General features: G+C 42.0%; 3 protein-coding genes across 8 annotated transcripts; all 3 read right to left on the bottom strand.

Annotated features, from left to right (window-relative positions):
• Nucleotides 1–11,045: 11,045 nt before the first annotated feature.
• Nucleotides 11,046–53,977, bottom strand: cfap300 (cilia and flagella associated protein 300). 3 transcript variants are annotated; one of them, XM_033022354.1, is made up of 7 exons: nucleotides 53,631–53,977; nucleotides 51,011–51,092; nucleotides 49,407–49,482; nucleotides 37,791–37,960; nucleotides 35,797–35,969; nucleotides 13,277–13,343; nucleotides 11,046–11,674 (listed from the first exon to the last, which is right to left on the bottom strand). In XM_033022354.1, the coding sequence occupies exons 1-7, from the start codon at nucleotides 53,735–53,737 to the stop codon at nucleotides 11,543–11,545; spliced, it is 807 nt and encodes a 268-aa protein (XP_032878245.1). In that variant the 5' UTR covers nucleotides 53,738–53,977; the 3' UTR covers nucleotides 11,046–11,542. The 3 variants fall into 3 exon arrangements, with proteins under 3 accessions (XP_032878245.1, XP_032878247.1, XP_032878246.1); XM_033022356.1 differs by lacking the exon at nucleotides 53,631–53,977 and adding an exon at nucleotides 51,321–51,513; XM_033022355.1 differs by having other exon boundaries at nucleotides 11,047–11,674; nucleotides 37,791–37,957.
• A 29,664-nt stretch (nucleotides 53,978–83,641) lies between these two features.
• On the bottom strand, nucleotides 83,642–194,223 carry cep126 (centrosomal protein 126). 4 transcript variants are annotated; one of them, XR_004412296.1, is made up of 13 exons: nucleotides 193,888–194,223; nucleotides 180,336–180,455; nucleotides 154,193–154,344; nucleotides 145,390–145,501; nucleotides 130,753–130,960; nucleotides 115,514–117,755; nucleotides 110,265–110,426; nucleotides 97,726–97,841; nucleotides 95,075–95,141; nucleotides 92,600–92,812; nucleotides 88,273–88,334; nucleotides 86,694–86,880; nucleotides 83,642–84,573 (listed from the first exon to the last, which is right to left on the bottom strand). XR_004412296.1 is itself a non-coding variant. In XM_033022357.1 (12 exons), the coding sequence occupies exons 1-12, from the start codon at nucleotides 193,914–193,916 to the stop codon at nucleotides 86,746–86,748; spliced, it is 3,618 nt and encodes a 1,205-aa protein (XP_032878248.1). In that variant the 5' UTR covers nucleotides 193,917–194,223; the 3' UTR covers nucleotides 86,530–86,745. The 4 variants fall into 4 exon arrangements, 2 of the variants coding, with proteins under 2 accessions (XP_032878248.1, XP_032878250.1); XR_004412297.1 differs by having other exon boundaries at nucleotides 154,193–154,363; XM_033022357.1 differs by lacking the exon at nucleotides 83,642–84,573 and having other exon boundaries at nucleotides 86,530–86,880.
• Nucleotides 194,224–207,447: 13,224 nt separating this feature from the next.
• Nucleotides 207,448–217,733, bottom strand: LOC116974171 (neurite extension and migration factor-like). Its single transcript, XM_033022360.1, has 2 exons — nucleotides 217,545–217,733; nucleotides 207,448–211,558 (listed from the first exon to the last, which is right to left on the bottom strand). The coding sequence occupies exon 2, from the start codon at nucleotides 211,375–211,377 to the stop codon at nucleotides 208,009–208,011; it is 3,369 nt and encodes a 1,122-aa protein (XP_032878251.1). The 5' UTR covers nucleotides 211,378–211,558; nucleotides 217,545–217,733; the 3' UTR covers nucleotides 207,448–208,008.
• Nucleotides 217,734–240,915: the final 23,182 nt, after the last annotated feature.

Below are 240,915 nucleotides of genomic sequence, written 5' to 3' on the forward strand. Positions count from 1 at the left end.
CGAGATGAATGCAGAATACATTGTAGTGCAAGACACAGCATACAACGCCCATGCTTTTGATAAGAAGACTATTGCAACAACAGGTCATTTGCCAAACAGTTACATCTGGTAAATTGCAAAATTAATTTACAAACCGACAGACAAAAGTCACATGCAAAGATGCGCCGGATTTTCTGTCTAAGATGTTGTCTATATGATAAAGTACAGTAATGACAAAATAATTCCCATCAATTGTTCAATTACAAAATTACTCCTGAAATGTGCAAGGTTTGCGCAGGTCGATAACATCCTCACCATACTGCGATCGGAAGACGCGTTGCCCGTTCCCCAACCGCTTGTTCGCGACGACTTGACGCAGGGTTCACTTACCACCACTCCAAGCATAAAATGCTACAATTGTACATTATATAATAATATAACACATATTATATATATATATGTGTGTGTGTATGGGTGTATATACATATAGACTGTTCCCTCCGCAACTCCCTGGTTAACTCATCCCTTCCTACCCAACCACCCCCTCTCCAGGTACTGCAGCCGCAGGAAATGCAACACCTGTCGCTATACCTCCTCCCTCGACTCTGTCCAGGGACACCGACAGTCCTTTCAGGTTAGGCAGAGGTTCACTTGCAGCTCCTCCAACCTCATCTACTGTAGCCATTGTTCAAGATTTGGACTCTTATACATCGGCGAGACCAAACGTAGATTGGGCGATCGTTTCACTGAACACCTTCGCTCAGTCCGCCTGGACCTACCTGATCTCTCAGTTGCTAAACACTTTAATTCCCCTTTCCATTCCCACACTCGGCCTCCTCCATTAGTGAGGCTAAACGCAAATTGGAGGAACAGCATCTCATATTCCTCTTGGGCAGTTTACAAACCTGTGGTATGAATAATGATGTCTCTAACTTCACGTAACCCCTGCATCCCCCTTCTCCCCATCCCTCCCCCACCGAAGTCGCACTAACCTCATTGTCATCTACCAAACAGGTGGCAATGGCCTGTTTCCTTTATCATCATTGCTTTTGTGCATATCTTTCATTTATTGTTCTATTTTTGTTCTACATCGTCTATATCTCTCGTCACCGTTTAAAAATACAGTAAGGGGTCGGCCATTTAGGACTGAGATGAGGAAAAACGTTTTCACCCAGAGAGTTGTGAATCTGTGGAATTCTCTGCCACAGAAGTCAGCGGAGGTCAATTCACTGGATGTTTTCAAGAGAGTTAGATTTAGTTCTTAGGCTAAGGGAATCAAGGGATATGGGGCAAAAGCAGGAATGGGGTACTGATTGATTAGCCATGATCATATTGAATGGCGGTGCTGGCAAGTGGCCTATTCCTGCACCTATTTCCCATGTTTCCCTTTCCCGTAACTTTCTGCCTGAAGAAGGGTCTCGACCCGAAACGTCACCCATTCTCTCCATTGATGCTGCCTGTCCCGCTGAGTTACTCTGGTATTTTATGTCCATCGTCGGTTTAAACCATCATCTGCAGTTCATTTCTATATATATGTGTGTGTGTGTGTAAATATATATATATTTACCATAATATATAAACAAGTCCGACATGCTTGGTTGCAAAAAAATGTTGAATGCTTTGACGTTTTTTCCCCCTCAAAAAAGTGTAAATAGAAATTCGAGCGTTGTGGCTCTCTTTATGGTTGGGAGCAACAACACTTGAGGTTGGGGGAAGGGTCGGTGCTTCATGGCTCTCCTCGTCGGTTGAAAATGATTATTTAGTCAAGTAGGCAAGAACTTCTCTTTCTGAGATTTTCCAAACATTAAGCAATTTGGCGATTATAATCCTCAACTCATGTCTGCGAAAATCTAGCGTAACAAATGTCATCCCCAGGTTCTCATAGTTACCCTTAATCATCTGGATAAGAATTGCTATAACATTAGCGTGCAGTTCACGCGTTCGCTGTAATATTAGCGTTTACTTCACCCGCCTAGCACGGGAGTATATGCCGAGAAAACACAGTTTGGGAGCAAAGTTTGACCCTGCTGTTTGCAGTACAGTTCAGTCAATTAGTTTACTCGTAGTTTACTTTTTAAACACGCCCTCTCTCCCCTTCCTTTCTCTTTTCCACCCCTCCCCCCTCACGAACACACCCCTGGGACCACACACAAACCCAGAGCGTCAGCGGAGCTTCTCTGAACGTTCATTCGAGTTCACTGAACCATGCTACACGATGATTCAGATGCGATTTAAAAAAAGTATCTATCTTAGGAGGCAGGAGGTATCCTGATTGGTTTCACGCACATAGCAATGTCGGTCCTAAGTAAGATTTGGAGAGAAGCGTCTTTACTCATCCATCGTTCCAAATATGGAAAACTTACTGAATTTGATGTTGTGTTTTTATTCCACTTTCCTATCCATACCTACTTCTTTAATCAGTAGTTACCATGTTTACCTCATCCGGCCAGCACAATGAGCCATTTTCCTGTCTTTAAAATTCCCAATCCATTTGGTTTCTGTCACTTTACCTTCTCTAGATCTCTTCAAAGCAAACTGCCTGTGTGACATCCACCGTTTCATTCCAGCCTAACTTGCTCTGTACTTGTGATTTGTCAATGGACCTCTGCCTTTCAAAGATACACCCTTTCCACCTCGACCTCTACCTGTCAAAGATAGACCATTCTTCAGACCCGGAACGTCACCCATTCCTTCTCTCCAGAGATGCTGCCTGTCCCGCTGAGTTACTCCAGCATTTTGTGTTTATTTTTGGTGTACCACAAGCATCTGCAGTTCCTTCCTACACATTTTTGTCCACCTTTCAAAGGTTGAATGCCCACTCCCTAACACTTCCTGGTATCCAAGAAGGCTCACCAGCGTCTCTTCTTCCTGAGGAGACTGAAGAATGTCCATCTGTCTCCTCAGATCCTGGTGAACTTCTACCGCTGCACCATCGAGAGCATCCTTACCAACTGCATCACAGTATGGTATGGCAACTGCTCTGTCTCCGACCGGAAGGCCTTGCAGAGGGTGGTGAAAATTGCCCAATGCATCACCGGTTCCTCGCTCCCCTCCATTGAGTCTGTCCAAAGCAAGCGTTGTCTGCGGAGGGCGCTCAGCATCGCCAAGGACTGCTCTCACCCCAACCATGGACTGTTTACCCTCCTACCATCCGGGAGGCACTACAGGTCTCTCCGTTGCCGAACCAGCAGGTCCAGGAACAGCTTCTTCCCGGCGGCTGTCACTCTACTCAACAACGTACCTCGGTGACTGCCAATCACCCCCCCCCCCGACACTTATTATTATTTATTCAAATAATTTGCTATGTCGCTCTTCCAGGGAGATGCTAAATGCATTTAGTTGTCTCTGTACTGTACAATGACAATTAAAATTAAAATTGAATCTGAATCTGAATCTGAATCTGAATGATCCCATCACTTCACATCAGACCATTTTTTCCCAGGTACCTTTAGTCATTCCTTCTGGAGGTTTTTGCTCTCCACCTTGAACCTCATTCAATTCAACAACACGCAACCAACCTCCACCACCTAATTGTCATACCTTTCATTCATTTATTCGTTGTACATTTTCATACCTCTAGTTTCCCTCTCCCCTAACTCTCAATCTGAAGAAGGGTCTCGACCCGAAACATCACCCATTTCTTCTCTCCAGAGATGCTGCCAGTCCCGCTGAGTTACTTCAGCATTATGTGTCTATCTTCGGTGTAAACCAGCATCTGCAGTTCCTTCCTACACATTCCCTCCACCTCTTTAAGATCCACAAGCAGGACAGTCTTAAGTGACCCATTTCTTTGGGCTTGGACATTCCGCAGAACTCATTTCATACTGCTTTCCAATTTTTTTTTGTCTTTAGGTCACTCCCTCATCACATCTGCAACATTTCTGAGGTTCTCCTCCAGTTTAAAATTTACTGATCCTTACGGCCTAATTTCTGCTATGATGTCCAATCCCTTCACAGCACTACCCTCGCCAGGAAGGCTTGAGGAGCCTTTGCTTCTTCCGTTAGCAGAGGACCAGCCAGCAACCTCTTTCCTGTCACCACCCTGCTCTGCTTGACCGCACTTGTTCTGACTGAACAATTACTTAATTTCTTCCATCAGTCACTTCTTCTGAATATATTGTTGCTATAGGCCCATGACATGCCATTTATTGGGGAATATGAGGAATATTCTACATTTAAAGCCTCCGCAGAAACCCTAATTTCCCTCAATTTATGGGACAATGTTGGCCATACTCCTGTTCCGTTTTCACCTGTGTTGTTTAATGTTTTTACCTTAGTTGCCTATTTTCATCCTGTTCTCAATTTCATTTGTTCTTATCTTTGACACTTGCCTCTCCTTTTTTTTACATTTAGTTCTACATTTGATGGGATAGGGTGATGACCAATAAATAAAGCATTGTTGACTTCTATCCCTTTACTCAACTTCTTGAAAGGATCCTATTCCTTTCTCCCAGTTTCTCTATTTCAAGCTCATCTACCAATGTGATCCAAGTGCTTATATTTTACCTCAATCATAAATTCAACATCTACCATAGTTAACAGGGTCCATAACCATGCCCCTCCCAGATCCCATGTTTTTGCCCACAGCCTATCTCTATACTGCCAGAACTTGGAAAGAATAGTCCTTGTCTTCACTTTTCACTCAACAACTTTGTATTGCAACTGCAACTTTGTAATTTCTTACACCTTCACCATGATGCTGCCCTGAGATGCATCTTCTCTTTTCCTTCCCTTTGTAGGAACCATTCCCTCAGGAATACCCTGATTAACTCTAACATCTGTTTGTATACTAAACTCCTTTCCCATTGCATTTTCTCATGCAACCACCGGATATGCAACACATCTACCAATTTCTGCCATCCAGAACCACAAATGATCTTTCTACATGAAACAGTGGATTACTTAAATTTCTTTCAGTTAAGTGTAATGTACAGGCACTCATTAATTTATAAACAGGATGTGCTCCAGTAAACTATTTCATGGAGGACAATATTGTAAATTGAAAAAGCTGGGGAAAATGTTTTATATGAGTTTTGGTACAATATATTCCTGTGCATGGGATAAGGTTATTTGTTAAAATAGCTTTGTAAATCAAAGATACATACCCCAAAGAGTCAATGACATAATACAAAAAAATATAATTTAACGTTTGTAAATTGAAGAATATGGTATATGGTCTCTTTTACATCGGGGGCAACCACATATAGATTAGATGTCTTCCATCAGTAGTTCAGAAGTGTAGATGTTAACCGATGATTGTGCAATGTTCAATTCTGTTTGCAACCCCATTAACATTTGGTTAGTCCTTTCTTGTATGTAGGAAAATCTAGACATCATTCAGGCACTGGTAAGATTTAGGTAATATTTGCACCTCATAAATGGCTGTCAATGACCAATGAAAGAGAGAATCTGGCCAGCTACTCTTGACATTCAATGGCATTACCATCAGAAATCCATTATCATTAACATACCAGGATCATCATTGACCAGAATTTCAACTCGACATAATTGTTGTCAAAATGCGGGAGTAACTGCTCCTAAATCATATCTTGGGTGATGCGAGGGAAGAACATAGGAGAAAAGACCCACGAATTACTGATAGATAGGTGAGCTTTGATTTAATGGACAGGCTCAAAAGTGGCAGAACTGGCAATACAACATCCAATAGTCTTGTGTAGGAAGGAACTGCAGGTGCTGGTTTAAACCATAGACACAAAAAGCTGGAGTAACTCAGTGGGACCGGCAGCATCTCTGGAGAGAAGGAATGGGTGATGTTTCGGGTCGAGACCCTTCTTCAAACTGTTGTCTGGGGGGTGGGTGGGACAGAGATAGAATGTAGTCGGAGATAGTAAGACTGGTGGGAGAACTGGGAAGGGGGAGGGGACGGAGAGAGAGGGAAGTTAGAGAAGTCAATGTTCATATCGCTGACCCCAATCTGGAAATGAATCAGGATTTTCACTGTCAATGTCATGGTTGATAGGTTATTGAAAGTACAGTTCTGTATTCTAAGCATGGAATTCCCAAAGGGAATCACAATATTTCGTTGCTATGAAGTGGAAAGTGATGAAGAGGCTAAACATTCAACTTAAAATCATATGCCTTCCACTTTATATCTTCCCTTAATGTTGGCCCCCAGAAATACGAGCAGCTTCAGGACTTCACACACATGCATCCAAACATGTAAGTCGTGAACATACTGATGGATTCCAGCCGGTGAACTTGTCACTACAGTTTGCCACTGGATTCCGCATGGTGGAGCACAAACATGCTGAAATTTCACAGCAGTTACAGAGAGGAATCGGTACACAGGTTACAATCCAGAAGCTGATCAATTTCAGCGCAGATTTTGCAGCGAATGATAAAGAAATGGCAAATTACATCGTAAAATTATCTATATTTGCAATGTTTTTAATTTTTTACATATTTTCCATGTTTTTTATAATATTTTACATGTTTTAAGTGACTTTTTTTGTTTGGTAGTTATTAATTTCAATTGATTTATTTCATCTTTAATTTTTTTCGAAAGCTTGAGAATTTTGACTGAAGACATATCTGTCAGATTTTCCCAATTGTTTTGTGGGTGTGGTTTCTCTGGCTCACCTGCACGACCGGATTGCATCACATGAGGCACTTGCACCACATTGACTTTTGCCACCAACTTTAGCTATCTGATTCAGAAACACTGTAAGTACCAGTTAATGGAAAATCTGACCAACAAGCTGTGCCTCCCTGAGCAAAGTCTGGGAAAGTCTGCAGATAAAGGAATTCTTACCAGATATCCCCATGCGAGGAGATGAATATGAAGGTGAGAATAATGAACAAATCTGACAGACAAAGGGATGTAATAACACACTAACCTCTGCAGATAGCAGATCATCCTTCGCCACTCACGCCAGCCGTGATGGATTACACACCAGCGCCATCTTCCCTCCTTTCAGCTTTCCACGGGGACCATTCTCTCCATGACTCCTTAATCATCCTTTTCTCCCGTTATCTGGCACTTTCCACTGCTACCACAGGAGGTGCAACACTTGTCCCGATACTTTCTCCCTCACCATCACCTAAGGACCTGAACAGCCTTTCCGGATCCTTATTCCTCCAACAATTTTGCATTCGCTGCTTGCAATATGGCCTCTTCTACATTGGTGAAACCTAGCATAGACTAGCTGACAGTTCTGCAGATCACCTGCCCTGCTTCTGCAATGGCAATCCGAATTTCCGATTGCATTCCCCCTTCAAGTCTCTTTCCCATTTCAACACCACTTGTCTGTCTTCTGCCTTCTTCACTGCCATGGTGAGACTACACAGAACAGCACCTCATTTTCCACAAGGGTTAGCCCACAGTCCAGTAGCATAAACAATGAATTTTCTAAGATAGGTAATCTAGTCCCCCTGTGTTCCGTCTCTACTCTCACCAGTTCATCCAGGTTCTGTCTCCCTTTGTTCAACCTTTTCCATCTATCCCCCCCCCCCCCCCTTTCCCATCACCCACATACCTATCTATCTGGGTTTCTTTCCCCCGTTTCACCTTTCCTATCCCCTCCTCCACATGGTTTAATCTGCCTATCATTTGGTTCCTCCTATCATCAAGATGCCTCTCTCTTACCCCCCTCTCCCCATCACATTTCTATCTTCTCTCCACACCCTCAGTCCTGATCTGAAATGTCCACAGCTACGGCCCAACCCGTTGAGTTCGTCCAGCAGTTAGTTTTTTGCTGCTTGTGTGACTTCTGCAGCTGCAAGTGCGAAGAGATTTTCACGTCAATAGGCTGTACTGCAATCAAATGGTATTCTATTTATTGTATCAAATTCGCTCGACAAAAATTACACCTAAAATATAGATTAACATGCATAATTTCTTAACCGTGCCTTCCGATACCTTATCGTAAATTTCAGGTAGCTTATAATAAATTACATAGGTGAAAAAACCTAATTAAGTGAACAAATCCTCCATCTTTCATGGATATGTAGCTAAACTGTTCTTAGTTCATCACTGTAGATTGGTTATTGCATGTGAACCAATCATAGTAGAAATAGCATCACTAAGCCCATCTTACTGGATGATTTATACTAACACCCACTTCCTACACTGGTCGGTCTTGGAAGCCATAACGATGAACTAACAACTAACAACCTGCTGTACCGCTATAATATGTGTACAGATTAAAGATGATTTTGAACTCCAGATTGTACAGCCTGCTTATTTATAATCACCATGACAAGATGATGATGTAATGCTTGCTAAATAGTATCAGTAGAATTTGCTTTGGTGCTCTTATTGAGAGCTTCCTCAATTTATTTATTTTTAAATTAATGTGGACTATATTTTGTTTGTTGATGCAGTATTTTGAAGAAGTTGATTCATTATTGGTACTAGTGTAGATAATGGTGTGTGGGTTATAAGGTTGCAGGCACATTCAGCATACCATGAGTACATCTTCTGTAATCTATTTGCCGACAATTTCATTATTTGCCGACTATAAAAATAGCCAGTTTACTTCCATGGAGTCAGTTAAACCCACATTTGGTGTAAAGAAACAGTGTTTTTTGTTCTAGCACCGTTGTCACAGTTTTTTTTATTGTCACTCTTTGTTCAGCAATCATGTGGGATGACTTAGTCTGCCTCCCTTTTCCATACCCCAATTCTCTCAGTACAACATCAACTATTGCCATCTTTCTCAATGCCTCTCACCAACATATCTATCTGTTTCTCCTATTTTTGGGCTTTGTTTCCATCCTTGTGTTTTCAGGCTCACATTCTGCTCGCTTGATCTTTCCTGATCAACAGCCAGTGGGACCACACAGATTCTGAACTGCAGCAGGCAGATTGAAGGCTGCATACAAGACAGCATCTCACAACAAACCTTGAGTATTAGGGCATGCCAATTTGTTTCTCTGCTTATCAAAAACAAAGATTAACATTTGTTTTTCAAGTCTGTAATTCTAGCTTTATTTTCTTAATACCATACCATAAACATGTGAGATAGTAGTTCGCAAGGACACGCACTTACATCTCTATAGAATGTATACGTTTTTTTTCTTGTTAGTTCCCCAATAACATTTTACTCCTTTCATGTCACCAACCCTGAAATGATACTGTATATACTGCATTTAAAACAATTTGTAATTAATATCACTGATGTTAATGTCAGAATAAACCAGGGAAATGCTGATCAGTTAGCTTTATATCAGTGCTGGGAAGGTTATTGGAAGGGATTCTGAGGGACAAGATTTAGTTGCATTTGGAAAGGCAAGGCCTCGTTAGGGATAGTCAGCATGGCTTTGTGTGTGGGAAATCATGTATCAAAAATTTAGTTTTTTAAAGAGATGACCAAGAGGATTAATGCGGGGAGAGTGGTAGATGCTGTCTACATGGACTTTAGCAACGTTTTTGTCTAGGCCCCATATGGTAGGCTGGTCCAGAAATTTAGAACACATGGGATCCAAGATGAGCTAGACAACTAGATACAACATTGGCTTGGTGGCAGGAGTCAGAGGACATTAGTGGAGGGTTGTTTCTCAGATCAGAGGTCTGAGACCAGTGGTGCCACAGTAATCAGTGCTGGGATCTTTGTTATTTGTCCAGATCATGTTATTAATGATCTGGGTGTGAATGTAGGTGGCATGATTAGTAAATTTGCAGATGATACCAATCTTTATGCTATAATAGACAGTAAAGAAGGTTAACTAAGGTAACAACTGGATATAACTCAACTGAGAAAAGAAGCAAGGAATGGCAGATGGAAATGAACTCTACAAATATGGAGTGATGCATTTTAGGAAGTTGAACCAGGGCAAGACATATACAATGAATAGCAGGAGCCTGGGAGTGTTGTTGAACAGTGACCTGTAGATACGTATAAATTTCCATGATAAAGGAGACAGGGTGAAGAAGCCTTACGGTGTGCATGTCTTTTTGAGCTGAACATTGAGTATAAGTAGAACATTTAATTGAACGCCATATTGCAGTTATGTAAATCTGAAGTATTGTGAGCAACTCCGGCCACCACTCTATAGGAAGATGAATATAGGAAGTAAAAGGCTTTTGTTGGATGCTAACCAGCCAAAACAGATAGCCAGTGTCAGTTGTCCCTTGTAGGGGTGTCTAAAACTAGAGGGTATAGTTTTAAGATGGGAGGGAAGTTTAAGAGAATCTGAAGGGTACATTTTTCACACAAAGATTCGTTGGTATGTGGAATGAACTGCAAGTGTTGGAGGCAGGAACAGGAACATCAATTAAGGGGCCTCTGGACAGCTACTTGAATGTTGGACTGTTATGCGCCTATGGACAGTTGAGTGAGTTGGAACAATACAGATATCTGGGTGTAGATGGTTGTGCTGCTGTACTCATCTTTCCTGACCCACTTAGGCAATCATACTGTGTTTTGTTCATATGTGTGGTAACTATCTTATCTCCCGGCAGCAGGCCACATATTGCCATGGTACTATAAGAATGATGCCCAGTTAGAGGTCATTGAATCAAGAGGTCATGTTGTTTTCACTCTTTTTACACCTAATTTCTGAATCATCATAGTTGAGTTTGGAATTACGTTTAAAATGCTGGAGCTGAAATTGAGTTATTTTTATTGTCATCACATACATTCAACCTATTTCATCGTTGGTTAGAAAGCATCTTACAAATCATTAATAAAACCTCTTGGTTTCCTACCTGTTATCAAACTAGTGTGGATTCAGTTCCAATATAAACTTTGCACTTCACTTAGTGTACATAAGCTTAGGCCGCACGGTGGCGCAGCGGTAAGTTGCTGCCTTACAGCGAATGCAGATCCCGGAGACCCAGGTTCGATCCTGACTATGGGTGCTGTCTGTAAGGAGTTTATACATTCTCCCCGTGACCTGTGTGGATTTTCTCCGAGATCTTCGGTTTCCTCCCACACTCCATAGACGTACAGGTATGTAGGTTAATTGGCTTGGTAAATATAAAAATTGTCCCTAATGGGTATAGGATAGTGTTAATGTGCGGGGGTCGCTGGTTGGCGCGGACCCGGTGGGCTGCAAGGGCCTCTTTCCGCGCTGTATCTCTAAACTAAACTAAACTAAAGCAAACTTATTAAAATAAGGTTCAAAAATCTAAATTAATGCAGGCATGCAAAATTCACATCTATTTCTTATACCTTTATTAAGCAATAAATGCAAATTGATGTGATAACAAAGACAAAATATATCAATCATGTTGAAAGTCTTGAAGAGTAAATCTGAGTTACATTTACATAATAAGAGCAGAAAAAATAGTTACAGCATACCTATAATTACTAATGTACAGTATTCCAGATTATATATTTTAAAAATTATTGTAAAACAAACATGAAAAAAGATAGACTAAGAAAACTGGACAAAATTAACAACTGTGCTTGCAGGAATCTTTGAATGCGTTGTCACTTCACTTTACTGAAAATTCCAATTGTAATTAGAAAGAATGAAAGTTTCAAATTGTGGAAAAATTAATCCTTTGTTTTTCTCCTCATATTACATACTACTGTCTTCTTAGAGCATCCTCAGCTAAATTATCAATCTGTACTCATATTTCACCAAAGGTACACCATTAATTGCAGAATAACCTTCCTCCAAAGCAGTGGTATAGTACATGTACATGGCGCTTTATGGGATCCACGATCAAATAAGCAAACGTCTGTTCATGCTTCTTGGTGGAAGGATAACATGTGCCATAATCATCCTATATTTCAAAAACACAGGGGTGAGTAATTCGTATCCACATTTGTCACATATTATCAAATAAAAATAAGAAAACAGAGATATGCTGGAAGGCAGTATCAGTCCCAGAGTCATAAAGCATTCTGTATGGAAACATGCCTCATTCACAGAAGGGTCCAAACCCGACACATCATATATCCATGTTCTCCAGAGATGCTGCCTGACCTGCTGAGTTTCTAGGACTTTCTGTCCCATTTACAGTACATTTATTTAGTGCTGTCCCCTTGGCATTTAAGTGTTCATCTGTATATTTGAATCTTGTGAGCTAGTCTGCCTCAATCAATCCATTAGACATTGCATTCTAGATTCAGCTTTTGAGTGAGAATTTCTTCTCAGGTCCTCATTGCCTTTCTTGAATAAAGATACTAAATGTACTGTCCTCTAGTCATCTGGTACCTATCATGTGACCCGTGAACATTTAAAAATCACTGTCAGAGCCCCCAGCAATCTCTCTTTGCAGTACAGGAAATATTGGTTTGAACTATACATCCAATGCACTTGCAAACAAATACAGATATCACTGCTATCTTTAATGTTGGAGAAAGAAAACAAAAGAAGAAAATGAATCCTATTAGTTGGGATTACTGACAGACAAATTTAGAGATTAAGCCCAGTCTTTAATTAATTTTATTCTTCAATGAACCTGGAACATTTCTGTCATTTAAGGACAAGTAAGTGGAAGCAGAAAATTAAGTATAAACTTATGATCAAGTTCAAGGCTTCCCTCTTCTACATTGTTCACTCATGCATGGAGACAGTTCCACTACCATTTGTATGAAAATATGTTTCCCAATTTCACTTCTACATGCTAAACCATTTTAGGAGAGTGCCCATTTGTCCTTGGATTACTCAGATTTCATTGGGTCTATTCTGTTGGAATCTATAATTTTAAACACTTCGATTAATCTCTGTTCCACCAGACAATTTTAATCAAACACAACTGAAATATTAAATCATTATAATTCAACCCTTTGAGCACTGATATTACTCTTGTAAAATACATTGCGATTTTCCAGAAATAGTATAGCCTTCCTGAGATGTGGAGTAAAAGATGAATACAATAGCATTGACAGGTTCTGACTAAAGCTCTGTAATTAAAGTATATCCCCTTGCTTTCTAGCCCAATTAAAAGGAAAATATCAAGTATCAAAGGATATATCAATAGCATCTTTTGATTCTATAGTTTATTTTTAAGAAAGTATGCAGGTTTATCTGTCTTGTATCCAGACTGAATGATTTCTATCTGATGTAGTTCTGTAAATTCACTTAATCTTATGCCCTCATACACACTTTCTGATGCTCATATTAGTTAATGTATTTATTCCAGGACCAATTGTGAGCTTACATCAGAACTTATTTTAAAAGATCCAATTTGATATAGAGTGAATAATAATTTGCTGGTAACAATATTGCACAGAGCAGAGTTGCATTTAATTCTTCTATCTGCAACTCTCAACCAAATATTAACACCACTACTTTAAATTAGTTTATATTTGCATTTAAAAAGCTGATGTGCATATATTCAATGTTCATCGTAAATGGTTCCAAGAAGTTCAACACTTACACTAGCAGTAACCTTCCACACTGTAGAGATGACACGTATTCCTTTAGTTTCAGGATCTTTCTGTACACTACAAAAGAACAGTTACAGTTAATCATTTGATCCTAACTTTAGATCTGACATGTTTATGAGATCCAATAACAAAATAATTAAAATGGAATATACCAAAGAAATCATTACACTTGTCTGAATGATTCTACTCAGCAACTTAACTTTCGCTTCTGTCTCCATTGACTTAAATGAAAACTAAAACAGGAGCAGAAGTAATACAGTGCCAAAGGTAAATTAATCTTGCGAATATACAGTAGCTTGCAGGTCATAGTACAGGGCTGCCAACTCTCACGCTTTGAGCGTGAGACTCACGCCCTCAAGCAAACTCTCACGCCCTCACGCTGATCAGAAATTTCTCACGCTCAGTGGTGAGAAATTTTGTGATCAACGAAAATTTCAAAACTCGGATAAACTGCATGGTCCGCGGGTGTTGGAGAGCCGGGGCTGCGGGAGGGATGGGAGCAGAACCAGCAGCGGAAACAGATGCGGGGAGCCGGGACTGGCGAGTGTTTGCGGCGCTGTTAAGTGTTTGCGGCGCTGTCGAGTATTTGCGACGCTGACGAGTCGCTCGCTGCAGCTCTGGCCATGGAGCAGTGCAAGTCCCAGTCCGTCGGAGAGTCTCTGTGCCGAAGGGACAGACTCTCAAAGGGAGGTGGAGAGAGAGAGAGGGGGAAGGAGACAGGAAGACAGGGGGGGAGAGAGAGGGGGGAGGGGGGAGAGGGGAGCGACAGAGGGGGTGTGAATGGAGAGAGAGAAGAGGGAGAGGGTGGGAGAGAGAGGTAGGGGAGAGAGGGGGGGAAGAGAGAGAGGGAAGAGAGAGAGGGGTGAGAGGGAAGAAAGAGGGAAGAGAGAAGGGGTGGAGAGGGAGGAGAGAATGGGAGAGAGAGGGGAAGAGAGAGGGGTGGTAAAAGAGAGAGGGGGGAAGAGAGAGAGATGGGGGGGCAAAGAGAAAGAGATAGAGACAGAGGAGAAAGATAGAGGGGAGAGAGAGGCAGGGGGAGAGTGAGGTGGGAGGGAGAAATAGGGGAGAGAGGGAGAGAGATGAAAGAGAGAGGGGAGGAAGAGGGAGAGGTGAGAGGAGAGACAGAGAGAGAGGGGAGAGTGTGTAGAGAGGGGGGGAGAGAGAGAGATAGAGAGAAAGGGAGAAAGAGAGAGAGGGGGAGAGAGAGGGGGAAGAGAGAGAGAGAAGGGGAGAGAGAGAAGAAAGAGGGGAGAGGGAGAGGGGGGGGGAGAGTTAGGGGAAATACAGGGGAGAGAGAATTAGGGGAAAGAGAGGGGAGAGGGAGTTAGGAGAAAGAGAAGGGAGAGAGAGGAAGATAGGGGGAGGGGGGAGAGAGGGGACGAGAGGGGACGAGAGAGGGGGAGAGTGAGGTGGGAGGGAGAGAGCGGGAAGAGAGATAGAGGGGGGAGAGAGGGGAGGAGAGAGAGAGGGGGGGGAGAGAGAGGGGGAGAGAGAGTTAGGGGAAAGAGAGGGGAGAGTTAGGGGAAAGAGAGGGGAGAGAGTTAGGGGAAAGAGAAGGGAGAGAAAGGGAGGGGGCAGAGAGAGGAGAGAGGGGGCGAGAGAGAGGGTGAGAGTGAGGTGGGAGGGAGAGGGGGAAGAGAGAGCGGGAGAGAGAGGGGAGAGAGAGGGGGAGAGAGAGGGGAAGAGAGGAAAGAGAGGGGGGGGAGAGAGTGGGAGGGGGGAGAGAGAGAGAGGGGGAGAGAGGGGGATGAGAGTGAGGTGGGAGGGAGAGAGAGGGGAGAGAAAGAGAGGTGGAGAGAGGGGAGAGAGAGAGAGGGGGAGAGAGAGAGGGGGAGAGGGAGAGGGGGATAGAGAGGCAGGGCTGCCAACTCCCATGCATTGAGCGTGAGAATCACGCATTTCACCAAATTCTCACGCTGATCACAAATTTCTCTCGCTCTGTTGTGAGAAATTCTGTGATCAACGAAAATTTCAAAACTCATATCAACTGCATGGGCCGCGGGTGTTGGAAGCAGAAGCAGCGACGGGGACAGATGCGGATGATGAGTGGGGCTGGCGAGTCGCTCACTGCAGGTCCGGCCATGGAGCAGCCTCAGTGCAAGAGTCCCGGGCCGTCGGAGGTGTCGAAGCGTTGCGCCGCTGCCGTGAGAGTGTCTGGTGATTCAGGTGACCGGCATGGATCAGGCTGCGGCTCGGTGCATCCTGGAGGACAACCAGTGGCTGCTGGAAGTAAGTACCAAGCACTGGGTAGATACGGTGGAAGATAGTGGACTTCAAATGGGGGTGGTTTAAAGCATATATATTGCATTCAAGTGTAAGTTAAAAGACTCACTACAGTATGCACCATATTGCACAATTTCAAGCTGAAAAATGCAAATGTTCCGTACCAATGGGAGGGAGACACCTTCCTCCCCCGCCGGTCGCTATGCTCCCTCGGGTTTGGTCTCTCACAATTTCTCACTCTCAACACCCAATGTTTTGCAGCCCTGTCATAGAGCCATTGGTAATTCCTCTTTCAGGAAAGCGGATGGCTAAATATGTTCTATAATAATTCATACAAGAAAGTTAGAGTGGTCGGAAGGCGCAGCGCCAAAGACCGGGTTCGATCCTGATGATGGGTGCTATCTGTACAGAGTTTGAGCATTTGACCTATGACCACGTGGGTTTTCTCTGGATGCTCCGGTTTCCTCCCACACTCCAAAGGCATCCAGTTGCAGTACGGCGCAGTCACGGCGAGCCGAAGGGCCTGTTCCCGCGCTGTATCTCTAAAGCAGACTAAAGTGAACTGTATGCTGGAGATAGAATACAATGAGGAAAGATGAGAAGGAATACTATATGTTCAGGGAAACAACTAACTGTGGTGGTTTATCATTGTTAAATACCAAGAAAATATACAGAGGCCTTAAAAGTGATATATATATATATCACCCGTCAGATGAGGATGTTTATTGATATAGTTTCAGTGTTAAAGAAAGGAAGGATGTTCAACTGGATAAATAAGAACTCAACAAATTATTGACAGTGGAGCATGAGAAGAAAAAATGTTACCTTTTTATTTGGTAATTTTCATTGCAAAATATTAAAAAAAACTTGTACAAAAGTGACAGACAACACTTAAATATAGTAAACAAAAAAATTGTGAGGAATATCAAAGCAGCAAAACTAATTCAACAGACAGGTGTGAAGAGGGATAATCAGAAATGAAAACTGGATCATCGATTTTTGGGAATGTGCAAATAATGTGAAATATAAGAGGAGGCAAATGTTCATTTGTTTGAACACGAGTAATAAGATGCAGAAAGTGAAGCCTGCTGTGGCAGTGTATTCCATCCTTGTGAAAATTAATTGAATCAAGCTTACATTGGGTTGTATCAAGTCAATATTCATAGAAATATAGAAACATAGAAAATAGGTGCAGGAGTAGGCCATTCGGCCCTTCGATATGATCATGGCCTATTCGATATGATCATGGCTGATCATCCAACTCAGTATCTCATCCCTGCCTTCTCTCCATACCCCCCGATCCCTTTAGCCACAAGGGCCACATCTAACTCCCTCTTAAATATAGCCAATGAACTGGCCTCAACTAGCTTCTGTGGCAGAGAATTCCACAGATTCTCCACTCTCCGTATAAAAAATGATTTTCTCATCTCGGTCCTAAAAGACTTCCCTATTATCCTTAAACTGTGACCCCTAGTTCTGGATTTCCCCAACATCGGGAATAATCTTCCTGCATCTAGCCTGTCCAACCCCTTAAGAATGTTGTAAGTTTCTATAAGAACCCCCCTCAATCTTCTAAATTCTAGTGTGTACAAGCCGAGTCTATCCAGTCTTTCTTCATATGAAAGTCCTGCCATCCCAGGAATCAGTCTGGTGAACCTTCTCTGTACTCCCTCTATGGCAAGAATATATGTCCTCAGATTAGGAGACCAAAACTGTACACAATACTCCTGGTGTGGTCTCACCAAGACCCTGTACAACTGCAGTAGAACCTCCCTGCTCTTATACTCAAATCATTTTGCTATGAATGCTAACATACCATTTGCTTTCTTCACTGCCTGCTGCACCTGCATTCCTACTTTCAATGACTGGTGTACCATGACACCCAGGTCTCATTGCATCTCCCCTTTTCCTAATCGGCCACAATTCAGATAATAGTCTACTTTCCTGTTTTTGCCACCAAAGTGGATAACCTCACATTTATCCACATTATACTGCATCTGCTATGCATTTGCCCACTCACCCAACCTATCCAAGTCACCTTGCAGCCTCCTAGCATCCTCCTCACAGCTAACACTGCCCCCCAGTTTTGTGTCATCCGCAAACTTGGAGATGTTGCATTCAATTCCCTCGTCCAAATCATTAATATATATTGTAAATAGCTGGGGTCGCAGCACTGAGCCTTGCGGTACCCCACTAGTCACTGCCTGCCATTGTGAAAAGGACCCATTTACTCCTACTCTTTGCTTCCTGTCTGCCAGCCAGTTCTCTATCCACATCAATACTGAACCCCCAATACCGTGTGCTTTAAGTTTGTATACTAATCTCTTATGTGGGACCTTGTGGAAAGCCTTCTGAAAGTCCAGATATAACACATCCACTGGTTCTCCCTTATCCACTCTACTAGTTACATCCTCGAAAAATTCTATAAGATTCGTCAGACATGATTTACCTTTCATAAATCCATTCTGACTTTGTCCAATGAATTCACCACTTTCCAAATGTGCTGCTATCCCATCTTTAATAGCTGACTCCAGAATTTTCCCCACCACCGATGTTGGTCTGTAATTCCCCGTTTTCTCTCTCCCTCCCTTTTTAAAAAGTGGGGTTACATTAGCTACCCTCCAGTCCTCAGGAACTACGCCAGAATCTAAAGAGTTTTGAAAAATTATCACTAATGCATCCACTATTTCTGCAGCTACTTCCTTAAGTACTCTGGGATGCAACTTATCTGGCTCTGGGGATTTATCGGCCTTTAATCCATTCAATTTACCTAACACCACTTCCCGGCTAACCTGGATTTCACTCAGTTCCTCCATCTCATTTAACCTCCGGTCCCTTGCTATTTCTGGCATATTATTTATGTCTTCCTTAGTGAAGACAGAATCAAAGTAGTTATTCAATTGGTCTGCCATGTCCTTGTTCCCCATGATCAATTCGCCTGTTTCTCACTGCGGGACCTACATTTCTTTTAACTAATCTTTTCCTCTTCACATATCTATAAAAACTTTTGCAGTCAGTTTTTATGTTCCCTGCCAGTTTTCTTTCATAATCTATTTTCCCTTTCCTAATTAAGCCTTTTGTCCTCCTCTGCTGGACTTTGAATTTCTCCCAGTCCTCTGGTAGGCTGCTTTTTCTGGCTAATTTGTACGCTTCATCTTTTGTTTTGATACTATCACTGATTTCCCTTGTTATCCACGGATGCACTACCTTCCCTGATTTATTCTCTTGCCAAACTGGGTTGAACAATTGTTGTAGTTCATCTATGCAGTTTTTAAATGCCTTCCATTGCATATTCACCATCAACCCTTTAAGAATCATTTGCCAGTCTATCTTGGCCAATTCACGTCTCATACCCTCAAAGTCACCTTTCTTTAAGTTCAGGACCCTTGTTTCTGAATTAATAATGTCACTCTCCATCCTAATGAAGAACTCAACCATATTATGGTCACTCTTGCCCAAGGGGCCACGCACAACCAGACTGCTAACTAATCCTTCCTCATTACTCAATACCCAGTCTAGAATAGCCTGCTCTCTCGTTGGTTCCTCTCTACATGTTGGTTTAGAAAACTATCCCGCATGCATTCCAAGAAATCCTCTTCCTCAGCACCCCTGCCAATTTGATTCACCCAATCTATATGTAGATTGAAGTCACCCATTATAATAGTTTTACCTTTGTTGCACGCATTTCTAATTTCCTGTTTGATGCCATCCCCAACTCCACTACTACTGTTAGGTGGCCTGTACACAACTCCCACTAGCGTTTTCTGCCCCTTAGTGTTTCGCAGCTCTACCCATATCGATTCCACATCCTCCAAGCTAATGTCCTTCCTTTCTATTGCGTTAATCTCCTCTCTAACCAGCAACGCTACCCCGCCTCCTTTTCCTTTCTCTCTATCCCTCCTGAATATTGAATATCCCTGGATGTTCAGCTCCCAGCCTTGGTCACCCTGGAGCCATGTCTCCGTGATCCCAACTATATCATATTCATGTTGGGGGGCTATATTTTAATCATTGTTATTGCACCATTATGACTGGTACATTATATGTCCACCACGGTCCTTTAGCAAGTGTTTGATACAATTTGGCATGAAATTGAGGATTTTTTCATTTCAATACTACAGCTGAATTATGGCCTCAATGAGCTTCTGTCTCCTGGTGCAGACCTTTCCTTTCAGTCTCTCCTTGATAATTGACCACAAATTCTCAATTGGATTCAACTCGGGTGTGTTACCAGGCCAGTCCAAGTCATGTATCCCTTCTCCTGGTAACATTAGGTCACCATCTTTGATGAGTGGCATGGTGCAAGGTCTTGTTAGAATCTCCCAGATCCCTCTGGAAAAGTATTTAGCGACTCTGGCACCATCTTCTCTGTAATACATCAATACATTGCAGTGATTTCAACAACCAGGTGCAGTGGACCGACAACATAGTAGCTGAAACATCAGGATGTTTGATGAACTGGTTGATGTGGCATTTTCTCACTGGTTCTCCAACTAATCTCCAAACATGTTGGTGACAATTGGTCTGAACAAGGAAATGGGTTTCATCACTGAATAACACCTTTCTCCAATTCTCACATGTCCACCTTTATATTTTGTATTGCTTCTTGCATTGCATAATTAGAAGTTGCTTTTTCATTGTTTTTTTGACTGGCTTCACTGGAAATGAATACCTGGAGAATGAAAAACCCCACACACCCTGCCCTTGGAAGAAGGTACATGAGCCTGAGAACTGTTGCCTCCAGATTTATAAAAACTATCCTCCCCCATTAACCATATGGCTCTTGAAACACCCTGCACAACCCTAGCCATCACCGTACCTCAGCACTGAACTATTATGGACTTTGTATAAGGTTCCACTACATATTTAGGCTTGCATTATTATGGCCTAATTTACTTTGTATAATTGATATGTATATATTTCTTGTGTTGTCACATTTAATGTACCCGTATACCTGCAGCAAGTTGAACTTCATTGTTCTGGTCCTAGTGTAAATGACTCTTGACTTAGATGTTGGTACTAAGAATGGATAAGTAGATATGGCATAGTTAAACTTTTTACATCACAAACTAAAATTCTTGCCCATAGCTCTGTTAATCTGCCAACTAGTGGCACTGAAAACAGCAAAGGCCAAATCTGTAAGGGTTAAGTTCAGTTACTAATATACTGGAAGGGTTAAGTTTAATTGCTAATATTGTTTTACAATATATAACAGGTAATGCCAAAGATGAAGAGTTTAGTTTAGTTTAGAGATGCAGCACGGAAACAGGTCCCTCAGCCCAACGAGTCCGCACCGACCAGAGATCCCCGCACATTAACCTATCCTACACACAACTGGGCCAATTTACATTTATACCAAGCCAATTAACCTACAAACCTGTACGTCTTTGGAGTATGGGAGAAAACCCATGCGGTCACGGGGAGAACATACAAACTCCATACAGACAGCACCCGTAGTCGGGATCAAACCCAGGTTTCCAGGGCTGTAAGCACTGTAAGGCAGCAACTCTACCGCTATGCCACCGTGCCGCCCTTCTACTGACATTATATTAATGATTTAAATCTTTTTATTTGAATTTCACAGCAATTTGCATACATACAATGATAACAGACAGTGACAGTCAAGGCATAATTGTGCAACAGTATGTAAGCGACCCTCAAAGCCCTTACCCTTACCCACCTTCAACCCACCCGAATCAGGTCGGAACCAAACGGGGACAATCAACACTCACATACATACACATCCACACAAATATGGTAAGATAAACGAAACAAAAAGTACTAAAAAAAATAAAAAAATAAAAAGGGGGTCACTAATAACAGTAAATAAGTAAGTAATTAAATAAATAAGTGTGGGGAGGGGGGGGGGGGTTAAGGGGAGAGCAGCTGCAGTAGAGCAGCACAATGGTGGAGAGCACTCAGTCCTCTTCCAGGTCCGGGGACAAGTTGAGAGAGTTAACAAGTTCCAAGAAAGGGTTCCATGTATCTAGGAATGTCTTGGTAGAGCCTTTGAGAGAGAACCTAAGTTTTTCAAGCTTTAAATTGTAAAGCACCTCCTTAATCCAGCGGGCGTGTGTCGGGGACAGGTGAGCCTCCAGTTAAGCAAGATCAGTCTCCGGGCTAACAAGGTTGTAAAAGCTAGAACCCATTTCACCGCAACAGAGAGGTTGGTGTTGGGAGGGGTACCGAAAATGGCTGACAGTGGATTTGGAGGAATAGTCTGGCCATAGGCTCTGCTTATCAAGTCGAAAGCACTCCTCCAAAAGGCTGCTAGCTTAGGGCAAGACCAAAACATATGGCTATGGTTGGCAGGAGATTGATTACATCTGTTGCAGGTGTCCCTAACAGCGGGGTAAATTCTAGATAATCTTGCATTTGTGTAGTGGACTTTGTGAAGGACTTTGCATTGGATTAGGCCATGACGGGCACATATGGAGGAAGAATGGATCAAATCCAAGGCAGAGTCCCATTGCTGGTCTGTTAGTTTCGTATTCAGCTCACCCTCCCACGCAGCTTTTAATGAGGTATGAGGTTTCAATATAACCGACCCTAACAAGTTATACAAAACAGAGATGCATTTCTTCCGGTTGGGATCTAGAGCTAAGATGGTATCGGTCAGGGTTTCAGGGGGGCGATTTGGGAAATGGGGGAATGTCTTCTTCACAAAATCCCTAATCTGGAAAAAACGAAAAAGGTGGGCGTTTGGGAGGCTGTAGTTGGACGAGAGCTCCGCAAAAGACGAAAAGATGCCATCCTTGTATAGGTTTTTGATACTACTGATACCGTTGCTATGCCAGGTTTTGAATGCGTGGTCTGTACTTGAAGGTTTAAAGATGTGGTTTTTAAGCAGTGGGGTCAAGATGGAAGGGCCTTGTAAACCGAAGTTTTTCCTGAGTTGACTCCATATCTTGAGCGAGAGGGACGCAATTGGGCCTGCACCCACAGATGTTATAGGAAGGGGGAGTTGGGAGCATAGGACAGACCGCAACGGGAGATGTGAACTCGCCTTTTCCATGTGTACCCAGGTCGGTAGGTGGTCGCAATCATCATTCATCCAATACAGGAGTTTTTGCAAGTTAGCTGCCCAATAGTATCGCCTAAAGTCAGGAAGTGCCAAACCGCCGTCACTCTTAGGAGACTGCAGTATCGCCTTTCGGATTCTAGCCGGTTTGCTACCCCATAAAAATTTAGATATTGTCCTTTCTAATTTATCAAAAAAAGATTTAGTGATAAATATAGGGACGTGCTGGAAAAGATACAGGAATTTGGGTAGGACGACCATCTTGACCAGATTTATCCGGCCCACGAGGGATAGCGGTAAAACTGACCAGCGGTCAAAATCTCTTTCAGCTTTCTCAACCAGAGGCAGAAAGTTTGTGCGAAACATATCAGATAAGGGTGTTGTGATAAAGACGCTGAGTTAGCGAAACCCGTCCTCTGCCCATTTGAATGAGGTTAAAGAGCGAGGGAGCTGCTTAGCCAATGAGTTAATCGGTAATAGCTCACTCTTTTGGTAGTTGAGTTTATAACCAGAATACGCGCCAAACCGTTCTAAAATATTCGTAATCACAGGGAGAGAGCTGACTGGGTTCGAGATGTACAGGAGCAGGTCATCCGCATACAATGAGACTTTATGAGTTGTGTCGAACCGTGGAATACCTTTAAAGCCCTTCTCTGAGCGTAACCAGACCGCTAAGGGTTCTATCGCGACAGCAAACAGAAGTGGTGATAACGGGCAACCCTGTCTGGTACCTCTCTGAAGGGGGAAGTGGGGCGACAGTGTGCCGTTTGTTTGTACTGAGGCCACCGGGGACGAGTATAATAGACTGACCCAAAGAATAAAACTGTTACCGAGGCCAAACCTGTCCATCGCCACATATAGGTACCTCCACTCGACCCTGTCGAAAACTTTTTCGGCGTCGAGGGAGACCACTATCTCCGGGGTCTCACTACTCTTGTATTGTATTGTATTCAAATTTATTGTCATTGTCTCAGTTAGAGACAACGAAATGAATTTCCCTTACAGGCAGTATCATAAAAATAAAAATAAATAAATAATAATAATAAATAATAAAACATATTAAAAATAAAATAGAATTTAAAAAAAAAAGCACAAACACTGAAAGTCCACGACACAACATAACACAGTGGCACCAAGGTGAGGAAGGCACCATAGTCCAGCCAGCCTCCCCTCCGTTCTTCCCAGATTTTCACTCGTGGTCGAGGCCTTCCTAGCACCCGCAGTCGCCGCCCCGGGCGGCCCGATGTTCAGGCCCTCACGCCGGGCTGGTGGAACGCCGACGCCGAACCCCGACGGTGAACATCCTCCTCCTCAGCGGCCCGGACCTCCTGATCAGCCGCCTCCCACAGCCGGAGTCCGCAGCTCCCGAGTCCGCAGCTCCCGTGTCCGCAGCTCCCGAAGTCCGCAGCTCCCGAGTCCGCAGCTCCTGAGCCGGGCAGAGTCGCAGGACCCCGCGCTGTCCATCAGCGCCGCCCGCGTTGGGAGCTCCGCAAACCGCAGCTCCATGATGTCGGTGCAGCAGGTCCAGCACTCCGGGCTCCAGACGGCGATCCCCGGTAAGGCATCGCCAGCCTCGCGATGTATCAGCGCTGTCCCGCCGCTGCTGGAGCTCTGGTCGCAGGAAAGTCCACGCCAATCCAGTAGGTAGGCCGCTGGTGGTGGGGGGGGGGGGGCGAGGACGCGACTCGAATAAAAGTTGCGTCTTCACCAGGAAGCGGCTGAAGGACGGTATCCCCCGCACCGTGCCCTCTTCCCCCACATCAAAACACAAAAAAAACACAAAAAAACACACTTTTACATAACTAAATAAACAAAAAAACAAAAAGATACCGGGCTGTAGGTGGAGGCAGCTGACGCCAGCGCCACCGGAAGTACTCGATGAATGGATGATGTTAAGGAGACGCCTAGTATTGTGGGAAGACTGTCGGCCTGGTATGAACCCTGTTTGGTCTAACGAGATAATAGAGGGCATCACTCGTTGAAGACGGAGTGCAAGGGCTTTAGAGAGGATTTTGAGGTCCACATTCAGGAGTGAAATTGGTCTATAGCTACTACAAAGCAGAGGATCTTTCTCCTTTTTAAGAATTAAGGAGATAGTAGCCCACGACAAGGTGGGCGGTAGGCGACGATGTAAAAACGCCTCATTGTACATATCTCTCAGGACTGGTGCGAGGAGAGCAGAGAAAGCTTTGTAATATTCTACAGTGAAGCCGTCAGGGCCGGGTGACTTTCCGCTTTGCAGCGATGTGATGGCTGCTTGGACCTCAGCAACAGTTATGGGACCACCCAAGTCTCTCGTGGCTTCATCGTCAATTCGGGGAAACGTCATACTACTGAGCATGTCACCTGCAGTGGGAGGACAATCGGAAACGTATAGTTCAGCGTAGAATTTAGCAAATGCTTCATTAATTCTAAGAGGATCAGTATGAATCTCCCCTAAGCTGGATCTAATGGCTGGAATTAGCCATGAAGTCGCCTCGGTTCTGGCCTGATGGGCCAAAAGCTTCCCAGCTTTATCCCCAGATTCAAAAAAGTGTTGCCTAGATTTAAGCAGTCGTAGCTTGGCTTTATTAGTAGACGTGAGGTCAAGGTCTGTTTGTAACCTAAGGCGTTCTCTATAAAGGTTAGGGTCTGGGTCAGATGCATATTTGTCATCAATGTCCTTTATTTTTTGTAACAGGTCTGCCGTTTGGGACGTCTCGGTTCTTTTCAGGTTGAAGACAAAAGAGATAAGTTGGCCCCTAATATAGGCTTTTGAAGCTTCCCAGAGTATACCTCTTTCTATGTCCGGCGAGTCATTCAGCTCAAAATATAAGGTGATTTGGGATGTGCAAGAATTGCATGTAGTGAGCCTCTGCTAATAATGAGGAGTTGAACCTCCACTGTTTAAAGGGGTTAGCTCGTTTACAAAAGTGGAGATCGAGGGAGGTTGCAGCGTGATCTGATATTACGATGCTATGATACTCGCTGGATTTGATTTTGGAGAGCAGTCTGTTATCTAAGAGAAAGAAGTCTATACGGGTATAGGTACGGTGCACGTGGGAAAAAAATGAAAATAATTTAGTCGTGGGGAATGTAAATCTCCATGGGTCTGTGAGCCCAAGTTGTTTGGCGAAAGCATGCAGAGTCTTACCTGATTTAGTTAAAGTAGAGGCTTTGTTCGAAGATCTATCCAGTATAGGGTCTTGGACCAGATTAAAATCTCCACCCACAATGACGTGGTGATTTTCAATATTTGGGAGAGAGGTAAAAAATTTGGTTACAAATGAGCTGTCATCCCAGTTGGGGCCGTAAATGCTGGCCAATATGACAGGTGTGTCTTGCAGTTTGCCAGACACCATGACAAAGCGGCCAGCAAGATCCTCCACAGTTTTCTGTGGTTCGAAAATAACGTTCTTACGAATCAGGATAGCAGTACCCCTAGCCCTATCATTAAATTTCGAGTGAAATAAGTGGCTAATCCAGCCTCTCTTAAGCCGTGTTATCTCTCTGTTACGAAGGTGGGTCTCTTGAATAAAAAATATATCGCCTTTGAGCTGTTGCAAGTGGGCCAAGATCCTGTCAGTCTTGGTAGGACTTCCCACCCCCCTCACGTTCCACGAGACAAATCTAAGAGTGTCGTTTGTGTTGGCCATACTTAGCTATATCCAAGCGAGTGGGCAGAGCGCTGTAGTACTGCAAGTCGAGATGGAAGAGCGCATCGAAACCAGCTGCCGAGAGTGGGGATGTGGGGGGGGGGGGGGGAGAAGGAGTGATTAAAATTATTTTTTAAAAATTAAAAAAAAGATACATACACACGTATACACACAACAAACAAGTGGGACACATATCACTTAACCATCTTTCAAACCTGAGTCCCCGGACCTGAGATCCCCCATGTCCCAACTGAACCTTGAGTGCCCATTGCACCAAGGTGCGTTGTCCTCGCATCCGCATGGAGATATCCGATCTTAACTCCCAATATTTCCACCTCCCAAAGCAACAAAATCGCTCAATGTCAGTAAAGTAACATAAAATGAAATGAGTGTAGTAATAATAATAATAACAATGATAATAATAATTTGAAAAATAGAAAGTAGAAATAAAGTAAAATAAACATAAATAAATAAATACAAAGTTGAAATAATTGCCATAATAGTTGCACTGCCAATGTCATTGCTAACACTAATGGTAATGGTTGTAATGATGATAGTAATAATAAGACAAAGCAAATTAACAAAATGGTGATACTGAATAAGCAAGCCAACGTAAAAGTGGAGCAAGAATAGCTTCCTTTGGTATTACATAGTATATCTTAAAATCGACAAGGTATAAAGAAAGAGTTAGCGTTAGAGAAGTTAGCAAGTTGCAAACTGGGCTCTTGGATTAAAGCGCAGGGCAAAAGAACATCAATTAAGTATTGTTAAACAAAAACGCTGTAGGAGCAGATTGGTATAACACAGCCTTGGCTGTAATGAGCTCTTATCAGCCCCAGACAGTCCGCTAGGAAGACTAGTGTAAACAAACTAGCCGAATGCTGGCAGCGTTAGCAGCCAGCTGCTAAAAACAAGAAGGCAGAGACCAGATCACGAACCACAAAGTGGGTCCCTTAAGCCCAATTTTATAGCACGTGCAGGTGAAGAACCTTTCAAGTATGATTACACATAAACATTATAAGGAAAAGTTGGTATAAGATAGTCACGAATCGTGGTGAATTCTTACCAGCCTCATACATTTCAAGACAGGGGTCTAGTATAATCAGCAAGGCCGAGCGCTAGCAATAGCTAGTTGCTAAGAGCAGTCAAGCTAAAGTTAGTCCATAGTGTAACTGTAGATTAACCGGACCCCTGTGCCACTCGGATATAGACGTAGCGAGCGAAGTCAGTCGTCTGTGGGTCCCGGTCTGCGTCGACGGTATGAGATGAAATCCTGAGCGTCCTCAGGAGATGTTAGTCGTCATATATTAATAAGCTATCGGTGAATGTTTGTGCTACACATTGTCATCAAATATGTGTATATGTGAATATCATCAAACTCCAAGGCACGGGCATCTGTAACACCCTTCACAACAGAATCCTTCACAGATGTTAATCAGTACAGATAGGTAATAACATCTCCTCTTCAATGACCATCTATATAGGTGCATCTCAAGCCTGCGTGCTTAGCTCTTTGTTCCACTCGCTTTACACCCATGACTGTATGACTAAGCACAGCTCCAATGCAATCAATGATTTTGCTGTTGACACTACTGTAATTGGCTGAATCACAGGTTGTGATGAGTCAGCATCAAGGAGAGAGATAGAACACCTGGTTTGGAGATGCCACAGCAACAACCTCTTGCTCAACAAGAACAAGGCCAGCAACTGATTGTTGTCTACCAGCAACTGATTGTTGATTTCAGAAAGGGGAAGTCTGGGGACTCCGCACCAGTTTTCATTGATGGATCATTAGTGGAAACAGTGGGCAGTTTCAAATTCCGGGGCATTAACATCTTCGATCGCTTATCCTGGGCCCAGCGCATTGATGTAATCCTGAAGAATACAAGCTAGCGCCATTATTTTCTTCAACGTTTAAAGAGATTTGGCATGTCATCAAATGTACAACAAATTTCTCCAGATGTCCAAGTTCAAGTTCAAGTTCATGTGAGTTTATTGTCATGTGTCCCTGTATTGGACAATGAAATTCTTGCTTTGCTTAAGCACACAGAAAATAGTAGGCATTTACTACAAAACAGATAAATGTGTCCATATACCATGATATAAATATATACACACATGAATAAATAAACTGATAAAGTGCAAATAGCAGAAAGTGGTTATTAATAATCAGAGTTTTGTCCGAGCCAGGTTTAATAGCCTGATGGCTGTGGGGAAGTAGCTATTCCTGAACCTGGTTGTTGCAGTCTTCAAGCTCCTGTACCTTCTACCTGAAGGTAGCAGGGAGATGAGTGTGTGGCCAGGATGGTGTGGGTCTTTGATGACACTGCCAGCCTTTTTGAGGCAGCGACTGCGATAAATCCCCTCGATGGAAGGAAGGTCAGAGCCTTGATGGACTGGGCAGTGTTTACTACTTTTTTTAGTCTTTTCCTCTCCAGGGCGCTCAAAATGCCGAACCAAGCCACGATGCAACTGGTCAGCATGCTCTCTACTGTGCACCTGTAGAAGTTAGAGAGAGTCTTCCTTGACAAACCGACTCTCCGTAATCTTCTCAGGAAGTAGAGGCGCTGATGAGCTTTTTTGATAATTGCGTTAGTGTTCTCGGACCAGGAAAGATCTTCAGAGATGTGCACGCCCAGGAATTTGAAGTTCTTGACCCTTTCAACCATCGACCCGTTGATATAAATGGGGCTGTGGGTCCCCCTCCTACTCCTTCCAAAGTCCACAATCAGTTCCTTGGTTTTGCTGGTGTTGAGGGCCAGGTTATTGCGCTGGCACCATATGGACAGTTGCTCGATCTCTCTTCTGTACTCTGACTCATCCCCATCAGTGATACGTCCCACAACAGTGGTGTCGTCAGCGAACTTGATGATGGAGTTCGCACTGTGGTTGGCTACGCAGTCATGGGTATAGAGTGAGTACAGCAAGGGGCTGAGCACGCAGCCTTGAGGTGCTCCCGTGCTGATTATTATCGAGGCTGACACATTTCCACCAATACGAACAGACTGTGGTCTGTGGATGAGGAAGTCAAGGATCCAGTTGCAGAGGGATGCGCAGAGACCCAGTTCTGCGAGTTTGGTAACCAGTTTGGAGGGGATGATTGTGTTGAATGCCGAGCTGTAATCGATGAATAACAGCCTGACATATGAGTTTTTGTTGTCCAAGTGGTCCAGTGCGGAGTGAAGGGCCAGCGAGATCGCACCGTAGAAAGTAGCCTGTCTGGTTGCATCATGACCTGGTACGTCAATTCCAATGCACATGAATGCAAGAAGCTGCAGAAAGTGGCAGACTCAGCCCGGTCCATCATGGGCAGACCTCACTGTGCCTTCAAAAGCATCTACATGAGGCGTTGCCTCTAGAAAGTGCTAACTATCCTCAAGGATCCATACCATTTGGGTTGTTCCCTCTTCTAGCTTCTACCATCGGGCGCGAGGTACAAGAAGCCTTATGCCCCTGTCCCACTTAGGAAACCTGAACGGAAACCTCTGGACTTTGCGCCCCACCCAAGGTTTCCGTGCGGTTCCCAGAGGTTCCCGGAAGTTTTTGTCAGTCTCTCTACCTGCTTCCACTACCTGTAACCTCTGGCAACCACCTGCAACCTCCGGGAACCGCACGAAAACCTTGGGTGGGGTGCAAAGTCTCCAGAGGTTCCCATTCAAGTTTCCTAAGTGGGACAGGGGCATTACGTTGCACACCACCAACTTCAAAAATTGGTACTTTTAAATAACCATCAGGTTGTTGAACCAACCCCACAGCCCTAAATCCTACCTTGACAACAGAACACCATGGACCACTAGCATGGATTTCTTTTGTTTCTAATTGCGTTTTGCACAAATGTCTTGTTTTAGTTGCACAGACAATTGTATCCTTATTCTGTTTTGCAGTATTTTATGTGTAATTTATATATAATTTGTTTTTGTACCTGAACTTCACTGTTTGTGTATATCACAATAAACTCAGAAATAACAGTCAATAAAAATATATTTAAAGGTTCCATACAATTCGGAATGGGTAGCTCACTCCTGAAACCTCCTCTTCCATTTAGTGAGATTATGGCTGATCCATTTGCAACTTGACAAAGCACTTAATAACGTTGTTACATTCTTCACAACTGATTTCATAACGTTTATCACTTCCTTGACAATGTGTAGCCAAGTTACTGTCTCACTGCAGATGGATTGATATATAAAGAATCAATGTAGTTTCCTGATATTAGGATTAGATTATAATATTGATTTTTGGTGGGAATGATCCCAAAATTACATCTGTGTTTGTTTTTACTAGATTTTGGTTCACAAACCTTTCATGGCAATTTGAGGTTGCTTTTACAACCATTGACTAATTGGTAAACTATTTAGCCCTTAAAATATTACAACATTCCCTGCAACATGGAATATGTTATAGTGTGGAAAAACACTGGATCCTAAGATTCAGATTCTAATAAATAAAAGCTGTGACATGAATGGCACATGCCAAATATACTTTATCACAGTTTGAAACTGAGAGATTCTATATAGTTCAATGTGAAAGTTATATAACATTTTCAGTGTGTCACCAGTAGTACTCACATTCCATTGAAAAAAAACTTGTTTCAGAGCATTTTTTTTTCACAACAGGTATTAATATAGCAATATCAAGCAAAGATATAATTAACCTTAACCTCACTAGAATTGGAAGTGCATTATGAGTGAGTACTAAGGCAAGTTCCAAAGCAGTATCCTAAGAGCCAAATATTATGTCCAATATTGATGTACAAATATCGCAACTAATTTTGTTCATGGTATTGAGATTAATTATAATCACATAACTTCTATAGTTGATTATAGAATTGCCTGTATTCAGGCAACAAGTAGTTGTGGAACCAATCAAATGAGCTGCCTTGTTCAAGATAACATCAAACTTCTTGAATAGAATTAGAGGTATACTCTTCTAGGCAAATAGAGATGAATCTAGAACATTCCCTTCTTGTATTGTGTGGAAAAACATATGACTTGGTAGCTCATGTGCTTGCGTGGCTGTTCCAGCTAAGTTTCTGGTAATGGTTATAATAGTAATAACAGTTATTGTGCACTAAATAGTTGAACTTGATTATTGGAAATGGTAATTGCTTGTATTTTTATGGCGTAAGTTATTTGCCACGTCAGCTAATGTCTGAATATTGTCTAGATATTGCAACACACATGGACAATCTGTTGCATTTCTGAAGAAATTGTGAATGAATTAAACAATGTGCGATCACCAACGAACATTCCCACTTATGATGGAAAGATGGTGATCTTAATGCAGTTGAAGTTGGTTGGACACAGCCTAAGAATTCCAGTAGCAATGTCTATGCCTGAAATGATTGACCACCAATATCCACAACTAACTTCCTTTGTAGGAGGTATGACTCTACCTTGCTTATCCTTTGTTTTGAGTTCTTCAAGAACTCTGTGATAGCGCACTTTATTAAATGAAAGAAACTTTATGACTTAAAAGAAGACCATTCAATTCATTAGGTCCCTAGATTAAATTGAACTACCACACCTAACCACCTTCCAGAACTAGGAAAGAAACATTGTTAGTCGTTAAGTGCACATCCAAATACTTTCCAGGCCTTGAATTTTAAACATCCATCATCCTCCAAGTGAAATAATTTTTCTTCATCCTCGCAAACGATTAAAAAAAATCTATGTCCCTTGTTTACACTGCTCTGATGACATATGTCTTTCCAATTTAATAAAAAAGCATCTACGTCTTTCATATTTACTTATGTAGGCCCTTCATAATTTTATACCTCAATTAATTCAGAATACATAGTTGCCTTGAAATTAGCATTTGAAATTTTAAATTAACAATATTCAAAGACCTATTGCCATGAAATTAACCTTTAACATGGTTCCATGAAGGGTCCCATTCCCAAATGTCACCTATCTGTGTTCTCCAGAGATGCTGCCTGAATTGCTGAGTTACTCCAGCACTTAGTGTATTTTTTCATAAACCAGCATGTTTCTTCAGTAGCCTATTGTCTGAGATTTCTCTCTTGATGACTTAGTGGAAGTATTGCTTTGTTTATTTAAAACAGATTGATGCCTTTGCTAAGATGGTGGAGAAAATTTCTGGCCGATGCATTAATTGTTGTGCTCCAATATTCTAATTGTTTCAAATCATCACTTGAAATCTCATTTAAAATGACAAACCATACCAATGGCTTAAAGTAAGACTATTTTTAAATGCAAGTTTCCAAAGAACATTGTTTCATTGGCTTGTAAAGCTGATGAACACGACGTTAAAAAATGCGCTGAATATATGTTCCCACCCAACCTCAGGCAGAACTTGACTCAACACTAGTCAAAACTTAATTGCACTTAACTCTGCTTGTGGGGAGAGCTTGTTCTGACTCAACCCAACTTTGATCTCATTAAGCTCGACTAGTCTGAAATTGACTCTTGAAATGACTGCATGGGTGGAGATGGAGTTTCTCTAGCGAAACACACGGAGCCGGTGCCCAGCAATGGTGCACATTCAATGCATCAGACATAATGCAACCCTGGCACCTCATGTCTGGGTGCTGATTGGATGCATCACTTACCTAGCCCTCCCAACACAAGGTTCACGGGACACTGCCACACTTGAATCGTTCAGTGATGAGATCACTTTAATTGTGTCCTTACTGCAGGAACACCAGTGGAGGGCTTTGGCCTCAACCAGGTCCATGGTACAACAACAGGGAGAGGATTGTGCCAGGTTCATCAGCACTGTCAGTAATATATCTCTATATATAACTAGACTAAGTAGGACCCGTTGGGTCCCATGTTCACACGGGACGGCTGGTCCCCCAACGCAATATTCCACATCTCCACCAATTCCATTTGGGGGGGGGGGAGGCTAGAATGGACATTGTGGGCTAAATGGATTATTGGGGTGGCAGCTCAGTCATTCAAGCCTGATGTGCTGGCAGCTCACTCACGGCTGGTGGGCTGGCAGTTGACTCAGGGCTATTCCTTGAAATTCCATTTGAAGCAGGGTGCAAGGCCACCAAATTCAAATGCAGTTTCCTACCACTTCAAGCAGGGTGCAGGGCCACCAAACTCAAGTGCACTTTCATGCCACTTCAAGCAGGGTGCAAGGCCACCAAATGCAAGTGCAGTTTCATGCCATTTCAAGCAGGGTGTAAGGCCACCGAATTCAAATGCAGTTTCATACCATTTCAAGCAGGGTGCAAGGGCACCACATTCAAATGCAGTTTCATACCATTTCAAGCAGGGTGAAATCAACACAAAACCACACAAAACACCACATAAATACCACACTCAGTTCAGTAGACATTCGGTGTGTTCAGTTGATTCACAGCTCAGACAGAGTCGTGACCTCTCCCTCCCCCATCTTGCAGTGACTGAGCCACACCCACACTTCCGGATTTTATAATCCCTCCCCCCTCCCACCGGAAGGGGTGTGGCCTTCATGGCGGATTGATAGGAGAGAGATTCTCAACATTTTAAAAACACTAATAACAATTTTATTTTTCATTGATGGGAAGAATCCTCTGCACCTGATGAGCGGAGGTGAGTAAGATGGCCGAGATGACTGAGTAAGATGGCCTAAAATCACAGCCGAGTTTTATCTAAAATCAATATACAGTGCAAACAGGAAGTTGTCAAGTTTAGACTTTTAATCATTTGCCATTTCAAACCAACCACCACCAACCATTTGCTGTGCATCATTTCAAACCAATCACCACCAACCATTTGCTGTGCTTCATTTCAAACCAACCACCACCAACCATTTGCTGTGCTTCATTTCAAACCGACCACCACCAACCATTTGCTGTGCTTCATTTCAAACCGACCACCACCAACCATTTGATGTGCTTCGTTTCAAGCCGACCACCACCAACGATTTGCTGTGCTTCATTTCAAACCACATTAAGGGCACTCAAGGTCAGTAAAACCACACTCACAGTTTAGTAGACATGTGTTCAGTGTTATTCATAGCTCAGACTGAGAGACTTGACCCTCTCACTCCCCCCATCTTGCAGAGACTGACTGAGGCACTCAACACTTCTGGGTTTTATAGTCCCTCCGGAAGGGGCGTGGCCTTTGGAGAGAGAATCTCAACATTTTTAAAACACTAATAACTCTTTTATTTTTAATCGATGGGAAAAATCCTCTTGTCCTGCACAGCGGAGGGGACTCTGAGTAAGATGGCCAAAAATCACAGCCGAAAGTGGCAGCGTTTTTTCTACTTAAATATAAACTTAAATATTCATCTTCACTGTCCTCTAAACCACCAGATTTTATGTCATTAGCAAATGTGGGGGGGGGCGGGGTTGTGGGTGTGGGGGGGGGGAGTTGTGGGGGCGGTGGGTTGTGAGGGCTGGGGGAGTTATGGGTGCTGGGGTGGATTGTGGTGGCGAGGGTGGGTTTGGGGGCGGGGAACCGTTTTTACGCAAATAGAAAGACCGCATAAACCGGAAGATAACAAGATCAGAGTTTTTGTTATGTATAGATAGATAGATGTGGAATCTCAATTAATTTTGCTTTATCTTGCCTGCCAGGTCCATTTCATGTCCTCTTTCTGCCCTCCCAATTGCCTTATTAAATGCACACCAACACTTTAGTTTAATTTAAAGATACAGCATGGAACCGGTTTTGCAGCCCACTCCAACCACCAATCATCTAATACTACTAATTTTATGCTACCCCACTCTCTCATCCAATTCCTGTGCTTTAGGGGCAATTTTACCGAGGCTAATTAACCCATAAACCACACTTCTTTGGGATGTGGAAGGAAACCGGAACGCCGGAGGAAACCCAGGGGAGGACATGCAAACTCCACAGAGAAAATGTGCAAACTTCATACATTTCATGTGCTCTTTTTACCCTCCTGATACCTTGTTAAATCCATGCATTGAGGGATTCGTTTGATTCTGACTATCTAAATCTGACATATGTCTCTCTTTTCCTCAATAGAGCTTGAACCTCTCTCATCAAACAGGTTTTCCTAAACTTGCACTTCATCCTAACAGGAACATGCATCCCTTGTATTCTTGCTATCTCATTTTTGAAAGCCTTCCACTTGCCAGCCATCCTCATTCCTGCAAACAGACTCACCCAATTAACATCTGCAAGTTTCCATCCAATAGTTCAAATAAAGAGCTTCAGAAAATTGAATTATTATAGGAGAGAAAATCAAAACATAATGAAGGGCCTGTCCCACTGTACGAGGTAATTCAAGAGTTCTCCCGAGTTTCCCCTGATTCAAACTCGGAGAATTACAGTAATAGCCGCTCGAAGGTACTCGGGGCTCTCGTGGACATTTTTCAACACGTTGAAAAAAATTCACGAGGTTACCGCGTTTCCCGAGTACCTGCCGTTAGCGTTACGAGCCGCTAAGAGACGTCCCGAGCTCCGACGTACCCGCTACATATATTCTACGTACTTACCACGAGTTTGATTTTTTTTTAAACTCGGGTGAGCTCTTGCGTAAACTCGTATAGTGGGACAGGCCCTTTACACTTTCTGCGACCAAGCACATATCCGAATGAAGGGAAGGTAAAAAATCTTTCAAACGTGCTTAATGGACAATATGAGCATTTGAAATCTTCAAATGTAATATTAAAAGATAAAAGCCTGAGACAGTTTTTACAAACCTGACTATTTCCTTGTAAACTGCCTTGGTGATTTCTAGATAAGGGTCAATCGTATCTTCAAATTGACAGAGCATTCCCCCCAAGCAGAAATGTTTGAAGAGGCGGAAGATAAATTCCTTGCGTTCTGTATCACTGAATATTTGATAATTGTCAGAGTCTTCCAACAGTAATACCTAAATTAAATATAGAATACTAATCAGTGAAACTAAATGAAAAATTAGGAATAAATAAAATATCAATCACTTACCTGCCAGATTAATGGTTGGCACATAATATAATGCAGCACATTACTCAAAAGCCCTTTCCTATTTTATGCATCAACTTTTTCTATTATTCCAAGCTAAAAATACAGGATCCGGTCTTTGCTCTTCATTTCATTTACACAATAGGTCCATTAGTTTATTGATAAATGAGACAATTATTTTTCAATTTCACAAGATAAAAACTGTTCTTCCACCTGATATTGCATAATGATTAATGATAGTTAATTTAAAATAACACAATTTTAAGATGAAAAAGCATTTTGTAACAGAATACAAAACAGCTGAGTTGCACTGAAATGTAGAACTGCAATGAAAGTAGAAAAGATTCAGATGAATCATTTTGTTGTATTTTACCCTACAGAACACCAACTATTTAAGAATAGGCATTTTTCATAACTATTCTGTGAGGGGGGCATTGAGTTAAAAAACAAAGCAATTGTCCTTTGTTTCACTTCATTAAATTGTTTAAATAGGATGTCTAGAGGACTTCAAAATTCAGAGATATTCAGATAGACAACTCACTGATGGTTAAGGCTTCAACAAAACAATCAAATACTAGCAGCACATTGGTACTGCAATTACTGCCACTGTCATACAGCTCTAGCAACCAAGATTTGATCCTATCCTTACATGTGGATTTTGCATGGGTTTCCCCTCACATTCCAGCAGTGGACTGGTAGGTCAGCTGACTACCGATTCGTTGGGTGTCATGGACCTTTATGGCCTTCCTCTATCTCACAAAAAAATATAAGAAACAAATCTAAATTTCAGTGGGAGAATCCTCGTTTCAAGAAATGTCAGTGGGATTGCTACGCTGCAGTTTTCCAAGACAAATTGCTCCCCAATTGGCATTTAAATCGTCAATTATCTCCGTATGCAAGCTTAAAAAATTAACCATAAATTTAGAGAAACCAGAGGAGCTTTATAAATTATCTCAGCATCAATAAACAATAAGCATTAACAATAAATCACACTATTACATTATCAAAATAGCAGCTATGCACTCATAAAACCTCAAAGAACTAGTTTACTGTACTAAACGTGTTCATACCTCGAGTTTCCCTCTCCCCTGACTCTCAGGCTGAAGAAGAGTCTCGACCTAAAACGACACCAATTCTTTTTCTCCAGAGATGCTGCCTGACCCACTGAGTTACTGCAATATTTTGTGCCAATCTTCGTGGTAAACCAGCATCTGCAGTTCCTTCATATACATAGTTTACTGTACCATACAATTCCTTTGCAGTGATATGCAACTTTCTTTAACTAAACAGTAACAACAAACTGTATTCGTATAGCAACTTTAATGTGGTAAAATAGCATTTTACAGGAATGTTTCCAAACAAAATTTAGCATCAAGCCATACTTGAATTCTAAAGCGTGGGCAAAGAGCTTGGTTTAAGAAGCATTTTCAAAGAAGGCAAGAATGATAAAGATGCAGAGGTAAACACCAAAATAGCCAATCATCAAACATTGCCACCAACACTATCAATCCAACCAGGAATAATCAACCTTTAAAAACATTAATATTAATATTACCTCTCAAAGTACTGCCTCAGTCTTACAGCCACACCAAGAAGTAAAACAGAACCCCAGTAAAATTTAAATGAAGCTCTTAAACTGGGAGCTTTATGTTTTTTGCAGGAAGCATTCCATTCGCTTAAACTTTTTAAATGAATTAATTTTTATATGGCCCCAGCATATAATGACATTTTTGATCCATGAAGGTCTTACCTGTCGAAGCCGATCAGCAATAACAAAATCCTCATAGAATTCATCCAGACATTTATTAATGTGCCCCGTTTCTCGTATAATCTCATTAGTGTACAAACAGTCAAAAAACGACATTGAAACTTGCTTGCAGGGAATTTCCTCTGCTTCTACTTTCTTAACTTCTACTCCTGCTGACAAAGAATTGAAAATAAAAAGAAACATTGGCCAAAGAATTCATTTGGAAAGTGTATGCTTTTTAAATGCAAAATGACTGATGTAAAAATCAACAGGAAAATATGACCACAACCTTACTGCACATTGAACTTTTCAAAATATGATATTTGATTGGCTTCTGTCATGCAGATGACATAGCCACAATTGTAGAAAATAGAATATACATGGATTATGTCAATTCACGCACAATGCTTAGTATCCAAAATTCCCTGAAAGTGAAGCACTGAAATGTAACTGAGGGAGTCTGACCACTTGCAGTAAAGGAAATCTTAACTGCAAATATACTCTCCATCTGTGCAATTTATAGAGTTCATCAAATATTTACAAGTTTGTTGAGGAACAATTTGGAACTGATTCCACATCATCCTATGACATATCCTCTGTTTTTAATACCACTACCAGAGGAAAAAGATTCTAATTATCTATGCCTCTAATCACTTAATATTCCCTCAGTTTTCTTTGCTCGATGGAATATAAACTTCCAATCTCCTATCCAATCTCTCCCCATACTAAAGTCCTTCAAATCCAGGCACATCCTGGTGAATCTTCTCCAACACAATCATATCCGTCCGATAGTATGGTGACCAGAATTACACATACTGCTCCAAGTGCCATACAGCAGGTGTTTTGTGAGGTTGCAATGTCCCAACTTTTATATTCTACTAGACTAAGTGGGACCCGTTGGGTCCCAGCTTCATCACGGAAGGGCTGGTCCCCCAACGCAATATTCCACCTCTCCACCAATTCCAATATTGCTGGCCAATGAGGGTGGGGGGTGGCTTTCTGGAGCGTGTTGTTGTGGGCTGCAGGGAATGGTTTTCAGAGGGCTAGTATGGACATTGTGGGCCGAATGGATTTTTGGGCTGGCAGCTCAGTCAATGAGACCACACACACACACACACACACACACACACACACACACACACACACACACACACACACACACACACACACACACACACACACACACACACACACACACACACGGCGGTAAACTTTCTTGAATACTCACACGGCTGAGCGCGGCCTCTCCACTTTGGGGCTTCCGCTGTCAGCGGCACTTCCGCAATCAGCGCGACCTCTGCACTCACCAGAAATAACGCAATCAGCGTGACCTGTCCACTAAGCGGAAGTCACAAAATGAGCGGAACTTTTGAACCAAACAGTCGGACCTAATAAAACATTTATTTCTTCCAAACACAGTCGGACCTAATAAAGCATTGCAGTTTCAAGCACTGGCAGGACAGCAGGCCAAACAACTCAAGGCATTGTCATTAAGGGCTAACAAATCATTTATTGCAAGTACATTGCAGACTAACAGTTGAGTTGATTCACAGCTTAGAATGAGAGTCGTGGCCTCTCCCTCACGATCTTGCAGAGTGACTGAGTCATGTCCATGCATCCGGGGTTTCATAGTCCTGCCCACCCCCCCTCCCCCCCACCCGGAAGGGGCATTACCTTCATTGTGGTGATTGACAGGCGAGTGGATCTCAAGGTTTTTTTAAACACTCATAACTTTTTTATTTTTCATCGATGGGGAAAATCTTTGGGACCTGCTCAGCAGAGGAGAACTGTGAATGAGATGGCCCAAAATCATAGCGATATATGGTAGCGTTGTTTCTAAAATCAATATACAGCACAGACAGGAAGTGGTGAAGATGAGACTTTTAATTATATAGATGTCGCAACCTGAGAAGGCGCGCATATCATATGTCTTCTTCACCATCCTATCTACCTGTGTTATTTCTTTCAAGGAGCAATGACCATGAACTGCAAGGTCCTTCTGTTTAACAACATTCTTAGTGCCCTACCTTTTTCTGTATATGTCCTACTCCTACTCCCAAAATGCATTATCACACATTTGTCAGGATTAAATTTAATCTGCCACCACTTTGTCCCCACTCTGCCCAAATTCCATCTGATTTATATTTGTTATATAATCTTACACAACCTTCCTCATTAACCACAACACCACCAACTTTTGCGTCATATGCAAACTTACGAACCATATCTCCTTCACTAATAAGTCGCTAATAAATATCACAGACACAGGTGCGCCATTGGTCACAGACTTCCAATAATAAAATGAATATTCCACAACTACCCTCTGTTCCTATCACCTTCTCTAACTTCAGATAGCCTTTGCATTCTCTCTCCATCCCCTCCCCATTTCCAGTTCTCCCACCAGTCTTACTGCCTTCGCCTACATTATATCTATGTCCCATCCTCTCCCCTGACATCAGTCTGAAGAAGGGTCTCGTCCCTAAACGTCACCCATTCCTTCTCTCCAGAGATGCTGCCTCACCCGCTGAGTTACTCTTGCATTTTGTGTCTAGCTCCTATCACCAAGTCAGTTTTGGATCCAATTAGCTAACTCACCTTGAATCCCATATGCCTTATCCTTCTGGACCAGCCTATATGCGGGACATCGCCAAACGTCTTACTAAGGTCCATATCGACAAAGTCTACCACTCTTCATCAACCTTAGCACCTCGTCAAAAACTCAAATTAGTGATCTGGGATTTCTCCCACACAAAGCTGTGCTGACTATTGTTGATCAATTCCTGTCTTCCAAATGTACATAAATCCTATCCCTCAGGAATTTCTCCGGATTTTCAATAACTTTCCTACCATTGAAGAAAGACTCATTGGCGTGTGGTTACCTGGCTAATCCCATGCCCTTATTAAATGAAAGAACAACTTCAGCTATCCTTCGGTTTGTCCTATCTCTATTTTGTCTCCTGGTTCGCCACTGTTGTCAGAGTTTTCAGCAATTTGTTATGATGTCAGATACAAGGTTTTGATCATAGTCTCACTTTATTTATTATTTTTAATTTTCTATGGGACCAATGTTTACTTCAGCAACTATCTCTTGTTATATAAATGGAAGCTGTTTTTGCATTTAACACAAGCTCATTCACCTTATTCATTTTCTCCCACTAAATTATCTTTGGCGAATTTCTAAAATCTCTACAATCCTCTAACTTACTAGTCTTCACAACAAATGTTTTCTTTCAATTTGTTAACATCCTAGATAGACACAAAATGCTGGTAACTTAGCGGGACAGGCAGCATTTCTGGCACAGGCTCGGCAATCGTTTCGCTGAACACATCTGCTCAGTCTGCCTGGGCCTACGTGAACTCCCGGTTGATAAATAACATCCTAAACTTTATCTTTCCCCTTTAACTGAGATCATAATCTGAAATCATGATCATATTGCTGCACTGCAGCATGATTTGTTTTGGATAACCTACACACTGCTTTTAATTATAGAGCAGATGAAGTTTCAGATGGGGCTTTTTCAGGAAATTCTTCTTCTAACTATAATCAAAATGTCAAATAGAATTGTATATGCTTTGAAACAAGCAAATATGGAATGCTTCAATCGTTATTTCAATATGTCTAAATAGATGATCTGTGGTGGTCAGGTAGCATGTGTCTTGGTATAGACTGTAGAGAATTCACTGAAGTCTGAATGGTCATGAATGCAGATCTCACCAACAAAAGCAGATTGTCAATTAAGGGTTCAGGCAAGGACAAGTATCTCTGACAAGGACAAGGTCATTGAGAATATAGCAAAACCAGAAAAAAGTGGGAATAGTCAGCAGGTCAGGTAATATCTGTGGAAGAGTAACAACTTCTAAGTTTCAGACCAGTAATTTTGCATTAGCTGTGGAAGAAAATAAAGTATTGCTTAAAATGTTCATAAGAAGGGAGAAATGAAAGAAAAAACATAATAGACCTATGACAGGACGAATGGAGTATATTAAATTATAAAATGCATGATAAAAGACACTTGAGTACATTGGGACAATTAAGAAAACAAATGTTAGATCTAAAGAAGTTAAAAAGGGGTATTGGAGAATAACAACATTTATATGTCCCACTTTTTCTCAATCCTTTGCTGCAGGAGAGTTAAGATTGTTTATGTGTCTGATCTATTAAATGGAAGAACCAGAGCTCCTGAATACAGATTGATGATTTCCAAATAGAAAAAAATATATAGAAGGCAAAATAAAGAAGGTAAAATAAAGATAAAACATGTTTCAACTGTGATCTCAACAACAGCAATTTCAAATATAAAACTTCATTTCTCATAACTTTGGAGTGAAAAATAAAAGAAGAAAACGTATTTAAAAACCTCAGGACAAAGCCACTGGCCAATATCCACCATAGCCCCACAGATACCAATAGCTATCTCTGACACATTCCACCTCCCAGTTGCTCTGCCTCTGCTGTATCCGTTCAGATGACTTTTTACACCTGTGTCTCTTGGATGTCTTCCTTTATTATTAACCATGGCTCTCAATCCCCCCCTCCATTATTTCCTGCTAACATTCCACATGTCCTAACTTTTATAATATCCACTCCTTTCAATTATATTTCAGCACCTGACACATTTTCCCCTCCCCTTTCAGGAAATTTTGTAGGGATTGTTCTGTTTGTGACATAACATTTCCCATGCCACCAGAGGAGATGAACTCCTGCCCTGTGGCTTCATCCAACCCAGCTTGCCAGGGACTCAACAGCCCTACCACACGAAAAACAGGAATTTATTTACATTTACTCCAGTCTAGTTTATTGCATTTGGACTCACAATCTGTCACACTCTTTATCTATTCTTTTTAAAGCACTTTTTCTTGGGAGATACCTGCAGGGCTTTGGAATTGGGCTCACCCAGCCAGCAACCAAAAGTTTTATTTTAAATATTGTGTTACTCCATCTGAAACAAGGGAAACCATGTAAGCTTTAATGCAAGATGATCCTTCTAGGAAAACTGGAGGAATTACCTTTTGTAGTTGGAACATTAGGGGCGTTAATGAGCCAATTAAAAGGGGTAAGGTCTTAGCCCATTTAAAATCAATTAATGCTGATATAATATTTTTACAGGAGACGCATCTCAAGGATGGAGCTCATAACAGGCTGAAGGCTAACTGGATTGGCCAACTATATCATTCTACTTTTCTTTCTAAAGCTAGAGGTACTGCAATTATAATTTGTAAAGGCATACCATTCAAACACAAAGCCACTAAAACCGATAAGGAGGGTAGGTACATTATAGTATCTGGGGAGTTATATTCAACCCCACTTACTATGGTGACTATCGACGCCCCCAATTTTGACAACCCACAGTTTTTTAGTAAAATAATTAATGTAATCTCAGACTTCACCCAGCAAAATCTGATAATTGGAGGAGACTTCAACTGTGTTCTGGACCAATAACTGGATAAATTCTCACACCAAAGGAGATATAATACAAAATCATAATCTAGGGAACTCCTAAACACTTATATAAAAAACACAAATATAATCGTTGTATGGAGGATTGCAAATCCATCCGGAGAGAATATTCTTTTTATTCAGCCATGCATAAAACGTATACACGTATTGATTATTTTCTGGTGGACACAAAACTAATCCCTTTTACAACAAATCCCAAATATCATAATAATATTATTTCCGATCATTGTCCATTAACATTCTCCTTAAAATGAGAAGGAATGCGTAATAAAAAAATGTTCTGGAGATTTATTCCTCAAATATTAACCGATCCAGCTTGCTGTGAATATTTGAATCAACAGATGGAATTATTTTATGAGACAAATGACACACCAAGTATTTCGGCCTCTTTATTATGGAAATCTTTTAAGGCCTTTATTAGAGGTTCTATTATCTCATATCAAGCGTATCAAAAAAAAAAAAAACACGATGGAACAATTGGAATTAGAAGAACAGATTAGACAGCTTGATTTAGAAAATGCTACCGATCCTTCTATTGACAAACATAATAAGATAGCTGTATTAAAATTTAAGTTAAATCAAATTCTCTCTGCAAAAGTTATCAAGTTATTTCAATATACTAAGCAAAAAAACTTTGAATTCGGTGATAAACTGCACAAACCTGGCACGTCAGTTGAGAAAAATGGAAAAAGATCATACCATTCAAAAAATTTGATCAGAAAAAGGTGAGCTGCTTATACTCCCTCAAGATATCAATGAAAGATTTTTACAATTCTATCAAAATTTATACACATCTAAAACTTCAGTAGAAACGATAAAGATTAAAAACTTTAAAGAACAGACGTTACCACAAACTTTAGCCGAATCAACTATTACACTGATACCCAAAAAAGATAAGGATCTCGATGAGCCAGGATCATATAGAGCAATAGCTCTTTTAAATACAGATCAGAAAATATTAGCTAAAACCCTGGCAAGAAGACTAAGTATGTTAGTAAATTAATACACCCTGATCAAACTAGGTTTATACCCAAGAGACACTCGTTCAATAACTTGAGATGCCTGCTTAATATAATGTGCTCATACAGAACGATAAAAGACATCAATTATTTCCTTAGACGCAGAAAAAGCATTTGACCAAGTAGAATGGGAATATCTCTTCACAGTATTGCAAAAATTTAAACTAGGCAAAAACTTTATTTCATGGATAAAGTTGTTACATAACAATCCGACTGCCAGAATACTGACTAATCAAACACTCTCACCTAAATTTCAATTATCCAGGGGCAATAGACAAGGGGGTGCATTATCACCACTGTTATTTGCCCTTGCGATTGAACCCTTAGCTGAAAGTATGAATACATCCGAGCATTCAAGGCTATAATACTAAATATTCTAATAATAAGATATCGTTGTATGCAGACAATGTACTATTATATATTACCAACTCCCAACTCAGTATCCCAAATATACTAAATCTTATAGAACAATTTGGCTGCTTTTCAGGGTATAGAATAAACTGGAACAAAAGTGAAATTATGTCGATAAAACCTCAAGACCCAACACACCTTCTAAAATTTCCCTTTAGAATTGCTATGGAAAAATTTAAATATCTTGGAGTTTACGTGACTAGAAAATATTCTTCCTTATTTCAAGCAAATTTTCCACCATTAATCACCAAATTAATGCCCTTATTCAATTTTGAAAAACACTTCCGATTTCCCTTATAGGTAGAATAAATGCCATAAAGATGATTTTCCTTCCACAAATCCTATACTTATTCAATCAATACCGATTTTTCTCCCTAAAAACTTTTTTAAAAAGCTTGACTCTGCGATTACAAACTTTATCTGGGATTACAAAACTCACAGAATTCACAAACGACATTTATGCAAACCTAAAGAAATCGGCGGACGGGCTTTCCTTAATTTTCCTTTCTATTACTGGGCAACTAATATTAAAAATGTAATTTATTGGATGGACGATACATGCCAACAAGTAAACTGGTTAAAAATGGAGAGGGAAGATTGTTTGCCTTTCAATATAGGCGCAATTATTTGCCTTTCAATATAGGCGCAATTATTTGCCTTTCAATATAGGCGGATGAGGGAGTTCTCTGCTGCCCCGGCGCCGACGGCACGAACTCCCCGGGCACCGTGAGTGGCGACCCATAAACGAGCTCCGTTGAGGATGAGGCCAAGTCCTCCTTAGGAGCAGTCCGGATGCCCACCAAGACCCACGGCAGCTCGTCCATCCAGTCCGGGCCGGAGAGTCGCGCCTTCAGCGCTGCCTTGAGCTGCCGGTGGAACCTCTCCACCAGGCCGTTAGCTTGCGGGTGATAGGCTGTGGTGTGGTGCAGCCGCACACACAACAAGTGAGCCATGGCCGACCACAGCTCGGAGGTGAACTGTGGCCCCCGGTCCGAGGAGGTGTGCACTGGCACCCCAAAGCGAGCAATCCAGTGCGCGGACAACGCACGAGCGCACGTAGCCGTTGACGTGTCGGCCAGTGGTATGGCCTCCGGCCACCGCGTGAAGCGGTCCACCACCATGAGGAGGTGGGCAATGCCCCGGGATGGCGGGAGAGGCCCCACTATGTCCACGTGGAAATGGTCGAAATGCCGGTGAGGTAGACCAAACTCCTGGAGGGGCGTCCGGACATGGCGCTGGATCTTCGCCGTCAGGCACGGAATGCAGGTGCGAGCCCAGTGGCCAACCTGCTTGCGCAGACCGTCCCACATGAACCGAGTGGTCACTAGTGCCGTCGTCGCCCGGATTGATGGGTGAGCCAGACCGTGGATAACATCGAAAACCCTCCGGCGCCAGGCGGCAGGGACGATGGGGCGCGGCTGACCGGACGACACATCGCACAAGATCATTGCCTCTCCAGGACCGAGAGGGACACCCTCGAGGTGAAGGCCGGAGATGGCAGTCCGGTAGGCGGGCATCTCACCGTCCATGAGCTGCGCCTCCACCAGGGCAGAATAGCAAATTCCGGACACGGCGTCGATGGCGGGACGGGATAATGCGTCGGCCACCCAGTTCTCTTTCCCCTCGAAGTAGCGGATGGAGGTGGTGTATTCGAAGTTGTAAGCCAACTGCCGCTGCTGTCGTGCGGACCAGGGGTTGGAAACCTTCGCCAGGGCGAAAGTGAGCGGCTTGTGGTCTGTGTAGGCGGCCCTCCAGGAAGTAGCGGAAGTGGCGCACTGCCAGGGACAGAGCCAGAAGCTCGCGATCGAACGCGCTGTACTTAGTCTGAGTGCTGTTGAGGTGCCGGCTGAAGAAGGCCAGGGGCCGCCATCCCCGTCCGTCAGTTGTTCCAGCACGGCACCAACCGCCAACTGCGAGGCGTCCACCGTAAGGGCAGTCGGGCCATCTTCCCGCGGGTGCACCAGCAGTGCAGCCCGAGCAAGGGCCTCCTTCGCGCCGTCAAATACTGCCACCCCCTCGTTGGTCCACTCGACGTCCTTATGCCCACCCGCCAGAAGTTGATACAGTGGCCGCATGATGTGGGCCGCGGATTGCACAAAACGATGATAAAATACCACCATCCCGACAAACCTGCAGGCCGCACACAGAGTATGGACGGGGAAACCGACGGATGGCGTCGACCCTATCCGGCAGGGGAACTGCGCCTTGCAAAGTCATGGGGTGGCCGAGGAAGTTGATGTTGGTTACCCCAAAATGGCACTTGGCGCGGTTGACAGCCAAACTATGCTCGCTGAGCCGCTGACAGAGCTGCCGGAGGTGGGTGCAATGCTCCTGCCACGAGCGGCTCGCTACCAGGATGTCGTTGAGGTAGACAAAAACAAACTCAAGGCCACGACACACCCTGTCCATCAACCATTGGAATGCCTGCGCAGCGTTCTTAAGGGCGAACGGCATCCGCATGAATTCTTACAACCCGAACGGCGTGATGATTGCTGTCTTGGGTACATCCTCCGGGTGGACCGGGATCTGGTTATAACCCCGTACCAGATCAACTTTGGAGAATATAGTAGCCCCGGCCAAATGGGCGGTGAAGTCCTGGATGTGGGATATCGGTCTGCGGTTGTTGCGGCATTCAGCCGCCGATAATCCCCGCAAGGTCGCCAGCCCCCGCTTGCCTTAGGGACCATGTGGAGTGGGGACGCCCATGGGCTATTTGAAGGGCGGACGATCCCCAAGGACTCCATTGTGTGGAACTCCTGCCGTGCCAGACGTAGTTTATCCGGCGGCAGTCTGCGTGGCGGCGTGGACCAAGCGCTGACGCCTGATGTCCACCAGGAGGGAATGCACCCGGAGGAAGTCAGCACCGAGCAACGGTTGGGAGACATCAGCGAAAGTGAACCGCCACGAGAAATGGCAGTAGCCGAACACGATCGGGACCATGAGAACCCCATACATGCGGATGGGGCTGCCATTCGCCACAGTGAGGACGGGCCCCCGCTTACCAGAACGAATGTCGGCCAGCAAAGGGGGCAGGACCCTCAGCTCCGCCCCGGTATCAACAAGGAAGCGGGTCCCGGAGCGCCGATCCCAGGCGAAGAGGCGGTGAATCTGGCCGGCCACCGGGGGGACTATTGGCAGTCGGCCCAGGCATTTCCCATGAACGTGCACGGCTGGCAGCATTGCCGTGCTGCAGCACCCCACGCTGGTGGTAATAGACAAGCGCCTCCTGCTGGTGGCGCTTGGAGCTTGCTCATTGTAAGCGGATGTATGCCGGCAGCAGATGGAGGGAGGTAGACTCGAACATTAGGTACGGCGTGTGCCCATCCAGGAGCGCGACCATCTCGTTTAGGAGGCTTGATGGCCGCCAGTCGTCTAGGCCCTCCATATGAAGGAGCCTGGCAGCACACTCCATCCTGCTGAGCCCATAAATCAGGAGCAGGAGCTCCTTAAGGCCGAGGTATTTCTCAGTGGCCGGGGGGGCTGCGAGGAAGTCTGTGACCTCTCCGGCCGTGTCCTGGTCAAGGGCCCCCACCAGGTAATAGAAACGAGTGTCATCTGCTGTCATGCCCCGCAGGTGGAATTGGGCCTCCGCCTGCTGAAACCAGATGTGCGGCCGGGCGATCCAGAAGGTGGGTAACTTCACCGAGACCGTGTCGAGAGACAGGGCCGGGTCGGCATTTGAGGAGGATAGTTGGGAAGAAAGTCTTCTATATACACACTACTGTTCTCTTAGTGTTAGGCACTCGCTAATACAATTTAAAATACTGCATAGACTTTATTATTCAAAGTCTAAATTGAATTAGATCTTCCCAAATGTCTCTCCTATTTGTGATAAATGTCTCCTCCAAGAAGCAACCATAACCCATTCCTTTGCTTCCTGTACAAAATTACAAAACTCTGGAGGGGAATTTTTGATATCTTTTCTAAAATACTTTAAATAAAATTGGACCCCGGCATAAAATTGATCACACCAGGTATGTCAGAGGCCTGTTCTGAGCTAACATTATTTCAAAGACGTTTCCTTAACTATGGCCTGATAAGGGCGATAAAAATGAATACTTAAATCTTGGAATCAGACAACAGTCCCTACAGTGAAGATGTGGATCACAAACATGTCTGAGACACTACATCGGGAAAACATTAGGCTTGTCTTGGCTGAAAAACCAGATCAATTTCTCAAGACCAAATTCAGATTCACCAAATTCTTACAAGAATAGCATGGTGCAACACAAATTTAAATTTAAATCCGATGCTGGGCTGGGTGAGGTGGGGGGGGGGGGGGGGGGGGGGGGGGGTGTTGGGGGGACGAGTGGCAGGTACATCTCCACCTTTCTTTTTCTCTTTTCTTATTTCTTTATTTTTCGGCCACACTACTTTGGTAGTTTAGGGGTCTTTCCTTTGTTCTTTATCGAGCTATCTTTTCACTTTTTCCCTTTCTTGTTCTCTTTTTCTTTTCTTTTTTCATTGTCAGGTTATTAGGTTAATAATGAAGCTGTACAATAATTGTATAATTTTAGATGCCGAATGTTTTATCTTTGTACAATTGCTTCTAATAAAAATAAAAAATAAAAAAAATAATTTAAAAAGTATTACCAGCAATTCTGTTTTTTAATTTAAAATGGCAACATTTAGTTCAATTCAGATTCACATTTACATCAGATCACATATATGTTTACATGGACTGGTGTTTTCCTGACAACAACCTTTGTGCCAAACATACATTCATCATACCTAGAGTTGTCCATTCACAAGTTGAAGGCGAGATCATTTTAAGATTGGCCACAACATTGAGATCCTTGAAAAATGCCTATGGATTTATACAAGATAAACATATTTTATAAATTGATAAATGCTAAATTACTTTGTAAATTTTAAGCTAGCTTGTGCATTTTTAAATTAATATACTGCCTATAATGTATTTTAAGATCATATTGATGAAATAAGATGCTATATGAAAACTGTTTTTGGTGTGTTGCTATCATTGCTCTACACAGATTAATTTTAACTGCAGCTCTTTCAGCTGAATTTGGTATGCCAGCGAGGATTCTCATGAACTTCTGCAGGTGTACAGTAGAGAGCATATTAACTGGTTGCATCACAGCCTGGTTCGGCAACTTGAATGCCTAGGAGCGAAGAAAAGTGCAAAAAGTTGTGAACACACTCATTTTACCCCGGTCATTGGGAAGAAGGTACAGGGAGCCTGAAAACTGTAACATCCTTCCAGGATCAGGAACAGCTTCTTCCCTACAGCCATTCGGCTATAAACACTGCAACCTCAACTGCAGGCTATTACTGTTATTATTGCACTATTATCATTTGTTTGTTTTTTATGTGTACGTGTAGGAAAATAGTATGGAATTGATAAGCATGCAAGAGCGAATATGTTACAGGAAAGTGAGCGGAGGAATGAGATTAATCTGAGAGCTGGCATGTTGATGGCCTGAGTGGCCTCTTTTTCTGCTATGAGAAATAATATAACAATGTAAATATATAAGGTGTGGATGATGATATCTAGTGTTCAATCAATTGTTCCACAAATTGGAACCTTGAGACATGGGGACTTTGGAAATCCAAGGAGCATGCTCAGAGATTGGAGTCTTTGATAAGAGATCAAGGCCAAAATAGCTGGAAAAAGTGGTGCGGTGAAGGAAAAAGTTGAGTGTACTGGTGGGAGATTGGAATGAGAGAAGCTTACTTTGAAAAAATGTCAAAGTGAACCGCCCTGAGTCAGGATTCTACTACCGGGTTGGAATCTGCTAAGGGACGTTCCCTTTAAATCATGTCACCACTCTATCCCATAATTATTAGAAAGCATAAATGTTCAAAAGAACATACTTAGATGCTTTTAATTAAAACTATTAAATCATTCTGTATTTCTCGTCCTGTATATAGGCAAGTAATCCTTTAGTGATGCAATCTTTTAGTCGAATATATTGGTGCACACACACTGCCATGCTAAATTTTGAATAGAATTGATGCAGTGCAAACAACACTAATTAATGTAAACAATTATCATTTTTATATTGATACGAATAAGACTATTCAGGGGGAGATTACTCTTACAGAATTATTCTGAACTGACATTTGAAAGGATAATTGTGCAGAAATTATGCATTTGATATAAGAAAAACAATAACTGCAAGAGATGAACGAGTACAAAATAAGGATTATTACTAAATCAATAAATCAAAGAAAGCTCTTTAAAATTATGTTCTCACCAAATGAGATTCTCTTGCAGATATCTGAAGCAACAATTTAGATGCCAAAAATAGCATGAGCAAATATATAGCTTGGCAGTTTATAAGAAAAGATAATGAAAATACAGCAGTACTCACCTGTACAAATGTATCTTTATCATAAGGCTGAAAGTATTCATCAAAACTGAAAGCTTGGACTATGATCCTACCCTGCATTGACCTAACGGGATAGAAAGGTAAATACTGAGCAAAAAGGAAAATTACTTTATTAGAATTATCCTTAGCATCAAGCATTTAAAAAAAAAAATAATAATTTAGTCTGACTTAAAATAATGAGCTCCCAAGTCAGGTAATTTTATTTTAAAAGTACTCTCTTCAAAACCACTTAATCTAGAGGGTGCATTGTGGGCATCCATTAAGTATAAAGATGTATGACAATAATTCCCACCGATATGGTCATCAGGGACACCCAGCAGTTTCCTTGACTTCCCACATTGTGCAAGAAGAATATTGCATCATTCTATCTGTCACTACGTCTGCACTGAAACCAAGAGAGAAAAAAAAACACAACAATCACACACAAGAAACAGCAGACCACATCTTTAGCTCCTGCGACCCTTTGCTCAGTTTTTGCTCAGCTTTCTCGCCAAAGCATCCTGAGCTGAGCTAAACCATCACACTTAACCTCCACACAGATTTACTCCCAACACGGCCACTCCACAGCACTTTGTTTTCTTTTTATTGGCTGCACAATTAGGCAATTTTGATCAGTCAACAAATCCACCAGCTGCCTTGTGAAATTTCCCTTTGCTGCTCTGACACTGAAGGTGACTGTGGAAGTGGTTAGAAGTTCCAGCGGACAGCAAATTCTCATTCTCACAGACCAGCAGGAACACAAGCATAATGTTGGAAGAAGGGCTGCCAAATGGGAATGCTCATTTCTCTTCAAATAATTTTTGCATTTCCATTCAAGTTTTGTATTTGTTTTGGTATTGGTTTATTATTTTGTGTGTTATCTAGGCTAATCATACATACAGTGTTCTAGCTACAGAGAAAATGCAGTTAAAAAATTGCAAGGGCCACCACAAAGTAGTGGGAAATTCATCCTTAGCACATGAGATGGTTTGTTCAAGAGCTCTTTTCCCAGCCTATGCACAAAAGCCCTGGTTGTCCTGATGAAGCTAATGACTCCAGGATTGGCTGTACAAGGGCCCGTACAAGGTATACTGGGAGATCAGTATAGCATATGAAAGGTCCAAACAATCCTATGATAACAGCAGGGAAGAAGCTGTTCTTGAATATGTGTTTTCAAGGTTTTTATAATTCTGCCCAACAGAAGAGAAAATGACTGGGGTTCGAGTCATCCTTGAAGCCTTAATATCCCAGACTTTAACTAGATTCATGCAACAAAAAAGCAGGCCATACAATCAATGAGGCTTTGATAACAATAGTCAATGAGAACAGACCCCATGCATTGTTAACATACATTATATGGGTAAATGAACAGTCACAGCTGAATATGGACATACACCAGAAACTACCTGGCCCCTCATTCATGTGCTCAACCAGAATTTCAGTTAGCTTCTAAAGAATGCAACAAACATTTGATTTTGGCAGTAAAAGAATGGGGTGTGACCAAAGCGAACAACTTGATCAAAGCGATCACAGACACACCAGTTAGTTGGCCAGGCTTCCTTGGCAGGACTCTTGTAAGCCCCCAAATAACTCATCCACTCAACAGGGGGTCCATGTTACAAAGCCTGACCAGGATTCCAAAGCATTTCTCCTAACTGATCCTTATCAAGGTTACAAACTTATGGCAGAAAAGAAGCCAACAGGATCTGTGACTATGAGCAACATATAATTATTGTAAATGAAGAATACAAACTCCCTGTGCAATCTGTACAAGCTGAACCCTGCCAAGAAGACATATGAATGGTTTTGGGTAACTAAACTATAGATTTATAATCTTCAGACCAGATTTCTCTGAAGCCTCTGCTAAAGCGAAGAATGACTTCAAGGACTCATGAACCTTTGTCACACACTCTGCAGCTACAAATTGAGACCTGAATAGAAATGCATGCAGAGCCCGGAGATGGTATTTATGCTCTATCCTGCCAAATGTCTTCTCCTGGTCCAGAAGAAGTGGGACTGGCAGACCACCCCTCTGAGAAAGCCTGGATAGAGTGGATATGTAGAAGATTCCACTAGTGGGAGAGTCTAGGACCACATCATAGTCTCAGAATTAAAGGACGTTCCTCCATTAGGAAGGAGATGAGGAGGAATTTCTATAGTCAGAGGGTGGTGAATCTGTGGAATTCATTGCCACAGAAGGCCGTGGAGGCCGTCAATGGCTTTTTAAAGGCAGAGATAGATAGATTCTTGGTTAGTCTGGTAGGGTCTCGACCCAAAACGTCAATCATTGCTTCTCTCCAGAGATGCTGCCTGTCCCGCTGAGTTACTCCAGCATTTTGTGTCTATCTATTTAACCAGCATCTCTGCAGTTACTTCTTTCCTACATAGATTCTTGATTAGTACAGGTGTCGGGGATTATGGGGAGAAGGCAGGAGAATGGGGTTAGGAGGGAGAGATAGATCAGCCATGATTGAATGGCGGAGTTGACGAGTAGACCAATTCTGCAACTATTACATGAAAATTAACCCCATTCTGCCCTCCTATCACTTATGAACACTGGCCTGGCCTCGTCCTCTGTGACCCTGCTCCGTTTACACTGCCCACCCTCCCCCGCGGCTTTTACCATTTCGCCAGAAGATCGCTGTTTTTTCTCTCCTGCATGAAGTTCATCTTCTTGTTGCTCAGATGCCTGAAAGTAAACGCGGGCTTGATGTCTCTGTCTGCCGCCATGCTCCTAGCGTTGGCCGGTTGCTAGGAGACGGCCGTCCGAGCCTGGTTCCTTCCCCCGGCTCCTGGCGCCGTGACGACAGTTCCTGCCTCCTGGCCGGGCTCACCCGCACCTGGACACTGGTGTCTGTAATTGTCACCCGAGACACGTTCGCCCCTAAAGGTGGAGGCAGGAGACCACAATCCCGACAAATCAAAGATGTCTAATGTCTTCTTGACCCGCAACTGCAGAGTATGTTTGCGTTTTACGTGTGACATCGCTTATGTAAAAGCATTTATGTATAAGCATTTAATGATCACATCTATATCTTAGAAAATAACAGAAAAATAGGTGCAGGAGTACTAGGCCATACTGCCCTTCGAGCCAGCACCTCCAGCCAATTATATATTTCTCCTAAACGCATCACTTCACATTTATCGGGATTGGAATTCATTTGTCAATTGCATTTCAATTTTACAAGATGTCTCTACATTTTCCTTTGTACTAATTATAGTCCTGAATTTGTGTAATCTGCGAGATTTGATAATGTGCTCCTGGTGCCTGGACTTTTCCCATTCTCCAGCTCTGACCTAATCTTTCTATTACAACTTGATGTATTCAAGAGAGAGTTAGATAGAGCTCTTAGGGCTAAAAGAATCAAGGGATTATAGGGAGAAAGCAGGAACGGGGTACTGATTTTGAATGATCAACCATGATCATATTGAAGGGCCGAATGGCCTACTCCTGCACCTATTTTCTATGTTTCTACCTTTAGTGGAAGAAACGTTTGACCATGGTTTATCTAAGAAACAAATACAATCCTGCATCAGTTCTTTTCCACTTTTTGATCTACTATTAACTGCTAAACAAGAAACTTGGCCGAAGAGTGATAGAAAATAGCACAAGATTGTATTCCTGAGAAAGACTGGTCGTCTGCAATGCTACATAAAGACCTATATAAATCCTAAATTTTATTTGACACATTTTTAATTCATTGATAGAATATGACAATCATCATTATTGATATATTTTGCCAATTCTTAAGTGGCAACCACCACAGCATTTGGACATTGGTACCAGCTATTGTAAATTGGCAGTAATTATGAATATAGCAGGGCATGTTTCTATATGGCTTTCCAAATGTACCTATCATTTGGCTTGTTACAAGAAATCTTATTGCTCAACATTTCTGCAACAACAAAGAAATATCTCCCATTCCTTGGCATCTCAAATTTTTAGGGAAACAATGGTTATCTTAATCTAGAGCTCAGCTAGGACCCATGAAATGGAAGTAGCCAAGGATGCCGATCACAGGATCTTTGCAGGATGCAGGGTCGGAAGAAGTGTAATTAACTTCATTAACCACTACTAATTTCCATCCTGCACACAAATTCACTTTGACCGTAAGGTCATAAGTGATTATAACTGATAAGAGCCGAATTAGGCCATTCGGCCCATCAAGACTATTCCACCATCTCTCCCTCCCAACTCCATTCTCCTGCCTTCTTCCCATAACCTCTGACACCTGTACTAATCAAGAGTCTATCTATCTCTGCCTTAAAAATATTAATCGACAGCCTCCACAACCTTCTGTGGCAAATAATTCCACAGATTCACCGCCCTCTGACTAAAGAAATTCCTCCTCATCTCCTTCCTAAAGGAACGAGCTTTAATTCTGAGGCGATGACCTCTAGCCCTAGACTCTCCCACTAGTGGAAACATCCTCTCCACATACACTCTATCCAGACCTTTCACTCTATGTTTCAATGAGGTTCCCCCTCATTCTTCTAAACTCATCTCCGACATCTCTCTACCATTTCTTGATCTCACCGTCTCCCTCACAGGAGATAGACTATCAACCGATATCTATTATATAGCTACTGACTCCCACAACTATTTAGATCACACTTCTTCCCACCCGGTCTCCTGCAAAGACTCTATCCCCTACTCACAATTCCTCCGTCTACGCCGAATCTGCGCCCGCGATGAGGTATTCCATACCAGGACATCTGAGGTGTCCTCATTCTTTTGGGAACGGGTGACCCTTCTCCCATCATGGATGAGGCCCTCACAAGGATCTCCTCAGTATCCCGCAGCTCCACTCTTGCTCCCCCTCCCCCCAGATGCAACAGGGACATGTGACGGTGTCCCCCTAGTCTTTACCATTCACCCTATCAGCCGTCACATACTGCACATAATCCTCTGACATTTACACCACCTCCAATGCGATCCCACCACTGGCCACATCTTCCCATCTACACCCCTTTCCACTTTCTGCAGAGACCATTCTCCCCGCAACTCCCTGGTTAACTTATCCCTTCCAATCCAAACCACCCATTCCCCAGGTACATTCCCCTGCAACCGCAGGAGATGCCACACCTGTCCCAATACCTCCTCTCTCGACTTCATCCAAGGGCCCTGACAGTCCTTTCAGATGAGGCAGAGGTTTACTTGCACCTCCTCCAACCTCATATACTATATCTGCTGTTCCAGGTGTGGACTCCTATATATCGGTGAGACCAAGTGCTCGGCGATCGTTTTACTGAACATCTCTGCTCATTACGCCTAAACTTACATGATCTTCCGGTTGTTTAACACTTTAATTCCCCCTCCCTTTGCCACACTAACCTTTCTGTCCTGGGCCTCCTGTGCCGTCAACTTGAGGCCCAATGCAAATTCGAGTAATAGCACCTCATATTTTGCATGAGCATCTTACAACTCAGCGGTATGAATGTCGACTTCTGTAACTTCAAGTAACTCTTGCTTTCCCTCTCTCTCTCTCCCTCCCCCATCCTGGTTCTCTGACCAGTTTGACTGTCTTACTGATTACATTTTATCTTCGTTGTCACCTTCCCCTAGTTAACAATGATCTATTCTACATTTTCCTTGAACCTCTTCCACTTTGATGTCTCGTTTTTACACCATACATTTCCATATCTCTGAGACTCCCTCTTCCCTGACTCTCAGTCTGAAGAAGGGTCTTGACTCAAAATGTCACCCATTCCTTCTATCCAGAGATGCTGCCTGTCCTGCTGAGTTACTCTGGCATTTTTTGTCTATCCCTAGCCACGATGGTTCTGTTCATCCTGGCCCTGTCAGGTACCAGGTTCTGGGATATGTGATTTGTGCAGGAAAATGACAAAGACCACCAGGGGCGCCGGGGAGATGGCTGCCCTGCCGGCAGTCAGTGCGTTTTTTCATTCTTTTTGTTATTTTTTAGGGTGTTAAAAGTTTGTTTTAATGTTCTTCGGTTTGTTTTATGTGAGGGAGGGGGGAGGGGATCGGGGGAAACTTTTTTTTTCAAGCTCTTACCTTCCCGGAGATGTGATTAATTTTTCGGATCACATTCTCCGGGCGCTCTGCGACCTTCCATCGATGGAGCTGGAAGCCTCCTTGGACTGTCATGAGCCCCACCGCGGGGCGTGGACAACATCGGAGCTGATCCCTTGCCTGGGATCACTCCCACCACAACCACCGCGGAATCAACATCAAGGGCTCGCAGTCTCGGGTGAGGCAAGTTGGGAGCTCCAACGTCGCGGTAGGTTCGACCAGCCCCGACGCGAGGTTCGATCGCCCGGCGCGGGGGAGCTGACATCCCCCCGATGCGGGAGCTTGATCGCCTCAACGTGGAGGGCACGAACGCCGCCGGCTACGGGAGTCAAGATCGTCCCGTCAACGGGGGCTCGAGGCCCACGACCGAGGAAGAACAGAAGGAAGAGACTTGAACTTTATTTCGCCTTCCATCACAGTGAGGAATGTGTAAGTCACTGTGGTGGATGTTCATGTTAAAATGTGTTTTTGAGTGATCTGTTGCTTTTTATTGTATGACTGACCTGGCCAATGAAATTCCTCATATGTTGCAAAACCTACTTGGCGAATAAAGTGTGATTCTGATTATGATTCTGATGATCTAATTGAATCGAGCAAGAGGGTACGAATGGCGTATATACTGTTCCTCATTATTATGGATGAATCCTGAACCTCACTGCCTGGCATGGTTTGAGATGGTCCTGAGGCCTGGCTGCAGGTGAGTCCAAAGGCTCAGCACCTGGAGTGCCCCAAGGTTTGGCATTGGAAAGCACCCAAGCCCAGGAAGTAAAGACTGGATGGACCCATCCATGGGGCCAAATGCTTTCCACAGGTAATATGCCATGCCCATTGACTATAATCTAATTTCAACACCCACATATCTAAATAATGCAGGAGTTCCCTACTACTTTCACAGGTTTTTTAGTTTTTTTAGTTTTAGAATTACAGCATGGAAACAGGCCCTTTGGCCCACCAAGTCTGCACCGACCAGCGATCCCTGCACATTAACACTATCCTACACACACTGGAGACAATTTACATTTAAACCAAGCCAATTAACCTTCAAACCTGTATGTCTTTGGAGTGTGGGAGGAAACCAAAGAACTTGGAGAAAACCCACACGGTCACGGGGAAAATGTACAAATTCCATACAGACAGCACCCATAGTTGGGATCGAACCCGGGTCTCCGGTGCTGTAAGTGCTGCAAGGCAGCAACTACCGCTGCGCCACCATGACACCCACATGCTCTCTATCTAGTTCAGCTCAGCTATCTTGGGGCTATCTACACCCATCTACTTCTTGACGTCAATGTGATGAATTGCAGGAATGTTTTCGAGAGAGTTTGATTTAGCTCTTAGGGCTAAGGGAATCAAGGGAATCAAGGGATATGGGGAAAAAGCCGGAACGGGGTACTGATTTTGGATAATAGCCATGATGATATTGAGTGGTGGTGCCGGCTTGAGGGGCCGAATGGCCTACTCCTGCACCAATTTTCCCTGTTTTTATGTAATCTGGAGATGTCACATCTGCCATTGCCTGAGGGAAGGTTGTATTCCAGGCATTTACAATATCTTCTCATCTCCTGCCTTTGGCCACAATTTAAAACTTGATCATCAACTCAAAATAACAATGTTAAATAGCCTTTGGCAATGGAACACACGAGCTGTGCAAGATCACTTTACAATCCATATGAAAACCTTACATTTCACATAACAAACCACACCAATGTAAACAGAATTCCTTTCCCCTGATTGGGAGACATAGTGTAGATTAACCCAACTCGTTGTACATAATTCAAGAAGGATTGCTGCAATGCCATCCGTCGAGTACTATGTGCAGTTTTTATGTGTGTACCTAAGGAAGGAGATATCAAAGCCTTGGTATCAATGCAACATTGTTTCACTAGATTCACTATGTTGAACAATTGAGTACACTCAATGGATTTTTGAAGAATGAGAGGGAATCCTATTGGGACAAACAGGTTTCTGAGAGGAATTGATACGGTAGATATTGTGAGGCCGTTGAGAAGATTTTTTCCTCGCACTGGGAATACAGAATTAAAGAGCATTGTCGTGGTATGAAGAAGTGGGCATCTAGAAATGATTTTCATACCGGGTCACAAAATTTTAGAGTTTGCAATGTTGCAAAAAAAATATTCACAAAATTGCCTAATTGTTACAAACCTGGGGATATACTGTATATGTGTGTGTGTATGTGTGTATGCACCTGTGCGTAGCAGATCGATTTCAGCTCTTGTAAACCGAGTGCGATTATTTTCCATTATTATCACATACAGTAAGTATTCAAGGAAAAATAGAGCGAGATGGACATGCAAACAAGAGGCTTTTCTTTCTTACTTGCATCAGCATTGTGGCTTCTCTTCTATTATTCACTGCAGATTTTCATACATTTTCTAAGAGGGGAGGGGCTGAGTGAGGCCAGAGGATGCTGAGAGAGAAAGGGACTGAGAAGGAGGGGGAGACTCTGTGATGTAACTCAGGTGGTCGGTGCGAAGAAAAAGGCACGATCATACAAGTGTCTAATATGACACCATCTCTTTGTTCTTAGAGAAAATAAGTCTTTGCGGTAGAATGTGGTTTCCAATCATTTCGGATTACCTTGCCACTGAATTGAGTCAATGTCATGTAGTAGCCATTTCGCAACAGTAATTCCTTGTTAAAAGATGTGCGGGCATCTTCCACTCTTTATTACTGGAGACGATGCAAGTCATCCTCAATTCTGAGGGGCTGCTTAAGGAAAAATATACTGTATATAAAAGATAATGGAAAAGCCTAGTGTAATGCAGCCTTTATAATAAAATTGGAGAATCAATGGAAAGATGCATATCTATTAAATATTGAAACACAGAGAGGCAGCCAACATTTTTCCTGGATCCTTCATCAGAAAAGTTTGATTGGTTTTATGGTAATACTGAAGTATTTTATTAATGATGGATTGTTTATTGGATTCCATTTTGGAGCCCAAAGTAAGCCTTTTCTCTAAATAAAAGTTTACTTAAAACAAAATGGCACAGGTTTTATGATTATTTTATACTCAGTATCTAAAAACAAGTGTATTTTTGTCTGGGAATTCCTGTCCTAACTCCATGTTCCACTGTGTTCAAAGAAATTAACTTCTAATATTTAAAAAAAAAATTTACAGCAACATTTAGGTGGGACAGATTGCTTTGTTCACAGGAGGAAGTAATTTAATCTAAAGGCCTTTTATTCCTTTTTAAGGTTATTTTGGCCGCAACACTTTGCTTTGAATCTGTGAATGTCTGAAAATCAAAATCTAGGTAAGAGAGGCACAGCTTCCATGTTTTTTTTGCGTTACCTGCCCAGAAATTTGGGCCGCTTCTTAGTTATGTTGAAGCTATCAAAATGATAGAAGCTTATCACACAATTCCTGAAAGTTTCACAAAACTCCTAAAAAAGTGCTGCTGATAATTAGATGATTCCAGTGCAGGGAATTTTTATGTGTGTATCTGGGTGCCTTAGAGTCCACAGGGAAATTGATCTCATTTTGTGGAAGGATTTTTGTTCTCCTTGTAGTGGCGCCTGCTGGCACATGCAGGTATCGAACCCGGCGTTCGGAAGCCGCGGTCACGTGACTCGGGAGGGGCTGCTTGTTTTCGAGCGTTTTTGCTTTCGCACGTTAGTTCAACACTGACCACAGATGTGGCCAGACGTGTCTAGAGAACCTGTGTACTGAAAACCGAACTTTCGATTAAAGATCTGTTTGAAACTTCAGTTGTCGTTCTTGAGACCGCCAAATCCTGAGCAATTTTTTCCAGTACTAAACATTGCCAAATGACATCATCAGTGCTGTTACAAGGACATTAGTCTATTGAGAGATTATTCAACCTCACTTTGTCTGAAACAGTTTTGATTTACTCATATTTAAAACCTAGGTCCTTCTAAGTTCATTTCCTGTGAAATTGTGCTATTTTAAACACAAGAATTTTTAAAAGAAAAAGGTTTTTCACTGTGCCTCAGTACACATGACAATAATAAACTAAACTAAACGAAACTAATATGTAGGAAGGCACTGCAGATGCTGATTTAAACTGAAAATAGGCACAAAAAACGAGTAACATAGTGGGTCAGGCAGCATCTCTGGAGAACATGAATAGGTTTTGGGTCGAGACTTGTTCAGTCTGAGAGTCTGTGGGCTCCACCTTTCCTTGATCATCGTTACGTTTTGCATATCTTTCATTCATATGTTCTATATCTCTCTATATTACCCATTATATCTCTTGTTTCTCTTTCCCCTGACTCTCAGTCTGAAGAGCATATTATAGTGATATATTAACATAATATATTTCAGTCATCTTCACATTCTCTTGCAAGCAATCTGATCCGAAGGGCCCTTATTGCTGATTCACCTCCTAATAAAATAACTTATTTTGCTAAATAACCTATCTAACATTTTAATAATTTTGGCTTCCTCTTAACTTGTTGCAACGGAAAATCCCACTGATTTCAGCCGTTCATCATATTTTATAACCATCCATTCCTGCTGTTAATTTTTGGTTGTATTTGTTCCATGGTCCCACTATGGCCAAACCAATGTTTTGTAAAAATGTACATATCCTTGCACGATTTTTCAACGTAGTAAATGCAGAATTTAACAGTTTTTATAGCCTTATCAATTTGTGCAATCTATTTTTCAAGATCTGTGCATTCTGTACTGACAAACCAATCCATCTCACATTTTCTTTTACATTTTCTTCATACACAAATCATGCTATTTTTTGTGCACTTAACTGAGTTTGAATTACAGGTCAATAATAAGAGTTATTACATTGCTAGGTGTATGCTGTAGATCACCAAAAGTGGAGAGAGATAAACAAATTTGCAGGCAAATTGTAGAAATGTACAAAAGCTATAAAAAACAATCATGGGGGACCTCAGATATCTTGATATATTAAATTCAATTCAATTCAATGAACTTTATTTTTCCATTAGGAACTTTGGTTAGGAACTTAGGCTGGTAATATAACATAGTTAATAGAAAAAAAGTGGAGAGATTCCTGAAATATGTACAAGACCGTATTTCTGATCAATATGTTTCAAGCACACTAAGTAAATCTGCAGTTCTGTATCTGCCACTGGGGAATGAAGCGAATCAAGAAGAATATCTTTGGGAAGAATATTGTTGGATAAATTATCACAATATCTTTTGGTGTAGAAACAACCAAATATGAAGTACTCAATGAAAAGAATAAACGACTCTTATATAAGCGGAGGTCATATCCGTGATAGTAAATATGTAGTTGCTGTCTTTTCTAAAGAAATGAATGCTACCAAAGTCCTAAAAAATGAAAAGAGCATTTCAATAGGATAAAACAGATAAGTAAAATAGACTGGATGGCAGTGTCCAAAGTGGAAGCATCCGTCCTTGTAATTAGGATACATGCATCGTTGCTGAGAAAAAGTGAAGCGTGGCATTTACGGAGGTACTGGCCACGAGATAGACACAAAATGCTGGAGTAACTCAGCGGGTCAGGCAGCACCTCTGGAGAAAAGGAATAGATGACGTTTCGGGTCGAGACCCTTCTTCAGATTAAGAGTCAAGGGAACGGGAAACCAGAGGTATGAACATTTACAAAGAACAAATGAATGAAAGGTATGAAAAGAACAAATTAAAGCCAACAATGATTATCAAGGAAAGGTGGAGCCCACAATGGTCCATTGTTGGCTGAGGAAAAGGTGATAAACAATGAAACTAAACACGATGACTAGGGTGAGGGAGGGACGGAGAGAGGAGGATGCAAAAGTTACTTGAAATTAGAGATATCAATATTTATACCGCTAGGTTGTAAGCTGCCACAAGCTTCTACTTCTCCCTAAACATGGAAGCAGGGCTGGTGACTGTAGGATTGCTAATATTTTGCCCTGCATAGAAAGGGAATGGAGTAAAGGTGCCCGCACCAACCAATGTGTCCCATCTACACTAGTCCCGCTTGCCTGTGTTTGGCCCACATCCCTCTAAACCTGTCCTATCCATTTACCTGTCTAATTGCTTCTTAAACATTGTGATAGTTCCTGCCTCAACAACCTCCTCCGCCAGCTCGTTCCATATATCCACCACCATTTGCGTGACAATATCATCCCTCAGATATCTATAACATCTTTCCCATTTCACCTTAGACCTATGCCCTCTGGTTCTCGATTCCCCACTCTTGGCAAAAGACTTAGTGCGTCCACCTGATGTATTCTTCTCATGATTTTATTCAACTCTATAAGATCTATATGAATTATTGTGGAATTTATTTTGTGATAAACCATGTTACCTTGTGTGTGTGACTGTCAAATGCATATTGAGTTGATACTTTCAGCGAGGACTGTATTGACTTATTGATGTTATTCCAGGACAGTATAGCCAAAGTTAAATAAGACAGACTGAAAACATCCATGAAGAATTGAAAGCCTTGGAGACAATCCAGTAATGAAAGCCCAGAGAAGATGACTTTGTGATTTCAAAAGGGACATGAGGAAAGAGGAACCATCTTTTGTCTCCAGGAAGTCGAGATGCAAGAATTGACAGCAGAGGCTTATAGATAGAGAGCCTTAACAAAACAGCCAAAGTTGAGATTTGATTGCATGAATTCATGGAATCCAGTAATGCAACAAATGCAAGGTATAAATATAGTAGCCATTTAAAAGCTTAAATCTGGTGTTTAGCTTTATCCGAACAGTTAGTATTTAGAATCCAGTAATTGAAGAAATAAACTCATACAGTGATTGATAAGAACTCTTAGTCCTGTGTTGTTTTGTGTGGTATTCAGCAAAAATATAATGACAATGTATTTTTGTTTATCCGTTGTTCTGAAGGAAGCATGCACATCATAGTACAGGATGTGAGACCAGATGTGTACAAAGCCTAACTGAAGGAGATCTTCTGCATATATCTGTGCCTGTAATGGACGCTTTAGAGATGCTAGATGCAATCATAGTGAAGAATTTGTAGACAAGAATGCAAAGTGAATTTATGATCGGTTACAGTAAATGTATAATTGTGTATCTGGGGTGACCATCAGATAATACGATGAGGCACCCTGCTCTTTTCCTTGCAGCAAAAGGTTTCACTGTTTGCCTTGGTTAAAATTAAATTTTCAATCATGATTTGCAGATCTAGATGATTATTTTTAATTTAGAATTTGCTGAAGCATTAAATTAATAAATATATCCCTTTGAACTAAGCAATGAAAAATAATGGAACTGGCAGTTTTCCCTTAAGTGCAAAACATATGGCTCCTTTAAGAATTAGTTTAGTGTTGAGTTTATAGGTCTTGTCCAGGCACGCCCTCCTTTTAGTTAGTTTACTGGATGAGATCCAAAGGTTTATCAAATTTAAACTAGAAACAGCCCTTGTTAAGATGCAATTGCATTGTGGCTGCAAATTTGAGACCAAATGCCCCTTTCACTACCCTATCTACATGTGTCTGCAAAAACAAGGAAGTCTTGCATTATATAGCACCTTACAATGCCAAATACATTTAAACCAAATGAAGTATTTTTGAAAAGATTTGAAATATGAGAATGTATGGTCTTTTTGCATTATGTAAGTTCTAAACTTAAAAAAAATAAATTGGAATGATTTTAATGATGTGTGCCTGATGAAAATTAAACAGGTGAGCAGTTAAACCTCCCAGCTTGATTTACCTCCAGATATATTGAGAAACCTTGGTGTGCAATGTCTCAATGTGGTAGATAGGGTAGTGAAAAGGGCATTTGGAATGCTTGCTTTCATAGGCTGAGGCATTGAGTAAAGGGTTGAGATGTTATGTTACAGTTGTTCAAAATGTTGGTTAGACCACACTTGGGTATCAAGTACAGTTCTGGTCACTACACCACAGGAAGGATGTGGTAACAATAAAGGATCACAGAAGAGATTCACCAGGGTGTTGCCTGGTTTGGAGGCCTGTTTAGAAGATATTTTAGTTTGGGTTTATTTTCTGTGGAACATAGGAGAATGGGAGGTGATATGAAGTTTACATGATTATGAGGGGCATAGATATGATAGATAGAATCATTTTTTTCCCAGGGGAGTGGAATCTAAAACTACTGGCACAGGTTTTAGGTGAGAGGGGAGAAATTTAAAGGGGATCTGGTCTAACCATTGTTTTTTCTCACAGGGTGGTGAATAATTGGAAGAAGCTACCAGAGGAGGCGAAGGGGGCAAATACTATTATAATGTCCAAATGATAATATTGGCTAATTTAGTATGTGGCAAAATGGAGGACTTTTTTTGCCCCCCCCCCAAGTATTTCGCGCCACGGATCCGATACTGTATATAAGAGGGGACCACATGAGTCTGTGTTGATCTTCTGGGGTAGCACTTGGGACTGTGCTGACCATCTGGAGGTGTCTATTCGCACGAGGCTGAAGGGCTTGGACGAGTAGAGACAAGGATTGGATCCGCGGTGTAGGTTAGGTATCGTATAGGAAGTGTTTGTGTTTAAGAATAAAGAAGTTTAGTTGATCCTATGCTTGACTCAGTGTTTTACTGAACCAGACTAACGGGGTGCGATTAGGAGCAGAATTACACATATACCCACCACCCTTTAAGTGAAAAAGTTACTCTTCAGTTCCTATTCAATCTTACCCTCTCACCTTAAACCTATGTCGTATCGTCCTTGATTCTCTTATCCTGAGTAAAAGATTTTGTGCATTCACCCTATCTGTTCCCTTCATGATTTTATGCACCTCTGTAAGATCACCCCTCAGCCTTCTGTGCTCCAAGGAATAAAGTCCCAGCCTGCCCAACCTTCCTTTATAACTCAGGTACAAATCCTAGCACCATCTTTGTATATCTTCTCTGCACTCATTCCTGCTTAATGATATCCTTCCTTTAGCAAGATGACAAAAACTGGAGCAGATTACTCCAAATGCGGCCTCACCAACATCTGTTGTTTATATGTATCACAAACTGCAGAGGTCTTAGCACAGATCCCTGTGGAACATTGATACAGAACTACAGCCTGAATATTGTCCCTCCACCACAACCCTGTCTTCTAAGGCAGATCTGAATCTAAACAACCAAGTCACTACATGCATCGTAACCTTTTGGATTCGCCTACCATGGGGAACTTTATCAAAATCCAGCAGAAACAGAAAAAAAAGCAGATTTTTTTCAAATGGTGAGAGATTGTGTTATGTTGATGTTCAAATGTGCTGTTGCATTCATGTCAATGAAAGGCAAGATGTAGGCTTGGCGAGCAATTAGGAAGACAAATGGTATGTTATTCTTTAGTATGGAATTGATTCAGGAGGAAAGGTTACTGCAATTATTTGAGTATAGAAGCAAGGATTCGAGTATAGGAGCAGGGAGGTTCTACTGCAGTTGTACAGGGTCTTGGTGAGACCACACCTGGAGTATTGCGTACAGTTTTGGTCTCCTAATCTGGGGAAAGACATTCTTGCTATATAGGGAGTACAGAGAAGGTTCACCAGACTGATTCCTGGGATGTCAGGACTTTCATATGAAGAAAGACTGGATAGACTCGGTTTGTACTCGCTAGAATTTAGAAGATTGAGGGGGGATCTTATAGAAACTTACAAAATTCTTAAGGGGTTGGTGAGGCTAGATGCAAGAAGATTGTTCCAGATGTTGGGGAAGTCCAGAACAAGGGGTCACAGTTTAAGGATAAGGGGGAAATCTTTTAGGACTGAGATGAGGAAAACATTTTTCACACAGAGAGTGGTGAATCTCTGGAATTCTCTGCCACAGAAGGTAGTTGAGGCCAGTTCATTGGCTATATTTAAGAGGGAGTTAGATGTGGCCCTTGTGGCTAAAGGGATCAGGGGGTATGGAGAGAAGGCAGGTACAGGATACTGAGTTGGATGATCAGCCATGATCATATTGAATGGCGGTGCAGGCTCGAAGGGCCGAATGGCCTACTCCTGCACCTATTTTCTATGTTTCTATGTTTCTATGTAATTATAAAGAGACTGCACCTGGAATATTGTCTCAGGTTGGTCTCATCACCAAAAAATGGGTACATTTCCCACTGAGGGACTGCAGTGGAGAATCCTTAGACCAAATGCAGGTATAATGGGCTTGCTAGACATCAAGTTGACAATGTCTGTATTGTCAACTTGATGTTGAATTATGAAGAATGGGAGGGTATTGCATAGAAAAGTGCCAAATTCTTACACATCTTAAACAGGAGGATTGTTTTTCTTCTTAGAACAAGGGATCATAATCTCAGAATAAGTAGTATCCTATTTAGGAGAGATACAATGAGAAATTCCAAAACATGCAAGGTGGTGAATCTTTGGAATTCTCTACCTCAGATGACCGTGGGGCTTGATATTTGACACTTTCAAACAGATATTCATAAAGTAATCTCATAGTGTTTTTTATGAAAAGCAAAAAGTATATGACAACTAGAGCACTTTGAGCATATAGTGAGCATGATAATGAGAAACCAGTCGATTTACAGTCATTATAAAATGTTACTTTACAACTTAAGACCTCATGGAATTAGCTCCATGCATACTAATTTATCTGGAGTATCCCCATATGCAGGAGAGTGATGTTGAGGTAGAGAACCAGTCACAAACTTGATAAATGGCATTTGGAGGCTAAAGGGCCAGATGTTCTCCTCCTCTCTGATTTCTGCAAAATGTTGAGCCTAAACACAAAGTGCTGGAGGATCTCAGTGGGTCAGGCAGCATCAATGGGGGAAATGGACAGGTGACATTTGGGTTCAGGACCCCGATTCAGACTTTTTTTTGCCTGTTTCGGCATTCTTACTATACTCACGCATTTTAGAAGACTGAGAGATGACCTCACTGAAACTGAGAACTATTTTTCTTAGCTGGAGGTGGCTGAAGCTGGATCTGATTGAGTTGCACAAAGTTATGAGAGGCATAGATAAGGTAGACAGCAAGAATGTATTCTTCCTAGTGGGATGCCTTTAAGCAGGTTAAATGTAAGGGATAGGAGGTTTAGAGGGCATTTGTGGAATACCTTATCCACTCACAGGTAAAATTGATGGTGGTAGATAAAAGCAGGAACGGGGTACAGCCATTATCATATTGAATGGCGGTGCTGGCTCGAAGGGCCGAATGGCCTACTCCTGCACCTATATTCTATGTTTCTATACACTCAACATTAATAAGCATATAGATAACAATTCAAATGACATGCCTAGAAAGCTATAGGCCAAATAATGATAAAAGGGGGTTGATAAGGATAGGTACATGATAGGTTGGCATGGACCTTTTGTGGCTTAAATATCTGTTTTCATATTGCATGGCTATGAATGAATGTCCTTGCCCTGGATACCCTCTATTTTTGTTTTCACAGGCTGGACTAGGCCACTGAGAGGAAGAATAAGTTGCTATAATCGTACAGGTGTCCATTCGTTGGGCTGCATAGTCAGTGTTATTACAATACAGAAATCGGCTCTTCCAGAAAGTTTGATCGAAATGCTGTTCAAAGTGAGAATGCAGCTTGTCAAATTTGCAGTACACAATTTGGACTCACTCCTGCAAAAGGATTCTGGATAACCAGTCTAATTGGGAGGTAAATCAAGAGCTTCTGTTTGGTGCTGTGTGTATAACATTCAGCTCTAGTACCATGGACCCTGCCCCCATCCTTACTCGTGACTCTTTTTTTTTAAATTCAGTGCATTCAGTAGAGGGCACCTATTATGGACAATGAATTATTTTATTGCTAGCCTTTCTATTAAATTTTCTCTTTTGATCCTTTAGGTACATAACGGCTATTCTTCAGAAGCAATTGTGATGATGTTTTACAATGTCCGGACTGGTCGTGGTTTTTCTGAAACATGTCATAAGTGCTTCCCATGTCATTGCCTCGAAGAAAATAATTGTCACAGAAAATGAATAGATTTCAATGTAAAATATCCATGCAGGCTCCTTTGTGTTGATATTTGAAGTGAGATGATTGTGTGAACAGCAAGTATTAAAACACAGGTGCAAATGTTAAAAAAAGTCATGTAGAAAGGTTGCTTCAAAGTGGAAATACCTGTTTTAAGCAACTTTCGAAAGCACTTTTCTACCAATGCAGCATAATGCTATTTTCTCCCTGTAATCATTCTTTCAGAGTACTGTGGAGTAGCTCAAACAATATTCTCCTGGGGATAAAATCCTTGGTTATTCCTGGGACTATTTGGTCTTCACAATGCAGTATCGAATTGGAAACATAGAGAATAGGTGCAGGAGTAGGCCATTCGGCCCTTCGAGCCAGCACCACCATTCAATATGATCATGGCTGATCATCCAACTCAGTATCCTGTACCTGCCTTCTCTCCATACCCCCTGATACCTTTAGCCACAAGGGCCACATCTAACTCCCTCTTAAATATAGCCAATGAACTGGCCTCAACTACCTTCTGTGGCAGAGAATTCCAGAGATTCACCACTCTCTGTGTGAAAAATATTTTTCTCATCTCGGTCCTAAAAGATTTCCCCCTTATCCTTAAACTGTGACCCCTTGTTCTGGACTTCCCCAACATCGGGAACAATCTCCCTGCATCTAGCCTGTTCAACCCCTTAAGAATTTTGTAAGTTTCTATAAGATCCCCCTTCAATCTTCTAAATTCTAGCGAGTACAAGGTCTACAAGGTAAATAGATTACCTAAGCACATCCCTCGCCTCACTTTGCCCACACTGAATTTCGTCCCCTCCCACCTACTGATCTCCAGACCAACTGACGTGATCTACAGTGCTCCAGCTATAGAATAACCTCCAATTCTTTACTGAAAATCTTGATCATCCTCAATGCAATTCCCAACCCCAATTCCCCAGGCAAGCTTCAGATTCCATCCCATATCCTGATCCCATAGGCAATATATCAGCTCCTTCCCACCCCCCATTCCTTCACGCAATCTGCTAGAAGGAACTGCAGATGCTAGTGGAGAGGTCGGAGCGTCGGTTGATGATCGTGCTCACCGACGGACAAGACGGACATGTGACTTGGTACGCCAGCCGCTGTGGGGCCTCAGCGGCGTTTAATTTCACTGTGCCTTGTCACATGTGACAAGTATTCCATTCCAAATCGAAGATAGGCACAAAACGCTGGAGTAACTCAGCGGGGTAGGCAGCATCTCTGGAGAAACGAATAGGTGATATTTCGGGTCGAGACCCTTCTTTCTGCCCTCAGGCAATCTGACCTCACTACTGCTGATTCGAATACTGGGTGTTAAGAAGGCTTAGGAAGTTCAGCATGTCCCCAACAACTCTCACCAAATTCTACAGATGTGCCGTAGAAAGCATTTTATCTGCATGCTTCACAGCTCGGTTTGGGAACAGCTCCATCCAAAATCGCACGAAATTGCAGCAAATTGTGGATGCAGCCCAGACCAACCTCCCTTCCATTGACTCCATTTATACCTCACTCTGCCTTGGCAAGGCCAGCAGCATAATCAAGGATGAGTCGCATCCTGGCCACTCCCTCATCTCCCATTGGGCAAAAGGTATAGAAGTGTGAAAGCACACACCTCCAGATTCAGGGACAGTTTCTTCCCAGCTGCTATCAGGCAACTGAACCATCCTACTGCAATCAGAGAGCAGACCTGAACTACTGTTTTTGACTGGCTTTACCTTGCACTAAACGTTATCCTGTATCTGTACACTGTGAATGGCTCGATTGTACTTGTGTATTGTCTTTCCGCTGGCTGGTTAGCACGCAACAAAAGCTTTTCACTGTACCTCGGTACACGTGACAATAAACTAAACTGAACTGAATTGATGCCCTCTTCTTACTGCCAAACCTTGTTTTGGGAGAGGAGAACCAGGTGGCACATTGGTAAGCTAAGTTTTCAGGAAGCGAGCTAATAATCAAAACAGTTGTTAATGTTCATGGCTGTGTCCGTTATATTGAGTGCACTATAAATCACTGGCCCTTGTGTGTCTATGTCCACTGATGGAAATTTCAGAATGAAAAGAATGTGCAAATGACAGAAGTGAATCAAAACATGTGCTTTGACTGTTTACTAGTTTGCTTAATTAAGATAAGTTGGATACATATGAGTTTGTCCCTCTGTAGCATTGCTAGACATCAGCCAGGGCTATTCAAGATTCGCTGCAAAAACAATCACAGGACCGCTTAAATTTACTTGCGTTCTATCATCCCAGTCTATTTTCAGGCAGAGAGAAGATGGTTTGAATGGAAAGTTCATGACCATGTTTCTTTACAGTGCCAACGAGGGCAGAAGCTTTGGATAACTTTGGAAAATATGCCAGGAAATGTGGTGCGCCATTCACTCGTTTTGTTTTTCTCTAAATATGTGTGTGAAGCGAGACCAGGTAGGTTGAATAAAATAGTTTTTATTCACAGAAAACAAAACCAAAACTCGTGAAAACCGCGAGCCTAGCTGAGCTTACAAAACACAGCTCCTGTCGCTGGGAGAAGCGCTGATAACTGACTAAAAGGCCGCGAACGAACCCCCGCGGTCACGTGACCATGCCGACCAATGACGAGGGTTCTGACTTCCCAGCCCCACCACTAGGTGCCGCTACATGTGCCAATCTCATTATCATGATTCCAGCTAAACGTGCTGTTTATCACCAAGCTGGGGAAAGATATGGAATTGTGGGTGGTTTACTGGGTTTAAAAGTGGTGGAAGATATTGCACAGGGAAAGAGATGTGCAGGGCAAGTGTTTTCACTGAGAGTGGTAGGCAACTGGAACGTGTTGCTTGGGGTGGTGGTGGAGGCAGTTATGATAGTGGCATTTAAGAGGGTTTTGGATAGGCACATGGATATGCAAGGAATGGAGGGATATAAATCACGTGCAGACAGAGATTAATTTAACTTGGTATCATGTTTGGCATGGACGTTGTGGCCAAAGAGCTTGGTCTTACACTGTATTGGTCTTTGTTCTGTGTGCTATGCTCTCCGGGTCAAATTGGACATCAAGGACAATAAAATAATTCAGTTTCTGTCAGTTGCTTGGGTAAGGAATGAAGTTAGTTTCCAGAGGAATGATTTTGTGATGGTAACCAATCACTATGGCTATGCTCTTCCCAAAACTTAATGGAAGAATTTTCTGATCTTTATCAGATGGACAAGCAATTTGGCATCTTAGAAACAATCAGCTCTTCAATAGAATTTAATGGATAAGATGTGTTATGAAATACTTCTCCTTTCATGACAGAATTTGGAAATATGTCCCTGTTAAGCACATAATGAAAATATCTTCACTAGATTTATGTTTGGTGAAATTTAAATCTTTTGATAAATATTTACTACAATTTGGCAAGATAAAATAAAAACTATTTTCTCATTCCTAATTGAATATCATGCAAACTCTTATATGTATGTATGTGTAAGAACTGAGTATGCAGGAACGAACTGCAGATGCTGGTTTAAATTGAAGATAGACACAAAATGCTGAAGTAACTGAGCGTGACAGGCAGCATCTCTGGAATGACGGAATGGGTGACGACTTGGGTCGAGATCCTTTTTCAGACTAGTAGTCTGGAGAAGGGTCTTGTCCCGAACGTCATCCATTCCATCTCTCCTGACATACTGCCTGTCCCGCCGAGTTACTCCAGCATTTTTTGTCTATCTTCGATTTAAACCATCTTCTGTGTAAGAACTGATACTGGATAATAATAAACTTCCAGTAAATTGCGTAGCAAATAAGAAAATAATTCCTCAGATTATAAATGATCTTATTTTCTGTATTTCCAAATGATGGCGTTAAAACGCAAAGCATGGTCTTAATCGTAACTATGTTACAACGTTTCAGAACAGTACTTATTACTATAATTACTGGGAATAATTAACCTAATTTTTAGAGCCAAGAAAGCATTTTTGTTTATGTCAATTCGCAAATAAAAGTTTATTCACAAGATCTTTTCATACTTCTTGTCAAGTGGGGCCTCATTACAGGAAAATCAGTTACAGTTTTACCAAGTACAAAAACAAACCTCTGGATGTCATATTGCTTGCCAAGATTCTGAACAGGAGAACAATGGTGCTTTTATCACACTTCAGAGCTCCCCAGCCCAACAAGCTCAAGCAAGCTTTTTAATGACTATTTTGAGGTTTCTTTCACAATCTTTCCCTTCATTATACTTTTTAAACTAAATCCAATCACCCACTCCACCAAACTCTCGGATACATATGCTTTATGAAACAACCTTTGAAAGCTACTCATGACCATCACATATTGTCTGTGTAATGGAGTTTGATCTTCAAATGATTTATGTGAAGGAGCCAGGAAGTTGAGCAGAACGCATGATTTAAAAAGGAGCAGTGAGTAATGCTCACAAATATTTCCTTCCCAACCAAAGTATTGATAAACGACCTTTATTTAAAATCAACTACAAAATAATTCAAATGTTTCCCGGTGGTGCGGGTTCGATCCTGACTACGTGTGCTGTCTGTTCAGAGTTTGTACGTTCTCCCTGTGACCTGCGTGGGTTTTTTCTCGAGATTTTCGGTTCCTTCTCACACTCCAAAGACGTACAGGCTTCTAGGTTAATTTGCTTGGTAATTGTAAAAATTGTCTCTAGTGTGTCGAATAGTGTTAGTATGCGGGGATCGCTGGTCGGCGCGGACCCGGTGGACCGACGGGCCTGTTTCCGCGCTGTATCTCTAAACGAAACCATTCCAAGCAATATTTGCCCTGTTCCATATATATTTGTATTGTAACCTTAAAACATCTGCACATAAAATGCATCTTCCTTTTACCCAGAAACCAGATTTCATTTTTTTTATGGTACACTAAAAATGATAGTAAATGCTGAATCGTTGAGTCACTCAGCACAACACAGACCCTTCAGTCTACCTAGACCGTGCCAATTGTTAAACAGCCATTAAACCCACACTAATCCTATTTTATTCCCCTCTCATTCCCATTAATTCCACTCACATTCTACCATTCACCTACACGCTAAGGGCAACTTACAGTGCTCAATTAACTTACCAACCCACATGTCTTTAGGATGTGAAGGGGAACTGGAGCTATCACAGGGAGAATATGTAAGCTGCGTACATAAATCAGGATTAAAGCTGGGTTGTTGGAGCTGAGAAGCAGCAACTCTTCTCATTGTGCACTGTGCCACCCAGTGGCTGCAAGAGATTGCCTGATGTGCTAAGGTGAATAGTGCACAGAAACGCCTATCCTAATTTCCCTTTGGGTGCATTTTCACCCAAGTGATCGCTGGTGCTATCTTATCCAGCTTAATTAGCATTTTGACTTAATGGATCCAATTTCTCTGTTCTTAATTATTTTTCGGACAATGTGTGCTAAAGCGAAGATGCCAGGAATTTGGCACAGATTTAATTGGGTTGATAAATAATAAATTAATACGGCTCTGCATGACATGACAGTGGCTCTCATTTCAGAATGAAGCTTCTATTACAGTGGTAATATGTCTAGCTCTCGATGCATTCTTAGGAACAGGAGTGCTGGTGAAATCTTCACTAAAAGAGTAATTGTTGCACTACCTGTTGTGCAATGTGTCACTGACTTTGCTGCTGTGGTGGACACCAGGTGAAAACCCCTGCTCCCCCACTACTGTGCGCTGCACAGTTAAGAACCTGTGTGCGCCCCACTGCTGCGCAGAAACCTGGCGAGAATCTACAAAAAGAATGATCCTATGGCTTGCTGTGGGGAGGCGGCTGGCGAGGACCTGGTGTTGGGCAAGTTAGACCAAGCTGAAAAGGGTGCAGAGAAGATTTACAAGGATGTTGCCAGGACTTGAGGGCCTGAGGTATAGGAAGAGGTTGATAAATCTATTCCTTGGAGTGCAGACAGATGAGGGGTTATCTTATCGAGGGGTACAAAATCATGTCAGTAATAGACCGGGTAGACACACAGAGTCTCTTGCCCAGAGTTGGGGAATCGAGAACCAGAGGACATAGGTTTAAGGGTGAGAGGAAAAGATGAGAGGTAACTTTTTCCACACAAAGAGTGGTGGGTGTATGGAACGAACTGCCGGAGGAGGTAGTTGAGGCTGGGACTATCCCAACGTTTAAGAAACACTGAACTAAGTGGGACCAAGCCTCCTGTCACACGGGAGGCCTGGTCCTCCAATGCAACCCGTTTCCCAATGCAATATTCCACCACTCACCCGTTCCCCATTGCAACTCGTCCCCCCAACGCAATATTACACCACTCACGTATAGCCCCCAACTGCACAGGCACAGCTCATATCCCCTCATTCCCCAGCACTCCATCCCCCTCCTTTTCGCCCTCCCTCTTCTTTCCCCTCTCCTCCTCCCCTCCCCAATCCCTCCCTCACCTCACATTCCCTCTCCCTTCCCCTACCCCCAGTCACTCCCTCCCTCCCTCCATAACCTCTCCCCTCCCTATCCGCCTCCTATCCCTCAATCCCCCACTCCTCAACTCCCCCTATCCCCCCCACTATCCCTCCTGACCTCCCCCACTCCCCCCTCCTCTCCCTCTATTCACCCTCATCCCCCACTCTCCTCACCTCCCCACTTTCCCCCTCTCCCTCCCTACCCCTTTATCTCCCTCAATCCCCCACACTCTCCCTCCTCACCTCCCCAGGATCTTTCCCCTCCCCTCCCCCAATCCCTCCCTCACTTCTCCTTCCCTCTCCTTTCCACTACCCTCAGTCACACCCTCCCTCCATCCTCCCTCCCACCATCCATCCATAAAAAGCAGCATCTGCAGTTCCTTCCTCCACAGGTCATATCATTGTTAGCTGTGGTTTAGATCCCGTTGACGACTGGACCAGTTTGATTGTGTGTGTGTGAGTTACTCAAACTCCGCGCAAACTGCTCGGCCGCCCTGCAACCCGACTCCCCCTCCCTCCGCCCACTCCGCTCGGCCCGTCCCCATCCTGTCCGACTGCCCGCTGCTGCCGCTCGGCCCATCCCCGCCTGCCCACCCTCCTGCCTACTCGCTGCCGCCGCCAAGCCGCATTGGGGAGGGGGGGATGGAGTCAGTGTTCTTCACGGTGGGCACCACGAGGTTCGATGAGCTGGTGGAGAAGTTCTCCTCCGAGCAGGCCGTGAGGGTGAGTTACTGCAATGGTGGCTGCGGAAGAGACGGACCCGGGGGGACAGGTAGATGGGACCGCCATTGCCGCAGATGGCAGGCGGGAGAGAGGGGTGAGTGATGAAGGAGAGAGAGAAGGGACCAGAGCCTCCACTGGGCCCCATTGAACCCCCCCCCTCCCTCCCCTCGCGGCTGCCGCCGATGGTGGGGGAGATGATAGACAAGTTGCTGTGAGCAGGGGTGAGAGGAGTTTGTTGATGAGGCGGGACAGGCCGCCACTGGTGGAGCAGGAAGGGGCGTTGCCATCCCGGCCATGGCATTAACTGACAGAAGAGACCAATCTGCGTGGCGTGGACTGAAGGAATCAGTGCACGCGCATTTTTTATGATTTTTAAACCTCGATAACTTTGACAATATACCACTGATCGGAACAAAACATGTTGCATTCGTAGCACAGGAGAACAGCGAGTAACCTGGCGGAAAATCGTAGCGCTGTCGCGTACCGTTTTTGCGCAAATAGAAAAACCCCGCAAACTGGAAGAGCACAAGATCAGAGTTTTAGTTATGCATAGATAGATAGATTTAGGTGGGTACATGGATCGGACAGGTTTGGTGCGATATGGACCAAATGCAGGTAGGTGACACTAGTCTGGATGAGACATGCAAGTTGGGCAAGTTGGACCAAAGGGCCTGTTTCCACACTGTATGACTTCATGACTCTAAATGCAGGCTTTCTCTCTGTTGAACAGCAGCAGAAGCTCACAATACACTTCTTAGTGTCAGACATTTCAACAAAGCTCTTAGAAAAAAAAATACAATTGAATAAGTCAATCTTGTCATTAAGAAGTAGGGTACAGATATGAATGTTATTACATTATGAATTCACTCGCTTTTTTTAGAGTAACGCATGCCGCATCTTGATTTAATCTGATCCTTATGGTGGGAAGTTTATCCCACACAACCATCTTTGTCAGAATGCCTAAGTCACCTCAAGATACTGACTGCTCGTGGGATCAGTCTAGTCATGATGTTATTGTGAACTACTGTGGATTTCCGAGAAAACTCTGCTGCACAATTGCTTCACAATTATAAACATTTAAAGCATCAGCGTAAGACCAGGATCATTGGTAACATCAGCTCATCATGTTTAAGTGAGCCACGCAACACCAGCAGTGTATTCTCTTAATGTGTAGGAAGGAAATGCAGATGCTGGTTTACACCAAAGATAGACACAAAAAGCTAGAGTAACTCAACGAGACGGGCAGCATTCCTGATCAAAAGAGATGAAGATCAAGGAAAATGTAGACTTGACTATTATTAGCTGGGAGAAGATGACACCAAAGCAAACGGAGATGCAATGTAATCAGAGGACAGTCAGCCAGGGCGGAGAACTGGGAAGGGGGAGGGGTGGAGAGAGAGGGAAAGCAAGGTTTACTTGAAGCTAGAAAAGTCTCTTCATGCCAGACACAGTTTCACAGGACAAGGCACCCCAGGATATTAGTGAAGAAACTGCAGATGCTGGAAAAATTGAAAATAGACAAGAAAATGCTGGAGAAACTCAGCGGGTGAGGCAGCATCTATGGAGAAAAGTAGTAGGCGATGTTTCGGGTCGAGACATATTCTTCAGACTGAAGAAGGGTCTCGATCTGAAACGTCGCCTACTCCTTTTCTCCATAGATTCTGCCTCACCCGCTGAGTTTCTCCAGCATTTTTTGTCCACCTTGGATGTTAGGATCATTTTTTTTGCTTAGAATTATCAAGTGAAGCTTATCTGAGGCATTGACAAACATCACAAAAAGGGGAACTTATACATGACAGGTTCTAACTAGCATCCAGTAACAACCATTCCTTGTATGCTTTGCAGTTACAGTTGTACAAACATTGTATTGGCAGAGAACTGACTTTGGTAAACTCAGAAAGGAACTAATAAATGAAGAGCATTAACCAAATGTTTTCATTTCAAAATGAGCTGTATAAATAGAGCAACAACAGACTACAAAATATTTGGTTACAAAGGAGACTTGTTAAAACAATGAATCATAGTGCAGTCACCATCCATGGCTTAGTTTATAAGATTTCCATGTCAGTTTTCTAAACCTTCCAAACATCATGGGGCTTTATCTGTGGCTGCCGCCAGGCTTCTTGGGCTTGGGCCGAAGGGCCTGTTTCCATGCTGTATGAATCTATGAATCTATGTTCTCAAGTATACCTTGTGAACTGATATCTCTGATTGTTGTTTGGTTGCACCATCGAGTTTAGTGTTGGAGAGTTGGAGGTTGCAGGACAAATCCTAACTTTGCGACAAAAGATCGGAGTCGCAGTTCTCCCAACATCAGGTGGACTCTTGTGGTTCCAGGCAGACACCCACTGTTGTGTGACTGATTTTACGCCCTTCAGAACCCCGACGAGGCTGGCAAATAGATCTTTTGAAATACCATAACTCTCTGCATTCCTCAAAGCAACATTGATATCACTTAGATCCTGTTCTCTCAGACATTGTTCCATCAGATTCACTGTTGTTTGACAGCAGAGGGAATCACTTTCAAAATTAGGCTCTCCTGACTGGAAATGCCCTGAGTGTCACCTGACAGTCTGAGCACTTCAAGCATTTCAGCCTACCCAGAGTGTATTTCTACATGCACCACAAACTAGAATTAACCTCCTGAAGCCAAGGCTCCTGCCTGCTTGGTGTCCCATGGTGATTCGTGTTCCCTCCACTGTGGCAGATGGGGCATGCACCTCTTTCTGCTCTGCAGACAACTCCTGCAGCTCCTCTGGTGCAACAGGCTGTGGCTCAGTGCTCTTTCCAGACCTCTGCACAGAACCCTTGGTCATCCTGATGGAGCTAATGACCCCAAGATTGGCTGTGCAAGGGCTATGCAACGAGGTAGATTGGGAGATTGGGAATACATCCTTGGCATGAGAGGTCAGAAGAAGCATATTATAACAGCAGGCAAGAAGTTGTTTTTGAACATGGTGATACATACATTCAAGCTTTTCTATCTTCTGCCTGATGGAAGAGGGGAGAAGAGAGAATGAGGGGGGGTGTGAGTGCTTCTTGATTATGTTGGCTGTTTTCCCGAGGCAGCGTCAAGTATAGATGAAGTCAATGGATGGAGGCTGAGAATGGGAAAAGGAGGAAAGAGAGATTAACTTTTGTAGGTTGCTTTTGTAGAATGAGAACTTCTCCACCTCTCCAGCCTTTTACAATGCGACATAATCCTCCCACCACTCCAGCTGTGGATCACCAACTGGTGTGTTTCCTGTGTCCAGTGTGTGTGCCTTGGTGACAAATCCTGAAATTTACAGTGACTGAGTGTGGGAGAACATGAAGAGGGAGTTTAACAAGGAGTGGGATAGACTGGGAAAGGAACTTATAGGGAGAGGGAGTGGGAAAGACAGAGGCACGTAGGCGCATACAGAGACAGAGAGAGAGAGAGACATACACACACAGAGCCATGGAGAGGGAGCAATACCTGGAAAGCAGCAGAAAGGAAGAGACGGAGAGATACAGAACGGGTCAGTCGGAGCATGGTGAGGGAGAAGCAGATGGAAAGAGAGAAAAGAGTCAGAGCAATGTTTTTGAATATGAGAGAGAATGTAACAAAAGGGGTTAGTGTCAATGGAGGTGAAGGCAAGAGATGTTGATAAAATGAAATATCTCCAAAAAGTTGAGGAGATAATATTTTATATGACACTGGTCAGATCTGCAAGTAATATTGCGCTGAACAAAGATATCCACGATTTCATCCTTCCAGTATCACCTCTTCGTATCTCGTGAGACTCTCTCATCCTTTGAACACCAGTCATCCCACCATTGGGTAATATAATCCATCATCCTTCTCAATCAACCTGAGAGCACAATTAACACTATGTCTACATATATGATACACTGTGTGCGCCTGTGTGCCTTTAAGAGCTGATTGATGAAGTGTTATTGCAAGGCTGAGTCCTGCCACCAGTTAGAAACTGAATTAGAGCTAACAGTAACATCCTACCAAGTGTCATATTACATGGGCAGATGGGGGAGGGGTGTCACCACTGTTTTTTAACTACACTGGGTGACCTTTTTAACATTTCACAAAATTGCATTAGGGAGACATACAAAGTCCTTTTAATATAAAAAGAGGGTGCTGAGCAATTTCTACACCAGCTATTTAAAGCTCATTGCTTGGCTAAATAATAGGCCTGTCCCACTTAGGCGATTTTTCAGTTCGACGGCGACTGTCAAGTTGCCTGCAGTCGCCTGAAAAACCAGCAACTGGAACCGGTGACTGTCAAAATGTAACACACAGAAAAACAACATCGCTTCCTTCACCAGCCCATTATGCAGGCGGGGGACAGGGCAAGCAGGGGTAGCGCTGTCTGAGTGAAATTCGCACGGTGCAAAGCCAAGGTGATACAGACACACACCGCGATGAACAGGAAGGTTAACATTGTAATTAAGATGGCTAAAGCACAGTGTATGGTAAGTCCTTTAAAAGAGGGGAGGAGCGGGGGAGAAGGAGGAAGAAGGAGTGGAGACAACTTTTATGAAGCTAAAGATACACGGCTGTGAAGCTCGGCAGACATTCACATTACTGGTCGGTTATCCTTGGTTCTGAAAACTACTGCTTATGTTTTTTTTCCCAATGAGCCAATGAAATTCACCGGTCAGCACCGGCTACAACCTACGAGAACCTTCGACCTCCTGGCGAACCACCTACAGCACGAGAATCCTCGCTACTCTCCACGGCGGCTTCATTCTAGTCGCCGCTAATTTTTCAACATGTTGAAAAATTTGCGCCGACCATAATGAAGCCGCAACTATTTCCCAGAATGCTGGAACTCCTCACGACCATGAAGGCGACTCCCCGGCAACCATCCGCGAACATCTGGCGACTGTGGCGACTGCATGGTCTCCTGCAGTCACCTAAAAAGTCGCCTTAGTGGGACAGGCCCATCACTCTTTTCTCATCGCTAATATTTGTTCTGCACAAAAGCTGAACCATTGTTTAGTCAATGCTTTGTCTTAAAGGCCACTTGAAATAAGACCACATCTAGATAACAAGGACACTTACATCAATTGTCTCTGCTTCCACTAAGACTCCTGGCAGCATGTTCCAGACACCAACCAACTTCTGTGTAAAATATTTCCCTTGCAGTCCATTCAGTTGATTCTAGACACAGTTTGGGCATAAATATGTGGAGATATGTATGCATTACATGTGTAGGAAAGAAGTGCAGATGCTGGTTTAAATCAAAGATAGACATAATATGCTGGAGTACCTCAACGGGACAGGCAGCAACTCTGGAGAGAAGGAATGGTTAAAGTCACCCATTCCTTCTCTCCAGAAATGCTGCCTGTCCCACTGTGTTACTCCAGTATTTTATGTCTGTATGCATGACATATTTGATGTGCTCTGATTTCATTCCATAAACTTTAGATGGCTGTAAAAGATTGCTGTACAGTTTTAAAGAGAAATAGATTTCTAAGACTATCGTTATATCTCATTAATGATTTGTTGTTTTTTTTCGAAATAAAAGAATGGAGAATGAAAATTTGTGACATAATATTTACACAAAATGAAAAAGATGAAATCAGTGTTTAAAAGTTATTTTTCAGCTCTATAATCACTTGGCAAAAATAAATTATAATAACATTTGACTTTTCAGAGGCAGGAAATTTTGTTACTTTTGAAATGCACACCAAGGAAATCGCAGATCAGAACAAACAAGTTTTCTCATAAGGTAAAGACAAGATCATGACCTTTTAATTTCCATAAAATCTCAGATGTGGATGCCTTGTCAATCTGAACACCAAAAAATATAAAAACATTGAATGACACCTGTACAAAAAAACCACATAAGTCTTAGGAAGCAGAGGCAAAGATTATCTCCGGAGGAAGTAGTTCCTTTCTTTTTAGTTCATAATTGTGTTCAAAAAGTTACGAATGATGGCAATGCTTCAAAACATTGCCTTTCACATGTTTCACATCTCTGCACAATCTTAAAATAGCACATTTTGTTTCCACCTTGTGCAACATAAGAGGTAGGAACATGAGATCTGGACCAGTGCAATTTCCAATTTCCTTAAAAATGTATTGACAGCAGTTATGGGCACCTTTTATTTTCTTCTTTTGTTGTTTGAACGTAGACTATGGAACAGTACCACACAGTCCACCATATCCATGCCAACCACGATGTCTGTCTAAACTAATTCCCTCTTGCTGCTAATATCCACAACCCCCTATTTCCTGTCTCTTCATGTGCCTGTCTAGATGCTATCTACTTGCTTCGAACATTTACCCTGGCTAGCATTGCAAGTACCTACCACCCTTTGTGTGTAAAGCCTCATAAATCTTCTTTAACCTTTGTCCCCTCTCACCATTGGGGGCCAGATATCAAATAATGACGAGACAGAGTACAGGAAGGCGAATGAGAACCTTATGACCTGGTGTCAAGACAACAACCTTTCTTTCAATGTCTGTAAGACAAAGGAAATAATTATTGACTACTGCATTGATGGCACCTTAGTGGATATGGTTGGAAGCTTTAAGTAGGAGTAAATATAACCTGCAACTTGTACTGGACCACCCATAATGAAGCGATGGCCAAGAAAACACACCAATGCCTCTACTTCCTCAGAAGGCTTAGAAAGTTTGGCATGTCCCCGACAACTCTCACCAAATCCTACACATGCACCGTAGAAAGGATTTATCAGGATGCATCACAGCATGATTTGGGAACAATTCTATCCAAGACTTCAAGAGATTACAGAGAATTGTGGATACTGCCCACACCATCACACAAACCAACCTCCCATCCACTGTTCATGTTGGGGAGTGGGTTGGAGTTATGACTGGGAAATAATAAAGATGTTGGAATCAAAACTTTTATCTGGAGCAGGTTGGTGGTTGGACGGGGAAGGTTCAGGATTGTGAATGGCCCACAGTTTGCTAAATGGAGCTTTGAGTCACAAATAAGATGGTAAGTATGTAATGCATAGGGCTTATGAATGCAGTTCCAAGCACTCTATGCAGACTTGAAGCCTACTAAATTAATACCTTATAATTTATACTGACGTAGGTCTAGTATTTATTATAAGAGATCCACAGATCACCCAGGCACAACAGAAATTGTCCATCTATTTTGTATTCTATTGGCAGAGTGGGGCATTTCTTTGCATTTTGCATGTTATTGTATCAGATGCATACACAGCAGCACATATGGAATGCCTGCTTACACCAAACTTTTCAAATTAATCAGTGATCCATAACACACAAATATTGTGCCATGAGATCACATTTCTCAGATTTAACTATTCCAAATTATTCCACAAGTGGAATGTTAGGAAATCAATATTACACCCTGAATTTGCAACATCCAGCAACATTTTTGCATCCATATTTGATCATTTATTTTAAGAAATCAGCTTTGTCAAGCATATCCAATGTTTTACAACTCCTTCTAGAATGTATAAAGTTAGACTAAATCTAAATAAGTGCTCGCCGGCTTTCTACTATTCAGTTAAATTTCAATCTCAAAATGTAATCAAATTTTGTACATGTATTCAGGATCAAAATAAAACAAGGAACAAGAAATAACAGTAAAATAAATTCAAGCTTGCACATTGCAAAATGCACACACTTACATTTGATTTATATATAGTCCACTGTACATTTTAGTGATTTCAAAAATGTACATTACAATGTTACAATTACAATGTTCACATGATTAATAAAATACAAATCATCCTTGTTCAATATTTATTAATGAATATATTTAAATTTAGAACATCATAATGAAAATCAAACAAAATTCACATATTCACATAGATGCACAAGCTTAATAAGTATTTCATAGTGTGTTACATAAATTATTTCTATTGGCTAAAATCTGTTGAGTGTTTTGGTAGAGAGTCAAATTCATTTAATTATGTTTAAAGGTGCAAAGACTTAGAACACCTGATGTTTCTGTTCATGGGGGGAAACCAGTTATGTGATTCCAGCTCAGCTTCGCTATTGAGTATAGTCATTGAGCAAAAGACAAAAGTGGTTCTTAATAGTTTTATATTAACAGAAATATAATGCATATACTGCATCAGACACAAAGGGAGAGACAAGGAATGGATACAAGAGAAAGATTGAGAGACAAAACAGAGAAAGAACGATTTATATTAAAATAGAGTCAAAAACATTACTCATCCTTTATAGAATCTTACTTTCACTCCATAACACCAGAAAATAAATTGTTTTGTGCAAATTGGATTTCTAGACTCAAATTTAACTTAAATGTCTTAATCCCTTTTAGTCATTTTTCCTTTCTCTTTTTGATCTCATCCAATTTTTCACCTTCCTTTTGCTACCATTATGGCATTGAATTAGTATGTTTTGATTTTGGTTAACGTCGGTTCGATCTGAAGAGTGATAGTTGAACCCAGTCCAGTATCTCCTAAAGAGAAAGAACTTCATAGTTGCAAGTTGAGATGAAATTCATTCCACAGATCCAAATAGCATTATAGAAAGTGATGGTTCCCCCACTTGAAGCATGGGTAGATGAGAAGAGGAGGATACAGGGGAACAGTGAGCCATTGTCAGTAGGAAGAAGCTGCAATAGAAATTAATGTCAGGAATCAAACCCCAGAAATCAAAAACGTGGATCTAGTACTACGTAAATTAATAGCCTCATGCAAGTAGAGAAGGTCAGGAAGACTTCTTCTCTGTTGTCTTCAAATTCTTTTCTGTAGTTTGATGGAAATGTTACTAAGATGGTAAGACAATTGGGAGCTTCAGAGGATGTGGTTTCTATGTGAAAACTCATTGGAAATAAAACCTAACTAACAAATCCTTAACAACTGAGCCAGAAAATTCCTGCTAGTATTTTCTTCTGCCTCACTCTTCATCTCACCTTCCTGTTCCTCTAATTTATGTTGCCTCATAGTTAGCTATTGCAGAGCTTACATTAACACCAGCTTGTGTGAGATGCAACTTCAACTGTCTACACTCACCAGCCACTTGATCAACCTACTTTTTTTGTGCTCAATTATGATAAAGTGTAGAAGCTTTTTCATGATATAACTGCATTGCTTTGCTGCCAGGATGTCAGAGCGTAAGCCCATGACTCCACACATACATCTATTGATCTCGCAGAGTGAACCAACATTTAAGGCCACAGTAGATTCTCTCAGGATAAAAACAACATGAAAGCTTCCTGAGCATATCAACATGATTTCCTGGGTGCACTAATGCTCAATCACACATTAATCTGGGTTCTGAAGTGGTACCCCTCATATTTCTGAAAAAAAGGATATCAACTTGGCTCTCTTGGAGCAGACAACCTTGGTGACCTTCCTAAGGTAGCAGTGAGCAGCAAATTGTGAGATGTAACACAAGTTTTCAACTGCAGTCTAAAAGGAATGGTGGCAAAGATATTAGGATTCACTGTGACTGCTCCTATAAAAACAGTTACAGCCATATGTTACAGAAGGATTGTATAGTGGCTATAGATTTGTCTGGAACATATGGCTGACTTTTGTCAACCACCTTCCTCATGAAGAGAAAATTTGCTTCCCACAATTGCATAAATGAGAACCATGTCGAAAATACTTGCTCTACATGGTTTCCTGCTGAGGGGTCTTCTCCACCTTTCTCTTTCAACAGATTGAGCAGCACACTGGACCCTCCTCATTGTTCATATTATGATCCGACACCATTACCATGGCCACTATATTGTAATCCACAAGGTCGAATTGAAGATTATAATCAAGGTTTAACCAAGTTCTTCTTAGTCTTAATTAAGTTTTCCTTAATCAAGGTTTACTGCGATTGCCAATATCTGCAGTTCCTTTCTTTTCATCTACAACAAATCTGACTTTTATTTTGTCCTAACCTGTATGTAAACAGTGATCATTTTAAATAGTGTAGCTGCAAAGGGGAGTATTGTGGGGTATGGCACACTGCCTACCAGGTGCTAAGTGCCAGGTTTCACAAGTGTTCCGAACTCAATGCACTTGCTGTATGGTTTTGGTCCAATTTGGCAGAAATGACATTAAGTGTTGCACATTGATGGATGTCCCCAACAATCTACATATATCTAACATGTCTCTGTTACTCAAATTGTCAGGGGTCACAATTTGTATTACTTGGACGTGATGCACATAGCAAATTGGAAACATGTTGGCAATCAAGGCACTGAGAAACCTGTTTAGCATTTCTTTTAGAAACAAGAGACTGCAGATGCATGTTTACATGTCTAAATAGGAATAAACAGCTTGAGCAATAGGAATTGCAGCCATTGCACCTGTGCAAGGCAAATGTCTACATTATCCTTGTGGGGAAAAGGTTTTCCACCCTCATCAGATAAGTAAGATTTACAGTAATCAGCCTAAACCGTGACTTTAAAAAATTCTAGCTTTCTTGAGTGTTTGCATGCTGTGATGTGACATCATCACATTGTTTGATATCTAGATTCAGTTTCATCATCCAATGACAATCACACTAGCGATTATAAGTAGGAAACACTATTTTGCTGTCATTTAATAACCTCGTTTTTCTGGCCTTTTTAAAAATATTTTCCCCAGGGGGGTGCATTTAGATGTGAAAACAAATCTTAATATTCTTTACAACCTTCTGTCACAAATGTCTAACATCTATACAACTTTCTGAGAAAAACAATAATTTTGGATTAAAACACACAATAACTTAAGATATAAAATTAACAGTTTTCACCTCAGAATAAAGTGGATATGTGTAGTAACTCATATGTAGCTATTCATAATGGTCAGCTTGTCTTGTTTCTTGAGTATTGGCTTTCAATGTGCGCATGGTTATAAGCAGTAACATTGTGATGTTTTGGGGTTCCAGAAATGACTCGCACGGGCCTAGACCCTGAGCCAATGACACCAAAAGGTGTGATCTAAAAGAAAAAAATAGCCAAGAACGTTGCATTATTGATAATATTAGTCTTGACTATTCATGCAAACAAATTTGATCTATGACAATATTTGTAAAGAGTCATTACAAATCATTAAAATAAACAAAAAACTTATCATCCAATGCTCTTTGGCTTCAACTTGCAAATTAAACTTTTGGGAATCTTTTTCTTTCCAAAGTGTAGAGAAAAATTGGAAAGAAGAAGCTTCCCAAAAAGGTTAATTTGCAAATTGAATTGGTAGTAAGGAAGGCAAATTCAATGTTAACATATATTTCAAGAGGACCAGAATATAAAAACAGAGATGTATTGCTGAGGCTTTATAAGGCACAGGGCATGCTGCATTTGGAGTATTGTGAGCAGTTTAGACTAATTATCTGAGGAAAGACATGCTGGCATTGCAGGGGGCCCAGAGGAGGTTTACAAGAATGATCCCGGGGAAGATTGGGTCAACGTATGATGAGCGTTTGAGGGCACTGGGTTGGTACTCGCTGGAGTTTAGAAGGATGAGGAGGGATGTCTTACTGAACTTACTGAATTGGGAAAGGCCTGGATAGAGTGGATATGGTGAGGATGGTTCCACTAGCGGGGGAGTCAAGAACCAGAGGGAAAAGCCTCAGAATAAAAGGATGTTCCTTTATAAAGGACATGAGGAGGAAATTCTTTGATCAGAGGGTGATGAATCTGTGGAATTCATTGCCACAGACAGCTATGGAGACCGTCATTGGGTATTTTTAAGGCGGCGATTGACAAATACTTGATTGGTAAGGGTGTCAAGGGTTATGGGAAGGCAGGAGAATGGGTTTCAAAAGGAAAGATAGATCAGCCATGATTGAATGGCGGAGTAGACTTTATGGGTTAAATGACCTACGGCTCCTATGAATTATGAACTTATGAACAGGAAAGAAGAGAAAATCAACTCAAAATGAGTTTGATGACACTTACAGTTTTGATTTGTTCCAAAGACAAAAATGATTATATATCATTATTACTATAAATCACGTAATTCAATACCAGGTTTTATTTGGTTTATTACACAAACTATTATAATACTTACAATTGCATTGCGAGCTGAACATAGTAATTTAAACAAGGTGGCATAAAACGATGTGGACATTTATTCAAAGTCTAAAATGTTATGTTTCTTTTTTTAAATATCTCCTCGTAACCACTGCTTCCTCTTCCCACCATTGGCACCAAGTAAATCAAGCCTAACCCTATTTAGTTCATGGGTAGATATTGGATAACATTCCAAGAAAATATCAGATGCAGGTGCAGACAAAGGTTTACAGGCAGATTTGCAGCACTAATACTAGCAATTCCTAAAGGAAATGGCAGATGAAATTATTGATGCACAGCAGAAAATAACATACTTACAACAGGAGATGGAAACTGCAGAAGATCATTACGTGGGCTTGCTTCAATCGTTTCTTGGATATCTGAATGAAGTAAGAGAATAAAATGAGTTTTTAAGTTTCTAAAAGTATTATGCTAAACTCTTGCTCTCATAGTGGGCTCACCACAGAGAGACACACCACCCTGAGCTGCAGGGCTGGAGAGCAAGCACCTCAACATTAGAGCAACCATGGCTGGCAGATACAGTGATCCTGTTCATTTAAATGGGTCATTTGTCTTTGACTGGAAAAAAATGTGCAGGTAAGTGATTTAATTTTTTTTTAATCTCGGCATCCACCACTTGAGGTCAATCTCTGCTCAGACCACTCTGCTCCATCAGGTGACTACTACAGCCCTGCCTCCAGGTTGATTAGTCCCTCAGAATCACAATAAATAAAGCTGCTCTGGCTGTACCAAAGTATATGTGTATAGTTTGTATTTCAATATCTGCAAATGCCCTCAAAGGAATTGCAGTGCATTTTACTGTGCCTTTTTCCTAAATACATTGCAATTTAAACTCACTCTTTTTAAATAGTCCAACTAATTCATAAACTATGAAAAAATCCCAAACAATTATGCAATTTAAGATGAATGTTTTTAATGATGATGACGTCTGACTTCAAAGGAGATTTTTGGGCTGTGGCGTTTCCATGTATCTATTTGCTCTTGTCATTCTAGGTGGAAGATGTGTGAGGAGTAATTGAAGAAGCCTTGGTTATGTACTGGACTGCAAATGGTAAGTGGTCCACCGCAGAATTAAGCCCCTGTCCCACTAGGAGACCTCCACAGCAACCTCTGGTGACCTTGCCCGCGACCCAAAAAAAATCAAGGTCGCGGTGACCTGCAACCTCCTACGACCTCCCACGCATATGTTGAAAACCTTCTTCGACTATGAAGAAGACCTCCTTCGACCTCCAGCGACCTCCTTTGACTATGTTGAAGACTGGATTCGACCATGCACGTTTTACTTGAGGATGGTCTCTGTTAAATTGGTCCACGATTGAACACCACCCCCATCGACCTCACATGCCCAAACTGAAAACCAACAACGACCAGCGACGACTGGTTACAGCTCAAATGATCACCATACCTTCTCCCCATATCCCCTGACTCCGCTATGATAAAATGATGTCATGAATGCATTTTTTTCTTACAATAAAAGCCTCCCAGTTTAAAAAATAATAATTCTGAAGCATGCGAGCAAGGAAGGAACTAGTTAGGTGGATGTTACAAAAGTACATCTACTGCTGTCATCAGCAGCCCTTTTGCTTCATCAGCCTTTCAAGAAAGGCAGAAGGGAAAGCACAAGGGTGAAGAGGAAGCACAAGAAGAGGTGTCAGTGGGTGAAGCCCCTATTTCAAAGAAGATTGATGCTTGGACAGCATGATAACCTGATGAATGTGCTGCAAGAGGAGGATTTGTCTGCATTTAAAATCTTCACACGAATCCCCCTGAGCTGTTTAATGAGCTGAAGGAAACTATGGGTCCCCTGCTGCTAAGAACTCTCCAACTATGAATGAGCACGCCCAGGAGTGACAGAGGTCACGTGCTTATGTTTACATTAACCTTTTTTTTCAACCTATTTTTTTCCACCCCGGAGGTATTACCTTCGACTACCTTCGACCTCCTTTAACTACCTACGACTCGCATCACAACCGGCTACAACTAGATCTGCGTCTAAAAAATGATCGATTTTTCAAACGGCTACCTATTTTTAGTCGAGGCCGGTTTTAATCATGATTAAAAAAAAGCAGCAACCTAGATGAAGGCTTGACCACACGGATTTCACTTTCTTTCACCACTTTCGACCATTAGGGAGAGTGACCAAAACCTCCTGTGACCTTGTGGCGACCTTGCAGCGAACATGGGTGGCGGGCAAGGTCACCAGAGGTTGCTGTAGAGGTCTCCTAAGTGGGACAGGCCCTTTATAGGTTACACCAGGGGTGAAGCCATTTAGTATTTAGGGTGGCCAATGAAGCACTAAACAAATGGTATGCTTTCTCCTGATGGCGAACATGCTTGAGTATCTTTTAGAGCTGGAGCATATCCAATCACACATCATTCGTGCTTGGATTCGTAAATGGAAGAAAGACATTAGGATGTCAAGAGGTGAGGCACTCACAAATGAATATTTAGGTTTTGATGTACTCTTGCAGTTATAGTATTTATGTGGTTGGTCATGTTTCCAGTCAATTATAACCTTCCAAGATGGCGGGATTTCAGTGTTGATAATTCAACTGAGTGCACAGAGTACGATCTTAGACAGTCTGATGGAAATCATCATTGCCTTGCACTTAAATGGTTGGAATGTTACTAAGTCAATCAAGTTACTTCATCAAGTCAAAATTAAATGTTCTCTGGGTCTATTTTGCAAATGGGCAAGGATAGCTTTGTTAACTTTGTATGGAACCGAACACTGGATGATTATCAGCAAACATCTCCTTTACTAAGATTATGATCGAAGAACTGTTTTGAAGAAGCAGCTGAAAATTGTTGGGCCTAAGACACTACTCTGAGAAACTTCTGCAGTGATGAAGAAAGGATAAGATGACTGGTGTACAACCTGACTCATCTTCCTTTATTCTGACTCCAGTCAATGGAGACATTAGTCACACAATTGGGAGTCCCCACCGTTAACTCCATCTACACTTCACACTGCCTCCGGCGTAGCCAAGATAATCAAGGACTTTTCCCACCCTGGTCATTCCTCCTTCTCCCTGTCCCCATCGGGTAAACGATGCAGAAGCTTGAAAGTGTCTACCACCACACGCGGGAACAGTGTCTTTCCCTCTGATCTCGGAATGATCCTTCCATAAGCTAGAGTTCGGTCCTGATTCTCCAACCTGCCTGAGGACATCTGACTTTTGCTGGAACTGTTACACTACAATACTGATAAATTATATTCTGCACTCTGGTGTATTTCTCTTCGGCGACATAGAGCGGAGCTCAGGCCACTGGAGATAGGGGGCGAGGAGGTGGAGAGGGTGCCTAGTTTTAAATTTCTGGGGATCAACATCAGTGAGGATCTTAAATGGTCTGTGAACTCTGCTGTAGTTGTAAAAAAGGCGCAACAGAGACTTTACTTCCTCAGAACACTGAGGAAGGCCCATCTGTCTGCTAAACTGCTGGAGTCTTTCTCCCGCTGTTCGGTAGAAAGCATACTGACTTACTGCATAACTGCCTGGTTTGGGAACTGTTCAGCAGCTGACAGAGCAGCTCTCCAGAGGGTGATAAAAACTGCCCAGGGTATCATTGGACTCCCCCTGCCCCCTCTGGAGGACATTTACCACTCCAGATGCCGCAGCAGGACCAGTAATATCGTGAAAGACATTACACATCCTTGTCACCACCTTTTCACACTGCTGCCCTCAGGAAAAAGGTACAGGTCGCTAAAGTCACGCTCTGCCAGACTCAAGAACAGCTTTTACCCATCAGCAATCTTGGAACTGAACTCTGTCTCGGGAGCGGGTTATGGGGGAGGAGGGGGGGTGGGAGACAGTGTTAATTTATGTAAATGTGAATCCATGGGTGGGTTTGGGGAGGGAGGGAGTGTAAAAAGTATGAGTATGTGAATGTTTGAAGTTCTTTTGAATGGAGAGACACAGTAATCTCGTTGTATGTGACACATGCAATGACAATAAAGCATTCTGATTCTGATTCACTCCACCTTTGTACTTGTGCTTGGCTTGATTGTATTCATGTACAGTATTATCTGATTTGATTGGTTAGCACACCAACAAAAGCTTTTCACTGTACCTCTGTACATGTGATACCAATAAACCTAAAACTAAACCTAAACTGATTTTGATCCCCATTAAAAAGAGAAAATGCTTGATATATTCACCATGCAAGGCAGCACTTGTGGAATGTAAACTAAAGTAGCAATGAAACATTGACTCTGCTGTTCTCTCCACAGATGCTGCCTGATTTGCTGAATATCACCAGCATTTCCTGTTTTTGATTTATCATTGGTAAATGCCAAAAATAATTAATAAGCCTTCATCAACAATGCTGTCACTTTCCTGATGAATGAGAACAGGCTAGTGAGATGAGAAATGGTTAGAACTGATAAAGCTTGACTTTTCAGGACAGGACGTACTATGGCAAATGTCCACACTTCTGTAGTTGTTTTGGAACATCTTGAATTGAAGTAGCGCAAAATGAAACTCCAATCGTTAAAAAAACATGTAAATAAAATAGCAAACATTCTTAAGCACCTTAACCCAAAGATAACACAACTTAATCCACTTATCATAATTCCTTATTTTTTAGAGTTTTTTTTAGCAGATGGGTTATTTTACTCACTTACTCTTCAACCTTTGATTGAGACGATCTAATGACTGAAGGAGTTTCTGTTCTTCAAAGGACAATGCACTGAGGCCTAATCGTTTTACTTTGTTTTGAAGAAAGACATGTTGTTGTGTTTTTACTGCGTCCATAGCAGCTAATATGTCAGTATCCATAGCAGATGTTTCTACGAGGTTTTCTGCTAGCATAAACTGTTCGGTGCTTTCTGAAACTTCTGAGGAGAGAAGCATTGCAACATCAGTTCAACTTACTCCGTTGTCTCATTCCAGTTTCATTTCTACTATTAAATAAAGTGAAATGTACATCCCAGATACAAATATGATAAGAAAGAGAACATATTTGGATCCTACACCCATTTTTTCCAGCATGGAAATAATTTCCACGCAGGCATCAAACAAGTCATCGCACAATATTCAACAATGATTGGTTCAGCTTCTATTGTAGCACAACAGAAATCAGCCTCTGAATATTGCAGTGAAAACTCAGAGATCGTCTACCAGGATTCCGGGAAATGGACATGAATAATGCATTGAGGGTATCATAGCAGTCCATAACCACACTTCGGGGAGTGTTGATCCATATCCCTGGGGAGTGCCGGGGACCCCAGGGGACTGCTGGGACGCAACCCAGGGGAGTGCTAGACCATGACCCCAGGGCACTATTGGAGCACCCTTCATGGAATATTGGCCATGAACCAGGGAAGTGCTGGACCATAACTCATGGTTATTCTGGACCATAACCCCAGGGGAGTGCTAAACCATGACCTAGGGGAGTGCTTGACCATAACCCATCTGCGCCCAGCCGCAAACTTAACTGTCAGGAATGGCAAAATACTAACCTGATGAAGCACAAACTGGAACCCACCAGAACCTTTGTGGGTAAATGAGCCCATGGCATCAAGAAAAAGTTGCCTGGAGATCCATAGGAGTTTGCAAATCCTACCCCTTGCATTCACCTGCGTCCCGATCGCCTGGAAAAATAACCCAGTGGAAGGCTCCTCCTACCCCGCAGAGGCAAGCAAATTCAACCCCTCTGGTCTCCCAGTAGCCGGGAAAATCACCCATGCCATCCTGGCAGAAGGAGCCTGACACCCAACAGGCACAGCAACGGTGGCCTGTGAAACACCTCCTCGCACACAACACAGTGCCTCTGGCCGACAATTGTGCCTTTGCCCCGGCAGAACTTTCAAAAGTATCTCCATGTTACCTGCTAAGCCCCCAGTACTCATTAAAGCCAAAATGCAAACTGGAAAAATACGGTTACAAAATGAAAGAATGTTTTCATGAAGCAGCATTATATGGGGTAGTGTTAAGTGAGGTAGACCTGTATTCTTTTGAGCAAAACCTAGTCTAAACCATTATGTGATTTTAATGATTAAATTAAATAATTAAACACCTATCCCAAAGAAATATCCAAAAATAAGCATGAAAATATAAAGCTAAAACTTTAGATTAGATTAGATTAGATTAGATATAATTTATTGCCACACAGCCAGGCTGGTGGAAATTTGGGTTGTCTGCAGCGATACAATAATAAAGAACACACAACCACAATAAAACTGTAACACAAACATCCACCACAGCATTCATCACTGTGGTGGAAGGCACACAATTTGGCCAGTCCTCCTCCATTTCCTCCCCGTGGTCAGGACCAGAGTCCAGAGTCAGTCCAGGATCGGCTCTTCCTCACCGGAGACCGCGGCTTTAAGATGGTGTAGGCCGCAGGCCGGCGGTCAAGATTTAAAGTCCCCGCCGCAGCCAGAAGCACCGTAGACTGCAGGGCCGGCGGTCGAAGCTCCCCTCCAGGGGTGATGGTAAGTCCATGCCGGACCCGCGGTAGAAGTCGGCAGTGGGCCGGCAGTGATGGCTTCTTCTTCCCCCGGGTCCCCAACGTGAGATCCCGGGCTGTAGACGCCGCACCAGCTGGAGCTCTGCAGACCGCGGCTTCAGGCTGCGACTTCAGGCTGCCGGCTGCCCCGGGCCAGCGAAACGGAGTGCTCCCCTCCAGCGAGGGTTCACCCGCTCCACGCCGAGAGTCCACGCTGCGCCCGCCGCTGAAGCCCCGGGCGCGTCTCCGGGAAAGGCCGCGTCGATCCTTGATGTTAGGCCACGGGGGAGGCGACCTGGAAAAAGTCGCCTCTCCGTGGAGGAGGCGACCGAAGCGGTTCCCCCCTTACCCCCCCACACCACCCCCAACACAAAACATTTAATAATTGAATTAAAGCAATATTGCATGGAATTATTAACAACCTTAGTATACTTGATTTACTATTTGGACACTGAGTTCCTTACAGCAAAATAAAATTATATTTGGACTTATCTGCCAGCATCTAATGTTCAGACAGTACTAGACAATTTTTATTGCACATGATTCCGTCTTTAAGAAAAACAATCAGTGTGTGATATCAGTTTAAGTGCATAAAACAATCAATGCTTGATATGGTAATGGCTGGATTTTTCAGAAAGTTAACTCATACCTTCTTTGGTGTTCTGAGAGGCATTTACAGGATTAAAGACACTTTGAATTGGTTGAATCTGAATTTTCTGGAAAAAAAATACATTCAAATTAATTTATATCTATAAATTATAATGGTAATTAAAACAACAGCACTTCCAGCTGTACACAGGTCTGGCAATTATGTCCTTCAGAACTTGCCCAGCTCAATCTGCAGTCATGCTACTTAGCCATGCTTAACAAGGGACTGTGATGGCCAGCAATCAGAGAAGATTGAGTGCCCTTTCTTAATGTTTCTTCCAGGATTTATTCAGCATGAAGAAATACGGTTTCTTCCGCTGAGTTGAACACAATAGCTGACAGTTGGCAAAGGGTTTCTTTTCTTTGAGATCATGGGATTCAGAATTAAATTTGAAAGGCCCTACTTTTGCTCCACTATCTCTTGTTGTTCTGGCCTGTTGAAGGAACTGGATATACCAGGCATCTTGATACTTGCTGAAGAGTACGATTCAGTAAGTATGGCTATCTTACATTACAGCTTGACCAATCTGTGTGACAACTCTTTTAACACGTTTATTTCTCCAGACGTACATAAAGAGAACTTTCAGGATCAATGAGACTATATATGTCTATGTTGTGCAGGAAGAAACTACAGATGCTGGTTTAAACTGAAGATTTAACAAAATGCTGGAGTAACTCACCGGGACACGCAGCATCTCTGGATAGAGGGAATAGGTGATGTTTCGGGTCGAGATCCTTCTCCAGACTGAGAGTCAGGAGAGGGGGAGATACAGAGATAAGGAAGTGTCAGGTGTGAGAACAAGACATCAAAGGTGATGGAGATCAAGGAAAATGTAGAATAGATCATTGTTAGCTAGGAGAAGGTAACAATAAAGCAAACAGAAATAAAATGTAATCAGGGACAGTCAGACTGGTCAGAGAACTGGGAAGGGGGAGGGTTGGAGAGATAGGGAAAGCAAGGGCTACTTGAAGTTAGCAAAGTCAATATTCATACCATTGGGGTGGAAGCTGCCCAAGCGAAATATGAGGTGCTGTTCCTCCAATTTGCGCTGGGCCTAACTCTGACAATGGAGGAGGCCCAGGACAGAGGGGTCAGTGTGGGAATGGGAGGGGGAGTTAAACTGTTCAGCAACCAGGAGATCAGGTAGGTCCAGGCGGATTGAGCGGAGATGTTCAGCGAAATGATCGCTGAGCTTGGGCTTGGTCTCACCGATATATATGAGTCCACACATGGAACAGCGGATATGGTAGATGGGGTTGGAGGAGGTGTAAGTGAACCTCTGCCTCACCTGTGACATCTTTATTCTGAGGTGAATATCAAAGTAGGGAGGTTATGCTTTAATTCTATAGGGCAATGGTAAGCCCATGTCTGGCATACAGTGGGCAGTGATGGTTTCCTTTTTAAGGATGAAAATGTCTTGGAACCAATTAAGAAAGTTAATTGGAATGATAGCTAGAGTGGGCGAATGTCATGTTGAGGAAAGATGGACAGGTTAGGATAATATCAGCTGGAGCTTATAAGCATCAGAGATGAGTTGATGGAAACATATGAGATTGTGAGGAGTCTTGGAATGTGGGGAGGAGAAGATATCTCTTATTTTTGGAGAAAGCAGGATTATAGGTCACTACTTAAAAGTAAAGGGTTACCTATTGAATGGAGAGATGTCGTGAAATTTCTATCTTGGACTATCATGAGTGTTTAGATCTCGCTTCCTCAAAAAACAGTGAAGTCAGAGTCTTTGAACAACTTCAATTAAGAAGTTTTGTGGTGTGGGCAGGGGGTGGGGGGTGGTGTGGTGAGGGTAGGCGATGAAGGGAATATTTTTGATAGGGCGAGTTCAGGATTGCCAAGATGACTTCAATGTTTATGGAGCATTTTGGTGAGATGCTTTGTATAATGTAGCAGAGGATTTAACTGACTGTCAACTGACACTCCAAAGTCTTTCCACCGTCTACAAAGTGCAAATCAGCAGAATGATGAAATAATCTTCACTTGCCTAGATATTGCCTCAAAAACACTAAATAAGTTTGATACCTGAACAAAGCAGGACACTTGATTGACACTCAATTTACCACGTTAAACATTACCTTGCTCCATCATGTTTGCAAAAAAGAAAGTGTTGGAAGAACTCATCGGGTCAGGCAGATATTGCTGAGTTCCTCCAACACTTTGATTCAAGATTCTAGCTCAAGATTCTAGCATCTGCAGTCACTTGTGCTTCCATCATGTTTGCACCCTGGGTGCAGATTAAACCATCTAGAACATTTAGTTTCTAAATGTTCCAAGAAGCCTCTCCAAGAGCACTTCAAAAATGTTTGATATTTACTATCAGGAAAAACAAGGAAAGTTGCCACAGAGTCTCACCATTCACTATCTGTAGGATTCTCTTTGCTATCATATTAATTTGGAAATATAATGCTGTATCATAATTACCACCATATTTTAGTACTCAAATCTTATATCTAATAGCTCTGTAAGAACGCCTTCACCAAAAAGAGCTGTGATTCAGGAAGGTGGCTCACCATCATCTTCTGGGGGTAATTTTAGATGGACACTGATTGCTAGTCTTGTCAATGATACCACCATCCAAAAAAATCAAATAAATACAAAATATTCAAGATAGTTGGTTTAACTTATTATAACTAAGTTACCTGTCCCATTTGATCAGATTTATTTGCAAATGGACTGCTAATTATTCTTCTTTGCTGAAGAAGAGCTCTGTATTTCGCTCCATTACTGTATGCAGGCACGGGGTTCTTTCTTCTAGCTGTAATAAGAAATGCTTTTGTGTTAAACATGTAACAGTAACGGCTGTTGAAGATGTGAAATGTACAATACATTCCAGTCCACCAGCTTGGTGCAGTCTAGTGGACTCAAAGCATTATACCATATTTCATCTTTATTCACCTTAATTCTCGAAGCAACTTATTTGACAATGTTTTAGATATATACGTGTTAAAACTGTGCCTTGTTATATGTTAATTTTCTCATCACTCTGAGGAATTACATTTATAGCCATATTATCAAGGAGAAAATGAAGATAGTCAAATATTAAAGCATTAGCATGTTCTTTAATACTGATACCTTTTCCCCCTCATCAGCATTTTAAGAAATCTGATGGTTTCCAAGAAAGCAAATAGGTTAGAGAAACGTAATTATACAGTTTACATGTATCTATGTACAACCTATCACTGGTCAACACCATCGATATCGTGGCCATTTTTAGTGGAACCATCGTATCATTGTGGACATTTGTCCCAAGCAATTTAGTGATTCTTTTGAAATATTTACATCAATACTTTGATATTATTTTGCCTCATTTACTTCCTTAGAACACTTGTATATGCTGTGTTTTTAAAGGCATCTATCTACAGAATCCATATCGAGACAACGGAATGCTTTCACTAAAGTTACAACGAATGATCCATTCTAAAGTCAATGTTTTAATATATTTCCATCTTCATTTTTCACCCTGTTTCACTGAAAGGTCTCTACCAGTGCCAATCCTATAAAGCTACGGAAAGTTCTGGAGAAACTCAGACATATTTATAACTTATAAATTAGTAGCTTTAGGTCAGTATGCATTACTTTAATCACCTGACAACTCGTGGCATTGTAAGTTATTATGTGGAGTGTGTCACATGGAAAGAAAAATCCATGCCGAATCATTCTGCTGCAACAGAAGTAAACATTTATTTTCAATAGAATTATTTAAATATTTATGTTAAAAAAGGCTGCAGATAATGACAAAGCAATAATCAGCCAGTGTACAGGTGATTAGAAAATATCCCTGTCCATCACACTTGATGACCACACACCTTTTGGTGACTTTATGTGCATAATTTATCTCTTCCGCTCACTTTTCTTGGGAGAAGTTCCTGTAGGAACTGGCCTATGTAGAGTTATCATAAAAACACTTTGTTTAGAAATAGTGGCACAAGAAACTGCTGGTGCTGAAATCTTGAGCAAAACACAAAGTACGAACAACTCAATTGGTCAGGCAGCATCTGTGGCGGGAAATGGACAGGCAACAATTCTGGTCAGGGCTGTTTATCATACTGATGGAATGGGGGAGAGAAAGTTAGGCTTTGATCCACTTCATCTCTCTTATCTAGTTTTCTCCTTTCACCATCTAGGCTGTGGGCCAAGGTGCTTTTTCATTTAAGACTTATCTATGAAGAAGCTCTGAAGGTCTCCGTGGGTGAACTCGCATGTGTAGCGAAGATATTCCCCTTAACCATGCTGTCTATTTAGCGGCTGGAGGGTTAATTTCTCGAACGATATAAAAATCGGCCGCTACATTAAGTCAAAGGGTACCTCCGGCGAGGGGGTAAATACCAGTCCCAGAGCGTGGGCAGAAGATTTGGCTAAGATCTTGGAGAGGTTTTGGCCAGAAGTTTGGTTCCAGCCGAGGAACTGAAGAAAATAGATCTAGGCTAGAGAAGGCCTTGAGGTCTATCGACAGTAACGAGACTTATCTGAAGACATATCACGGGAATTATGAGTAAAAATCGATCATTATTCTTTGAATTTGAAGCTGCTAAGCTTTAATTTTAAAAGGCTTTTGTAGCCAGCCAGAAGGTGCTTTTTTTTCAATTCAACACACATTCCTTTCGAATTATCATCATCTTTTAGCCCATGGACGTTGGAGAGATGTTCTCTACAATATCAGTATGTTATGGTTCTGAACAGTAAGACGAATACAGTGTTGCAAACATATGCTTTTCTGGATCACGGAAGTTCGACTACCTTTTGCACAGAAAACCTGACGAGAAGGCTGAACATCACAGGAGAAGAGACTAAGATTTGATTACGTACAATGACTAAAGAAAAAGAGAGCAGGAGTCATTACATTACGAGTATTGAGATATCCAGTTTGGATGAAGATAATTTTATACCAATATCTGAAGTGTTTACACATGGAACCATGCCTGTTGGTCATCAAAATATACCAAGACATGAAGACTTGAAACAATGGCCTTACCTGAAGGATGTCAAGATATCTGAAATAAATTCTAGTTTTGATCTACTTATCGGAATGAATGTTTTGAAGGCTTTGGAACCTATACAGATTGTTAAGAGCCAAGGTGATGGACCGTATGCTACGAAAACCCGACTTGGATGGGTTATCTATGGCTCCTTGAAAAGGAACAACGAAAACGTGAATCAGAGGAACTATCCTAGCATTGCTGTTAATCAAATATCTACTGATAAATTAGAAAAGCTGGTGATGAAGCAATACCATTATGACTTTAATGAAAGTACCAGCAAGGAATCTGAAGATATGTCAAATGAAGAGTTGAAGTTCATGGATATTATGAACTACTCAGTGAAAACTGATGGATACTATTGTGTGGACGTACCTTTCAAACAAGAAAGTGTTAGTCTGCCGAATAATCGTCGTATGGCAGAGCAACGTACCCAGACTTTGAAACACAAGTTTGATGAGAATACTAAATTTCATGAAATAAGAATCTCTTTGAAGAATAATTTCTGCAAGGATGATTGCTTAAAATCCATGTCTACTGAGCAGGAAACAATTCTACCAGTAGAACATCTGATTTCTCTTTGCAATAAGGCATATGCTTTTAAAGAGCAAAGCTTACCTGAAACACTAGCAGAATCAACGATCATATTAATACTTAAAAAAGATAAAAATATAGAAGAACCAGGATCATATAGAGCTATTGCTTTGTTAAATACGGATCAAAAAATAATAGCGAAAACACTAGCCAGTAGACTAAGCAGGTATGTTAGTAGACTAATAAATGAGGATCAAACAGGATTTATACCTAAGAGACATTCATTGAATAATTTGAGACGTTTGCTTAACATAATGCACTCACATAAATCTCATGACCAAGAGTTATCTATCATCTCACTGGACGCAGAAAAAGCGTTTGATCAAGTAGTATGGGATTATATGATTAAAGTATTGCAAAAATTCCAATTGGGAGAGAACTTCATTGCATGGATAAAACTATTATATAACAAACCTACGGCTAGAATACTAACTAATAATATATTATCCTCAAAATTTGAACTATCAAGGGGCAATAGACAAGGATGTTCATTATCACCGCTGTTATTTGCTTTGGTAATTGAACCCCTTGCTGAAAAAATAAGAACACACCTGGATATTTACGGTTATAATACAAAATATTCAAATAACAAAATATCCCTATATGCCGATGATGTACTACTGTACATCACAAAACCACAAATTAGTATACCAAATATATTAAATTTAATTGAGGACTTTGGATCCTTCTCAGGATATAGAATAAATTGGAACAAAAGTGAAATTATGTCGATAAAACCAAAAGACTCAACACACCTCAGGAAATTCCCCTTTAAAATAGCTACAGAAAAATTCAAATATTTGGGAATTGAAATTACTAGAAATTACCAGGATATGTTTAAAGCCAATTATAATCCCTTACTTAAGAAATTAAATAATTTGATTAAATTCTGGAAAACACTTCCGATGTCCTTAATAGGCAGAATAAATGCTATAAAAATGATTTTCTTACCACAAATCCTATACCTATTTCAATCAATACCTATATATCTCCCAAAAAAGTTTTTCAAAAAATTGGACTCAGACATTACAAATTTTATATGGGATTATAAATCCCATAGAATACAAAGAGCACACCTTAATAAACGAAAAGAGTTGGGGGGTCTAGCGCTCCCTAACTTTATGTATTATAATTGGGCAGTAAATATTAAAAATATGATTCACCTGCTGGACAATTCTGCCCAGCAGGCGGACTGGATTGTAATGGAAAAAGGGGACTGCTCCCCGAGTAATATAGGAGCGATTATCCTCTCACCAATAAATTTGAATAATAAAAATTATAATAAAAATCCAATTATACATAGCACAATTAGAGCATGGAAACAAATAAAACAGAATCTAAACTTAAGAAACCTATCTCTCTCAATACCAATAGTCAATAACCCATTGTTTAAACCATCAATCATAGACAAATCATTTATACAATGGGAAAGAATGGGAATCAAAACGCTCGAAGATCTGTATGAATTGGGAAAATTACTATCATTTCAACAACTACAACTGAAATATAATTAGAAAAATAACCAATATTTTAAATATCTTCAAATTCGTGATTATCTGAAAAAAAACACAAAAGACTATCATAATATGCCTTCCGACTTACTGGATGAAGCAATGAAGACAAAGGCGGAATCAGCTAATCTAATATCGTACTTACATAATATCATTTTAAACATAGAAATACCCACAACAGATGGAATTAGAAGAGACTGGGAACAAAAATTAGCTATAAAAATTTCAAAAGAGAGCTGGGATAATCATTTACTACAGGTGCATAAATGTTCGATCAACGTACGACATACGCTCATCCAATTCAAAACATTACATAGACTATATTATTCAAAAACTAAATGAAATAAAATCTTTCCTAATGTTTCACCAATCTGTGATAAATGTCTGTGTCAAGAAGCTACCATAGCGCATTCTTTTGTTTTTTGTACAAAAATCCAAAAATTCTGGTATGAAATATTTGATATTTTTTCAAAATTAATTAAAATAAAACTGGTACCAAAACCAGAATGGATCATTTTTGGAATATCGGAAGGTATCCCTGAATTAAATGTGTATCAGAAGAATTTATTCAATTACGGGCTAATAATGGGAAAAAAGCTCATACTTAAATTCTGGAAAAATGCGCCCACACCAACAATAAAAATGTGGACATCAAATATGTTTGAAACATTACATCTGGAAGAGATGAGATTCCTCTTAGCAGGTAAAGCAGACCAATTCCAAAAGACGTGGTCTACGTTTCTGGACCTATTACAAGCATGAGGTGCAATAGTCATTTTAAAAATAAATAAATAAATAAATGGTATCAGGACCTGGCAATGGGAGGTAAAACAACAAAAACAGACTTGGTTGGTAGTCCCCATTTTGCGGAGTTTAATGTTATAATAGAGCGATTGTTCCTACTTTCTTTTTCTTTCTTTTCTAGGGTCTACTTTCTTTCTTACTTTACTTCCTTCTCTAACTTCTTTTCTAAGGGGTTTTCTTTTCCCAACACTCTCTTGCACTTCACGACTCTTGCGCACTTTCTTTACTTTCCTTACTTCTATCTTTTTCTTAAAGCTCAAAAAAATGAAGCGGTACAAAAAATGTATTAAGATATATGTGTTGTGTATTATTGTAATTTACCGTACTTCTAATAAAAAATAAAAATAAAAACAAAGCAATAAGGGAGGATTCGCACTTTCTAAATGAATCAGCGACAATTGTGAAAACATTCCACTAGATGATAGAGCCAAAGAAACCAGAGAGTTGGATTTGGACAAAGACGATCTGCCAATGGAAAGAGCATTGGGAGTTACTAATGTTGTACACTGAAATATGTTAACACAGAAGAAAATCCTGCGAATGAAATTTCCAGAGAACCGACAGTGAACCTTTTGTTGGGCGAGAAGAGATGGATCAATGAACTGAAATCTCTCTGTAAGTCAGACAGAGAATGGCCAAAGCTTGAGCTGGGATTTGAAATCTCTGCTAATGATCCATAAACGAAATCAAACCTAATGGTGAACTTTATTGTTAAAGATCCTGTAATTCTTTTGAAGGATTTTCACACTTCAACATTGCTGATACAACACATCCATGAGTTGATCGAACATGGAGGAAGACGTTTCATGCTATCAAAGCTTTGGACTATTATGTTTTGGACTATATACTGGGTATCATGCCTGATTTTAAGGGTTTGGTGCACATGCTACAACTTTGAACTAAAACCAGTGTTTTAATAAGATTAATAACCTAGTTATGCTTGCTTCTAGAAGGCAAAAGTGAAGATGGAAGAGACGATGAAGAATTCTGATTGCGGATATATAGTGCAGGCTATTTTTTCCTCGTTAGTATAGTGGTTAGTATCCCCGCCTGTCACGCGGTAGACCGGGGTTCAATTTCCCGACGAGGAGCCACGGGGTTCAATTCCCTGATTTTTTGCTTCTTGATATATGTTAAGCTTTCATGGCTACTTTTTTGATGTTTATTAATAATTGCCTTGTTATATAGTTAGGGGCCGGTATGTAGTGGCCATTTAGCTTGTTTTGAATGTCATTGATGATGGCATGTGCCTTTAAATTTTAGACTGCCCGTTATATTGTGGTTGGGATTTATGACATATTTTTGGCCATGTTTTGGGCAGAAGCTTAGTTTTTAGTTTAGTTTGGAGGAGCAATAGACAATAGACAATAGGTGCAGGAGTAGGCCATTCGGCCCTTCAAGCCAGCACCGCCATTCAATGTGTTCATGGCTGATCATCCCCAATCAGTACCCCGTTCCTGCCTTCTCCCCATATCCCCTGACTCTGCTATTTTTAGGAGCCCTATCTAGCTCTCTCTTGAAGGCATCCAGAGAGCCTGCCTCCACTGAGGCAGAGAATTCCACAGACTCACCACTCTCTGTGAGAAAAAGTGTTTCCTCGTCTCTGTTCTAAATGGCTTACTCCTTATTCTTAAACTGTGGCCCCTGGTTCTGGACTCCCCCAACATCGGGAACATGTTTCCTGCCTCTAGCCTGTCCAAACCCTTAACAATCTTATGTTTCAATGAGATATCCTCTCATCCTTCTAAACTCCAGAGTGTACAAGCCCAGCTGCTCCATTCTCTCAGCATATGACAGTCCCGCCATCCCGGGAGCATGGAGAAGGTTTACCCTTCGACCATGCGAAGTGTAAAGCTGATCATGCGAAGTGTAAAGGAGACCATGCGAAGTGTAACAGAGACACGAGGAGTTTTCTAATGTTTTAAGTAATGAGCTGGAGTTCGATGAAGATTATAGTAACGAGTCGGAAGAATTTTGGATGTACCTTGTTGTTTTCATCACCAATAAAGAACTTAGTAAAAGATTGTGTTTTGGAAGACTTATCTGTGAAGAAGCTCTGAAGGTCTCTGTGGGTGAGCTCGCATGCTGTCCATGCTGTCCATTTAGCGGCTAGAGGGTTAATTTCTCGAACGGTATAAAAATCTTCCGCTACAGGATTAGGGTCAGTCAGAAGTCAGTAAATCAGAAGTCATTCAGTCAGTCGGTTGGTCACTCACTCAGTCGGTCAGTCGGTCGGTCGATTAGTCTGTCGGTCGGGCTGTCGGTAAGCTGGTGGCTGCTGTGAAGGGTCGGTCGGGCTGTCGGGCCACCGGTGGGTGCTGCGAGGGGTCGGTCTGACAGTCGAACCGCTGGTGGGTGCTGCGAGTGGTTAGTCAGGTTGTCGGGCTGCTGGTGTTGCAGAGAACGAGCGGGCGAACTGATGGTGCCGGAGCTATGGGGGTGCTGAAGGCATTTCGGGTGGCATGCAGAGCAGTGCTGCTCCCCACCATCATTACTTTTGTGATCCAGAAGGGCATGCTGGCCGAGATTGACGCGATGAGCGGCCACACGTACGGAGCCCGCAGCCGGTCCCAAAGTGGCTCCAGCTCCAGCCCTGGGCAGCTCTGGAAGGGGGGCGAGTTAGGGTTAGGGTTAGGCATTTTCCTCTCAGTGGAAGATGCCTCAGCCTTCCCCCAGCCTGGCACTGCCCCAGTCCCACTATGGCCGTGACCCGCACTCTGCACACTGGCAGTCAGTGGGGTTCAGTAAATGGGGGAACCCAGAGGAACTGCCCTCACCCATTAATTAGGCGGGTTCAGGAGCCGGCAGTCTCATTCAAATTAGGCGGCAGTCTCATTCAAAATACACACTTACAATTATTTTCATTATATTATTTTTATATAATATATATATATATATATATTACTAAAAGTCTGTTCTTGACCGGTTTTGGCCATCTGTGCTGCGATTTCCAAGAGAATGCCGCAACCTACGGCCGTCATTTTTGGCCACCTTGCTCAGAGCCCCCCTCCGCCGCATGTGTGCCGAGGATTTTTCCCGTCGATTAGAAATTACAGAGATATTAATGTTTTTACAAAATTCCCCATTCTCTCTGCTGCCCCCGCTGGCGGCAGGGGGGAGGGACTATAAAACCAGGAGGAGGGGTGCCTCACTCACTCTTCAAGATGGAGGAAGGCAGAGGGTCACGTTTCTCTGAGCTGTGAATAACACTGAACACATGTCGACTCAAATGTAAGTGCCCTTAGTGGTTCTAAAATGCTTGCAGAATGTGTCTATTGGTTCTAAAATGCTTGCAGAATGTGTCTATTGGTTCTAAAGCTTGCAAAAAAAATGTCTATTGGTTCTAAAGCTTGCAAAAAGTGTCTATTGGTTCTTAAGCTTGCAAAAAATGTCTATTGGTTCTAAAGCATGCAAACAAATGTCTATTGGTTCTAAAGCTTGCAAAAAGTGTCTCTATTGGTTCTAAAGCTTGCAAGAAATGTCTATTGGTTCTAAAGGTTGCAAAAAAATGTCTATTGGTTCTAAAGCTTGCAAAAAAATGTCTATTGGTTCTAAAGCTGGCAAAAAATGTCTATTGGTTCTAAAGCTTGCAAAATGTGTCTCTATTGGTTCTAAAGCTTGCAAAAAAATGTCTATTGGTTCTAAAGCTTGCAAAAAAATGTCTATTGTTTCTAAAGCTCGCAAAAAAAATGTCTATTGGTTCTAAAGCTTGCAAAAAGTGTCTATTGGTTCTTAAGCTTGCAAAAAATGTCTATTGATTCTAAAGCATGCAAACAAATGTCTATTGGTTCTAAAGCTTGCAAAAAAGTGTCTCTATTGGTTCTAAAGCTTGCAAGAAATGTCTATTGGTTCTAAGGGTTGCAAAAAAATGTCTATTGGTTCTAAAGCTTGCAAAAAAATGACTATTGGTTCTAAAATGCTTGCAAAAAAATGTCTATTGGTTCTAAAGCTTGCAAAATAAATGCAAGCTAAAATGCTTGCAAAAAAATGTCTATTGGTTCTAAAATGCTTGCAAAAAAATGTCTATTGGTTCTAAAGCTTGCAAAAAATGTCTATTCTAAAGCTTGTAAAAAGTGTCTCTATTGGTTCTAAAGCTTGCAAAACGTGTCTCTATTGGTTCTAAAGCTTGCAAAAAGTGTCTCTATTGGTTCTAAAGCTTGCAAAAAATGTCTATTGGTTCTAAAGCTTGCAAAAAAGTCTATTCTAAAGCTTGTAAAAATTGTCTCTATTGGTTCTAAAGCTTGCAAAAAGTGTCTATTGGTTCTAAAGCTTGCAAAAAGTGTCTCTATTGGTTCTAAAGCTTGCAAAAAGTGTCTCTATTGGTTCTAAAGCTTGCAAAAAAAATGACCATTGGTTCTAAAGCTTGCAAAAAAATGACCATTGGTTCTAAAGCTTGCAAAAAAATGACTATTGGTTCTAAAATGCTTGCAAAAAAATGTCTATTGGTTCTAAAGCTTGCAAAAAAAATGCAAGCTAAAATGCTTGCAAAAAAATGTCTATTGGTTCTAAAATGCTTGCAAAAAAATGTCTATTGATTCTAAAGCTTGCAAAAAATGTCTATTGATTCTAAAGCTTGCAAAAAATGTCTATTGGTTCTAAAGCTTGCAAACAAATGACTATTGGTTCTAAAGCTTGCAAATAATGTCTATTGGTTCTAAAGCTTGCAAAAAATGTCTATTGGTTCTAAAGCTTGCAAAAAAGGTCTATTGGTTCTAAAGCTTGCATAAAATGTCTATTGGTTCTAAAATGATTCATACCAGCGCTCCAGAAAGCCCCCCACCCCCGGTTGGCTTGGCTTGGGTGTGTCTTGAAATTGAAAGACACTACTTATTGCAAATGGTGGCATGAAGTTGAAAGGCACTACTTACTGAAAATGTGGCTTGGGAGCTTTGGCTTGAAGTTGAAAGGCACTATTACTGCAAATGGTGGCTTGGTTGCTTTGGCTTGAAGTTGAAAGGCACTACTTACTGCAAATGGTGGCTTGGTTGCTTTGGCTTGAAGTTGAAAGGCACTACTTACTGCAAATGGTGGCTTGGTTGCTTTGGCTTGAAGTTGAAAGGCACTAACTGCAAATGGTGGCTTGGGTGTGGCTTGGGTGTGGCTTGACGTTGAAAGACACCACTTACTGCAAATGGTGGCTTGGGTGCTTTGGCTTGAAGTTAAAAGGCACTACTGCAAATGCACTTACTTCCTGTTTGCACTGTATATTGATTTTAGATAAAACGCTTCCACTTACGGCTGTGATTTTTGGCCATCTTACTCAGTCCCCCTCCGCTGAGCAGATGCAGAGAATTCTTCCCATCAATGAAAAATAAAAGTGTTATTAGTTTTTTTTAAAATGTTGAGAATCTCTCACCTGTCAATCACTCCATGAAAACCACACCTTTTCCGGTGGGGGGGGGGGGGGGGGGGGGGGGGGGGGGGAGGGGTTATAAAACCCGGAACTGTGGGTGTGGCTCAGTCTCTGCAAGATGGAGGAGGGAGAGGTCACGACAGGCTGTCTTTAGTGGCTTTGCACCCTACTTCAAATGGTATGAAACTGCACTTGAATTTGGTGGCCTTGCACCCTGCTAGAAGAGGTAAGAAACTGCACTTGAATTTGGTGGCCTTATACCCTGCTTGAAATAGAATTTCAAGGATTAGCCATGAGTCAACTACCAGCCCACCAGCCGTGAGTGAGTTGCCAGCACAACAGGCTTGATTGACTGAGACGACAGCCCAAGAATCCATTTGGCGCACAATTTGCATACTAGCCCTCTGGAAACCAGTCCCTTCAGCCCACAACACCCATACTAGCGCTCCAGAAAGCCCCCCCCCCCCCAACTGGCCACCAATATTAGAATTGGTGGAGAGGTGGAATATTGTGTTGGATGACCAGCCCTCCTGTGTGATGCTGGGACCCAACGGGTCCCACTTAGTCTAGTATATATATACTAGACTAAGTATACATACCATACATATATATATATGTATGGTACAATAATATATGGTTTAAATAGACAGCAGCACGGAATTAGGCTCCCCATGGAGTAATATGAGCATTGAACACTAGATGGTGCTTACTTTTTCGATCTCATTTTCTAATTAGCTTAATTAAATAATGTGCAACTTTTGTCACTGACGAGTTATGATTTCCTTCTCAATTATATTTTATCTAAATCTGCGCAAAATTTCAAGTAGTTCCCAGACATGGGTCACGAAAGTTAAATTCTAGGCACGTTTTCGATGCTCGTCCCACAGTCTAATTAGTTGGCTGAAGGGTCCCTACCCGAAGTGTTGACTGTCCATTCCTTCTACGGGTGGATTTAGAACATTTGGAACAAGTTGCCAATGGAAGTAGTTGAGGCAGGTACAGTAATGATGTTTAAAAGACATTTTATAAGGGTACATGGATAGGAAGGGTTTAAAGGGATATGGGTCAATTGCAAGTAATTGGGGCATGCATCTTAGTTGCATGGATGAGTTGGGCTAAAGGACCTGTAACCGTGTTCTCTGACTTTACAACTGAGAAACAGAGAAATTAATTTATTCATACCTGTTGTGAATCTCTTGAGTTCTTTACCAACAAGGGTGTAGATGCTCAAATATGGCATATTAGAGGCTGAAATCAACAGATCTTTGCTCAATGTCAGGAGCAAAGGATAAAGGAGGGTAAGCAAGGTAGAGGTTCAGTGACGAATGGTGGAGTAAGCTCAAATAGCTGCATTGCCAACTAATGCTTATAATTCTTATATTGGAATAATCTAATTTCCTCCACGACTAGCATTTTCGGGTTGAATACTGTCTGATATCTAAAAAAAACTATTTTGTTTACAGTGCATATAGGTACTGGAAATATATGGTAAATGAACAATCCTGAACATTTAATGACAGTTAAGGGCCTGTCCCACTTGGGCGTCATTTGCTCGATATAAATTACGCGTCACGACGCACGAGTCGAGATGCGCACGTGATGCGCGCATGGTGCGCATTACGCGTGCATGGTGCGTGGTGACGTAGGCAGTGACGCACGGTCGCGCACGGCGACCCAGGATTTTGGGATGTACAAAATCTTCGCGCGCCATCTGCGTGAGGCGCAAGTGACGCCCAAGTGGGACAGACCCGTTAATAAACTACTGCAAGACACTTTACAATAAACAAAATGTTTGTTCAATGATAACAACCAACATTTGTTTTGTTGTAACCACTTCATTTGTTTGCATAAAACTCTTATTGGAAAATAAGATGAACCAGGCTTTACCTTATGCAGTAATGCACGCTATTTATAATCACATTCGACTGATATGTTCTTACCTCCAGAAGGAGCAGAAAATAATTGTCCTCCTCTGGAATCTGATTGTGTGCCATTCAACAAGCTGCCTCCATCAATGGTCAAATGAGGGACATTAGGTCGGTGAGATTGCAGATTTGTTTGATGGTCTTTATTCCAAGATAATAAGCTGTTTTGAGAGTTACCTAGAAAATTCAAATTGAATTTTATGTCATTTCATATTTACATACTTCATGGATTGTAAATGAAACTGTACAACATTTGCCACCATATTTAAAAATTGATTTACAGCTATGTTTTCAATATATATTTTTATCCTGAGATTTTGTGTGATACAAAAAAAAGTTTGTAGTATTTCTCAGTATATTCTTTTGTATGGTACGCAAGTGAATATCACCCAAAATATAATTAGTAATCTCAGATATGATGGTATGAGTGGCCTCCATGTGCAGCTGATTTCTATAATTCCTTGATCAAGTATCCTTTGTGTATAGTGGTTCTGCTCTGCAAATTTGATCCGTCATTTTTACATATGATGCGCATATTCACGGAGGCCACTCCCTGCTAATGTTCTTACGAGTGCATGAATTCTCTCCTGGCATGCCAAAAACGTTTGTTGACACCTGAATCTCCTCTGCCCTGCCACACCTTCTAAATTATCTTTAACCCCTTTCAGATCCTCCCAGGTTCCTTGATCATTTCATTGCAGTTCCATTTTCGCCGAATCTTTGCTTTCCTCTCCAGTCTCCCGATTTTCTCCTCAATCACTGGTGATCCTGGCACGAATTGGTTGCCGCTGCTCTCTCTTCACACTGTGTTTTTGATTTTCTGTTTTTGGATTGAATTCTGTTTTTAATTTGTGTCATTGTGATGTCTTTAATTACTTGTTTTACTCCGATTATATGTTTTTATTCCGATTACTATGTAAGGTGTCCTTGAGATTTTGTATGAAAGGCGCCCATTAAATATAAAATTTATTATTATTATTATTATCCTTACTGCATGAAATTGTCAAACATCTCCCAATGCACCTACCTCTCAGATGTCCTTTGATTTTCAAACCTACCATCTTCCTTCAACCAATCTCAATCTGCTGCTAACTCTCCATGGCTCCACACTTCTGCTATTGTGAGTGATTGGGGTCTTTTTGCATCAGGAATGATGGAGCATTACTAAAACATTTTTGGCCTCCCTTGTAACGCCTCTTTAACCGATTAACACACCCACAAAAAATTCTATCCCATTGCCGACTACCTGTGCTGTATGGAGGCCTGAATATTGTGTTAATCTGAGAAACCATATAAATTCCAGTCAAATACAATAAAACAGGTTGGCCATCAGGTGTTAATAGCTTTGTGGTCAACTCTGACTTAGATACTAAAGGGCCTGCCCCACTTACCGATGTTTTCGGCGACTGCCGGCGTCATATCAGTGTCGCCAAAAGATTTTGAACATTTAAAAATCCAGCGGTGACAAAAAAAAGTTGTGACACTAGAAAAAACACCACGCATCATATGTCATCACGCCGCGCCATGCCGTATCACCGCCGCATCACGCTGCGATTTTTTCGGTTACCTGATACGTCAGTCAATGATGCCGAAAAAAATCGCCAAGTGGGACAGGCCCTTAAGAGTTCTGCCACTGGGGTACAGGATTGTGATTTCCACATTTTATATCAGAGATTTTTGCATAAAAATTAAAGGCTGACATGTGAATGCAATAATGAGAGAGTCACTGCCAAAAGTTCAACATTTTGAAGAAACTTTAAATCACAAACTAGATGATCTGAAAACATCATATTCTCTTGGTTTATATGGAAGGAGTGTCCTGACCATCAAAGTTTCAGAGCAAAGAGAGTTTATTAAACGTGGTTGTTCAATATGTAAAATAGAATTGTCATTTTCATATCATTAAGGCTGCCAATCTCATGGCAAAGTATTTTTTACATATATTGCTGTAGTGCTGAGGTTACCTGGGGGAGTTTAACCACAAAAAAAGTACTAGGGAAAACAAATCCCCGTAAAAATGAGGAGCCAAGTTTCTCGACAGGCACGGAGACACAAAAGTGCCCAAAACATGTGTCCAAAATTACTTTATTCTGGGTCAACCCGATTTTCAATAACACAGTCTCATTAGTTTTCAGAGATTTATTAACATATTTCTAGCCCTTAAGAATTGCAATTGTTACTTTGGGAGCAATCATAGCCACATCCAATACAATAATAAACCAAGACAAATGGACAGTGGTCTCATTGTTGTCATGACATAACCTTGGATGAATAAATTCAATAGCAGAGTATTTGTAAATCTAATTACAATTAATCACTAATTGGTACAGCATGATATCACAAGCTATCCCTCTAATTTCCATTATTAATTTATTGAAGACCAACATTCACCTGATCTGTGCTCGGAACATGACTAATTAAATTTATATTGGTAATAAAATGAAGAATATAGGACTGAGGCTGGCGGTTCAACCATTTCACTGAAGTAAATCCGACATTTACATGGATCCCTTATATGTCTGGGACTTAGTGATTTACTGATGCTGTTGTGCTGGTTTTTGGTATTTCCCAGCATTACATTGGGGAATATATCACTCTGATCCAACCAGGTCAACCAGGCATAGGAACAAAGACCCTATTCATTTTGTGACAGGGCAGGTAAATGATACTTAAATACTTTAAAAAGTATTTTTGCTTTTTTCCAAGTGATTGTACTTGCTCTGACTGAACTTTATTTTTTTTATTCTTTTTCAAGTTTCTAAGTATTTTAAAATTATTTTAAGCAGCTTTAATAAATTTTAAAGGTTTCTGAATGTAAGATACATATGAAAATTGTTAAATTCCTTGACCCCTCCGATATAATGAAAATGACCGGCTCTTGCTCTCTGGTATGTTCCAGAGATTGGGTCCCATCAGTGCTTGTGTGTTACCCAGATCTCACCATATATTGGCAGGTGCCGTCAGGACAAAGTGTCTTGGGAAGATTCCACTGCACATCTACACCAAGTTAATATTAAAATAAGGGGAACACAGGCAGCAGGTTCATGTGGATGAGCAGTTTGTGCACAATTTGTGGTCTAAAATGTAGACCAGGGATTCGGAGTCTACTACTTCTCTAGCCATTGCAATGGGCAAAATAAGCTTTACCTTGAGAGTAAAATTCTGACAGCAACAAGAATTCTGCAATAAAATATTGGACCTTATCAACTGGTCAAATCTGTTAATGCACAAACCTCTGCCTCATTATTGCCAACTTTGATAATCAATCCAAGAAAACACGATTCTTTGTGACACGTTTATCTAAATTTTAAATGAATCGTGACATTTCCAACTAATCTATTGATGGAGGAAAAACATTAGGCTGAATCTAAACTACTGTTTGCTGGTGGTTCCAATAAAAAACACCAGTGAGGTGCTCTTTGATGATCAGTTTACCTAGGCATTGCAGAATTAAAATGAAATACAACGTGAAAGTCTGATGCTGATGTAATCTGACATCAAAGGTTCAAAGGTTCTTTATTAGTCACATACACCAATTGGTGTAGTGAGATGCGTATTGCCATTGCAGCACATAAAAAGAGAATTCAACATAACAGTAATAAAGAAATTTAAACATAAAAAACATCCCCCCACAATGGTTCCCATTATGAGGGAAGGCACAAAGTCCAGTCCCCATCCCCATGTCCACCCATAGTCGGGCCTATTGAGACCTCCGCAATCGCCTTTACGGAGGACCTATGTTCCAGGCCGTTCTCGCCGGATGATGGTGCTGCGGGGTCGGGAGAATCCTCTCAGCGGCATGGGAAACCTGGAACGGCCGCTTCCTTACCGGAGACCGTGGCTACTGGAAGCCGCGGCTTCCGAAGCCAACAAGCCACGCTGGATAGAGCTCCACCACTGGCGATCTCGGCAAGAGATCCCAGGCTCCCGATGTTAAAGTCAGCGCCGCCGCCCGTGGCTGGCAGCTCCACAGACCCGCAGCTTTGCGATGTTCATCGGCGGACTCAGCGCGGCGACCCGGGCAAGGCATCGCCTGCTCCGCTATAGCGCTCCAGCGCTGTGCCGCCGCCGAAGCCGAGGTTCTGGCCGGTCCCCTCAGGAAACGCCACTCCAGGCCCGCTGGTAGGCCGCGAGGACGGGTCGAAGATCCTGCCCAAAGAAAAGCCGCCTCTCCGACCAGGTAGGGACCCTGAAAAGCAGTCCCCCCCCACACACATAAACAAAACTAGAGCTCCGAAAAAAACAAAACTCAACTAACAAAAAATAAAAAAAAGAAGTGAAAAAACGGACAGCTGCAGGCTGGGCAGCCATACCCATACAGGACGGCCCCAGACATCCCAATACCCCATACATCAATCCATTCACCTAATTTTACCTTACCATTTATTGGGTACATGAGTTAATGGCCTCTGATTTAGTTTTATAAAGTTTAGTTGGATGAGCTCCTGGCAAGGAATATGAAATCCAGGGAAATGCCAGGTAAATGGATCTAAGACTGTTCCTGGTTTAACTACCCCCTGCTCTCTCTAGTATTTTGGGTATGGTGAGTAAGCCTGATTGAGATGAAGCAAATCTAGTGGAATCAAGGGATATGGGGAGAAGGCAGGCACGGGTTATTGATTCGGGACGATCAGCCATGATCGCTATGAATGGCGGTGCTGGCTCGAAGGGCCGAATGGCTTCCTCCTGCACCTATTTTCTATTTTCTATGTTTCTAAATCAGTTTTGGAAATGTTGAGAAAAATAGGTAGAGAGAGAGGGAGGGAGAGAGAAGAGTAGAGAGGGGAAGAAAGGAGGAAGACGGCAAGAAATAGAGATAGTGTAGGGAGGAGCGGGAGGAGGATGGAGAGTGAGTACAGGAGTCAGGGGAATTATGATTTTAATGACTATTTTAGTCTGTCAACCTTGCAGCCACACAGAATCCTTAGTTAAAACAATTCTTCAATTGTAGAGTTTAAGGGAGCTCCCTAATGTATTAATACATACATCACATGGCTGTCTGCTGGATCCAAGATGGCAGATTGCATTGTGTGAAATTCAAAATTAGTTTTCAAATAAAGTTCGATTCGTTCATATTAATAAGCATGATTAATGTGCTTAAAATTAAGGAATTCCTTTCTCTTTGTGTAGATTATATCTATTAAGTGGCTACTTGACAGCCCTACAAGATAAAATTGATTTCACAAATGTTATAGAATGCAACTTTTAGATAGGATTATTATTTAAAATCTCTTCACAAATATTGGATGTTATTAATTTCTTACCAGATGTGATATCCCTTTGTACCAAGGCATCACGCACACCGTGCCAAAGCAGTGCAATTTGTTCATGCGTTGGTGTGGATTCCAAATGTATAGTGTTCTCTCCATAACCCGTGTCTTGTTTGGTGCCATTGGTTACATTTTCATCTTGTGTAGCATTGACTGAATAGGTTTCTTTATTAGCAGTTTCATATGAGCGGACTGAATAGGAGGAAGGAAATGCTGTGATATTAAAATACCTATTTCTTGAAGAATGTACCTGAGGCTGAAGGCCTGAGATGATTGCATTTTCAATGGTGTCTTTATCTAACGGCTTGCTTTTCATCGGTGTGTTGGAACATATGTCAACAACATGCGCAGGATGCATCTGTGATTGGCAATTGCTATTATAATTGATAGATATCCTTTGAATCTGCTTGCTGTCATTTGGTGGTTTGGGTGGTGGGTGGGGCACCATGATTTTACCCTGAGATATAATTATTTCACTGCCGGATATTGGTTTGATTATGGTGCCTTTCCTGCAGTTGCTTCCCGTACCAGAAAAAACTTTAGCTGAATGAGGTCTTTTAACCATTTTGGTTTGTCCTTTTCCTCCGAAAGATTTTTCAGGTTCAGTAATATTATTTCTTGCATTCATTTTGTGATCTCTGTTTCTAGTTCCTGGCACTGTCCAAGACTGTTTAGTAAAATGGTCATCGGATGACACATCTGAAACTATTCCATTGGTCGCAGAAACCGTTTCTGAAATTACAGGCGCTCCGATTGTTATGTTTCCCTGGGTTTCATTCAACTGAAGGCCAGATAGGTCATAATTTGCAGCAATCTTTTGATCTGTGTTCCATTTTGATTCTTTGTTATTGTTCACATTTGACTGAACATTAACAATATGACCATTATTTGGAAAATAGGATGATTGTAATTGAGTCGGATTTGTTAATCCTGAATATTTAATGTCTGCTGTACTTCCCGCTTCTTCTCCAATAGATTCATCTTCCCCCTTCTTAAACTGGTTGATTAGGTCAATCTCATCCAGCCATCTCAGCGTTTTCTTTGTTGGTTTTTTATCAGTTTCCACTTGTTTCATTTTTTTAAGCTCCACGCTATCTCTGATAGAGGATGCAATGTGAATACCGAGCACATTACTGGCAGACAATGGAGATTTGTTTTTACCATTTCCATACTTTGATACTTTCTTAAGTATCCCCTTCAAAGAATTGATTTTTTTTTCATGGATAGAGTTCTTGTTGTCTTTTAATTTGCTGCTGAACATTGATGAATATGTTACTGGCTCATTTTCTTTTCCTTCTGTGATATTAATTCCAGAATCAGATTCTGACGAATGAAACTTTGCTTGAGACGAAACAGCATTCTGACTGGCTGCTACAGAATCATGGCTGATTTTGACTTTAAAATTATATTTGTTGAGTGAAGTTTGGTTTTCTTCAGTTTCACTGTAAGTATCAGTATTTTGGTTCAAAGTGAGAAGAGAATTAGGAGATTTACTAGTTGTACCAACACATGGCATTAAGTGTGCTTCTTGGATTTTTTGACTATCTTTTGCGCTGTCAGTTTTTCCTCTGCCACGATTCATTTGTGACACCTGACTTAAGGCTAAAAAGATAGGGGTTGCTGAAGGCAGTTTTGATGGATGAATTGATGCAGACTCTCTGTGGTGCACAAAATCGAATCCGCCGTTCACTCCTGAAGATTGTGTTGTTTCTCTGGGTGTTGGATCTGGTGTGGACCAGGCAATGCAAGGAGTTATTGCAGAATGAGCAGACTGGCCCTTTGGACTTTCAGAAGGGTCCATGTATGTTGGATGTCTTTGTACTGAGTGGAAATTACTGTCTGATTCTTTATGTTGATTGCTGTTATAACATTTGGTTGAATATACATTTTGATGTATTTCAGTAGAAGAAACAGAGGTTAAGTCAGGACATTTAGATTCAGTACTTTTGGAAGCAAATGTGTGTTGCTTATCAGTCAAATATTCTTCTATAGTTGAAACTTCAGTTCCATTTGTTATTGCATTCTCAGGAGACGAAATAGGAGTTCTGCTATTATCCAGGTTATTAATCCAGGCACTTATATGTGCTGCTTTTAGAGGATGAAACTCTTTCTTACCAGAGGCAATAAAATGTTTCAAAGATGATGTGTGTACGGCATTTTGTTCTTCAATTTCTAGGCTGTCAAGGCTTGATAAGCTTTGAGTCTGATTAAGTTGATTGATTTCTTTTTGGAATTCCTGAGAAATTCAAACATGCAGTTTATTTATTTTACAAAGAAAAATGGTCCAAAAGGCTTATCTATAAAACAAAATCACCTAGCTTCACTAAATTCACTTAAACTAATTAATTATGTATAACTATTCAACAGCTGTTCAACAAAGATGACTATTTCTTCAGCGCAATGTTGAAAAAGTGCTACATTATAGCTGACTTTTAACTGATTTAAAAATGACTCATCTGCCCAGCCAAATGATCAAAGCAGATCCCATGAACTATTTGAAGGAAAAGTGGAAGCCTACAGTGGTTTAGGCCTCCGAATACAGCAAAGAAAACAGACAATTATTCATTGATTTGTTGAATCCAAACTGACTATGGTAAATTGGCTTCACAACATTGCCCTCCAGCAATCCATGTTTCGTAAAAGGGTTTATTTTGGGGCAGCTATATAAATAACATGCAGTACAGTATTTGCAATGTCAGTTTTAATTTAGACCATTTTAACCTCAATTTTTGTGATATGTTCCCACTATTGGGTTCTTCTGATCAATGTTGTAGATTCTTCAAAATGCCTGGTAATCAATTAATCTGATAAAAAATATGTATTGTTTGAAAATAAATGGTAGCTTAATTATGTTTATTCCCTGCCAACTCTCATGCATATTCTAACCATTATAACTATTTTCATATATCACTATTCGTTGACATATCTGTTTCCCTGCTGCCCCTTGCACAAACTTTACCCATAAATAGTTAAAACAAATATTTTAGTTGCTCCCCAACAAAGCAATTCATGTAGATAGAGTAATGTAAGAAGCCAAAGGTACTGGTAAATCAGAAAACATTCTTTACTGTGTTATACATTTTTTCTTTTAGTTTTATTCTATCCCTAACTTCTCTTGTCAGTCACAGTTGCCTCCTACTCCCCTTAGAATCTTTCTTCCTTTTTGGAATGAAATTATCCTGCGTCTTCCGGATTATGTCCAGAAATTCCTGCCATTGCTGTTCCACCGTCATTCCTGCTAGGATCTCTTTCCAGTCTACCTTGGCCAGCTCCTCCCTCATGCCTTCATAATCCCCTTTGTTCAACTGCATCACTGACACTTCTGATTTAATCTTCTCCTTCTCAAATTGCAGATTAAAACTAATCATATTATGATCACTACCTCCAAGCAGTTCCTTTACCTCTAGTTCTCTTATCAAATCTAGTTCATTGGACAACACTAAATCCAGAATTGCCTTTTCTCTGGTCTGCTCCATTACAAGCTGCTCTAAGAATCCATCTCGGAGGCACTCTACAAACTCTCTTTCTTGGGGTCCTGAACCAACTTGATTTTCCCAGTCTACCTGCATATTGAAATCCCCTATCACCACAGTGGCATTACCTTTGTTACATGTCAGTTTTAACTCCTGCTGCAACTTACACCCTACATCCGGGCTACTATTTGGGGGTCTGTAGATGCACCAATTAGTGTCTTCTTGCCTTTGCCATTCCTCAACTCAATCCACAGTGACTCTACTTCATCAGTCCCTATGTCTTCCCGTGCAAGGGTCTGAATTCCATCCCTCACCAGCAGAGCTACTTCCCCTCCTCTGCCCACCTACCTGCCTGTCCTTCCTATAGGATGTATAACCCTGAATATTAAGTTCCCATGCCAGATCCTCCTGCAGCCACGTCTCAGTAATCCCCACAATGTCATATCTACCAACCTCTAACTGAGCCTCTAGCTCATCTACTTTACTTCTTATACTTCGCGCATTCATATACAATATTTTTAATTCCTTCCGCATCTCATCTTTCACATCAATCCCTATTACACTTGACCATACTTTCCTATCCCTTTGTGAGCTTTCTTTCCTGTTTATTCTGGGGGTCATTAACTATCCCTTTACTCCCTTTCCCTTTAACTCCGTCCTTGACTATCCCATTTGACAAAAAAAAATTGAAAACCATGTATCATTTTCCTTCCACTTCACAATTATGCACCAATTTGTGTTGGTCTATCACATAAAATCCCAATAAAATATATTTACGTTTGTGGTTGTAAGGTGACAAAATGTGGAAAAGTTCAAGGGGTATGAAAACTTTTGCAAGCCACTGTAGTTTCAACTCCATCTTCCCTGACCGTTGTTGGATGAATTATGGATAATGCTAAGTCAGAGGATAGGAGGGAAATCGAACATCAGATTGTATGGTGCCAGAACAACAATCTTGCTCTCAACATTAGTAAAACCCATAGAATCGATTGTTGACATCAGAAGAAGAAAGCCGAGGATCCACAAACCTGGCTTTGTCAATAGGTCATTGGCGGAGAGATATGGGCCAAACGTGAGCAGGTAGGACTAGTGTAGATGGGGCAGCTTGGTCGACATGGGCAAGTTGGGCCAAAGAGCCTGTTTCTGTACTTTCTGAGTCTCATGGCCTTGTATAAGCACTTCTTTCATCAAATCCAAAATAACATTCTTTATCTCTCTTTGCACTGCCTGGCATTCCTTCACACCTGTTATATCCTTTATTCATGTCCTGTCATTTCCTAGTTAGATTAGGTTTAACCTCATGAAGTTTAGAAATTGCAACTAACCCACAACAAAATCAAAAAATCAAATAACTTGAAAAGTTGTATTGTTAATTGCACGTTAACACAGGGATTTTACTGCACATTGTGAAAATAGTATTATAATGATTTTATTTCTAAATCAACAAAACCCAAAGAGTGTACCAAACATTAAGTGCTTGTTTAAAAGTAATCAGTGGTCAAATGGACTGCCCAAGCACGGTCCATACTTAAAAATTAACCTATTTCAAATTCTCTTAATATTTAAACAAGTGACTCTAAAAATATAATATGTGGTGTCAAAGGTTAGTGGTCGGAATGTTGTATGACGTCACTAAAAATTTAACATTGAGTTATTGGACTAATAGGCAGAGGTTTGGATCATTGATCTAGAACGTGTTCAAAGTCCACCACAAAGTAGATGGGAAATCAGATTCAAGAAATTAAGTAACATATGGACTGATATATAAAGAGCAAGTCTCAGTATACCGTTAATTCCTGGATTATCATAAAGACTCATCTGGTTCATTAATGTTTTTCAGAAAAGGAAACCTGCCTTACTTAACTGGTCTGCTTTATACGTGATACCAGATGGACCATTTAGATTAACTGCCTCTTTAGTTGAATGTCAGTTAGGAATAGCCCTGCCAGTGATTTGCAAATTGTATTAATAAATTCAAAATAAACGCATGCATCATAATTCAGTTTTTATTTTCTGTTATTTTTTAAAGTTAGCATTTGCGTGAAGCGAGAAAACCTCCAATGGATTTGAAGTTAGAATGTATACAAAAAATTTAGTTATTAAAGCATTCATGGAATCTGCCTTTTGAAGTCATAGCTTTGATCTCGTCTGTTGGTATTTATTCACAGGTTGATCAATGAGTCCAATGTAGCTTCATCCTTATTGCTTGATTGGCTTAATTTATCAGTCAAATTTAGGATTTTTTTGCAAATTACAGCAGACCAGTATATTGTCCAAGATAAAATCAACAGGTTTTAACTTCATCAACGTTTAAGAAATGTTGCCACATGCAGAAGATCTTAAGTGTAATTCCCAGATTTCAGGAGAGCTTAGATGATGTATTGTTCAAGCTTCTGAATCAGTAGCTTGAGCAACTCACAGGTGTGATGCATGTTAGTTAGTGCTGATGATCTACTAGAGTGCTGTCATATGTTCTATACTTGAAATAGCAAGTTGAGTGTGGACAGAGACTTTTATAACTCCTGAGGTGGTGAGATTTTGTTCAGCAACCAGTACTACAGTCTTAAAGAAGTCCCATCAATAATATATTGGTGATGATGTTATTACAGAAGTCTGGATTATGGAGGACGATATTGGGTGCATCTGAGCACCTTGCAAAGAATGTGGCAAATGCAGAGCGTTAAACGTACCAGAAAGTAGTGAGGAAGGGCATCCAGGAGGCACTTGCGATGATAGCAAGCCAACTACAACCTACGTATGTTGGAAAGCTGGGAGAGTTTGGGAAGACATGAGGCATGTGCTACCTGCTAGGAATGAATAGAATTGTGCTCTGTGCCTATAACATAACCGAGGTAAAAGAAAGAAATGAAAATGACAATGAAGTCAATTAGGAGCAGAAATCGAATATCCATTCACATCAAGTTAGTTTGGCATCTTGCAATCATATTGATGTACAAGTTGTTGCAATCTTATAAACCATATGCTAACCCAGAGATCTTTGAAAGTCACAAAATTGGAACCACATCCAAAGGTTCAGGTGAGGAAGTAGTGATTTCACTGCTGAAGTTAACAATGTCATTTCCGCACTCTTAGATGAAGCAGTAGACTAATTTGTGTGGCAGACTTGCTGACAAGACTAGGGGCGCCGGGGGAGATGGCCGCCCTGACGGCAGTCTGTTCATTTCTTCATCTTTTTTTTCATTTTTAGCGTTTGTTGAAAGTTTGTTTTAATGTTGTGTGGGGGGAGGGGGGAGGGGATCGGGGGAAACTTTTTTTCAGGTTCCTACCTTCCCGGAGATGTGATCATTTTTCGGATCACATTCTCCGGGCTCTGCGGCCTTCAATCAATGGAGCTGGAAGCCTCCTCGGACTGTCGTAGGCCCCACCGCGGGGCGCAGACTTACCATCGGAGCTGATCCCTTGCCTGGGATCGCTCCCACCGCGGAATCAACACCAAGGGCTCGCAGTCTCGGGTGAGGCTAGTCGGGAGCTCCAACGCCGCAGAAGGTTCGTCCAGCCCCGACACGAGGTTCGATCGCCCGGCGCGGGGGAGCTGACATCCCCTCGATGAGGGAGCGGATCGCCTCGACGCGGAGGGCCCGAATGCCGCCGGCTACGGGAGTCAAGACCATCCCGGCAACGGGGGCTCGAGGCCCACGACCGAGGAAGATCTAAGGGAAAGGACTTGAACTTTATTTCGCCTTCCATCACAGTGAGGAATGTGTAGAAGTCACTGTGGTGGATGTTCATGTTAAAATGTGTTTTGAGTGATCTGTTGCTTTTAATTGTATGACTGACCTGGCCAGTGAAAATCCTCGTATGTTGTAAAACATACTTGGCGAATAAAATCTAATGTGTTTAAGAAGGAACTGCAGATGCTGGAAAATCGAAGGCATACAAAAATGCTGGAGAAACTCAGCGGGTGCAGCAGCATCTATGGAGCGAAGGAAATAGGCAATGATTCGGGCCGAAACCCTTCTTCAATAAAATCTGATTCTGATTCTGATTAAGCAAAGCTTTTTAAACCCAATCAAACACAATTTTGAGAAATGTTGCAATATCACAATCACGATGAAAGTCGTATCAAATATTTTCCCTTCCCCCCCCCCCCACTCTCACATCAGTCTGAAGAAGGGTCTCGACCCGAAACGTTGCCTATTTCCTTCGCTCCATGGATGCTGCCTCACCCGCTGAGTTACTCCATCATTTTTGTCTACCTTTGATTTTCCAGCATCTGCAGTTCCTTCTTAAACATCAAATAATTTATCAGAGTTTTGGTCAGTGCAGTTGCAGAGGTGCATGTCATGAGCAACTGACAGATGTGATAATGGCATCTTCTTCTCTCCTGTGTTTAGATCACATGAGAAGAAGCTGTACCAGGGGATATCACAGGCCATGTAGATGCAAAGGGCAGGAAGTTCTACAATCAGTTCAGGATTATTACATAGCCCTCTTTGTCCGTTCAGCAGACTGTTCATGCTGTAGATCTGTAAGTCTCCAGGTCCAATTGCATTTATTCCTGGGGTCTTATTGAAAAATAGGCTTGAGGGTGCAGCAAACTAATAGAAAAAAACATAGAAAATAGGTGCAGGAGTATGCCATTTGGCTATTCGAGCCAGCACCACCATTCGAAATGATATGATCATGGCTGATCATCTAAAATCAGTACCGCGTTCCTGCTTTTCCCCCATATCCCTTGATTCCTTTAGCCCTAAGAGCTAAATCTAACTCTCTCTTGAAAACATCCAATAAATTAACCTCCACTGCCTCGGTGGCAGAGAATTCCACAGATTCACAACTCTCAGGGTGAAAAAGATTTTCCTCATCTCAGTCCTAAATGGCCTACCCCTTATTCTTAAACTGTGACCCCTGGTTCTGGACTCCGCCAAGATCGGGAACATTTTTCCTGCATCTAGCCTGTCCAATCCTTTAAGAATTTTATATGTTTCTATAAGATTGCCTCACATCCTTCGAAATTCCAGTGAATATAAGCCTAGTCGACCTATTATTTCATCATAATGTATGTCAGTCCCGCCATCCTGGGAATTAACCTGGTGAAACTACGCTGTACTCCCACAATAGCAATAATGTCCTTCTTCAAATTAGGAGACCAAAATTGCACACAATACTCCAGGTGTGGTCTCACCAGGGCCCTGTATAACTGCAGTAGGACCTCCTTGCTCCTAAACTCAAATACTCTTTCAATGAAGGCCAACATGCCATTAGCTTTCTTCACTGCCTGCTGTACCTGCATGCTTACTTTCAGTGACTGATGTATAAGCATACCCAGGTCCTGTTGCACCGCCCCTTCTCCTAATCTGACACCATTCAGATAATAATCTGCCTTCCCGTTCTTGTCACCAAAGTGGATAACCTCACATTTATCCACATTATAGTGCATCTGCCTTGCATCTGCCCACTCACCCACCTATCCAAATTACCTTGCAGCCTCATAGCATCCTCCTCGTAGCTCACACTGTCACCCAGGTTTGTGTAATCCGCAAAATTGGAGGTCACATTTAATTCTCTTGTCTAAATCGTGAATATATATTGTAAATAACTGGGGTCCCAGCACCAAGCTCTACGGCACCTTTCCAATGTTGCATTGCAGTTTCAAGCACAGGCAGGGCAGGCCAAACAACTCATTGCATTGTCATTAAGGGCTAACAAATCATTTATTGCAAGTATATTGCAGACTCACAGTTCAGTTAATTCACAGCTTAGAATCACAGTTGTGGCCTCTCCCTCGTGATCTTCCAGAGTGACTGACTCACGTCCAGGCATCCAGGGTTTTATAGTCCTGCCCCCCCCCCCCCCCCCCCGGAAGTGGCTTTACTTTCATCATGGTGATTGACAGGCGAGAGGACCAATCAGCTGATCTCAAGATTTTTAAAACATTCATAACATTTTTATTTTTCATCGATCGGAAAAATCCTCGGGGCTGCCTCAGCAGAGGAAGACTATGAGTAAGATGGCCAAAAATCATAGCGATATATGGGAGCGTTTTTTCAAAAATCAATATGCAGCGCAGACAGGAAGTGGGCATGATGAGACTTTTAGTTATATAGATATGTAGAACAGTTCATCTTCACTGTTGCAAGGATGACTATGTAGCAAGGGTCCGCAAATTCAGGAAAATTACGTCAGGCAAAGGTGCATATTCTTGGCAATATGGATGCAATCTACTACTCCCTGAAATGCAGGGAAGCTCGCAATCATCAAACTGCTTACGCCCACCACCTTATCATTACCAGGAAAAATATGAATTCTGTTCTCCATGCAACAGGAGTTTCTGTGACCTCTCTACCAGAGAATCTTCAGCCAGGAAGGATCATAAGAGGCATTTTTCACCAACTAACCCCATCAGCTCCACGAGCAAGATGGTTTTGGGCATTTCCTGTGGCTGTAGCTGTGCTTCTGTGGCAGACAACTCTAGCCACCATGTGAAAAATAAAGGACATTTCCTGAGATACTGGTCTTCAGCTAAGTGCAAGAATGAGAACTGTCATCAGCTACTTTTATTGTTTGTAGTTTAGAGCCTTCTTTACATGATCCCTTGCATTGCACCGTGGTCTTGCTCATTGGGCCTTATGCCTTCTGTATCATGATCCACAGCATTTGGCATATTCAACAAACTACAAATGTCTGATACCCATGCAGTATCTTAATATTCCAGTAACGAGCTCTGTTCCTTACAATTTTTCAAAATTGTAATATCTCCAACTGCAACTTGATCTCCAAAAACGTCTGGATGTAACTGAAGATGTGGGTGGGTTAAGCTTCTTAATGCTAATTCTTGGATTTCATATGCGTATTTAACACAGTTGCCTTCAGTTCATTGATGGTTCAAGTTAGCATCAACAGTGTTGCAGAAAGATACATGTCATCGGATGACTACACTCCAACCATGGTTTGTTTGTAAAGGCTTTTGCTGTTGCACTATCCAATTACTGGATGTGTGAATAATGCCTAAAATATGCTTCAATGATTAGCTCACAAAATTTGAAATATTTCACTGACACGAGCTTTAAACAAAAAGTGATAATATTAGCTCAATTTTTTCTACCTGTGAACTACATTCTCGGGATCTCATTACATTGGCCACGTCCAATACAATATTGTAAACTTCTTTACTCTGAAGGTCTGCATCAATCTCATCTCATCTGAAGTATTTGCTACTTTTAATAGTTGTAGAACATATTATTGTCCTCTATGAAGAAAATATAACTATTCTAAACAGCATTTTCTCATGTTGCCAAAAAGAAAGTGTAATCATGAGATCTGCAAGTAGGAGGTAATTGGCTCTAAAGTATTGTAAACCCAGTGCTTGTTGAAGAGAAAGCAACTTGACACTGCTCTATGTAAGATTAGGACCATCTGTCTGGAAATAGATTCTTATCAAAAGTTTACTACACCTATTGGTTCTTGTCAAGGAGGTTCACAATAAAACAATGGACATTTTTACAAGTTTACACAGGTAGTTACATTGATTTCAGTGAAAGGAAACTTATACTGAAACAAAAATGCATGTAACTAGAAGAGTTTTTTTTCTATATCGGAATAAAGAGTCAACTCTTTGTTCATAGATGTTTCACGTGCACACCCTTTATTAATACTGTGTTCTTAACAGTAAATCAGAATTTCTAAATCCTGTTTTAAATATGAAATATTCTAGCATATGGAAGAATCAACACAGTTGAATGTTAGTGAGTAATAAAATGTATTGCCTGTGATGTCTGTAAACGAAATAAACAAGTTGCAAATTGGAATTCATTGGGCCAGACCATGCCCGACTGGGCTTGCTGCCTGAATGCCAGCCCATGGTTCCTGCATGCCCTCTCCACTCCCAGCTCCACTCTGGATTTTCTGATCCGTGACTTCCTTTGCCAACTGAAGTTGGAATTCTGATTCACTGCAATTTTGCTCCTGTTTGCTTCTATAAATACTTGGCATCATTTGTATAAAACAGTGTAAACATAGAGTAAATGGGATCAGAAAGGTTTATAATGCATCCCTATAATAGTCTCTCAAACTGAGTTTGTTGTCTCTTGAAATGGGGCATCCTTCAGATGCTGCAGTGATATTTCTACTACAATTATCTGCACTCAAAAATCTGGATTGGATCCTATTTTGCATGTTTCAATAACTATCTCTGAAAAATAGGTAGGGCTTCTTGCAATGGTAAAAGTTCCATGTCACTATTATCAGAAAGAGGCAAATTTAACCGATTCATGCATCAGCTAATGTCTTAATCTTCATCGCTGTCTTTATGTATATACTGTCCTTATCTATAAAGTACACTTTATCGAGTGTATATACATCTATAATGATCTATAAAGTATACTGTATAGAGTGTATATAAATCTATATAGATTTATATAGATCTTGCCAGTGGGGAGATATACTGGCCCACATCAGGAGTGAGTTGTAACACAGGTTTAAGATTATAAATGCCTCATGGCTTTGCATCAATTGAAATCACTCTTTCCACCACCACCCCTCCATTGACAATAATATTTGCACATTAAACAGGGCTGGAGGGGAACAATAGCAGACATTTCTTGGGGTAAATAATTAAAAGCATCTTGCAAATGTGAATCTGTCAATGACTGAACTGCATAATTCCTGCAGAATTCTCTATCATAGAATATTTGGAGGTTAGGTGGTGAAATAATTAAAGTAGTGAGATCTATAGATTAAAAATATATCAAAGCATAGTTCCCCCTGTCTTTATGGAACCTATCCAACAATATTGAGAGAGGCAAGCGAGGATATTGTTGGGGACTGAATCTTTGCATCGTCTTTAGCTGTTGATGAACTCCCAGAGGCCGAGAGAATTGCCAATGTATGTTTAAAAATGGCAGTAATGTCAAACCAGGAAATTGTAAGCTGGTAGCCTTAGGTCAATGGTAGGAAAATTATTGGAGAAGATTCTTAGTGATAAGATCTACTCACATCTGGAAATGCATAGTTCAGTTTATTATTGTCATGTGTACCAAAGTACCATGAAAAGCTTATGGTTGCGAGCTATCCAGTCAATGTAAAGACTATACGTGATTACAATCAAGCTTCCACAGTGCGCAGATACAAGATGGAGGGTATAGCATTTAGTGCAATTAAGTCTGATTAAAGATAGTTCAGTGATCTCAAATGTGGTGGATAGGAGATCAGGATCACGCTCTAGCAGGTGAGATGACCATTCGGTTGCCTGATGACAGGTGGGAAGAAACTATTTCTGAATCTCGAGGTATGCACTTTCAGGCTTCTGTATCTCTTGCCTGATGGGAGAGGGGAGAAGAGAGACTGACTGCGGTGAGACTGGTCGTTGATTATGCTGGTGGCCTTGCTGAGGCAACAGGAAGTGTAGATGGAGTCCATGGAAAGGTTGGTTTACATGATGGTCTAGGTTATGCCCACAACTGCGCAATTTTTTTGTGGTCTTGGATGGAGCTGTTCCCAAACCTTGCTGTGATACATCCCGATAAAATGCTTTCTATGGCGCATCTGTAGAAGTTGGTTAGGGTTGATAGGGACATGCCAAACTTTTTAAGCATTCTAAAGATGTAGAGGTGTTTGTGTGCTTTCTTGGCCATTGCTTCTTTGTGGCTGGTCCAGGACAAATTGCTGGTGATATTTATTCCAAAGAACTTGAAACTATTGATGCCATCAATGCGTACATGTGTATACTGTTTCCCTCCCAAAGTCAATGACAATCTCCTTTGTCTTGTTGTTTTTGAGAGAGATGTTATCTTGGCACCAGGTTACTAGATTTGCAATCTCCTTTCTGTAATCCATCTCGTCATTATTTGATATCTGACCCACTACGGTGGTGTCATCTGCAAACTTGTAAATTGAATTTAATTGGTATTTGGCTGCGCAGTCATAAGTATAGAAGGGGGCTAAGAACGTATCATTGAGGGACACCACCGTTGAAGATTATTGTAGAGAATGATTTGCCTTCTATCGTCTCACATTATGGTCTGTTGATCAGGAAGTCGAGGACCCAAAGGGGAGGGCTGACTCCAAGTACCATGAATTTGGAAATGTGCATGGTTGGGATATTTGGGGCAGTCAGCATGGTTTGTGCAGGGGGAGTCATGGCGTACAAATTTGATTTGAGGTTTGTGAGGGGATGATAAAGATGATTGAGTATAGAATAGTTGATTTTGACTACATGGAATTTGGCAAGGTCAAGTCAAGTCACATTTATTTATATAGCACATTTAAAAAACAACTCTCGTTGGCCAACGTGCTTTACATTTGTTATAAGAATAGTATAAACAAACAAACTACATACATATATACATATAGCCCTTGCTCAGTGGACGTCAGGAAAGGCTTGGGAGTATAGATAAATTTTTAGTCTTGACTTAAAGGAGTCGATGGAGGGGGCAGTTCTGATGGGAAATGGGATGCTGTTCCACAGTCTAGGAGCTGCAACCGCAAAGGCGCGGTCGCCCCTAAGCTTATGCCTAGGCGAAATATTCAACAGCCCCAAGTCGGCCGATCTGAGAGACCTGGAGGTGGAGTAGTGGGTGAGAAGACTTTTAATGTAGGAGGGGGCAAGCCCATTGAGGGCTTTGTAGACATAGAGGAGGGTCTTGAAATGTATACGGAACCGCACAGGGAGCCAGTGGAGAGAGGCCAGGATCGGGGTGATGTGGTCCCTTTTTCGGGTGCCCGTCAGGAGTCTCACTGCGGCGTTTTGGACCAGTTGCAGGCGGGACAGGGAAGATTGGCTGATGCCAGTGTAAAGAGAGTTGCAGTAATCTAGGCAGGAGGAGATAAATGTGTGGATGATCTTTTCGAGGTCATCAAAGTGGAGAAATTGTTTTATTTTAGCTATCGTTGTTTTATTTTAGCTAGGTCCCTCATGGTAGGCTGATCTAGAAGATTAAGATACATAGGATCTAGGATGACTTGGTAAAATAGATTCAGAATTGGCTTGGCAATAGAAGCCAGAGGGTAGTGGTGGAGAAGTATTTCTCTGACTGGAGGTCTGTGACCTGTGGTGTTCGGCAGGGATCAGTGCCAGGACCTCTGTTCTTTGGGATATATGTATATAAATGGCTTGCTTGAAAATGTAGATTAGCAGATTTCTTTGTGCTATGAGCCTGGAATTTATTGCATGAATGAGCAGAGGAGGCAGAAACTCACATCACATTTCAAGAGTACTAGGAAGTGTATGGGAAGAACAGTGATCTGTAGAGTTTTCGATATAATATTGGAAGGTGGATCAGGCTGGCAGCTTCCTTTTGACTTGTGTGGACACAATGGGTCTTATAAATCCTACATGATCCTTCATGCAGGCTGCAGAGCAGATATTTTGGAATTGATCTCTTGAATATGCCATTCTTAGATTTCCCAGAATAGATTCCTCTCCTGCACATCTACCAGCATCTGCTCTCATCATAATGTACCACTTAAGAGATTTAGATTAGTTCAAAGCAGTGCAGGCTAGCTTTAACTGCTGGTGAAGATTCATTGTTTAATTGTCCAGTCAGTGAACAGCACCTCTAGTACTTTTCATGTAAAGCAGTTATGAAAAAGAGCAGGCAATATAAGGTTGGCTTGCTGCTTCATTACACTGAATGGGCAAGGTTCCACTCTGCATTGCAATTCAATGCACATCTATAGCGTCTATCAAATTTAGCTCCACTAAATTAAATCTTCCCTAACTCTTTGTAATATTAAAAACAGCTCATTTTGAAAGAAACCTATGAACAAATAATAGTAAAATTATTTTTACTTTCACTGTACCTGTAAACTATTCAGTTGTTGCTCTCCCAGGAGACGCTGTGTCTCCTGCAGCTCCTGCTGAAAGCGTAACCGACTGTTTTTCAAATTTACACCACTTTTCTCTTGCATAAGCTTGGCATAAGCCTTAGCTGCTGAAAGTTGACTCTTGTGATGGTAAACATTTGTAGCTGGCCTGTAAGCTGGTGGATTTGGAGATAAACAAGTGGTCCTAGAAATGCAATTCCAAAGAAATTATTTGCAAGATTATTCTTTCTGCACTCTAGTCAGAATTTTAGTTCTGGAATCTAAATTAATGCTTTAATTTAACTTATTTAAAACATCAATATTAGAGACAAGGTACATTATAAATCATACTTTGCTCACCATAACAAATCATTGAAAACATGATAAAATATAATGATAATAGGAAAAGATAATAAACAGAGAATAAGAAGTGGTGGGTTTCTTAAATGTGTATATTTTAATGCTAGGAGCATTGTAAGAAAGGTGGATGAGCTTAGAGCCTGGATTGACACCTGGAAGTATGATGTTGTGGCGATTAGTGAAACATGGTTGCAGGATGGCTGTGATTGGAAACTAAATATTCCAGGATTTTGTTGCTTCAGGTGTGATAGAATTGGAGGGGCAAGAGGTGGAGGTGTTGCATTGCTTGTCAGGGAAGATATTACAGCAGTGCTTTGGCAGGATAGATTAGAGGGCTCGTCTAGGGAGGCTATTTGGGTGGAACTGAGAAATGGAAAAGGTGTAGCAACACATAGGGGTCTATTATAGACCGCCTAATGGGGAGCGAGAATTGGAAGAGCAAATATGTAAGGAGATAGCAGATATTAGTAGTAAGCACAAGGTAGTGATTGTGGGAGATTTCAATTTTCCACACATAGACTGGGAAACACATTCTGTAAAAGGGCTGGATGGTTTGGAGTTTGTAAAATGTGTGCAGGATAGTTTTTTGCAGCAATACATAGAGGTACATACTAGAGAAGGGGCAGTGCTGGACCTCCTGTTAGGAAATGAGATGGGTCAGGTGGCGGAGGTATGTGTTGGGGAGCACTTTGGGTCCAGTGATCACAATGCCATTAGTTTCAATATAATTATGGAGAAGGTCAGTACTGGACCAAGGGTTGAGATTTTCGATTGGAGAAAGGCTAACTTTGAGGAGATGCGAAAGGATTTAAAAGGAGTGAATTGGGACATTTTGTTTTATGGGAAGGATCTAGTAGAGAATTGGAGGACATTTAAAGGTGACATTTTAAGAATACAGAATCTTTATGTCCCTGTTCGGTTGAAAGGAAAGAGTAATAATTGGAAAGAGCCATGGTTTTCAAGGGAAATTGGACACGGTTCGGAAAAAGAGAGAGATCTACAATAAATATAGGCAACATGGAGTAAATGAGGTGCTTGCGGAGTATAAAGAATATAAAAAGAATCTTAAGAAAGAAATTAGAAAAGCTAAAAAAAGATATGAGGTTGCTTTGGCAGTAAGGTGAAAGTAAATCCAAAGGCTTTCTTCAGCTATATTAATAGCAAAAGGATAACGAGGGATAAAATTGGTCCATTAGAGAGTCAGAGTGGACAGCGATGTGCAGAGTCAAAAGAGATGGGGGAGATATTGAACAATTTCTTTTCTTTGGTATTCACCAAGGAGAATGATATTGAATTATGGGAGGTAAGGGAAACAAGTAGGGTAGCTATGGAAACTATGAGGATCAAAGAAGAGGAAGTACTGACACTTTTGAAAAATATAAAAGTGGATAAGTTTCCAGGTCCCGACAGGATATTCCCTAGGACATTGAGGGAAGTTAGTGTAGAAATAGCAGGGGCTATGACAGAAATATTTCAAATTTTATTAGAAACGGGAATGGTGCCGGAGGATAGGCGTACTGCACATGTTGTTCCATTGTTTAAAAAGGGTTCTAAGAGTAAACCTAGCAATTATAGACCTGTTAGTTTGACGTCAGTGGTGGGCAAATTAATGGAATGGATACTTAGAGATAATCTATATAATCATCTGGATAAACAGGGTCTGATTAGGAACAGTCAACATGGATTTGTGCCTGGAAGGTCATGTTTGAATAATCTTGAATTTTTTGAAGAATTTATTTACTAGGGAAATTGATGAGGGTAGAGCGGTGGATGTTGTCTATATGGACTTCAGTAAGGCCTTTGACAAGGTTCCACATGGAAGGTTGGTTAAGAAGGTTCAATTGTTGGGTATTAATGGTGGAGTAGCAAGATGGATTCAACAGTGGCTGAATGGGAGATGCCAGAAAGTAATGGTGGATGGCTGTTTGTCAGGTTGGAGGCCGGTGACTAATGGGGTGCCTCAGGGATCTGTGTTGGGTCCACTGTTGTTTGTCATATACATCAATGATCTGGATGATGGTGTTGTAAATTGGATTAGTAAGTATGCAGATGATACTAAGATAGGTAGTGTTGTGGATAATGAAGTAGATTTTCAAAGTCTACAGAGAGATTTAGGCCATTTGGAAGAGTGGGCTGAAAGATGGCAGATGGAGTTTAATGCTGATAAGTGTGAGGTGCTACATCTTGGTAGGACAAATCAAAATAGGACATACATGGTAAATGGTAGCGAATTGAGGAATGCAGTAGAACAGAGGGATCTAGGATTATAACTGCGTATAGTTCCCTGAAGGTGGAATCTCATGTAGATAGGGTGGTAAAGAAAGCTTTTGGTGTGCTGGCCTTTATAAATCAGAGCATTGAGTATGTAATGCAAGTTGGGATGTAATGTTAAAATTGTACAAGGCATTGGTGAGGCCAATTCTGGAATATGATGCACAATTTTGGTCACCAAATTATAGGAAAGATGTCAACAAAATAGAGAGAGTACAGAGATTTACTAAAATGTTGCCTGGGTTTCAGCACCTAAGTTACAGAGAAAGGTTGAACAAGATAGGTCTTTATTCTTTGGAGCGCAGAAGGTTACGGGGGGAATTGATAGAGGTCTTTAAAATTATGAGAGGGATAGACAGAGTTGACGTGGATAAGCTTTTTCCATTTAGAGTAGGGAAGATTCAAACAAGAGGACATGATTTAAGAATTAAGGGTCAAAAGTTTAGGGGTAACATGAGGGGGAACTTCTTTACTCAGAGAGTGGTAGCTGTGTGGAATGAGCTTCCAATGGAAGTGGTGGAGGCAGGTTCGATTTTATCATTTAAAAATAAATTGGATAGGTATATGGACGGGAAAGGAATGGAGGGTTATGGTCTGAGTGCAGGTAGATGGGACTAGGTGAGAGTAAGTGTTCGGCACGGACTAGAAGGGCCGAGATGGTCTGTTTCCGTGCTGTAATTGTTATATGGTTATAATGCATGCCAAAGTAGCAGCATAGTGGAATTTAGTTAATATGTTTTTTTTCAGGGAACTGCAGTTCAGTGACATAGCAACACACAGTGGGTAGAATGCAGGATAGATGCCTCCTTCCATCCATACAATGTGAAGTATTTATGTAAAAAGAACAAGATTTATTCTAATAAGTCTGGTTGTGAAATGTAATTTGATGCAAAATCAAAACACAAAAGCACTCAATTTTATACATGCAATGCCCTCCATAATGTTTGGGACAAAGACCCATCATTTATTTATTTGCCTCTGTACTCTACAATTTGAGATTTGTAATAGAAAAAAATCACATGTGGTTAAAGTACACATTGTCAGATATTATTAAAGATTATTTTTTATACATTTTGGTTTCACCATGTAGAAATTACAGCAGTGTTTACACATACCCCCCCCCCCCCCCCCCCATTTCAGGGCACCATAATGTTTGGGACACAGCACAGGGGCCGGGGAGCGTTTTTGAAAGTGGGGGGCTGAGCGATCATTGATCACCAGCCTCGGGGGTACCCAGCGAGGGAACGGAATGACCGCGAGGGAAGAGATTGTGGGAGGGGGTCCCACAGTAGGGAGTATTTTAAATTTGATGTATTAAAATCATGTTTTAGTGCATTGTAGAAGAATGATTTCAATGTTTTTTGTTTGAAGTATTATTAAGATAATGTAGAGCCTACATGAGAGATAGGAGCAGGTGATTATTATTTTTGTTATTGCTTGACCTCCAAAAACTGGTACAGGCCACCCCCTACCTCAATAAATGGGGGGATATATATCAGGGGAACCGGTTACCGGGGGATCAGGGTGACAGGTCACTGAGGTACTGGTTTCTGGGCACTCGCGCCCGCTCCGTTTATCGCTGTGTTTCCGGGCGTGTAGATGGACCGGTTGATGGCGGAACTGCCCCGGGAGCGGGGCCCAGGGTCAGTGAGAGAGTGGCACACACAGTACCCCATAACCCGAGGGAGGGCAGAGCCCCCAGGGTGGGTGGGGTACGCCGTGGTGGGGGGGGGGGGGTGGAAGAGAGGGGTGTTGGGGCTACAGGTGTTGGGGCTGGACAGTGGGTTGGGCAAGAGGGGTTGTGTTGTGCTGGAGATGTTGACGTGTAGGGAGGTGTGGTTGGCACCAATATTGCTGCTGGAGTCAATGGGTGCAGTGGATGGCAGCCATTTGGCCCATTGAGCCTAGCCCGCTCTTTGAACGAGCACCCTCCTAGGTCCCCTTTTACCTTGTGTAGGAACTGCAGACGCTAGTTTATACCGAAAATAGATACAAAATGCTTGAGTAACTCAGTGGATCAGACAGCATCTCTGAAGAAGGGTCCCGACCCGAAAAAATACGTCACCCATTCATTTTCTCCAGAGACACTGCCTTACTAAGTTACTCCAGCATTTTGTGTCCATCTCTCCTATTGCCTTGCCCTTCTTCCCCTTCAGTGCTAGGCCCAGCCCTCTTCGTGAAGGGTCTCCTGAAACGCTGTCTCTCCACTCTCTGCCGATTGCCTCTGGTGTGATCACCGAAGTCCATGTTGTATGTCTCTTGGAACAACTTCTCCTTGTTTGTTCCACCACAGGAACCGGGCCCCTCCTCCTGTCGCTCGCTTCCTCACGGCTCCATGAGGAGTGTGGGAAGCCATCACTCTCCCTCCCCCCCACCCCCCATTCATGGTTCAGCGGCCCACTAGGCCACCCCTACCGCGGTGAGTTGCTGACCCCCACCCCCCTTCCCGGTGTGTTACGGGCGAGGTTGGTGCTTCCTGCAGACACTGAATCGTCCGTGTCGGTCACCCAAGTACATCCGCTGGGCTGGCCGTTAACTCTCGGGTGAAACATCGCTAAAAAAGTGGGGGGGCTGGGGGTCTTCTCTGGTGATGCTCTGCCAGGACTGCATTGCAGCCATCTTTAGCTTGTGTCTTCTGTGGGCAGTGGTCATTGAAAAATCCACACCTGACTCCTGCAGAGTGTTTCTGATCTGTCGGACAGGTGTTTGTTTTTTTTTTTATTATAGAGAGAATTCTTCTGTCATCAGCAGTGGAGGTCTTCCTTGGCCTGCCAGTCCTTTTCGATCAGTAAGCTCACGGGTGCTTTCTTTCTTCTTAATGATGTTCTAAACGGTTGATTTTGGTAAGCCAAAGTTTTGGCTGATGTCTCTAACAGTTTTATTCTTGTTTCTCAGTCTCATTATGGCTTCTTTGCCTTTCATTGGCACAACTTTGGTCCTCATGTTGATAAACAGTAATAACATTTTCCAAAGGTGACGGAAAGACTGGAAAAGTGTGCTGAGAGCTCACTTATACCTGCCATAAGGAGGACACACTTAAGCAATTACAAATGCCTGTGATGCCATGTGTTCGAAACATTACGGTGCCCTGAAATGGAGGGACTATGTATAAACATAGCTGTAATTTCTACATGGTGAAAAATTTCTACAAAATGTATAAAAATACCCTTTAATAAAATCTGACAATGCGCTCTTTAACCACGTGATTTTTTTCTATTACAAATCACAAATTGTGGAGTACAGTGGCAAATAAATAAATGATGTGTCTTTGTCCCAAACATTATGGAGGGCACTGTATTTACAGCATGAATACTACTTACAATCCCTTACCATTCTTACATTTGCATTCCTCCAGTTGACTTTAATCAACAAATGAACAACCCCCCCCCCCCCCCCCCAAACCCAGACTATGAACAACGCCATATATTCATCAACACCGTCTGTGGTCTGTTGTGACATGTATATTACCACAGCTATACCAATGCCCAAAAAACCCCTGTACATTGGGAGATGTTGAGAATCCATGCACTCACCACCTGCCCAGCCCACCTGTAAAAGAAATACCCTTAAGGGCCTGTCCCACTGTACGAGGTAATTCAAGAGTTCTCACGAGTTTCCCCTGATTCGAACTCGGAGAATTACAGTAATAGCCGCTCGTAGGTACTCGGGGCTCTTGTGGACATTTTTCAACATGTTGAAAAATCTTCACGAGTCTTCACGAGCTTACCGCGTTTCCCGAGTACCTGCCGTTAGCGTTACGAGCCACTAAGAGACGTTACGAGCTCCGACCTACCCGCTACGTACATTCTACGTGCTTACCACGAGTTTGATTTTATTTTAACTCGAGAGAGCTCTTGAATTACCTCGTACAGTGGGACAGGCCCTTTACACCCAAAATACCTTCCGCAACCACAAGGGCCAAATGGGCACCGTGTTTTAAAGTATTTACCAATATGACAACTTTGATTTGTGAAAAACAAAGGAAACCTGCAAATATCTTTAAAATGCTGGAAATTCTCAGTCAATATTTTGGGTCATTGACCATTTATTAGACCTTTGACAAGTAACCTATAACAGACATTTTAACTTTTCTGTCCACTCTCTCTCTCTATGCATCTTAGAACATTTTTCTTCTTACATTTTTGGTTCTGATGAAGGGTCCTTGACCTAAAACATCAATTCTGTTTCTTATCCTGCTGGTGTTACTTTCCTAGCTTGTGTGCTTCCAGCATTTTTTGGTTTTGTTTTGGCATTTTCAGCATTTGTTGTTTTTTGTTTTAAATATAAATCTTCTACTTGTTTCCAGAATTTTTGGATCTACCATAATTGGTCCAAACTTTTAGAAACTTGGATCTGCTCTCATAACTGGTATGAATCTGTTGAAATTTTCTGAGATTATACATTATTTCACTATATTTAAACTGCAGGTTCCTTCGGTTATGGAAAGCTTCGGTTATGAAAAGCTCCCTTTTCATAATTAATTTATTTGCTTTTTCTTAGATGTTACCTGTTCACAGCTGGTTTAATTTTATTGCGTTGAGAGTTCATAATTTGTGGTTGAAAAGGAATACCAGAAGGCATAAGGCAGTTGCTCAGAAACATGATTACAATAAATGAGAAGATATAGGAACATTTACAGTAAATAACAAACTATTCTCTAGGTGGAATTTTAGTGAAGATGACTACCGCTCCAGACCATTTTCAGCCTGAGCCTCCAGTCAGGGAGGGTACCAGGTCTGTGGAAAACATCATGTCTCGTGCCGGTTCCCAAAGCAGGGCGGCCGACCGAGATCAACGACTACAGACCGGTGGCCCTTACATCTCATATTATGAAAACAATGGAGCGGCTACTCATTCGTCTCCTGAGACCACAAGTCCAGCACGCACTCGACCCACTACAGTTTGCATACCAGGAGAACATTGGGGTGGATGACGCAGTCCTCTACATGCTGCACCGGATCTACTCCTTTTTGGACAAACCCGGTGGCTATGTGAGGATTATGTTCTTCGACTTTTCAAGTGCGTTCAACACCATCCAACCCCTGATTCTGAATGACAAGCTTAAGAAGATGGGGGTGGATTCCACATTTATCTCCTGGATACACGACTACCTGACGGGTCGACCACAGTTTGTCAAGCTGGGGGACAGTGTGTCTGGCACAGTGGTGTGCAATGTTGGAGCCCCACAGGGAACGGTTCTGGCCCCGTTCCTCTTCACCCTGTATACAGCAGACTTTAACTATAAGTCTGACACATGCCACGTACAGAAATACTCAGATGATACAGCGATTGTGGCATGTGTAAGGAACGGGCAGGAGGAGGAATACAGGAACTTGACCAGTGCCTTTTGTGCCTGGAGTGAAGAGAACTGTCTCACCCTGAACACAACAAAGACTAAAGAGATGGTGGTTAACTTTGGCAGGTCCAAGCTCCCCCTTCAGCCGGTCAACGCTGCAGGGGCTGACATTGAGGTGGTGCAGACATATAAATACCTTGGAGTGCACCTTGACAACAAACTGGACTGGTCTGTCAACTCTGACTCCCTCTACAAAAAAGGCCAGAGCAGACTCTTTTTCCTCAGAAGGCTCAAATCCTTCAATGTGTGTAAGGATATGCTGCACATGTTTTACAACACAGTGGTTGCAAGCGTTATTTTCTATGCTGTTGTCTGCTGGGGCAACAGCATTAGTGCAAAAAACAATAGGAAGCTGGTCAAACTGGTTAATCGAGCTAGCTCAGTGCTGGAGGGGAGAGTAGACTCTGGGATGGAGGTGCTTGAGAGGCGTATGAGGCACAAGGTGCAGGTCATCCTGAAAAACCCCAGGCATCCCCTCCATATAATTCTGGAGAGTCAAAAGAGCACTCGGAACAACAACCGGCTCCTCTCCCTGCCCTGTAGAACAGAGCGGTTCAGGAGATCCTTCACCCCTGCAGCCATTAGATTTTATAATTCGGACTGCTAGGCTGTAGGGGGATGCATTTTTGCAATTATTAATTTTTAACTGTTAATTATTGGTCTTTTTAAGTATTTATTGCTCTCAGGTAGTGTCCACATTGTATTCTATGTATTTTCTGTCTGCGTTCGTTTTGAATCTGTGGGTTTGTTGGTTGGGAGCTTCTGGACATATGAATTTCTCTGAGGGGATCAATAAAGTATTTATTATTATTATTATTATTATTATTACTGAAAAAAAGATTTACATTAATGCTGTCATGCTCCTAACTTATCAAAACTATAATGTTTTATGGGCTAAAAATACAAAACTTTAAAATAAATATATGACATAGGTTTAAAGTGAAGGGGAAAAGATTTAATAGGAATCTGAGGGGTAACCTTTTCACACAAAGGGTGGTGGATGTATGGAACAAGCTGTCAGAGGAGGTAGTTGAGGCAGGAACTAACCCAACATTTAAGAAGCAGTTCGACAGATACATGAATAGGACAGGTTTGGAGGGAGATGAACCAAATGCTGGCAGGTGGGACGAGTGTAGCTGGAACATGTTGGGCCGAAGGGCCTGTTTCCACACTATCACTGACTCTATGAATACTGAAGTAACATCTATGCATCCTGTTCTAATTATTCCCACCCTTTCATTTCAGCTGAAGTAAACACTAGATCTTCACCTCGCAATAATGATTATTATTATAAGGAGTTGAATGCGGAAATATTTATAGACAATAGACAATAGACAATAGGTACATGAATAAGCCTTCGGCCCTTCATTCAATGTGATCATGGCTGATCATCCCCAATCAGTACTCCGTTCCTGCCTTCTCCCCATATCCCCTGACTCCACTATCTTTAAGAGCCCTATCTAGCTCTCTCTCTTGAAAGTATCCAGAGAACTGGCCTCCACTGCACTCTGAGGCAGAGAATTCCATACTCACAACTCTCTGTGTGAAAAAGTGTTTCCTCATCTCCGTTCTAAATGGCTTATTCCTTATTCTTAAACTGTGGCCCCTGGTTCCGGACTCCCCCAACATCGGTAACATGTTTCCTGCCTCTAGCGTGTCCAAACCCTTAATAATCTTATAGGTTTCAATAAGATCCCCTCTCATTCTTCTAAATTCCAGAGTATACAAGCCCAGACACTCCATTCTCTCAGCATCTGACAGTCCCGCCATCCTGGGAATTAACCTTGTAAACCTATGCTGCACTCCCTCAATAGCAAGAATGTCCTTCCTCTAATTAGGGGACCAAAACTTCACACAATACTGAAGGTGTGGTCTCACTAGGGCCCTGTACAACTGCAGAAGGACCTCTTTGCTCCTATACTCAACTCCTCTTGTTATGAAGGCCAACATGCCATTCGCTTTCTTGACTGCCTGCTGTACCTGCATGCTTACCTTCATTGACTGATGAACAAGGACCCCCAGATCCCGTTGCACTTCCCCTTTTCCCAACTTGACACCATTTAGATAATAACCTGCCTTCCTGTTTTTGTTATCAAAGTGGATAACCTCACATTTATCCATATTAAATTGCATCTGCCATGCATGTGCCCAGTCACCCAACCTGTCACCCTGCATTCTCATAGCATCCTCCTCACAGTTTACACTGCCACCCAGCTTTGTGTCATCTGCAAATTTGCTAATGTTACTCTGAATCCCTTCATCTAAATCATTGATGTAAATTGTAAATAGCTGCGGTTCAAGCACCGAGCCTTGCGGTACCCCACTAGTCACTGCCTGCCATTCTGAAAGAGACACGTTAATCCCTACGGTACACAAAAATGCTGGAGAAACTCAGCGGGTGCAGCAGCATCTATGGAGCGAAGGAAATAGGTGACGTTTCGGGCCGAAACCCTTCTTCAGACTGATGGGGGTGGGGGGGAAGAAGGAATGAAAAAGGGGAGGAGGAGGAGCCCGAGGACGGGGGGATGGGAGGAGACAGCTCGAGGGTTAAGGAAGGGAAGGAGACAGCAAGGGCTAGCAAAATTGGGAGAATTCAATGTTTATGCCCGCCGGCCGCAGGCTACCCAGGCAGAATATGAGGTGCTGTTCCTCCAATTTCCGGTGTTGCTCACTCTGGCAATGGAGGAGACCCAGGACAGAGAGGTCGGATTGGGAATGGGAGGGGGAGTTGAAGTGCTGAGCCACCGGGAGTTCAGGTAGGTTATTGCGGACTGAGCAGAGGTGTTCGGCGAAACGATCGCCCAACCTCCGCTTAGTCTCACCGATGTAAATCAGCTGGCATCTAGAGCAGCGGATGCAGTAGATGAGGTTGGAGGAGATACAGGTGAACCTTTGTCGCACCTGGAACGACTGCTTGGGTCCTTGAATGGAGTCGAGGGGGGAGGTAAAGGGACAGGTGTTGCATTTCTTGCGGTTGCAACGGAAAGTGCCCGGGGAGGGGGTGGTACGGTAGGGAAGGGAAGAATTGACAAGGGAGTTGCGGAGGGAGCGGTCTTTGCGGAAGGCGGACATAGGGGGAGATGGGAAGATGTGGCAAGTGGCGGGGTCACGTTGGAGGTGGCGAAAATGGCGGAGGATGATTTGTTGTATTTGCCGGCTGGTGGGGTGAAAGGTGAGGACTAGGGGGACTCTGCCCTTGTTGCGAGTGCGGGGATGGGGAGAGAGAGCAGTGTTGCGGGGTATGGATGAGACCCTGGTGCGAGCCTCATCTATGGTGGAGGAGGGGAATCCCCGTTCCCTGAAGAGCGAGGACATTTCCGATGCCCTGGTGTGGAACGTCTCATCCTGGGAGCAGATGCGGCGTAGACGGAGGAATTGGGAGTAGGGGATGGAGTCCTTACAGGGGGCAGGGTGGGAAGACGTGTAGTCCAGATAGCCATGTGAGTCAGTGGGTCTATCCCCTGCGATGGAGATGGTGAGGTCAAGGAATGGTAGGGAAGTGTCGGAAATGGTCCAGGTGTATTTGAGTGCCGGATGGAAGTTGGTGGTGAAGTGGATGAAGTCAGTCAGTTGTGTGTGAGTGCAAGAGGTGGCCCCAAAGCAGTCGTCAATGTAACGGAGGTAGAGGTCGGGGAAGGGGCCCTGGTAGGTATTGAACAAGGATTGTTCGACGTACCCGACAAAGAGGCAGGCGTAGCTGGGGCCCATGCGTGTGCCCATAGCTACGCCTTGTGTTTGGAGGAAATTGGAGGAACAGCACCTCATATTCCGCCTGGGTAGTCTGCGGCCGGCGAGCATGAACATTGAATTCTCCCAATTTTGCTAGCCCTTGCTGTCCCCTTCCTTAACCCTCGAGCTGTCTCCTCCCATCCCCCCGCCCTCGGGCTCCTCCTCCTCCCCCTTTTCATTCCTTCTCCCCCCCCACCCCCTATCAGTCTGAAGAAGGGTTTCGGCCCGAAACGTCACCTATTTCCTTCGCTCCATAGATGCTGCTGCACCCGCTGAGTTTCTCCAGCATTTTTGTGTACCTTCGATTTTCCAGCATCTGCAGTTCCTTCTTGAACACGTTAATCCCTACTCTTTGTTTCCTGTCTGTTAACCAATTTTCTATCCATGTCAGCACTCTACCCTCAATACCATGTGCCCTAATTTTGCCCACTAATCTCATATGTGGGACCTTATCAAATGCTTTCTGAAAGTCCAGGTACACCACATCCACTGGCTCTGCCTTGTCCATTTTCCTCGTTACATCCTCAAAAAATTCCAGAAGATCAGTCAAGCATGATTTCTCCATGCTGACTCAGACCGATCCTGTTACTGCTATCCAAATGTGCCCCTATTTCATCTTGTACGATTGACTCCAGCACCTTCCCCACCACCGATGTCAGGCTAACTAGTCAATAATTCCCTGTTTTCTGTCTCCCGCCTTTCTTAAAAAGTGATATAACATGCAGCAGGCAGTGAAGAAAGCGAATGGTATGTTAGCTTTCATAGCAAAAGGATTTGAGTATAGGAGCAGGGAGGTTCTACTGCAGTTGTACAGGGTCTTGGTGAGACCACACCTGGAGTATTGCGTACAGTTTTGGTCTCCAAATCTGAGGAAGGACATTATTGCCATAGAGGGAGTGCAGAGAAGGTTCACCAGACTGATTCCTGGGATGTCAGGACTGTCTTATGAAGAAAGACTGGATAGACTTGGTTTATACTCTCTAGAATTTAGGAGATTGAGAGGGGATCTTATAGAAACTTACAAAATTATTAAGGGGTTGGACAGGCTAGATGCAGGAAGATTGCTCCCGATGTTGGGGAAGTCCAGGACAAGGGGTCACAGCTTAAGGATAAGGGGGAAATCCTTTAAAACCGAGATGAGAAGAACTTTTTTCACACAGAGAGTGGTGAATCTCTGGAACTCCCTGCCACAGAGGGTAGTCGAGGCCAGTTCATTGGCTATATTTAAGAGGGAGTTAGATGTGGCCCTTGTGGCTAAGGGGATCAGAGGGTATGGAGAGAAGGCAGGTACGGGATACTGAGTTGGATGATCAGCCATGATCATATTGAATGGCGGTGCAGGCTCGAAGGGCCGAATGGCCTACTCCTGCACCTAATTTCTATGTTTCTATGTTTCTATTAGCTACCCTCCAATCCACAGGAACTGATCCTGAATCTATACAACATTGGAAAATGATCACCAATGCATCCACAATTTCTAGAGCCACTTCCTTAAGTACCCTGGGATGCAGACCATCAGGCCCTGGGGATTTATCAGCCTTCAGTCCCATCAGTCTACCCAACATCATTTCCTGCCTAATGTGGATTTTCTTCAGTTCCCCCATCACCCCAGATCCTCTGGCCACTAGTACATCAGGAAGATTGTTTGTGTCCTCCTTAGTGAAGACGGATCCAAAGTACCTGTTAACTCATCTGCCATTTCCTTGTTCCCCATAATAAATTCTCTGTTTTCAGTCTTCAAGGGTCCAACTTTGGTCTTAACTAATTTTTTCTTCTACACATACCTAAAGAAGCTTTTACTATCCTCCTTGATATTCTTGGCTAGCTTACCTTCGTACCTCATCTTTTCTCCCGTATTGCCTTTTTAGTTATCTTCTGTTGTTCTTTAAATATTACCCAATCCTCTTGCTTCCCGCTCATCTTTGCTGCGTTGTACTTCTTCTCTTTTATTTTTATACTGTCCCTGACGTCCCTTGTCAGCCACGGTCACCCCTACTCCCCTTGGAATCTTTCTTCCTCTTTGGAATAAACTGATCCAGCACCTTCTGTATTATTCCCAGAAATACCTGTCACTGTTGTTCCACTGTTATCCCTGCTATGGTATCTTTCCAGTCACTTTGGCCAGCTCCTCCCTCATGGCTCCATAGTCCCCTTTGTTCAATTGTAACACTGACACCGATTTACCCTTCTCCCTCCAATTGTAGATTAAACCTGGCCATATTATGGTCACTACCTCCTAATAGCACCTAAACCTCAAGTTCCTTTATCAAATCCGGTTCATTACATAACACTAAATCCAGAATTGCCTTCTCCCTGGTAGGCTCCAATGCAAGCTGCTCTTCAGTTCCCAGTCCTTTGTGAAATCATTTTCCCCACCAGCCTTTCCCAAAAATATACTTTTAATTAAATAATTCAATTGTGACAGTTTGAGAATGAATTTATCACAAATTATAATGCATACTAACATGTAGTAACATAGTAAGTTTTATATATTCACAAACCATATAAGGGACAGTGGGACAGTGGGATAGATTTTGACTGTTTTTCTTCTCAAACAGGATGATAAATTATTTTCTTGCTATTTTGGAAAAATGAACTGACCACAAATCCTTAATTTCCACAGAATTTCCACTGTATTTTGAACAGACAAAAACCTCCAATCCCATCCCTAATTAGATACTCATTTAGTAACGGGAAATGAGTCAATTTTAAACCATTGTTTTTATGGGGCTTTAAAGCACATCTTCCATTCCCTAGAGAAGAAAAATAATGAAAAAATTCTTAACTATGTTAAGACGGATCAATTTTAAAATAGTGTTCTATCACAGAACTTTGAACAATTTGCTTAATATTGCTTATGCTGTTCAATGTTCTAATATCTTAGAATACATTTTAATTGTCAAAATGAAAATTCATACCCTGTGAAGACTGTGGGCTCTGCAACAGCAGATGATGGAGAAGTTGACATATAAAATGAACCATGAATCTGTTCAAGAGCTGCATCTAATTGAATGGATTGGTTTCTATGGCCTCGAGAAAAAACAGAAATAAAGTGGAACATTAGGCCATTAATGTAGGTTTCAATAATATTATTATTACTGTTGATACTCCTGGAAAATTAGAGGGAATATTGGAATTAATGTTAGAGGATAGCAACCGAGCTATTGATTTTAAGTAAATAACTCAAATTTCTTTTTTTTTCATAAAATTATTGAATATTTACTCATTTATAACCATATAACCATATAACAATTACAGCACGGAAACAGGCCATCTCGACCCTTCTAGTCCGTGCCGAACACGTATTCTCCCCTAGTCCCATATACCTGCGCTCAGACCATAACCCTCCATTCCTGTCCCGTCCATATAACTATCCAATTTATTTTTAAATGATACAAATGAACCTGCCTCCACCACCTTCACTGGAAGCTCATTCCACACAGCCACCACTCTCTGAGTAAAGAAGTTCCCCCTCATGTCACCTCTAAACTTCTGTCCCTTAATTCTCAAGTCATGTCCCCTTGTTTGAATCATCCCTACTCTCAGTGGGAAAAGCTTATCCACGTCAACTCTGTCTATCCCTCTCATCATTTTAAAGACCTCTATCAAGTCCCCCCTTAACCTTCTGCGCTCCAAAGAATAAAGCCCTAACTTGTTCAACCTTTCTCTGTAACTTAGTTGCTGAAACCCAGGCAACATTCTAGTAAATCTCCTCTGTACTCTCTCTATTTTGTTGACATCCTTCCTATAATTAGGCGACCAAAATTGTACACCATACTCCAGAATTGGCCTCACCAATGCCTTGTACAATTTTAACATTACATCCCAACTTCTATACTCAATGCTCTGATTTATAAAGGCCAGCACACCAAAAGCTTTCTTTACCACGCTATCTACATGAGATTCCACTTTCAGGGAACTGTGCACAGTTATTCCCAGATCCCTCTCTTCACCTGCATTCTTCAATTCCCTACCATTTACCATGTACGTCCTATTTTAATTTGTCCTGCCAAGATGTAGCACCTCACACTTATCAGCATTAAACTCCATCTGCCATCTTTCAGCCCACTCTTCCAACTGGCATACATCTCTCTGTAGACTTTGAAAATCTACTTCATTATCCACAACCCCACCTATCTTAGTATCATCTGCATACTTACTAATCCAATTTACCACACCATCATCCAGATCATTGATGTACATGACAAACAACAGTGGACCCAACACAGATCCCTGTGGCACCGCACTAGTCACTGGCCTCCAACCTGACAAACAACCATCCACCATTACTCTTTGGCATCTCCCATTCAGCCACTGTTGAATCCATCTTGCTACTCCACCATTAATACCCAACAATTGAACCTTCTTAACCAACCTTCCAAACATTTAATGACAAGATTTTGCAATAATCAGTTGTATTTTGTAGCACTGAATAATCATGAACTTTGATGGTTAAAGAGATGCATCAAATTGAATTTCCACATGTCTAATGGTGGGAAGAAACATTATGATATGGATAGAGGTTGGCATACATAATAAGAAACAGAGGGTAGGCATAATTTGAGAAGGTGGAAGATTTCATGAATGGAAGAAATGGATTTTAAAAAGCATTTTCCATTTACCATGCAGAGGGAATGATTTCCAAATTTTCAGCTCATGATAAATTTCATTGCAGAGCAAGTTCATTTTGTGAAACAAATTGAAAAAAAAATGCAGTTGAATGCAAATTTGGATTCTAATATGCAAGGCTGTTGAGGCAATAGTACAGTTACTAATAATATTGTTTTGCATTAAGAAATAAAAAAATAGGTGAAGGTAATTCTCTTAAATTACATTAAAGTAATTTTATGGATGTATTAATACTATAAATGGGGTAAAAGAAGTTAGAATTGGCCTGTTTTATGTTATTAAGCATTTGGGACAATGTAAACTAGCAATAAGATTGAAAATGAGATTAAAGGTTTATGCCTAGATGGGGAATGCAGCAGCACTCTGACAACTATTTTAGTTGTGGGCCCACTTCTGCAAATTAGTAACACGTGAGATCTAAGTCCTCAGTGCTTCTGAAAGAGCATAATTTAAAAACATCGTGTTCTGATCTAGGCTTTGTCAGGAAGTTATAATAATAATAATAATAATAATTTTATTTATAGAGCACTTTAAAAACAAACATAGTTGCAACAAAGTGACAAAAAAGTTAATACACACCAATAATAACAGTTAAAAGATGGAGTAAGTAAAGATATTCAAAATAAAGAAATATTAAAAACACTACAAGCAGGAGCAAAGTCTCAAGCAGGGTCAAAAGCCAGGGAGTATAAATGTGTTTTAATACTGGATTTGAAGATGGACAGTGAGGGGGCCTGTCTGACGTGCAACGGCAGAGCGTTCCAGAGTGCCGGAGCAGCAACAGAGAAGGCTCTATCCCCTCTGAGCTTCCGCTTAGACCTCGGTACCTCCAGGAGCAGCTGATCAGCTGACCTGAGGGACCGGGCAGGAGCGTATGGGTGGAGCAGCTCAGAGAGGTAAGGCGGGGCGAGCCCATTCAGAGATTTAAAAACAAATAACAGAATTTTAAAATGAACTCGAGAGAGCACCGGGAGCCAGTGGAGGGAGGCCAGAACTGGTGTTATGTGCTCCCTCTTTCGAGTTCCAGTTAAAAGGCGAGCAGCAGCATTCTGAACCAACTGGAGACGAGCCAGTGAAGAACGAGCAACTCCAAAATAGAGTGCGTTACAGTAATCCAGCCTAGATGTAATAAAGGCATGGATTACTGTCTCAAAATGCTGCCGCTCGAGAATGGGTTTCACCTTTGCCAGCTTCCTTAAGTGAAAGAAGCTGGAATTAACCACCGTGCCTATTTGGCGATCTAATTTAAAGTCACTGTCCATCCTAAAACCCAGATTCAAAACTGTTGGCTTCACGTACCGTGACAATGGACCTAAATCAACAAATGGAGGTTCACGGCAGCCATTGGGATCAAACAAAATCACCTCTGTCTTCTTTTCATTAAATCCTAGAAAGTTTAGGGCCATCCAGGACTTAATGTCCTCAAGACAAGACAGAAGTGAATTTACAGAAAAGGCGTCTTCCTTCCGCAGCGGCAAATAAAGTTGGGTATCATCTGCATAACAATGGAAAGAGATGCCATGCTTTCTAAGGACTATTGGTGGAGTTTGGTCGATTGGGGCATGGAGTTTAATTTATCAAAGTGGATAACCAAGTGGAGTTTGAGTGGGAATGATTGGAGCTAGGAAGAGAGTCTGACTTGTAGGTCATGGCTAGAAGTAGGTGTAGCTGGGAGCTGTGATCACAGGTGTGGAACCTCAGAGGATTGAACGGTTAGTGGTTGGAACATCGGACCGATGGGTAACTTGGAATTTTGCAAAGAAAAATTCATAAGGTCCAGTAGGCTGGGTCTGACAATGCAGGACATCAAAGTGCCAGTAATTGGGAACATCAATGCCTTTTTAGGGTGTTGCAGAAACAATTGTTAAATACAAGAATGGGATATCCATCCAATATCAAGCCAGGATAACGTAGACTAATTTCCCTTGTAATACGTCAGAAGAAGCATTACATGAGGGAATGTTGTGGGAATTATGTCAGTAAAGGTGAATCACTTTGAGAAATGCTCAGTTGGTTTTTTGGTGTGACACAAAATACCCTGGAAATGTTTAAAGTGTTGGATTTTATTCTGTGTATTCATTTTTCAATCATTGCTGGGAAATGCATTATGGTATTAAAATTTTGAGCCATAATGTACAGGAGTTAATTATTGAAGACATTTTAAACATTTGAGAATAGTTGATTGGGTGGCTAAAAAAAGAGAATAAAGGAACTGTGGAGGCAGAATAAACACATGATTAGATCTGAAGTGCCTTGGACTGCCAGCACCAAATTATTGCATTTTTCCTTTAACCTGTGCATTATAGCTCAAGGGACAAACTCCTTCAGAAAATGAAAAATAAAAACAAAGTGCTGGATATACTCAGCAGGTCAGGCTGCACCTGTGGGAAGACAAACAGAGCCAAATACCCTTTGAGATTGTTTCTATTTTTGATTTCCAGCATTTACAGTTTATTTGATTTACAAACTGTCACTATAGTTCCACCTACTGGCAACTACATGTCATCAATTATGATGAGTCAGTGTTCTTTTAAAGAACCCCAGAACTTGATAGCAAAGCATTGTGTCTGTGCACCATGCAAACTACTTCCGCTAAAAGCTGAAAGGTAACTAAAGCATACCTAAAATATAACTAAATCTAAGAGGCCATGCAAGCTGCAAGAAATCAGCAATTCACAGTCGTTTCACACTGTTGTTGCCAGGTGTTTCATGTGATAATGTATTTCAAGCATGCTGGAAGGAATCTAACAGCATGCAACACAGTCCTGGATGCCATTTCTGTAATCTTTAATGGTGCAGGTGCGGTCCATGTTGTCTGTGACCATTCATGTAGAAATTGGTTTTCACAGTGCCCATGACATCTGTTTACGCTTGACTTTAAAGAAGTTGGGCTGAGCATATCCCAGGCAAGCGTTAGACAACAGACTGGTCTCTGTTAACAATTTATTGACTTTCCCTCAGCATCCATCCCACTCCATCTCAACTTATGAAAACACTTTTCTGGTCCAATTGAATGAGTCCATACTCTTATTTTTACAGTTTTTCCTTCATTGAAGTATGCTTCATACCTCTACATAAGGCAGATAAGGTTATCTCATTACAACCAACTACCTCACGTAATAGTAACAAACTCATAGTTCCTTAATCCCAGAATATCATTATTGGGTTCTCCCTTTCTATCTCTGAATTAATCTCGCTCCTCATTCAAGAAAACTCTTTCTAGTTTTTGTTCTCCACATCCCATTCCATCATTCTTTCCTTTAGCTCTTATTTGTAGGTCAATGCAATCCACCATTTTATATCGAAGTCACGTGAGTGACTATGTGAAGAGCCTGCCAGCCCGCATGCGTGTCAATACGTCGACGCATGGCACGAGAATCGGAGCAGTTTGAAACTGCTCCGGCAGGTAAGGGATTTTTTGTTGCAGGACCGGGCCGCTGCTCCGAAAATAGGGGCAGCGGGCCCGGAGAAGCTGACACAGCCTGTGCAGCTGCTGCTGTGGAGGCTCCGTAAGGAGCTGGCGGTGAAAAATATTCGGCTGACGGCTCGGCCAGGATGGCGACCACCGTGGAGGCTCCGTAAGCAGCTGGCGGCTAAAATTAGAGGCTGACGGCTCGGCCGATGCAGCGACCGCCGGGGAGGCTCCTTAAAGAGCTGGCGGTTTGAAATTTTTTTGGCTGACGGCGTGGCCAGTGCAGCGACCGCCGTGGAGGCTCCGTAAAGAAGCTAGCGGCTGGAATTTAATTGGTTGACAGCTCGGCCGGAACAATCGTCGTGGAGGCTCTTAAATAAATAATTAAATGAGAGAAAAAAATCATGATAGTAATAATAATATATATTTTTTTAATTTTTTAAAAAAGGAAGCAGGCAGCTTCATTCATTAGGCTGATGGCTCGGCCGGTGCAGCTATCGCCATTAAGGCTCCTAGAGGGAGCTGGCAGCGGGATTCAATAGGCTGCCGGCCGGTGGCTCCGCCATTGAGGCTCCGAGAGGGAGCAGGTTTTGGGGCTCCAAGGGAGCAGGCAACTGGTTGAGGCTCAAAGGGAGCCAGCCAGATGCCTGAAGGAAGCAACACCTGGCTCAGGGTTGCATTATATTCCTCCCCTCTAGACTCCGTTGAGGCTCCAGAAGGGAACAAGTCTGGACTCGGAGTCATTAGCAGGCACGATCTACCCAGTGTGTATATAATAGGATTGTGCTCCTGGCTCAGGAGACACTTACAGGATGCTCCTGTCAGATGCCTGTGCAAGCAACACCTGGCTCAGGGTTGTGTCATATCTCTCTCGCTCAGAAGAGGGGAAGCAATACCTGGCTCAGGTTTGCGTTACAATATCTCCCGCTCAGAAGAGGGGAAGCAACACCTGGTTCAGGGTTGTGTTATTTTATCTCCCGCTCAGTAGAGGGGAGTACTGGAGATTATTACATAGGTAACTCGACTATGGGGATTTCGTCAAGGAATTCGAATCCCCTGAACTTATGGGGGATCTGCTGCAGTTAATCATATGAAGGAGTTCCGGCTCCTGTCACATAATTTGCCATCCCTTCGGGGATAGGAGATCCACAGGAGGAGATCTGGCTCAGAGCATTGTTGATTTAATTCCTCTTCAGCTATGGAGGTATGTTGGATACAGCTGGGAAATATACCAGTCCAAATGAACTGCCAGACTTTGGATGTTCCAAAATTCAATCTCACCATTTGGGATATCTCAATGGTGATATGTGGGCATGAATTAAATTTCAGCATATTCAAAGACTATTAACTGACGTCATTTCGGCCTTTGCAAGGGCAGTAGATGGGTTCAGCACTCGATAGTACAGAAGATGCTTTAGCACTTCTATGTAATACACAGCTGGAGCTAAATTGCCTTCACAAAATGCTACAAGGCCTGAGGTAATTCCCAAAAAAGTTGTTCGTTTATGCAGGGCCAGTAACATGCAGCCTGCAATGTACCTCTTCGAAGAGGAGAGATGTTAGCAAGATTAAGACTTGCAGGGAGAATTTTAGGCGGCTGCGGGGATGGTAGAATCATCCTATGTGGGTAGGGCTCCAGTATCTTGGCATATCACCTCTATATATAAACTAACGGCTGGAAGCGCTGCTCTGAGGCTGATTGGAACCCCAGGCCTACTCAATTCAGACCTAGCCAGAGGCCTTTGTTAGGCCCAGGGCCATCGCTCTCACCTTGGTGAAGATAATGTGTTGTGCTCTCTGACGACTGAGATTGGTCGTTCCAGGCAGAGGACTGCGGCAGCAATTTCTGGTTCAGGGTTGCATTATGATATTTTCCACTTTGAGGGTGACTCTGACTGTGACGAGTTGACAGGGAACTCGTATTCCCACACCAAATGGATGCTACGCTTCAATTCTAGTCGCATAAGGATCTGATGTATGTTCTGATTCAGTCAGACACTAGAGGTTGTAGGTTAATGCCATCAGTTAAGGAAAAATTTAAGTCAAAAGGCTTTAACCCAGAAAGTTTTGAGACTTCTCAGGGAAGGATTCACCTTGTACAAGGTCAGCAGAGGGTCTTCTGTGTTATACGTAGTCTAAACTCAATTTGACTAGGATGGTAAATGCCTGAGGCCTATCCAATTTATGCTAAAGTTTCTCAAGAGTAAGAGGATACTGCTCCTTGGAAGCTGGTTGGAGCACCAGGCCTACTCTTTTATCAAAGCCAGAGGGCTTTTTATCCGCAGGTTCAGCGCTCACCATGGTCTCTGGGTCATCACTCGGTCTCTGGGTCATAACTGACATGAGGGTAGCTTGTTATGGGAATTATCTCATCAAGCAAACCGGGCACGGTTGGGTACAATTTCGAGTTGACAGCATACCCACCAGATTGGAGATTGGGGGTGTTATTATGTATACAGGTACAATGAGCTTACTAGTACTTATGACATGAAGGATAGTTTCTTCATTGTTATTTAATAGTTTTCTCAAGAGATTGCTGGTACAGACTATCTCAACATAGAGGGTAAGTTGAATAGAGGTTAAGCAGCTAATAGCGGGGGTGAATTCAAATCATTTCAAGTCTCACCCTTCCAAGGGGACTGGCTCATTAGCAGCCAATAGAATGGATATTCCCATTTGATCATCTTGCAACAGCAGGAGGCTTACATAGTGCACTTTCAGAAGTTATACAATTTGGTTGAATATGTCTGGATGATTGCAGAAAGAATTCTGAACAGTGTTGCATGAGTTATTGTCTAACGCAAAGCCAATTGGGACTGTGGTCCGATTAAGGGCAAGGGACATGTATGTCAGTTAGCATCATGTTGTTAATAACCCATGTCTTTTCTGCCATTTATGGTTTATCTGTTTAAGTGTTTCACACACAGATTGGTTTACTGCATGAAACCACAGAGCTTCGAAGGCTTCACGTAGTCACTCATGTGACTTCGATATAAAATAGAAAAATTAAACGAGAGCTTACCGTTTGAAGTTTGATCTTTATTTTATGAGAAGTTGAAGTGAGGGACTACGTGCCTTCCCAACCCTGAATCTCATAAAGATCATTCGGTAAGTCGAGGGTTATTAATCTTTCTATAGTTTAAGTTTGTGTAAGTGGTCTGTGGTTTCATACAGTTGCTCTGAAGATTGACGCGCATGCGGGCTGGTGGGCTCTTCACGTAGTCCCTCACTTCAACTTCTCATAAAATAAAGATCAAACTTCAAACGGCAAGTTCTCGTTTAATCTTTCTATTTTGCTACAAAGAGATATGACTGATTGTTGAAGTAAGTGCAACTGCTGCAGAGGCAAGTATTCCTGCTCTACTGTCTCATGCGCTGTACAAGACAAAGCAGGGCTTGAGGAGGAATAGCATTAAGGACTTCAGTTTGAACTTTGTTAATATCTAGTCTGTGAATCTACAGACACTATATTAAAAAAACTAGGGCTGCTGCTTGAACATGGGTAATCCCATGAACAATAAGAATGCCTGCTACTGTGAATTTAAGTATTCTATGAATACTTAAAAGAATAATGAAGAATTTAAGAAAACCTGTGAATTTAAGTATTCTACGGATAAATAAAAAAAGACTAATTTGCTACTCAAATCTAACAAATTATTCAGAATAAATTTATTTCTCACCAATTATATATTGCCTGCGTTGTGATGAGAGGAGATGGGATCTTTGAAATCTCTCAGTTGCATCTTGTTGCTTCAGTTTTCGCTCTTGAAGTACCTCCTCCCTAAATCTTTGTTCTTTTTCCTCATCTTCTCTGCGCTTCTCCTCGAGGGCTCTGTAAGGAATACAAAATTCTGCAAGGGTAATGTAGTAATGATTTACAACCTATAGAATGATAACACACAGCAGACACTGTGAAAAAAGAACAATTGTTCTAATTTTGAGAAGATCAATCACCCAACTGCTTGATATAGTGAATGCATGTCAAAAAACATTTCTTCAGTCATGATTCTTAAAGCATATATTGCATTATTCAATGTACAAAATAAGCAGGAGCTGCCAATAAACTGGAGATCAAAAAGCTGATCTTTAAAATGATGATTTATTTTGATACAGTGGATGCTAAGAGAGATTGTTTCCAATTGTGGGGAAGGGCATAACTGGAAACCATCTTGAAATTATGTAAATACGTCACAAAGAAATCCAATAAATGCGGATAAATGATCATCCCAAAAAATATGGAACCCATTACCATTGGGAATGGCTGTTGTGAATAGTATAAATGCATTCAAAGCAAGACTAATAAAGCTTATGATGGGGGAAAATAGAGGTTCATGGTAACAGGTTAAGATGAGGAAAAATGGAAGGACCTCTTGTAGAGAATAAATACTGGCTGAATTTTATATGTGATCTAGGTAAAAGTATTCTCACATAAGGTCATGATGTGTCTCATGCATTTCATCAATTCATTAACAACCATATTCATTTTGAGTGATTTAAAGAAATTAATGAAAATAAGCCTTGAACAGGAATTTAGTCTATAGTGGAAATAATTTTCTGTCTATTTCTCCACCCTGCTCCCAAACTGAAGCATCCATGTTAAGATGTGCCAAGTAAATGATATCATCATATAAGAGTCTAAAGTTAAAAACAACTGTTCACTTTTTAACATTATATGGAAAAAGGCAGAAACTATCAGTGATTTTGTATTATTTTAATGCTACCAAATTCATCAATCAATTTTGCACTGATAAAATTGTGCTATAAATAACATTGGCCTTAGCAATTTCAACCATATTTTGTAAAATCATGAAAGACTTTCTGTTGATTGCTGTTGTGACCAACCATAAGGCCAAATGGAAAACATTTATTGGAAACTTTGTCTGTTACTTGGGATTTTTCAACTGGAAAATAAAAAGTTGGATATCACCTTGATCACCCCGTAGACTTGGAAGCCACATCTGATGCAATTTTCAGAAGGCCTGTAATAATAAGGCTACTTAAATATGCAAATCAGAACACTGTTGCAGAAATTGTGTGATACGGAGGAAACAATTTGTCAAGGCTCATTCCCACAGGATATTTGTGTGATTTTGAAAATCTATTTGAGATTAACATTATCTGTCCCACTGCTGAGAAAGAAGGGGATTAACTTTTTAAACCTAGCCAATAATGAAAATGTCTAGTTTAAGTAGTAAAACAAAAGAGGTTAGCATGTGAGTTAACATATGATGAGTGTTTGACAGCACTGGGCCTCTACTTGCTGGAGTTTAGAAGCATAAATTGGACCAGCCACAACTTCAAAATGGGGTTTGGTTTCAGGGTTTGCTGGGAGATTTGGTCAAATTGGAATTGCTCTCTGCAGATCTGGGCCAGGGGGTCTGGAACTTAGATACAATTTTCAAGCAAAGAATGGGAAGCCTTGCAAACCCTGTCAATCTGGTACTAAATGCATAGAATGGATTGGATGGCTGCAAACCAGACATACATCTTGTAAATAGTTTGTAAATAATGTTGCAGAGTCTGACTCTGCTAAGTGTGGATTGGATGGGGTGTTGAGCCTTGTCTGAGATTTCTGTTAATCAGGGTAAATGTTTCCAAGTTGACTTCATCTCGAAGTCCGTTGTGAATACAATGTTTTGAATTGTTGTATCATTGGGTTAGGGGAATGTCTGTTATGTATGGGGATAATCGATAATTGTAATTGGGTGATTAAGAGACAACTCCCGTGTGGTTCGGCCCTCGGGTTCGCGGGGCATATAAAAGGCTGTGATCACGAGGCTCAGGGTCGATCTACTGGAAGAGCGCACAGGACCGCATACCCTTCTGGAGTGCCTCTGTCTGTGCGGGGCCTAGAGGGCTTGAACAGTTAGACGCAAGGATCGATCCCATGGTGGGATAGGTACAGTGTGTGATCTGTGATGTGCTTTTGGTAAAATAAAATTTAGTTGATACAAGTCCTTGATTCAGTGTTTTTACTGAAACTAGATTGGGGGGGGGGGGGGGGGTAACAATAGAAGCAAGCAATTATCAACGGGGGACCTTATTGAAACTTATCGAATAGTTAAAGGCCTGGATATAGTGGATGTGGAGAGGATGTTTCCACAAGTGGAAAAGTCTAGAACCAGAGGTTATGACGTAGTAGATTTGACGGGAACAATGGCTTAATTCTGCTCCTATCATTTATGAACTTATGTATAAATTACCAACTTGTGAAACAGAAATAATCAAAATTATGAAAAATTAAAAATAAAGTAACTGTGACTGAATCAATAGAGTGCTGGTACCATAAGGAAATCTGTGATGCACTGACATACTGAGCTCTACTTGTAGACAAGTTTCATTCACTTCTAGATGAATACTGATTGCCAAGACAAATCCAAAAACAACGTAGGTACACAAATGTCATTGTTGTTTATTAAGTAATGAAAAATAAGTAGACAATTTTTTACTTTTATAACAATTGATCCAGCATACACCCTCTCCCACAGCTGAACAAAGGTTTACATAGAAACATAGAAACATAGAAATTAGGTGCAGGAGTAGGCCATTCGGCCCTTCGAGCCTGCACCGCCATTCAATATGATCATGGCTGATCATCCAACTCAGTATCCCGTACCTGCCTTCTCTCCATACCCTCTGATCCCCTTAGCCACAAGGGCCACATCTAACTCCCTCTTAAATATAGCCAATGAACTGGCCTCGACTACCCTCTGTGGCAGGGAGTTCCAGAGATTCACCACTCTCTGTGTGAAAAAAGTTCTTCTCATCTCGGTTTTAAAGGATTTCCCCCTTATCCTTAAGCTGTGACCCCTTGTCCTGGACTTCCCCAACATCGGGAGCAATCTTCCTGCATCTAGCCTGTCCAACCCCTTAAGAATTTTGTAAGTTTCTATAAGATCCCCTCTCAATCTCCTAAATTCTAGAGAGTATAAACCAAGTCTATCCAGTCTTTCTTCATAAGACAGTCCTGACATCCCAGGAATCAGTCTGGTGAACCTTCTCTGCACTCCCTCTATGGCAATAATGTCCTTCCTCAGATTTGGAGACCAAAACTGTATGCAATACTCCAGGTGTGGTCTCACCAAGACCCTGTACAACTGCAGTAGAACCTCCCTGCTCCTATACTCAAATCCTTTTGCTATGAAAGCTAACATACCATTCGCTTTCTTCACTGCCTGCTGCACCTGCATGCCCACTTTCAATGACTGGTGTACCATGACACCCAGGTCTCGCTGCATCTCCCCTTTTCCTAGTCGGCCACCAGCTTCACATGGGAGGGCTGGTCCCCCAATGCAATATTCCACCTCTGCACCAATTCCAATATTGCAGGGGGGGGGGGGGGGGCTTTCTGGAGCGCTAGTATGTGTGTTGGGGGTCAAAGGGACTGGTTTCCAGAGGGCTAGTATAGACATTGTGGACTGAATGGATTTTTGGACTTGCAGTTCAGTGAGTCATGGCAGATGGGCTGGCAGTTCACTAAGTCATGGGTGGTGGGCTGGCACTTCAGTCACTTACAGCTGGTGGGCTGGCATTTCACTTACTCATGGCTGGTGGACTGGCAGCCCAGTCTCTCATGGCTGGTGGTGGCAGTTCACTCAGTCATTCGTCCTCCCTTCACCCCGCACTCTGCTCCATGCCATTCCCCTCCCCCACACGCATTCAGTCCATCTCCCCTCAATCTCCCCCCATGCACTCTTAGTGGCTCTTTCCGACAGCGCAACCCTTCCTGCCTATTAGGTTACTATTGTGATGAAGAACACGCAGGCATGGTAAGTGGAAAAAGGATTTATTAAAGTTTAAAATGTGAATGACTTAAAATATAACAATTTAAATGTTAAAGATGAGATTTATTAAGTTATTTGTTGTTGTGTCTCTTGCTGTGTTCTGCTGCTCACTGCCTCTAGATAACACTTTGCTTTTGATATAAAAAAAAGAAAATTTTAATATAGAGAGATTAAGCAGTCAAATTTTAACAAAGAAAATCTGAGCATTTACCTCAAAAGTAATCACGGAGTGCAGGCAGCAAGTCGAACCTCACAGCACTCCAGGCAAAGTTCACAGCATTTCAAGCAGCACACACACACACACACACACACACACACACACACACACACACACACACACACACACACACACACACACACACACACACACACACACACACACACACACACACACACACACACACACACACACACACACACACACACACACACACACACACACACACACACACACACACACACACACACACACACACACACACACACACACACACACACACACACACACACACACACACACACACACACACACACACACACACACACACACACACACACACACACACACACACACACACACACACACACACACACACACACACACACACACACACACACACACACACACACACACACACACACACACACACACACACACACACACACACACACACACACACACACACACACACACACACACACACACACACACACACACACACACACACACACACACACACACACACACACACCACACACACACACACACACACACACACACACACACACACACACACACACACACACACACACACACACACACACACACACACACACACACACACACACACACACACACACACACACACACACACACACACACACACACACACACACACACACACACACACACACACACACACACACACACACACACACACACACACACACACACACACACACACACACACACACACACACACACCCACACACACACACACACACACACACACACACACACACACACACACACACACACACACACCACACACACACACACACACACACACACACACACACACACACACACACACACACACACACACACACACACACACACACACACACACACACACACACACACACACACACACACACACACACACACACACACACACACACACACACACACACACTACACACACACACACACACACACACACACACACACACACACACACACACACACACACACACACACACACACACACACACACACACACACACACACACACACACACACACACACCACACACACACACACACACACACCACACACACACACACACACACACACACACACACACACACACACACACACACACACACACACACACACACACACACACACACACACACACACACACACACACACACACACACACACACACACACACACACACACACACACACACACACACACACACACACACACACACACACACACACACACACACACACACACACACACACACACACACACACACACACACACACACACACACACACACACACACACACACACACACACACACACACACACACACACACACACACACACACACACACACACACACACACACACACACACACACACACACACACACACACACACACACACACACACACACACACACACACCACACACACACACACACACACACACACACACACACACACACACACACACACACACACACACACACACACACACACACACACACACACACACACACACACACACACACACACACACACACACACACACACACACACACACACAGACACTCATCCACAGACTCACACATACGCATGCACAGACAGACAATGCGCACACACACATTTTAGAAACAATAGAGACCCTTTTTGCAAGCATTTTAGAACCAATAGACACTTTTTGTAAGCATTTTAGAACCAATAGACACTTTTTGCAAGCATTTTAGCACCAATAGACATTTTTGCAAACATTTTCGAACCAATAGACACTTTTTGCAAGCATTTTAGAAACAATAGACACTTTTTGCATGCATTTTAGAACCACATTAAGAGCACTCACAGTTGAATGGACATGTGTTCAGTGTTATTCACAGCTCAGAGAAACGTGACCCTCTGGCTTCCTCCATCTTGAAGAGTGAGTGAGGCACACCACTTCCGGGTTTTATAGTCCCTCCCCCTCCCACCAGCAGGAGCAGCAGAGAGAATGGCAGATCTTTAAAAAACATTAATATCTCTCTGATTTTTCATCGATGGGAAAAATCCTCCGATCCCGAAAGGCAGTGGGGGGGGGGGGGGGGGGCTCTGAACGATGTGGCCACAAATGAAGGCCGTAGGTGGCGGCGTTCTCTCGGAAATCACGCCACAGTAGGCCAAAAGTGGTCAAGATCAGAGATTTAGTAATATAGATAGAGGTACTTTTTGCAAGCACTTTAGAACCAATAGGTGCACTTTTTGCAAGCATTTTAGAACCAATAGACACTATTTGCAAGCATTTTAGAACCAATCGACACTATTTGCAAGCATTTTAGAACCAATCAACACTATTTGCAAGCATTTTAGAACCAATCAACACTATTTGCAAGCATTTTAGAACCAATCAACACTATTTGCAAGCATTTTAGAACCAATCAACACTATTTGCAAGCATTTTAGAACCAATCGACACTATTTGCAAGCATTTTAGAACCAATCGACACTATTTGCACTTTAGAGCCAATCGACACTATTTTCAAGCATTTTAGAATCAATCAACACTTTTTGCAAGTATTTTAGAACCAATAGACACTTTCTGCAAGCATTTTAGAACCAATAGACACTTTTTGCAGGCATTTTAGAACCAATAGACACTTTTTGCAAGCATTTTAAAACCAATAGAGCCACTCTTTGCAAACATTTTAGAACCAATAGACACTTTCTGCAAGCATTTTAGAACCAATAGAGACACTTTCTGCAAGCATTTTAGAACCAATAGACACTTTTTTGCAAGCATTTTTGAACCAATAGACACTTTTTGCAAGCATGTTAGAACCAATAGAGGCACTTTTTGCAAGCATGTTAGAACCAATAGAGACACTTTTTGCAAGCATGTTAGAACCAATAGAGACACTTTTTGTAAGCATTTTAGAACCAATAGAGACACTTTTTGCAAGCATTTTAGAACCAATAGACACCCTTTGCAAGCATTTTAGAACCAATAGACACTTTTTGCAAGCATTGTAGAACCAAAAAAGACACTTTCTGCAAGCATTGTAGAACCAAAAAATACACTTTTTGTAAGCATTGTAGAACCAATAGACACTTTTTACAAGCATTGTAGAAACAATAAACACTATTTGCAAGCATTTTAGAACCAATCAACACTATTTGCAAGCATTTTAGAACCAATCAACACTATTTGCAAGCATTTTAGAACCAATCGACACTATTTGCAAGCATTTTAGAACCAATCGACACTATTTGCACTTTAGAGCCAATCGACACTATTTTCAATCAATTTAGAATCAATCAACACTATTTGCAAGCATTTTAGAAACAATAGACACTTTTTGCAAGCATTTTAGAACCAATAGAGCCACTCTTTGCAAACATTTTAGAACCAATAGACACTTTCTGCAAGCATTTTAGAACCAATAGAGACACTTTCTGCAAGCATTTTAGAACCAATAGACACTTTTTGCAAGCATTTTAGAACCAATAGACACTTTTTGCAAGCATTTTAGAACCAATAGACACTTTTTGCAAGCATGTTAGAACCAATAGAGGCACTTTTTGCAAGCATGTTAGAACCAATAGAGACACTTTTTGTAAGCATTTTAGAACCAATAGAGACACTTTTTGCATGCATTTTAGAACCAATAGACACCTTTTGCAAGCATTTTAGAACCAATAGACACTTTTTGCAAGCATTGTAGAACCAAAAAAGACACTTTCTGCAAGCATTGTAGAACCAAAAAATACACTTTTTGTAAGCATTGTAGAACCAATAGACACTTTTTACAAGCATTGTAGAAACAATAGACACTATTTGCAAGCATTTTAGAACCAATAGACACTTTTTGCAAGCATTTTAGAACCAATAGAGACACTTTTTGAAAGCATTTTAGAACCAATAGAGACACTTTTTGCAAGCATTTTAGAACCAATAGAGACACTTTTTGCAAGCATTTTAGAACCAATGGACACTTTTTGCAAGCATTGTAGAACCAATATACACTTTTTGCTAGCATTTTAGAACCAATAGACACTCTTTGCAAGCATTTTAGAACCAACAGACACTTTGTGCAAACATTTTAGAACTAATAGACACTTTTTGCAAGCATTTTAGAACCAATAAACACTTTTTGCAAGCATTTTAGAACAAATAGACACTTTTTGAAAGCATTTTAGAACAAATAGACACTTTGCAAGCATTTTAGAACCAATAGACACTTTGTGCAAACATTTTAGAACCAATAGACATGTTTTGCAAGCATTTTAGAATCAATAGAGACTCTTTTTGCAAGCATTGTAGAACCAATAGACACCCTTTGCAAGCATTTTAGAACCAATAGACACTTTGTGCAAACATTTTAGAACCAATAGACACTTTTTGCAAGCATTTTAGAACCAATAAACACTTTTTGCAAGCATTTTAGAACAAATAGACACTTTTTGAAAGCATTTTAGAACAAATAGACACTTTGCAAGCATTTTAGAACCAATAGACACTTTGTGCAAACATTTTAGAACCAATAGACACGTTTTGCAAGCATTTTAGAATCAATAGAGACTCTTTTTGCAAGCATTGTAGAACCAATAGACACTTTTTGCAAGCATTTTAGAACCAATAGACACTTTTTTCATGCATTTTAGAACCAATAGAGACACTTTTTGCAAGCATTGTAGAACCAATAGACTCTTTTTGCAAGCATTTTAGAACCAATACACTCTTTGCAAGCATTTTAGAACCAATAGGGACACTTACTGCAAGCATTTTAGAACCATTAGACACTTTTTGCAAGCATTTTAGAACCAAAAAAGATACTTTCTGCAAGCATTGTAGAACCAATAGACACTTTTTGCAAACATTTTAGAACCAAAAGACACTTTTTGCAAACATTTTAGAACCAATAAACACTTTTTGCAAGCATTTTAGAACCAATAGACACTTTTTACATGCATTTAGAACCACATTAAGGGCACTCACAGTTGAGTAGACATGTGTTCAGTGTTATTCACAGCTCAGAGAAACGTGACCCTCTGGCTTCCTCCATCTTGAAGAGTGATTGAGGCATACCACTCCCTCCCCCTCCCTGTGGGGCAGCAGAGAGAATGGCAAATCTTTTAAAAACATTAATATCTCTCTGATTTTTAATCGATGGGAAAAATCCTCCGATCCCGAAAGGCGGAGGGGGGCTCTGAGCGAGGTGGCCAAAAATTACGGCTGTAGGTGGCGGCGTTCTCTCGGAAATCACGCCACATGGGCCAAAAGCGGTCAAGATCAGAAATTTAGTAATATAGATAGAGACACACTTTGCAAGCATTTTAGAACCAAGAGACACTTTTTGCAAGCATTTTAGACCCAATAAACTTTTTGCAAGCATTTTAGAACCAATAGAGACATTTCCTGCAAGCATTTTAGAACCAATAGACACTTTTTGTGAGCATTTTAGAACCAATAGACACTTTTTGCAAGCATTTTAGAACAAATAGACACTTTTTGAAAGCATTTTAGAACAAATAGACACTTTGCAAGCATTTTAGAACAAATAGACACTTTGCAAGCATTTTAGAACCAATAGACACTTTGTGCAAACATTTTAGAACCAATAGACACGTTTTGCAAGCATTTTAGAATCAATAGAGACTCTTTTTGCAAGCATTGTAGAACCAATAAACACTTTTTGCAAGCATTTTAGAACCAATAGACACTTTTTTCATGCATTTTAGAACCAATAGAGACACTTTTTGCAAGCTTTGTAGAACCAATAGACTCTTTTTGCAAGCATTTTAGAACCAATACACTCTTTGCAAGCATTTTAGAACCAATAGGGACACTTACTGCAAGCATTTTAGAACCATTAGACACTTTTTGCAAGCATTTTAGAACCAAAAAAGATACTTTCTGCAAGCATTGTAGAACCAATAGACACTTTTTGCAAACATTTTAGAACCAAAAGACACTTTTTGCAAACATTTTAGAACCAATAAACACTTTTTGCAAGCATTTTAGAACCAATAGACACTTTATACATGCATTTAGAACCACATTAAGGGCACTCACAGTTGAGTAGACATGTGTTCAGTGTTATTCACAGCTCAGAGAAACGTGACCCTCTGGCTTCCTCCATCTTGAAGAGTGATTGAGGCATACCACTCCCTCCCCCTCCCTGTGGGGCAGCAGAGAGAATGGCAAATCTTTTAAAAACATTAATATCTCTCTGATTTTTAATCGATGGGAAAAATCCTCCGATCCCGAAAGGCGGAGGGGGGCTCTGAGCGAGGTGGCCAAAAATTACGGCTGTAGGTGGCGGCGTTCTCTCGGAAATCACGCCACATGGGCCAAAAGCGATCAGAAATTTAGTAATATAGATAGAGACACACTTTGCAAGCATTTTAGAACCAAGAGACACTTTTTGCAAGCATTTTAGACCCAATAAACTTTTTGCAAGCATTTTAGAACCAATAGAGACATTTCCTGCAAGCATTTTAGAACCAATAGACACTTTTTGTGAGCATTTTAGAACCAATAGACACTTTCTGCAAGCATTTTAGCACCAATAGACATTTTTGCAAACATTTTAGAACCAATAGACACTTTTTGCAAGCATTTTAGAAACAATAGACACTTTTTGCATGCATTTTAGAACCACATTAAGAGCACTCACAGTTGAGTAGACATGTGTTCAGTGTTATTCACAGCTCAGAGAAACGTGACCCTCTGGCTTCCTCCATCTTGAAGAGTGAGTGGGGCACACCACTTCCGGGTTTTATAGTCCCATCCCCTCCCACCAGCAGGGGCAGCAGAGAGAATGGCAAATCTTTAAAAAACATTAATATCTCTCTGATTTTTCATCGATGGGAAAAATCCTCCGATCCCGAAAGGCAGAGGGGGCCTCTGAGCGATGTGGCCAAAAATGACGGCCGCAGGTGGCGGCGTTCTCTCGGAAATCACGCCACAGTAGGCCAAAAGCAGTCAAGATCAGAGATTTAGTAATATAGATAGAGGCACTTTTTGCAAGCACTTTAGAACCAATAGAGGCACTTTTTGCAAGCACTTTAGAACCAATAGACACTATTTGCAAGCATTTTAGAACCAATAGACACTATTTGCAAGCATTTTAGAACCAATCGACACTATTTGCAAGCATTTTAGAACCAATCAACACTATTTGCAAGCATTTTAGAACCAATCGACACTATTTGCAAGCATTTTAGAACCAATCAACACTATTTGCAAGCATTTTAGAGCCAATCGACACTATTTGCAAGCATTTTAGAACCAATCGACACTATTTGCAAGCACTTTAGAGCCAATCGACACTATTTTCAAGCATTTTAGAACCAATCGACACTATTTGCAAGCATTTTAGAACCAATAGACACTATCTGCAAGCATTTTAGAACCAATAGACACTTTTTGCAAGCATTTTAGAACCAATAGACACTTTTTGCAAGCATTTTAGAACCAATAGAGCCACTCTTTGCAAATATTTTAGAACCAATAGACACTTTCTGCAAGCATTTTAGAACCAATAGAGACACTTTCTGCAAGCATTTTAGAACCAATAGACACTTTTTGCAAGCATTCTAGAACCAATAGAGACACTTTTTGAAAGCATTTTAGAACCAAGACACTTTTTGCAAGCATTGTAGAACCAATAGACACTTTTTGCAAGCATTTTAGAACCAATAGACACTTTTTGCAAGCATTTTAGAACCAATAGAGACATTTTTTGCAAGCATTGTAGAACAAATAGACTCTTTTTTGCAAGCATTTTAGAACCAATAGACACTCTTTGCAAGCATTTTAGAACCAATAGGGACACTTACTGCAAGCATTTTAGAACCATTAGACCACTTTTTGCAAGCATTTTAGAACCAAAAAAGACACTTTTTGTAAGCATTTTAGAACCAATAGACACTTTTTGCATGCATTTTAGAACCACATTAAGGGCACACAGTTGAGTAGACATGTGTTCAGTGGTTTTCACAGCTCAGAGAAATGTGACCCTCTGGCTTCCTCCATCTTGAAGAGTGAGTAAGGCACACCACTTCCGGGTTTTATAGTCCCTCCCCCTCCCACCAGCAGGGGCAGCAGAGGGAATGGCAAATCTTTTTAAAACATTAATATCTCTCTGATTTTTCATCGATGGGAAAAATCCTCCGATCCCGAAAGGCAGAGGGGGGCTCTGAGCGAGGTGGCCAAAAATGATGGCCGTAGGTGGCGGCGTTCTCTCGGAAATCACGCCACAGTGGGCCAAAAGCGGTCAAGATCAGAGATTTAGTAATATATAGATGTCAACTGTAAAATAAAACACAAAGTGCTGAAGTAACTCAGCAGCTTGGTTAGCATCTGTGGAGAACACATGTTCTCTGTTAACTATGTTCTCCACAGATGCTACCTGACCTGTTGAATTACTCCAGCACTTTGTGTCATTTTTAGTAAACCAGCATCTGCAGTTCCTTGTGTCTACATCAACTATAAAATGTTTGTTTTTGGTTTATATCTTCTAGTTTTTACTGCCTTTCTATGTTTTTGTGCAATTTCCATAACTATTTTAAAATTTCATACGTTTACAGCTACTGCAATTATATTAATGGCAGGTACTGAAATAATTTTCTATGCTAGACTGAGGCAGCATCTATGGAGCGAAGGAATAGGTGACATTTCGGGTCAAGACTTTTCTTCAGACTTAATTTTCTATGCTGATTACATCCTATTCGGTAGAAATTGTCAGTAGGTGAGTGATCGTCATACGGCAAATTGAGCACTAGTTGGAACTGGTGATACAATATGATATTTGTAGATTTTAAGAGACACAAAGACTGACAGGTTTGTATGGTTATTTAAAACCCTGCATACAGCTCTAGTGATCCTGACACTAATCTTCCCATCATCAAAACCTTTTTAACCCCTCGCTATAAGATATCTCTGACACTTTCCCCCACTTCCATCAGGATCTTTAGTGCAACATCTAAAAGGCTGGGGCATGCTCTCTTACCTCGTTGTCCAATTTAGTTGTAGAACAACTAGGCATCTTCTCCGGCCTCTTGAATGTGGCTTCTTGAGGACAGTTAGGGATGACCAATAAATGCTGGCCTAGTCACAGACTACCAGTAAAACAACAAATTAAGTAGAAGTGTCAGATAACTGAAAGTAGGCTAAGCTGATTTTTAATAAAATGGTGTAGCTAGTTAGTACTTCACAGCACCAAAGACTGGTGTTCAATCCTAACCTCAGGTCCTGTCAGTGTGGAGTTTGTGCTTTGCCCATCCGGGTTTCTCTGGTTTCTTCCCATAACCCAAAGATGTGCACATTGGTAGATTAATTGGCCACTATAAGTTGCCCCAATTGTGTAGGTGATTGGTCAAACCTGGAAGGGAATTAATGAGAAGGCAGGAAGAATAAAAAACAAAACTGGATGAATGTAGAAGTGGAACAAATGGGTGTTTGATTGTCAGCGCAGACTTGGTGCGCCACAGGGCCATTTTCCAAGCTGTATCTCTATGATTTTGGCGAGGCAGTACTGGAGCACTGTGTGCAATTCTGGATGCTGCCTCAAGTTAGCAACAAACATAATTAAGGACCTTTTTCACTCCGGTGGGCTCCTGACAGGCAGAAGATCCAAAGTTTGAAACATATAACAGTTCTCTTATAAGCAATGGAGTAGTCCCAATCTTCCAATCTACCTCATTGCGGACATCGTACATTTTCTCTGGAATTGTAATGCTTCAATGCTGAAAACTATAGTCTACATTCTGCTATTTATCTCTTTGCTCTCTACCTGTTGTACTTGTATGTGGCTTGATTTTATCCGTACATAGTATATTATCTGATTTAATTGGTGAGCACACAAGCAAAACCTTTCCATTGCAGCTCAAGTCACTTGATGACAATAATCCAAACCAAACGAAACACTCTAGAAAGGACCTGATTTAGTTATAGAGATAGTGTAGGAAAGATTCACAAGGACGTCGTCTGGCTGGAGAGCTCGCAATATGATGAGAGATTAGGGGAGGATGGGATTGGCTTCCCTGGAGTGAAGGAGGGTGAGACGTAATGTGATTGAAGTAAATAAATTGACGAGTGGCATTGATAGGGTAATTAGCCAGTGTATTTCCCACAGTAGGGTGTCTGAAACTAGAAAGAATAGGTTTAAGGTGGAGGGAGGAGGTTTAAAAGAGATCAGATGTATTTTGTTTACATAAAGGATGGTCAGTAAAAGGAATGAGCTGGCACGGGAGGCGGTGGAGGCAGGAACAACACCTCAGGCAACTGAGCAAGGCATGGAGAAATATGGGATTAATGCAGGAAAGTGGGATTCATATATATTGGTGTGATGGACAACATAGAATAGGTGGGCTGAAGAGCATGCTTCTATGAGCCGGCACGGTGGCGCAGCGGCAGTAGAGTTGCTGCCTTACAGCACTTGTAGCGCAGGAGACCTGGGTTCGATCCCGACTACGGGTGTTGTCTGTATGGAGTTTGTACGTTCTCCCCGTGACGCGTGGGTTTTTTCCGAGATCTTCGGTTTCCTCCCACACTCCAAAGAAGTACAGGTTTGTAGGCAAATTGGCTTGGTAAATGTAAAAATTGTCCCTAGTGTGTGTAAGATAGTATTAATATGCGGAGATCACTGGTCGGCATGACCGGGTGGGCCGAAGGGCCTGTTTCGGCGCTGTATCTCTAAACTAAACTATACTAAACTAAACTATGCTTTACAAGAGGGAGAGAGGGAGGGGGGGAGAGAGAGAGGGGGGGAGAGAGGGAGGGGGGGAGAGAGGGAGGGGGAGAGATGGAGGGGGAGAAGGAGGGTGGGAGAGGGAGGGGGAGGGGGGAGGGAGAGGGAGGGGGGAGAGAGGGAGGGGAGAGGAGGGAGGGGAGAGGAGGGAGAGGTGGGGAGAGAGAGAGAGAGAGGTGGGGGAGAGAGAGAGAGGAGGGGGGAGAGAGAGAGAGAGGGGGAGGGGGAGGGGGGTCGCAAGGTTTTAATCAACGGACTTGCGAGAGGCGCGACTAGCAGCACGTTGTGTTTGCAGCGGGAGGGAGGGGGGAGAGGATGGGGGAGAGAGAGGGAGAGGGCGGACCTGAACTCGGTGAGCGGGCGGCTCTGACGGGGCCGACCTCGGGCGACGTGGAGAGCCTCGGCAGCTCACGCGTGACGATTCCCCTTCCCCCTGCGATCAACGGAGGAATTTCAGGTTTCCCAGAGGGAGTAATGCCCCGCGCGACAATAACTGCTGCCGCCATGTTCAAGCCAGTGACCGGCTGTGACCTACGGTGACCTCCTGATCTGCAGAGCATTTTGAGAACAGGGGGGGGGGGGGGGGTGGGGGTTGGAGTGAGCGGGCGGGCGGGCAGGCGTGGGAGTCCAGCTGCGGGGGAGGGGGGCGGGGCGTGGGGCTTTTGTCCACAGTGGCGGGGGAGGGGGGCGGCGCCTGGAGGCAGGTGGGCCTGGATTGGTCGGCATGTGGGCATTGTGACATCAGCAGCTGGTGAGCGCCGTTTAGATTTTAAAAATTGAGTTTTGTGATCAATTTTATTCAAAATCTGGGGAAATAATTGACCAAGGAGTGGATTTCTGAACTCATAAGTTAAATCCCTATCGAAATAGTAAAAATCTCCGCATTTTTGCGTCTGGTTTTCGAGGAGATACGTTTCACATGCAAAATAACACACACACATCCACACATACACACACACATAGAGTTTTAATAGATATATAAGAGCATATATATGATTGCTCTTATCAGGTGTGCGATAATGGAACCTTACATTTCCTGATGTTATTTTTCAGGAAACAAATCCATGTAATTCCTCTTGTCTTTTTTAAACCACTTACCAGTTAGGGAACCAGGATTCCCTATTCTTTCTTCGCTGATAACTTATTCCTAGACTCTCCCACAGGTGGAAACATTCTCTCCACATCCACTCTATCCTAGCCTTTCACCATTCGGTAAGTTTCAATGAGGTACCCCCTCATCCTTCTAAACTCCAGCACAGGCCCAGTGCCATCAAACACTCATATGGTAACCCACTCATTCTTGGAATCATTCTTGTAAACCTCCTTTGGACCCACTCTAGAGCCAACACATCCTTCCTCAGATTTGGTGCCCAAACTAGCTCACAATAGTCCAAATGCAGCCTGACTAGCACCTTATAATAATAATAATAATAATAATAATAATAATAATAATAATAATATATCTTTTATTGTCATTGCACGTCAGTGCAACGAGATTTAGTGTGCAGCTCCACTGATGTGCAAGAAAGGTAAATAAATACAATACATAAATAAACAAGCTGAATTGATTGACGTGACCATCTGAGGGAGACTGTCCAAAGGGGGTGGGTGGGGGGGCACTCATTAGGGCCGGTTCAGAGCCGCTATAGCTCTTGGGATAAAACTGTTCCTGAGTCTGGAGGTTCGGGCGTAGAAGGCCTTGTAACATCTGCCGGAGGGAAGTAGTTGAAACAGACCGTGGCAGGGGTGTGATGAGTCCTTATGGATGCTGAGGGCCTTCCTGAGGCACCGCGTGTGGTAGATGCCCTCCAAGGCTGGTAGCTCTGTCCCGATGATCCTCTGCGCTCTGTTGACGACGCGCTGAAGAGCTCTCCTCTCCGCCTCCGTGCAGCTGAGATACCACACAGAGATGCCATACGTTAGTATGCTCTCTGTGGTGCAGCGGTAGAACGTTGTCAGCAGCTGTTGGGGCAGACCAGTCTTTTTTAATGTCCTCAGGAAGAACAGTCGTTGCTGTGCCTTCTTGACCAGCGCGGCGGTGTTTGTGGACCATGTGAGGTCTTCTGAAATGTGAGTGCCCAGAAACTTAAAGCTGGACACTCTCTCCACACTTTCCCCATAAATGGAGATTGGGGCGTATTCTCCAGAATGGGACCTCCTGAAGTCAAAAATCAGCTCCTTGGTCTTGGAGGTGTTTAGTGCCAAGTTGTTATTGGCGCACCAGTCCGCCAGGTTCTGCACCTCCGCTCTGTAGTTTGTTTCATCACCGTTGGTGATCAGACCAATCACTGTTGTGTCGTCTGCAAACTTCACGATGGTGTTGGTGTCGAATGCAGGGACACAGTCGTGAGTGAAGAGGGAGTAGAGCATGGGGCTTAGTACACAACCCTGTGGTGTGCCGGTGCTCAGGGTGATGGTGGAGGACAGGTGCGGGCCCAGTCTCACTGCCTGCGGTCGCTCCGTGAGAAAGTTCAGGATCCAAGCACATATCGGTGAGCTGAGGCCTAGCTGGTGGAGTTTGGTGGTGAGCTTGGTGGGGATGACCGTATTGAATGCAGAGCTATAGTCAATGAAGAGCATCCTCACATACGTGCCCTGTCTGTCCAGGTGAGTCAGGACAGTGTGAAGGGCCAGAGAGATGGCATCCTCTGTCGATCTATTTGCCCTGTATGCAAATTGATGGGAATCCAGTGAGGCAGGGATGCTGGATTTAATATGGGAGAGGACCAGCCTTTCGAAGCACTTCATGGGGAATGGAGTCAGGGCAACCGGCCGGTAGTCGTTGAGGTTGGTGATTTTGGACTTCAGACCCTCAGCCTGTTTTTATAATCTATCCCTCTTGAAAAAATGCTAGCATAATGTTTGCCTCCCTTATTACCGATTTGACTTGCGAATTAACTTTTTGGGAATCCTGCACCAGTAATCCCAAGTTCCCTTACACCTCCGATTTCTGGATTCTCTCTCCATTTAGAAAATAGTCTACGCCTTTATTCCTACTACCAAAATGCATGTCTCCACACTTTGCTACACTATATTCCATCTGCCATTATTCTGCCCACTCTCCCAACCTGTCCAAGTCATTTTGCAGTCCCTACTTTCTCTACACTACCTGCTCCTCCACCTATTTTCGTATCATCTGTAAACTTGGCCACAAAGCCTTCAATCCCCTAATCCAAATCATTAATATACAACGTGAAGCATAGCGGCCCCAGCACCGACCCCTGCGGAACTCCGCTAGTCACTGGCAGCCAACCAGAAAAAGGCCCCCTTTATTACCACTCTGCCTTCTGCCATTTAGCCAACCATGCGAGTATCTGCCCTTTGATACCATGGGCTCTCATTTTCCTGAGCAGCCTCGCGTGTGGTACCTTATCAAAGGCTTTCTGAAAATTTAGGGCATCTTGCTATTTACTTCTTCAAAGAATTACAGCAGATTCGTCAGGCAAGATCTCCCGTTCACAAAACCATGCTGACTTCGGCCTATTTTATCATGAACTTCTAAGTACTCCGTAACCTCATCCTTTATAATGGACTCTAAAATCTTACCAACCAATGAAGTCAGACAAACCGGCCTATATTTTCCACTATTCTGACTTGCTCCCTTCTTGTACAGTGGGGTAATATAGGCAATTTTTAGCTTGGACTTATTTATATTTATACAATTACAGTGTGAAATACTTGCTCTTTAAACCTACATTATAACCAACAAAGGTGTTCCATCTGTCTGCTAAACCACAATCGCTAGTTGTCCGAGTACTTTTGAAAATCTGCTGAAATGCATTTCTTGGGCTCCCTGATCTCTCCATTTCTCAGTATGTGGTTGTGGTTTTATGATTTATTGTGGATTCCCTTGCCTTGCTTGTCCTCCCCAGATGCAATACCAACATTTCTAAAGACTGAATTCTAATTTGTGACTTGTCACGGTTGAAGAAGATAGGTCGTTTTGATCCACAAGGATCAGTGCTGTGACTAATGTTGTTAAAAACTTATATTAAGAATTTAGAAAGTTTCTAATTGACAAATGAAGTTCAACTCGGATAATTGAAATGTGTGGTGCAGTTAAATGCACATATTATAAGCACACTGTTTATTGAGTGTGACATTTGGCAACATTAGGTTAATATAATTTTGTAGGATAATCTTATTCTTTCAGTTATAAATTCCAATGAATTAATAAGTAGTCATCCAGCTGATTGAGAAATCAACTAGAAATGATTAATTGATGCAAGGTGACTATGCTGTTAGCTGGGAACACAAAGCTGAAGTCTGTGTACTCTCAGAACAATCGGGTGTAGTGTCCACAGAATGTAGACATTGGTCAGCCAGGGACTTGTGTTTGGGCAATAGTGACAGGATTAAATCAAGTAATTAAATAAAGTAAAACAGGGATGAAAAGGTGTTGATGTATCTTTTGTGTCATGGTAGTTGATCAATATCACTAGGTTCAATGACACCTTGGATGTAAATGTTTGTACTTTGACAAACTTTGGCTCAGAAGTGATGGGTTAAAGTTTGAGCTTCTGCCAATTTGTTGATTCAGAGGGAGGGAAAGTTATCCAGATGCTCTGTACAGAGAGTTCTGCCAAAATGCAACATATTCCTAAGACAGCTTGCATTATAGAAAATCACATCATAAAAATAATTGCATCATTGAGAAGGGTCTTGACCAAAACATGAATTGTCCATTGACCTCCATGAATATTGCCTGACTTGCTGAGTTCCTCCAGCAGTTTTTTATTTTATTCCCTTCAGTTCATGTTGATCTTGCTGGTTCGATTACTTTTCTCCTCCATGATTGTCATCTCTCTTTGTTATGCTATCCGTGCCCTTAATCTCCATCTCCCCTTTACTTCACTCTGTTTTTATTTTTATCCCCAATGTAGTTTGTCATTTGTCATCTTTAGACCAACATAAATAGGCTATTGTTTTTGAAATGCAGTTTTGTATTTTAGAGGCACTGATTTGAGATATGGTTGGCAAAATACCAATCGATATACTTAAGGGCCTGTCCCACCAGCATGCGATTGCATGCGTCTAGCGCGACCAAACGTGGTGGCTTGAGACGTACGGCCTCGCGGGGCCGGTCCCACTTCCAACCGCGGAGCCGTCTGGAGTCGTGCGGGGCTGGTCCCGACATCATACTCACCAATCAGCTGGGCAGGAGGTGGGCCGACTGAATTTGGACGTTGCACGGCGTCAGGCGGTGATGTCATCACGCAACGGCACGTCGGGCGGTGATGTCATTGCGCACCACCACGCGCTAGGCGTATGCCTTCACGACGCTGCATACAGCGTCAAGATGCTGCATACGGCATCGAGGCGCTGCGTACGGCCTCAATGTGGCTGCGGGCCGACAGGCCGTTGCCGCGCGGAATTTTTGGACAGTATCAGTTTTTCGGAGCCCCGCGCGGTCGGGACCTGTCCCGCACAACTCCTACGGTCCGGCGATCGAAGTGGGACCGGTCTCGCGAGGCCGTTACGGCTCAAGCGACCACGTTACGTCACGCTAGCCGCATGCAGTCGCATGCTGGTGGGACAGCCCCTTTATGTTCATAAGTTCTAGGAGCAGAATTAGACTGGCCGGCCCATCAAGTCCACTCCACCATTCAATCATAGCTGATCTATCTTTCCTTCTCAACCACATTCTCCTGCCTTCTCCCCATAAGCCCTGACAACCTTACTAATCAAGAATATGTTAATCTCCACTTTAAAAATATCTATTAATGGACTCCACAGCCGTCTGTTACAATGAATTTCACAGATTCACCACCCTCCGACTAAAGAAATTCCTTATGTGCTTTTATTCTAAGGCTACAGTCTCTGGCCCTAGACCAGGGGTCGGCAATCCTTTTTGCATGGGGCCCAGGACCTATGTTTGTGAGCGGATGGCAGGCCACATTTATTGCCATGGTTAATAAATGGTAATAATAACACATACTAACTAACTTAGTAATTAGTAATAATACATACTAATAATACACAAATTAGTAATAATACATACTAATAATACATACTTTTCACGTGTTTTTCAATTATTTTCTGCAGTTTCCAGGTCGCTAGCGTGCCCCGGGACTGGCTGCAGTTCCCAGATCCCTCGCGTCCCCGGGACTAGCCTCAGTTCCCAGGTCGCCTGCGTGCCCCGGGACTGGCTGTAGCGTTCAGGTTGCCTGCGAGCCCCGGGACTAGCCGCAGTTCCTAGGTCGCCTGCGTGCCCCGGGACTGGCTGTAGTGCTCAGGATCTGGCCCCTGGGCCGTAGGTTGCCAACCCCTGTCCTAGACTCTCCCACTAGTGGAAACATCCGCTCCACATTCATTCTATTCAGGCCTTTCACTATTAAGTTTCAGTATTAAGGTAAGTTTCAGCAAGGTGCCCCCTCATCCTTCTAAAATCCAGCAAGTATTGTCAAATGATGATGATACGTTGAAGAAGGGTCTTGACCCGAAACGTCTCCTACTCCTTCGCTCCTAGATACTGCCTCACCCGCTGAGTTTCTCCAGCATTTTTTGTCAACAGTTAACAGACAGTCAAAATTTTGTCAAAAAAATTGAATTTAGGAAGGATCATAAAAGGAAAGTGAATTGGAAAGAGCAGTCACAAATGTTAGAGAGAAAATTCTAGACCATGTTGCCAAGTTAACAAATAGTAAACTGTCATTTAGGGGGAGGAAGGATATTCAAGGCTGAAATCAGGAAAAAAATTGTCAGAATGGTTAAGTTTAGGAAGTTACAATAAAGATAAAGGCTCAAGCACTGTAGGGATTTAAAGATGATACGACAACTTTAGGTTAGGGTGCCAGTCTTTGCACAGCTGTGGGTGCACATGAATATCAAGATGATGGGTATGTGCATAATGGCAAAGACATTTCAAGTGAACTGAATTTTGCAGTGGGAGGAGCATTAGAGGCTGGCAGACTTAACATTCTTTTCCTCTCCATGGTCATAAGATTTGTCCTTAACTATTTTTGGTTTGCCCATTATCTTTTATTCCCTGTTCCTCCCACAAGTCTCATTCTAGACTGCACACATGAACCTAGAAACCCATTTGTTACTTTTATGGGTGCGTCAGAGCAGTGTTAAATGTCGCTCTGACATGTTTTTTGGAGTGTCATAAAGATTGTGCTCTTCAATTCTGAGGTTCCCGGAATATCATTGCCAAGTTTCCAAGGGTAACATCACTGTGTCATGTCTTGTGTGCGCTGTTGTGTGGTTCTATTGCAAGATCTTGCAGCTGCCATCATTTTACTTCCTTGTGTCTTTGACAGCCAGTTCTCTAAAGCAGTGGTTCTCAACCTTTTTTCAGTGATGTACCCCCTGTGAAATATTTTTTCAGCCAAGTATCCCCTAACCAGCGCAAAAATATAGGCCTACATATATGTAGGCCTATATTTTAAAATCTCACGTACCCCCTGGAGTGCCTTCACGTACCCCCAGGGGTACGCGTACCCCCATTTGAGAACCATTTGAGAACCACTGCTCTAAAGGGACATACATATATAATATGTAGCATTCTTCATGCTGCCAGAGAGATCAGGAACTCCTCACTGTAGCCATAGCAAGTCTCCAGGGCAGCCACACACAAAGAACATGCTTCCTGTGGTGACGTCTCTCCATCAGGTGAGAGAGCTCCCTCAGACTCCTTGAGGGAGTCGAATTTCCTTCTACCATCATGGTAGCAACTATTCTGAAAGTTCAACACCCTCCAGTAGCTTAAAGAATTAAAATATGCCGGACAGAATAATAGAAAATATGTTAAATGCTTTTTATAGCCTAGACCTTGTCATTTATTTTTATTTCTGATCTTAATCCAACACAACAGCACTTACTTGTTTGTAATAAACAAATATAGGAACTAAGGAGGAACGAAACAAACAATTGTAAAGTAAACTTCACACCCATAAGCAAGAACAAAGCAAACAAGACATTACAATTGATCACATGTTCTCATGATGTCATTAACTCCAAAATAACTCAAAGTAAGTAACAAAAGACGTAAAGGAAGAATTTATGCTAGTTTTATTTGTGCAACTCATGTGATCAGTTGAACTCATAAAAAAAGATCACAGAAACTCAAGCCGTAGGTACTCGGGGCATCAGGTAAGTCGGGACGTTTTTTCAGCATGATGAAAAATGTCCACAAGTAAAAAAATAGCCCCGAGTACCTACGGCTGGCATAACAAGCCGCCACAACATATCTACGGACTCCTACGGCCTCCTACGGACTAGTTACGAACATTCTGCGAATTTGAAAACTCGGGAGAATTCGTGAATAGCTCAGGAGAATTCGTGAATAACTCGGGAAAGTGCGACATGCCCTTAACTATGCATTAACTTAAACCACTCCCCTGCTGAAGTCCTGCCTCCCCGTTCTCTGCCCCTACCTCACTAATCTCTTCAACTCCTCATTGTCCCAAGGAATTGTCGCCTCCGCTTTCAAAACTGCTGCTGTCACACCAATCTTAAAGAAACCTGGTCTCGATCCCTCCTCTCTCATTAACTACCGCCCAATCTCAAACCTCCCCTTTCTTTCAAAAACCCTGGAGCGTATCGTTGCGTCACAACTTCATTCCCACCTCCTTGCGTATAACCTATTTGAACCCCTCCAATCTGGCTTTCGCCCCCTCCATAGCACAGAAACTGCTCTACTCAAAGTCCTCAATGACCTCCTCACCTCTGCTGACTCTAGTTCCCTCAACATCCTCATCCTCCTCGACCTGAGCGCAGCCTTCGATACAGTGAACCATAACATCTTGCTCACCAGACTCAAAGACCTCGGCATTGAAGGTTCTGCACTCAGCTGGCTCCGTTCCTACCTTTCCAACAGATCCCACTTCATCTCTCCCCATAACCACACCTCTGCTACAGCCACATTCACTCAAGGCGTTCCCCAAGGCTCCGTACTCGGCTCCCTCCTCTTCATCATCTACATCCTCCCCCTTGGTCAGATACTCCGCCACTTCAACCTAGACTTCCAGTTACGCCGATGACACCCAGATCTACCTCGGCACCAAATCCCCCCACAACCCCCCCCTCTCCCATATCAACACCTGTTTGTCAGCTATAAAAACCTGGATGCAACATAACTTCCTCAAACTCAACAGCGATAAAACAGAATTCCTCCTCATAGGCTCCAAATCCACACTCAGCAAAATCAATAACCCCACTCTCACCATCGACGGCACCACTGTCTCCCCATCTCCCCAGGCCCGCAACCTTGGCGTGATCTTTGATTCCACCCTCTCCCTTGAGCCTCACATCCGCCATGTCATTAAAACCTCCTTCTTTCACCTCCGCAAAATTAGATCCTCTCTCACACCTCCCGCTGCTGAAAGACTCATCCATGCCTTCATCTCCTCCCGACTGGACTACTGCAACTCACTTCTCCTTGGCATCAGCTCCACCTACATCAACCGACTCCAACTGGTCCAGAACGCAGCCGCCCGACTCATCACCCACACCAAATCCTGGCATCACATCACTCCAGTCCTCAAACAACTTCACTGGCTTCCCATCTCCCACCGGATCACCTACAAAATCCTGGTCCTCACCTACAAAGCCCTCCACCATCTGGCCCCCCCATATCTCACTGACCTCCTCTCCCCCTACCAACCCTCACGATCCCTCAGATCCACATCAGCCGGTCTCCTCTCCATCCACAAGTCCAACCTCCGCAGTTTTGGGGACAGAGCCTTCTCCAGGGCAGCTCCCAGGCTCTGGAACTCCCTCCCCCAACTGATCCGCAACTCCGTGTCCCTCACCATCTTCCAGTCCCGCCTCAAGACCCATCTCTTCACCTCTGCCTATCCTTAGCCCCACGTCCCCCTCCCTTTTCATCTGTGCTTGAATTGCCTCATATTGTGTTTTGAATTGAATTCTGTCTTTAATTTGTGTACTAGTCATATCTCTACTATTTATTTCATTCCGCTTACATGTTTTTCCTCTACTTGCTAAATTTTTGTAAGGTGTCCTTTAGACTCTTGAAAGGCGCCCATAAATAAAATTTATTATTATTATTATCAAAAGAAAAGATTTTTTTTAAACTTTGGATTGAAAACCAAATAAATAGTCACAGAGAGGAGCTTTAAGTTTGTTTAAAGCTGAAAGGAAATTGAAAGCGAATAGGCAATGTATGAAAGAATAGTATTAAGAGAGACGAGAAAATCCTGCAAAGAAATCTGAAAATAAGGATGACAATTTTGAGATTGATATCCGGGATAATAAAGGATGAGAAGCTGTGGGGTGACAAGAGTAAAACCCAATTTAGGAAAAGGTATGAATAACTGCATTTTGCAAGAGCCTGATCTTGTAGAGGACCAATACAGGAAAATAACATGAGAGTACTTTGGAGAAAGCAATCTAAGCTGTAAGATCCCATATTGGTACAGAAACCTGCAAGATGATATGAAACAGGTGCACAGTCGAGACCATGCTGACCGGTTGCATCGTGGCTTGGTTCGGCAATTTGAGTGCCCTGGAGAGGAAAAGACTACAAAAGGTAGTAAACACTGCCCAGTCCATCATCGGCTCTGACCTTCCTTCCATCGAGGGGATTTATCGCAGTCGCTGCCTCAAAAAGGCTGGCAGTATCATCAAAGACCCACACCACCCTGGCCACACACTCATCTCCCTGCTACCTTCAGGTAGAAGGTACAGGAGCCTGAAGACTGCAACAACCAGGTTCAGGAAGAGCTACTTCCCCTCAGCCATCAGGCTATTAAACCTGGCTCGGACAAAACTCTGATTATTAACAACCACTTTCTGTTATTTGCACTTTATTTGCAGTTTATTTATTCATGTGTGTATATATTTATATCATGGTATATGGACACATTTATCTGTACTGTAGTAAATGCCTTACTATTTTTGCTGTGTGCTTAAGCAAAGCAAGAATTTCATTGTCCTATACAGGGACACATGACAATAAACTCACTTGAACTTGAAGATGCAAAAGGGGAAATCAGAAAATGTTAATTGGCTTTATGTCCTGGAGATAAAAAAAATCATCTATCTTACAGTTACAAATTCTGATATATTGTACTTACTTCTGCCTGCGGATTGTCTGCAATGTAAATTTACGAGCTTTAGTCCTATTTGTTTTTTGTGCTTCCAGTAATCTTTGCTGTTCTTCATTCCATTCTGGCTCCAACTGAGTTTTTATATTTCTACAAAGGCCAGGAGTTAAGAATAAATACAGAAATAACAACATGCAAAACATGGGACAAATTAATAAATTTTGCTTAGGTCAAAATATTTATTCCAATTTATATGGTTTAAATAATAAATGTATTCGACCCAAGATATGGAACATTATTTTTCAAATGCACAAGTTCACATGCAAACTGCTTTAAACAGGTGCTTTATATACCTGTATGGAAATGTACTATTTGCCTCTAATTTTTCTAATTACTCAAGTTTCATATACAAATTTGATCAGCTTTACAGCAGATCCAATTTCCGAGGCTCTGCTTGAGTTAGGGCAGGCGGGTGGGAAGAGAAAGTACAGGGAAAAGTCTTGTTCCCATCCGGCAAAAGATGTTTGCAGGCCAACAGCAGTTGGCAAATACACCCCCATCCATCCCACTAGTCTCCCAAACGCTCCTTTATATTTTCAGGCATTTGAAACCTGGGGAAGACCAGTACTAAAGCACTATGAACGATTATTAGGTTTATATTATTGCTAGATTTACTTAAACAATTTTAAATTAAAATGTGCAAGAGAAAAGCAAAAAGCAAATTTCACACTGGTGATCTAGTCATAAAAAGAGTTACAACAGTGAAGAAGACTATGTTGATGTAAATCATGCTTTTAAAAATAAGACGACTAGAATTCAGGGCATGCATGTTCCTATTAAAGTGAATGGCATGGCAGGTGGGAGTAAGGAAGCCTCGATAACAATCGAAATTAAGGCTCTTGTCAGGAAATGAATAAGAGGCATGGGGCAGGTACAGGCAACCTGGATTAAATGTATCCCTGGAAGAGTTTAGGTTTCTGAGGAACATACTTAAGAAGGAAGTCCAGAGGGAAAAGAGGGGGCAGGAGATAGTTCTGGAGATAATATTAAGGAGAATCCAAAAAGACATCGGCTCCCCCAATGCAATATTGCACCACTCATGCATAGCCCCCAACTGCGCAGGCGCGGCTCATTTCTCCTCATCCCCCAGCACGCCCTCCTCTTCCTCTTCACCCTCCCTCTTCAATCCCTAAAGAGGGAGTGGTGGTAGAGAGGGAGGGGGGGATAGAGAGGGAGGGGTGGAAGAGAGGGAGGGGGGGGGGGGGTAGAGAGGGAGGGGGGTAGAGAGGGAGGGGGGTAGAGAGGGAGGTGGGTAGAAAGGGAGGGGGATGGGGGTAAAGAGGGAGGGAGAGGTAGGGGGTAGAGAGGGAGGGGGAGGGTAGAGAGGGAGAGGGAGGGGAGTAGGGGAGGGTAGAGGGAGGGGGAGAGGTGTAGAGAGGAAGAGGAGAGGGAGGGGGGTAGAGAGAGAGGGAGTAGAGGGAGAGGGATAGTTGGGGAGAGGGAGGGTAGAGGGCGAGGGAGGGGGGTAGAGAGGGAGGGGGTTAGAGAAGGAGGGGGTTAGAGAGGGAGGGGGATAGAGAGGGAGGGGGATAGAGAGGGAGGGGGTGGAGTGGGAGGGGGGTAGAGAGGGTGGGAGTGAGGGTAGATAGGGAGGGGGCATCTCTCTCCTCCGCAGCCACCCCACCCCCCCATCTCCCTCTACCACACCACTCCCCACCCCATCTCCCTCCTCCTCTCATTCCCATTCCCTGCCCCAGGATCTTCCCAGGTCATAGAGCAGCGTCATGGCCAGGAACTAGGCCTGGTTCTCGTACTCGGCCTGGCCCTGGTTGTAGACTCCAGCCGTCAGCTCAGCCACCGCCTGGGTTACAGTGCAGGTCACGACTTCATCTGCAGGCTCGTCCCTGACCACGGACCCAGGCTTGTTCTTGGTTCCAGCGGCGGCTTCTTTCTCGGCCCCGGTCACAGCCCCATCCCAAACCCCGGGCACGGCTCTCACTCCAGCTCGAGCACCAGGCTCGGCTTCAGCCAGGGCCCGTGGCTCCACCCTCGCTACCAGGTGTTGGGCATCGGCGGTCACGGCCCCATCCCAAGCCCCGGGTTTGGCTCTCACTCCAGCTCGAGCACCAGGCTCGGCTCCAGCCAGGGCCCGCGGCACCACCCTTACCACCAGGTATCGGGCATTGGGCGCCGGCACAGCCGCACGAGCACTAGAGTGCCCCTCCCTCCCGGAGTGTCACGTCTTGTCGTGTGCATTGTGACGTCATTCGGGTTTTTTTCCCCGAAAACTCACCCTTCGGGCTGTTTTTAAAACCTTAAATTATTAAAAAGTCGGAAATATAGGTGGGAATGTGACGGAAAGATGTTTATCGCCTCCAGGGGAAATGTGAGTAGAATGTGTGAAAATGGAAAGGCTGTGGCCTAGCGTTTGGAATAAGTATAGGAATTAACCAGATTGTGCCCAGATCACACACACACACACACACACACACATATATATATATACACACTCACACAAACAAGAGAAGAGTTTTAGTAATATACTAGACCAAGTGCAGACCCGTTGGATCTGCTCCCCCAATGCACCCAAGGGAGGCATGGTCCTCCAACTCAAGCCGTTCCCGAATGTAAGATTCCAGCACTCCCCTTGCTCCCTCAGCAGTGCTCTTTAAAAAAATTCCAATTGCACTTGCCCTGTGTGTTGCGATACCAATTCGCCCTCCCCCTGCTAGCCGAGCCATTGTGACGTCATCAGTTGAAGCTGGTCGTTTTAAATTCAAAGTCTTCAGATTTTTTAAAACTTTAATCAGTAATAAGTCGAGAAATAAAGCATGAAATCTTTAGTGAGGCTGATCACTGCTAGCCGAGCCATTGTGACGTCATCAGTTGAAGCTGGTCGTTTTAATTTCAAAGTCTTTTGACTTTTTTAGACTTTTAATCAGTAATGAGTCGATAATAATTCGAGAAATAAAGCATAAAATGTTTGGAGTATTGTGTTCAGTTTTTGTCACCCAGCTGTAGCAATTATGTCATTAAGCTGGAAAAAGTGCAAACTTTTCACAACAATGTTAGAGTTCTGTCATCGTACCGAAATGGACACAGGCCCTTGGTTCCAAATTGGCCCATGCCAGTCAAGCTGTACCATCTACACTAGTCCCACCTGCCCATAGTCCCTGCATCCTTTCTTGTCAATGTGTCTATCTAAATGTCTTTTAAAAGTTGCAGCTCATTCCATATAAGCATCACCCTCTATGTGGAAAACCTGCCCCTCAGATTCCTCTGAAATCTTTCTCCTCTCACCTTAAACCTCTCAACTTATACTCTATATATTCCCCCTCATGATCAGAGAGTGTGTGTGTGTGTGTGTTTATGTGTCTGTCTGTCTGTCTCTCTACAAACCCGCACATCTTTGGCAGGGCCGGACTTAGGGGGTGCGGGGCCCAATTGGGAACAATTTTGGTGAACCCCAGATTCCCAGCCAAGGTGTGTCAGCCCAGTTATTTAGTATAAATTATGAAATTGTACACTAGGTACTATGGATATACACTGTGAATCTCGCCTGCTCCCTCCCGTTTGACTCAGTAGCTCCGCTGGCTTCCAACCTTTACCGTAGCTGCTAATTATGTGATTGGACACAATGACCTTGGAGACAGCGGCTGATTGGACGGGAGGAGACCTATTTATTGATTGGACGGGAATTTTAAGGCAAGCTGGTTGGTGATTGGATGCAACCCCCTTAGAGACAGCGTTTGATTGGCCGCCAAATAAAATGGTCAAATCTGTAACAAAAATCGCTGGTCGGTGCGAACTCAGTGGACTATCTGGTTGTATCTCCAAACTAATCTGGTTGTATCAACCAGACTATCTGGTTGTATCTCCAAACTAAACAGTATAACATGCAGGTACATTCATTTAAAATTAAATTCAGTGATTATTTCACATGATTTCTCACTTTGTAAAGCTCAATATCTGACCAATTTCTGTTTAACACGTTTGGTCTGCCGTGAGCAATTTTCTCTCCCAAAACAGTTCATATCTAGCAAACCGATCAACGAACCAGACAGCAGTTGGACGCAGTCATAGAACCATAGACAATAGGTGCGGGAGTAGAGGCCATTCGGCCCTTCGTGCTTGCACAGCCATTCAATATGATCATGGCTGATCATCCAACTCAGTATCCTGTACCTGCCTTCTCTTCATACCCCCTGATCCCTTTAGCCACATCCAACTCCCTCTTAAATATAGCCAATGAACTGGCCTCAACTACCTTCTGTGGCAGAGAATTCCACAGATTCACCGCTCTCTGTGTAAAAAAACGTTTTTCTCATCTCAGTCCTAAAAGATTTCCCCTTTATCCTTAAACTGTGACCCCTTGTTCTGGTGTTCCCCAACATCGGGAACAATCTTCCTGCATCTAGCCTGTCCAACCCCTTAAGAATTTTGTAAGTTTCAATAAGATCCCCCCTCAATCTTCTAAATTCTAGCGAGTACATGCCGAGTCTATCCAGTCTTTCTTCATATGAAATCTGGTGAACCGTCATCTGGTGAACCGTCTCTGTACTCCCTCTATGGCAAGATTAGCAGCCCAAAACGGTACCAATACTCCAGGTGTGGTCTCACCAAGACCCTGTATAACTGCAGTAGAACCTCCCTGCTCCTATACTCAAATCCTTTTGCTATGAATGCTAACATACCATTCGCTTTCTTCACTGCCTGCTGCACCTGCGTGCCTACTTTCAATGACTGGTGAACCAAGACACCCAGGTCTCGTTGCATCTCCCCTTTTCCTAATCGGCCACAATTCAGATAATGGTCTACTTTCCTGTTTTTGCCACCAAAGTGGATAACCTCACATTTATCCACATTATACCTCATCTGCTATGCATTTGCCCTCTCACCCAGCCTATCCAAGTCACCTTGCAGCCTCCTAGTTTAGAGGGGTTTAAACGGTTTAGAGATGTTTAGAGGGCTTCAGATGGGTTCAGGTGTGTTTAGAAGGGAATAGGGGGGAATAGGGGGGCTAGAGGGTGTTTAGAGGGGGTTTAGAGGTGTTCAGAGTGTCCCAGAGGGGTTTAGAGACTTTATAAGCCCCCTGTGAGAAATTGTAATTCTCTGAAATTGAAGATAGACATAAAGCTGGAGTAACTCAGCAGGACAGGCAGCGCAGTGACTCTGGAGAGAAGACCCTTCTTCAGACTGAACTGAACTCGCGTCGGTGAGAGTACTTGTGATTGTCTGAAGAAGGGTCTCGACCAGAAACTCAACCCTCTCCCCAGAGCCGCTGCCCGTCCCGCTGAGCCACCTTCAACTTCAGAGCCAAACAAAAAACAGAGTGCTGGAGGAACTCAGCGGGCCAGGCGGCTGCCTCACCCGCTGGGTTTCTCCAGCATTTTTGTCTACCGCAAAACGTCAATGATTCCGGGAATGCTGAGGCGACAGGGTGATAGAGAGGGAGTGGGAGAGCTAGAGAGAGACGAGATGGGGAGCGGGAGAGAGAGCGCGAGAGAAAGAGGGAGGGAGGGAGAGAGCAAAAGACAGAGAGACACACAACGTGGGTCGGTAGGTGAATGACTAACCTGCACACCAGGAAGAAGCCCCTTCTCGCGGTCCGGGGCCCTCACTCATGATGGTGAGTTTAATGAAATTCTCAACGTGTCATCGATCTACATTCTTCAGTAAATGTACTTGTGTTTTAAACAAGTATTATTGACGCCGCGTGAATTTTATTCAAAGGAACATTGCGTCATTAATACTCGTTCAAAACACAATAACATTTACTGAGGAATGCGGATGGATGCAGATTGATGACATTGCATAACAAGGTGTTAACTACTTGCTGTTAAGAAGTGCTAACAGAACCAGTTAACAAATCGTTTGTGTCTGATGGCCATGCAGCGGTTGTTATACATGTTCGTTTAAAAAAAAAAATCCGGATGGCGAATTAAAAAAAATCTTTATTTAACAAAGAGAATTCGTATTTCCATACGAAATACGGAACATTAGTGTGGGGCCCCGCTTAGGCGCGGGGCCCAATTGAGAGCAATCGGTCAAATCGGCTTAAGGCCGACCCTGATCATTGGGATATGGGAGGAAACTGGATCACCTGGAGAAAACGCAGGCAATCACAGAGAGGGTGACTCTCTGCAAACTCTACATAGACAGCACCTGAAGTCAGGATCGAACCTTAGTCTCTGACACGCAAGGCAGTGGCTCCTCCTCTTTGTAAACCTTTCGCCTTCTGCCCACTATCTAATGTATTATTAAAGATTTGTTTTTTTTAAATCTCTGATTGAATTTGTTTTTTTTATATAAGTGATTGGAATAATTAATTCACTTTATTTATTTTAAAAACTGTCAAGTGATGGATCAACGATTGGTCTCAATTAAATGCACATTCATATTCAAGTCTATTTAACGCATAGCTGTGCCTTGAACAATTTTCTTACCAATGTGATTGTTAACACAATGAATATTTAGAATAATATACATTATTAATAACTGGGATCTATGGATGACTACATTTTAGATCAAGATTCAGAAAATCCACTGTATTAAACTGTTAATCAACCTATGGGCATTCATGGTCTTTCTCACTAATCTCTTCTCTCTTAACGTTTTAAAGCGAGAGTGTTTCTTCTGAAAGTGGTCCAATGCATGATCAAGGATGTGTCACATCTGAGGCTGATGGATAACTTACTCCTCTCAGTTGTCTCTGATTACTTGATAAAATTCACACTTCCTTAAACTCACCAAGGCAGCAGTGTGGGTTGTGTGTTCCTCCCATACCACAGTAAGTACATTTTAAGTTACATAAGTTTCACCTGCAGCATACAGAAGCAGTTCACATACATTCATAAAGTCATGAACTGATGTGATGTGTTCTCTTAAATTTTGAAGCAATTTTGTTGAGGAGGGAGAATTGCTTACACGCACAATTTCCATGTAGGTCGTTATAGAATTTCTCCCTTCTTAAATTTCATCGAAATATAATATTAATAGGATACTTACACCTGGTTGCTATGTACAGTACCTCAGGCTTTCATCAAAGATTTTAAAAATCACTCATAGTGACAAGTCTGGCATATACTTCCGGAGGAGGCGCTGTCCTGAACGGCTGCCTGTCCTGCAGCTGTCCGTTTTTTTCCCCTTCTTTTTAATTATTTTTCGTACGTTGAGTGTGCAGTCAGGGGGCCTAATCTTTTTATGTGTGGGGGGTGGTGGGGTGGAAGGGGGAAACTGCTTTTCGAGTCCCTACCTGGTCGGAGGGGTTGCCTTCCTCCGAGCAGCGACTTCGACCTGTCCTTGCGGCCTACCAGCGGGTCCTGGAGCGACGTTTCCCTGAGGGGACCGGGCCAGAACATCGGCTTTGGCGGCGGCGCAGAAAATCGGCTTTGGCGGCGGCGCAGAACATCGGCTTTGGCGGCAGCGCAGCGCTGGAGCGCTATTGCGGAGCGGGCGATGCCTTTCCTGGGTCGCCGCGCTGGAACTCCAGTATGCTGGGACCGCCGATAAGAACATTGTGGAGCCGCGGTTCTGTGGAGCGGCCAGCTGCGACGCTGAACGTTACATCTCGGAGCCTGGGATCTCTCGTTGAGATCGCCAGTGTGTGGAGCTCCGTCCGGCGCGGTCTGTTGGCTTGGAAGCCGCGGTCTCCGGTGGGAAGGCGGTCTCGCCGTTCTCGCTGGAGTACCATCACCCGGCGAGAACATCGGGCGCCGTGGCGGCGACTGTGGAGGCCTCAATAGGCCCGACTTTGGGTGGACAAGAGGATGGGGACTGGACTTTGTGCCTTCCCCCACAGTGGGAACCACTGTGGGGGGATGTTTTTGTGTTGAACTTCTTTTTGAATACTATGTTGTATTTTTATTAGTGTGCTACAAGGACATCTGAATTTCCCCTGAATAAGGGGATTAATAAAGTTTAATCTAATCTACTTTCTGCAAAACTGGCAATATTGTGTCAGGCCTCTCTCCCTGAAGGAGCTAATTTGTGAACCAGTTTGTGAAGAAATGTGCTATATTCAACCTGATAACCATTAATATCATTGCCTGAACAAACTTCAGTGTTGTCCTCCTGGACATCACTTCATTTTCATTACAGATTCTGGGAATGCCATTTGTATAGCCCCAAGAGGATGGGAATGGATTTCTTTATTTTATCTGCCATGCAATGCATATCCCATTGCTTGAAGAAGGGTCTCGACCCGAGACGTTACCTATTCCTTCTCTCCAGAGATGCTGCCTGTACTGCTGTTACTCCAGCATTTTGTGTCTATCTCCCATTGGACCTCTGCTGGTAACCACAGAAATAACTCTTTGTTAGTTCAAGCTAAATTATATCAGGTAATTATATTTTTCAGTAAAATCTTCATTTTCTTTCGTGAATTGTGATTTCTATCTTGCTTCACATTCTAGTTATTTTTTTTGGCAATATTGTCAGAACGCTGAACAGAACATTCAGACAAATAAAAGATAGACACAAGAAGCTGGAGTAACTCAGTGGGTCAGGCAGCATCTCTGGAGAAAAGGAACAGGTGACGTTTCGGATCGGGACCCTTCTTCAGACCAAAGATACTAGAGGAGCCTCTAATTTTTGCTTCAGACTGTCTGAAGAAGGATCCCGGCCCGAAACGTCATTTATTCCTTTTCTCCAGAGATGCTGCCTGACCCGCTGAGTTAATATGTCTTCTTGTGTCTATCGTCAGTTTACATAAGCATCTGCAGTTCCTTCTTATACATTCAGACAAATAGGATTGGCTCACAGCTTCTATGTATGTTTTGAAAGCCACATGGGGTTTTCTTAGAGGAAAATGTAAATTCTGAATTGATGACACATTGCCAGCATGGTGTTTTCTTTATTCATTGGGGAACATAACTTTTGTTTTCAAATGAGCCTTTGTATTTTCTTTTGTAGGGTTTTTAGATTGATTTAAATGGAAAAATACCTATATATAAACTTAAATAGTAATATTGTCCCCATTTCAAAGCACTAACCCTGCATATATTTCACAGCTTCCCAACACTATCCTATACTCAGTCTTAAATATATTCTATTAATGTGAAAATCTATATTAAAAAATTATAGTGAAGATAGCAAAAACACATTTTACTTTACAAATCCAAGTAGCCTGTTGGACATTCATTTTATTAATGTCTAAGGAAATATATCCATGATTAATGAGATTAGAAACCTGCTTTGTCAATTTTACCCTTGTTTTAATAAAGCAATAATAAAATCAATACTCTAAATTTCTAAATCAAAGGATATTGAATGATCATGTGTCGGAAGGAACTGCAGCTGCCGGTTTGAATGATCATCCCAGTTCAACTTTGACTTTTCTCTGCATTCAAAACATCAAAAACGTACCAACTTTCACCTTTTTGGGATTTACTTTATAATTATTTCACAGCGTACTTATCATTTTGGGCATTTATTCAGTGCAAATGTTCTACCCCACTAGTTCACTGCATCAATTTGGTTAGATGAATGGTGCACTCACCTTCATCAGTTGGTGTTTCTCAGTATTTCTGAGAATTCTGTTCAGTAAAAGCATTGTGTAATCATAACTTAACATACTTGGTAATAGCTACAATTAATAGCAACCCCCTTTATATGAATTTAATTACTAATCCCTTTTTCTTCTGTATTATTTATTGCACTAATACAGCACGTGTACTAATTTAATCCCACAGTAGTACTAATTCAGGCTCAATAGTGCTAATCAAGCAGAACAAAGTGGGAAGAAGATTAGACTTTATTGCCTTCCATCACAGTGAGGAATCCACTGTGGTGGATGTTTATGTTAACTTTTATGTAGTTGTGGGTCTTGAACCGTTGAATCTCCCTGCACCAGTCCATCACTGGCACAGCCCTCCCCACCAACAACAGCATTTACAAGGCACTGCCTCAAAAAGGCAGCATCTATCATCAAGGATCCTCACCATTCAAGCCATGCCTTCTTTTTGCTGTTACCACCAGAAGTTACAGAAGCTTGAAGTCCAAATCCACTAGGTTCAGCAACAGCTACTTTCCTACCACCATCAGTTTTTGAACTGACTGCACTACCTTATCCTACCTCACCAATGACCACCTCTTGCATTATACCAAATGTGTTTTGCATTAATGTCTTTTTTTTTCAGTCTTGTAGAATTCATGCATGATTTGTGCATTGTGTTGTCCGAGTTTATGTGCCTGTGATACTGCTGCAAGCAAGACTTTCATTGTACCTGTACCTCATTGTACTTGTGCGTCTGACGATAAACTCTATTTGACATGACTATTAAGAGCCCTAGAGCAAGGATCTCCAAACTATGGCCCGCGGACCACATCCAGCCTGCCACGAGATTTTATCCGGCCTGCAGCAAGCTCTTAGCACGTTCCGTGCGGCGGGCTATTTAGCGGGTTCTATGGTAGCGCAGCTTTAGAGATACAGCGTGGAAACAGGCCCTTCGGCCCATCAAAGCGATGCACGTACGCACTAGCACTATCCTACACACACTCGGGACAAATTCAATTAACCTGCAAACGTGGATTGTGGGAGGAAACCAGAGCACCCGAAAAGAACCCACGCAGGTTCAAACTCCGTACAGACAGCACCCGTACTCAGGATGGAACCCGGGTCTCTGGCGCTGTGAGGCAGCGACTCTACCACTGTGCCGCCATGCCACTGCTCCTGTGTTGCAAAGGCAAGTTGTGCGGGGTGGTAGCGTGGGGTGGGGAGTGGAGCGAGAGGGAGGGGGTGGAGGAGGGGAGCTAGTTGGCGGCAGGGTCGGCCAGGGTCCATGTGTAGCGGTCTCCCCCCGTGAGGGTGATCCATGAACAGCTCTCGCTCCGGGGCGCCACACTGACCTGGACCCTTTGACCGGGATCCGCCGACGATTGCTGGTGCGGCCAGGGGAATCCTCCCCTACCCCCCCTCTCTCTCTCTCCCTCCCTCTCTCAACCCCCCCTCTCTCTCTCCCCCCTACTCCCTCCCTCTCCCTCTCTGTTTCCCCCACCCCTCTCCCTTTCCCCCACCCCTCTCTCCCCCCACCCTCTCCCCCACCCCTCTCCCTCCACCCTCTCCCCCTACTCCCTCCCTCTCTCTCCCCCTCACTCCCTCTCCCCCTCACTCCCTCTTCCCCCCTCTCTCCCACACCCTCTCTCCCCCACCCTTCTCTACCCCTCCCTCCCCCTCCCCTCTCTCTTTCCCTCTACCTCAGTGTGTATGTCATTGTGTGTGTGAGTGTGTCTGTGTGTGTGTCAGTGTGTGTGTGACATTTATTTATTTTTTCCGATGGGCCGCAAAAATGTGCCAAATATATAATGTTGAAAAGTTTGGAGGTCCCTGCCCTAGAGCATTAAAAATTCCTCTTTACACTATCTCTGCCTGAACGGAGTTCGTACATTCTCCCCGTTACCTACGTGAGTTTTCTCCGAGATCTTCGTTTTTCTCCCCCACTCCAAAGACGTACAGGGTTGTAGGTAAATTGGCTTGGTAAATGTAAAAATTGTCCCCAGTGTGTGTGTAGGAAAGTGTTAATGTGCGGGGGTCGCTGGTCGGCGCGGACCTGGTGGGCTGAAGGGACTGTTTCTGCGCTGTATCACTAAACTAAACAAAATAAATCTCTCAAATTATTTGTTGTTGGCATGTAAGTTATTTTTGTTTCTAAATTAAAAATATCAATTTCACCAGGAGAGATGACCTGCTTTCCTGTAAAACATATGTGTTCAACTGTAGTTGAATGGTAATTCGAATTTCACTGTACCTTAATTGGTACATGTGACGATAAACTGACCTTGAAACCTTGAAACCTAGATTCCTCATGATTTTCCAAGATGACAACAGCTTAATCTCAGTGTGACTAAACTAGAAGATTTTGTTTAAGGAATTGCAGATGCTGGAAAATCGAAGCTAGACAAAAATACTGGAGAAACTCAGCGGGTGAGGCAGCATCTATGGAGCAAAGGACATGAGGTGAGGTGCGGTGAGAAAAACCGTTTTTACCCAGAGAGTTGTGAATTTGTGGAATTCACTGCCACAGAGGGCAGTGGAGGCCAAATCACTGGATGGATTTAAGAGAGAGTTAGATAGAGCTCTAGGGGCTAGTGGGATGAAGGGATATGGGGAGAAGGCAGGCACGGGTTATTGATTGGGGACGATCAGCCATGATCACAATGAATGGCGGTGCTGACTCGAAGGGCTGAATGGCCTCCTCCTGTACCTATTTTCTATGTTTCTATGAAATAGGCAACGTTTCGGGTAGAGACCATTCTTCAGACTGCTGTTAGTTGTTTTTAGCAAACCTTAATGTCCATTTCTCATGTGCTTGAAAACAAATTCACAAGAACCATCCTTGCCATGCTCCTTCCCCTTGCTGAATTGCTGCTTCCTGAATCAGTGTGGATTTGGTCCATCAGGAAGGATAATGAACATGATCATATGTAACTTCGCAAAACAAATCGAGGGACCCTTTCAATTCATGTCACCTTCAATCGTTTTAGAGATAGCGCGGAAACAGGCCCTTCGGCCCACCGGATCCGCGCCGTCTAGCGACCCCCGCATTTTAACACATCCTACATACACTAGGGACATTTCTTTACATTTACCAGCCAATTAACGTCTTTGGAGTATAGGAAGCTTTGACTATTTTTGACTATTTTTCCAGAGAATCTATTGTTGAATGCTCGGAGACTGAACACAATCCCGAAAACAGGATCTCCAAAAGTCCCCCCTCAGCACAGTAAAATATCAACAATCAAATTCACCTCCAGAATACTGACAAGACCTTAACTGTCCAAAGAAGAGTGTCTGAGGGTCAAACCACAAAAATAATAATTCCCCATCCTTTTTGCATGCTTCAGAGTCATGAACGGCTTAAAGCAGGTACTTTAAAGTACCGTCAACAATGCACTGCCGGGACAACTTAATATCAGATTCCTCTCGAGAGTCAACGTCCTAAATTTAAGCTCTAATTACATTGAGCCGTCTCTGATCGGCTGGCCATTTAATTCAACATATTCAACACCAGTCCACCAAAATTTCGGTCCATCATTACAAGATGAATGGGATCATTATTTATTTATTAGAAAAAATAAATAACAGGCGGAATATGGGGGAAGTTACATCCAGACTTGAAGGTAGTCAAAAATGCTGGAGAAACTCAGACTGAAGAAGGGTCTCGACCCGAAACGTCACCTATTCCTTCGCTCCATAGATGCTGCCTCATCCGCTAAGTTTCTCCAGCATTTTTGTCTACCTTCGATTTTTCCAGCATCTGCATTTCTTTCTTAAACATCCAGACTTGAGTTAGTATGCGGATAAATATGCCCGCAATATCTCTTGAGACAAATTTATTCGGCCATATCCATGGTGTTAACTTTGTCATGTTCTTACATTTAACTAAGCTTTGCATCAAACAGCAATTTCACCGATTGATTATAGGCGGAACAATCGCACGAGTCAGAGCTAAGTCATCACTAAGTATCTAAGCATCATCTAAGTATCTAAATCTAATTCTACTGGGCTTCGCAATGAAGTTACCGGGGTAAATCGTGGCGATATCTTTCCCCACTTTGTTCAAGCTCGGTACCAAAAGGATACGAGTAGGACTCGGTTCGTTGCATTTGCATCCTGAGGCTGGCTTCAGGCTTGTCGAAGGTTTTTCTCCGCCTCAATCAGTCCCCGGCCGGGTTGTGCCCTCCGTCCGGACCCGGCACTTCTCGGGACTCGGCGGCGGGATTAACACCATTTTTGACAACGCTCCATTAAAGTTGGATGCCGCAGTAACTTGCACTCGCAGATCAACTTCCTCGCAGGCCATCAGTGGTAAAACTCTGCAGGAAATGCATTAGAATCCGCGGTGTTCTCCGGGACAACCCTCGGCCTCGCCATCTTAACAACTGGAGACGCGGCTTCCCTAGCAACGAATATCTTCATGGCGATGGTGGGCGTGGGAGTCTGCGCACTGAGCGCCGCCAGCCGGTCGGATTCTGCGCAGTGAGAACGGCCGGCAGCTTGGAGTCTGCGCACTGAGCGCCGCCGGCATGCGGGAGTCTGCGCACTGCGAACGGCCGGCAACCTGGAGTCTGCGCACTGAGCGCCGCCGGCACATGGTGAGACATTAATGCAAGATATTAAAATGCAAAACACATTTGGTATAGTGCAAGAGCTGATATGTAGTGTTCATTGTTGAAGAAAGAACAAGGGTCTCGACCCGAAACGTCACCCATTCATTGTCTCCAGAGATGCTGCCTGTTACTCCAGCATTTTGTTTCTGTGTTCTTCTTCTTCTGGCGTATGTCGTGCACAGCCTAAAGTTGTAGGATAACTTGTTCTATTTGATATTATTTGATTGTGCACGCCGGGTTGATTGCATTCATCGAAACAGAGCGGACCACGTGAAGATTGCAATCTCCCACCTGTTTTGTGTTCATTGTTGAGGTAGGAATGAATGAATGTTGTGCACTCAGTTCAAGAACCTGACGTTTGTAGATGGTGGTTACATCGTTGCAAACTGTGGAACTGTTTAACCAACTTTTAATGGGGGAGGGAAGTGTTTGTATGTTACCTAAAATTTACCTGTTACCTAAAAGCTGAGGTATTTAAAAGTTACTTAAGTTACTTAGAGCACTGCGGCAGGCGTTCGGAAGGTGCCGCTGAGAAGCCGAGGCCAGAGCCTCGCGAGTTGATGAAGCCAATGGCCCCTGGGTCTATGGAGCCCACGGCTGGGGTCTGGGGTCGGCGCCACGGAGAGGACCGCTGGCGATAGTGGAGAGGTCAGCACGGCGGTCGATGATGAACAGTAGGCGGCGCGACTCTCGTCTGCAGCGGCCTCTGCAGTCCGTCTGCGTTTTTATTATTTTATGTCTATGTTTTTATGTAGTTTTTGTTATTTTTGTTGGGGTATGTGTGTGGGGGGGTGGGGGTGGTGTGGGGGTAACTTTTAAATCTCTCCCTGCACGGGAGACCCGACCTTTTCTTTGTCGGGTCTCCGTTGTCGTTGGGGCTGCAACGAGGAGCGGCCTCCAACAGGAAGACCGGGGGCTGTGGTGCCGACTACTCACCTCACCGTCGCGGAGCTGGCCGAGTCCAGAGCGGGTGGAGCTGTGGTGGACGCTGCTGCGGCCCGACCTCCGGAGATTCGGTGGCTGCAACTGCGGGTTTGGCGGACAGTGACACCGGGAGCCCGCGGGTCCCTGGAGGGAGACCGCTTTTTGGGGCTTCCGCAGCGGCGACTTCTCCCGCCCGAGTTGCGGGGTTGAAGAGCTCCTGGAGCGGGGCCTTACATCACCGCCCCGCGCGGCTTGGAATGGCGGCGGGTCTCTGCGAGCGCCCGCCGGGGGCTCTAACATCTAGAACCCGGTGTGCGACCTTGCATCACCCGGCGTGGCTTTAATGGCCACGGGACAATCGCCATCGCCCGCCGGGGGCTTTGACTTTGACTCTGACATCGGGGGGGAGAGTGCAGTGGAGAGAGAAGTTTTTTTGGCCTTCCATCACAGCAATGTGATGGATGTTTATGTAAATTATGTTGTGTCTTGGGTCTATTTGTTTGTAATGTATGGCTGCAGAAACGGCATTTCGTTTGGACCTCAAGGGGTCCAAATGACAATAAATTGAATTGTATTGTATTGTATTTGTATAACATGTGTAAGTGAGGGCACCACTGCTGGGGGAAGGAACAAAGGAGGACCCAACATGGGGGGGGGGGGGGGGGGACGACCGCTGTGAGAGGAGGGGGAAAACAAAGGAGGACCTGGCACGGGGGTACTTTGTAAGTGCCCTTTATGGGCAACTATTAACATACCTTGGGTATGCAAGCAAAGAATTTTAGTGTGACCTGTCATATGTGACAATAAAGTATTCAATTCAAATTAGAGAATTCAATGTTCTACCTGCTACCTTCAGGTAGAAGGTACAGGAGCCTGAAGACTGCAACAACCAGGTTCAGGAATAGCTACTTCCCCACAGCCATCGGGCTATTAAACCTGGCTCGGGCAAAACTTTGATTATTAATAACCAATTATCTGTTTGCACGTAATCATTTTATTTATTCATGTGTGTATATATTATATTATAGCATATGGACATTGATCGGTTTTGTAGTAAATGCCTACTATGTTCTGTGTGCTGAAGCAAAGCAAGAATTTAATTGTCCTATCAGGGACACATGACAATAAACTCACTTGAACTCATACTGCTGGTTTGTAAGTTACCCAAGCAAAATGTTGTGCCTCCACTTTGCATGTGGCCTCACTCTGGCAATGGAGGAGGCACGGGATATAAAGGTCTGTATGGGAAAGGGAAGTTAAAATGCTTAGCAACCTGGAGATCCAGTAGGCCTTGGCAGACCTAGCATAGGGATTCAGTGGGTGAGGCAGCATCTATGGAGCTCCATAGATGCTGCCTCACCCGCTGAGTTTCTCCAGCATTTTTGTCTACCTTCAATTTTTCCAACATTTGCAGTTATTTCTTAAACAGGGATTCAGCGAAATAGTTGCCGAGTCTACGCTTGGTCTTGCTAAAGGAGCTCACATTGAGAATACCAGATGCAGTAGATTAATTTAGAGAATCCATCGTGGTGAGCCTCACATTAGTGCTATGGAAACTATAGGGGAGGTAGGATTCAGGATAAGAATTACTCCCCAGCTGGAGGAGAATGGGTCAATTAAGGACAGTCAGCATGAGTTTGTACACAGCAGGTCATGTCTCATTAACTTAGGTTTTTTGAGGAGTTGACACAGGCGATCGATGAGGGTAGGGTGTTAGATGTTGTCTACATGGATATTTGTTTGATAATGTCCCCAATAGTAGGCTGAAATTCCCTCATGGCAGACCGATCCAGAAGTGTTCTTGCACTGCACTGCTTCCTCTAGGTTATACAAATTAAAAATGTTTTCCTGCAGTTCAATATTGTTGCAAAGTAACATTAGAACTGATTGTATTTATGAAAACAACATTAAAATACTGCACATCATTACATTGTCCTATTTTGTAAATCCTGGCCAAAATAGAGCTAAAATAAAGCAAAACATTTATGCATCTACAAGGCCTGTTAGCCTTTTTCTGTGAGAAGCCTCAAGCTGCAAGCTGGTGCCAGGAAGTCTAAGTCCCAGATCAATACATCAGATAAGGATGGTCCAGCTGTCCTCGCAATTGATAATATGTATGAGGACTCTAAGGTGTTGTAGATGGGGTGAGATTTAATAAGTTATTCTTTTTCTCACTCCTTTTCGAGCTTGTACAGACACAGAGTTGGACATTGGAACTTTGATTTTGTTCTTCTCATTGCTTTGTAAATATTGATTGTAATGTCCAATTGTTTGATAATTTCGATTTTGTTAATATTAATGTCGTTAATGTCTTTACTTGTTCGGAATAAATAAATAAATAAATAAAATAAAATAAATAAATGTGTTTGATTGAATTACTGCAAAGGGATTGTAAATGTTGCAAGACAGTTGCCCTGCTGTTTGGTGATTGGCCGAAGTGTGAAGCCCTGGCTGAATTGTTTGTACTGCCAGGGTAAATGTTGCATTATTCAGTTAACTGACTTCCTTCCAGAAGCTTCTGGACAAACATTGTTTGGGACTCTTTGTAATTGGGTTGTGGGACTGACTGTCAATAATGTTTTAATGTAATCAATATGTGTAATTGGCTTGTTAGGTGAACCACCGCTATGTAGTTCGGCCCCTCATGGTTCGTTGACCTATAAAAGGTGGCCCCCATTTGGAACGATGTCGATCTTCTGGAAGGGCGCTTGGGACTTTTGGTAGTGTCTGCTTGCACGAGGCTGAAGGGCTTGGCCAGGCAGAGACAAGGATCGAACCCGTGGTAGTTTTGGTATCGTATAGGGGGATTGTTGTTTGTTCAAAAATAAAGTTTAGTTGTTCCAGTGCTTGACTCAATGTTTTTACTGAACTAGACTAAGGGCGGGGGCGGGGCGGGGGGGGGAGCTTTAGGAGCATATTTACATTTTCATCATTGTGGACATTCATGGAGACATTATGCCCAGGATATTTTGATTTAAGCAGTGAAATCAGAGGTTGTTCCAGTCTTCTAAAACTATACAACCTTGAGAACAGACAGCATGTAGGTCTGAACATACTTTTATAAATTACTTTAGAATACCAGTATATACAAAAATAAAGGTATTCAGTTCACCCTTTTGCAAATATCTGATGTAATTCTACCATTGTAAAATCTCTCAAATCCAGCTAGTATAATATGAAATATTATGAGTTCATTTATAGAATGTTGCACTTAATGAAATTCCATATATGATAGTGTGTTAATTCAAGAGGTGTTAACAAAGAAAGTTAAGAAAACCCGATCCAGTAATATGATACCATCTGTATTTATTCTCAAAATATCAATGTGCATAGATTCCAAATAGACTACAAAAGTGGAAATGAAAGTACACAAAGAAATCACTAGTTCAAAATATAAAAAATAATTGGGCTACAAGATTCAAATGCAAAATTAGGTCTAAATAATATCTTTCAAATAAATTGTTCAGTCTTGAAATATATCACTGGAAATACACTAATCTATTCAACTTTGGCTCAGTTGATAATTTCTTAAAGGTCGCGGGTTCAAGCCGCAGTCCAAAGATGTAAGTACAAAAATTTACAACAGTATTCGAATATATTACAAGGTGTTACCACTATTTTAGATGAGGTATTGAGGCCACGTCTTCTCCTAAGTGATAATATCATAAGAACAGATTAATTACCCCTAATATCTTTCACCTCAAAATCAAAATAAACTGAATTTCTGTTCATTCACAGTGCTACTCTTGAAATTTCCTGTTAAATTAGCTGCTTTGTTTCCTGCATTGCTAATGTCTATTCTGCTATTAGATTCTTTTGGAAGTACTTGGGGAAACCAAAATTGAGAGGTGCATTACAGAGCAAATCTTTCACATCAGCATCAAAAACAGAATATACATTAGTAAGATAGATGTACACAAAAAGCTGGTACAACTCAACAGGTCAGACAGCATCTCTGGGGAAAAGGAAGAGGCGATGTTTCAGGTTGAGACGGTCTGAAAAAGGGTGTCAAACCAAAACGTCACCTATTCCTTATCTCCAGAGATGCTGTCTGACCTGCTGAGTTATCCAGCTTTTTGTGTCCATCTTCGTTTTAAACCAGCATCTGCAGTTCACATTAGTAACACCATTCTCTTTCAATACGTTTTATACTTTCATAATTATCTTAATTGGTTAAGAAATTGGACCAAGAGTATGCTACTCAGCCCCTCGAATTTGGTCTGCCATTCAATGAGATTACGTCTGACCTGACCTTTCACCACCCCCTTACACCCTTAAATAGCAGCTCCTATTTTATAAACAGCGACCACTATTTCTAGATATTCCAAGATGAGGAATTATCTCGCCATATCAACTGATCAAGGTTCCACAGGTTCAATCAAATCATTTTGCACTCTTTTCACTCTAGCAGATAGATTTTTAGCCCTTGCAACCTTTGCTCCTAAAACAGGTATCAATTCCAGAATGGCTCTATTGATTTCCCAAGAAAAGTTTGAACTCTGAGAGCTCCAATATTAAAATTTTACAATAACATTTTGGAATAGTTATGAAAATGATGTAATTACTATTAGCCCACAGTCCTGAAGAGTAACTAACAACACAACAGAAACAGTGTTAGTGTTACATCAATGCACATTTTGGATTTCCAGCACCTGCCTTCTTTTAAATTTCCAATAGCCTTAAAGCTACTGTATTTCAGGTCAGGATTTGATGCTAATTTTAGCCTCTTTTAGACAAAATATCCATGGCCGAAAGTCATAAAACACAAAAAAATTAAATATTTATTGAGAATTTATCACTGTGGAATAAACACTTAGTGCTGCTGAAGACATTTGAAGCACTTTGCAACCTTTTTTGAGCTTTAGTCACTGCCATAAAAATGCAGCAGCCAATTTATATCTGAATAGAAAATTCATATTCAGGGAAGTTTTTGATTGTAATGGTGTTCAGGTCAAGTTTATTGTTACATGCCCATGGACGGTATGGTTCAGATACAATGAACTTCCCGCATGAGGGAGGAAAATGTATTCAATAGTTTTGACTGGTACTTTGAGATCTCTTTGCAGACGCAAGAACAGGCAGGTAGGACTTAATTGACTATTACATTAGAAAGACAATGTGCTGTATTGTCAATCTAGATTACATAGTTAAACCCGCTTTGGGGCTTGAACTTCCCATCAAAGTGGAAAGGATGCTACCTAGTAAAGCGAATTAAAACTTTTAAAAGGAAAATCAAATTCCTCTGTAGTAAGTTTTATTTGTGATAGATACTAAAATGTCTTTCAATTTCTTAATAAAGTAACTGAGCCATTCTCCAAGATTTGGCCATTTGCTCCAGGTTATAAGTGTTCTTAAAAAATAAAGATCCACAATTGTTTACATGTCTCAAAACTCTACGGAATACAGCAATTACTCATTTAATTTTAAAGCAAAATCAATATGCATACATACTTCTGCCAACAAAGACCATCATAAATTATTTGTTCCTGAAATAAAATGGAATATTATGGCGAGTGAGAAATTGAGAAACACTTAATTTTGCATAGATCAAATATTTTTTTATTATCATCGTTGTCGATACCTTTGGCAGCACAGGGTTTAAAGAAAAAAATGGACATAGATAACCCTAACAAGAATTTGTTTCTTTCTGTTCTCCATGAAATATTTTTACAAGAAACCCAAGTATTTGTGCCTGAATGTTAATTAATGATTTTGTATTCAAGAATATGAAACTAAATAAATTAGAATAGCTATGGCAAGGAAGATTTTACAGGTACAAAGCTGAAGTTAAGAAGTGAAGATAAGTCTTTTGCACAGAGCACATCTCTTGTTTGACAAAAATGTATCATAAAGATTTCATATTTGATGTACCGGAAATCTCAAGTACATTCAATGACTTGAATGTACTTAAGAATTAAAAACTATAAATCAACAAATGTTCTTTACTATGTGGGCTGCTAATTTATGGTAAAACACATTAGAAACATTATTCTAAATTTGATGGATTTCTTTCAGATAACAGTAATAAAATCTAAATGAGTTGTGCATGATGTTGGTGCAACATGCTTTGGAAGATCAAGCGATTTTGGACCAATACTTTTCATTCTTTACCATTGCATTTCTTATATTTATGGAATGAAATTGGTTACTACAATTGATCAGGAGTTCTGCTATTCCTATATAAAAAAAAACACTGGAATAGTTGATGATGGATACGATTCTCTTTTCACATCTTAAAAAGATATTAAATCGGAGTTTGAAGCTTTGGGTTAAGAGCCAAAACCAAGAGTCACCGATACTAAAAATATCTATATTATACTAAAACGCTTCCCTTTGTTCTCAACATCAAAATTTTGTGTATGCAGGGTTGTGTTGGCTTTCTTTTAATCTCCTTAATGTGTATCTTCTTCCAAAACATGCGTGAGTGGATAGGGTGGGGGATGGGGGAAAAAGCAAATGAATATTAATATAATATCAAGGGAGGGAGGGGGGGTTAGTGTGTGAAGCCGCAGGAAGCCCCCCCCCCGCAACTGTGAGTTGAGGGGACGGGACCCAACGGGTCCCACTTGGTCTAGTATATTACTAATATTTTGTTATGATGGTTTGTGTTGATTTACAAAATCACATAACAATAATAAATTAATCATTTACTCCCTCTGCCTGTTTTATAAATGAATACAATTAGTTCAAACAGCTGAGGCCGCTTGCTGAATTGGAAGAAAAAGTTAATGGAAATATCAAGAGATAAATATAGTGGGCATAAAGCAAATTAAACTGGTGGCAATAAGGCAGTTTTTAAAGCCAAGAGAAACAAAGATAGAACGTTGAGAGGATTTAGTAAATCCTATATAATTTGGGAAACTGGTGGGAAGATGTTGTAAAATGCTGATCAAGACTTTGACACTAATAAGATCATTAAGTGTTCGTTAGATTTTGGTGAAGCAAACTCGGAAAAAATCATCTTAGCAACTGTTTTCTCAAAGCCTTCAGGTAAATTCCAGATATGATCCCCAATTTAGATAGTCATTTCCTACAAAAATTCATAGAACTCCAAGAAATGCATGTAAGAACTCCAAGAAATGATCCTCAATTTTTGAGCTTGCCTAACTTTATTTAACAGCAGCTGAAAAGATTAACATTACAACAAATGTCAACATATGACCCACAAGTGTAATTAACCTAGAATTTCATCCAGACCTAGAAACAAATATCAGCCATGATCCCACTGATTGATGGTGCAAGCATTGGGTTTGTTTGTTCTATTCTTGCTTCAATTTCTTAACTACATTCTAAGAGGTCAATGAGGGTCAAAATCCCAATTGTGAAACATAAACTCAGAAAAACAAAGACTGTGTAACTTTATAATTCAATCCAAATCTCATAGGTCCCGTATGACCTATTTTAATCCAGAAGCAACATTGCACAAAAACCTATTTACCGCTCATTGTACTTCATCCATTTATTCACATAAGAACTTTGGAATGTCTTTACTATCTGTTCTTCATTCTATTTGTCTCCTTTCTATTGTCCACCATTTAATAACGTTGATAATATTCCCTTGGTTCAATCTTATTCTCAATCATAACAAATTATGCATTCTTTTGTATCATGCATTCTTTTCTAAAAGGTGTTTATGGCACCATTTTACAATGCAAGGAGAGGGATTCCTCTAATGTCTAATCTACTTTGAAGCAAGTTAATTTTAAAATCCTGGTCTCAGATTCTGCATGGTCAAACATTATGAGTCACATCAGATACGTCAAAAGCTTTGGAAGAAATACATGCTGAATCAGAAAACATAATCTGAATGTCACATGCAGATAAAATTATATTAATTAAATTGATTATTCATCACACTACAGTATTTGAAGTTGTTAAGAAGAACCAAATCTAAACTATTACCATCCCCTGCCCACTACCAATGCATTTCTTGGATTTATTTCATGCTTAAAAAGTTGTAAAACACACCAAAGGTTATGAAACATTGTATGCAAGATTCCTAGCTTTATAAATAGACAGAGTACAAGGACAGAGATATTATGCAAAACTTTTCTCAGTCACTAGTTAAACCTCAGAGAGAGAGAGATTAATACCCAGTTTCAGGCCATTATTGATACAGAAAGGCCATTATCACACAGGGATGAAGTTATACGAACAGACCAAAGGAACATCCTTTAAACCGAGGTGGTCAAATAGTGAATGGCTGTGAGGAGTAAATATGGACAGTTGCCAAAGCTTTCAATAACTAACAGAAGAACCAATAGGGAAATTAGTCAATTTAAAACAAAAATTATGACAATCCATATAAACGAGCATTTAAATCTGATTTAAACATGAAAATGAAAACATATGGAGGATGAGGGGATCTTATAGAGGTATATTCATGAAGAATAGTTCGGGTAGATGTAGTCTCGAGGACCAGAGGACATAGGTTTAAGGTGAAGGGGAAAAGATTTAATAGGGATCTGAGGGGTAACTTTTTCACACAAAAGGTGGTGGATGTATGGAACAAGTTGCCAGAGGTAATTGAGGCAGGGACTATCCCAACATTTAAGAAATATTTAAGACAGGTACATGGATAGGACAGGTTTGGAGCGATATGGACCAAATGCTGGCAGGTGGGACTAGTGTAGCTGGGATATGTCGGCCGGTGTGGGCAAGTTGGGCCGAAGGGCCTGTTTCTACTGTATCACTCAAGAAATCTGGGATGCGTTTAATTCAACATCTCATTCAAAACATTAATTTTGATGAAAAGCATTGAACAGTTTATTTGTATTGAAAACAACAATTACAGATTGTTAACTGTGATCATTGTAAATCAGCAAGAGCCCATTGCAACTTACCAGCCTGATAGAACTACCACACATTTGTGCAAATGTGTGCAGTCCCAGTCATTCACCAGATTTTGGAATCTGTGGTGAACGAATGATGCCGGCATTCATCTTCACTGGGCTTTTGAACAGGAAACTAAAATAACAAGAATTACAGGGGCCTCCATAATGTTTGGGACAACGACCCATCATTTATTTATTTACCTCTGTACTCTGATTTTAATAAAGGCCATTTTTACACGTTTTGGTTTCACCACGTAGAAATTACAGCAGTGTTTATACATAGTCCCCCCCCCATTTCAGGGCGCCATGTTTGGGACACAGCAATGTCATGTAAATGAAAGTAGTCATGTTTAGTATTTTGTTGCATATCCTTTGCATGCAATGACTGCTTGAAGTCTGCGATTCATGGACATCACCAGTTGCTGGGTGTCTATTCTGGTGATGCTCTGACAGGCCTGTATTGCAGCCATCTTTGGCTTGTGCTTGTTTTGGGGGCCTTCCGTTTTCTCTGCAGCATATAAAAGAGATGCTCAATTGGGTTCAGATCGGGTGATTGACAGCCACTCAAGAATTGACCATTTTTTAACTTTAAAAAACTCCTTTGTTGCTTTAGCAGTATGTTTGGGATCATTGTCTTGCTGTAGAATGAGCCACCAGCCAATGAATTTTGAGGCATTTGTTTGAACTTGAGCAGATAGGATGTGTCCATACACTTCAGAATTAATTGTTACTACCATCAGCAGTTGTATCATCAATGAAGATAAGTGAACCAGTACCTTCAGCGGCCATACATGCCCAGGCCATAAACCCCCCACCACCGTGTTTCACAGACGAGGTGGTACGCTTTGGATCTTGGGTAGTTCCTTCTCTCCTCCATACTTTGCTCTTGCCATCACTCTGATATGTTAATCTTTGTCTTATCTGTCCACAAGACCTTTTTCCAGAACTGTGGTTGCTCTGTTAAATACTTCTTGGCAAACTGTAACCTGGCCATCCTATTTTTGTGGCTAACCAGCAGTTTGCATCTTGCAGTGTAGCCATTGTATTTCTCATGAAGTCTTCTGCAGACAATGGACATTGACAAATCCACACCTGACTCCTGAAGAGTGTTTCTGATCTGTCGGACAGGTGTTTGGGGATATTTCTTTATCATAGAGAGAATTCTTCTGTCATCAGCTGTGGAAGTCTTCCATGGCCTGCCAGTAAGCTCACCAGTGCTCTCTGTTGTCCTAATGATGTTCCAAACAGTTGATTTTGGTAAGCCTAAGATTTGCCTGATGTCTCTAACAGTTTTATTCTTGTTTCCCAGTCGCATAATGGCTTCTTTGACTTTCATTGGCACAACTTTGGTCCTTATGTTGATAAACAGCAATAAAGGTTTCCAAAGGTGAAGGAAAGACTAGGTGCTGAGAGCACTTTTATACCTGCATTAAGGAGACAATTAAACATACCTGAGCAATTACAAACACCTGTGACGCTGTGTGTCCAAACATCATGGTGCTCTGAAATGTGGGGACTGTATAAACACTGCTGTACTTTCTACATGGTGAAACCGAAATGTATAAAAATGGCCTTTATTAAAATCTGACAATGTGCACTTTAACCACGAGTGATTTTTTTTTTCTATTACAAATCTCAAATTGTGGAGTACAGAAGCAAATAAATAAATGATGGGTCATTGTCCCAAACATTATGGAGGGCACTGTGCATTGGAGATGTGAGTGAACAAAGTAATTATTTGATGCCTTCACAAATCTTGATAAAGGACAAATTGAATCAGAATGTGCCTGTTAGAATTCAATGACAAGAGAATGACTGAGAGAGCACACATTGCGATTTGAGGAAATTATACATATTTTCTTTACATGCCATCTTTTATTGAAAATTTTCAAGAACCAAATTCCAAAAGTAGAGGAAAAACTTGTCCAGTGTCAATAAAGTGATTTAGCAGTAAATAATATTCAGCCCGTGGAAAATCTACTTATTCATGAATGGCCAGGCATAATATTATCTGGTATGTTTCAATGGATATTCCTATCCAAGTACTGCAAATTCAGAGGGTCATTGGTCCACGGTGTATGCTGACTATCAAGCATTCATTTACACTCGTATAATTGTATTCTCCCCTCACTCTCAGTAACACTCCAAATTTTATCAATCACGCACACATTAGCGGCAGTGGTTAATCTGTAACTAGCTCATATCTGTAGGACGCAGAACATGCGGTGGTAATTCTCGCTGTCAGGGAGAACACGCACACTCCACAAAGACAGCAGCAGAGGTCATGTGTTACTGGATCTGTAAGGCAGTACTTCTTCAAGTTGCACCAATGTGTCGCTCTGCAATGTTCTTTGCAAAACCATAAGTTTCTGGAGAAGCAGGACAACTTGGATATACTATTCTTATTTTGTCTTTAGTTGCCAGAGGCAAATGTTCGATTCCACTTAAGCTTCTAAGTAGTGTACTTCATCTTTATTGACTTCATTGGCACATTAAAATTCCGAGTGACTCACTACTGCGTGTCAATGATTACATTTACATTGCAATGTTGTATTCATTACAACTCAAATAGGTAATTTGCTTTAGTTTTACTTTCACTTAATTTAGACAAGAAGGAAAAAATGATAATGTAGTAATTGATATCAAAATGTTATTTTAAATTCTACAACATTAATGGAATAATTATGAATAATTACCTTTGTCCAGCAACCCAAATGAAATTGCTGTACAAAATATGATATTCTGTAACTTAAGTACTGTGGTGATTGGTTTACTGCACCACTGTTTAAGAAATTGGTTTTAAACTCCCACTGCCAGCAATTTGAGTTTCCAGGCAATAGCTTTTTGACTACATACTTATCCACTCCCCAAATCCATTTATAATTCTACTTTTTTAAAGGCATCAAATGTAATCAACTTTCATACACTTAAGGGAAATTTAAAAAAATCTGCTGAGGTTAGCAAGTTGCAATTCATTAGTTCAGCAAATCTCTTCAATATAATTGTCTCAAATAAATCAAAATAGATAATTTTGTTATTTATAGTGGTTTCAATTCAAGCAGTGGAAGAGCAAAAACATATTGCACAATGCTAAAGATATGCTCAATTTTTACTACCGATCTTCAAAAATTCATTTCGGTAAAAAAATATTCCTTATAAACCAATAAAATATTGACCTCAGGTTAACAGTATAAAATATGATTTTAACTTGATTATTAAAAGTTAGTGAGATACAGATTAGAAAAAAATAATAGTTTTATAATAAAACACTTCAATCATAGTAATTAATTTAATTTACAGTACAGCTTGACAGTAATCCTTGGCGATTAAGATGAGCCTTCTCAATGATAACCTGTAGATTTGAAGAAATTCAGTCAAAGTACTAAAAATTGGATTGTAAATACGTTGAAATATATCCCAGATTTGTATTTAAACAAAGTTCATGAAATTGCTAAATTGGAGTAGCTGGAATCAAATCACATTTTGTATATCTTCAAAGTTACGCCTACGGTGTTACTTTAAGTGTAACAAAAAAGGCAGACTTTTTATAAACTGATAGCACCACAAAAAAAAATCTAGTTCTCATACCACATCCAAAGTCTCAAACGACATGTTATGCTAACATTTACATAAAAGGGTTCCCCAATGAGTAAGAGCTCCAAGTATAACAAGGCATAACAGTGTTTTGAGTAAGAGGTATTAAAAAAAGTTCAAATTAAATATATAAAATCTCCTTTTCCTTCACAAAGTGCATTGCTTGTACAGTTACAATTAGCTATTTGGGTGCTGGAAGCAAAGACACTTTGAACACAGCAAGTTGCAATGTGAACTGCAGGTCAATTATCAAAACCCAGATTGTCTAGGGTACATTCAGAAACATGCAGTGGTTGATTTTTCATATCTTTTACACCAACATGCATCAACTGGATTGGTTTGGGTTTCCGCTTGGAACTATTTTGTACTTCCAAATACTGATTTAGAGCAGGAAGAACAACTTCTCTCTGATTTAAGATTGGTTCAACTGATGCCATCATAAATTGCTTCACTGCTGCCATCCCAGAAACTATGTTGGAAAGGATATTTCCGGGTTCCTCAAATTCTCTCTGATCACTATTCACTAATCTGATTCCTCTGGTAATGTTACTTGGTACATATTCATTGGACTCTGCAGGAGCAATCCAGCATTTATCTTTTCCATTTAGATTTTCCTCCTTCATAGACAGCATGTTTTTTGAACTCATTAAACCTTTCTTCACCATTTTTGTACACATTTCTAAATCTTTATTAGTAAACCCTTTTGTGGGCTTACAAGCCTTATTGGATTGTTTTTTTCTATTTGCATATAATGTATCTGAAGAGTATTCTTCATCTTTGACAATTCCATGGTTTTCTGGTGACATACTGGTCTTTTCAACATTCTCTATTTTGATGGCTTTGTTTTCAGTCTTACAATTTTCATACTTTTGAATAGTAGTTCTGTCCCGTTGCTTTGTATTTGATTTTGCGTGTCCTTTTCTAAAGCTATTAAATGCCTTATTAACTTTGGAATATTTATAATTATTTGAACTCACATGATCAGAAGTTGGTAACTGATTAGAAGATTCTGCATATGGTGAGGACGAAACAGATGTGGGCTCACTTTTAAGGCAGCAAGTCTGGATATTTGTAGAATATAGTTCACTGTGAATATGAAATTGCTCTGAACATTCATTTAGTAGTGAAGCCTTCATGGGAAATTGATGTTGGCTGGACTGCTCCATGGAATTCACATCAGAGTTTCCCACTGTGGAGGGAATTTCTCGTGTACATTCTTTTGAAAAATCAGAGCAAGATGTTGGTTTTACTTTTCCAGGTGTAAAGTTTGAAATATCTAAAATGCAGAGAGTGTCTTTTGAAGTAAAGAGATGTTTTGTTCCTTCACTCAATTTCTGACTCAAGTTGGTATTTATTTCATTTTGACAACTGTAGATCTTCAGGCCATATTGATTTGCAATATTGTTCATATCCAATTGATTTTCATTCACTTTTTCATTTCCAGTGTCAACCTCACATGAGGAAAATAACTCTTTGTCTATTATTCTGTGTAGAGGTACACCATGAATAGTGTTTGAATTGCAAGTTTCCTGAATGTTCGGTTCAAATTCCAATGGAAGGATGTTTGATTCACCGTTATTGCATCTTGTGGAGCTGTTGCATGTTTGTCTCTGCTGTGGAGAAGAAAATGAGTTTTCTGTTCCATCTTCATTGAACTGCTTACCAGTACTGGAATCCTGTGAGGACATTTTGAAACTTTCATCCACTGAGGAATCATCACCATCCAGCAGAGTCCGGAAATATCCTCCAAGGATCTTTGGAGCTGAACGTACATTATAGACAGATGTAACAGGATGGCCTGGACTGCTGGCTGGAACTGGAGAAAGTAACTCCCTAGAAGTTTCTATTCCATCACCATCTCTTGAATACAAATCGGTAGGGTTGATGTCACCTGAAGAACCAGCAGCAGAATTCCATTCACCTTGAATTTCGTGCACATCTGCACTTAGAACTCGAGGATTTCCATGTGTATTTTTTAAATAATTTCTACTACTGGTATCTTTACTGTACTGAGCATCTGCTCTCATTTTCTTTGAAGGTATGCTTTGTTTCATTGACTTTTGAAATAAATCCTTTTCGTGTATGTCCCTTAACCGACCAGCCTTAGTCACAGTCCGAATAGTGATGCGTTTTAATTCTATTTCATCTGTAAATTCATAAACAGACTTATCGTACTGCTGTATCTTCTTGGGTACTTTTGAGTTTGAGTCAACTGTTTCAATAACATTGTCTTTTCGGTGATTCAAAGTATGCCCTACTTTAAATGGCGCTGTCCCATTTGCAAGTGTTTTTTGTTTTTTATTTTTAGAAGCAAAGAACATGTAAGACATACCAGCATCTGAACAGATTTTTAATTTTTTATCATTTCTTTCTTGATTATGATGCACATTACAGTTAGGAACTGGAGACCAAAATTCTTTAAGTGGTGAAAGTTTTTTATATTTTTTTTCTACCTCATCAGTCAATAAAACCTGACTCTCTGTACAATCTAATCTACTAATTTTTACATGCATGTTTTTGTGCCCTTTAAACCGATTGACAATTATGTATTTAATAATTACAGGTGGCTCCTTTTTTCCAGTTTTCTTTCTTTTTCTGGGGCACCAGTCATCATCATCCTCCTTCGGAGTGTCTGTAGCATGATCAGTTTTCCCCAATGTTTTCATGGTCTCTAATGAATCAACGTCATATAAATAATCATCACTGTAACGTATCTGCCGTTTAGCCCTCAAAGTATAATTGCTTTGACTTGAATACCTATCAGCATTATCCTTTAAAAACTTCCAATCCCCTTGATCTTCAAGTAGACCGGACGATAAACAGACAGAATCCAGTGAACTCTCAGCATCTTTACAGTCATCCATTAAAACACCTGACATAAGACACTTTTTACTTTCTAATTCACATGAAGCATGTTCTGGAATGTCATGTTCCCTTTTCTCATCCTGAACACAATCAGAATTTTTAATGGGAGTTTTCCCTTCTTTCTTTATTCCATTACAACAGGCACTGGGGAAAAATTGAAGCTGTGCATCATCTTGATGAGCATTATTTTTATCTTTTATATTATCCTGAAAAGATTCATATCTTATTTTCAGTGAACAGACATCACTATTTAGTGTTGATTCAGCATCAAACAAAAAACTGTGACTGTCGTCCTCACTTATTAAATTAGTGGAAAAGTCATTTATTGGGCAGAGATCTAAAAATTCTTCTTTATTTTCATTTATGAAGGACTCAAAGTAACTCCAGTTCTGGCTTGGAATAGGCAGCAATGCATCATCTCCATTATATTTTTCTGTGAAGAGACAGTGAGTATTGGTAGTATTATCTAATTCATCAACTTTCGCAACATTAAATTTCTCTTCGCATGTCAATCCACTGAGAGAAAAGTTTAACATTTGATCAGAAATGGTGTCTTCAGTCTGAAAAACTGAAATATGTGCTTCAGGAATCATAGCCGGATCCTTGTTCAGTTTCTTATTATTGCAGATTCGCCATCGGGCTTCAAATTCACAACATTCCACTTTGTTTGCTTCAGAAGTATCTGCAGCTATCCATTGGACTTCACATGGTTTTCTACTGAAGCATGAAAAGTCCTTAGATTCCATAGTAAATTCAGCAAAATATTGTTACATGTAAAGGCAAGTGAATAGAAACATTATTTCAACTGAAGGAGGATTTTGAGATAGGATAGCACCAGTCTGGAAAACATCCATTTTCTTTAGTTGTTGTCAGGGTGAAGTTGCATACAATGTATAATAATTATCCATCCCTTGAGGAATAAAGTTTCTAAAAAAAGAACATATTATAATTTTATTTAATTAAGAATGAAACATTTTCCAACTTAAATTTGCAATATTATTCATTTTTCCAAAATAATTGTTTAATCATACATACAAAAATTATAAGAAAGTGAATCTCTAACAGAAATTACAATCCTTAAAACTACCATCTTTAAAAATATCTTTAGATCTGTTTAATGTGTTCAGTTACAGGCAGCTGAAAATACACATTTTAGGTTCAATATTTTTTCCGTTAAGGTTGGTCACCTCATGGCCAGTTTTGGTTTAACAAACTGCTTTCAGATAGGTTATCTGAAAAACATTTTGTACAATTTCCTCAGATTCACTTCAGTGTGAATACATTTATACTAGATGTGCAAATTTGCCTATTGACAGTGTGGCCTTCCTTGGTCAAGCATCTGATGTTTAAGAAGGAACTGCAGCAGCTGGAAAATCGAAGGTACACAAAAGTGCTGGAGACACTCAGCGGGTGAGGCAGCATCTATGGAGCGAAGGAAATAGGCAACGTTTCGAGCCAAAACCCTTCTTCAGACTGATGTAGGGTGGGAGGGTGGGGTGGTGGGGGCAGGAAGAAGAAAGGAAGAGGAGGAGCCAGAGGGCTGAGGGAGAGCTGAGAAGGGGAGGAGAGTGAGGGCTACCTGAAATTGGAGAAGTCAATGTTCATGCCGCTGGGTAATAAACTTCCCAAGCGAAATAGGAGGTGCTCCAGAGTGGTCCTCACTCTGGCCATGGAGGAGGACCAGGACAGAAAGGTCGGATTCGGAATGGGAGGGGGAGTTGAAGTGCTGAGCCACCGGGAGATCAGGTTGGTTATTGTGGACCGAGCGGAGGTGTTCGGTGAAGCAATCGCCAAGCCTACGCTTGGTCTCACTGATGTAGATCAGCTGACATCTAGAGCAGCGGATGCAATAGATGAGGTTGGAGGAGGTGCAGGTGAACCTCTGTCGCACCTGGAACGACTGCTTGGGTGCTTGAATGGAGTCAAGTGGGGAGGTAAAGGGACAAGTGTTGCATTTCTTGCAGTTGCAAGGGAAAGTGCCCGGGGAGGGGGTGGTACGACTGGGAACGTTGCCTATTTCCTTCGGTCCATAGATGCTGCCTCACCTGCTGAGTTTCTCTAGCAGTTTATTCTGAGGCTGATTTGGATAAACTTTTACCACTACATATAATTGTCTATGTTTATTGCATTAGTCAGATATGTTAGCTACGCATGGTGATAATTAATTAACGAGAAACAAAATACATTCCCAGACAGACAAGTAAAGATCTGTTCTCTCATGACTATAAAAGGTTATTTTGGAATATTTTAGAGCAATTTCTGGACATCCGTCTACAACTGGATCTGCAAGAGACTGTAGATGCTGGAACCTTGAGCAAATAAAGCAGATGTCTGAAGGAGCAGAGTACATCTTGAGCAAAAAACAGACTGCTGGAGAAACCGAGCTGGAGTGCTACCTGACACACTGAGCACCTACAACTGGTACGGGTACATAATATAAACAGCTGACATATAAATAAAATTTTGAAATCAAGCATTTTAAGATGGAAAAGGGAAGAGGTAAAGAAGAGTAACACTAGGGCAGTACAGCATTGTGTTCTCTTTTGGCACTATGCTGAAACCAAGCTATGGCAAGGCAGTGGGAAACCAAAACATCTCCTTTTAACTGCTTAAAGCCCTGTCCCACGGTACGAGTTCATTCCAAGAGCTCTCCCGAGTTTAAAAAAACCAAACTCGTGGTGAGCACGGAGAATGAACGAAGCGGGTACTTAGGAGCTCGGGGACGTCACTTACCGGCTCGTAACCGAACGGCAGGTACTCGGGAAGACTCGCTAACGGCAGGTAAGCACGGGTAGACTCATGAAGATTTTTCAACATGTTGAAAAATGTCCACGAGAGCCCCGAGTACTAATGAGTGGCCATCACCATAAATCTCCGAGTTCGAATCAGGGCAAACTCGGGAGAGCTCTTGGAATGAACTGGGCTTTAAAGAAGGAACTGCAGATGCTGGAAAACCGAAGGTAGACAAAAATGCTGGAGAAACTCAGCGGGTGAGGCAGCATCTATGGAGCGAAGGAAATAGGCAACATTTCGGGTCAAAACCCTTCTTCCTTTTAACTGCATTTGTAATTAACTAAAAAGAAACCCACATTTCTCGTCAAAGATTGGGACATCGGCTCAACCAGAAGTGCAATACATTCATTTTCTGTAAGTGAACAATAGAATTTGACAAAGTAAATGCTGGGAGAAGGTTAAGATTTTGGAATTCCTTGCCTCAGAAAGCAATGGAGAGAGCTTTGGATATCTTCAAATCTGTGATTGATTTTTTAGAATCGGTTTGGGAATTAATGGTTAGAAAGAGGTCAGGAAAGTTGATTTGAAGTAAATAGGATAAGACATAGTCTTATTGAACAATGAAGTACAAAGGTCTCAAGTACACCTTTGTTGCTTTTGACGACTAAGAATTGTGCATTTGCACAAATACAGTGAAACATTTGGCAAAACAATGGCAATATTGGGAACAAAACTTCTGAAGGAACTCACGTCAGGCAGTATTTGTGCAGCAAAATGGGCAGACATTTCGATTTGGGACCCTTCTTCAGACTGATGGAATCTAGGGCTGATGGCTAGTTGAGAGGGATGAGGGGAAAGGGTGGGGGCAAGAATTAGCAAGTGATAGGTGGCTTCAAGTGAGGAGGGTTGATTAGCAGATAAGTCAAGAGTGGGAGAGATGAATGGAGGTATCAATCCTGCCTGGAAATGATACATGGAGAAGGGTGGGGTAGGCAAGTGCTGTGTTTGAGGGCAACTGTTGAGACATTGACTTCAGGCGGCTTCGTCAAGGAGGTAAAGGGATAAATAAAGCAAGATATTTTGTTTTTCACAAGTTCCACCAGTGAAAATGGCAGTTGGTACATTGGTATGGTCCTCCTGCAGGATATGGGAAGTCAGAGAGACATTAAGTGTCCAAGGACTGCACCTGTGGGAAATGTGTCCAGCTGCAGTTCCTGAATGAAGGGTAAGGGAACTGGAGCTGCAGCTGGATGACTTCAGGATCATCCAGGAGTATGAGAGTGTCATAAATAAGAGTTATAGTGAAGTGGTCACACCCAAGCTGCGGGCAGAAAGTAGATCGGTGACCTCCAAGATCAGGAGAATACAGGAATCCTCTGTGGCCATTTCCCTCCAAAACAGGTATATTCTTTTATATACTGAAAAGAGGGATGACACCAGAGGAGCAGCAGTAGTCAGGTTTGCGGCATGGAGTCTGGTTATGAGGCACAACGGGAAGGGTGAAGGCAGGTAGCAGATTGGGGATAAGACATTAATTAGTGGGATAGACAAGCTGCAAATGAGACTCCAGGATGGTGTGTTGCTTCCCTGATGCGAGGGTCCAGGATGTCTCAGAGCATATACCAAAATGTAGTATCAACTCAACACATTAAACTTCAACAGTACCATATCTCTCCTGTAAATTTAATATTCCCCACACAGATGTGGACAATATAGCTACTGCCAAAAATGCAAGTTTTATCCATTTACGGCAACGGCAACATTCCAATCGATCACATTCCAGAAACATCCACTCAAGATAATCAAATTCATTATTATTTTTTTGGACAATCATGTCATAAGAGCATCTAAATCATCTATAATTTTTGTTATTGTCTATTCATGATCAATATTTTCACACTAAATATCCAGAGTACAGTTATAGTCAGATGTATTGTGCAAAAAATAATGATTTTGATTATCTTGAGAGTGGATGTTTCTGGATTAATATATGGGAATTAAACATTAATTCCTTCCATTTGGCATATAAATTCATGACAAGGTGAGATTTAAAAAACATGTTATATTTTGAATTCGTGTGTGAATGGGATCAGTTTGTTATTTGGTATTTGTATACTTAGGCTATTTAAACATTTTGTTGGGTATTTACTATTTGTTTTAGCACTTAACTTTATCATATTTACCTTTTTTCTAAAACTGCAAATAATAATAATAACTTGTTTCTGTTAATGCTATTCAGCGTTTTTTTTCCCTTTACATTTTAAACAGATGTCTCCGAAGAAGAAATGCAAAATTGTCAATCCAAATGCCCAGCAAAAGAGACTGATTTAGACAGCATTTGCAGAGATTATCCGAATTTGGACTACTCCAAATGTGATGATCTACAGGACATTCTTAATGGAAAGGTAGTGGGCAGAAAGGCATGTCATGTGTGCTTTGAGCAGCAAAAACCTTTAGTTTACAATGCCAACATTGTAAAGTTGAGGAAAAACAAGGTGTACAGAGTTGCTTATTGGATACAGTCTGAGGAGTATGATGATGCTGTTGATTATGATATGCCAATGTACCAGCTAGCAACTGATCTTCTCCATAAAAACTTGGTCTATTGCTAGAAATTGTAATTTCTTTACCTATCTGTTACGGACTTACAGCATATAATACAATAATATTAAAGTTCTGATCTTGAGAATATCACATTTTTGAATTTTCAAGGCAGTCTGGGTGTTTATTACTATTTCCGCCACAACGGTTAATTTTGTAATTAGCTACAATTAGGTAACTAACTAATTATATGCTTTAATTTCAGGTCTTCCAAGTAAGATGTTTCATATTTGTTTCAGAATGCTTCAATCTATAATAACTGAAATTTTCATTCAGTTCTCTTAATTTTTAAGAAAATTATAGGCTTTTGAGTGTCCTCGATCACAGTTTTTGTGTTGTCAATGGAAAAGCAATTGGGAATAAAATGCTAATTTCTAAGTATGGAAATGGCCATAACATTGTTAATACTGAAGATATGAAAGTGAATTAGGTATCAAATTAAAGTTATTTTTATGCTTTATCTGATGGGATAAATTACAGGCTTGATTTTTAAAATCTCAACATTTTGTAATAATCCTAAACAGTGTTGAGTGCTACAATACAGTAAATTAGGCAGCAATTTAATCTATTTCATATATAAACATAATATATATAAACAATGACATGTGGCCTCTTAAGTACAGTAATTTAATGTTGCTTTTAATTTTTATAAATCCGTCTTTTCCTTGAAATAGATTGTCAACTTTTTAAACTACAGTCCATTAAAATGAAGTGCAATACTGCCAGAGTGATTTTTGTTAATCCATACGAATTAAATTCTGATAAAGTTCAGTGACCACGATTCCACCTGAACTCACTGCGCTTTTTCGTTAGAACGATGCAAACGACACCATGTGAACCTGCTGCAATTTTTATCCTTTCGGTGTCAAACAGATCAGTTGGTACAAGGATTATTTACGCCAATTAATGGTAAACGAGGGCAGTCATGAAAAAAAAAACACGACCATAAGCTCTGATGACCGTAAAAGGATACATCCGAGGGAAAATATCCTGAAAAAAATGGGGAATTATCTACGTCCAATGAATGCAAAGATCATTGCAACCAAAGTCTCACCACCATCGAAAATGTGGACGTGCTTGCACTAACCAGAAAGCCATTGTATTTATGCACAAAACAAGTGAACAAATCTGAGCCGCTCAGTAAAACTTTCACAAGTTATCCCGGCTTTGCGGATTTTGTTGGGGGAAGGAGAAAAAAAGCTTTGCAAAGACTTTCACCTTTCCCACCTTTCCCTCTTTGCACAACCACCTTTATAAGTTGCTCCTCTGTGAATGCACATTGCAGGTTTTTAAAGTTGTGCATGATTTGTTCCTGCATGGGGTACCCGAAGTGGCGACTACGAAAGCTCTACTGCCGCGTACCCCTCACAAAAGCGGCTTCGACCCGGCTCGGTTGGAGGGGGGGCTGCTGCAGACTCGCTGCGCCCAGCCTCACTGCAAGAGACTGGGCTCGCTGCATTAGCAGCGTTAAAAGCGAGGCCGGGACACGTCCGAGCGCAGCACACAAAGAGGCAGAGACCACCCCCACTCCCTCCTCCTCCCCCTCGACTGGCGAGCTGCCCGCCCGCCCGCGGCTCACCTCGGCTCCAACACGCGCCTCTGCGGCTCGCGCCCCCCAACCGTCTCCCGCTAACTGCCGTTATATTCAAGTTGCGCTCGTGCTCCGGGTGCGCTCCCTCAGTCGGTCGGTGCGAGCGGAGCAGAGCAGAGCCCGGCCGGCGGCAGGAGACGCCAAGCGTGCGAGGAAAGGGGAGGGATCGTGCTGCATCCCGGGAGCTGGAGTTCTCCTCAGTGTGTCCTTTCCTTTGTTGTCTACAACTCCCAGAGTGCCGGGCAAATGGCATCAACCGTGCAAGAAGGAACTGCAGATGTTGGTTACACACCGAAGATAGACACTGAATGCTGGAGTAACTCAGCGGGACAAACAGCAGCATCTCTGACGTGAAGGAATGGGTGAAGTTTTGGGTCGAGACCCTTGTTCAGACGATGGTGGCTTCCCTCACAGTTTCGAGGGTCCGCGGTTGCAAACGCACAGAAAACCCGCATTTCTGCAACAGCTCCAGTCGGTTGCCAATGATGTGCCATCAATATATGTGATCATTGCACATCATTGATATCTCATCATTTAACAACGATGTGTCATCATTATAGAGTTTCCTTGTGCAGTTTTATGGTTCTCGCAATCCTAGCTGCAATCTTAAGATTGAATAGGAAGAGCGAGAAATTCACAAAACAAAACGTTCTGAGGGTACTGGAAATCTGAAATAATCGGAGGGTTACAACGAAAGAAAAGGACCTGACGTTTCAGGTCGATAACCTTTCAACAGAACAACGGGATCTGCCTGATACCATGCATGTGCATAAGATGCAGCACCCACCTTTTCGCTTTCTTTCCACCTTTTTGGCACCGTCTTGGTAAACTAGTTGTCCATTAAGCATCTATGCTGTGGATGATTCAGAATAAAAAAACAAAGGTATATAGATTGTCTCATCTATTACTAACCAATAAATTTATGTATTTCAATTTGACACATTGCAATAATTGTGACCTCAATTGTGGGCACACTGCTATGGTTGATTGCTCACCTTGATTAAACTGCAAGCATGTCACTAAGTTCCAGTCATTTTTCAATTGATTTATTTGCCTTGTAAACATGATGCTGTGTGACATCAAAGTAGTCCAACAGATGCCTGAAGAAATATTTTGATTATGCAATGTATGATCTTTAAACTTCACAGATGTTCAACAATTTCAGATTAAAAATACAAGACTGCAGATGTTATAAACCGGAGCAAAAAAAAACAAGGTCAGCCAACATATGTGAAGGGAATGGACAGATGCTGTATCAGTGTGGGACCCTTGGGGAGGAAATAAATAATAGGTGAATACAGGTGAGGAGGGGTGATGGGTAGATGGGTGAAGATAGTAACAAAGCTTAGAGGTGAAATGGAGACGGTGTCAGATAAGGAAGGAAAGTATGGAGTGAAATATAAATCTGAAGGTAGGGATAGTGGATGATGGGAACAAGAGATGGGGAAAGTTGGTAAATCTGCAGTTATAAAATCAGAATCACACAGCACAAAAACAGGCTGTTCTGCCTAACGCGCCCATGAAGAACCAAGGTGCCCCATCTAAGCTAGTCCCATATGCTTACTTTGGCCTATATCCCTCTAAGTCGTTCATATCCTTGTACATGTCCAAATGTATTTTAATTGTTGAGAAACAAGGAACTGCAGATGCTGTTTTTCAAAAATAAACAAAGTGCTGGAATAACTCAGTGGGTCAGGCAGCATCTCTGAAGAAAATTGATTTGTGACATTTTGGATGGGATCCTCCACAGACTGATATTGGTGGGGAGGGGAGAAAGCTGGAAGAAAGGAGCGGGCAGGTCAAGGACTGGCGAGAGGTAGGTAGATACAGATTATGGGAGTTTTGATAGGCCGATGGTTAGACAAATGCCAGAGATAAAAATACAAAGGATGTGAAATATGAATAGAGGAAATACAAATTGTGAAGCCAGAGGAAGGAATGTAGGTGGGAGGGAATACATTTGTTCATGTCCAGGTGAAACAGAGGCGAGGGAGAGGGGGTGGGAATCGAAGGGAAGAGATAAGAATGGGGGTTTGGTTTGATGTTAGTTAGTTGATAATGGGTAGGGGACGTAAAATGGTTAGCAAACGGGATGTCCAGCAGGCCTTGGTGGACCAAACGCAAGCATGAAAGTGGAAGGTCTTCCTTACATTGGCGAGACCAAGCGTAGACTCATTAACTTTCACCAAACATTTGCTGACTTTTCTGTCCTGGACCTCCTCCATTGCCATTGTGAAGCAATATGCAAAATGGAGGCACAGCACCTTATATTCAATTTGGGTAGTTAGCGGAATGACCATTGAATTCTCCAATTTTAGATAACTAACCCGCAACCTCCATTCCCCCCCCCCCCCTCACCCAACCACCCTTCTCCCCTTCTTAAAGTCCTAGTCTGCCCAACCACTCTCTGTGTCGTCTCCCTAGCACTGGTGGCGACCTAGTCCATAGGTGAAATCTCAACTATTTGGCAGCCAGACCTCTGTCTATGTGACTTGGAGGATGATTGCCTTGGGGCACAATCACCTTAAGCGATATCTTGTTTGTTCTTTTGCTTAATTACTCTTGTTATATTGCTTCTCTTGTGCTTCTAATTTCTAAAATTTAACTTATGCAGCAAGAACAGATATTGTGACTGTTTGCAGAGTCGTGCATATTTTGCAAACATTTAACCCCTTCCTTATAGCACCCTATCCAACTTTTAGTGTGAGAGGATTATAGTCACAAGGAACGAGCTTGAGGTGACTGATAAGAATCCTATCCAGCCGGTACTTGATGCTAGTTCAGATTCTTTGGAGCAGGCCAGAAAGACTTATTGTGGGGTTGGTGTGGTCAGCTGGCCATATATTATGCATCACTGGGAAAAACGTCAGTTTTGTTCAACGTTTGTGGCTGAATGAAAAATAAATTCAAATGTATCTTGTATTTATCATGGGCAGACAAAGCCATTCAGCCCACTGGGTCCAAACCAGATCCTGGGGAGCAGACCCTTCATTCCCATTCCCCGTCTCCTTACTTCCCTGTATCCCTGCAGCTTATTCTCTTTCGCACTTGTCCATCAATCCCCTTCAATTCGTTTTGTCTTTAACCAACACCAAGGAATAATTTACAGCTGCCAATTAGCCACCAAGTCTATGGGTTATTGACAAAACCAGAGCACTCAGAAAACGCACTCAAGATCAGGATTGAACCTGGGTGCCTGGAAGTGTGACATGGCAGAACTGTGCTACTCATGTAATGTTGTACACGATCAAGCAGCAAGAATACAATAAAAGGGAGAATAATTTTCCAAGTGGCATGTTGTAACCAGTTCTAAACAGATATGGCTACTTCTGATCATAGGAAGGGAAAGCACTACAGGTTTTCTGTTATGAGAATTAAAAACAGTCAGTTTCAAATCCAAACAAATACACTTAGTGCACCATGCCAAGACTCTTTCCGAAGTCAGGTCAATTTAAAATAAAACGCTGTGGTTGTTTCATCTTTCTTTGGATAAGAATATGTGTATGATTTGTTTCCAACATTAAAAGTAGTCATTTTTAGTTCACAATGGTTTAAGGATGAATCTAGTATTGCTAATTTAAACCAGAATGGAATTTCATAAAGAAAAGAGAAAATAAGGTATACATTTTCCATTACATTTTTTAATATTTAATTTTGTAAAATAAAGTAATACAAACACTTTTTTTTTATTACAACCAGATGCAAACAGCTGTTGGCCATGTTCCCTCCCATTAAGCTGTCAAATAACCATTTTATCAGAAAACTGCTTGAACCAGAACTTCAACAGTAAGTTAAAACTGAGTAAAAAATGAAGCCATGGGCGATTACAACGATCATACAAATTCTTATCCATATACTGTAAGTACAGAAGTATCATCTGTGAACATACAGCACAATGTTGCTTGATTTAATGGTGGTAAATCCTTTAATATTTGGAGGAAGTTGAATTTTATGCTGGTAGTCCTTGGTTTGCGTTTTACTGGATAGTATATTCTTTCCTATGAAAATATATCAGAATTGTTCATATTTTTAGAAAAAGCACCATGTGCAGATATTTTTCTTATTGTATTGTTTCTGGTGAGGTAAATGACTGCAAATTTCAGCTTCCTAACTTTTTTTTTGTCTTCCTCACCATTTGATTTACGCTAACCTACTTAGCTAAGTAATATTTTTGTTTTTAAATCTGAAAGTTGCGGGCTTCGGCTCTGCTTCTACAGACTTCAATTGGTGTTATAATGCATGATGTATTGTTCAAGGTATTGGCTCCAAATATCTGATATGTTTTCGATACGTCTGGGCATTCTTGGTTCTTGGTCCTCCAAAATATTCCAAATGGAATTTAAACTGGAGGTGGTGAAGGGAGGGCTTAAGCCAGAAAGGGTTATTGGGAAGAAAGAGCTACTTTAAATTTAGTTGCATCTGGTTGGGTAACTATAGTTGGGTGGAGATTATTCCATGCTTTAATTGTGCGGGGGAAGAACAAATTGATGTATACATCTGTCTTTGTAGCTGGAATCACAAATTGGATCGAATGCCCTCGTCTGCTCCTAATTGGTTTGGGTTTGGTGTAGGTCTTGTAGTCTATGTAGAGCTGACCATTTAACATTTTGTAAAAACAGGTCAAACGGTGAGCTTCACGTCTGTCTTGGAGAGGGTTCCACCCCAGAGAATTCAGAAGTTTGGTGACACTCGCTTCTCTATCATAGGTGTTAGTAACAAATCGAGCTGCCTGTCTTTGGACACGTTCGATGGAAGAAATGTTTTTATTTGTGTATGGGTCCCATGCTGCAACTGTGTAGTCCAAATGAGGTCTAACGAGGGTGAAGTATAGCTTCTTGACAGAAGTTGAACAATGATGAAAGTTGCGCCTCAGAAAGTTTAGGACACCTTATTCATTGAGATATGTATTTTAACAGTGTGTAACTTGGCATTGTGTATTAAAATCTATTACTTTGCCCATGAAGAATAAAAGGGTTGATTATTATTAGATGTCTTATTCTTTCAACCTGGGCAACTTTCTAGACTTGAATGGAATCAACTTTCCGAAGTAGAGTACAATGTGTAGCTATTTTTATAATATGCATGTAACTAAGCATCCAAAGATGAATTTCGATTCCATTGTTTGGATTGTGATATTATTTAACTGACATTTCATCACTGTGAAATACATCTGATGTGAGGTCTGCTCCACGAAAATAACCACTGTGATTTTGTATGCCCTGTTCCACAAGTTACTGTTTGTTCCCTCCACATTTTTAATTTACATTTGTTATAATCTATTTTACCCCTTATAACAATAATTTGCTGCTTTAGAACATTAACATCAACATTAATAGTGGGCATAGTTGACAACTAAACTGTGGTGACTACATATGTTTTGTTTCTTTCTCTCATTCTGATCTTGAGTTTTTATTTGCTGGTACAGGTACTTTAAATATCCATTTCTCAAAGTTTATCTCCCCTTGGTTCCTGGTTTAAATTTCTCCTCATGTCTGGAATTATATTTTTCTATAGATCTATATTACTAAATCTCTGATCTTGACCGCTTTTGGCCCACTGTGCTGCGATTTCCAACAGAACGCCGCCACCTACGGCCGTCATTTTTGGCCACCTCGCTCAGAGCCCGTCTCCGCCTTACGGGTGCGGAGGATTTTTCCCATCGATGAAAAATCAGAGAGATATTAATGTTTTTTTAAAAATCACCATTCCCTCTGCTGCCCCTGCTGGAGGGAGGGGGAGGGACTATAAAACCAGGAAGTGGTGTGCCTCACTTTGTCTCTGCAAGATGGATGAAGCCAAGGGTCACGTCTCTCTGAGCTCTGAATAACACTGAACAAATGTCTACACAACTGTGAGTACCCTTAATGTGGTTTGAAAATGAAAATATGCTTTGTTTGAAGTAAAAAGGCACTGCCTGCAAATGGTTATTTGGGTGCTTTGGCTTGATGTTGAAAGGCACTACTTACTGCAAATGGTGGCTTGGGAGCTTTGGCTTGAAGTTGAAAGGCACTACTTACTGCAAATTGTGGCTTGGGTGCTTTGGGGTGAAGTTGAAAGGCACTACTTACTGCAAATGGTGACGGGTGATTTGGCTTGAAGTTGAAAGGCACTACTTACTGCAAATGGTGGCTTGGGTGCTTTGGCTTGAAGTTGAAAGGCACTACTTACTGCAAATGGTGGCTTAGGTGCTTTGGCTTGAAGTTGAAAGGCACTACTTACTGCAAATGGTGGCTTGGGAGCTTTGGTTTAAAATTGAAAGGCACTGCACTGAATTTGATGGCCTTGCACCCTGCTGAAAGTGGTATGAAACTGCACTTGAATTTGGTGGCCATGGATCCAGCTTGAAATGGTATGAAACTGCACTTGAATTCGGTGGCCTTGCACCCTGCTTGAAATGGTAGGAACATGGATTTGAATTTGGTGGCCTTGCACCCTGCTTGAAATGGAATTTCAAGGAAGGCCAGCCCACCAGCCGTGAGTTAGCTGCCAGCAGATCAGGCTTGAGGGACTGAGCTGCCACCACAAGAACCCATACCAGCACTCCAGAAAGCCCCCCCCACTGGCCACCAATATTGGAATTGGTGGAGAGGTGGAATATTGCGTCGGGGACCAGCCCTCCCGTGTGAACATGGGACCCAACGGGTCCCACTTAGTCTAGTACTTCAATATAATTCAATTCAATATAACTTTCCAATCAGAACATAACATATCAATTATCCACTTTAATAGCAGAAGTCTATATGCCAACTTCCGCAACATAAAATAATATTTAAGACAGTTCAAGAACCCATTTAACATTATAGCAATATCAGAGACCTGGATCAGCACTGAGAAAGGTGTGGACTTTGACATGGATGGCTATGAACTTAAGGGGTTGGACAGGCTAGATGCAGGAAGATTGCTCCCGATGTTGGGGAAGTCCAGGACAAGGGGTCACAGCTTAAGGATAAGGGGGAAATCCTTTAAAACCGAGATGAGAAGAACTTTTTTCACACAGAGAGTGGTGAATCTCTGGAACTCCCTGCCACAGAGGCCAGTTCATTGGCTATATTTAAGAGGGAGTTAGATGTGGCCCTTGTGGCTAAGGGGATCAGAGGGTATGGAGAGAAGGCAGGTACGGGATACTGAGTTGGATGATCAGCCATGATCATATTGAATGGCGGTGCAGGCTCGAAGGGCCGAATGGCCTACTCCTGCACCTAATTTCTATGTTTCTATGTTTCTATGAACTGAATTGAATTGAATTGAATTTTATTTTTGTCATTCAGACTTTTCGGTCTGAATGAAATTTCGTTGCCTTGCAGTCATACATATAATAAAAATGACAAAAACACACAATAAACACAAATTTAACATCCACCACAGTGAGTTCACCAGGCACCTCCTCACTGTGATGGAAGGCAAAAATCTTAAAGTCTTTGTCTCTTCCCGCCTTGTTCTCCCTCTGCGCCGAGGCGATCCAGGCTTCGGATGTTGTGACCACGCCGGGCGATGGTAAGTAATGTCAGTCCCGCGGCTGAATCCAAGCGCCGCGATCCGGCCGGTTCAAACTCCGCGGCCCGGGGCGGTTGAAGCTGCCGAAGCTACGGCCCTCCAGTCCAGCGGACGCAGCTGTTGTTGCGGGAGCTCCAGAAAAACAGGTCACCAACCTGTGACCTGCGAGCTCCCGACGATGTTGTCCACTGGGCCCACGGCCAAGCCTCCGATGTGTGGTCGCCGCCGGAACGCCGCCACAGCTCCGAGGCCGGGTCGGGTTGCCGCTGCCGCCGGAACGCCGGATCGCTGCCACAGCTCAGAGGCCAGGTCGGGTGGCCGCTGTTGCCGCCGGAACGCTGCCACAGCTCCGAGGCCGGGTCGGGTCGCCGCTGTTGCCGCAGCAATGCCGCCACAGCTCCGAGGCCGGGTCCGGTCGCCGCTGCCGCCGGAATGCCACCACAGCCCCGAGGCCGCCAGCTCCGCCATTAGGCCTCGGCGCAGACGGAGACGGAGACGAAGACGGGGAGTACGACAAGAAAAGTCGCATCCCCCCGAAGGAAAAGACCAAAAACATGTTTCTCCCACCCACCCACACACATACACAACCTAATAGAACAAAATTAACTAAAACAGGACAAAAAGAACAACAAAAAAAAGAAAGAACAGACGGACTGCAGGCGAGCCGCAGCTGCTAAGGCAGCGCCGCCATCAGTATATAACTGAATTATATAAACAGAAGGAAAAAAGTGGAGGAGGTGTGGCGATCTATGTGGATAAAAGACTGAAATATAAGGTGGTGGAGAACATGACAACTGCTGTTGATGATTTGTTGGATGTATTACAGTAGAAATTTGCATGGAAAAGACCAAAAATGTTATTGTGAGCTGTATATACAGAGCTCCCGGATCCAGTATTGAAATATTTAAAGATTGGATGGAAAACATGTTTACAAAATCATTACAAAAGATTATGTTCATCTGTGGGGATTACAATATTGACCCGTTGAATCCAAAAAAGCACAAAATGACAGAATAATTCATCAATACTATGTACAGTATGGGTTTATATCTTAAAATAACCAGACCAAGTAGAATTACTTCTCATTGTGCCACATTAATAGACAACATATTCTCAAACATTATGGAAAACAATACCGAATCATCAATAACGTTGGATATCTTGAATATACCAATTTATTATTCTTAAAGTCACATGCACTGAAGTTCACCGATCTGGTTAAATTTAAGACTGTACAAATCATGTACAAAGCAAGAAATAATTTACTTCCGGGAAACATACAAAAACTGTTTATGGAAAGACAGGGCGGGTATAATTTGAGATGGGAACTTAATTAAAAAAAACTCAATGTCAGAACAACTCTTAAAAGTATGTGCATAGCAATCTGTGGGGTGAATTTGTGGAATGGTTTGGAACAGGAGATAAAATGACTACTTTTTTTTCATATTGCAAAACAATATTTACAGTAGCCCACTATTTAGATATATTCTTCATATTAATATATATATTGCAATCATTACAAAGACAGGATTGTAAATCTAAGTCAGAATGCTTCATCTTATAAAAACGTACAAAATTCTTAAGGGGTTGGGCAGGCTAGATGCAGGAAGATTGTTCCCGATGTTGGGGAAGTCCAGGACAAGGGGTCACAGCTTAAGGATAGAGGGGAAATCCTTTAGGACCGAGATGAGAAAAACTTTTTTCACACAGAGAGTGGTGAATCTCTGGAACTCTTTGCCACAGAAGGTAGTTGAGGCCAGTTCATTGGCTATTTTTAAGAGGGAGTTAGATGTGGCCCTTGTAGCTGAAGGGATCAGGGGGTATGGAGAGAAAGCAGGTACGGGATACTGAGTTGGATAACCAACCATGATCATATTGAATGGCGGTGCAGGCTCGAAGGGCCGAATGACCTACTCCTGCACCTATTTTCTATGTTTCTATGTTTCATAAAAGTGGGAATGATTAAACATTGAGATGTGATTCTGGATTGAATCTTAATTTCCCAAAATGGTGGATGATTCAGTAAATCATGTTTGGATTGTATTATAGGATATGCAGTAAAACAATCTGTAACAGGGTTTGAAGCAACAAAACCTCTTTGCAACATCCAACAAAGTTGATTATTCTTTCAGAGAGAAGTGATTTGGTCACTTAACTGTTATAATGTGTGATCCTGTCTATATTTTAACCCAGTAGCTGAAACATGAAGATGAGTGCTGCATGTATCTGTAGCATTATTGATGTCCAGGAGGACAGTATTAATTCTAGGTTCATCAATCTTCCCTGTAAACTATCACTTCCATTTCAAATGTCAAGTTGAGTTTATTGTCATATGCACAATTTTGGTGAGGAACAGGTACAATGAAAATATTGCTTGCAGCAGCATCACAGGCACATGGTCTCAGATAACATGAAAACATAAATTGCACAAATTATAACTACATTACAAAATACTGCAAGACAGTGTTAAGAAAATAACTACAAAAAAAATACATTAGTGTAAAATTGGAATTGGAAAACAAGTCCATGTCGTGGAAGAGGTGGTTGGTGGTATTCTGTTGATGATGTATCTGCTTGATTTTAAACATTCAGGAGCTTTTATTACTCGACTGCAAATGCTGGAATTGAGTCACTCCATTGTAAACAATGTGATTTTCTGGAGAAAAAAATGTTTCTGTCCTCAGATAAGTTGTTCACTTCTTATTTATGATATCAATGGGAAACTAAATCTTATCGTTAAGAGATCTGTTCACTACTTCTCACAAGAGCGATACAAAAGGGAATTACAGAAGTTGCTAGATGTCTGAAACTAAAAATAGAAAATATAATCAATCTACGGAGACATTAGCACCGTTAATGCTGTGGGGATTCTGAGAGACTTTAGCCTAATCATTCAGGAAACCCATTGAACCATGATTTCAATTAATATCATTTGTCATTGTATAAATTTGGCATTGCAACCAAAGCTGGCAATCAACATTTTATGACAAAGGTCTTGTAAAGTTCCACATGGTAGTGTGCTCTGGAAGGGTAGATCGCATGAGATTTTCATTGTAAAATTATGATCACCAACATTAGTTGCAATGCCAAATTTATACAACAATGAATGATATTAATTGAAATAATTATTTTATGGATTTCTTGTCAGATTAGACTGAGGAATACCAAATGAGGTTTAATTCAGACGAGTGCGAGGTGCTGCATGTTGGGAAGTGAAAGTAGTATAGGACTTTCATAGTGAACGATGGGGCCCTGATGAGTGTCGTAGAACAGAGGGACTTTAGAGTACAAGTACATAGTTCCCTGAAAGTGGCATCACAGGTAGGCAATGTGGTGAAGAAGGCTTTTGACATGCTCGACTTCATCAGTCACAGTATTGGGAAAAAAGTTATGATGTTAGAACATAAATACCATAACTGACCACGTGTGTCAAATGGCTTGATTTTCTGCTGTGTAAACAATGTAATTCTATTTATTTCATTATGAGTGTGCAATCCATGTATTTTCAGTATATTCTACTCTCTTTTATAATGAAATATTACTACGCATTTTGATATAGCTGTACCAGAGCTATGTTTGCACCATGAGCAATTCCAACATTCTTCTGACTGGATTCCCAGCTTTCAATCTTTCTCTTGTGTTAAAGTGAATGCATCTGGGCTCTGCGACCTTGATATCAATTCACATTAAGACACATTACTCTGTGCATACTGAGCTGGTTTGGCTCCTGATTTACTGAAAAGGGCAACTTTGATGATATTAGACACAACTTGCAAAGGTTGATTAGAGTAGATTGTCCGTAGAGAAGACTGGGAAAAATAATTAACGATAAAAATTTCAAAAGAAACATGGGAAAAGTATTTGATATATATACATAAATGCTCGATTAATGCTAGACACAATTTAATTCAATTTAAAACATTACATAGATTATATTATTCAAAAACTAGGTTGAATAAATTTTATCCAAATATCTCTCCCATCTGTGATAAATGTCTTTCTCAAAATGCCAATATCACACATTCTTTTGTTTCCTGCACAAAACTTCATAAATTTTCGTGTGATATATTTGATATATTCACAAATCTATTTAAGATAAAAATGGAACCTAATACTGAAATAATTATATTTGGAGTAAGGGGAGACGGGAACGAATTAAACATACCCCAAAATTCATTTTTTAATTGTGGGTTAATAACAGCAAAAAAACATACTTACATTTTGGAAAAATGCTACTATACCAACGTTTAAAATGTGGATTAATAATATGTTGGACACAGCACACTTGGAAGAAATGAGACTCCTCCTAATAGACAAACAAGACCAATTCTTAACGAGTTGGTCTCCATTTATTGATTTCTTGGATTCATGTGGTGCAACAGTATCGTAAAAATTAAAAGTTTCAGGTATGGGTGAAAGATGATCAAGAATATAAAAAATCATCTCCTTGTGGCGATTGGATAATCTCCCTCCTGTTTTCCTTTCTTGCTTATTTCTTTTCTTCACTATCTCTTTTTCTCTCTTTATTCACACACACTACTTTCCTCTATTCTTTACTATCTCTTTCTTTCTTATTTTACTTCGGAGTCACGTGAGTGACTACGTGAAGAACCCCGCTAGGACGCATGTGTGCCATATCGCTTTCACGCTTGCGAAACGACAGGCGGGGTGGAGCGTTCCCCCGCTGCGGTAAGTTTGAAACCGCGACCTGCAGGTAAGAGATTTACTCTGCGGTAGTTTTGTTCCCCGCGCAGTTTTTCACAGGGTGGAAGCTGGACAAAATAGTGTCCACAATGCTGCGAAAACGGCAGGAGGCGGGGTGGAACGACGTTCCCCCGTAGCGACTATTTAAACCAGGACCTGCAGGTAAGAGTACTCTGCGGTCTTTTTGTGTTTTCCCATGCTGATTACAGGAGCATGGAAAAGTAAAATAAACCAACGAGGGCTGCGACAAAGCTGGTGGAACAGCAGCGGCCAGCGGCACTTGAATCACCTATAATGGGATCAGCTGTGCCCGATGTCGCCTCCGCACCGGCCAGATCCTCTCCGCGGCCGGGCGGTAAGGCAAAACAAAAAACCATCAAAGTCGTAGACTCAGAGGAGTCCGACTTTAAGCAGCCGCGGGCGGCCAGCGACCGTGAGCGCTGGAGCCGGATGGAGCGGTGTGTGGAGCATTTGCTCCAACGTGACAGGCTCTGGGAGATGGAGTCGAGTCACTGTGGGCTCTATGTAAAACCCACAGCAGCACCTCTTGTAGGGCTGCACAGTGCTTCTTCCTCATCAGGGGGGAGTACTGGGGGTCAGTTCTGGGCTGATCCTGAAGAGGGGTTTGCAGAACAGAAATCAAGTGTGCGGGGGGTGCAGGAACGTGAAAATCTACTGGACATGGTGTCCAACTTCATACAGCCAGACCAGACTGGCCAAAACCTGGAGGACACCTGACACCGGGTAACTGTATATCCCTGAATGTTCCTGTAGTAAATAATTGTATATGGAAACATATTGGAGTAGGAGTTAGAGGCATGGATATCAAACTCCAAAAGGGATTAAAACTCCTAACAGCGGGGATAACAGCATTTACCCGCACAGTGGATGAGAAGGACATGTCGCAGGACCAACAGGATGCACTAGCACTGCTTTGCAACACACGGCCATAGACAGCACCCTTACACACCCACCAGTAGAACAAGTCCGACTGCTGAAAGCTCGAAGGTCCGGTACACCAAACATGAGTCTTTTAGGCCATGGCCCAGGCCGGCCTTCTTGGAAGATACGCGAACCTCCAACATCAACCAAACCACAAACCCAGACACCGACGCCTCATATCAACGAAGGATTTACAAAAAGAAGTAAACCTGCCACTGGTAACTATGGAGGTAGGTGGGTCTGGTTCCCTACAAATTGCAGGGAGCATGGAGGTTGGGGGGAGATTACACTCCTTTCTGGATGCATGGAGTATGTTAACTACCGATACTTATATTTTAAGCAGTATCCAGGGATATACAATAGAATTTATACACAAGTACAGCCCTCCAGTTCAACATATACCGAACCGAATGTTCGTACTTTCCGGTAAAGAAATCAGAAGCGCATGCTGAACTGGAGCGGCGTTACGCAAAAGGGGTAATTGGAAAATCCCAACACGAACCGCTAGAATTCGTGTCCAATATCTTTACCAAAAACAAAAAAGATGGTGGTTGTCGCATCATCATAGATCTGACCAAATTGAATACATTTGGACAATATATTCATTTTAAAATGGAAACCTTTGTTACTGCTAAACAATTGATTTCCAAAGGTTACTTCATGGCCAGCATCGATTAAAAAATGATTACTATTCAGTGCCTATACGAGGTGACCACAGATGTTACTTAAAATTCAACTGGATGGGACAGCTCTGGCAGTATAGAGCGCTGCCAAATGGGTTAACATCAGCCCCAGGCTGTTCACCAAAATTTTGAAACCAGCCCTAGCGTTTCTACGGAAACGAAAACACATGGTCATGGCAATGACATACTTATTGTGGGTAAACTTTGGAATTGGCCAAACAAACTGTAACAGCCACAAAACAGTTATTTGAAAAACTGGGGTTTATTATCCATCCAGTTAAGTCTAAATTAACGTCGAATGGATGTTGAATAAAATAGTATTTGCTGATATTACAGCACGGTATGGAACACCAGATATCGATCTATTCGCATCCAGGCTTAATCACCAGTTATCAAACTATGTTTCGTGGGAACCAGACCATGGGGCAGCGGCGACAGATGCATTTTGCGGCATTGGGGGGGGGGGGGGGGGGGGGGGGGGGGGGGGGAATTGTTTATTCATGCATTCCCTCCTTTCTGCCTCATCAGTCGGGTATTAAGGAAAATACAGCAAGACTCTGCGTCTGGTATTTTGGTAGTACCTGATTGGCCTACTCAACCATGGTTCCCAGTGATACTGAACATGGTATTAGAACCATGTATCACCATCCCGAACAGACCAGACTTATTGGTTCATCCCGTTACAAGGGATAGCCACACATGCCATAACTATTTGAATTTATTAATTTGTAGAGTTTAAAAATACCACTACTACAGCTGGGACTGACGGACCGAACAGTGAACATGATTTCGGCGGGCCACAGACAGTCCACCAAGAAACAGTATCTGGTCTATATCAGGAAGTGGGAGATGTATTGTCACAAAAACAGCATCACGTACAGAGATATGAACATCCCGTCTGTTCTGGAATACCTGGCAGGCCTCCATTATGATGAGGGGCTCAGTTATAGTGCCATCAACTGCGTCAGAAGTGCCCTATCAACTTATCAATGGCAAGGAACAGAGCGTCACTCTGTTGGGACTCACCCACTGGTAACAAAACTTATGAGGGGAATTTTTAATACCAATCCCCCAAGAACCAGGTACTCCCAAATATGGGATGTGAGTATTGTCCTGAAGATGCTCAGGAATTGGTCTCCAGCAACAGCTCTGTCCCTACTTAGACTGACATTAATAACAGTCATGCTAATGGCTTTGGTCATGGCACAAAGGGTACAGTCATTACATAAATGAAGACTGGACAACATGACTTCTTCATCTGGAAATATTACGTTTCATAATTATGAATTAGTTAAGCAGAACAGACAGGGATCAGCAGGCCTCAATATAGAATTTAGGTCTTACCCAACAGATGATCGTTTCTGTATAGTAAGACATTTGTTGTTATACATGGAGAACACAAAAATCATCAGAGGCTATGAGAAGGCACTTTTAGTCAGCCATAAGCAACCACACAAAAGAGTGACGGTCCAGACCATCTCAAGATGGCTGAAACAGGTGCTAATACAGGCTGGGGTGGATACTAATATTTTAAAATCTCATTCCACCAGGGCTGCAGCTACATCGGCAGCTATGCAGTTGGATGTACCAATGGATCAAATCCTCAAGACAGCAGGATGGTCAGGGGGAAAAAACATTCCAACTATTTTTGTTTTTTCATAAACCAGTCATTAAACCTGGAACGTTTGCAGAAACAATTTTAAGTTCTGTAATTTAATTTACCCCATAAATAGGGGCTATAATTTTGTGTTAATCAATTTCATGGATTTCAATGTCGGATTCATGTCTAAATTATGTTGACACAATTCCTCCTACAGTCATTAAGGCAGATGTGATGCATGGACTCGTTTCCACGGCATGAAATCACAGAGCTTTGAAATCTTCACGTAGTCACTCACGTGACTCCGAAGTAAAATAGTAAGATTAAACGAGAACTTACCAGTTCGAAGTTTGATCATTATTTTATGAGGAGTACGTTGAGGGAATACGTGCCCTCCGCTCCCACCCATGATCATATACTCAACTGGTATTTCTTCTCTAATCTTACTATGTTTAGACATTACAGTTATCTGTGATTTCACACTGCTGCTTTGAAGAATGACACGCATGCGTCCTAGCGGGGTTCTTCACGTATTCCCTCAACGTACTCCTCATAAAATAATGATCAAACTTCGAACTGGTAAGTTCTCGTTTAATCTTACTATTTCTCTCTATAAAAAAAAAGGAAGTTGTTCAGAGAATGTATTATGTTAACATAATTTTGGGAACCTGTAAAAAGGCACCGCTGTATTGTACTTACATCTAATAAATAAAATTTAAAAAAAAGAGTAGATTGTCCGTTCTAATTTCCTTGTAAAATGCTTATCTTCATAACCCCCTTTCTAATGAGACAAAGATGGTTTTTGCCAGGTCAGCTAATGGTTTTGCATGAGTGAAGCAAGAAAATAAATGTTACGTGGGTTCACCAAATGCAAGTGTTTTGCCCGACACCTGGGCCATGCCCAATCATTGGTGTCAACCCATCACAGTGCAAAATGCCGTGTACAAGATGTTGGGCTATTGTGTTCAGTTTTGGTTACCCTGCTGCAGGAAGAAAGTAATTAAACTGGAAAGAGTGCAGAGAACATTTACGAGGATGTTGCCAGGACACAAGGGCTTGAGCTATAGGGAGAGATTGGGAAAGCTAAGAATTAATTTCTTGGAGTGCAGAAGGCTAAGGGGTGATCTTTTCGTTTAGTTTAATTTATTGTCACATGTTCCGAAGTACAATGAAAAGCTTCTTTGATGCATGCTATCCAGTCAATGGAAAGACTATAGATGATTACTGTAAAGGTATTTTAGACGTGGTCCTTAGTCCTTTACTAAGTCTTTATTAAGACACTACATCCACACGTCCCAGCACTGACCACAACTGGTCTACACACGTACTGGAACCAAGAGAGGGAGGGTGCATGCAGATACTACAGTTATACTACCTAAGGTGGGAGTGTCAAATGGTAATGAGGTAGCTACATATTTGGTTGCATGCATAACCACCTACATCCTTTCCCGTAGAATAAACAGCAGCAGGGTAATTATACAAGCCTGCAACATAGTAACAGTATCAATTAATCAAACAGCACAATATTAAGCAAAGTCGCCATACCGATCAGGGGGCCGGACAACTCTACCTGAGCGGGTCCGTACAGCACCCTCACCCTCACTCCCCTCCCCCAAAGAGAAAGGCAGAGGCGGAGAACAACGTGGGGACTGCGGATCAGACAGAAAAACAGGAGACTGGCCAGAAACCGGTGGACATGCTAGATGGCGACTGCCGAGGCGGATAAGAAGAAGATGAAGAAGAAGAAGAAGAATCAGTAGGCGAAAGACGTGGAGGAGACGTGCCAGCCGGGGAGGCGAAACTCGGAGGCACCGTTAGAGGCACGGTAGGGGCACGAACAACAACAGGACTAGGCGGCACAATCCGAGGAGGAGAGTCGAGCCACGGAGAGGGAGGCTCCGGGAATGGAAGTGGAGGCGCAGGCTCCCGGACAGCTAACAGATGTTGGCGACTGCGACGGTACACAGTGCCCTCGTAATCTACTAAATAGGAACGGGGTGAGTCCGTCACTCCTACTACAGTGGCAAGCTTGGAAAACCCGGTAGGTGACTGCAAACGGACAACCTGACCCATCGTGAGGGGGGGGGTAGGGGGCAGCAAGACTTGTCGTGGGACCGGCGCTGGATTTCGTGGCGTTGAGAAATACGGCGGTGGACCGCATCAGGGTGGCGTACCACCGGCACAAGCGACTGCTGAGCGATCGGCATTGGCGGCCGGAGGACACGGGACATGAGCCGCTGAGCAGGTGAACCCAAAACACCGTCTCTAGACACGTTTCGCAGATTTAACAGTCCCTGATAAAAATCGCAGTTTGACAAGCGAGACTGCTCCAGCAACGTCTTCGTGCTGCGCACAGCACGTTCAGCCAGTTCGTTACTCTGAGGGAATTCAGGGCTGCTAGTAAAGTGAGTAAAGTTCCATTTCGTAGCGAAGGCAGCAAATTCGGCGCTAGTAAATTGACGGCCGTTGTCAGTCTGGAGCTTGACCGGGGAACCAAAGACAGCAAAATGACGTCGCAGCTTGCCGATGACCATCTCCGATGTGATGGTGGGAAGAAGGTCCACTTCAAACCAGGATGAATACGAGTCCACCAACACCAGGTAGTGCTTCCCACGCCACTCAAAAATATCTGCAGCCAGTGAAGACCAGGGCATGTCGGGGGCCGGCTGCTGCAACAGGGGCTGCCGCTGCTGGTGAGGGGCCATGGAGTTGCACTCGGAGCACGCCGCCACTCGAGCCTTGATATACTTGGCCATGGCAGGCCAATAGTACTGCCCTTGAGCATGAGGAACGGTAGCGTCAGCGCCCGGATGCCCCAAATGAGCAGCAGAGTAGTAAGCATCATAGAGTGAGGCAGGGATCACCACCTTGTGACCTTTCACGACGATACCCTCCCGAACCACAAGCTCATCCCGAACCAGGAAGAAGGGGCGCACGCCAGCAGGCAGAGAGGCAGGCTTGCGGGGCCACCCGCGCAGAATGACAGCAGACAGCTGTTGCAAGTCAGAGTCGGCAGCAGTGTGCTCGAGCAGGCACCGCAGCTGCTTTGAAGGAACAAAATTCACATTCAGAACGTGCAGGTCCTCCTGCTCGTATGGATGCTGGGCACAGGAGGATCGAGGTGCCCTCGACAGAGCATCGGTACCATGCATCTCGGTACCCCTCCTATACACAATGTTGAAATCGAACCGCTGTAGCATCATCCGCTGCAGATGGGCCGGGGCAGCATGAATAGGTTTGTTTAATATCGTAACCAGCGGCTGGTGGTCTGTTTCCACCGTGAACCGAACCCCAAAGAGAAAGTCCCGGAACTTAGAGCACGCAAACACCACAGCAAGGAGCTCCTTCTCAATTTGGGCATACCTTTGCTCAGTGTCCGTCATGGTACGAGAGGCAAACGAGACAGGCTGCAGAGAATCTCCATCACATAGTTGCATGCAGGCTGCACCAAGACCAAAACGAGAGGCATCGCAGGTCACCACAATTGGTAGACGGAGATCGAAAAACCGGAGAACCGGTGTGCTGACCAGCATTTTTTCAAAGTGTCAAACGACTGTTGGTGCTGCGGACTCCACGACCAGGCAACATCCATCTTTGTCAGGAGGCGCAGCGGCGCACTGAGCTCACTTAGACGCGGAACAAATTTACCCAGATAATTTACCATACCGAGAAACCGCTGCAGGCCAGCGACATCAGGTGCAGGGAACTCGGAGACGGCAGCAGTTTTTGTTGGGTCAGGCTTCAGGCCACGAGAGCCGCCCACAATGTACAGATACAGGATAAAGGGAATAACGTTCAGTGCAAGATAAAGTCTAGAAAAGTTTGATTAAAGATAGTCCAAGGAGGTGGAGACAGAAACAATAGTATCTTTAACAGGCTTTTAGATAGGCTTTAAATCATTACTTTAAAAAAAAAAACTGGAACAGAGATAAGGCATCAAAGAAATGAAGGTATAGTCAATGGAAAATGGTAAATTTCTGCACTACTTAAAAATGTGTGTTTATTCTTCTTGTGATTAGACATAAACACTAAACATGAAACCAAGAAATAAACATTAGGTGCTTGCTAAAAGTATGAAGAAATGGAAAACATACTAAAGCTTTAATACGACTTTAAAATGTAGTGCAGAAAAGATTAGAGAAATAGGAATCCAGCCAACCATTGTTGCCCAGACCTCATTCAAATGTACAGATTTCTTGTGTGGAACTAAATATGTTTGTCATCTGTCAGCAGCAATGGCATGTCTCAAAATAAATTACCTTTCTAAAGATTTAATTCAAAATGGGAAAACCTACAGGTATTTAGTGATTTAAAAATTGAATTAGATGTTAATTGTTTTTAAAGATGTTTCAGCTATTTTGTGTACTACTCAGACCTATTAAGTTATTTTTCAAAGCCAGATTTTAAACTAAAGGAAAAGAATACTTTTTCAATACAGAAAGGCTATTTTGCTAAACTTGAATGTATGTACTAATCGTCTTCCAATATTATCATAAATGTATAACTTTCCATTTTTGGTGGTGACAGATTCAGGAACATTTAGTCTGGCCATTTTACAAGTTGTTTGTGAGCTGTGAGTGTTAGTAGTGGCTACAGAGGCAGCTTGCAAGTCCAAGGAGAAACAAGATGGCCTGGCGTAGACAACGTCCAAGAGAGTCTAGCTGAAGATGAGTGAGAAACTGGAAAGTAATTGACATTTGCCACTTGTAGAATTAAAATGGCATGCTATCGACTCATTAATGACCAATTAGATCTGACCATTGGCAAAACACAAGGTGCTGGAGTAACTCAGTGGGTTAGGCAGCTTCTGAGGAGGGAATGGATGTTTTGAGTCGCGACCTTTCTTCGGACATATGTCGTAAGGTCCCGACCCGAATCGTCTGGACTTCTTAAATGAAAAGCCGATAAACAAAGGAGAAATATATTGCAACTAAATCTTAATTTCACCTTTTTTATTACAAAGCTGGAGAGTGAAAATGAAAATAAGATGACCCAATCTATTGTCTCATTTTTATACATTTTATTTAAAATTAAAATTTTAGTTTAAATTTAAAATAAAATACTTTGTATTTCTTAAGAATATTTAACTAATGATTTTGAAACACCTATATATATCAAAATCATTTGAAAATACTTACAAAGTTGATAATGTTGACAGGAGGCAATGCTTTGTACCCAACCTTCTTCCCATCAAGAGTTATCAGGAGCTTCTGGGAATTTGGTCTCATCGATATGCCAGCTGAGGTGTAGTTGCTACTGAGTCCTCACTACATCTCAGCACTCACCTCTGATAGCTCTGGGATGATTGGTCCCTGATGGTTAGTTGTTGTGTGGAGTAAATGTGGTAGGATGGTGAGCCCAGTCGGTGAAGCAAATTGAGCACAATTTGGCCCGATAGCATATTCAAACCAAATGTTCTTTCTCAAACCCTACATCGCCCATCCCAGTTTCCCCCCCCCCCCTCCCCCCCATACTTACAAGCTCTTAAATAGTCCTTTGCACTTGAGAATGGTTTGCTTTCAACTTCACTTTTGTGGATTCTGTAGTGATTGATGGGGTCAGTGTGGGACCTACTGACTCTGGTGTAAGTGGGGCAGGAGCTGCTTGGTGGTGGGTAGTTTGGAAAGTGTATTCCTTCACCATCCACAGTGAGCGCCTGAGTAGTTTAGTTTAGTTTAGAGATACAGCATGGAAACAGGCCCTTTGGTCCACCGAGTCTGCACTGACCCCAGCGATCCACGCACATTAACACTATCCTACACACACTAGGGAGAATTTACACTTGTACCAAGCCAAGTAACCTACAAACCTGTACGTCTTTGGAGTGTAGGAGGAAACCGAAGATCTCGGTGAAGAGTCACGTGGTGACGGGGAGAATGTACAAACTCTGTACAGACAGCACCCGAAGTCGGGATCGAACCCAGGTCTCTGGCGCTGCAAACGCTGTAAGGCAGCAACTCTACTGCTGCGCAACTGCGCCATTGTGCCGCCCCAGTCTGGTCTGGTGAAGAGACCCAAGGCTCTCAGTGCCATCCGGAAAAGCATCCTGAATGTCCTTCTTTATTTCAAGTAGCCAGCCCTAAACCAGGGATTCCCACAGGTCGGTGGAGATGTTCAGCTTTCCTATGAAACTTTGATAACATCCTTGAATAATTTTCTCTTCCAATTGGTAATCTCTTGACATAACAAAGCTCAGAGCAAAATGCCAATTTTAAGAGTCTGGTGATGGGCAGGTGAGGGCTATGATCAGGCTATCTATGCAGGTGAAGGCTGTCAAAAATTAAATATAGAATTACAATGAATTTGCATTAAAGGGCCTTTTCACGGGGCGAGTTGACGCAAGATGTCACCAGAGTGAAGAGGTCGTGGTCCAGCACGAGTCTCGCACGATATAACGGCAGTAGATAAAGAGTTCCCACGGTACTCGGCATTTATGTTATTCGTGCGAGTGACTTGCCCGTTTCCCGAGCTGTCGCGTTAAATCTTGAATGAACATCGTGAACTACACGTGACACAAATGATGTAACTTTTTTTTTCACACACTATATATATCCTCCCTTGGTTGAATCGGCTCATTTGGAGACATGCCTTTACGAAATAATTTCGAGTACAGGATGTTGGTTTTTTTCATTGACGCGCTGCATGCAGCTGCCCACTATGTGCATCGAAAACGCTTGCTTGAAGGCAGAAGGGAGAGATTAATTAAAAAGAGAATTAAGAGGAAGTCTCACTGGGTGAAGCCCATCTTTCAACGGAGAGCTCAATTTGGACAATATGAGCAACTGCTTAATGTGCTGTGCGAAGAGGATACAAGTGCATTCAAAAACGTTGTCAGAATTTCACCCGAGCTCTTTAATGAGTTAAAGAATAATTTGGGACCTCTGCTGAAGAAGACTGACACTGTAATGAGAAAAGCACTGGAACCAGGGTTGCGCATAGCAATCACCCTCCGCTACTTGGCCTCAGGCGATTCTTATACTGCGACTTTTTTACTTTGCAGCTGCAGGGCAGACAGACAGACTTATAAGAGAAGTTTAAGTTAACTGCAAACACAGCACTTTTACATCAATAGCAATGTATGTTTTTAAATCTTGGATAACATTAAATGGTTCTCCTCTTGATGAACTTATATATCGTTATATAAACTCACATGAGCACTCGGGAAACTCGGCAGCCTTCGTCTCCAGCAGGTTCCTTTTTCTCTCCCTGTTTCTATAATCCTCTCTGGATTTATCGTACAGAATCTCGTTAAATTGGAACCATTCTACAAGTTCCCCCTCTTGTTCCCTGGTGAAGTTATATGACTTTACCTTCTGCCATCTTCCCTTTACGTCTGTAGAGGCTATTCCTACAACGGCTACTGGGGAGGCAATCTGAATTGCACCTTGCTCACCCTCTCCCTGCTCCAAGGAGCCCACAGGCAGTGTTATCTGTGGCATCTCCTGTTGCCTCTCCACCTGTCTCTCTTGCTGCGTCTCCTCCTCATTCTCCTGCATGGCAAAAACATCTCTGACCCGCTTTACCCCCTTCCTTTGAGATTTTCTGGGAGCCATCTCTGCAAGTGTTCCTGTTAAAAAGATTATCCAACAATGACAATTAGGTGGGACGTCCTCGAAGGACACATGTTCCCATGTGTCCTTTTGAGACCACCTTTTTTAGTCACCCTCTGTCCCCTCTGTCCAGCTTCCGGGTTTACCGTTCGCAGGAGTTCCCACGCGCTATATCTCTAAAATCTGAAGTTATGTAATGTCTAAAGGAACTGCAGACGCTGGTTAATGCTGGTTAATATGCACAGAAGGACACAAAATGTTGGTGTAACTCAGCAGGTAAGTCAGATCTGGGAAGAAAAGCATAAAAAGCTGGAGTAAGTCAGCGGGTCAGGCATCATCTCTGGAGAAAAAGAATAGGTGACGATTCGAATCGGAGCCCTTCTTCA

Source organism: Amblyraja radiata, chromosome 6 (genome assembly GCF_010909765.2).
Source record: "Amblyraja radiata isolate CabotCenter1 chromosome 6, sAmbRad1.1.pri, whole genome shotgun sequence".
Classification (NCBI taxonomy): Eukaryota; Metazoa; Chordata; class Chondrichthyes; order Rajiformes; family Rajidae; genus Amblyraja; species Amblyraja radiata.

Excerpts from the sequence above, each read along its gene's own strand:
- cfap300 (XM_033022354.1), bottom strand. The coding sequence starts at position 53,737 with ATGGCGGCAGACAGAGACATCAAGCCCGCGTTTACTTTCAGGCATCTG. Across the intron at positions 37,961-49,406 it reads TTGTGAATGGACAACTCTAG|CAGGAGTAGAAGTTAAGAAA; the intron begins GTATGATGAATG and ends ATTCTTTGTCAG. Across the intron at positions 11,675-13,276 it reads TGTGGAAGGTTACTGCTAGT|GATGATTATGGCACATGTTA; the intron begins GTAAGTGTTGAA and ends TTTGAAATATAG.
- cep126 (XM_033022357.1), bottom strand. The coding sequence starts at position 193,916 with ATGCAAATGCAACGAACCGAGTCCTACTC. Across the intron at positions 180,456-193,887 it reads CAACGAACCGAGTCCTACTC|AAATATAAAAACTCAGTTGG; the intron begins GTATCCTTTTGG and ends TGGCCTTTGTAG. Across the intron at positions 110,427-115,513 it reads ACAAAGGGATATCACATCTG|GTAACTCTCAAAACAGCTTA; the intron begins GTAAGAAATTAA and ends TGAATTTTCTAG.
- LOC116974171 (XM_033022360.1), bottom strand. The coding sequence starts at position 211,377 with ATGGAATCTAAGGACTTTTCATGCTTCAGTAGAAAACCATGTGAAGTC.